Raw genomic sequence first — 253,284 nt, forward strand, 5'->3', positions numbered from 1 at the left:
TTTAAATAACTGTTTTTAATAGAAAATATAGACAAATAGTTCTCTATTTTATATTACATAAATCATTTACTTCACAATATTAACAAAAAACTATATAATATGGATAACACATTTAGAATAAACTTTCTTAGAAAAATCATACTTTGTTCATAAAAACGTACAATGTTTTCCTAATAGCCAGTAACTCTAAAAATCAGACAAAATACAAAATTCATGTAACTTTGAAACTAAACAAGAAACTAAGCAAAGTATCTACAGTTAATAATAACCACAGATAAAATAAGAAATAATCAGACTAAGGAATTCTATTCTCCCTACTTCCATTATCTAATCACTGGTCTGCAAAGAATGTAGCCATGTGTCTATTTACTAAGTTCATGAAACAAGCAAGACAGCCTGCATTGTCACAACTTCATATTACCTCTAACTCCTTCCACTCCTCCAGCTCAACCTACCTTTTGTCACCTGGTAACTGACAGAGGAAACTTTGGTCTAACTTTTCCTTACCAACAACTATTTACTTCCCTCATAAGCACATGATATGCATACTCACTATCTGTCTACTTATGTATATATATTTAAATATCCATAATAAAAAGCTAGAAAAATTAACCTCTGATAGTAATCGTTTAGTCCTTAAAAACAGCCATGTCTCTATCTACCTCCTTCCTCACCTTCAAAAGAATTCCACATAATTTTTCAAAAGTATTAAAAATAATAAAATATAAATTCTCTTCATTTACTTTCAGCATCACACTATTTATTAGTTCAAATGATAACTATTTCAGCTATATTAGTTCATATAGGTTTCTGTAGGCTATCCCAGTAAATGAGACATTATTTACAACATTGTTCTATGAAAAAAAAAATCTACTTCTATGAAACTTTTGTCTGATTCCAACTTTCCTGAAGTTACTATGCTAAACTTTCAAAAGTCTATCTTAGTCTGTAAGAGCTGTATAACAAAAATTCCATAAACAGAGTGCTTAAACAATAAACATTTATTTCTCATAGTTCAGGAAGCTGGGAAGTCCAAGACCAAGGTGCTGGCAGATTCCATGTTTGGTGCGAACTCACTAACTCATACACAGCTGTCCTTTTTGCTGCACCCTTGCATGGTGGAAGGAGCAAGGGAGTTCCTGTGGTCTCTTTTAACCTATTTCCCATTTGCCTCCAGAATACTTACTGGCGGCACTTGTGGCTGCAACATTTACCCTGAGATAACTCATGATTACAGTGCTAACCTTACCCCCAAAGTTTGACATGAAATATCTCGCTTTTATTATATTTTTTTCATTACTCCAGTATATTGATAGTCTTTGGAAACAAATGATATCTTTCTATTTATAGCATTGTGGGTTTTTGTTTTTGTTTTTCAGCAGAAAAGAAAAACTTTATTAGAAGAGAAAGTACACTTCCAGACATGGAAGCAGGCCTGAGCAAGAGAAGCATGGCTTAAAAGGCTGCATTCTGTTTTTAGTAACAGTATTTCCATTTACAAAATACAGTAATTCTCAATCGCTGAAAATGTCAAATTGTAGAAAATGTAGCATTCCTACGAGTGATGTTAAATTAACACTGGCAGCAAGCTGCACTTTTATTTTTCTAAACAGGAAATGGGTTAAAAGGGCACTAATCCCATTCATGATGGTTCTGCCCTTATGACCTTATTATCTCCCAAAGGTCCCACACCCAAATACCATCACATTGGTGATTAACTTGCAACATATGAATTTAGGAACATATAAACATTCAGTTTATAGCAAAGTTCTTTACATATAATCAGTCATGTTCATTGTTTTTTCCTCATAAAAATTTCACAATTGTTATATATATCTTTGTTATTTGCCTACCAGTTTTCTGAATGTTCTGCGTTTAATTTTCATTGGGTGTTTTTAGCCCAATAGATATGTCTCTTGCTGCTGCTCATTAGTATGCAAGTTACCTCAGATATGCTGAACTTCTCTAGGTTTCAAGGCTCTGATTTAAAAGTTGTCATTTACAATCTGGCAAAATAGTCCTGTTGGAAAAGTTTCAAAAAAATAAATTTCAGTAGTAAAGTTCAGAGCTCTTTCTTACTCACTTTAGAAGCTCAAAATCCTATAACTCAAACAGACTAACAACCCATTTTTAGTATGCATTACAGTGGAATACTCCTAAAAGCAGGAGTAAATAAATCACGTCCACTCTACACAGAGTGAAACCTTCTCGCATTCTATCATGAAAAGCCCTAAACCTGTGTTGTCCATCATGCTAGTCAATAGCAACCTGTGGCTTATTAGGCACTGGAAATATTACTAGTCTTAATTGAGATGTGCTGTAGTATAAAATACACAGCGAATTTTTAAAGACTGAATATAATGTCAAGTATTTTCATTATCTTTATGTTGATTACATATATTGAAATGATACTATTTTGAATGTTAAAATACATTAACATTAATTTTACCTTTAATTTTTTCCCAGTGTGACTACTAGAAAATTTTAAATTACATGACTCACATTTATGATTTACATTATATTTCTATAGAACAGCTTTGGTCTCACTGTGGTAGAGTTCTACTGTACCTAGAATGTTTATTCCTCTTCCTCTTACAAAAAAACTAAACTCTCCTCAAGATGATGATAATGATGATGATGATGATAATGATAACAATGGTAACAGTGATATAACACCTTAAATTTTACTACTTTCAAATACATGACTTCATTTGATTTTCTCAATCTTCTCCTTTGATTTAGTACCTCTTTCCATATCAACTCTAACCATCACCATCTAGGACTCCTACATTTTTGTAATGATTTGGTAGGGGAAAAAATATCTATTTTCCAGAAATGAACAGAAAACAGAACAAAAATATCAGGACACTAGTAGATAAAGCCTTTGAGGACATCCAGACTTCTATAGTAAATATTAGTTTTTGATGTTTGCTTTCCCCCAAAGAAAAAGTTCTTGATTAATGTATTGTGAAGAATAGCCCAAAGAAATAAGGTCCTCAAATGAAAATGTAGACTTTAAACGAGAATTAAGAAAAAAAAAAACAGAAGGACAGAAACATCATAGGAATAAATAATAAATAGTAATCTCCTTTCAGCTCAAAGCAGAAAGTGCTACATATTCAAGAACATTATAACAGCTAAAGGGTAATTATTAGAATACTACTTAGCCAAGGGAGTAAAAAAAGAAAATGAAAACAACAGTTCAATGATTTTGAAGTTTTACTTTTTCCCAACCACTGTCAGTTCTCCAGGGAAACAGAAATTAACAACAACAAAAAAAAATCCATTGTTCTTCCCTGTATCAAATGATAGGCAGTGAGAAATTTGAGAGTCCTAATCACCAGAGAGTAGTGACATTTCAAAAATAAGCATTAGGAAGCTTAATCAGTACCATATACAATTTTTCTCCTAGGAATGTTCAAATACTTCATATTAGAGATCATTTCATTCCAGTAACCACAAAGAAACCGTTAAAATTCTATGATCTGAGCCAGTGGAAGTATAAATTTGCACACGCACTTGGGAAAACTTTTAGACATTATTTTCTACTACTAAGCATATACACAACAGTAATACTCATACACCCATCAATAGGTGAATTCATACAATTGAATATTACACAAAAATAAAATGAACCAATCAGTACTACACAATGACAGTGATGATTCTCACAAATATAACATGTGTAAAAGAAGCTAGATATAAAAGAATACATACTATATGGTTCTATTTAAATAAGCCCCCCAAAAGGAGAAATTTATGTTCTTATAAGTCAAGATAGTTATTTGGGGAAAAAGAAAAGGTAGTAATTGGGAGGGAAGACTTAAGGGACACTGAAATGTTTTCTTTCTTGACCTGGGCAGTGGGTACATAGATGTGTTCATTTTGTGACAATTAAACAATACACTTATGATTCATGTAGTTTTCTGTAAGTCTATTAAAAGTCAATAAAAAGATTTATTCAAAAAATAAAATTCTATGGTCATATTAAAACTTTGTTTTATGTTATTAATTAAATTAAGACATCATTTGGAATTTAGGAATATTTTTGGAATATTCAGAGGAATTAGAGCTTTGGAATAAACAGAATAAACCAGTTTGGCTGAGAGAGTTTAGGTAACTTGGCCAAGATGAAATTAATAGCAGCAATGGGACTAAAATTCAGAACTTTAATATTATACTACAAGGCTTTTAAAGTTGTTAATTTAAGTAGAGTGACACTTCATTAGCGAAACTTGGAATTCACTCTACAATTTTGATGTTTTATAATGCTAAAAGGACAAAAACTACAAGTCACTGAATGTCAGTCATTCATTCCTCCATTTCAGTTATAATAAAATAATGAATAAATCATGAAAGAAGGGAGGAAAGTCACACCTGGCATTTTGGTGAGAAACTTTATAAGAATTAGCAATCCATGTCCTTTGAACATGACGACAGATATAAAACATATGTTCAACCAAATGCTGTATTAAAAACAGAATTGTCTCAATGCACATTGCCTCTTTCTCTTTTATTTTTGTAACATGTTCATAAACAAGTTTAGGAGTAACAAAAATCAAGAGGTATTGATTCCTAATGGAATTGCACCTACTTTTGAGCTACCAGAAATTCATAAAATTCAAGGATAAACCACTTACTCTCTTTGTTTCCTTCAGGCTTACAAATACAGCAATTTTTCTTTTTTCTTTCTTTTTTTTACGAAGCTGTTATTCTGCCCCGTATTTAAAATAGGCTATAGTAGCATCCTTTATGTCTGGGCTCTTCCTATTTAATTTCTTTTATTTTTTCTTTTTTAACTATTTTGTTTTGGGGGAAAGGAGAGTTCTAAGAAAGCTTTCATAACAGGTTCAAAAGTATAAAAGCCATTTCAAGCTCCAGACATTTGTACCCTTTATTTCTTTGGTCCTTGAAAGGGCTTTTTAAATGTTAACAAGACAGCTTTCCTATACTGATATTCCAGGCTTCATTTCCTTTGTAGTCTTGGGTTCTTCCCTACCCTCAACTCCCTGATAACCTCCATGCCAGCTTCTTTTTTGAAACAAAACGAAAATAAGAAAAAAAAAAAGATTTCATTCATTATGACGTGTGTACAGGCAGACTTCTAAGATCACATACGGAGTGCCACCTCTTATAATTTAGAGTATTAAAACTTTTTTGCTGTAATTTTTTCTATATTTGGTGATTTCATATGCCTATTTAACATGTTTTCAATTTTTATGTATTTTTTATGGTGACATTGGTTAATGAAATTCAATAAGTAACATGCTTTCATTTTTAAAATGATATCACCTGCAGTTATTAGAGCTAGTATAACTAACAAGAACCTTGTAAACTCCCTCTCCTTAGAAATGCTGAAATACAATCTTCAAAAACTGTCCAAAAAGAGTTCATTTATATACTCTTAAATTTAAAAGAGAGCTTAAATCAATATAGGATACAGTATTATTCTATTTTAAGAAAAAAACGACATACAAAAAATAAGTCTGACATACTGTAGTCCAAGGTCTTAGCAGTAATTATTATTTCTGTATGTGAGATCATAAATTTTTTTAAATTTTCTTCTTGCTTATAAATATATTTCAATTCATTTTAAGTATACATGCATTGTTCATGATAAGGGAAAATATTACTCCTAGTTTAAATAATCGGTGTTTTATTACTTATTTGTACATCGTATGGGTACTTCTTAAAAATTAAATGTACTTATATTTAACTATTTATATGTGCATTATATAAGTAGAGAAAAAGTCTAAAGTATAATTTCCAAAACAGTTAAATCATGACTCTCATGAAAATATTTTTTAAAATGAGTCAAAATATTGTATCAGAGATTTTATTTAACATTAATTAATGAGGAAATCAGTAAGAGGTAAAAATCAATTCATAATAGTATTTGACATACAGAGATTTATATTCTCCACTTGACAAAATCCATTTCCATTACCAAGAATAAGAATCACTGCATTGTTATAGGCAAAAAAACATTTTATTGTTTTTGGTTTTCTGCAATTTAACCTTTATTCAGAGTTGTAAAATAGCCAAAACAAAGATAATCAAAAGTGCACACTATTTTAGAATTAGATAAATCCTGCGGGGTCCCTAGACATTCAGCATTTCCTTAAAATGAAACTCAGCAATCACTTTTGTCCATTTCCAAGTTTTTGATAAATTTTTTTTTATAATTTTACTAATTAGTAAACTGAACTAACACTGTCTCAGTTAAAATTTAAGTTCCTCAAATACAGAAAACATAGTGTCTTTTTCTTATGTACCCCCTCAAAATGTTGTTTTGTAAAGTGTTCTGAACTTAATATATCACTGGTACATCACAAAATATTTGAGGTACTACAAACATTAGAAACCTCAGACCAGTTTAAATGATGGAACATTAGTAAATTATAAAACATTATGAAATACTGTTGTATGAAACAGGAAAAGCTGTATAAAGAAATTATGAGTAATTTATGTGTATGTAATATAAATCACAATTACAAACACAAATGTCCATAAAGAAACAAGCTATCAAACAAAGCATGATCAACTCTCAGTTTTTTTGTCAGTAACTGTTTTAAAGTTGAGAAATTTTTAAAGGAGAAAAATCTTAAAACTGAGAAAATTCCCTCTACTGAAATAAATTCTCCTCTCATCTAAGAAATGATTACCATCATTTGAATTTTACAATGAAACAACTAAATCCAAATCATAGAAGCATAGCTTGATGAAGAAACTGAGCCCAAAGAATTTCTATGACTCTCCAAGATCACAAAATTACTTAGATATTCAATAATACTTGTTAGTGTAAAAATTATAATTCATAATAGTTTTATGTTACATAAAACTGGATTATAAACATAAAAGTATTTTAAGCATTACTGGACACAGTAGTAAATGAATTAATTACTAGATACAACCACATTAAGAGGATCCTCAATGTTTATATTATTTTCTTGAAAGAGAATAATTTTTTCTTGGAACTAAGCATCCCAAACTTGCAGGAAATAGATTATTCCCAAGTTTTCACTAAATAAACATCAGGTATACCTTGTGTGAAGTAACTCTATGTTTTGCAGCATAGCATAGTGATTAAGAGCATAAATATTAAAGCCAAACAAGGCCATGAGCGCCACTATTTTTAGATATGTAATCTTGGGCTAGGTACTTAACCTTTATATGCCTAAATTTCCTTGAGTAATTTTTAAAATCTGTACATGCCTCAATTTCCTCATCTGTAAAATGAGATAATAATAGGGCATACCTGTGTAAAGATTTTACAAAATAACATATGTAAAACACTTAAAAGACTGGGCACAAAGTAAGCATATTTGTCAAATCAGTGCTTCTAAAATGCGGTCCTCAAACCAGCAGCAGCATCTGGAAAGTTCTTAGAAATGTAAAATTTCTAACCCACCACAGTCCTACTGAATCAGAAACTCTGGGGTAGGACCTAACAATATAAGCTTTCACAAAAAGTCGTCCAGGTGATTCTGACGTGCACTAAAGTTTGAGAGCTATTGGTACAAATTAGTAAGATTTTATCTCTTTCTCTCAAAACTTAAATATAGCCATTAGTATACTTGGTGTTTTACACACCTTATCTTTTGTCACAAAACTACTCAAAGATTAAGTTTCTAAACTGAGGATAACTTCATATCCACTGGGATAATTATAACCAAAAAGACAGATAATAATGAGTGTTGGCCAGAATGTGGAAAAATTGGCCCCTTCATACATTGTTGGTAAGAATGTAAAATGGTGTAGCCACTTTGGAAAACGGTCTGATATTCCTCAAAGAGTTAACTATAATCACATGACCTAGCAATTCTACTCCTAGATATATATATACCCAGGAGAACTAGAAACATGTTCACACAAAAACTTGTACACAAATGTTCACAGCAGCATTAGTATAACAGCCCAAAAGTAGTAACAGCCTAAATGCCCACGAAGTGATTAATGAATAAACAAAATGTGGTGTTTCCATACAATAGAATCTTATTCAGCCGCAAAAAGGAATAAAGTACTAATACATGCTACAACATGGATGAACCTGGAAAACATTATGCTAAGCGAAAGAATCCAGTCACAAATTGTATGATTCCATTAATATGAAATGGCTAGAATAAGCAAATCTATAGGGACAGAAAATATATCAGGGGCTGCCTAGGGCTGGGCAAGTGGGAGGAAAATAGGGAGTCACTGCTGATTGGATACTGGGTTTCTTTTTGGGGTGACAAAAATGCTATAAAATTGATTATGGTGATGGTTGTACAACTCTGTGACTATATTAAAAACAATTTAATTATGCACTTTAAATAGGTAAATTATTTGGTATGTAAATTATAGCTTAATAAAGCTGTTGTTTACAAAGCCTGAAGGTATATGTCAAAATATTGATGAAAAATATACATAATATAAAAATTGATACAATAACAATAACCCATACCTAAACTCTAAATTATATTATCCTGAAAGTGAAGGAGGGAAAAACAGAAAAAGTAAAGGTGCCAAATTCTTCACACATATAGGGTCACAAGACACTGAAGTACTGTTTTACTCTTAATTGGAATAAAAAGTAAAATGTAACCATTAATACTATTAAAACTAAATATGTACCCTCCAAATCACTAGAAAGATGAGAAGGAATTATACTTAGATGTTAACTATGGTTACCTCAAAACTATGACAGTATAAATGACTTCTATTTCTTCTTTATACTTCATTTTGTACATTTCCTACAAAGGGTTCGTTTTATCTTTGTGTGAGTCTGTTTATCTTTGTGACCAACTTTTTAAAAATCCAATTTAATTTACTTTTATTTATTCATTTAGTGTTAATTTTTTAATAGGTTAATATAGTAACATAATTTAAAATGCAAAACATACAAAAAGTTTGGTCAAAAGTCACCCTGCTACCAGTGTACCTTAGCCCCTTGACTACCATCACCCCAAGGCTGGAGTCTACAAACATTATCAGTTTCTTCGGTATCTTTGTGGAAATATTTTATGCATATTGATTCTTTTCTGTATTTTTAATATAAATACAGTATTCAATATACATCGTTCCCCACTTTGCTTTTTTTATTCAACATTGTATCTTGGAAACGGACTCAGATCAAAGCTTCCTCTATTTTTTTTTTCTTTTTTTCTTTTTTTCTTTCCTTTTTTTTTTTTCTTTTCAGGTGAGGCAACCCTTGGTTGACCTCACAGATTGCAAGGACCTTGGCAGTTTACAATCCCTTATTTTTTTTATTTTTTTATTTTTTACACCTATAGCACCTGGTCTTCCTAGGTGGTCTCCCGTCCAAGTACTAACCAGGCCCAAATCTGCTTAGCTTCCAAGATCAGACGGGATTGAGCTTGTTCAGGGTGGCATGGCTGTAGATTTCTCCTCTTTTTAATGGGTATATGGTTGTCCACTGTATACATTTACCATAATTTATTTAGCTAGCTTCATATTGACATATTACTTTTATAATTGGCAAGAAAAACAAAGTAATTTTGGAGAAAAAAACTAGAATGTTCTAATTCTAATTTTCCCTAAAAAAATGGATATCACCCATTCATTTAAACTCATAATTTCTCTTTGACAATTATTGGAATATTGCTGCTTTAACTATATATAGACCTTATGACCAGAAGATACGCATCAACAACAATTTTACTGAAGCAATTTTATAAGGAAATGCATTTTCATCTCCTCTTTCATTCTTCGAGTGTCTAGATATGTATAAAACAACCACACCAATATTTATGACACTATATTGTAAATTACAGTAGTATAGTGGCAATTCTATATGTCCAACAGAGTGGGAATTCATTTTATCATCATCAACCATCATCCACCACAAACGTTTATTTTTTTATACCTTACCTTCAGGATTCTATATTAGGCCCTACAGCTCCCTTTATATTAAGCCTTTAAAATTAGCTTCAAGGTAAATTTCATCTCTTAGTCTCCCGCATTTGAACAATGTATTCTTTTTTCCTTGGCTTCAATGACACTTATTTACTTTCCTTGTTCTACTTCCACATCTATCTTTTAATCTCAGGTTCTTCTTCCTCATTCTATGCTTAAAATGTCCCGCCCTCCCCCCCCCAAGTATGTCTCTTTTACATGCCTGACCAAGCCATAAACTCCTTGAGGTAAGGAACTATACATGATCTATTCTGGTTTTCTTCAAATTTAGCACACTGCCTAACACATACTAAGCACCCTATAAAATGTTGAACTATATTGCCACTAGAAAGTGTATGGGTTTTTGAGTTGTACAGACTTAAGGAATGAATCCCAGCTTAGCCACTCACTCATTAGCTATATGATTATGGGCAAGTATTTAACTTTTCTTAAGCTTCATTATCTATAAAATTTCTTGTAAATTACTGTGCAGTTTCGAGATCAATTATAAAAAGCACCTAGCAAAGTGTATGGTGCATAGTGAATATTAAATAATATTTATAATTATGGCTCCAGGAATTTTTTTTAGCCTCAGTAGCAGGTTTTTTGTACAGAACATACTCATCAGAGTTTTTATTTCTTCTTTAGTTTTGTTAATTATGCTCAGTTATGACTACCCTCAGTTGAGGGAATATTAATATATGCACTCAACAAACATTTATGAATGCCTACTACATATGCTAAGCACTGGGTATATAAAAAATGAGGACAGCACGTACTCTATTCTCAAGAAGGTATTCCAAAGTTCTATTAGCAACACAGTCTCCTCTCTCTTATTATCCAAGAAAGGACATTGCTGAGTTTCTGGACCTTATATGAGATATCACTGTTATATTGTATAATTTCATATTTCTTATATTAATTCAAAAAAACTCGTTAACTACTCCATGACCAGCATTGTGCTAGAAGGTACAGAAAGAAGAAATGATGATGCAACAGTCCGAATCCGGAAGAAATTTTGGAGTTACACCTGGTTGAGTAGCTTCTTGTTTTGTAAGAACGAGAATATTACCCAGTTTCTATGCCATATATGCATTTCTATTACACTTTATAATTTCGTCCTCACCTATAGACATGAAACAAAGTAAAATCTGATTAAATAATCAGTCTTTATTATCTCTTATATTACCTTAGGAGTTGTGATCTTGTAACTTGAAGATTTAGCCTTACAGGTGCCAACAATTCTGGTGAAGAAATAAAAAACAGGTTGCTAGCTCATTAAGCTTTTCTAGACTTACTAAAGTTAAAACTATTTAATAACTACTAACTTATTGATCTTTTTTTATTTCAGAATTCTTTTAGCAGTCTAAATTACCTATTCAGGCAACTCATTTGTTTACTGGTAATAAAGCTTAGAGTTCTAAACTATAAATTAATAGTCTGTCAAGCCCTTTGGTGGCAAACTATAGTTTATCCTAGAAAAATCTGTAACTTAACTGTATTTTCATTTTAATTATATAACCTTTGTAGAATCCTATTTAGTAAGCAACATATATTAATTCATAGTAAAGAGCGAGCAACCATTTCCAAAAAATACTTTTTTCTCTCATGGGTTTACCCTTCTCCTCCTTGATTTGTGGTTTATTCTTACTATAGAACTACTGAGTAAGGTGACTGTACTTGGTTATAAAATATGACCCTACCTGATTTCTTTTTTAATATTATCCTAATTGGCATTGTTATTCCTTTGCTTCCAAAATACAAGAGCAGAATTTGGATATATGACTGCATAAAAAGCTATCTTGCACTGGTCACAGTTCTATAAATGGTTTAATAATTGAAGTCTGGGAAAGTAATACTATTTCTACACAGGCAGCCAAACTAGAGTAATTGCTGAGTTCAGAAGCCAATAGTTAAGCAGTTTCACAGGCCACTTTCAGAACCAAAATGCATCTGTACTGTCATTCCACTTACTGATTTTTGCTTTTAAAAAAAATCTTATTTTTGACCAAGGTCCGAAAGCTTCCCAGTACAGACAAGGATCCTGACAAGAATGCTAGGGTTGAAGGAAGCCAGGTTTAGGCCTCGTTAAAAATTCTGACACCTCGATAATGCATAAATAAATCTTCAGTATCCAAATAGTACCTTTAGATACAATGCTCAGTAGATTAGTGGTTGCTGGGAAGATGGAGGAATAGGGAAGGACTGCTGGTGATGGTTGCTCACTGTAAATATACTAAATGCCAATTAATTATATGCTTTAAAATGGTTAAGTGAATTGCACCTTAGTTTAAAAAATGTTTTTTGTCTATGGCCACGCTACCCTAAAAAAGCCCAATCCCGTCTGATCTTAGAAGCAAAGCAGGGTCCTGCCTGGTTAGTACTTGGATTGGAGACCACCTAGGAAGACCAGGTGATGTAGACATGTAAAAAAAAAAAAAAAAAGAGGGGGGATTATAAACTGACAAGGTCCTTGCAATCTGTGAGGACAACCAAGGATGGCTTTCTGTCGGAGAGGGACTTCACTTGGTGAAGGCCCCCAAAATACAATGCCTGCACACCCACAGCAAGGTCGGGTATCACTCCCACTTCACACAAAGCCCTATGGAAAGCTTACAAGGTTTCCTCAGGTGGACCCTAGTTTCAATAACAGCCAATTAACCAGCACTTTAACAATATATTGAATTCATTTCGGTGAGAATGAGAAAGCAGGAAACTATTCATCAGAATCTTCTAGAAAGCTATACCCTGGGGGTCATTTAGAAATCCCTACGATCAATAGCGAATACCAGGGTGGAAACAGAAGAAGCCATTTTTTTTTTTCCCATGGATTTTTTTGTCTTGGGAGGTTACTCGTGAGGATTCAAACCTCAAACATTGCATTTAAACCTGGGTGCTTAACTATGACGGACACATATGCCAATGTGTAGTGTCTCACAGAGAAAAGTGAAAACCCAGTCTAAGCCTCTTTCTGTGGCGACGAAGCTTTACTACAACGCTCACCGCCATACCCACCCGCGGGAACGTTCCCTTCACCAGCCGAAGAAGGAGGGGCCTCAGAGGACACTCCCGCCACACAGTGCGAGCTGCGCCGCTCTGCTTCTTAGGAATTGTAGTTCTAGTCACTAGTCTTCTCTCTTGTTAAGGCCAGTATAGAGTGAGCCATAAAACTACAACTCCCAGAGTGCTCCGGAGTGGCGAGCGGCCGCGGCGTGACGACTGTGGCAGAGAAGACCCGAGGGGCTCTGCGTTCTGGAGTGGCGCTGCTTGGTCGGGTGGCAGATCGCAGGTTGCTGGTGCCGCGGCTGAGGAGAGAACGGCGAGTCGGTTCGGCATTTGCGGTCGGGTCCCCGCAACGATGAGTGCTGCCAGGGAGTCCCATCCGCACGGAGTGAAGCGTTCAGCCTCCCCAGACGACGATGTAAATAACAATGGCGGAGTAGATGAGGGCTGAGGCCTACTAAATGTTGGGGTAGGCCGGGAAGGGTGGATGTAGAAGGAGGAAGCGCCTGAGGTGGCCCGAAAAAGGGAGCGGGCGCGAAGGAGGGGGACCCAGAGGAATAGGAAATGTCTTCCTTTCTTAATGGGGTCAGAAGGTTTGACGAGGTCCACACGGTAAGAGCCAGAGGCTTGCGTAGGGAGGAGGATCGAAGAAGGAAATTCTGAATGGTCGAGAAGTGAAAGAGCCTAGTCGAGGGATCATCTTTGCCTCTAGGGGCTGATGAAGCCTCTTAGTCGGGCCCTTCTAAGGATAGAGACGTCAAGACCCTCCCTGTTTTAGGCTTAAAATGCTCTTGTGACAGTGGCAAGATGTTCGCGCAATTTGGGCAGATTTTTGGCCGGAATTATTTTTTGCAGTGTACAGTTAAGAATCAAACTTCACCGTTACTGTTAAGCGTAAACCCAGAACAGTATTGAACGGAAAATTTGTACCAGAGAGTAGTTTGGTACTGGCGCAAGGGCTCAGACGTTGAGACATGGAAGTCGGTTTTGATGTCAAGTGCCTCCCTCCCCTTTCCCGCTTCTCCCCTTCTCTTCTCCCTCATTCTCTTCTCCCTCCCCCACCTTGTCAGTTTAAATAGGAAAACATTCATTCCTTAAAGTAATGCATTAAATACGTATTGCTATGCCAGGTGTTGGGAATTCAAGTTGAATATATGCTTATCCTAGGCCTTTTTGTATATTTGTCCTCGCTCCTAGCGCATCGTCATGGAAACCGCAGTAATCAGTAAATGTAAAACTAGGTGGTTAAATGCATTAGGAACGTTGGTGGAGAAATTTGGGGGACAGGAGCCTGGAAAGGTCATCCATCATCTTCCAGGATGGTAAAGGGACAACACCTACTTTTATTTCTGTTGTTGTTTAAAGTATTATTAGCTTCTGAATATGTGGAGTTCTTTATTTTCTATAATGCAGGCCAGTGCCTTTCATAATATCTTACTTTGTGAACCCTTAAAAGCTCACTGAATACTACTAGTGCATCAGTTGTAGCAAATGAAATGATGGTAAGACCCACTCCTCTTTGGGTGGGTAGTGGGATTAGGTCCAGAATAGTAAAGCTCTTTAAGGAGATTGATTTTAGCTTTACAGAGAGATAGGTAATCGGTAAAGATCTGAGGAGGAATAGTTGTTGTATAATGAGATTTATTCATGCCCTCTGTACTTCCCCACAACTGGCTTTTAGATCTTGTTAGAGTAGTAATTTAGTACTTCTCAGGAATTTAGGATTTTGAGTAATTTGAGTCCCATTTTAAAAGCTATTACATAGTTTTTCTTCCTGTTATTTAACCGTGACTTGATTGCTAGAATGTTAGGCACCTGTTTTGCTAGAGTCGGAGACGTAATCTTAACTTTTAACTTGACAGAAAGCTCTTGGTGATGTTAACTTGACAGACAGAAAGGTAAATCTGTACAGTTTAAACCAGATGAAGACCTTCAAGACCTTTTCCTATAGATACTGTCTTGGAAGGAGATGGTTATAGCTGCAAATCAAATCAGAACCTAGAACCTTCATATACTATCTAAAATTATGTAACGTATTCCTTGATAGTGATTTTTTAAATATTCTTTCATATGAATTTTATTTTTGCTGGTAATTGGGAGTTTACTTGTCTTTAAAATATTTTAAAATATACATCTAAATTGTAGAAAATCTAATAACATGGAGTCAGCAGTTTCTAATGAACGTCCGCTGCATTTAAAAGACAGTTTTCTTTACCCACTGACCTCACATTTTAAATGGGGGTAACAAAACATTTTTTAAAGATATTAAAAGTAGATATTAAATCACAGAATCCAACTATAGGAAAAAGCTGTCAGTGTTTTATGTAAATTCTAAGACAACTACAATGTGTATTGGAGATAAATTGATTGCAGTTTTAAAAGGTTTAAGGATGATGACAACTTAAAAAATGGTTTCATTGGTTTGATTAGAGTGGAGAAATAAAAGTTAACTCTCAAGGAGTAGGAGGAGTGGGGAGGTTAATTTTAATGACTGGTGGAGAACCTTCTAAGAATATATCCATGTGCATTTCCGAATGCAGCACTTAGACAAGGCATTTGCTGTCGAATGCTAAGGTCTTTAAAAGGAAAAACCAGAAGGACTTCATAATTGAAAAAAACATTAGGGTTATAAATTGTAAATGATAGGGTTAGTTATGTAAAGACATGACATTTGCTCTCTTAATAAAGAGTTTGAGAAATTTTGGTTTTTAGGCAATTGTTTTAGTTTTATATATTTTTATAACTGTAGTTCATAAACTACTTTCACATATTCTATCTCATATGATCATGTACAGTATGATGTGGAAAGAGCAGAAGACTTAAGGCCAGAGGATCGAAGCAAGTCTCTTAGTCTCTTTGCCTCAGTGTCCTTATTTATTAAATGGACTTTTGAGAGCATGTCAGTGAAAAGTGGTTTGTAAGTTATAAAACGCTATGCAGTTTTTAGAAGTTGTTATTAAGACAGTCTTTTAAAGAAGCTTCTCTATGTCGATAAGTAATTAAAACTAAGAAGTTAAATGACAAGTCCAGGCTCACAGAGAGCAAGTAACTTAGTAGGAATCAGAACTTAAGCTTCACTAGTACTTTAAATTTTATTAACTGTATTGAGCCAGAAATAATTAAGAACTAATTGGTTTGTAAAAAGATAGGAGCTGTCACATGAAAATGTAGAAATTTGGAGCTTAGGTAGCCAAAATCATGAGACCATATAAGTCCCTACCAAAAGGAATTTAGAAGGGCTATAAGTGGGTGTCCAATGTGGTACAAATACTTTTAACTCTCATATGCTCAGAAGTGGTCATCATTGTTTCCGTTACATTCTAGTAGTCTTTTATAAATTTCAGAAGAATAAAGGGATTGTGAAAAACAGCTTCATTAGAAATTTGAATATGAGTTTAACCATAGCAAACAAAATTTCTATCCCACATTTTCATGATATATATACCCTAAATGATTAACATCCTTTGAATCCAGGAAACTGTTTATCAGTTGTCATGTATGAAACAAACACATAATTTCAGATTTCAAATCTATTTCTAATAGAGTTTAGCTTTATTTTGAAATTATTCTAGTTTTTGCATTTGCATCAATATATACTTATAGAATATTTTGAAACCTTTGATTGCTCCTCATTTTGTATTGAAAAGAGGGTTGACTTTGCTCCATAATTGTAAAACGTTTTCATTTTTAGATTTCATTTCATTTTTAGATTATAAACTCAATTAGAATGATCAATTCAATGAATGTTTTTGTTTCTACATTCTTTGTAGTCACATTTGTATACACACCTGCCTTCATCATTTGTGCACTTAAAAAGCGTATCAAGTAAGTTTTGGTGTACAAATATAAAAGATGAAATGTCACACATCTTTTTAGAAAAACCAAAGAGTTCAGACTCTTATTGCCAAATATTGCAAGATGAAGTCCTTCCTATTGAGTGACTCTCTAGAGTATCATATTTCTGTTTTGTCTCCCCCCATCCCCTTTCTCTCATTGATGCCTGGAGAAAAGTTATGTAGAATTTCCTGCGAAGATGCATAGTCTAAGATTTTTGCATATACAATTAATTGTACCATCATCATTAGTTTAGGATAAACTGCCTGTCATCTTGCATTCACCTACTTACTCAGAAATACCTTCGTCAATTTCAATTTTTTACCCACCTGCCAATATGGGTAGAAATGAAAACTTCTGAATTATCAACTGTGTCCAAAGAAAGCTAGGAGCAAGCAACAGGGGTGAGGTCTTTAAAAATGATGTAATACTTTAGACAACATGATGAGAAAAGTTACCATTTTTCTATTATTACTAGTCATTTTTAGCATAGTTGGAAATAATTGTAATGAAATAACGCTTACATTTTTTGGAAGATATATGGAATAATGAAGTTGTTAGTGCATTTGTTTCAAGGTGTACAGGTAAATAACACTAGGATTTCATAGTATTTCTGAGGTTTATAAAAGAGTTCAATATTTGCTATTGCTTTGACCCATTTGATAATTTTAAGATAGAATGAGTTTTATTCTGTACATTTAAAAAATAAGTAAATTTTCTTTTTGTTCTTTGGAAGACTTCTAAGAAAAAATGAAAGCCGTAACGTATCCTTACAAAAACTAGAAGAACTCAAAAAGGAAAAAAAAAGCTAAATTTAGGCCCAATAGACTGATGTTATACTGTCCTTAAGAATATCACTAAAGCCAGAGTTTTTAACTTCAGCTATCAGCTGTGGCAGCCTTCTGGGTTCACTGTACTAGGTGCTCTAGGGCTCTGGGGCAGTAGGTCTCAATGTGTGATCCCCCACATCAATAGCATCGCTTAGGAATTTGTTAGAATTGAAATCTACAAGCCCCACCTCAGACCTACTGAATCTGAAACAGCAGTCTGTTTTAACAAGGCCTCCAGGTGATTCTCATAGAAGCAAAAGAGAACTAGGACTCTGGCTGCAAAAGAACTAAAAGATTCCACCTTGAGGTAAAAAAAAAAAAAAAAAAAAAAAAGGAATGCAGATACTCTTCTACTTAAAATGTGGTTACATCCTGATAAACCCATTGTAAGTTGAAAATATAAATAAAAAATGCAAACCTAACATACCAAACATCATAGTTCAGCCTGGCCAGTTTCTACTGAATAGATGTCACTTTTTCATCATCATAAAGTCCAAAAATCTTTGCACTGAACCATCATAAGTTGGAGACTGGATGTATATTTTAATTCAAATATGATGCATATGCTTAACTTTCTAAGCAAGAATGAACCCTGTTTATAGTTAAAACTGGCAGGGGGAAAAAAAACAATTTACTGATAGACTAAGTTTTTTAATATCATTACGCAAAAAATTCAGTTGACTAATTTCTTTTCCAGCTTGGATCTAGCAACTGGGAGGCAGCAGACTTAGGTAATGAAGAAAGAAAACAAAAGTTCTTGAGACTTATGGGCGCAGGAAAGGTAAGCATCAAGATGGTATGCATTTTTATCTTTTCTGGGAAAATAATGACCCTTTTTGTGTAAATGAGAAGAATCGAATATACTTGGATCCCATTTTCCTGTTGCACATGATTATTTTAGGTTTTGGGAAAAATAGCTTACCTGAGCACTTAAAATTAATACTGTTTCTTAGGATTCTCACTGCCTCTGGGCAGTAAGATTTAGAGACTATACAGAGAAAAAACTTGGTTTGAGGAGACTCCTGTGGAAGAAAGATATTAAAGATTATGATTTGCCATTTGTTTGCCTGATGATTTGATACAAGATATTTCTGGGTAGACCAGTCGTTAGGTCTTTAATATTTTATATCTTCTTCTAGCCCTTGAAGTAGGAGTGAAGGGAATAGTCTTTATCAAAATTCTAGTTTTTAAAATGTTCAGTATATTTTGAGAAATCCCTTTCAGTTTGATCAACATAATAGAAGATACAAAATACAGGTGCCAGGAAAACATCATCTATTGGAAAAACCCTTTTTGTTCTTAGCAATTCATTTTTACATGAAAATACAGTGGTCTCTAGATGATTATTTTGTGTAAGCAAGTAAATTTATTTTCCTAACATTGTCCCAGTGGTCTTCCTACAAATTTAACGTGAAAGAAATAGGAAAACTTTTTCTCTGTTAAGATCCTTAAAATGAAATTTTACTTTTTGTTTTTTGTTATTCACATGGGAATGTATTTACATTGTAGTAGGTCTTGGGGATGGGGGGCAGTTAACATATCAATAACATGTTTGGAGTCATCATGTAATGGAAGAAACCAGATAATAACAATATGGGATTATAATTGCTTTGAAAGAGCCATTATATTCGACATAGTGCTGTGGAATCAACAGACAAGGTTAGCTAACTGGCTTAGCTGAACAAGAAATCTTCCCATAGAAAGAATTGATCTGAATCTGAAAGGATGAGTTAGCCAAACTACAGCAGTGAGGTAGGGAGAGATCATGAAAAAACTGTAAGACCTATACAAAGGAAGCATTTGTATAATATCCTGTTAATCCAGAGTTCCTATAATTTGTAATTTGTTATAGAATGTTGCCTAAGGTTTATCTTGGTTCATGCAAATAAAAGACTTGCTAAGGATATATAAATTAAGTAATAGTTTAGGGGTATGCTCAACCTAGTGGAATGAAAACGTAAGAATATTCAAATATAAAGTGTGTGAAATTTAGCCATAAATAGTCAATTATGTCTCAGTAAAACTTGGGGAGGAGAACAAATTGAACAATTAAAAAAGAAATATGGCTACTAGTAAATTGGCTGTTTAGCATACCTCAGATTCTGTTTTGCAGCCACAAAGTATATTCCTAATCCTAGGCAGCTACCATGATTATTTTATTCGTCACAGAACCAATTGGAAAGGTATGAATAGGCAAATAGTACTATCATTCTAGAATAACTTGAAGTCATTATATATTCACATCCTATTAATGAGACTGCAATGGAAAGAAGCAGCATGTTGAATCATTGATTTGTTTATGTGTTAATGGCATGTAAGGCAATAAGCATTAATCTTGAAGCTTCCAGTAGTATCATCTTTGGGTATGGACAATGTGTCTCACCCTTGCATGATAGGAAGATTTGTTATTTACTATATCTTCACAAATTATTAAGATTGCTTTGCAAAGTCACTCTGTTTTAGTGAACAATTTCTTTGCCTTATGAAACAAATATGAACCATAAAGAGTGAATTGGAACTGATAAATTGAGAGTGATTATGTATCCAGATCAGTTGGTAACTTTGAATCAGATTTATTTCTATATTTTATAGAATTAGATTGTTTCAAATTGTATTTTCGACGGTTTGAGATCCGGTGTTCATTTGTAGTCAAAGAATAATGAGCTAACTCTTTGTGATGTGTTGTAAATAGTAATGACTATTTTCATTTATATTAAAGATATTTCATTTAGTTCATTATAAATCTGTTTCATTTTTATCTTATAAAATAATCTCTTTTGCTTTGTCTCCATGAAATGAACCTGAGGCGTCAAAAAGAGAAGTTGGAAAAATTAGAACAACTCATTTCATTGGCCTTTTAGGAAAGAAAATGTTTAGATCGCTAAATTTTCTAGTTATCCTTCTCATTTAAAATTCCAACTTGAGGGGTGGCTCCATAGTGTAGTGGTTAGCACGTTTGCTTGACATGCAGAAAGTCCTGGGTTCGTGCCCCATGTGGAGCCACGGGGACCATACCCCGGGAGCCCCAGGGGCACACCATGAGCTTGTGAGAGGAGACGCCCAGCCTTCAGAGATCTAGTTCTTAAGGGGAAATGCAACATCCATAGGTCAGGGGTGGAAGGAGTGGCAGGGAAGACTTACAGAGGAGGGAAAAATAAATAAAAAATAATAAAGTAAAAAATCCCACTTGATCTCTCTACATACTCTCTTCTCTCTCTGTTCTGTTTGTGTGTGTATTAATGGCATTTACTACCTTCTAAGATACTATCATTACTGATTTCATTTCCCCTTTCTGTACCTACCCTTGCTAGAATGTAAGTTCAATAAAGGCAAGGGTCTTAATGTAATCTTTTTTCTGCACTGTATCCCAGAAGCCTGGAATAGTGTCAGGCACAGAGTAGACATCAAGTAATTATGTTAAATTAGTAGTCTCGAATTCTAATACATATTCTGCCTTATAGAAAGAACATACTGGCCGTCTTGTTATAGGAGATCACAAATCAACATCTCACTTCCGAACAGGTAAGAAACTAAAATATAACTAAAGTGGGGGTGCTAAACTTGAAATATGAAGTATTTGTACACATTTCAGGATACTCTAACTTCTGTGTATAATTATGTTGATAATTAAAATAATTGAATCAGAAATGTATGTAGTATATATAAACATCTTCCATATATCATGTGTGTGGCATGTATATGTAAGAATTAGTATATATTTTGATTTTTAAAAGATTTGAGAGTATACATCAATATGCTATTCTAACCATGAAACTAACCCATTTCTGTCTTCATTTTTACTGATTCACAACATGTATTTTAATTGTAGTGAGCTTTTATGCCTCATCTTGCCAACTATAGTATGGAATTTATAATTTTTTTATTTTATAAGTTATTTAGCATATGATATAGTTGGTATGTTATATTAATTTATAATTTATGTACTAAGTTTTGCTCTGAAATTTTTGAAGACTATAAACTCATTGCAAAACCTGAAGAAATTAATTTTTTTTTGATTTTGAGTATGAAAATTTTTTTAAAAGAACTGAAAATGAATTTGGATTTGGATTTGAATTCAGTTTGCTGAAAAGTGAAGTTTTCTCCTATGTAAAACTACCCTAATCTTGGACCTTAATAAAGTTTTGCTAAATATAAATATACCAAGGTCATGACCTTGGTATATTTATATTTAGCAAAACTTTAAATTATTTAAATCAACTTTGTACTGATCTAGAATATGTAGCACATTTTGCAAATTGATAGGTCTTTTATGCCGGTGTTAAACAATTTCAAATTGATTTGCATCTCTACAAAAGGCTAAAAGAGTCTGAACGTTGCAGAATGGAAATATATTTAACTCCTGCATTTATTCTTTTAAAACTGGGGCTTTATGAATAAAAATAATGCAGAGCACCAACATGTCTAATTAAAATGTGAAATCCCTCTTGTATTACAAATTAGAATGTTGTGCAGACAGCTCTGATTGTATTGTAATGTCTAGTTCTTGTGTGTTAGGTTTATGGGTAGTTTAGTTTTCTGCTTCATAACTAAAATACAACAGTGTGTGTAAAAAATATATATCAATGTTGCATGATAAAATAAGTTTATGTTACTTCAATAAACTGATTTGCAAAGAAGGGCATAAAGAAGAACCATTCTAAGGTTATTTAACCATTCTCTGTCAGAATTGCATGTCTTTTCATTATTTCTGTTCAAAGATAGAAGCTTTTGTTTGTAGGATTTTTGTATGTGACTAAAAGAAAATTTTCAGGAGAGTAATTAGACTAAATAATGCCCAGGGTTCTTAGTAATTTATATTTACAGTATGTGAACTTCAGGCCCTTCTTTCTGAGACTTGGGTCTGGTGTGAATTATCACATGGAAATATATAAATTCTTCATCTTTCATAAACACTTCTCTAGTTCAGAGGGTTGGTTCTCAAAGAAGTAACCATAAAATACATCTTTCAATTATTTTATGTCCATTAGGTAACTATTGATAGTACGGAAATTCATTCACAAAATTAATTATAAAATTGATCACAGTTGGAGAAATCAGCCCTTGAATATAATAGCATCTGTATTATGGGGTTTTTTTGTGTAATCAAATATTTTTATTAATTTGACTGAAATATAACCAAAGTACACTGGACATGCAGGGGAAGAAGACAAGAAAATTAATGAAGAACTGGAGTCTCAATATCAGCAAAGTATGGACAGTAAATTGTCAGGAAGATATCGACGACATTGCGGACTTGGCTTCAGTGAGGTAGTAATTAATGTATTTTCACTAAATGGGAAGATTCTCAATTTCCAATTTGATACCATTTATTTCTGTTAGATTACTGTAGCAAGAGAGCTTTCTGATACCAGTTTAATGTAAATTCTGTTTAGATAATCACTGGGGCATATCCCCACCCTCCCCCCACCCCCGCCACCCCAGTTATAATTGCCATGAAATATTAGTTTCAGGTGTACAGCTTAGTGATTAGACAGTGATATACCTTATGAAGTGATCACCACGATAACTGTGGTATCTATCTGGCACCATACATAGTAATTACAGTATTACTAACTATATCCCTTATGTCTATTGTATAGACCATTTTTTATAACTGGCAGTTTGTACTTCTTAATGAGTTTTGTACTCATCTCCCCAGCCTCCCTTCCGTCTCCCATGGTTACATCAGTTTGTTCATTTATTTTCTTTAGATTCCACATATAAGTGAAATCATATGGTATTTGTTTTTTTCTGACTTACTTTGCTTGGCATAGTATCTTCTAGATCCTTCCATGTAAGATTTTATTTTATTTTATTTTATAGCTGAGTAATACTCCATTGTATATATGTACCACATCATGTTTATCCATTCATCTGTTGGTGGACACCAAGGTTCGCTTCCATATCTTAGCTATTGTAAATAATGCTGCAGTGAACATAGTGGTGCATATATTTTTTTAAATCAGTCTTTTGGATTTCTTTAGATGAATACCCAAACGTGGAATTATTAGGTTAAATTCTATTTTTAATTTTTTGAGGAACCTCCATACTGTTTTCCATAGTGACTGCACTAATTTGCAATCCCACCAAACAGGGCATGGGTGTTCCCATTTTTCCATATCTTTAATTTTAAAATTACATTTTCTTTTTTTACTCATCCCCCCCACACACAATTTATATTTTTGTCATTATTTTTTACCACCTGCATGCGTGTGGGTTTCTGTGTATCTCCTAGGGCACATCTTAAATAGCTGTGAACATATAATTACATGAAATGTCATGCAAATAGTGGTTTGAGAGAATTCTCAGTCTTCTAAGTCATTTCTTTTCATATTATAACTACTGGTTAATTACTCCAAAGTAATATAGTATGTAAAATACGGTTTCCACATTTCCACGCATCAGTGGTTAACTTGCCTTATTTACTTAAAAAAAAAAAAAAAAATCATCGCGTTGTTTTCAAACGGGCTGAGGATGGGGAACACAAAGGTGAGTGGTCTTCAAAGTCTTAAAACAATCCTAGTCAAGGCCCAGTATATCAAACACATGGAGATGCCCAGGTCCTCAGTTCTCTTTGACAGCCTCTGGTCTTAATAGAATCTTAGAACTGTTGATTTAATGACTAGAGAATGGGCTGTCTTAAGACTGAAGACTGTTAGGGTCTTTCCCAGTGTTGGTACTTGAAAATTGTATTTAAGAGCTTGTTGATTGGTGTTTTTTAGGTAGAAGATCATGATGGAGAAGATCATGTGGCTGGAGATGATGATGATGATGATGATGATGATTCACCTGATCCTGAAAGTCCAGATGACTCTGAAAGTGATTCAGAGTCAGAGAAAGAAGAATCTGCTGAAGAACTCCAGGCTGCTGAGCACCCTGATGAAGTGGAGGATTCCAAAAACAAAAAAGATGCAAAAAGCAACTATAAAATGATGTTTGTTAAGTCCAGTGGTTCATAACTCCCAAACACTTGGTCTTTGTATTAAAAGTAAGCCTTATTGTTATAATGCACAGTGGAGGACTGCTTATAGAGCACAGACCTTTGTATTATAATTTTTAAAAAGGCCCTTTTAAGTAATTACAAAGAGTGTTTGCTTTCAGATGCCATGGGTTACACTTTTATGGGCATGACTAAAACCATTTTTGTAAAGAGTAAGAGTTGTATTAAATAAGAAATAAATACAATACGTAATTTCCTTTCATATTAGCATCATCAAACCTCTAATCTCACTGTTTTACCCCTTCAGATAGATACAGGGGAGACACTTTTTTCTTTGGTAGCTCTTTTTTGTTTCCTTCATATTCTCAAAGTTTATTTGATACTGTGATGTGTTCATGGAAAAATTATACTTTGTTATAGTAGAACTATTCATCATGGATATTTCTGCTGCCAATAACAGTGTAAATGTTGGCAAAAGATTAGGTACTTAGTTTACTCTTTCTGATTCAGCTCTACTCTTTTTTGGACCAAAGCAGCATGAGAGCAAATACTTTTCACACCTGTTAGTTTGGGATAACAACTGTCATACATTTGAATGCTGTGATCCCAAGCAGTCTTTATATAATTTGAATTATACTGTATGTTAGATTTTTGGTAATATCTGGCCAATTTTTACAGAAATTATTTCTCTGATCAATTAGTCCTATCAATTTAGGCTTATGTAAAACAATATTTTAAGGTTATATGTCACCAAAGTTAATTTTCTTCCTAAGGCCTAAATAAAGAGGAAGCAGTTTTCCGTATTTGGTTGTGATACCTTTATCCTCATTATCTAAGAATGAGGAGCAGACTTATTGAACAAAAAACTGAAACAAATTCTTCATTTTATCCCAGTGCTGTTTATCTTGGTTATCTAATTCCTATAAAGTAGTACTGCTTTCTTATTTTATTGCTACTTCTGTTAGAGTAAGATTAGAATCATCTGCTGTTATGTGGTTGAGATGTACAGCAGATTTACACAAACTGCATTTTGGGCTAGTTAATGATTTTCAAGTAATTGGGTCCAAAATATTAATGTTTCTAAGTAACATGTTCAAAGCCTTGAGTCAAACCTGTATGTTTACTGAACTATTATACCTAGATACTTAAGTGTTTGACGTGTTGGGTTTTTTAAATTATTCCTGTCATTTTGAAATTTAGAATGTGTTAGAAGAATGTAGCAACTAGAATAGATGATTTCTGATTTATGCAATCTATCCTGCAATATTTTTCATATTAGACTCCTAATGTTTCTTTTTCTTTATTGTTTTATAATAGGTACTACCCAATATCATAAAATACTGAGTAAGTGGGTAGTGGACAGGATGTATGACATTTAACAAAATTTAGTTTAAACAGGTTTGGCTTTATTCAACAAATTTCGCTTTGGTTACTGATTTCCAAATATCTAGTCTGTAGAGAGTTGCTTATTACAATTCCTTTAAGTAGAAAGTGAAGACTGATTCATGTTTAAGAGTAGAAGAGGAAGAGACTAGTATTATGTTTAAAAAGTATTTTCATCAATTCAGATATGCTGCGTTGTTTATAAATTCTGGTTCTTATATGTAAATAGAAGAGCCTTCTAAAATAACTACACTGAAAGACCTTTTCTTCATCTCCAAATAGAGAAATTCTCATTAAATTGATTTATATTATTGGACATTAACGTAATACAGGGTTGGAATAAATTTAGGTCTGTTGGTCCATGTGGCCCAGTGTCCCAGCACCACATTAAACATCATGGCTGTCTTTTAAGCATGAACATTGGGTTGTTGTTTTTTTTCCTTATCAAATTAGAGGAAGAAAACATTAAAGGAAGATAGATGCTATGCCATCTTAATATCCCTTTTTAAAAATACAAATGTTCAGTGAAGCACACTATTCAGTTTAATGGCAACTTTTTACTATCGCTGATAATTTTACCTGAAATACTTCTCAAGTGTTTACCTATACCAATGATCTAACAGTATTAAAAATATGTTTTTATCACAGTATAGTTGGCATACAGTATTAGTTTCAGATATAAAAGTGATTCAACATATAAAGATATGAACACCACGCTAAGTCTAATTACTGTCACAGCAGATTTATCACTTATTAACTATATCCCCCTCACCTTTTTTACCCATCAGCAGTTCCTTGTTTCTATGTATCTGTTTTGTTTTGATTTTAATTCAACATAAGTGAAATTATGTTGTATTGTCTGACTGACTGAACATAATACCCTCTAGGTCCATCCATGTTGCAAATGGCAGAATTTCATTCTTTTTAGTTGGTGAGTAATCTCTGTAAATATTCGTCTTTACCCATTCATCTGTTGATGGACACCTAGGTTGCTTCCATATCTTGACTATTGTAAATAGTGCTGCAGTGAACATAGAGGTGCATATGTCTTTTCAAATTAGTGTTTTGTTTTTTTTTTTTTTTTTAACTTTGGATAGATACGCAGAAGTGGAATTGCCTGGGTTGTATGGTATATCCATTTTACGTTTTTTGAGGAATTGCAATTTTTTCCATAGGGGCTATACCAGTTTGCAGTCCCACAACAGTGCACAAGGGTTCCTTTCTCCACATCTTCGCCAACACTTCTTTGTGACTTTTTAATAATAGCCATTCTAACTGGTGTGAGGTGGTATCTCATTGAGGTTTTGATTTGCATTTCCCTGATGATTAGTGACACTGAACATCTTATGTCTGTCGGCCATCTGTATGTCTGGAGAAATGTCTCCATGTCCTCTGCCCATTTTGTGATTGGATTTATTTTTGTTACTTAGTTGTATGAGTTCCTTACATATTTTGAATATTTTCCCCTTATTGGATGTATCATTAGCAAATATGTTCTCCCATTCAAAAAAAAAAAAAAAAGATACATACATAGACATATACATATATATATATATATATATATATATATGTATATATCTTCTCCCATTCAGTAGATTGGCTGTTTTGTTGATGGCTTCCTTCTCTGTGCAGAGGTGTTTTAGTTTGATGTAGTCCCATTTGTTTTTTTGTCTTTTCCTTTTACAAGGGGACATTTACACAAAGATATTATTAAGACTGATGTCAAATAGTACTCACTCATGTCCCTTTAGAAGTTTTATAGTTTCAGGTCTTACATTTAAATTTTTAATCCATTTTGAGTTTATTTTGGTGTAAGAAAGTGGTCTTGTTTCTTTTTTTTTACATGTGTCCATCCAGTTTTCCCAGTACCACTTATTGAAGACACTAATTTCTCTGTTATATTTTCTTGCCTTCTTTGTCATAATTAACCATGCGAAGATTTATTTCTCGGCTCTCCATTCTTTTCCTTTATAATCTGTTTCTGGTTTTGTGCTAATACCATACCTTTTTTATTATTATAGCTTTGTAGTATATTCTGAAATCAGGGAGCGTGATACATGCAACTGTTATTCTTGGCTGTTTCTGTTCTTTGTTGATTCCCTATAAATTTTGGATTACACTCTGGTTCTGAAAAGAATGCCATGATATTTTGACAGGGATTGCACTGAGTATATAGGTCCCTTTCGGTAGTATAGACATTTTCATAGTAACCCTTCCAATCCATTAGCTCAGTATATCTTTCTATTTATTTGTGTTCAGTTTTTTCAATGTCTTTTACTTTTCAGAGTACAGGTCTTTCACTTCCTTGGTTAAATTTATTCCTAGATATTTTATTCTTTTTGATGTAATTGTAAATGGGATTATTTTCTTAATTTCTCCTGTTCATTGGTGTAATGTGACAGATTTCTGTATATTCTTTATCTTGTTACTTTGATGAATTCTGGTTTTGATGGATTCTTTAGGGTTTTCTATATGTGTCATGTCATCTGCAAATAGTGGCACTTTCTCTTTGATTTCATTTTGTTTGCTGTAGCTAGGACTTAATACTATATTGAATAATACTGTTGAGAGTAGACACCCTCATCTTGATCTTAGGAGAAAAGCTTTCATCCTTTCACCCTCGAGTATGAAGTAAGCTGTGGGCTTGTCATAGATAGACTTTATCATTTCGAATCTTTCTGTCCCCATGTTACTGAAAATTTTTCTCATAAATAGATGTTGAATTTTGTCATTATTTCTGCATCTTATTGAGATGATCATGAAATTTTTATTCCTAAGTTTGTTAGTCATATATCACATTCTTTTGTGGATATTTAACCATCCCTGTGTCCCTGCTATAATCTGACTTGATCATAGTGTATAATCTTTTTAATGTGTTGTTGAATTCAGTTTAGTATGTTTAGAATTTTTGCATCTATGTTTATCAGAGATACTGGCCTATAATTTTTTTTTATATAGTGTCTTTGTCCAGTTTGGTATCAGGGTAATGAGTTTGGAAGCCTTCCTTTTTCTTTAATTTTTTGAAATAAAGAAAGCTGGGTAGTAATTCTTCTCTGTTTGGTAGAATTCACCTGTGAAGGCTTTTGTTGGCAGTTTTTTGATTACTGCTTCAATTTCATTGCTAGTAATTGATCTGTTCAGATTTTCTGATTCTTCATGGTTCACTCTTACAAGTTTATCCATTTCTTCTAGGTTGTCCAATTTCTTAGATATAATTCGTGGTATTGTTTCATGATTTTTTCTATTTAAATTACATTTAAAGTAATTATCAGTAGGTATGTAGTTATTGCCTTTTCATTGTTTTGATTGTTCTTTTCCCTCTTTTGCTTTCTTGTATGTTAATGATTTTCGATAGTGTTATATTGGATTCTTTTCTCTGTATTTCTTTTATGTCTTCCATAGATTTTTGTTTGTAGTTACCATGTGCTTCATATATAGCAAGCTATGTTTATAGCAGCCTAAGTAGTGGTCACTTAAGTTCAAACTATTTTAAAATCACAAGTTTTACACACCCTCATGTTTGTTTTTGTCTTTTTTTACCTCTTGTACATGTCTGTGTATCTTGTAATGTTGCAATTTCACATGATCTTCCTACTTTTGTCTCTCAACCTTTGCACTAGCTTTACAGTTGGTCAATATACTACTTTTACTGTTTTTGCCTTTATGAGAATTTTTCTATATTGTCTCATATTTTTTATCTTAAAGATGTCTAACATTTCTTGTACTACAGGTTTAATGGTGATACCCTCCTTTAGCTTTTTCTTGTCTTGGAAACTCTCCTTCAATTATAAATTATAGCCTTGCTGGGAAGAGTAATCTCAGTCATAGACCTTCCATCACTTTGAATATTTCATGCCAGTCCCTCTGGCCTGCAAAATTTCTCTTGAGAAATCAATTGATACAGTCTTATGGAAGCTCTCTTGTACATAACTACAAGGGTGATTTTCCCTTGCTCCTTTTAAGATTGTCTTTAACCTTTGACCTTTTGATTTTGATGCGTTTTGGTATGGGCCTCTTTGGATTCGTCTTGTTTGGGACTCTCCAGACTTACGTGACTATTTCCTTTGTCAGGCTAAGGAAGTTTATAGCCATTTTTTCTTCTAATAGGTTTTCAATCCATTGCTGTCTCTCTTCTGGTACCCCTATGATGCAAATGTTGATACACTTGATGATGTACCCAATGTCTCAAACTATCCTTTTTAAAAAATTATTTTTTCTGTTCCAATTGGGTATTTTCTGCTACTTTATCATCCAGATTACTAATTTGATCCTCTGCTTCTTGTAATCTGTTGATCCCTCTTATGTAGTCATTTCAATTATTGTAGCCTTCATTTCTGAGTGGTTCTTTTTTCTGTCTCCTTTTTTTGTTTTATATCTCTGCTAAAGTTCTCACTGAATTCATCTATTCCTCTGAGTTCATTGAGTAGCCTTATAACCAGTATTTTAAACTCTGGTAGATTGTCTATTATTTTAGTCCTTTCTGTGGAGTTTTTTCCTGTTTTTTCATTTGGGACCTATTTGTCCCACTTTGCTGACTTCTTATATTTTCTATGTCTTAGGTAAATCTCTCCCAGTCTTGACAGAGTGCCCTATGTAGGTGTCCTATAGGGCCCAGTGGCACAGTCTCCCTGTTTCCCTGAGCTGGGTGCCCCCTGTGTGGCTTGTGTGGGCCCTCTTGTAGTTGGGCCTTGATGACTGTTGGTACATCAGTGGGTGGGATTAACACCAGGCTTTGAAGGCAGGCTGTGACTACAGTGGGAACTGACTCCATGGAGTGGGAGTTGCTTTAGTGGGGCTCTAATACCAGCCGAGTCTGCCTTTTGGGTGAATCATTTGTGGAGCTGGTTGGGTGGTTCTCTGGTGTGGTCTGAAGCCTTTGGGTATGAAACTACTTGGGTGGGGCTCTGGTGCAGGCCAACGTCAGCTACCACTTGTGCCTGACTTGGTTCCTCTTGGTAAGAACTACAAAGTAATCTTCAGTTGATTACTACTTGCTCTGGCCTTGGGACCCTTTGATGGGTACCATGATGTGAGCTGAGGTCAGCTGCCCCTTGTGCCAGGCTTGTGGTCTCTTAGTTGAAGCTAGTTTCCAGTCCAAGACTGGCCAGCACTTACAGCCAGCTGATGAGAGTAAAAATGCAAGTTGAGACTGGTTGCCACTTGTGCTGGGCTTGGGGCCACTTAGCAAGAACTACAAGGCACACGGGCTGGCTGTGGCTTGTTTGGGGGACCTGGGCCTTTGAGAGATTTGGGGAAAATCTACAACATGAGCTGAGGCAGGCCACTTAGATGAAGGAGCTACTGGTTCTAAAATTTATAAGGAAATACAAAAGACCAAAAATAGCCAAGACACCTTGTGAAGAATAAAACAAGATAGATACCTTGCTTTTCTGGGTATCAACACTTACATGAAGCTCCAGTTGTTAAAATGATAACTGGCATAATGACAGACAAACAGAAAAGTGCCTAGAAATAGATTTAAATATTTGATTATGACAAAGATGGCACTGTACAGCTGATGGAAATGACATATTCTTCAATAAGTTGGATAACCATATGGAAAAATGAAACCTGGTGTCCACTTCATCTCACTTAAAAACCAATTCCACACAGGTTAATCTATGAAAAGCAAAATAAGCTGCTAGAAAATACCATAGGAAAATATTTTTATGGCTTAGTATAGGAAGACTTTAAATGATGCAAGACTGGCAAACTATAAAAAAGATTTACAAACTCGATTACCTTAAAATTAGCAATTTCATCAAAAGACATTGAAAAGGCAAGTCGCAGAGTGGGAGATATTTGCAGAGCATATAGTTGGTAAGAGGCTCTGACCGATACCTATGCTCCACTGCACACCATCTCAGCCCCCATTTGACTCTAGCCATTACTGCTTCAGGATTTCATTTAAGCTACACCTCTCATTTGATGCCTTTGGGCTACTTAGCTACCCCAAATGTGGGATTTATATGAGTCAGCCATGCATGTGGGATATGGAGACGTGAGGGACTTAATACACCAATGGGGGGCCCTAAGCTAGAGGATACACTCTTTCATACTTCAGGTGAATCATTTTGAAATGCATTTTATATGGGTCTCCAGAATGTCCCAGTGAGATTGAACTCAAGTTTCACACAACAGTGGTCAAACTGATTTGAGAAGGCACCTTTCTATTGTTTTCTCTTTTCCCTTCCATTTCTGTTCCACGGGTTCATTTCTCAAATAAATTATCTACCTGCAAGCCCCTGCCTCCAGCCCTGCTTTCCAGGGATAACTCAAGGCATGATAGGCTTATATCCAGAATCCCTACAAATCAGCAAGAAAAAGATATACAAACCAATAGAATGACTAGAGACTTGACAGATACTTCACAAAAAAGGAAATCCAAATGATCAATTAACATTTGAAAAGATGCTCAGTACCATTAACCCTTTTCCCATTTAGAAAAAAAAGTGCAGCTCGCTGCTGCTAGCGTTAACATCAAACAGGAATGCTACGTTTTCTAGGGTTTGACATTTTCAGCAATTGAGAAGTACTATGTTTCTTGTAAGTGGAAATACCACTACTAAAAATGCTATAAATAGAATGATGTCATTTGTTTTGGAAGACTATTGATATACTAGAGCGATGCAAAAATAAAAGCAAGATAGTTCATGGCAAATTTGGAGGTAAGGTTAGAACTTTCAACTGTGAGATATTTCGGGGTTAAAGCTACAGCAGCAAGTGCCTCTAGCAAGTATTCTTGGGACAAATAGAATAGGTTAATAAACGGAAATGCTAATAAACCTATTTCATATACATCAAAACGGCTAAAAAAAGGTTTTGTTGAGTATATTATCTATCGTCATGTAACAAATTACCCCCAAAATTAACAGCCCATAAACATTTATCTCATAGACATTTATCTCATAGTTTCTATGAGTCATGAATCTGGGCTTAGCTGGGTACCTCTGGCCACAGGTCTCTCACAAAGCTGTAATGAACTTGTCAGCCAGGGCCACAATCATCTCAAGGTTTGACTGGTGAGAAGACGCACTTCCAAACTCACCCGTGGCCATTACAGCTCTCAGTTACTCCCTGGCTGTTGGTCAGAAATGTCAGTTCCTTCCTTGTGGGCCTCTCCACTGGATAATTCACATGACTTCCCTCACAGTGAACAAGCAAGAAAGCAAAGGAGGGTACCCCAGACAAGCCATGGTCTTTTTGTCACTTCGTCTCAGAAGTGACACCCTGTTATATTGTCTTATCCTATTTATTAGAAGCAAATGGCTTCTAAGCAAGTCACTCCTGACACTTATTATACAGGAGATTGGTGGGGACCATCTCAGAAGCCGCCACCACAGCGAGGATGTGCAGGAATCTCACATACTGGTGGTAGGAGTACAAATTTGTACAAATTTGGCATCTTCTACCTAAGTTGAAGGTATCCTTATGTCCTAGCCAACTCTGCATCTAGGCATATTCCAAAAGAAATATGGTACACGTGCACCAAGGGACATGGATAAAAAATGTTTATAGCAGCATCATTTGTAATAGCTCCAAACTGGAAACACCCTGATGTCCTATAGAATGCGTTAATAATTGTTGGACAGTCCTACAGTGGATACTACATAACAGCAAAATGAATGAAATATAGTTACATGGATGAATATCCTAATCATGTTTAGTGGAAAAAAGCCAGAGACAAAGGAATACATTATTCCATTTGCACACGTTTCAGAAAACAAAGCTATATATAGTATTTGGCGATGCCTGCTTAGATAGTAAAACTATAAGGAAAAGACAAGCAGTTACCACAAAAGTCAGGAAGGTGGTTATCCTTTTTGGGAAAGGGCCTGCTGCGTGCTTCCCAACAGGTATGAGCAGGGCTTGTGGCATTCTGGCAAACTGACTTCTTGATCGAGGTGGTGGTTACACACCTATTTGTTTTCTGATCATTTACTGGGCTGTAGTTATTTTGTATACCTTATATATTTTGCCATAAAGAGAGCTTTCATAAAACCACACACAAATCCACACTCTATTATCCAGCCATGTACAAAAGCAGGCTAGCAGAGGTCCTGGACTGAGGTATGTGAGCTAGTTCTGCTTTCAGGACTTCAGGAGGGAAATCCTGTCTGCCTCAACTCTTGATGGTGCCTGGTACTGGAAAAAAAGGAAGGCAACAGGGCTGTGCCTCCAGGCTGTCTGCAGCAGTTTTTAGCCCAGAAGGAGCTGAGGCCTCTCTGCCTGTGAGAGAGCCCAGTGTTCTCCCACAGGGCAGGAGGCAAGTGCGAGGAGGTGTGGACTGGCCCTGGGGTCAAGAGTCAGGGAAAGGGAGCCTTTTTTGGAGCAGTCACTGGAGCTTGGCTCTCAGACAGCCAGCTTGCCCCATGTGACTTTTGGGAGAACATGCAAAAACTCTCTCTAACCTGCACCCCCACCTCCGCCAGAACTTCAATGAAAAGGTCAAGGGAATTTTCCTCTCCTTTAAATGGAAGGAATCTTTCTTGGGCCCAGAAAGAATTATTTATCAGGTGTTCGCGGCACTCCGCATGCCGTTACAGGGCCCAGTGTGCTCTGAGGCACAACAGACAACTTTCTTCCTGAAAGCGCAGTTTATAGGCCAACTTCAAAGCCCAGGTCCTCAGAACAGGGCACACAGCTCCAGTTTGGGAATTGACATCAAAAGGGAATGCACAGGTTGATCTGATGGCGGGGTGGACAGCCACAGGCAAGAGGGGGAGACCTCAGAGGATTCGCCTGTCCTCAGTCCCTGGAGAGTTCGGGGAGGCAGCCTGGCAGTGGCACGGCCTTTCGAACTCCAACTTCAAAAGCCCTGGGCCATTGCTTTAGTAGCTGCGGGCAACTGTCTAAAATGGCAGACAGATGTTGGAGGGCAGAAGACCGGGGCAGAGAGACAGCAGATGACCCCAAGCTGAGTCAGAGAAAGACAAGGTTTAAATGTGGAAGAACCCCATGGAGCCCTGCTATTCATAATAAGGATCACACATGCGGGCAAACCAGCACGGCGACCACTGGCTGAGTGCTCCCATGCCAAGGATAGTGCTTAAGGATGACCTCATTTAATCGTCACAGTCACCCATGGAAGGTAGGTACTATTATTTCATTTTTCAGAGGAGAAAACCGAAGCTCGGGGAGGCTCAGTGACTTGCCCAAGGTCAGAGTTAATAAGGGCAGATTTAAATTCCACAGTCTCTGTTCTTACCTACAACTCAAGGAACTTAAAAATAGAGCACTAGGGATGTTTTCTGAAGGCAGGAGTATAAAACACGGAACAGAGCAGAGACAGGTGAAATCACCTGAAGCTGAAGAAGAGCGAAAGCTCCCTGGCCAACAGGGGCTTGACTTGTTCATTCTCTCATTCATTTAACAAATTATTTTTAGCACCTGCTTTGTGGCAGACATTGTTCTGGGCACTAGAGATAATATAATGAGCAAGACAATGTTCTTGCTTTCATGAAGATTATATTTTGTAGTAGACATAGATAATAAACAAGTAAGCAAAAAATGAGAATGTGAAAGGTATTAACAAATTATAACTTAAATGTAGGTAAATGATAATGTGTTTATTTTCGCTATTGTTTCCTATGGGGCCAGGAACCGTGCTTCATGTTTTCTATGTAATAACGCATTTAATCCTCATAACAACTCTGCCAAGGCAGTTGGTATTATCAGTCTTTATCTTACAGGTGAGAAAACTGAGGCATGGAGAGGTTCAGTAAATTTCCCAAAGTCACAGGGCTGGCAACATGGCACCAGGATAAGGTTCTGGGCAGCCTGGCTCCAGAGCCTGTGCTCGTTACCGCTGCCTCCTTTCCATGATGTCAGCCTATTAAGAGCGACTGGCCAGCCATGGCCACAGAGAAAGGGGGCACCTGAGGGGCAGTGCCATCTTATTGTGTCCTGAGAAATGTGGGCCCCAGCTCTGTGGGATGGGGGCATCCTGCAGTGGTGGCAGCAGCTCAGGCTGGCACTGCTCCAGCGACAGCGGGACAGTCTAAGATTTCCTTAGTCCCAAGACCACCAGGCAACCTCCCAAGGAAGACCTGACCCCTTCTAAGGAAGGACACTCTAGCCTCATGGGCATGTGACATGGGCAGAGAACACTACTATCCTGGCAGTTGGATTCTTAACCAGTTTTCTCCAGTCAGTGCCATCGCAGCCTAGAGACAGTCCCACTCTTGGTGCTGACAGATTTGGTTTCTGAGCCCCGAAGCCTCTCCTTGGGATCCCAGGCGATGCTGTCGGATCACAACCACGACAGCTGCTCCCAGGCACCGAACACCTACTGTTCACTAGGCACCGTGTCAGGCGCTCTCTCCTGGGTCTCTCTTCAGGCTCTGTGAGTTCACGGTTCTCGGCGGGGAAAATCCTATCTCAAGTCACCAGGGATCTGGGCCCACAGGACAGTTCTGTCTACCAAGGTAACAACAGCCAACGTAGTGGTGAAAAGTCCTCTGGAGTCAGATACAAGCTCAGATACTAGCTGTGGAGCCATTGTGCCTCCGTTTTTTCACGCGTAACATGGGAATAATAATACCTACACCTGGGTAGGTTAGATTATGCAACAGTAGAAAGTCAAGCCTAAAATCTCATGAGATGAATACATCAATGTTTATTTCTTATTCATGCAAAGCGGGCTCTCCTGGGCACCCCCTTCCAAGTGGAGACCCAGTACCACTCAGCTTGCAGCTTGTAGTTCCACCATCGAGATATATGTGGCTCCCAGGTGGCACTGCAGGAGAAGAGAGAGCTACGGGGAATGCACTGGCTGGCGAGTCAATGCTTCCGTGTGGCTGTAGGGAAATGAACAAAGGGTCCTGAAGTAGACAGTCTCCAAAGATGGCCACTTACCTATTCCTTCCCTTCCTGTCTGTGCAAGCCACTCTCCCCATCAAGAGGCAGGGTCTGTTTCTCTCCAATTTAATCCAGCTGGCCTTGTGCCTTGCTTTGGTCAACAGAATGTGAAGGAAGTAACCCTGTGCCAATTCTAGACCTACCCACTCTTCAAAAAGCCTGTAAGTTTTGCTCTCCTTGGAAGCCAGCTCAGATAAAAAGTCCAACAACCCTGATGCCGTCATGCTATTAAAAAAGACCAAGCGGCCACACGGAGCGGCTGTGTGTAAAGATGGAGATGCCCAGCCAGCTCCCAGCTCATCCAGCCGTCCCAGCTGGGGTGCCAGACACATGAGTGAAGGAACCACCTTGGACATCTCAGCCCCTCATCACCACATGGAGCAGAACACCTACCTAGCTGAGCCCGGCCCAGACTGCAGAATCATGAGAAATAAGAAGTTATTATTTCGGGCCAGTTCACTATGCAGCAATAGAAAGAGGATATGTGTGCCCCTGAGGGCAGGGGAGGGGGGAACACTGAGAATGTGTCTGAGTCCCAAAGCAAGCGCCTGAGCAGAAGCTCGAAGTGGTTCTCCCCTGGGCTCTGAGTGAATGAGAGCATACGTGCCCTGCTTTGGGGCCTAAGGGACACAAAATCAGGGAGCAAAAGTTCTGCTGTGCGTGCAGACTGCAGCCTGGGGTTGGCTGAGCTCTGCGGAGCGAAACTTACTCATCTGGCACTTCAAGGGTCTGCAGCCCAGGACAAGGGTTGCAAGCTAGGCAGGGATGGTCTTCTCAGGGCAGCACACAGGGAATGGTTTTGTAGCCCAAGAGATCAAGAAGCCGCAAGTGAGAGAACTCCAGGTTGACAGGACTATCGGGAGCTCACATAAGATACGTCTGGGGACTCCTGGAAACGCCCAGAGGACACCCAGAAAGAGGAACCCCGTGTGAGCAGAAGGAAGCAGAGGTCATGAAGTTGAGTTGTTACTGTCCTTAGGACCTTGTGTGTGCCCATCTGGCTAGCGTGGCCCCAAGAAACACAGGAAAGAACAGGAAGGCCTGAAAGTGATATCCAAAAAAGCTGAATTCAGAAGCTAGGTGAAACATTCTTGGGGGGCGAAAAGGGGGTGGTTGGAATCTGAAGGGGGCTGGTGTGGGCAGAGAAGATGCCCAGAGAAGTCCTATCTATTACTGTAGTTCCAACTCTGTTGCGAACCTCCCCAGGCCAGCCTTCTAGGCTGGAGCTTTGGCAAGGACACTGAGGATTTTGCTGAGATGCCCAGGCCCTGGGTTCTCTGGGCACAGGACTCAAGTTTCCAGCTCTTCCCAGGGGCGATTCAGTCTCTGAACCCAGATTCTGGGCCCGGGAAGGAAGTGGTTTCTAGATCCGAGAGGTCTCTAGAGGCAAAGAGAGACTCAGACCAACAAAGAACCAGGAACTCAGTCAAAGGGGGCTGTGTGCCTTCGGTGGGCTGGGACAGCCGTGTGTGTGTGGGGGTGGGGGGGAGGGGACCGTGTGGATGATTCCAGGGCCCTGGGCCAGAATGGTGAGAAGGACCATTGCTATGGACCACACAACTAGCAAAACGTTTCCAAGACATCAAATCAGCTAAGGATTGGAATGGGGCTCAGCGGGAAACCATCTGCGACTAATTAGCAATGACAACTCAGAGGCTGAGGACAGTGGCAGCTTGTCACTCCGTGCTCTCCGCCAAGGGACTGTACCTCTCACTCTTTCTCACTTCTAAAGCACAACGTAAGAAAAGGCAAGTGGCTGAGCAGTAAGGAGCTCCTTACTCATGGGGACAAAACCCTTGTCCACAAGGAGCCCCTAGCAAGCGCTTCCTGGCTCTCCACGTAAAACCCTTCAAGAAGCTCAACTAGGAAGCCTCTTCCCTGTCCCCTAGGCTGTCCCCAGGGTGCTCAGAGAGACCCTTTCTTAGGGTCTGTGTGAGCTGTGCCACAGCCGGGGCTCAGCCTCTCATGCCAAAACACAGCCCCTCCTGGCTGGTCAGCACGCTCCAACCACACCCGCACCCTCTGCTGAGCAGCCATGTCCACCCTGCCTCATGACCTCTCTCCAGCCTCATCTGCATCTGACATCCCTTGTTGGGCTGTGGCAGAGGATACGCGACAGACTCATATTAAAAATGCCCTTTAAAATTCAAAAGCTTTGAACTAAAGAAATACCTAGCAAAGTTTTCATGGAAAGTTCAGATCCGCTGGTTCAATTCACTACACTTAGATGCACCTTTTCGAATAATAGAGAAAAAATTCAACAGGGTCAGACCCAATCAATATGCTTGTTCAAACGGAATTGCGGGAACTGTGATGTGCACGTATTTGTACTCTGCCTTTGTACCCCGCCACTCGCTCTGAAGAAAGGTTTCTTTGCTCCGAGAGCAATGAAAGTGGTCGCCTTTGGAGCGGAGGCAGCAAAGCAACGGCGTGTTTATGGGGCTGGGAGGGGCTGCCATTTTTCACATCCCCCAGCCCTGTCTCTTTGTTCTTTTCATAACGGCACAAAATCCACATGGGCCAAGTCCTTCACGCGCCCAGGTGTCTGATGCTGAAGAGGAAGCCGACGGCTCCCAGCATTTGCCTGCCACGTCTCAGAAATGTGATTTGAGGATTAGACAAATAATTTGCCACTTCTTTCCCACCCTTGGTGCGAACAAAAAAAAAGGACTTGCCATGGGAGTACTGTACTGCAGTTGGGGATACCGCCCAAAGCTTAAGATTGGCTCTTGTCTGGCTGAGTCAGGGTCCACATCTGCCCACTCCCCGCCCCTTCCACCCCCAAGCTGACCTTGGGCACACAGAGCCTTCCCTGGCCTTAGACTACGACCTACAACAGCCAGGAAAATTCTGGAGAACCCAGCTTAACTGAAGACGGCCAAGTGGGGAAGGGGACGAAGGGCAGTTTCCGCCCCACGGCCAGACACATAGACAGGCAGTTTGAGTGATGGGAGCAAACAAAAGGCCCTTCTTCACCATCCCCATCCGTTTGGGCACATCTCAGCGTCAATCATCTAAACGCTGCTCTGGACATGTCAGGAAGCTCAAGGGGGGATTAGGAAAAGCTTTTATTCCCAACCCCCGTATTTCAAATTAGATCTTAAAATGTTTTCATTGTTTTCAAGCTAGGCTCAGGTTAAAGTTAAAACTCAGGAGTGGATGTCGACCACAGACGCAGAAGCAGCACATCCACGTCCCCTTTGTCAACCATGACCGTATCATTTAAGACACTGCTCAGGTTCTGTGGTCTCCTATAAATAAGCGAAGCTGATATTGTGGGCCACGTGGAGTCTCCCGTCGTCCCCACCTGGAGGGTCCCTGGTCAGCGAGTACTTTCACAGATGGCCCCATCTTACCTCAAGTAACAAGAGTCCTCTCGAGGGGGGTGAGAAGGGGACTATGCCATGCTGCCCGCTTACACATGATGCAGCTGGAACGCGCCTTTTCCAAAATGCACATGCTCTTCATCGAGTCTGAGTTTGGGACCTGTCATGCTCTCTGAATATTGAAATTTGGGCCACGCTTCTTACAGAACAGGCTGCATCTCTTTCCTGCTAGAGCTGGAGAGAACAGTTAAGAGAGTCGCCATGTTCCCTCTTACACAGGATCGTGTGTGTGAAACAGAAACTGAGACCAACAGTAAGAAAACCGCTGACACGTTTTCACGGAGAAAAGGTCTACAGACAGCAACCTGTGTCAGGGGTATTGCCCCCTGCACCTTGTTTTTTCTCTTTTGTACTCAGTCGTGGAGGAAGCCTCCTCCCTCTAACCCCCTTCCATCTGTTATGGAGATATCTCCAAGCAATGTTTAAAACAAGAGGGTGCTTTTTATTTTAAAATTCAAAAAGAGATTGGTAGCTAAAAGAGCAGCAGTGTCTCTGTTCAGAATGCCTTGGAATCTATTTCCCCCAGTTTAAATAGCTGGAAAGTCACTCTAAACCTCCGGTGCTCTTCTTGGCAACAGAGAAAAACTGCTGTAACAACAAACTTGGAAATATACACAACCCTCAACTGAACTGGCCTCTTGCCTTCTGTTTTAAGCATTCGTCACAAGTCAAAATGAATTAAATACAAATCTAGCTTGCAATGGTCCGTCACTAACCCACCTCATTGGCACGAGCAGACGGCGTGTGGGTTGGAAGGGGGCCACTGGCGTCCCTCCTGCTTTCCTGGGTTGCAGTGTGCCTGCCAAACCAGCCCCACACGGAGTCCACAGCCCGGTGGCTCCTCCGTGGGGGTGGGGGAGCAGCAGCGGGGTCCAGAAGCACAGGCCTTCTTCCCCCAGGCCTCCGAAGTCAATCAAGTGTCAAGGAACTGTCATCGGGGAAAACATTTCACAGGTGAACACAAGCAGGATCAAGAGGTGACAGTGGGGATTTTCCAAAGAAATGGAGAAAAAAACTAACACAGGCCACTCATGAGAACAGAGCCAGCAAGAGGCAAGAAGTCTATCAGGTTAATATTTTAATCTGTACATCACATTTTTTTTTTGCAAACCATTACGCTTTTATTTAAATTAACTTTTCTTGCAAAATATTCATTTCATTTTTCCAACAAAATCTTATAAAGGCAAAAATAAAATCTTATTTTGGCAAATGTCATGAAGTCGATACTGGCAACATATGGAGTTAGTTAAAAATAGACGTCGATTTCTAAATATAGTCAAGATTTTTTTCTGACCATAGTCAAAGACAAATTTTCACTTAAAGTGTGGCTCCACCCAACGGAGGTTTTTTAATATTTTTTTTCCTTTGAACATTTTCTGTATGAAGAATATCATGAGCTTATGACTTAAATAAAGGGCCTGGCTTGGCAACCCCTTCCTCATTTTGGGCTGGAAGTCAAGTCAAAGTCCTGCCATCGTGCCCCTGCTGGCTGCTGGCCATGAGGGATGGTGGGGACACACTGCCAGCCCCCCTGCCACCAGGCCAAGTCCTGGGAAAGCTGACTGAGGTTCTCCAAGGGCAGGCAGCAAAGCTCCCAGGATCCCTATCACTGCCCAGTGTGCTGTCAAGCAGGTTTAGGTGGGTGCCACCCAGTCTGGGACTTTATTGCTTATGATATAATAAAAGGTGCTTCCTCTCACCTTTTCTATATTTCAAAGTGTATTTTTTTAATTAAGCAAACTACTTTTTTTTTTTCTTTCTGAGACGAGCCCTTCGCTGAGAGAACATCATTGGCGGGTTGGGAGCCAAAACTCTTGACAACACTGTTGCCCCGAAACCAAACCCCAGCGGTCAAGGCACAGACTTGGGCTCCACACGCCATCCCAGTGGAGTGTGACACCCCAGAGCGGGTCATCAGGCCAAGGGCTCCTCGCCCCCCAGGATGCACGCTGATGAGCCTAATGCTGGAATCCACCAGAGGAACAGTCTCAAACCCGACCTTCACCTGAGTTCATCGGATGTTGGAGTGGCCTCTGCTTGCTCTGCCTGCCCTTCTCCCCGACCCACACCCACACCCACACCCACATCTACCACCCAATGGCCCCTGGATCTGTATGTGCAGCTCCAAAATCATGCATGCTCATCTTTCCAGCCACTCAGCCCTTGAGGTGAAATTATAAAATATATTCTGATTTAAAATACAGTGTCAGTATTGTAGTGTGTATCAAAAGTGCATTTGTCATATTTAAAAAGGAGTGAACTAACACAAATCGGGGGGTAGGGGTGAGGACTGAGCCCTGTGATCGACACCCACAGTTGGAGGGCTGCTTCCTCCCCCCGCCAGAACCCCTGCTCGGCTGCAAGGGATTTCCTTTGGGGGGAAAAGTCAATCTTCTCAGAGGAAGCTGGTTCCACTGGACCCTGGCTCCAGATTTCTCCTCCGCACGCTGCATCACGGGTCAGTCACTGCCTGGGCTGCCAAAAAGCACAGGAGACAATGAGAAACTGGCAAGACCCTGCCCATGTCTGGGGAGCAGGCAGTGGGCAAGTCCACGCACACATGTAACAAAAAAAAAAATGGCAGGCTGACAGACACAGAGCAGTAGAGCAGAGGGCTGGGGCAATGCGGCCGCTGTGAGGGGACCCTCGGCTTCTAGAAGTCACAGGCACTTGAGCCCACCCTTCCTCCAACTCGACCATTTCTAGACAGTTTGCCAGATAGGTGCTAGCTCCTAAATTGGGTCCCTGCTCTGACAGAGCAAAAAAAAAACCCAAGAAAAGAAGGCTCTGGGGTCCATCCAGTTCTGGCCTTTCTCTTCTTTTGCTGAGCAACTTGTGGTAACTCTGTCAGGCCTCAGGAGCCTTATTTTTTTTTTTAAATCTAAAATCAGGATGGTCATACCTACTCCTTAACGAAGATTCTGGGAGCTGAGAGGAAATGCGGATGTGCTCTGAAAAGAGCATTAAACACCTATTTCACATCCACGGGACGCCAAAAGCTGGGAGAGGACGAGAGCCTCGCCCCTGCCTGACTTGGACAGTGTCACCACACGCGGATCTCCAGGAAAAACTACGCACCCGACCATGGCCCCAGCATGTCCCTGCAGCCTTCACAAAAAACCCAGCTGGAGCATTTCTGCGTGGTTCTTCAGTCATGGGATCTCTATTCCACACCTCCCGAGAACCTAGCCCAAGCAGGCCGGCCCCTTCCTTCCTTCTCAGGCCGGCAGGGCCTGCTGACTCCACCTGAGGCTGGGTGAATGCCGGGTTGGCTGGTAGACACCTGCCGAAAACCATGTCCTTCATCCCCCTATGTACACACTCTGTCCCTTACTTCATGCCCTTGTCCTTGTCCAAACACCTGGAGCTCCTGAGGGGGACCCAGATGAGTCCATGGGTAGGGATGGAGAACAAAGATTCTGAGCTTGCAGTGAAGGGGTTCAAATCCTGGCTCTGACACAGCTGTGACTTCTTGGGCAAGTCCCTCAAGGTCTCTGAGCTTCAATTCCTCATCCGTAAAATGTGGGTGAACATCTTCATCGGGTTGTTGTGTGGATCAAAGGAGATGCTTGGCACAATGCCTGGCATGCCGTAAGAACTTAACAATGTTAACCGTAAGCATATATAAAGGAAAGAGAGGGGAAACCCCCACAAAATGACAGCGAGGTGAAACATTGTAGAAAGGACTGCTGAGACGTCTGATCTGACCTCTCCCTGGCAGGATGAGGTGACTGGGCTCAGAAGCAACGGGCCTGGGCCAAAAACTCGCCACAAGACTGGACGAGACGCCTGGCCTCCCGAATCCTGGTCCTGTGTTCCCTCCCTAATCCCACACCGCCTCTCATCACTAATGCTCACATGGGGAGGACTCAGAAGGGCTCGTGCTGGAACCTTCTGAATGGCTGAGGGCCAGTTTCACATCGCCCTGGGCGGCCTCTCCCTGAAGCTTCCCTTACTCTCCACCCTGAGGTGCTCCAGTGACTAAAAGGGCAGTCCTAGTCCCTGTGACCTACAGTGAGGCCACAACCCCTCACGGGGCCCCAGTTTCCTCATCTGTAAACCGGACTTTCTCCAGTCTTCCAGTTCTTCAATTTCTTTGGTCCAAGCCCCAAGCGGCCCTGATCCCCTGCACTCTCCAGCCGGCGGGAAGGGAGAGCAGGGTGAGGAGGGGAGCGGTTTAGCTCTTGAGATTTCTGGGAGGTGGGAGGCTTGGGTCTTACGGCCTTTACTGTATTAGAGCTACTGAGGATAGAGTTCCTAAAACGCATCGCCCCTCCCCCCCCCCACACACACACCAGTCCAGGTGGTCTCCCCAGCGGCCGCTTTGCCACAGGAAGGAAGCGTCAGCGGGTGGCACTGCAATCTTCGCAGCAACAGGGGAGGGAGGGGCGGGGCATGCGCGGCGCGGGGAGGGCACGCCAGGCAGCGGCTCTTACTTGGACGGTGTTAGACAAAGGTGTAGTGGAGTCCGTTGCTTAAGGGGGGGTAAGGTGGCACGGTCCTGGCGGACAGAGGGGCTTTAGGCGGGAGGAGGGCCAGCTGCTGCGCTAGACGGGCACACAGGAATTAAGCGGTGTGTTAGGCTCCCCGTCTGTTCCTGCAGCGCGAGACGCCCCACTTGGCAGGGCTGCGTGGCGTGAGCCCCGCCGCCCACCATTAAAGGCCTGGGCTTGGTGGGCGGGGGCACATCGGTGGGGCCTGCAGATCCCAGATGTGTCTCTGGGATGGGAGAGAGAGCAAGAGGGAAGCAGGGCTGAAGCACACAGGTGGCCACTCTGCGGGGAAGTGAGGGAGGCCCCGCTAACTGTTCAGTCTGGGGCCTGCTGGTGGTAAGGAAGCCAGGGACCGTCGGCCCACGTGGGTAGAGCAAGCACAAGCTGGACAGGAGGGTGCTCATGGCAGGAGTACCCCCACTGGAACCCTCGGCATGGGGAGGAGCTCAAAACTGCTGGGGTGGGCCACAGGGAGCCCTGGAGCATGAGAAGGAGGGGTCTGGGAGAGCCATCTCCTGTCTCCCCTGCCACAGAAAGCCACATTGACTTCTCACCCCACTTAGCATGTCCTCCAAGGGAGTCAGGACAGCAGCAATCTCAGGGACTCTGTGTAGGATCAGGACATTGGGGCAGAGAACAGGCTTCTGCTGAGATCCAGGCCCCTCCCCTTGTCCTTGGTCACCCCTATGGCTTCTTGAGGCACCATCAAAGCTCTGCTTTCCAGACCAGACTCCCCAGGTCCCTTGGTCACTTCTAGATCCTTTGGCCAGGGTCAGAATACTGGTGGGGATTGACAGAGCTTCAGGCTCTATGACCACACCACTCCAGAAGGCCTAGGGCACACTCGCCAAAGGCATCACCTAGCCCACAGTGGCCTCTGCATTTGGGGAGAAACTACCGGGTGAACGGTGAGGGCACACACGGGGAGGGGAGTGGTGGGTGGAGGAAGGAGTCAGGAGTCTCTTTCCTGGCTAAGAAAGCCGTTTTACACATGCACACGTACTTGCAGATCCAGGCATGCAGCACGTACACGCACACACGTGCGTGCGCGCGCACACACACACACACTCCCTTTCCACAGTGCTGTTTTTATCCATTGGCCGACAAGGTCCCACTTCCCTAGTCCTGCTTTCTGGCACACGTCACTCACCCTAAGGCGAATGACGGCTTTGATTTGGAGACCAAAGCAGGGGTCCCAGGGAGGACTAGAGGGCCCCATTCTGCCCTGCAAGAAATCCAAGCACCAACAGCTCTGCTGGCCCCTGTTATGAGGCCAGAAATCACAGCCTTGGCCCCTGGCTCAGAGGCCTGAAAAACCTGTTCTTAACCAACAATCTCAGAGAAAGCAGGAGTAGTGGCATCACCCACCCCTAGCTTGAAGAATGAGCAAGAGACCCCCTCTCCCAGGCCTTCCTCTGACGCTCCTGAGGTGCAGGCCCCTCCACTGCCTGGCCTGCCCCACGGCACCTTCCGAGCTGTGGTGTTCATGGGACAGGAGAACACACCGCTGGCCCTTGACTACCAAGCTCGACACCTGGTTTTCCACAGATCCCCCGGCAGGCCTTGTGGGCCCTGGGCCGCAGGGGCAGAGAGTAGGACGCAGCCCTGGAGGCTGGCTTACGTGGCCTCACCTGCCACCTGCTTGCTGCGCTGGGAGGCCTCAGAAGCCAGGGCGTAGGAGATGTTGATGATGCGCTCCTGCTCCTGCAGCTGCGAGTCCAGGTCGGCCACGCTGTTCCGGTCCTGGCCTGAGGCCGGCTGCAGGTTGCACATGCTGCAGGAGGGCCAGAAAGCAGGCTGTGGGCCCCTGCCACCCCGGCATCCACCCCAGGAGAGGAGGGTCTTCCTGGCTTAAAGGATCTCATCCTTGTAAGGGTTATCAGATAAAAACGGTCTACACTCCCTCTAGACACAGATATGGGTGCTTCTCCCCAAATACCAAAACAATCACAGCTTTGTTCCCTCCTCTGGGGAAAATCACAGACCTCAAGGTAAGTGCTCCAGCTCTGAGCTCCTGTTAAATCCAAGTGTGAAACAGCTACCTTAGCTCTGAACAGAAGGCCCTCAAATACCAGGCTTACATTTGTGAAGCTATGAAAGCTGAGGGGACAGGAAAGCCACTACTTAGGGGCCCATCACGGCCTCCTGGGAAATGGCCAAGGCCTCTGGGGCCTTGGAACAAGTCTGGAGCCCCTGGCTCTGGTCTACAGGTCTCTGTGCAAGAACAAGAGCCCTAACGCTGGGAGCTACAATTGTGTCCACTTTACCGCCATACTTGGCTTCATCGCCACACTTGCCAGGGTCGCTGGACATGGGATGAGCCTTCTACGAGTGTTTTAGCACTTCCCAGATAACCCAGGCTAGCTTCCTCGCCGACCTGCTGGTGACGTGCTGAGTGCCAGCCTTCCCCTTCCAGTGAGGAGGCCTGGCTAAACACACACCTAGCCAGTTTGCCCAGGGCCTTCCCAACAGACACCCCAGGGGGCGGGGCTGGCGGGCTGCCAGAACCTGGCAGTGCGAGTGCAGACCTGGACCGGGTGAGGATGTTGCGGATCTTCTCAGCTTTGCGGTACCGCGCCTGCAGCTCCTCTAGGCTGGGCGGTTCTTCGGGATCCAGCTCCACGTAACGCTCGGGGATGGGGACCTTCTCTGGTTTGGACAGCTAAGGAGAGGACCAGGAGGTGGGCAGAGGCTCAGATGTTTGGGTTCGGGACCTGCTCCCCACCCTGTCCCCCATGAAGAAGCACACGTTGCCCAGAGAGGTGAAGTGACTTGCCAAGACCACACTGGCAGTCCACAGTCTGTGTTCTTTCCACTACACCAGACAAGCACCTACAGGCTGAGGGGAGGGGAGGGGGAGACAAACAACTGGGCGAGAAGCCCTCAGGATCACATGATCATCCTCCATGCCACCCTCAACATGATCCGGACCTTGCCAGCCTCTCCGGCCACACTGTCGCACCATGTGGCCCTCTGTCCTTGCTCACTCCTCTGCCTGGGACACTCTTCCTCTGTTCCACTGACTCTTCCTCATCATTCCGACTTCACCTCCAGATGCCTTCCCTGACTGCACTCCTCTTTTCTGTTCGTCTCTCCACTGTCTGTGCAAGGACCTGGCACCTAATAGTCTATCGCTAAATACTCTTTGGATGGGTGGACAGATGGATGCGTAGATGAGCGAGAAGGTGGATGAGGTGAGTGGGTGAAGGGATGGCTGAGTGGATGGCTAGGTAGTTGCATGTAAGGAAGTGATAGTAATTTCTGTCTCTACAAAAGCTCCTCAGATGTGGACAGGAGGCAGCCATGCTTACTTATTGTTTCTAGAGGAAAATGGGCCCTGACTCCTCCCCCTCTCTCTCACAAACCCAGTAGCAACCTCAGCTTGGTGAAATCTCTCTAAGAACACTCAAGGCAACTTTTATACACTCCAGGGAATTTTTTCCTCCTTGAGCTACAATGGCACATTAAAATGGGGTTGGTTGAAGCTTCTAAAAACAAGCTAAATCCAATCCCTGGGCAAATCTGGACTTGAATTAAACCCAGACAACCCTTTCATTCTGGTGAGAGATGGCAAGAAATAAGCTCTTCTCTGTTGTTTCCAATGAGGGCAGATCCAGAGGAGGAAGTAGATTACATTGTAGCAGGAGGGATTTAGGTTAGAGATAAGGAAGGACTTTTTCTCCTGGCTGGCAGGCCAGTTAGGACACTAAAGAAAGCAATTTAATTGCCAAGACAGCATGTAGAAGCTTCTTTTGTGAATCTGAGAAAGTACAGACCTTTGGCTATTTCAGAGGTGCCAAAGAAAAAGGGTCTCAGGACGTGGAACTAATTAACCCCTGGAGCCCCAGCTGACCCCAGAAGTCATCTTCCATAGGTGTCAATTTGCTCATATGCAGCTAAATCTATCCTTCATGTGGTGAGAGCAGTTCCTCTTATGAAGTTTCAGGCCAGGCAAGTCCTCACACAAATGTTTTTGGGATATCTGTAGGCCACTGCATGTTTCATTCAACAGTTATCATTCAGCAAATATTTATGGAGCACCTACTCTGTGCAGACCTATCTCAAGAGGGACAAAAGTAAACCAAACAGTCATTAGACTCTGCCCTACAGAGCTTACAAAAGACACAGTAGGCCACAGGAGACCACCCTATGTCTCAAAGACCCTGAGTCTGTCACTCTCTGATTCCCTTTCTCTCCACCTGTGTAGAGACGTTCCTGATTGCTAGAGATCCAGGGGTTTACTTGCTTTCCTAGGCCTGCCTGTCATGATATATTTGAGCCAGCAGAGGGCGGTAAAAGAATTCAAACCAGAACTGTTGGGTCTCCTAATCTCTGCCCCGGCTGGAAATCTCATCTGTGACTTTCAAATCCAGCCTCCCTTTTCTCTAAATCCTCTTGCCCAAGTCGACCTGACTGGGCCAGTTGCAAGACCATTCCCAGGTTTTCTGGAGAATGTTTTCTAATAATTACTTCATCACATGCCAATTATGTGCCGGCTCCAAACTCAACACCTTCTGATCATTCCTAATCCTCTGGGCAATACACTGAGTCAGTTAATCCCCCTCACAACCCACTTTACCATTGAGAAAAACAAGGTACAAAGAGGTTAAATGACTTGTCCCAAATTACAGAGAGATACAGATTTGAACCTGCATTAGGACACTGGGCTTTTATTGTCTCGAGCCGCTATCCACCCTATCTCCTGGGCCACAATGAAGCTGAGCCTTGTCCTCATTCAGGACAACACCCCTCAGTGCCGCTGGGGGCCCGAAGGCCATGCCTCCTCGAGGAGCGTGAAGGAAGCCCCTGCCCTCACCTCTCTGCTGATGTCCAAGTCATAGTCTTGTGGTTCCAGGTCCAACTCAGTGACAGGCATAGCCTGCACTTTCAACCAGCCATTCTCCTCCTTGTCCTTTCTTCCCCCTTGCATGGCCCGATCCAGCAACTGCAGGTCAAAGTCCTGCTCGCGTTTCCACTGGCAACAGAATAAGAGGGTGAAATGTAGTCACTTCCTGACTGCTACTGGAGCCATGCCGGTCCCCTTCTGGATGGGTCTCGCAGGTCCTGGGGTCCCTGAGAAGACAGGCCTGGCCTGTGACTCACTGGGGAAAAGCTGTGTAACCACAGATCTCAACCTCCTCACATCTAAAACAAGGTAAACAGTTTTATGACACATGTAGTCCTTGCTATATGCTGTAACTGTCTGTGTAAAGGAGGATGAGGCCTCTGTCCCTTTTCTAGGGCCTGATTCCAGACTGAGTTCTCTCTGATCTGGGTTTCCTGAGGGTTCAAACAAGCACCCTAGGGCACAGGTCAAAAACCCACGACCTTAGATTCAATGGTCCCCGGGGATACAGGAGGCTCCCAGGTCCAAGAGGGTGACCCCAAAACAGAACCTGGGACAGAGCTCCAGAGGAGGGATTTGCCCCTTCTGCTGCCCCACAGTCATGAAGGCTTTCTGATTCAGGGGCCATACGTCTCAGCTCAGAAATAATGGAAAACGACAAGCCCTTTGAGGCTCTGGAATACCAAGGGCATCTCTAATGGGTATTCCCAACAGGATACATTGAGGAGTGGGGGTACTGATTTCACAGTGGGGCTGGGGAGGTCCAAGCAAGAACAGCTTGTGGTCAGTGAGGCAAATAAACCTTTGCGTATCATGGCATCTATTTGGGGCAGATTTTAAGTTAGAAAAAAGAAGAAAAAACATATAAAATTGAAATGCTAAATCAAATGCAAAATTTCCAAGTCTGTTCCTCACTATTAACCTTTTAACAAATGTCTCCTCACATAAGGAAACTCTAACTGGCCATTTCAAGATCCAGGCACAACTGTGCAGCTCCGTGGCAGCCTTTCTAATCACCTGTGGCCCGCATCCTCACAGGCCTTTGACACTGAGCAGGTTTTGAGAGAAGGGAACAGGCTCTGAGCCTCTCTTCTCTTGAGCAGAAGCCAAGCAGATGCTTCACGATCCCAGGTCACCTCCTCCCTCCCACCACATCCACCTAACAGAGTCCCAAGCAGTCACAAGTCTCTTCGATGAGCCCACATGTCCCCTAAGGCTCCAAACTCATAGCCATATCCTCACATATCACCCATTCATGCACAAGCTCTCAATGCTGATTCCAAATCAATACAATTGCTCTTAAGTGATGGTTTCCAATCACAGTATGAAAGGATTAAGTGGTTGACATTTCAGAAGTGAAAAATTAATTTAATGATTCACAAAGGAAAAGCACATGTTCTTACACGCTCACAGGTGCCCCAGATAGAGACAAGCCCTCATTTAAACCCAGCCTGATTGTTTCCACAAACAGAAAAAGATCACTAGGCTCTACAGTGTATCCTGGGGAAGAACCACGCCAATCCATTATCATTAAACAACACGTTTATTGGCGTTGATACAGAGACTGACACAAGTCTTTTTTTTTTTTAAGAGAAAAATTACAAGGTATTCAAGTTACGATTTTTAGATAATCTTTCTACATTTGAGACATCAGGTTGTAAAAGGTCAGTGTTACCCCACGTGACATTTGCTTATAAAGTTTAGAAGTTACTGGCTTTGCAGCTTTTCAGGATATGAGCGTCCTGGCTCTTACCCCTTTGGTGTCTGAGCTAACAGCTGCAGAGAGGCCTTGTGGATACAGAACATATTCTCCTATCTATTCAAGTTATTAAATACTAGAAACACAAAAAAGTTTTCCATAAGAAACTGTGTGATGAGACTGGAAGAATTAAAACCGAACCACCTTAGACTTGGTAGAATTTATTCAAATGTACAATCGCCGAAGTCCGTGCCTACTGTCCAGGGGTAAGGCATGGACTTTGATAAATTCGTAAGGTGCCGACCTCTGCCAATGACCACGACCTTCGGGTGGCAGGTTGGCTCAGTCTTGTGCGGTAGCTTTTGGGATGAGTGAATTATGAGTCAGTAGGCCTGCATGAAGGGCACAGCAGACAGGTGAGTCACGCGTGGGAGTGCTCGCTAGGCTATGGAGACAAGAGCTGCTATTACAAGCCCAGTAACGAAGAGCACAGGCCAGTTAGAGAATGTTCAATGCAAATTAGAAGCTTCTGTAAACACAATCAGGCAGGATTAGAGAGGCAATGAGCGGTAACACTAAAAGCAAAAGAGCTTGTGCAATGAATTAGGGAGAAAAGAGTCAGGCTAGATGTCTACGGAAACACTTAATTTCAAACAACAGGGAAAGTCACATGGGATGTTTCCAAAACGGACCTAAGGCGACTGTGGGCAGGGTGCAGTGCCTGGAAGCACCACCAGGGGGCAGCACAAATTCCCTGGCTCTCCTGGGGCACCACGAGGCCTGTCAGCACCACAAGCGGTGGGAGACCACAGCCCTGAGTTGTGGGACATGACCCTGTGCTCAGTTGCCCCACAGGGCATCTGCTTGGACGTTGGAGAGGCTGGTTGGCTGTGCTGCTCATCAAATTATATCACCACCGTCCTCCTCCTCCACTTCTCAAATCCTTGAACCCTGTACATATTACCAAGTCCTTGATTAAGCTGAGAGACTCTGAATGCCCACAAAGGCCCCTTTCAAACTCAGCTCAGAGAACTGACTTCGGACATTTTCTCTGGCTCCTCTGCTCCTGCCATGACATTCTCACTCCTACTCTGGTTCCGGGTCACACTCTGATCAGGTCACACCTGTGTCTTGCTTGGTGGACAAAACAGCCCTGTGAGATGTTCTCTGAACCATTTAGTCAATGGTCTGCTCTCTCAGGGGTATAACGAGCTTGTGTTTGGAGGACTTGGGGAAGCTCAGCTCCCTGCCCCAGCCCCGCCTGCCTGGACCCTCCTAACATACTGAGCCGAGATCTCCAGGGAGTGGCTGGCTGAGGTAGCGGGACGCGGGCAGACCCGGCCTCTCCCCTTGGCTCAGCGTCCTCTTTCGCTCGCGGACCAGGGCCTTCTGGTGCCGCTTCATGCGCTCGAGCTGCTCCTCCGCAGTCATCCTGCCCCGCTGGTGGTCCCCTGAGTACAGGCGCTCCAAGGCACTCCTGGGTCTCTGAGGAGGAAGGGGTGAGAAACGGAGCAGCTGGGTGGGGAATGCAGGGGGCAGCCACCTGCTGGCTTCACTCCCGTCCTGTGTCTCTTTCACACACACACACACACACACACACACACACACACACACACACACTCATTCACTCGATCTAGTTGGGCTCCTCTCAGCCACAGAGAATCGCATACTCTAAGCACATTCCTGGACATGATACCCCAGCCCTCACAGGCTGTCTGGGCAGCACCACATTCTGCAGATACAGACACTGAGGCCCAGGCCCATCCACTCAGATATATATGCAGCATGTGATGAGGTCAGAACTCAGGGTGCAGACATCCTGGGCCCCCTCCTGTGAGCCTGACAAGCTGAGAAGAAAGATGTGTGTGTGGGGGGGCAGGGGTGTGCTCAGGAAATGGAAAGGGTAGCATGATGCCTTTTTTGGTAGGCAGTGGGAAACACATCACTGAGCACATGGTGACAGGAACCCTGAGCTCAGGAGGGACTGAGGTCACCTCAGAGGCCATCTCCAGCGCTCAGAGGATCACCAGCCATTATCCACCTTGGAGCCCTTCCCTCTGTGCATAAGGGAGCAGTGAGCTCCTCCAACTTCTCAAGGCCACTCACAGGGAAGGTCATCTTGCTGCTTTCGGTATTCAGACCCCTCCGGAGGGTGACATATGGAGCAATGGTGGACGACTGCTGGAGCCTTGATGTGGACCCTGAGAGCCCTTATGGAGGAAAGAGAAATGCAAGTGTATTTGTGGTGAGGTGGAAAGGCCAAGAGCCCCCTGTAATCACTTCCGCTCCTGTGAGGGGACCACAGGACCCAGCCAACAACCCACTCTTCTTCCTCGCCAGAACCTGGAAGTGCGAGGCTCCAGGTAGAGGATGAGGGGTCAGCCCAGGGGTATCCTCTGTCCCCAATAGGGGACAGTGTCTCGACAGATCTGTGGGCTACCTTAGTCTTCCCTCAAAAGCAGAAGACCGGGGCTGCTTGGTAGGTAGAAAGGATGAAGAGGTAGGAATGCCCTCATCCCTTCTTTCCAATGAACTCTCATGCATCTTGCATGACCAGCTCAGATGTCCCACCTGTGTGAAGGCCCCCAGCAGAAGGATATCTCCCACATTCACTGACCACATACTTGTCTAACTAGATTGCAAATTCAATAATGCCTGGTTGACTGAATGAATGACTGAATGAAGGGAAAGAAAGTGCCACCAAACATTTACTGAGCGCTTACTATGTAACAGGGCAGTCACCGCTTATAGATTTTGTCCCGCTGGCCCTACAAAGCAAGCATTACTTAACTATTGTAGAGGTGCACGGTCTGAGGCTCAGAGAGATTAAGAGAAGCAGCTGACCATGTGCTTCCCATGTCTGGCTCTATGGCTCTGAGGAATCGCCTCGCCCTGGCTGGCTGGTGCCACGGGTTGTGCCTTCTCCACTAGCAGCGATTCTTATCAGGGGTGGTCTCCAGCCACTGGGAACAGGCATCCCGCTGACAGCAGACACCACTAGCATTTAGCACGTGGGAAAGAGAATGATAAATTCTCTGCAATGCCCAGAGAATTCCAAGCAACAAAGAATTGCCCTGCCCCAAATGCCACCAATACCACCATTCATAAACACCCCTTGGCCATACCAAGTGAAAGGTTGTACCATAATGAATGAAAGCACAGTGTCAATGGTTGCTGTGGCCCCAACTCAGCAAAATCAAGAGCCCACGCCCTGCAGAGACACAGCTCAGGACACAGCAAGCCTTGACACTGTGGTGGGCTGGGAGTCATACAACCCCACGGGTGCCGGAACCATGGCTGTGTGTCCTTCTGCGTCCACACCCAGCCAGTGGGGGAAAGCACCTGACCTTCCCCCACGGGGAGCAGGCAGGAGGAACAGATGAGGCAGCATGGTCCACCTGCTCAGGGGTTCCAGGAGGCCCCCCTTTAAGAAAACTAGAGAAAGAGAATATGGCTCTGGGAAAAATGGGATATGGTGAGCCTAAGGGCTGGAGTCTGTTCCCACGTCCATCTTGCAGGGATAGGGGAAGAGAGTGAGAACGAGGCCCAATTGAGGAAACTGTGTTTGTTTAAAGGATTTATTGAGTCTTAGAGTGACACAGAAGAGGAAATAATACTCTGGACGCCTGAGACGACCAAGCTGATGCAGTCACCAAACATCCCCTGCAGGGTACAGCGGCTTTGGAGCCAGAATACTGGGATTGGATTCTGGCTCCATCACTTATCGGCTAATTGGCAAATTACTTAATTTCTCTAAGCCCTAGTTTTCTTATCTCTAAAATGGGGATAATAATAGTACTTCCCTCATAGGATTATTATGAGTATTAACTAAGTGAATATAAAATGCTAAACACAACACGGTGCCAAGCTTTATAGTAATGGCTATTATCATTATTTCCAAAATCAGATGTGCTAAAGAGAAAGAAAATCAGGATGTGGGCCAGAGGAAGGAAGGATAGAGCCCAGCGCTCCCTGATGGCTGCTGCCCATGCTATGGTCCAATGCTGCACAGATGAGTACAAAGTGCTGGGCGAGGGTTGGGGAGCAGTGGTTGGTAGTGGTGGGGGTTCCCAGAAAGCCTCCATGGAGAGTGTTGCCTTACCTCTGCCTGGCAACGTCTGGTATCTGCTTTCAGAGCCCACAAGTCCCAGGGAAGTTGGGGCCGTGTCCCCACTGAAGGTCGCCAGCTCAGGCTCACTAACGTAAGATCGGAGCTCCACCTGTAGGCAAAGTCTGAGGCGGTCAAACCTGCCCAGCATCATGCCACCTCCCTCTCCCAGCCCACAGTGGGGCAAACTCCAGGGTCCTCCCTGCTCACCCTGGAGTCCCCGTTCACACACTGCCCCTGCTCCCGGTCTCGCTTCCTCTCATCCGACTGCCGCTTGAGGCCCCTCACTGAAGTGTGCCGGATGACGGTGGCCTCCCTTGGCAGAGGCGGCACGGCCGGCGGCTGGTCCTCAGGGCTGTAGAGCTCAGGGAGTGGGGGCCTGGGAGGTGCCTCGTCTTCCTGCTCAGAAAAAGGACCAGAATCAGTGCCCAGTGAGAGGGAGCTGGGGGAAGGACGCAGAGTGGCTTCACCACAGTGGTGACCCAAAGGGCCAGAACAGAGCATGACCACTTCAGCCCAAGCATGCCAACATTTCCCTTGGCTGAGCTGTAAAGAAAGGGGATGGCTCTGATCCAATCCCATTCTTCCCTTTGATGCACACATTTTTCAAAGTGTTATTTATATATATTGTGTCTCCAGATGCTGAACTCAGGTCTCCTGGGTCCATGCCCTCATTCCACTTGCGGAGAGTGCACCATGGTGGGAAGCAGGCTGGAGACTCTGCACTTATTGGCAGGTCTATGACAGCGCACCCGCCCCCTGCCCAAGAACAAACGCCTGCCCCCTCCACAGCTCTCAGACTGAGTCACTCACCGTCCCTGCACAGTCTTGGGATCCCTCTGGGCTCTCTGAGCACCAGCAGTTCCCAACCCTGACAAGATCTCAGAATCGCCAGTTTCTAAAAAGTGCCCCTGACCAGAAAGATAAACACGAACACTACCATAGACTGAAGGGAATAGAAATCTGGAGACGGAGTGTGGGAGGAAGACATTTTATTATTATTATTTTTATATCTTTTGATTTTGCACCTTTTGAGAGCATTATCTAATAAAAAAGTAAACAACATTAAATTCAAGAAAATAAGCCAATAAAAACGAAAGAACTATAGCTATGTGCAATAATGTGACTTGATTGCATACATATAATATTGAAGAAAAGATACAAGATACAAAAGAATAAACACGGTATTATATACAGGCAAAATTAAAGTATTTAGAGATTCAAACAGACGTAGGAAAACTAAAAAAAAAAAGGCAAGGAAATTATCCGAAAAGTCAAGACAGTGGTTCTTCAGCAGAAAGGGCCTGCACTGGGAAGGGACACACGGGCCCAAGGGCTTCAGGTTGCTACGAAGTTCTATTTCTTGGTCTGAGTGTTGGTAGAACAGTGGTCTCTTTATTATTATTTGTTAAATTATATATTCATGCTTTATCAATTTCTGGATGAATATAATTTCACAAATACAAAACAAACAGTAATTAAAAAAATGGTGAACCTGGTGAACATATATGTACATTATGGGAGGGAAGACCCCCAGTGACCCTGATGGTAACCCAGGTTGAAAAGCTCTGCTCTAGAGGACCAAGCTGTGGAAAGGAGTCTCTGTGATTTTCTATTCCAGGGGTCCCCCGCCCCCAGGCCGTGGACTCTTAGGCACCAGGCCGCATGGGAGGAGGTGAGTGGCGGGCAAGTGAGCAAACCTTCATCTGTATTTGCAGCCGCTCCCCAGCACTAGCATCACTGCCTCAGCTCCACCTCAGATCATCAGGCATTAGATCCTCATAGGAGCACCAGTCCCTGGTGCCAAAAAGGTTGGGAACTACTGCTCAATTCAGAGCTGCTTGCTGTGCCTAAGGGGAAACTCAGAGAGGGGATGGGCCTTGTCGGAGACCCCACTGAGAAAACAAGGGCCAGAATCCAGGCGGTCCGGTCCCCAGGCTAGCACCATTTCCCTCTGCTCCCCGTCCTGGCTGGCAGGCATCCAGCCTTAAGTCAGCAGCCATCTGCCCCAGCCATTCCTGCTGTTTGTTGTGCTACTTCTACCTCCTGTTTTGTGGCTGGTGCTCCATGCCTCTTAGATCTGGGACCGGGAAGTAGATCTCAAGATGAAGAAATTCACAATGACTCGGTCCCGGCACCTGTCTTCCAGTTCGAGGCCCTGGGCTGTGGCTGGAAGCAGGTAGATGGTGAGCACTGGGGTATGGGGACTTGCGTGTTTAAGCTAGCACTGCACACCGACCTCATCAGAGGTCCTAGGCACACATGCTGCCCAGGCAGAGCTCCTCCAAGCCTTTGTTGCAAAAATCTTGGAGGACCTCCTTCCAAGCTGCCCTCTACTGCGGCTTCTCTGGCACTTGGACCAGATACCTTGTGTGCTCCAGTCAAGGCTGGCCTAGCCCTGGAGATGTGAGCTATCATGGTACCTGACCTGGTCTTCTGTTTCCTTAGTCTCTTGTGCTCCCAGACTCTGAAGGGCTTGGACTCTCTCTCTGCCAGGTAACTGTGGTGTATGCCCAGGTAACCACATGGGTCACAGACCTACGTGACCTGGATTGAATGTCCAATTTAGATGGCAGATGGCACAGAGAATGTTCAGGAAATGTAGACTGAATTCACTAATATGGAGACCTTAAGCACATTTTAACACCTTTGGGTGTCAGTTCTCTTATCTGCCAGATGAAGATATTGACCTTCCTGTCCAGACTCTGTAAGGTTATTGCGAAGAAAAATACACCCTAAAATCCATCAGAGTGCTCAACTGTAGGTGAAGATAAAGAGACCCTTCTGCTGAGATGAGCTCCTTGTCCAAGGGCGAGTATAACCGCAGATTTGCAACGAGCTGCCACACAGCTCTCTGCAGGGCGCAGATCACAAATTCCACCTACTTAGCATAGTCACTTCTCGCGGGGTCTCAGTTTTCCCAACTGTAAAATGGGAGCAATGAGCTAGATTGTCTCTAAGGGCCTTTCTAACTCTAGGAGTCTGAGGTCCAATAGCAAGATACTCCTCCTCCTTAACTTCTCATGGCTCAGGACTCTGGCTGGTCCTCTCCCCAAGTTTTCCCCCAAAGCTTCTCTCCCAAGAGAAGCTGACCTGAGGACAGAGAGGGACAATCATCTGGCAGAGAGGAAACAGTGGCACTCAGCTCCAGGTCATCAATACTTACAACTTTGGGCTTCATCTTGGTTGGTGACTGAAGGGGGGACGTCACTTTCCTCAGCTGGGGAGGGTGAGGTCGGTACGGCACATAGGTCTGCAGCTGGGGGAAGAGCCGAACCTCCAGAGGGGTCCGCACAGGGCTGGTGGGGGGGCTGGGCTGCGGGGGCGGCTTGCTCTCAGAAGTCGAGAGTGAAGGCACAGACGGGTGAGGAAACAAAGGCACCGTTTTTCTCTCTAAGGGGCGTGGAGAGAAATGAAGGGTGGGATGGAACAAGGACCTCGGAGGACAAGAAGAGTGACTTACAGCATGACGACCCGACCTCCTCAGGGCCATCCCACCCACCCGGGTGCCGGCCTCTGGGAAGACGGCCCACTCACCCGGATTTTTGACTGATTCCACCAGAATTCTGAAGTTCTCCTTATTTGCACTCAGGCCTGCAATGACATCTTCAATCCTCCAGAGATCCTTCTGTATCTGTGATTTCTCCTGAGGAAACGAGGTGGTGGTTCATTTCCTTCTGAGGTCCTTACCCGAAGCTGCTTCTTAGGACTCATGCTGTCATTTCAGACAGGGCCCTCACCCTCGAGCATCCCCTTGAGGAACCCCACCAGGGAGACAGCCAAGCCTGCCTCACAGCTTTGTAGGGAAGTACAGACATGGAAGATGCCCAAGACCCAGGACAGGAACTTCCAAGCTCTTACCCATCCAACTTGCCTATTTTCGCCTAATCTGAAAATAGACTGACTTTAAATACTGTTTGAGTCCACTTCTGTGAGGTACCGGGAGTAGTCAGGGTACCTAGAAAGAGCACTCTGTGGGGAGAAGAGGAATGGGGATTGTTGTCTCACGGGTACCGAGTTCAGGTCTGCGAGACAAAAAGGGCTGTGGAGATGGGAGCACATGACGTGAATACACTTAACACTACCGAACTGTACCCCTAAAAATGCTCAAGGTGGTAAATTTTGTTATGCATATTTTACCACAACTTAAAAAATAGACCATCTTGGGCAACCATGGCTAAAGGAAAGTGAAGGCAAGGACTAGAGGTTACACCATCCATGGAATATAAAGAGCATCTTTTAATGGACAGTTAAATCCTGGGATCCAAAGTTTGGTTAAGAGTACAATGGGCAGTGGAAACTATACGGCCACAAAAAGGAATGGAGAACTGATACAAGCTACCACAGGGATGAATCTGAAAACATTATGCTGGGGGAAAGAAGCCAGACACATGACGTATGATTTCATTTATATGAAATGTCCAGAATAGGAAAATCCATAGACAGAAAGTAGATTAGTGGTTGGCTAGAGCAGGGGTGGGGGGATGGGGAGTGACTGCTCATGGGTACGTGGTTTCTTTTGGGGGATGCAAATGTCATAAAATTGAATGTGGGGATGGTTTCACAACTCTGAATACTCTAAAAACCACTGAATTGTATATTTTTAAAAGGTGAATTTTATAGTATGTGAATTATATGATAAAACTTTTTTTTTTTTTTTTTTTTGGAGTAATAAAGAAGGAGCCAGGCTACACGGCCATATGCACACAAGTCACAACTGAAATCGGCTGGGAAGAGGCCCCAGAAAGAGGTGAGCAGGGTCTGTCATGATTAACAGATTGTGGGCACCTTTTAACAGAGTTGTTTAAACATCAAATACAATATTCTTTCAGTTTTTAAATTATTATGGGGGAAGACAGCCTTTGTTCATCCCTGTGGACTGAGGAAGGCCTCACATTCCCACCTCCCCAAGGCACCCGGCCACCCTCGACTGGAAGAGTTCTCTCATGTGAGAATTGGACCTGTCCAATGCTGCAGTTAGACTATGTGCTCCCTGACACATCCCACAGGACGAAGTACTCAGCAGATTCGCAGTACATGTATACACTGAATGAATAAAGGACCAATCACATAGAATTCCATGATCAAACACTGTCCAACAGTTGTGACAACAGATGTCCGAGGCCTCCTTCCTAAGGGATTCACACTCTCATACGCTCCCCACCTATCCAATACCGACACACATCCTCAGGACTGACGAGCAAATAATGACCTTGATGTTCAGCTCCTCACCGAAGTACCGGTGTCCTAAAACAGACGTGTTATTCAGCCCAGAGTCTGTGTATAAGCTAATGCGACTGTCTCAAGAACAGAGGTCCCCAGGTAGAGTGCTGGGAAGAGGTGCAGGAGGAACATGGGATGAAAAATCAACTGTCCCTCTCCCCTCCTCTGGCAGTCTACCTGGCATACTTCTACCTGTCAGTTCACAACCCTGCCCCACTTTGCCTCTGTCAACCCCACATGTAAGAGAAGAGCAGGAAGGAGCAAAGGCCAGAGAACCTATTTCTCCAAGGGTGATGGAATTTCAGAACTTAATGACAAGTTGAGGGAAGGTTTTGCAGAGCAAGGAGGTGGGGTTTCATTCCTGTTTCCTCGCACCACACTGGGCAGGAAGGCTCCTGTGTGCTATACTCAGCAGAAGCTTGAGATCATTGCCACGAACTAGGAACACCTACAGGTAGCCTCACCTGCCACTGCCTCTTGCCCAGTAACCTGGATGTTCTTTTATCCTCTGGCTTCCCTGCCCAGGTGGCCATGAAAATATTCATAAATAAACCCACTCATATGAAAAGGCTATGAATTATCTCACAGCCAAACCTGGCTTTAGGGAGGCAAGTTTCCAGGCCTCACTACCGTGAATGTGTTCGGGGCCATAAGAATATCTCCAGCATCAGTGATTTTATTCAGGACTCTTGACAGCTTGCCTGGCCTAGAATTACACCAAAGAAGTTAGCACAGAGCCTGCTCAAAGAAGAGCTCTGTGAGCTCCCCAGGTCATTGAGCAAAGCCACCAAGCTGGATGGAAATCAAGCTGCAGAGAACAGGATTCAAACTGACCTATGTCCTAGTAACACACAGGGCTAAGTTCTCCAGCGAGTCTGTGACAAAATCTGTATGTCGTACCCATTTGTTTTTTGGAGGGGAAAAGTAGTTTCTGAGCCTGTTGTATACTAAATTACCATAAAATAAGGTGCAGTAGAAATATAAATGGCTAATAACCATATGAAAAGATGTTTAACCTACCAGTAATTAAATAAATGCAAATTAAAACAAGATGTCCTTTTCAGCAGATAGATGGGCAAAAATTAAAAAGACTGATAAAATCAAGTGCTGGACAGATGTGGGTAGATAGGTTCAGTACTCTCACTCACTGTGGGTCAGAGAGCAAATGAGTATGGCCTTTCAGAGGGTGTTCTGGCACTATCTGTCAACAATGAAGATATATACTCATCTCGACTCATCAAGTCCACTCCTAGAAACCTATCTTAGATAAATGCTAATAAGTAAGTTGAAACGGCAGTTACATAAATGCCTACTGTGGCATCATTTACAAACGCAAAACACTACAAATAATTAAAAATGCCCATCAGAAAATGAATGGCTAATTAAAACACAGAATCTCTAGACTATGAAATTCTACACAGTAGTTAAGAAATAATTTAATTTCATTTACTTAGGCCAACAATGCCCGGCACAACTTTCTGAGGTTATGGAAATCTTCTGTCATCTGTGCTGTCCAATACGGTAGCCACCCACTAGCCACACACGGCTACTGAGCAACTGAAATGATTCTAGTGCGACTGAGAAAGAGATTTCTATTACTAGTTAATTCTGATTAATTTATGTTTAAATTTAAATAGCTACCATATTGGACAGCTGAAATTTGGGAGTATCTTTCCAGGAAAGATTCCCCCCAACATAAGGTGATGACAAAAATCCAGTTATGGAACAATGTGTAAGTATGATTCTTCTTAAAGTAAACCCAACTCCCACCCCCAAATAAAGTACATAATTCTATGTATGTGCATGTTTGGAAATGCACAGGTCAGAAAAGCAATGCTGCAAACTGATGGCACTCATGACATACATGTACGGGGAAGGTGGTGGTCTGAGGCAGAAAGGGGAAAAAGACTTTTGTTTTTCTTTTTGCTTCTCACTGATGGGCCTTTTCAAAGAGATACAGTCATCTGCTATTTGTATAATTATAGAAACATATGGAATGAAATGCTAAAAAAATTACTGCTAAAATTAATGTGGTTCCTTGAAGTCCAAGTAGATAGATGTGACAGGACAGTTTAAGGAACTAGTAACCAGAAATAATCATTTCAAGGACTTTGTCAGCAATATTCACTTAGTATTTTCAAGCCACTATGCTAAGTTCTGGAAATACACACACACACACACACACACACACACACACAACACACACACACACACACACACACACACACACACACACACACACACACGGGTGGGAATTATTAGGAAAAAAAGGGGAGATTTAAGTTCTGGGGAACCCAGCAGGCCAGCTCGGAGCCACAGGCAAGAGTCTCCTCCACATGGCCCTGGATAAGTTGCCTGGAACCTGCTCAGAATAGTGAGTGGAGGGATAGCAAGGCCTGGGGAAAGCTTCCCGGTCCTGAATTTCCATCACTTTTTGGGGTGAGGCTGATATCAGTAGGGTCAACACACTCATTAATGACTTAAATGAAGAGCCTAGAACTAGTTCATCAATTACCAAGTCTCACACCAAAACTGGCCCAGCATGGTGCCTCCTACATAAGAAGCCTCGATCAATGCTTGCTGAATTCAAATAAACTGAATTTATATTAGCGCCCTGAAAGAAGAGACACGGATCTGAAGTTAGGCTGGAAAGCAGGTTATTTTGTTATAATGTTGAGAGTGGAGTGGGAGCCTGGCTGGGCACCATAGCGAGGGAACAGTGGGCAACGGGAAGATGTAACCACACAGGGCCTTTCTTCTCTCACCGTTGAAGACAGAGGCAGCTGTCGACAGGGTGGCCTGCTTTTTAAGGATAGAGAAGGCAGGGCTCTAAGGCTGCCCTTCCTAAGTGGGGCAGGGGCCACAATGATGGGTATCTCCAGGCCTGGCCTTCAGAAATGCTAGTGACTGCCTAGAGCCGAGAGGCGCCTCCATGGACCTGGATTCACACTACCTCCTCAGGTGAAGGCTTGATAACATCTGTCTTCAGGAACCGGAGGAAGGAAGGGGCAGGGCTTTCTGCTGCTCTCTGAGTAAATAGGAACCCAAGATGGGCCAAGAACCAAGAAACACAGATCACTCTCAAGTCTCTATAATGCTCTCAAGGCTGGTATTTGTCTCCTCTTGGAGCTGTTTCCCCAAATGATCAGTAGTAAAACCCTTATGAAAATGTCCAAGAACTTGTCTCTGAGAGGCAGGGGAACTGGAGGGAGGCTGAATATCACAGCCTGGTTAGGGGAAGGGATCCCCAAGGGAGAGCCTGGGTTGAGGGGCAAGCCGTGTCCCAGTAGAGAAAGAGAAGACCCTGGGTGGGGATCTCAGAAGAAAGCAGAGCTCAGAGGAGAGGAAGAGCCCTTGGGTCACCTGGAAAAAAAAGGCTCTTCTGTGCTGCTCCTGCAGGGTCTGCTTCAGCTGTCCCACATCACTCTCCAACTTCAGATACTCATTCCAGGCATTTTCCATCTCCTGTTGGCCAAGGAAACACTTCTGATTCTTAGCTGTCCCCTGGCACCCCGAAGCCTCATGAGCACCTATGCTCCTGACCACTGCTGACCCAGCCAGGGGAAGAGGGAAGGAGTGTTCCATGGGTCTTGGTCTGGCCTGGTGAGAGACAAGGGTTGTCCTCTCATCGCTCTGACTCTGGCCACCTGTACTGTCCCCTCTTCTCCCCTTGGGGTTGCTTTGGTTCCCAGCCCTGGCGAAAAGGGCCTGTATCACATCAGATGAACAAATAAAATGTAAATTCTGATGTCTTCGAATTAACTGCGCACAGAGCAGAGAATAGCCTTGCAGGCCAGTGTGAGAAATCTGGTCCCTTGGGTGTCACTATAGCCATCCAGGAGTCACTGATGCAAAGGACCCGAAGGCACTGGTGGAGATAGATATGTCACCTCTAGACAAGGTAAGCTACTGTCAGGAGGCACCTGCAGAAGTTTTGGTACTCAAGACTCTCGCCCCTGCCCAGCCCGACCTGAGGGGGAAGTGTCTGCCACCCTCCACACCCTCTACGCACAGTGGACTCTCTGGAGAGCTCTGCCCGGATGTGGACGAGGTCCTCCTGCAGCAACCTCTGCTGGTAGGCAATCTTCTCAAGGTGCTGGGGCTGGTCTCGGTACTGATCCATCTGTCTGTGCAACACCTCCAGCACAGACTCTAGCTGGTCCTGCACCGGGCAAGGGTCAAAGAGCAAGACAATAGCAGGACAGTCCCTGGAGGCCTCGCCACACCACGCCAACAACTAAACAAACCTGCTGGATTCTAACTGTGGCTGAAGGCGTCGGTGTCCAGCTGGGGCCTGAGAGCCAGGGCCTCTTGTTCCAGCTCTGACCCTGCCCACTGAGTGGCCTGGGGCAAGTCACCTAACAGCTCTGTGCCTTAGTTTCCTTATCTACAAAATGGGCACAAGGCTACCAACTCCTTATAGGATTAACAATGAGGATAAATCAGGGTTGGTGGAAAACTAAGCTCCTGGGACAAAGGGCATGTTATAAACCTTCAGCATCACAAACATAATGCCTTATTAAAATGTAATAAAGAAAAAAAATAACACTAAGTGTCTAAGAGACTAAACATCAGCGGCCCCCTCCATTCTGCCCCAGCCCATTCCTGCCCTCCCATCCAGACTTCCTTCCTCCATAGCCCAGATTCTAGAAGAAAAAGAGCTTTAGCAAGCGAGGGTCTCTCCCCTGTCATGACTGTGGCAACTTTCTCCAAGGCAGCTTCCTTTTCCTGGGGTTCAGGGGCCCAAGACATCATGTATGAGCCAGTGGAGCTCTCCTCTCCCAGGCTCACCCACCTCACCAGGCCTCCAGGGAGAGGTGGGCCAGGGCAGAATTGAGGGGGTGGAGGAAGAAAGGCAGTGGTACTTGGAATAGGCTGAGGTCTCCCTATAAGGTATCGTCCAGGTTCAGAAACTTCCCCAGGAGGCACCCGTTAAACCCAAAGACACTGTTGTGGATAAACCAACACCTGTCGTTTGATACACTTCAGTCTATAACTAAGAAAAGACAAACCTCCACTCCACCAGCCTCAGATCACACAAAACTGATACATACTTTGTTCTCCTTGAGGGCTCGTATCTTGTCTTCCAAGTCCTGGAGGATCCTATCTTGTTCACAGAAGATGCTCAGTTTGACCTGCAAGCAAGAACAGGTTGGAGAGAGCCTGAGATGGTGAGGGAAAGGGCTGGCCCTGCCGTGTCATCAGAAAGCCTTTGGCTATGGAACCATCCAAACTCTGCCTGAAGCTGCCCACCCCGGGTCTGAGGGCAGCAGGCAGCCGAGGGGTCAGCCTGTCACTCTGGTCACTCACGTCAATGTCACTCTCAGCAATCTTCACTGGCTTCAGGCTTCGATCCTTGAGAAGGTCCCGGCCTGTCATCTGGGAGGTGAACAAGTTAAAGGAGATTTAACCATGGAGCTCGAAATTACAACTTGGGAAGGAAAGTTAGCCCACGATGGATGGGCGTGGAGGTATTGGCAGTGGCAAGTACGGTCACAGCACAGAAAGGGCAAAAACCAAAATCTTTTTGTGATCCTAGTAGCCCTTGTAAACTTTTCAAAGAAAATGTAAATGTTCAAGTTACAGTATTAACTGTAGAAGGTTGTACTTGCTCAAATGAGTTCAATATGAATCTTGGAAGATTTGCCACCAGTAAGAGAGTTTTGCTACCAAACCTGGGGTCAAACACGAGTGACGGAAGTCTATGACCCCTGTCCAGGGCAGTGTGGTGGGTGGACGAGGAGGAATAAGCAAATCCTCTACGTATTGTCAAGCCTTAGTTTAAGAAAGTTTCTGAACAGCTCACCTCCCATGAGTAAGGTCAGCCTTCCTCGTTCTACATTATTTGCAAAGAGGACCTGGCCAAGGAAAGAAGAAACCTGGACAATTCCTGGCTGGGGTTTTCAAGTGATTCTTGAAAAACTGGCACTAGGTTGTACTTGTATAAGTGACAGGCTACCCTGTCCTCTGAAGAAAGGAAACCACAAAGCAGCAGACAAAAATCACCCAAACTTATGTGCCAGTAGAATTTCATTTCCCATCCTTCTTTTGACCCAATGTGGGCAACATGTTGTCCATCTTTCACTGACCCCCATAAAGCTAAATCCGAGTCTTTAGCCCATGTTTTCATTTCCCCCAAATCTTCTTCTTGCCAAAAGCTATGTAGGGGAGAGGAGACTTTTTCACAGATGTCCCCTCCACAGCCAAGCCATGGTCAGGAGTAGCCAGGATGAATGTGCCCTGTGTAGGAAAGGCTGTTCCACTGAACTCCATTTTGCACATCTGACCAGGGACATGCAGGATGTGGCTAACCATGGCTGAGATAGCTGGCATGTATACTATGCAGAGGGTTCCAGTGCGGATGGACAGACAGCTCCTGGAGAGGTGGCCCTCACTTTCTCCCCACTCCATCTGGGTGGTCCAGTAAGTTTGTAAATGTGAATCCGAAGCAGAAATATGTTGGCAAACATTTTCCTCAGTACTTATGCCACCCATGTGCCCATACTTCCTCTCTCCCTGACAATCATCATCAATAAACCCAAAGTTCAATGGAAAATACCCTCTCCATGCCTTGGCCTGAGGACTGAGTCTGGCTGCAGACCCTCACCCACCCATTCCCATGTCCCCTTTGGTCACACAGTAGAGGGCAGGGACCACTGTCTTTTTTCTTTTTATCTTGGTAAAGTTAGCCTGGAGCATAAGGCCTGGCACACTGGAAGGCACTTGGCAAATGCTTATTGTATTGCGGGTAGGCCAAAAGAAAATACTTATAGGTCAGTGCTGCAGAGTTCCTGGAAGAAGCAGAACTCCAGCCAAATTCTGCTCTTCAAACTGGGAGATTTTGTGTACATACACATATACACACAGTCACGGAACACAGTGACTACAGCAATTGCACACAAACAAACAGACTGTGCTGACTCCTGCAAGGGCAGAGGGAGAGGGGAAGACGGCATTAATGCTGGTGAACCACAAACAGGCAGGACTTGGGCCTTTAAACTCCGGAGAACCCAGCAGGTAAAGGTAGGGGAGTCTTCACTGTGCCACGAGTCCATCAAAGCAGAGGGTGAAGTTTGTTTACCCTCCAAGGGACTGACTCTTGGCTCGCTTCCTGGGAAAGAATCATTTTCGAAATGAGATATGCTTTGGGGATTCTTTCTCCTAGCAAAACTCTTCACCTTATTTCACTGAAGCTTTTTACAGATCATATCTTTTTGATACTGAAATAGCAAGGCAGAAAATCTAATTGAGCGATGCCTCATTTATCCAGCATCATCAAAAATGATGTATTCCACACAAAAAGGGCATTTTGAGAAAGCCAAATCTTTTAAACTTTTTGATGGAAAGCTTACTAAAAGTATGCCCTTCTCTGCCTTCACAGAATACTGAATATAAATTCAACTTTTTGGATGAACCATAGTCGTTATAAAAATCAATAATAGAGAATTTCTCAGAAGCCAGTGTTTTAGGACTGTTTGCTTCCTGATAAATACTCCCAAATTTCTGGACCTTAATTTCTATTTTAGATCGACATATGTTTCTTTTATGTCTCAGGATATTCGCAGTCCCTCTCTCCTAAGAAGCAGCTTTCTCGCGCCCCCTTTTAATGCGCTGCTGTTAAAGCGCCGAGGGTTGGGAACTGGAACTCGGATCGAGTCTGTTAGAATTAGGAAATCGACACAGATGACACACTCGGTGCTTCTCCCCGTCTCCCTCCCTCTAGCTGGGTTTGGTGCCCTGCGGGAGAGAGCCTCCCACACCTTGTGTCTCCCACAACTACGAGCCTTAGTACATCAGGCGATACATTCTGTCTCCCGCCACCGGATACTAACCAAACTAGGGGTGGTGGTGGGGACTCTGACCTACTTTCTGCGTATCCTCAAAGCTCAGCCAGGGCCCACTGTATTGGTGATACTTGGGAAATATCTGCTTAGTGAGTCTGTGAATGTAGCAAAGCAAGATGAATTGGCTGTGCTCAGGGCTGACACCCACTCCTGTGGAGTCAAGGCCACGGGCCTTAGAGTATGGGCTTCGTGATAGTGGTTATACAGCTCAGGAGCCCTTTAAGCTTCTGAATTTTATCTTTTTCCAAACAGCTGAGGCTACTAAGACATATCCACAAGTAGTGTGTTACACCTAATTTTCTTTTAATATTGTGCTCTGTTAGCAATGTTTAAATCCATTTAAAACATCAACTATGGGTCCCCAACATCACCATCACCAAAAAATGTGAGTCAGTGGGCACTCATCCATTTGAGAGAGTGTCTGCATCAGAAAGGCATCGAAGGCCACCCAGGTACCTCAGTCCCCTCCACATCCCCAGACACCTTTTCTCAGGGCCCGGGATGACTGGACTCAGCACCTGCTTCCCAGCCTGCAGCCTCCCTTGGAATGCAACAGCTGGCCATATTTCACTCAGTACTTCTGCATCAGTCGAAGGGGGGATGGGAGACACCCATTTTGTTCTAGTCCAGCTCTAGACATCGACACCCTGCTCCGAAGAGCCACCGCAATCCCAGGGCCACAGTGGAATCTGAGGACACCCCCAGGTCCTCCAATGTGACCAGGAACTGCTGCTCCCTCCCAAGGAACTCATGCTTGACTACCCAGACCATGCTGGTCTCTGTCTAGGTCAGCCCGCATCATGGAGGCAGACAAGCAAGAATGGGAACACAGCACAAGCTAGTAGCAAGCTAAGCAAGCCCCCCCCCCAACCCCTGTGGCAACACAAAGGATGGAGTCACAGAACGCCACAGATGAGAGGCTCAGCCTGATGCACCAGCCACAACTCTGAAGGGAGCTTCAATATAAAGAAAATAAACCGAAATGACTTGCAGGAAGCCTGGGGGTGGTCAGGAGAGCCCCTGGTTAAGCAAGTGATGGAGTCGGCACTGAGCCAGAAGCAATGGAATGGCCCCGCTTGGAGACACAGATCAGATCATCTTACGCTTCTCCTGGGCCGACAGCCCAGTGCTGACTTCTTCAGCACTTTGTAAAGCACGTTGATCAAAGGTTCATTATTTTTTATCTGTTCCAAACAAAAAAGGCAAATACAACAAAACGTAACAGGTGAGACATCAAATGACACTTGGAAGAGCCAGAATTTGGGGAACTGGCAAGGGGAATCTCGAGAATGTGGAGCTCTGCAATTCAGTGACTGGGTCTCAGTCCGCCTGGGTTGCTTCCCAGCTGTTGGACCTTTCTGGAGTTCAGTACCCAAGTCTATGAAATGAGGAATAATAAGTTCTGCCTGAAGGATCTTTGTGCAGGCTACCTTACGTGAGAATGCCAAGTTCAGTGCTCATCATCTCCTTCCAGGTACTGCTGCAGAAGGTAAGAGGGAACTTTGCTCCTGCCTGGTCCTCCCTCTTCATATACTGTAAGGCAGTGGTCCCCAAACTTTTTGGCACCAGGGACCGGTGCTCCTATGAGAATCTAGTGCCTGATGTTGTGAGGTGGAGCTGAGGCAGTGACGCTAGCGCTGGGGAGCGGCTGCAAATACAGATGAACCTTTGTTCACTTGCCCACCACTCACCTGCTGTGCGGCCTGGTTCCTAACAGGCATGGCCCAGGGGGTGGGGACCCCTGCTGTAAGGTACCAAATATTTACTTTAGAGCAGCACCATCATTAGTCCCTGAGACCCTCACCTCCACCACATCTGTGCTGCATCTAAATAATTATGTCTTACCAATGGTTCCAAATGCTTACAGCTCCTTTGGGGGAGGACTGTCCAACTCGCTACAACAGTGCATCTCGGCCCTGGCTTGAACACTGGAATCACACAGGAGCTTTTATAAATACTGATACCTGAGTCCCAACTCCACGAGACTTGGATATAATTGGCCTGGGATGGGGCCTGGGCATCTGGATTCTTAAAAGTGGCTTTCAAATTTTAGCATGTTTCAGAATCACCTGGCAAGTTTGTAATATACAAATTTTCTGGGCCTTATCCCCAGAGGTTGTCACTGAGCAGGTCTGGGATGGGACTTAAGACTATTTCTAGCAAATTTGCAGGTATTGCGGATGCATCACACTTTGAGAACCACTGCCTGCTTTGAAACAATGTTTCTCAACCATGGCTACACATTAGAAACACCTAGGGAGGTTTTTGTTTGTTTGTTTGTTTGTTTGTTTGTTTTTTAAGAGTAATATCTGAGTGTTATCAATTAAATCAGAGTCTCTAAGGGAGAGGACTCAATCACCGATATTCAACTAAAAGGCTCCCCTGGTTGTCCTAGCTCATGGTCCAGGTTAATAATCTCTGCTCCAGAACAACAGACCTCAAATTTTAGTGTGCACAAGAGTTACCTGGAAGCTTAATTTTTTAAAATGCAGAATTCTGAGTACCGTCTATCTCCAGAGGCTCTTATTCAACAGAACCCTCCGGATGCACAATTTTTTTTTTTTTTTTTATTGAGCTCCCAGGTGATCCTGATCACAATTTAAGAAACTTTGCTCTTAACTTTGTTCAGAGAAACAGACCCTGAACAGAGAAGCCCTGATCTCAGGCTCAAATAGTCAGAAAGAGCCTGGAGGTCAGGTATCTGGAGCCACTGATGATATTTTCCTCATCAGGGACAAGGGTCTCTCTGAGGTTGAGTGCAACCTGCTCCACCTACAAAGGCACCACCTGAGCAGCTTGCTGATACCCTCCCCTCCACCTCCCCATCCTAGCATCATAGCTGCATAAAAACAATTCATGGTGCCAACAGAGAACCCCAACACACTCTCTTCAGACCCAGCTGGGGTACGGGTCTTGAAGAGCAGCATGTAGATACCAGAAATACAATTCAGTGAATACACCTTTAGGGTGGGCGAAGTACATGGTACATGGAAGAAAGAAGGCAGGTGTGGAATCAGTCACAGGTTGAATCCCAGCCCCATAACTTTGCAGAAGTTACCTCTCCAATACTTGGGTTCCTGGTTGGTAAGGTGCAGATAATAATTCCTATTGCTCAAAGATGCTGAGATGCCTGAGTGAGATAGTGAACGTCAAGTGCCCAGACACTGCTAGGCAGGAACAGATTCTTAATCAATATGGAGTCCCTTCTACTCTGGCACCACCAAGTAAAATGCCAGAGAAGTTAACATTTCCAAAAAGAACATTAATACAGTTGTCTTCTAAGACGGTGCAGTGTGCCTTTGTGTGATCACTTGGCACTATGACAGGAACGCTCCCTTCAGGAAGAAAAACCTCCACATGTGGGGAGCAAATGCTGCCGATTCTGGAAAATGAGCATCTGCTGATGGTGGGGATAATGGGCTCTGGATTCTTAAGTCCATGGCCTTTGGGGCAGGGACATGCGGTACCCTGGGCCAACCTGAGGGAGGCAGGGAGACTGTCCTACAGAGAGGCTCACCTCCTTACTGGTGACCGTGGAGGCTGTGCTCGTCACGATCTCCACACCCAGGCCCTTTCAGCTATGTCCACAGAAGCCCTCGTCCCAGAGACCCCAGCTGGACCAACAAGCGGCTCATTTTGTCCAGCATGTCATAGACTCTCGGGAGCCAATGGGTCTCAGGATTTTCCTGACCCAGTCACTCATCCCATCCAGTGCTTCTCTAGCCTCAGCTACACCCCAGTAAGGGGATGTTCAGCACAACCTGTGGTGGCCCTTTTAGAAGTCTTTCTTCTACTAAATGAAACCTATCGACTTATAGCTACTATCCACTGGTCTTACATTCTCCTTAGGGCCACAGAAGGTACCTGGCAACATCTCAGAGCTTTATAGACTGTCTCTATGTCTTCCCTGAATCGCCCTCACCTCTGACCATTCTGCACTGGAGCTGTGCTGGCTGCTGCTGCTTGTTGCTGCCCAGCATGCCCTCCCACTAGAGACCCCTCTCCCTTACTCCAGGAGAGGCTAGGCTGAAAGGAAGTGACCCTAGGTTTGTGGGTGGTCACCTTCCCTGGCTGTATGGAGACAAAGTAGAACAGTGACAACATGGCCTGAGCACCTGGTACACGGCCCCTGGAACGTATATTCCCTTTTGGGCTTAGCAGGTTGATTGGGATTTCAGACACCTGCAAACAAAAGCATCCTGTTTAACACTGGAATCGATTCTTGCAGGCCCTCAACACCTCTCCTTTGGTTCCAGCGCTTCCCTCATCTGGATCCTGAGGGGAGATGCTCATCCGGGAACCCCACACCCCAGCTGGGTCAGAGCAGACCCACTGCCTCCCTGATCTGGGCACCCTGTCCCTTGGAGGGAGGCCAAGGCGGTGCCAGCCCTTCTGCCAGCCATGCCAGACTGATGACTCACACGCAGCACCAAGCCCACATCTCCTCCCACACGTGCTGCTGATGCAGTTCATCTGGGGGACTAGTTCTTGGAGAGGAGCCAGCAACTGGAGCAACAGCTACAAGGCCAAGGAAACTTTGGTATCAACACAGCTGTTTCCCATGACAAATAGTGACAATTTACAACTACTGATGTTCTGGGCACACATAGCTCCTAGCTAGTGGAACACCCCAGGGGTGCACCTTGCCTCTATCACATCAAACACATTTCCTGGCTCAGTTCCATCAGAAACTCAATTCCTCCAGGTCCAAAGTAGTGGAAGCAGCATTTTAAGAGGGGCTGGGAGGCAAGGTGATTAGGTACATGAGCTTCACAGTCAGAGCGACACCCAAATACAGACTTCCCAGTAACTACTTATGTGGTCCTGCGAAAGCCATTTATCTCTATGAGTCCCAGTAACCAAAAGATGCCATCGCCTTTCTTCCAGGGCCGCTGCAGGGTTACAAACAGGAGTCAAACACAGCGACTGGCACACATTATGCCCTCTATTGTTATTAGCTTCTGTTGGGGGCCAGGACACACAGGAACTCTTGGCTCTGCTCTTCTGTCCTGTGCCTCAGTTTCTCTCCCTCTAAATCCCCTTTAACTCAATTCTACAATATTGAAATAAAACAAACCTGAGCTGGATCTTCCTTCCAGGAGTGCCAACTGTGAGTTTCAGCTATCCAATACAAACGGCAACCAGAAGACAGGCATTCCCACTAATTCTGGCTTGGGCACTTTAGTCTTTCCTACACTGTGCATCAAGTACCGTGAAGAGTGTTTCATGGTACACCTGTGCAGCTGCTGAGCCAAGCCTCTGCCAGGGGCCACGGTGCGTGGATGCTCTAATACTTTTGTGACGAATGCATGGCCCCAGGCCGGGCGTGAGAAGAACTGAGCAGGCGATGTGATGACTGGTGGTCAGGAAGGCTGGGGACTGTGGATGTGGCAGCATGCAGGGCAGCTGTAGGCTGGGGGATGGTGGACCTCTCCCCAGGCCCGGTGCGGATGGTGGGTGTGGTGGAAGGACCCTGCCCCGTCCCATTAGGGCCAGGAGGATGGGCTGGACTGCCCATTAGCCCGCCTCACCATGCTGAGCACTGTGTACCCTGAGGCATCACTACTACACTCACGCCACATAAGCTAAATGTGCCCTGGTTGTGAGAGAACCCTGTTTTGCTCATGTCCAAAAGCCAAGTCAGACTTTTGCTCACCGCACCTTCCTTCCAAAAGCCTTCGATAGAATTGGGAACCTGGATGACCTGCCCCTACCTCCCTCGCTGCCCTAACCGCACCATCCTCACCCTAGTTCTCTTCAGCTCTGGCCATCCCCTTCCCTTTTCCCCTAACCCGAACCCTTTGGCTCTTCAAGGCTCCACATACATGCCACCTCCTCCAGAAGCCTTCCCAGCACTGCAACCCACAGTCACCTTCATTAGCTCAGCTCTGAGCACTGGGCCGCATGGATCTTTGCACACTCACTATAAATAAGACTTTTATTTGGGGATATTTTCTATCCCTAATGCAGAGAGCTTCCATTTTTCTTTTGCATCTCCCCTAGGTTCCTCCATGGCTGGGTACACAGCAAGCATTCAGCAAACCAAGGAGTTAAATAGTTGATTTCTAAACAAAGGCTTCAGCACGAGGAGGCCCCCCATCTGCTGCCATAAGGCCTAATGCTCATAGTCCTGCTTCTACAAGGCTGGATGATGGTTCCCATGTTAAACATATCTCAAGCCAGGTCCATAAGGGATTGGAGGAGGCATGCCTCTGTGGCAGTCACCTGGGTGTCCTCCCATGGGCCCCTCACACACCCTCTCACACCACAGTTTAAATTAAAGGCCACATTCCTGCAGTCTGTTGCATGGCTCAGGCATAAGAAGAGCTCTTCACAGTGGGGACTTTCAGAGAGCTCTGTGGATGAAACAATAGCAGCCCTTTCAGGCAGGATGCTTCTCACTCGCTCTCTTTGCTACAGAGGCTGATTTATAGCCTGAAGTTTTATCACCTACAGGGAAGAGTCCAGTGATCATCTCCTAAATGGGGATGAGATACTACAGAGCCTTTCAGAGCCACATAATTCCATGTGGAACCTTCTCCCCCAGCAGCAAAAAATCTACCAAACTATTTGAGGCTGAAAACACACATCAGTGGTGCCCTATGAACCAAACTCACCCCCGCCCCACTGGAAGTTCTGAAGAAGCAATTGGTTATCATCTGGAAGAACCTTTTGGCTTTGATCATGGACAGAAAGAAATTAGAATCCTGTGTCCTCATTCTGTAAGTCAGATGCCTTACAGCAGAATCCACAAGAAACTGGGTCCAGAGTTTAAGGCTGTAAGAAATAAAACTCTTATGATTCAGACAACAGACATCTTCATTTAGGATACAGTTAGGATAAACACCTATACTGCCTTTGGCTTGGGCTCGGCAAGGTGAGTACCCAAAGGAAGCAAGAATCCAGATGTTACTCACCTTTAGGTCCAGATACTCCAGGTCTTTTTTTAGCTGGAGGTAGGTATCATCAGCCTTCAAGTGGAGCATAGAGAGAAAAAAGCCAATTATGAACACCAAGGGTTTCCATAACTCAGGGCTTCATGTATGAATTATTTACATTGCACAGCTTCAGGGACAAGGGACCACAGCAGACCAAAACATCCAGGACTACGGAGGAAGCGCATATGTCTCAGTGCAGCTCAGAGCCCTCTTTCAGCACAGTGGATCTTGCAGGTCACTGTGGGGAAAGCCAACTAGTACCCTCATTAGTTGAAGGGACACACATCCCAACAGAGGGCTAGGACAGCAATGCCACTGAGGTGGAGGTGATCTCTTAAGAAGTCTACTTGGAAGAGGGCATGCCACACCTGAGCTAGGGGCCCACTGATTACCCCGGCTCCAATTCTTGCCATCAAACTTTTGCAATGGGTCATTCACATGCATGACATAAAACGACCCCAATTCGTATGGATAAATGCCTGGAAGAGGCAGGAGGATGACCTAGGATGCCCGGGGAGGTCCCTTATGACCTTGGGTTTCAGAACAATGAACACTAGCAGCCACTGGAAGCTTCCTGAAGTTTTGGCTTCCTTTGCTCAGGGTGGAGCCAACGTAGCCATGTCAGGAGCTAGTCGAGGAAGGTCTAATGTCAGACCTATCTGCTTGTGTCAACTCTGACAGCCTGTCGAGTTCTTCAGAATAATTACCAGGAAAAGTAAGAATAAGGAAAAGTGATTTCCTAGAACTCATGCTTCCCAAGTAACAGATCACAGAAGCTAACTGTGAGGCAGAGGGGCTGTGAAAACTTAAGAAAAGCAGTCCAGGCACCACTTTCTTAGCAGACTATGAGGCCTCCCAGCAAGCCAAGGTAAGCCAGGTCTGAGAAGGTGGTGCCCATTTACAGCTCTGATGTAAAACAGGTATACAGGTAAACAATGTGAAATGTTCAGGCAGTGCTTTTAAGCATGAAAAGGCCTGAAGAACCATTGCCAGGGACACTGGTGGCTTGCAAGGTCTTATTTCTGCCCCTAAACTGTCCCCTTATTCATCTCTTCTTCTTTAATCAGCCAGTCCCTATATACTTCCCAGAGCAATAAGGACAGAGTAGAGGAATGTTATTAAAAATCTCCCAAATTCATAACTTACAGTTTTTGTAAGTGTTCCCTTACATTCACTTTTCCAAATACATTTCCTGAGTGCCTAGGGCCCCACTAAAACAAGACAGGCAAGGAAGGAGACAATCACATCACATCACATGACCTCCTGATCTACTTTCTGCCTACTTCTATGCAGCTCAGAGGGACCAACAACTCCTTCAAGCTGCCCAAGATGCCTGGGAGAGAGCGAATGCCTGGCCACTCCCCGAGGAGCATGCCTGCAAAGCCCCACATCCTGGAAAGTTAAAAACACTGTGCAAACAGTACGTGAGTTTTGGCTCTAGCTGAGGTATCCCGGGCAAGTCACACCCCCTTCTTGATCCACTGCCTGGTGTGTGGCAGTACCTCCCATCCTACCTGACCTCCCCCAGGTTACTATGAGGTTCACCAGGGAAAAGGGTGTGAGGATGCTGTCAATCAGCAGGGCACTCTGCCTTCTCCCTCCTGGTTTACACACACCTTTCAGCATCCCAAAGGAGTGCCTAAGGTGGCAACAAGGACGACAGCCAGCACAGCCTTTTAGACATGACCACACACACCAGCCTGGCAGTCACTACTCACAGCCAGAGAAGCCACAGTTCAGATCCCTCGCACCGCATGCAGCCTCCTCCCTGGCGCCCAGGTGTGGGCACCGCCACTGCTGCACAGTGTCTGGCGGGAGCATCAGAAGCAAACAGGCAGGGAACGAGGGAGGAGCCAGACAACAAGTGCAGACTAGAGCGCGGGCACAAGGGAACACAGGCCAGCACGTCACTCCCTTGCCCCCAAAGTGGCCCCCGGCCCTCAGAGAGCCCACCGGCGAGCGCTGACCTGGCAGGTGGGAAAGGTCAGCTGGTGCTGCAGTAACTGGCCGACGGCGAAATTTCGCACACTGGCCAACTTGGCCTGGTGCCGCCGTAACCGGGTGAGAAGCTGAGAGAGCTCCTCCAGCTGCAGGTGCATAGACACATCGAGGAAATTAGCCACCACGGGAGCACGACACTATAATTACTCTTCACCCCAGTGCCAGGACAGCACTGACGAGACACCATTAAGCAATTATTATATTATTTCTGTCATTAGGACAAATAAGCTCACTGGCAGCAAATGGGCTGCAGGAAGTAGTTCCTTCCAGAAACAGCAACCCAGACCCACACTTTTAAGACTGTTAACTAATCAACGCAAGGACCAGGCAGAAAGGAGAGGAGCTAATGTGAAAAAGGCAGGTGGCTAGAAAATGCTGCCTGAAAGAGAAGGAGAGCCCACATTCTCCACCACTTCCACAAGCATTTCACTGGGTCTGGGAAAAGCCCAGTGCTGACTGGGTGACCCTGAGCAAGTCATTGGACTTATCTGAGACTGAATTCCCTCAGCTCTAAAGTGAGGGTTGAAAACTGCCCTGCAAACTGCATGTGACCAGCTCAGGGGAAAACACTGGAGATTAGCCCTTTGCAGGCTGTCTCATGTCGTTCACCTAGAAGGGGAGACGAAGGCTTGCTTACCGATTTTCCATGTAAACTGGGAGCACTGACAGTGTGGGTCATGTAACCCATGGAGGGCATGGAGCGTCGGTCCACGTGAGAGGAGTTCTGCAGGCAGAGAGACGAGAAGTCATACTGAAGGCTGGGCAAGGAGGCCGGGGCGGAGGCCAGAGCCTCTGCCACTCGCTCCCAGGGCGGCCTACCACACAGCACTTCACCTCTCTGAGCCTCAGGCTCTTCATCTGTAAAATGGGGATACACACTCTCTCATCAGGTTATAGCAGTGATAGACTGTGAAAGCCCCGTGGACAGTTCAGATTAAGTTGGGTTATAATAAATAATTGAACTGATTGAAAGCAGACATCTTTTCTCACCTTCTAAGCTACAGGCAAGCAGACGTCTAGTTGTGCGACCCTAAGCGAGTTGCCTACCTCTTAATGCCTTGAGAATTCTCATCTGTGAAATGGGCCTAATGACAGCACCTACTTCTCGGAGCTGCTGTAAGGATTAAATCCGTTAGCACTGCATCTGGCACCTACAACGACTGCATAAATGTCACCTATCGTTATCCAAAATTGCTCAAACTTGTGTTGAAACCACGTGAGGCTCCCGACACCCTAATACTGAACCCCAGGACCCCCACAGGGCTCCAGAGCCTCACCTTGGTGGCATGGCCCCAAGCTTTCCTGGGAGAGTCCCCCAATGAGATGTCCACGCTCCTCCTCTGGTCTGGTGGCTTCACGGTGACCCTCTCTGCTGGTGTGTGTGGCCGCCGGGGCGGGAAGACCCTCGGGGGCCCCGGGGGAGGGAGGTCCGAGGGAGAGGGAGGCACAGAGATGGAGCGGGGCACCTCCAGCATGCTCCTGCTCCGGGCCTGGTCAGTGAGCTCCGGGGAGCCCGCAGAGATCGGCGCGGTGGGGCTGCCGTGCCGGAACTGCTGGCGCTGCTGCCACTCGTACAGCTGCCACACGGTGCCGTCGCGGTGCGCCCGGCGCTCCTCGCTCGACATCTTCAGGTGGCTAGCTCGGTCCTGCGCATACTTGTAGTCACTTGGCAGGTTGCGGGGAGGGGGTGAGGAGCCCCCTGAGGGGTGCCGGGTGCTCTTGGGAAGAGTCTGGTAGTTTTCTGGGAAGGACAGAGACTGGCTAGGACCCTGGCGCGGAAGGGTCTGGTCCGGCGGCAGGCTGAGGAGAGAGGAGGAGGACAGGTGAGACGACCAGCAAGGGTCTGCCAGGCTTCTGGAAACACAGCTAGGTAAATGTACGAAGCCAGGCAGCTGGAGGAGCCCTGTAAGAACCCCAAAGAAGAATCGAAGCAGACACCCAGGACTTTCATCTCTTCTTCCCCTGGCAGAGGACTCTAAAACAATTTTTCTCCGTCAGCCCTTTACCAGGCCAACCTGACTGCCCGCACCTGTCACTTCAAATACCGCGTGATCGGTCCTGCCTCTCCTCCCTCTCACTTGACCCATCGACTTTCCTAGTGGGTGTGCATATTTCTAGGAAGCATCTCACAACTTTCCAGGTCACCAAGACTTTCCTTCTGCACTGAGTTCTGGAGGTACTTTAAAAAGTGGCTGCCATCAGTTCCTTTCTTTCTCTACTGCTCTAACCCACGTATGGGTTAGTGACCTCCCCCAGTCAACTTTGAGCTCTTCCTCAGTCGTTTACACACTGTACTGCTTGGCTTCAATCACTCCTGTTCTCCAAAAACTTCAGTGGCTCCCCACTGCTTATGAAATAAAATCGAAACCCCTTCACCTGGTACTCACAGCTCTCTAGCACCTGACCTCAACCCACCTTGCAGCCCTGCTGTTTTTCCACTGCTCCTGCTACTGGGGCCAGGACTGAGCATGGAGAAGCCAGGTGTCTAGGGCCCAATATGTAAGGAGGCCCCCGCCACAGGCGCAGCCCTGTACTAACTGAAGCCTGAGAGCCTCACCCGCATCCCACATCCTGCCCGGCCTCCTACACCCCTGGGCAACTTCTCATGGTGGAAGGAGCAGAGGCATTCGAACCTGGGGTTGAATCCTAGCTCTACCTAATCCACTGGCTATGTGACCCCAGGCAACCTGCCTGACTGCTCTGAGCCTCAGCTTCCTTGCCTGTGACAAGAGAACGGCATTCTCTGCTGCTGTTCTGAAGAGTAAATGAGACAAGAGAATGCAGGCTCCATGCTTGACATGCAGAAGTCACTTCACCAGTGGGTGCTCCCTTCCCATCTCTCATTCTCATAATATTGTCTTTCCCTCCCCTACCTGTTGCCCTATTCACCCTCATCTCACTCATTCTCCAGGACCCAGTCCCATGCCTCTTCCACAGAGACCTTCCGCAATGCCACAGCCCTCAAGGGTTCCTGTTCTGCTCTGACCTACTTATTGTATGGTCTGTAACTTTTCCAAGGTCCTGTACCGACATAACTTTTTCATACCTGCAAGACATCTCTCCCCCAGCCAAGGCTGTAAATCCTTGGAGGGCGGAAAATGTGTCTCACATTCTGTCATATCGTCTGTGGTCTGAGAAAGTCTGGACGCATAACCAGCCCTTTAATAAATACTCCAGCTCACCAAAGCTGGATATGATCGTGAAAACTACTACCAACCAGCTGCTTTATTTTCTGAAAGAAAAATTCAGCAAAGGGCAAAGTATAGAGTTTTAATCAGGATTAAAAGTCTAAGCTGGAGGCAGCATGATGTAAACGGAAGAGGTTTTGGAGTCAGACAGGCCTGGGCTGTAATCCTGAATGCTTCTATCAATTTTATCTAACAAACTTACACAGTGCTTACCACAAGCAAGACACTATTCTATGCCAGCGCTACTCCAAGTGTGCTCTGCGGACTGGCAGATCAGCAGCACAGGGAACTTGTTAGACGTATAGCTTAATAGGTCCCACTCCGGATCCGCCCAATCAAATTCTGGGGGTGGGGCCCAGCCACCTGTGTTTTAACAAGCCCTCAGGTGGCTAATGTTCTAAATGTTCTAAAATTGTTCTAATTGTTTTAAAACTCATCTCATTTAATTACTGCCTACCTCTATGCCCTCAGGCAAATATCATTTATGACCTCACTTTCCTTATTACAAAATGAGGATACTTAGAACCACTTAATAGATTGTTGTAAGGATTTGAAATAGTTGTCCCTTTTCATCCTTATCTTTGTAATTACAAGAGGTAATTCTAAGATCTCTTTAACCCAGACTAGTCTAGTGTGTCGATCTAGCCTGTCCTCTTGCCACTAGGTGGCAGGGTTTGCTATTCGTTTCCCAAACTCAGAGGGGATCCTGTCTCTGAAGAAGGGGCAGCGCCCAAACCCTCTAACAGTGGTGGTGGCAATGTCACAAACCAGGCTGGGGTCTTCCGCTGGGACGTTTATCACTTTCCTAACCATTATTTACTCTGCCTGAAACAAAATGCAAACTACGCAAAGCACCTCCTACCTGTACTCCCACCTGGACACCCCTTCCATCTGACTCGGCAGCTCACTCTCGGTGCCGGCCTACAGCGTCCCGAAGATCAGAGTCCCCGCACGGGGCAGGGCTCCAAAGCCTTCAGCTCATCCTCTGCTAGCCTGTGCCCTCTGCCTTTGTGCTGCCTACTATCACCCCAGTGCTGGCTATCTGGGGGCAAACCCAAAGGCGAGCCCCAGCTCTAGAGGCCAAACCACAGTAACTAACCGATGACAGAAGAAAGGACACAGGAGGTAGAGTTGTAAGATGAGATAAATCTCTCAAAGCAGGCAGCACTCCCAGAGCAGCTTTGTCCCTGCCAGGAGATCCATTTTCTGGCCCCCGGCTCCAACCTTACCCCAGAAGAGTGCTCATGGACTCTTTGCCTTGTACCCTGCTCTGCAGCTGGGGAGCCTCCCTGCTCCAAAAGGCACCAAACCAGATATTCTGATTCAGCCACTACAAAACGGTCATATGAAAATGTAACACCAATTTTTATAACTAATTACTTATTCAGCAGACATTCCTCACCCCAACTTCCATATCAATTGTGCAGGACTTTTAACTTTCTACTCTGTTCTTCACTGTAACGTTTGAGTCCCTAGTTCTACCCCCACCACCACCTTTTTATTTTACACCAGAAAAAATAAAAATAGAAGGCTGGAATTTCAAAGCAATCTCTCAGAATGTGGTAAGATTCTAAGGATATGTCAGTCTGTACCCTGCAAACCATTATTCTAGAGAAATTTAATGATGTGAAGTATATATCTACAAGTTCTGAAAGAAGAGTTAGAAATATTTTCTCGTGTGGTCTAGAATCACGAGTTTGCCCCAAATAACTCTCCTTCCAATGATCAATCTAATGAGCTTATTATAAACACAGTCTTAATCATACACAAAGCAGAGATATCCATCTTCTATATTTTCAAGTAAAGGAGGTTCCTTTATTAAGCAACCAGGTCTATTTATTACTCGACTGTAAGAGATTTCACATGTCTTTAAGGAGGAAGAAAACCTGTGGGAATGCAAGGTGCAGTCCTTTCAAGACACAAGTGAATGATCTGAGCACTTTGTTTGCTCAGAGACTGACAGCTTTCTTCTCAAAAGGGTATTCTAAACTCTACCTTCAATTCCTCACTTTTACTTTTCAGCCCACTGAGAATGCTTCCACCACTAGAATGAAATTCCTCTGTGTGCTCAATGACCTCCAAGGTCAATGAACTGTTTTTATCTACCAACCCAATGTCACATTGCCCCTTAGATAAGAATGGCTCAAACTCCCATCTCACATCCTGGGGACAGTCCAAAGGCTTCCCCAGCCACCCTTATCTCCTTGCAGTTGACTTCTCATTCTTTACCTCGCCGCGGTGCACCACCACTCCACCCCCAAATACAGGCCACTGCGTGCAGCAGAATAATGCAGGTTTGCAGGCTGGTTACACAGAGACATTCCACAACCAACAACTTATAATTGCATATCAGCTGCACAGCTTTTGGAAGTCCTTTCTGTGCCCCTGCCACGAGGGCCAGTGAGAAACCTGACTGGCCATGTCATCTTTCTTCTAGCTTTCCCCTCCTATTATTCTGCCTCGTAACCTAACTAAAATTCTAGTTCTATTAATAAGGGCCATTCAAGTCTGCCCATCTAAGCCCATCAAGACACTCAGCAGAACCAAAGGCCTCTGCTACTGAGCAAAAGAGCAGCAGAGACCTCAGGTTCCAGACGCTCCTCCAGTGGTGCCAGACCCCTCAGAAAGCACCACTCCCAATAAGAAGTCCTTTTCTGCAGCAAGGACTCCTTCCAAACACAACTCCCGTCCCCACATGGTTTTCCTCCTCCGTCTCCTGGTAGGCTCCTTTATGGCGGCTCTGCTTTTGCCCACCCCTTGGGCTGGAGATCCTCAGGGGTCTGTCTTTGCCCTCTGTTATTGTTTACTCTAAGCTACAGCTTCTCAACCCTGGCTGCACATTAAAATCACTTGATGCAAGGAATGTTTTTAAAACTCCTGATGTCCGGGTCATTGGAATTAGATTTCTGGGCATGGGATGCAGGCCTCAGTAAATGTCAAACTTCTCTCATATACTGGTATCACATGGGGAGCTTTTAAGACATACTGATGCATTTATCTTACCCCAGACCTATTAAGTCAAATCTCTGAGCAGGGCCTCAAAGGATCAAATTATGTGGCCAAGATTAAGAACCACTGCTCTAAGCAGTCCAACCTGAGTGATCTCAACTACTGCCAGGGAATCAGTCACTACATCTAGGGCAATGACTTCCAAATCTCTCTCTAACCTGAATTCGCATTCCCTATAACCTACCAGCCATCTCCGCCTGGCCACTCCACAGGTACCACATTCAAGTTCATTTTTCTCTCTGTCGCTCACACCACATCTACCTATTAACCGAGCCAAACGTGAATGCTCACCTCAACTCCACCTGTGGTCTTCCCCACTTCCAGCCTGAGATAAATGTTTAGCAAAGCCTACACCTGGCCAACGTCATCCGCTACGTACCCTAACCACCCCTGCCCCACAATCCTCACCATCCTCACTGCTTTTGTTTAGGTCTCCCTCTCCTCTGACCCAAACTATTACCACCTTATGCTTGATCATTTTCTCTTCTCGGCTCTTCTGCATCTAAAACCATCTTCCATATTGTCATCAGAGCAAGCAGTTAACCTAAAACAGTAGTTCTCAGTGCCAAAATGGGAGTGGGGAACATCTTTGGAGGGCAATTCTGTAGTACCTATCATAATTAAAATCACATATATCCTTTACCTAGTAATTCCACTTCAAGTAATTTATTCTTCGAGTGCGCTTGCATTTGTATGCAAAGACGACTGGGCAAGGATAGTCACTGTAGCAGTTTGTAACAGTAAAGGTCTGTGACCAACCTAACTGTCCATCAAAAGGGAACGGTCTGAAGATCACTGTAGATTCATATAATGGAGTACTCTGCACCATTTCAAACTAATGATGTATGCTACATGTGCTGACATGGAATGATAGCTAAGAGATAGTCAAATGTATCGCTATAGACATACATATATATTGATATATTAAGTGAAAAGGGCAAAGTGAAGAGCAGGGTTTTTCTTTTATTAAAACACAGTGGTTCATCTTTGGGGAGTAGAACTTGGTTTCTGAAATAAAATAGGACACTTATCTTTCACCTTGTGAATGGAATACTGATTATTTGGGAGATTTACACACCTAGCTGTGAATTTGGTGATGAATTAGTAATTGGTACAGAGAAAACTAACTAAAAGCATGGAAATTATCTACACCAGTGTAGTATACTATAGTACATATACTATTATAGTATACTATATGCCCTGGCTTTGAATATTGGGATTGTCATAATAATGTAAAAACTGACTAGAGGTCTAAAAAAAAGTTGTGCTATAACTATACTGTGAAGCTGGGGTTAAGGTAAGTATGTCTGTTAGAAAGGAAAGGTAGTGGGGAGAGACTTAAATTCTTATCTTCTACAGTAGAATGTCAATAGATAACAATAGCTAAAAAGCAAATCAAGAGCAGTATAACTATCTTACCTGGAAATATTAGGTAAATTGAAAAATCTCCTAGAAGAACTGAGAGCAGTCACCTCAAAGGGGCAGGAATCAGAAGCAGTGATGGATCGGGGTCATACTACTTAAATCCTTAAATTACATATATGTATTAGTATTTATTTATTTATTTTTTTAATAAGGATAACTAAAATTGCCATTTTCATTTTGGGTGGAGTATATTAGAATCACCTGAGAAATTCCTTCAAGATATCCATGGACCTGCTGTATTACAATTGGAATGTAGAACTGGCTATCTGGTCAAAAAAACCTCCCCAAGTGGATTAAGATGCCTCTTTCCTACTAATACCCTTCAAACCACCATCCTAAATATTAGTATCATGCCAGGCTCCTGTTTACAGTCTATCGATGGCTTTCATGGGCCTTCAAGATTAAACCCTGTTTAGTAGGATACACAGCCTCACCAGGGCCAAAACCTTGGCTTTCCTATCTGCCCCTATTTCTGGTTTCTTCTGCTTTTATCTCCTCCCTTGGCGGTCTCATATTGACTTTGGTTCCTAAGAGTTGTTTCGCACAAGAGGGAACACCTAATTTAGCATGAGTAGCTTCTCTCTGATCACACTGCCCCCCTCCGTTGGATCCCCCCCTTCTGCTGCTAACTTCTAACTAAGTGTTGGGGTGTCACTTACTTGCTGATTGCTCCCAATTAGCATGTCCAACCAGACCTCAAACCTCAACACCACAATCCATATTCAAGGGGACCTGATATCTCCCCTTGAATAGCTAACAGCTTTCTCAAATTTTATGTTCAAAACGGAAGCCCTGATTTCCCCCGAACTTGTTCCTAAGCCTTCCCCATCGCAATAACCATCAGTTGTTCAAATCGAAATCCTAGGGATCCTCGTTGTTCCTCTCTTTCTCTCACCCTGCACATCCAATGTGGTGACAAGCTTTGCTGTTTAAGCCTCCAAAATGTACCTCGAAATTTATTTCTCTTTCCACTGACTGTTGCAACAGTCGCCTCCTATCTTCTTTGTGGGTTATTAATCAGATCACATCACTTACCTGTTTAAAAACTTCCAGTGGTTCCCCCTAGTGCTTTTTCAAATAAAACCCAAATTCCTTCCATTGGAGTATAAGGACCTACAGGATACAGCCTCTGCCAGCTTTCCAACCTCGTTCAGCAGAAAGGTCACTTAGGACCACCTAACCCAGCCCCACAAATAGCCGTTTCCTGCCCCTGTGTCCTTGGGCAGTAGCTTGTTTTCAATAAAACACAAAATGTAAACAGAATTGACACCTGGTCAGTCCCAGGTGGGAATGAGAAGGTATCTTAGCTACAGCACAAAAGGCCTTCTTTCTCTTGGTCTTAGGGGGGGTTCTACTATTTTTCGTTTTTTTTTTTTTTTTTTTTTTTTCCATGATCCGCCCTCACAACTGCCCAGTTGGACCAGATTAAAGAGGTTACACAACCCACACAGGCTTCTTCCCTAGGGGCATTACGGCCACAGGAGGCCACAGGTGGAAAGCCTTGGGCTCATCAACACGGAGAATGAAGTCTGGTGTTTTAGCACATACACATCAGGCCTGTGGCAGACTTGGTCTGGGCTCTGGCACATCCACTGTGGCCCCTCAAGCCGCTGGGGAGCTGTCTGCCCGCACCATGGCTGTGATATCTCCTCTCCAGTCAGTGATTTGTTTCACAAGCCTGAGGATGATGTCTTCACAATGAAGACAAAACACAGTGGCTTCTGGGGACAATGAAGAAGCTGGGTGACCCTGAAATCTGAACATTCATAAGTATTTCCTAATTAAAGTTATAAAAAAATACAGTGCTTTGCAAATAGCAAGAATATGTGCCCTCTAAATAATTAAAAACTGCTTCTTCAAGGAATGGGTATGATAAAACCAAATGTCAACAGTGCCTAAGCATTGCTCTATGTGCCTGAAGTTAAAAATCTGTCTGTATTTACTTTAGTTTCTACAAATATTTCCAGATGCATATAAGAGGAGTTACTATCCACATGCTGACCGTCTCAAGGCACACTCTCTGGGGAACAGAGAAGTCTCCTGATGTAATCTCAGTGGGCTTGGGAGGCTCACAGACCCAGGTTTGAACTTGGGCTTTGTCAATTATTTTTGTGCCCTGGGTTGGTTCCTTTACTTCTCCATGCCCCAGTTTCTTCATTTATAAATTGGAGCTATTGCCCCCTCCTTACAGGGCTGTTATGGGGATTTATGGAGATAATGAAGGCAAGAGGATTTACGGCCGGTGTTACTCAACACGTGCTGAGTAAATGACAGTTATGTTATTATGTTCATTAGTAACAGTGATATTGAGTCTATTACTAACCTCCTGCCATCCGCCTTCTGGGACTTTGCCCAGTGCTCCACCTGGGCCAGGCTGCTCTTTCTCTGGCTGTGCTTTTCATGGTTGGTCCTGGAAGGAAAGGCGCGCTGGTACCCACCAGTCCCATTCTGCTCTCCTGGGCCATATGCGATGCCGTTCTTCTCTGCACGCTGGGGCTGCGCCTGCTGGCCTCTCAGGCCACTGGGTAAATCCACGAACAAGGCATCTTCCTCAGCTGGTGAGTATGGGGACCTGGCCTTGCTTCTGTCCCGCTTGCCCTCCACTGGGTCCCGCTGGGAACGGTATCGTTCTTCCTCTTGCTCTCGCCTCTCGAATCCAAAGGAGTCCTCATGGCGGCGATGAGAACAATCCCTCGCATGTCCAGGCCCCACACGGCCACATTCATGAGAGGAGTCTGTGTGGTTAGCCTGGGGGACTGCCTGCCGCTCCAGCTTCTCCATGTCCCTGCAATGACAGCAGCACATTAAGCCTGTTCCAGACAGCACAGCTGGCAGCCAAGACACCCCAAAGAACACACTTTACATTCGAATTACCTCCAGGCCTTTGCATGGGCTGTTCCCTCTGCCGTGACCACTTTTCATGCCCAGTCTCTCACTCTGCTTACCCAAACTTCTACTCCTTTGGGATCTGGCACCTCCAATGTCCGCTCTACCGGAGAGCCACCCCAGCCACACACGCACAGTCTAGATCGGGACTTTAGCTGACTCCATTGTCACACAAATCACACTATACCATAACTTCATTTACTCATCTAGCACCCAAGTAGGCTATGAGTTTCATCGGGCCAAAGGCCTCTGGCCAATCATCATCTGCCCAGAACTTCCGTGCAATGACTGGTACAGAATAGGTGCTCTATAAATACTAATAAATGAGTAAATGATACATGAGACATTCTCATGATTTTCCCTTTTGCTATCTGTCTAGCTATCTGTCTGGGGCAGTCCAGCTTGGATAGAAGGCTTCTGAGTCCAAGGTCTCTCCCACTAGCAGCAAGCACGGCCCGAGGTACAACTCTCAGCATAATTAAAATTCCTCCAGGATGGTAAGAAAAGAATCGGCACAGCAACCTCTTTATATGACCACTTATTGATCTCATCAGCAAACTGCTCAAACAGGAACCCACAAGAACGCTGACCTAACAACAATTCTCTGAAGTATTAACAGTTAAAATTTAAAGGTAAGGAAACTGACGCACAGGAAAGATCATACAGCTGGAAGAGAGTGGAGCCAGGGCTTAGTCTCAGGGAGACTGCAGAGCCCACATGCTTTAGCCACCACCTTCTACTGCCTCTCCACATGTGTGTCAATGACCTAGATACATGCAAAGCTGGAAACTGTAATGGAGAATAGGGTGAAGCGAAAGGTTAGGGCGTGAACTGAGGCTAGAGGAAGGCCTTCTGGGGCATAGAGAAAAGAGTCCTCCTTCATGGCCTGTCTGCCATTGTAAGCTGCCTTTCTCCCCACCTCCTAGGGGCAGGGTCCTAGGTATGTCTGCATCTCACTACCTGGTGACAGAGACACAGTAGTGGATCCATAAGCGTTGCAGAATTTAGTTTGGGGAGGGCAGGGAAGGGAACACACTCCAGCCCCAAAGAACCAGAAAAATTACCAGGGACTCTTGGATAGAGCAGCCAATCTACTTGTACTTCTTGGTAAGAAGGTCTTGGCCTTGAAATCCATCACTCGTCAAATGGCCAAAACAGAGGGTTTTCCATTTCAACATAAAAGTATACAATGGAAATGCTGCTGCATTTACATTGAGGTGGTCAGACTTCAGGTGTCCTTGCAACAACCTCAGAACCTCAGCAACCAATAACCAGTTCAGACCCAGGACAGAATCGATCCAGCCTGGGAGCTGGTTAAAATGTCAATATAAAGTAAAAATACAACCTCTAATGTAGGGTCTGCTGCTTTGTGTGTGTAAGCCTAACTCTTGGCCTTAACTTGGACATGGAAAACTGAGAAAAGCGATTGCCCATCTCACTGTTCATGTGCTCGTGATTTTTCCATAAAAACCCAAAGCTTCGGGGAGTGGGACTTCTCTGGACCCTTATTAATCCCCTACTAGGGGACATTTTCCCTGGCGCCCCCTTCGCCCCATCTCCAATCCCTTCTTCTGGTAAGGGCATTTCAGTTCTCATTTGAGGATCACTCTCCCCCACTTTCCATCCATGTGGTTTGGGTGCCACCGACTCTACTAGTCCCCGTGCAGCTAAGGCTCCAAAGTCTCAGTGATTGGTTCAGGGGTCAACACATGTCCCTATCTGGGCCCATCAGAGTTAGCCCTGGGACTTTGGTTCGAGCTAGTCTTGAGTTGCTACAACTATATGGAAGGCAAGTATTTGAGAATAAAACCAACACCAAGGAAAGCAGGTAAAGAAAAAGAGAATCCTAAACACTTGGCCTGAGCTCCTAGATTTAGCCATGTGTAAACCACACATATCCTTGGACTTTTTGGTTGTGAAACAATAAATTCTCTTTTACTTAAGCTAGCTGAAGTTTAGTCTCTGTCACTCATAGTGGAAGGACTCCTATTACACCATTTTTGACATACTCAGATGTTGATCTCTGAGGGCCCTTTCACTCCTAATGTTCAAGTGGTCTATAAGCTCTAGAAGTGAGAACATGTGGGAAATATTCAGGGGCTTATCCTTTCAGAAAAAGCCATTCTTACTGTAAGCTTATCAAGGGACAAGTCTGTTCCACAATGTACACATCAGAGGTTTTAACTCTGTCTTTCCTTTCTTCCTTGAATCCCCATGTCAGTTGTAACCCCAACCAATAGCCTTCAAGTCGCCCAAGTTGGCCTTTATCTTCTTTGTTTCTCATATTTGGAAGACCACCCACAGGGGATATGCTAAGGCTATTGCCTAGAAGATGAAAGCTCTGACTGTCCTTTGGGTCACACCATAGCCAAGTCACCAAAGCTTTATACCCTAGTTACTCGAATTGTGAGCTCTAAGGAATTGTACCTCCTTGTTATTCATCCCTACATAAAATAAACAGCATTTTGTCATAAAAACCAGGTAGTGAAACAAATATGCCACCTACATGTATGACATTAGAACGCAAGGAAAATGGTTTCCTCAACTCCAGGACCCAAAGACTGTGGTATAATATCTCAGCCCAATCAACTGTAATGTGGATTTTTCATTCTTTGCTAATCAACCACTATGTATTTACTGAGTATCTATATTTCCCCACTGGGATGGGAACTTGGGAGCATAAGAAAGTAGTACAGAAAATAGCCTCTGCTGTCTCAGCAAGATGACCTTAATGCCCAACTGAATAATGATAACCACATTTAATATTGTCACATAAACTGACCCCAATTCATGGAGCTTGCCAGGTTTTTCTAGCCTTAGTTCTTGCTGTATATGCACATATGAGAAAACATGCCCTCATATATGTCAGTAATTCCTGAAAATAAATTTGATAGGGAACAATAAATCCTTTTCTTCAGATTACCACCACCATTTACTACAAAACAAACCTACAGAGGGTGGTTAAAAAATGGTAGTCAGCTTGCCACCTGGAAGCGTTCTAGGACCTACGATCTGGGGTTATGAATAGCTCTTAGTTCCATGGCTGCTGGGACATACGGAATATGCCTAGTGCCCACGGTCAGGCTACAGCTGCGAGTAAGAAAAGGGTAGGCAATGTTCCCTACTCCCCCACCTCACCTGACTTCAACACTTACTAAGTTATAGGGTTTTAAGGCAAACATGTTTTTTTCATTTTCTCCCTGTCTCCATGCATTCCCAACAATTTAACACATGACTTCTCATATCAGGAAACCTGTCACAAAATAGATTTGCAATGCTCGATTTAGCACAGCGATGAGAAAGGATGAAGAATCCCTCTGCTGTCAATGACTATCATTCAGAGATGCTGGCTATGCAGGGCATACAGGTTTAGCTAAGATAACACAAGCCTTTCTTGTGTAGGTGTTTACTATCATTGTAAGCACCCAGTATCAGTGACTGTTCAAAACGTAGAAAATTCCTGACACTTGTGACCATTCTGGCCATCTATGTTGCTTCTCGAGCAAGACAAGCCCAGAGCGCATAAAATTTAGAGGGAGTCAGTCCTGGTTCCAAGAGCTGGCTCCACCCCAATATATGCTGGGTGCCCTTGGGCAAGTCCTTGACCTCTCTGGCGTCAGGTCTCTCATTGGAAAAATGGAGACAACTGCCCCTGGCTCCTGGGAATGTTGTGAGGCTTAAAGAAGACAATGCACAGAAAATGCACAGCACTGTGTCTGGCACACTCATATCTATTCTCTCCTCCTTCCTTGCCCCAATTTTTTCAAAGCAGCAATGTTCACGGCAAAAAACTTATGTTTCCCAATCTCCCTTGGAATTGACCTAGCTCATGGTTCATCCTGTGGCATAGATCTGACCAATAAGATGTACAGGGCCTTCCAGGAAAGTCTTTAAAAGAAGGCACATTTAGCTGGCTTAGCTAACCCTTCCCTTCTTCCTGCCTGGAATACGGACTCCATACTGGATAGCAATGTGACAAAAAAGCGGATGAAAGCCACCTGCCAGGAAGTAAAAAAGAGCCTGGGCCCCTGATGGCATCATAAGCTTTTTATTAGCACATCACAGCAATGCTATATGTCTGCTTAGGGCAAAGTCTTGTTTTCCCCTGAAAGTGGGAAAAGATTAGATCTCAGACCAGGGATACTTCTCTCTCATCCCTTTTCTTCATAAGAACTTGGAAGTTAACATAATATCCAGCAATTGTGCACTGATTTTTATTTTATTCTGACCCCTTTATCTTAATGCTAAATACACACACACCTCACACACATAAAATCTCATTCCAAGACCCAGATAAGCAGAAGAATAACAACTTGTAGCAGGGCTTGGCTGGACCTTGGTCCTGTTGGCAGATAATGGCCTGGATGATCCTTCACCACTCGCCTTACCTAAATAGCCAAATTAGCAGCCTAAGAACCAGGGCCAGGCTACTGATATCCATGGAGAGTTTCGTCTGAGCCTGGTCAGGTGGCAGAAGTCCTGTCCTGGGAAACCAGCTGAGCCTGTGTTGACAGATGCCGAGTCCTGAGCAGTGACTCTGTGTCTCAGGAGGATGGTGGGCTCGAAAGCCAGGACCCACCCTGGGCACAGTCCTTAGACTTACACAAATGACTGAAGAGAAAGGGACATAAAGCCTCTAGGGAGCCCTAATCCAACTTGAATTAGTTCCTAGCATCTGAGGAAAGAAATGGCTGGTGAGGAATGGAGACTGGAGTTGGTTTCTTCTTTTCCCCAGAGTTAAATAGGTTGGTCCCCCTGGGAGGAGGAGAAGGTATCTGGCTACTTTTCATGCTCTGCTGTAAATTAACAATGTGGGCTGACACTCTGGCGACACACTCCCCAATTCTCTAGGCTGTCCTCCCCTAGAGAAGAGCAAGGCCAAAGAATAACTGAAACACCAGACTGCCAAGCTGAGGTGCCTCTTGCCTCAGTGGAGTGGCTATTGCCGGTGTCCATTGTCAAGTTTTAAGGGCTGACGAACCAGACAAAAAAAAAAAAAAGGAAAGATACTGAATCTCGGCCAGGTCTCCTCACTTTATTTATTCCTACCTGGAGAATCCCTCCCTTTTCCTTCTACCGGAGCACGTCATGCTCCACAATCCCAGCTCAACCCCAGCTAGTCCAGAATTCCGGCACACGCCAAGCTCATTCACTTTCCATCTCCCTATACTCCAGTTATGGTTCTGAGTCATTCATTTTTCTTACAACCAGGGCTTGGTTATTATTGCCCTATGCTGGATCCTTCTGTGTGCCAGGATCTTGACATTGCCCATCTCTAATCTCTATGAAAATCCTGCAAAGACAGTACTATCGAGCCCAGAGAGGCTCAGGGTACTCGTATGAGTACCAGATTATTTATAATAAATTATCTCTACTAAAGGGACCACAGCAACAACAGCCATAACTGACTGTGCATTCACTAACTACAAACCCCTGAGCTAAGCACATTAAATATATTCTCATTATACGAACCTGCAAACCTAGAGGTATTATTCTTTCATTACAGGTAATGAACGTGAAGCTCAGCTTGCCTTGGATCATGCAACCAGTGACATAAGCAAGATTCAAAGCCCATTCTGACCCAATCCCAAAGCCCTGTACTTGACTAGAAAACATGTCTATAAATTGCTTCTGCCATGGTCCAAGAGGCTTGTCCCACCTCATGTGTTCCTGCTACACTCTACCCAAAGCGATCAGAATTTGGAAGACCACATTAGTTCTCTGAAGAGGGTGCACATAGCCAGAAATGTAGGGGCCATTTCTGAACAGGCTGATTCCCCACATCCAATTCCAGAATAGTGCTCAGACTGCTTTCAGACATCTCAAGTCATTATCTGAACATCCTATGAGTAAATATTTTATAATTGTTTTGTTCATCCATCCACCCACCAACCTGCCCAGCCAGCCAAACATCCAGACTCCCATCCGTTTGTTAACTAAACATTTACTACGTGCCAGGCACTGTTGTCATTTTCAACAAATTTGCAGTCTACTGGGGGTGACAATGAAAAAGCAGGCTTGCATAACCTCAGCATGAAAGTTCTATGCATAGGGAATGACGGCGTGCTAAAAGCAGGGGCATCTAATACACTGAAGGGGCAAAAAAGGAAGAAAAAATCTAGGTTAAGACCTGAAGGATGTTAGGCAGTTGTCCCAATAAGGGTGAGGGCCGGGGGAAGAGGTGAGCGAGGTCCAGAGGGACCCTATTATCTCATGGGATGGACCTCCATCTACTTCTCAGATGTCACCACAGTCTGTGCTCTCCCTCATTCTCTTTGAGTTAGCCATGCTCCCTAGCTTCTGTTTCTTGAACAAACCGAGTTCATTCTTGCCTCACAGTGTTTGTAAGTGCCATTCCTTCTGCCTAGAACACTTGTTCTCAAAGTTTTGCATACGCGACTTTCTTGTATCAATCAGGCCTTACTGCCACATCTTCCCTATGTAGAGTAGCTGCTCCTGACCACCCTACTCCCTGCCTGCTAGTTCCTCCCCACCCCATCACCCTATTTTACTGCCTTCATGCATAGATCTTGATTTAAAAAAAAAATCATCTTGTTGATTTGTGTGCTTATTTATGGTCTGTCTTCCCTACCCCCACACAAGAATGCATGGGATTTTGCCTCTCTTGAACAGTGCTGTATTTCTCAGCACCTTCAACAGAGTCTGACATAAAATATGCCCTCCATAAGTATTTGTAGAATAAAAGACTAAATGGATGAATGCATAAACAAATTCACCCAATTAAAAAATTCTGTATAGCTGGGGCATAGAGAATGAGGAATAGCAAGACATGAGCCAAAGGTATCTGCAGGGACCAGACCCATGCAGCCCTGCTAAGGAAATTGTATTTTATTCCAAAAGTAACTAGACCTTCAGTGCCAAGACAGGACTATAGTTAGAGCAGAGACTACGGAAGTTTGGAAACTGAGAAAAGAGATAAGTTGTCTTCTGCTAGGTCCTCCTATCTGAGTCACTTGTCAACTTTGTGAGCTGTGAAGACAAGCTGACCTCCTTGCTTAGTGCTTTAGTTTGTCATAGAGGACAGGCATCCTAAGATAAGAGAGAAAAAGTAGTCCAACAGGGGACATTGGGAAGACAGATTTTAAGGAGGCTATAGGGAATCAAAAACCAGAGTCCAAAGTCTGGCAAGTGAAAGAACATACAGATGGGGAAGGAAATTAGGAACAGAAGGTGGTAGTTGGCAGCAGTGCCTGGTGCCCCTTACAGCATGTGGTGTAGGCTCTCGGGAATACTTGAATGAACGTCTATCAAGGGACTCTGAAGTCTGTGTAGGAAACAAAAGGGCAAAGGGAGAAGATACAGTGAGGGCATTCGGCTCTGTTCTTTGGTCAGAGAAATGATGTAGGAAGAGGCTGGAGATGGAGAGAGGCGAAGAGCAGGCTGAGGGGTGGTGTTGCAGGGAGCTTGGGTTGTTGAACCACAACTCATACTGCTAGGGGATGGGCCCATCCTGGCAAGGGAGAGAGTGTAATCTGTTCACAGAAGATTCATCATCAATGTGATCCAGGGAATTAATGATGAAACTGGAAGGATGTAAAGAAGAAAGAACCAATGATATTGTTAAACCAAACCTATGGAAGCTAACATATTAGATAAGAAGTATCTACTATATCGCAGGCATCACACTAAGCAAGTACTTTACACATTCGCTTACGTAATATTTGCAAGAACCCTAAGAAGTAAGACAAACTGAGGTTTAAAAAGCATACTTAATTTGTACAAGTGACACAGTTAGAAAGTAGCAGAGCTGGGATTTGAACACAGGTCTACCTGACTGCAGAGACTAAGCTCTGGGGAGAGATACTTAAGGTATAAGAAATCTATATAGCAAGAAGTAAGGCACCAGTCAGCTGGCCTGGACACTGGCTGTCTGCACCTCCTTTGTCTTGTCACATAAGTCATTCCTCCTCACTCTGCTCACAGCCCTAATGTTACCTGGGCACGAGTCCCTAGCTGCTGACTCTCTGTCTCATGGCTTGGTTTTCCAGAGTGAAGTATGTATCCCAGGCCTGTGACAATAAGCATGTGTATCCCCCTGACCACGGTATGTGGTTTAGATTATAAATATGATCTTAGCCTGTTTAATAATCACGGATCTCAGAGCTTCCGGACAAGACTCTGACTTTCCTGCTGGACTTCGACCTGGATTAACATGAATCAGGGGCTACTGCAGCTATCTTGCCATCAGAGGCCAGACCTGCCACGGAATTCAAGAATGAATCCAATCCAGAGGTGGGCAGAGCCCAGAAAACGACTGAGAGACCTACTGGTATTGATATTGTCTAAACTCTGAACCGAGCTGTTTCTTAAGCTAGATCTATCCTGAACTTTTCAGTGACGTGAGCCAATAAATTCCTCGCTTTTAAGGTAAATTTGTCGGCATTTCCTGTTACCGTCAATCAGGAGTACTAATATACCACATTTGTACAGAAAAGCATCTGCCTATGTGACTAAGGATGGAAGCATCTATCAAGGAGGGGAGAGAACAAAACGCTACTACTGGGGCCACCCACTTAACAGAGATGGAAGTTTTCCGATGCGAATCACCAAATTGGAGGAGAGGCAACACTCAGCCCTGCCTGGTGAATAATTCTAACTAACCAAATGTCTGAACATCTTATTCTGGAAAAATAGAACATTTAATAAGTCTGGATTTGCTTAGCTGATGATTTTGTCTCTCAGAAAGTTAAGAGAAAATGCTATTCTGTCTTTATTCTGACTCAGAAGGTAGAACAAATTGTTTTGTTTTGTTTTTAAAGGAAGGAACCTTGGGCAAACATGATTATGAGATTTTGAGAGTTTATTAAGAGTATAAGAACATATTTTAAAAGTTCAAAGAAAATCTAGGGACAATATGATGGCTTAAGACCCTAAAAGGGAAGGTAGCTCAATAGCTAAAGAATGGAACCCTTCGAAAACCAAAATCTGATAATTATAAAATCTTCAAATAGGAAAAAGTAACAGTATCCAAATCTTGGCTAGCAAATTAATCCTGAATGGTTCAAGGCTGATATTATTTCTCAATCACAGAACTCTCATTCTCAAGTTATCCTTGACCCAGTGCTCATGATGAATTGAACAAAGCCGGGGCATAAGAATGAACACCAAAAAAACCCAATGTAACAACACAAGGCACTCTCAACGTTTACATTATAAAAGGTCATGCACAAGAAATGGAATGTGGGGCACAATATTAAGCCCAAATCTGCAGTGGGATGGGCCCACACGGATATAGCCGAAATGGTCAAGTCTAGTAAGAGCTGATGTTTGTTTGTTTGAAGCAAAGCAAAACAAAAACAAACTTTTTTTTTTTTCAAAGAATTAAAATAAAGGAGAGAGGGTCTTTTTAAAAATATGAGACATTGGTATCTCTGCTTCGGGAAGATGACACAGCATAAATAAAGCCAATTTAGTTCTATTATCTTCATTAAGAAAAATGATCTTCACCAAGAAAAGGACAACCACCTTAGGAGAGACTGAAAGTATAAGAAGGGGAGAAAGATGGGAAAAGCCCAGTCATCAGCATCCCAGGGCCTTCAGGGAACTTGGACAGGGGCTCAAAACAACTCTTAGCTGATCTTTGAAGAATCAAAGATAACAGCGAAAATGCCAGAATACTGGAGACTGGCCAACAGGATCTTTATTTTCAAAAGAGGGAAAACAGACTCCATTAACCACAAGACTAGAGGGCCTACCACCAACCTCTGCTAAGCTGCCTTCTCACCCAGGCAGATTTCAGAGCATGCAAGAAAGGAAGAGCTGAGAAAAAGGCAAACAACTCAGTAGGAAAATGGGCAGAGGACAGATACAGGCAATTCACTGAAGAGGAAATACAAGTGGCCAATAAATATAAAAGATCCCCCAATCATGGAAATACATATTAAAACAACCAGATACTATTTATCTATGCAGCAGCTCAGCAAAAATTTAAGTCCGATAATATCAACAACTGGCAAAAATGCAGGTAAATAAGTACTCTCACTAGTGGAACATACAGTTTTCTTTCAGTGGTAATTTGGTGGTATTGATTAAAATTAAAAATGCATGGTATTTTAACCTGGCAACCTGAAAGACTTACACATGAAGAGACCTGTAGAAGGTTTTTCATTACAGGACTATTTATAACAGTAAAAGATGAGATAAACTATCCAAAGTTTGGCCCATGCTTAGATACATTACAGTATTATGAAATTCCATACAAAATAAAGTCGATCCACACACACTGATATATAATGATCATTAAGATGTTATCAGTCATGCTTTTAAAAAAGCACAAAAGAAACCTATATGTTTCCATAAGTGCGTATATGCATATAAATGAATAAAAAATAGTTTGAGAGGATACCCATTAACCTAGTAACAGAGATGACCTAGGAAGGTGATTAAGAATATCTCTGTCTGTACTTTTTTATGTCTTGTATAATTAAAAAGGTCTTCACTAATTGTATAATTAAATATATACAGTTAACAACTACGTATATAACAAAAAGTCAAACCCAGTGAGCATTAGGGACCAGCACGTGTACCAGGAGTAAGACCTATCAGGCCTACTCAGTTCCTTTTTCCTGGGATGATGAAGGAAATGCCAATGGCACTATGAACAGAGTGCCCACAGGCTAATGGCAGGGCCTTCACATCATCACAGACACAACAGAAATTTCAAGCTGGACGACAATGCTAGAAGGCATGGCCAAACTTAACTGAGTACCTACAGTCAAGAGTTACTGATCCAGGGTCCGCATGGAACTGTAACATATTCGTTTATTCTTTCAATTTCTCAACAGACATTTGAGATCTTAATATGTGTCAAGCACAAGGAAGCTACCAAGACGATCCCCGCCTGAAGCTTAGGATACTGAAAAGTAGACAGAAGGGAAATCTTAAAAAAAAACAAAAACAAAAACAAACAAACAAACAAAAACTGACACTCACCTGAGGTGTTACAGAAGCTGCAAGGGCAGGGCCTGACCCCAACCTGGCCTCTTGAAGGAAATCACCATCTATACCAAAAGCCTAGTTCACCTCAAGAAAGGGAACATGAATCTTGAAGAACCTCTAATACCGAAAATTACACGTGAGTTGGAAAAGGTTGATAAGCTAAAACACAACATGTGCAATCCATTTCTGTCACTAAAAAACCCTGCCTTTAGGCTGCTGGAGCTCCCTTTTGTTTTGAGGCCTCACTAAAAGATCATTGTCAAAGAGGCCTCTAAGTTGAATGAGGTGTCTGGATAGTGAAGAATGGGGCCCATGTCTGATGAGGGGTGGCTAAAGGCACACCCTGACTTTTCCAGGCCCATCCGACCCTCTCCAAGCCCCTGACTCCAGTCATTACTCCCCTGCTTTCTGTCAGGGAATCAATGAGACAACAGACTCAGGAATTTCAAAATCCCTGACGGTACCCTTGGTTTGCTCACCGGAGGGAAGGAAGGAGCAGATAGAAGATAGCTACTTGGTCAGACCCCACCAGCCGGGTGAGCAGTCTATGGCCAACTTAGTGTGCAAGGTCTTTTTTGTCCTTCCTCTCCTCCCCAATCTAGTACCCCAAGGTTGTCCCTTCCACCACAAAGAAGAAAAGAAAAACTGAGAAACACACACCAAGTTCCAAGGCTTTGTATCACAGGCAGTCATTTCACCCTCCCAGGCCTTCATGTTTCTTTGTCTAATGAAGAGAGTGGACTAGAACCTAGCAGGTCCTTAGGGGTCCCCAACCCCTAGGCTGCAGACCAGTACCAGTCTGTGGCCCATTAGGAACTGGGCCACACAGCAGGAGCTGAGCAGCAGGCGAGCAAGCCAAGCTTCATCTGTATTTGTAGCCGCTCACCAGCACTAGCATCGCCACCTCAGCTCCACCTCAGATCACCAGGCCTTAGATTCTCATAGGAGCACTGGTCCCTGGTGCCAAAAAGGCTGGGAACCGCTGGACTAGATAACTTCTAGAAGACCTTCCAGCTCTGACAGGCAATGTGTGCTCGCCATGTATGCATTCTCCTCCCGAAAGAAATCATTGTTTAAAAAGACTTCAAAGAGAGGGCAGTGTTTAATACAAGTGGATGAATGGTGGAAATTTGGCACCCAAGAGTTCTTATTTGGGTCCTGATCCCAGAGTAGGAAGCACTGACAGGAACCCTCCAACGGGACTGACCTCTTCAGTGATGACCGAGACAGCACCTGTGCAGCCTGGTTCATGGCCCTGACCCAAGCGTTCATGTCCTCCTGGGTGTCGGCACTGAAATAGTAGGTCCTCATGCCCGAATGCTCAGCCTGAGAGCCCCCGGTGGAGCTATTATAGATGAGCGCTCGCATCCCCGCGTGCACGGCCTGCAAGATTGGGACGGAAACCCAGGTTAGTGCACATTTCACTTCTAGGAGCAAAAACAAGGATTCACTCGGGCCATGTTCTCCCCTCTTCCAGCCTAAAAGTCCAAGCACCACCCTGCTTGTTTCCACACCTGGAAATGCCACCTCTGGATTCCCCTTAGTGCGGTCAGGCCCAGGGACACCTGTGCCGACTCCCCCACAGGAACGCTCTGCAGCTGTACCTGTTTCTGACTTATCTTACACCTGTGCAGGGAGGGGCACACAGTCAAGGCTTATGTGAGAAAGACTTTAAATAAACCCTCATTTCATAGAAGCAGACTCTCGGGAATCCCCATTTCAGTTCTTCTGAAGCACACAATTACTGGAACTGAGTCAAAACCCAGCTGCAACAGCAGGTGGCTCAGTGCAGATATTCACTGTGCTTCACGGTTTAGGCATGAAATGTGCTGTGTACCCATTAAAGAAGCTGCTGTTCTGTCTCTCCCAAGAGGCACTAAAGTTTGAGGAGCTAACCTTTGACTGAAAATCCTTGCACACCTACTATGTGCTAGGAAGCCTCAAGATGCTTTCACACATATCCTGAAGAAGTACTGAGAATGACCACTGAAAAGGAACTGGGATGGTTTGCAAACAAGAGGCAACTCCAGTGTTCGCCTTGTGCTCTGATAAGCAGGGGCCTATCTTAATCTTGTCAGGAAGATCCTTACCAAACCTACATAGGAAGATGGTGTTAAAAAAAAAAAAAAAAGAGGAAGATTTACTGAATAACTACTATGTGTCTCCTGGGAACTTCCACGACTTTAAACTCATTTTAATCCTTTGACAGGTAGGGACAGAATCTATGTTTTACATATATGGCAAATTAAGGTCAGAGATATTAAGTAACTTCCCCAGATTTCCACATCCAGCAACGGATTATTCATAGCACTTAACATTATCTGGTGTTATTTATCTTACATACTGTTTATTATCTGTCTCTTCCCTCTAGAATATAAGATCCATGAGAGCAGGGGCTTTGTCTATGGTTGTTCACCACTGTACCCCCAGGAATAGTGCCTGGCACATTGTAAGTGACCAATATTGCTGAATGAATGTAGAGCTGGAGCCAGGATTTACACCCAGGTCTGTCTGACTCTGAGTCCAAGCTCTCTGTACAATGCTCCCAGGTCCTGTGCAGAAATTAGTATGATTATACAGATCACTGCTCTGATAATCTGGATCCAGAATGAAAGGCAAACTCCATGCAAAGACCAGTCAGGGCAATAAAATGAGAGAACCAATTAGAAGCTGGAAAATGACATGCTAGAATCACTAACGGTCACAAATGAAACCTCTCAGATGAACTGTCAGCATTTACTTCTCCACACACTAACATTCAGGTCCAAAATGCATGCTAAATATGGGCCTGCTTCTGACATTCACATATCTGAATCCATCCAGCTCAGTGCCAAGGGATTGCAGGCAAACCTGGGCTGCAGCAGAGAGTCCCTACATTAACCAAATCAAACCTGATTTCCTTCCTTACATGTATAATGGGTCATCGACTGTCCCCGGAAGGACTCCTCCTATTTAAACAAGATGGAGATATGACAATAAGAACAGATTGAGAAAGGACCTATGCATGTCTTATTGTGAATCAGCAGAAATTCTTGGAAAGTTCCCCTGGACAATGACCCCATAAGATCTCTGATACCCACTTCCAGAATTTCTGCCCAGCCACAGATGGTTCTGAGACAGGTGCTCACCCCATCAGACACAAGGCCACCCACAAGCACAGGAAACCCATAAGTGTATGAGAGAGTAGGTCTCTGTTGTACAGGGTTCAGGGAGCCAGCCTCATCCAGGAAATCAACATGGGACACACTTCAAACGAGGAGAGTTTGCATGTCTTTCATGGGCCTTGGGAGTTAGATCCATCATCACAAAAGAGTTAAACAAGATCACAAACACAACCTCAGTCACTAGTTAAACTGCCAGCATGTGCTGTGCCCAGCTACACTTTGCTCTGAAGAGCAGGTTCCCAACTACATTCTGCCTGGTTTCGGGCATATTAAATGTGTTAACTGTGAAGCCAAGAAGTACAAGGAGTTCCCTTTCCATCTGCCCAAGTGACCCAAGTCCAAAGTGCCCTAAGCCTGAGGAAGATGCCAGAGCCAAGATGATTTGAAGTCACATGTTGAAGGTACTCCCTTCCCCTCTGTTCTGCCCTTTCCAATGAACACAATCCTACTACGTAACTTTGCATGACTGACTAGAAACCAGGCTATACCTAAAAAAATGAGACTTGCCAGTAGAGCGGACCTTCAACTCATCCCACCCTCACCATTTCTAGGGGACCCAGGAAATGTCAGCGGTGAAAGGATTATGGAGGCAACTGAAGGAGATGGCTTCAAGATTCCCCAAGTTTGGGCCTGACCATCACCTTCTTAGAGCCTTAACGCCTGGCTATGAAGATGCCAGAGGATGTCAAAGGACAGCCATCGATTATCATGGCCTCACTCCAAATGCCATGGAGACAAAGGAAGTAGAAAAGTGGTTTTACTGTTAAAGGGATTTCCCTAGGAACCTTCGAGGATCCAGAAAACGAACCAAATTTGATTCTAACTGCTTTTCAACAAGATTAACAAAATGGACAAACCTGAAAATTTCTTCAACAGGCAAGCCCCTAATCCTCAACGTAAGTTTTCACAGCAAAACTGATAAAAATCCATTATGAGGGACTGTCCTTTGCACTAAGTGACGGAATGCTAGTTAGACTGGCTCATTACAGTGATAAGAAAGCATGAGAAGGCTGTGTCCAATCTGTAATCACAGGACTAGAAGTGACAGGGAAAGAAGGGTTTAAATACTTCGGCAAGACTGGAGGATGTGAAAGCTCAGATCCAAATGAAAGAAATTGTGATGCGATATTACTCTTGGGTAAAGAATTTATAACTTTGTTAACATGAGTTTGAAATGCTCTAGCTTAACTTCTTCCCCCTCCCCACAAAAACACTGCTTTTATGAAGCCATTTTTGGGAACACCATTTTTTAGGATGGAATGGCAGCCCTGGAGGAGAGGAAGCAGTACCTTAAAGGAATACTTGCGACTTATGCGGTCCTCAGGAGCCACAGGCGAGACCACGTAGCTGGGCAGAGGGACACTCCCAAGGACTGCTTCTTCTCGGCTGTCTTTGAATTGAAAGACACATCAGAATAAACTTGTGTAGCACCTTCCCAGGGCTGGTCCATACCCCTGCTCTAGTTCAGGGCTCCTTATCTCTCCCCAGGACAACTGCATTCACTGATGGTCCATTTGGCTTTTCCCTGGGGACCCTTGTGCTCATGCTGGAACTACAGAGGTGAATAAGACAGACAGCCCTCTCCCCAAGGGTGGAGACATGTAAACACGCTCAACTCAACCTGCTAACTCCTGAAACACAACAGAATACCAAGTTGTGCAGGAATACACAGGCAGGAGTGGCACTGTCTGGGGAAGTCAAGAAGGCTGCAGAAGGTGATATTTAAAGTATCTTAAAGGATGGGGAAGGGCATTCTGGGTGGAGCAAACCTCATAGGCAAAGTTAGAGCATGTGTGAAATATTCTAACTTCTATATCCAACTCATCCTTTTCTAAACCATCTTCACTACCAGAGGTAACTTCCTGATCACAGTTAGTCCTGTCCTTTTCCTACTCAGAGGCACTTACTGACTGCCAGTTGGGTACAGAATGAAGCCCAGCTTCCTCTGCCCAGTGTCGACAGCCCCTTTGCCCTTTGGCCCTTACTCACCTCCTTATCTTCTAGTACATCCTCCATGCGAGACCTACTTTGGCCTTGTGGGTCTGTCATTCCACTTCCTTCTGCTTCTAAAACTTTACTTAAGTTGTTTCCGCTGCTTGGAATGTCCACCTCTCCCCTACACACAAAGTTCTACCCATCCCTGAAAGCCCAACTTGAATCCCATCTCTCTAAGAAGACTCCCCAAATTCTCCAACATGGAATTAACTTCTTGCCCTCTCTGACCTGCCCGAGCACTCTGGATGTCTTCTAAACTGCAGCAGTCCCCAACCTTTTTGGCGCCAGGGACCAGTGCTCCTATGAGAATCTAATGCCTGATGATTTGAGGTGGAGCTAAAGTGGTGATGTTAGTAGGGCTAGAGGAGAAGCTGCAAATACAGATGAAGCTTTGCTCGCTTGCCCGCTGCTCACCTCCTGCTGTCCAACCCGGTTCCTAACAGACCGCGGACTGGTACTAGTCTGTGGCCCAGGGGTGGGGGACCCCTGTTCTAAAGCATCAACCACAGCCTTTTCTGAAAAGTAAGCTATTTCTTCTTCCATATTTTGAGGCTTATTTCCTTCTCACCATTACACAACCCCTAACTCTACGCACTGGGGCTCCATAAATGTTCATTTGGCCAACTCAATTCACCAGTTGCCCATCCAATATCAAAGTGGACAAACCTAGGTATCAAGTTACTAAACATGATTTATCTATACTTTCCACCTCTCCACGCTGTGTCAAAGGTGTGCTTATGTCCCAAGTACGGCAGAAGCTGACAACTCCAGATCTTGAAACCCTAAGTAGCAGGCAAATCAGATTCTATTTATTTTAACTGAACAAATGATACTTCCAGTGCTGAGACTGGTAAAAATGAAGTCATCAACCATCCATGTAAGTGAAAGTAAACACTTTGTCAAGTCAGTAGGTTATTAACTAAGCTCAGGCCACTGGTCCATTCTCTAGATTTGAGAAGACCACATTTGCATCACATCACCACCACCCCCAGCACAAAGAGCCCTTAGTGGCCTGAGCCTTGGCTTACCTTTGTAGTAAAACAAGCAATAATCGGCAAGCACAAACCACCTCCTTTTCCACAGCCTCATCCCAGAACTGTCCTGTAAAGCAAAGAAAACCAATCAGGGCAATGTCTGAGCTTACTGTTTCCCCTCCCCAATCTTGATTTGCCCATATTCACTCTTTCTATCAATAAATTAATGATTTTTACTGCAAAGCCATTCTTTGACTACGGCATTAAAATTTAGATTCAATGATGGTTTATCCCCAGGAAATTTTTGTTTGTTTCCTGGAAACAGGTTAATACATTCTAAGCATCCTTCTTTTAGAAAAACAAGATATGAATTAAAAAATGCAGTTCTTCCATTAAGATACCAGCTTTTAACAAAAAGGAAGCTGTTTATTTATTTGTTTATTATTCAAATTTATTTCAATTCTATGCTATAAAATACCTTCTCTTATGTCGATTAGAAAAATGATTTATAGAGTATGAACAAAGACTTTAGGTTAGCTAATTAATCAAGGAGGCAAAATTCTCATTAGACCAAGTTCAGTTCTCTGCCATAAAGAACTAACTTTATGGTGTGTTTTCCTTCCATACAATGTAAAGAGATTTGGATTTTCTTGCTATCACATTATCTCATAACAAAAATCTGTCTTTATTCATTTAAAGTGTCAATCATCACATTTATTAACAACAACAACGACAAAAAACATGACCAGGGTGGAAAAATAGTAGTGTTTTAGGGTCAGTTTTCTCTTAAATCTAGGAAATTCCAGAGTCACTTTTAGCTGTTAAAGTGGTCTTTCTTCTGCAAAAGTTTCTGACAGACTTAAAAAAAAAAAAAACTAACAGTTTCTAAACCTAACAACATGAAGTCTGTTCATTCTCCACTTACTAAAGTAGTAAAAACAATTTTAATTTGCTGAATTCATGCATTTCTTGGTTTTATCTTCTGCAAGGACCAAATAATCTCTCAGGTCTTGGCATATATTTGCTTTGTTTGGAAAACTCCTCTCCATCCTTCCATACCTGATTCAAATGTCACTCCCTCTGGGAAGCCTTCCAAGACTCCCCAAGCATGTCTACATTCCTCTGCTGTGTGTCCATGACCCTTCACACCGACCTCTGTTATAGTTACAGCACAGCCAAGGGGCCTCGGCTAGGGCGTTGGGGTTGGGGAGAAAATATTATTTAAAATCCCTTCCCTCTCCCTCCACATTTCAAAGGAGCATCCTTTTGTTTAATGAGGATAGGGACACAAATGGAAAAAGTCAGAGGGTTAAGTTACTCAGGTAAGAAAAGAGATGAGCAGAGAGGTGAGGGGGTGAGAAAAGAGCTGTGAGGGAAGGAACGGCATTAAGAGAGGGGTGGTGCCAGAGGAGTGTTTGACAGAAGAGGCTGGGGAGCTAGAGGAGTTGCTGTGGGAGCAGAAATAGGGGAGAGAGATTGCATGAGTATTTTCGAGAGTTTTTTGTTGTTGTTCGGTGTGCAATGTAATGCCCTCCTCTGTCTTCCCATAACTCCTTTAGTAAAAATTTACATCATTGCTCTTGGAGTTTGTGTTATTTTAGACGGCATGATATGTGAGAGATTATGCCGGGTGATGATATGGTATGTGGGAGATGTGTCTGTTTCCCTTGGCAGACTGAGTTCCTCACGGTCAGGAACCACATGTTAGTCATCTCATCATATCTGCTGTGGGAGCACGTAGAACATCAGCACTTGGTGAATAAATGGATGGATGGATGGCAAGGAGAGAAAAAAGAAGACAAAAGGGACTTGGTCTCTGGCCCTGGGAGCTCAGGGCCTATCCATGGCCAGAGAACCAGAAGCAGAATTAGCGGTGAGGAGAGAGATGAAGAATGGCCTGAAGGCAGATGGAACTGACAGGATTTCAAGGCCCAAAGAAAGTGGGAGGAGGAGCTGGTGATGGTGCAGAGGTTTCTAACCCCAGTGCCTGGAAGAATGGTTGTGTGGTCACCGAGATCCAGAAAAAGCAGGTTAGCAGGGAAAGAGGTAATGGGTGGGGAGATAATGAGCTGAGTTTGGCTTATTTGGAATCTGAGGGTCTAGGGAGCTAGATATCTGTGCTGGACTAGGGGAAAGGAAAAAAATGGAATTTTTCAGCCAAATGGTAACATAGGCTCTTTAACACCAGGAAAACAAGTTCAGGCAATAACGCTGAACTTGTGCTGACCCACCCACACAAGTGTCTGGGTCCCAGGAAAATCAACAGCATCAGGAGCCAAGGTGGTCAAGTAGATCTGGGGAGGGAAGCTGTAGTCATTGAGTGGATGGTCCACTCATAAAAATGAACAGCAAACTGCTCAGCACAGTAAACCGGATCTGCCTGCTCCAGACAAACTCAGGAATAGCATGCTTATTATGAGCCTGTTCCCAGTTCCCAGGGGGCCAGGACAAGGAAGCAAAGCAGCAAGAACAATCTCCTCCTCCCTGCCTTCCCTCCTCAGTGTCCTCACCTGCTTGTGCAGCCAGCCCCTCACCACCACCGGAACATTGGGGTTCCTCTGAATAGCCTGGTCCCTCTTCCCAAAGCTGTGGACTTTATTGCTGGACTTTATGATCTAGGAGAAAAAAGACTTGAACTCTAGCAGCCACAGGGGGATTTAGGGAGGCACAAAAAAGCACTTTAAGGTAGGAGGGCTATGCGTCCCCTCTGCCTTAATCTAAGTGACAGCGCCCGTTGATCAAAAGAACAGCAAGGAGATAGGAACTGGCACACATATGGCCACAGCATTCTAATTAAAAGGCGAGTCTAAGACCTGGCAAGCTTCCCGTCTGGGCCACAGAGATAAAAACATTTAAAGGGATTTTTCAAACAACTTTCACCAGCAGCTGTTGGCCCTAAAATGTTCTACAGCTTTCTGAAACGAAACTACTTTTTGGTCACAGACTCTGGCAATTTCCAGATAATTTCCCCCTCCTATCCGGATTCAGTCCTCAGCAGTCTCCCCTTTTCTACAATGGTTGTTCTTTTACCTGCTCCTCAGTCAGTGCTCTCATATCTTGGGGACAGAAACCTCTGGGCCCTTTTCAAGCACACCCTTCCTAGGGCCTATCTATCACAAATCTCACCAGGCTGCCTCTAACACACATGTGGCCTTCCCAGGACACGTCTGGGAAATGAAGAATGCATCCAAGGACTTAGATGTCAGTCTTGGTTCTGTCAGCAATCACCTGTTTTCTTAGACAAGTGACATAACCCCAATCGGCCTCAATTTCCCAAGCTATCGTTTGAGAAGAAGACATATGTCTCTCTCACAAAACTATGGTGCAGGTCAAATGGGCCTCTGGTTACGAAGGGGCTTGCTAAATATAAAAGAGGAGAAGGAAGGAACGAGTGGCCAGAAGCTCACCTTCGGGCCGGGCTTGGCCTCCACGGTGGATGTGGTCCCAGTTGTGGATGTTTCACTGACCATGCTGGATGGTCTTTGGTTTCTCTCTTGTTTCGACATATGTGGATTTGGCCTGTGTGGAGACAGGAGAGAATCCAGTCAGTAAGTGCCAGGCTGCAGCAGGAAGTGGAATCTGAGATTTATTTCAGGTTAGAACTGGTTGATGGGCCATAGACAACCTAGGACCCACCTTTTGGAAAACACCTGACTCCAGACAACAGCCAGGGGGCCATGAAGTCCAGCCTATCTATGTGCTTCAGGAAATCAAGAGGATGATAGAGGGGCACATCTCCAAAGCCTGACAACCCACAAAGGGGCCAAGGCAGTCATGCCTGACTTCTGTCCTAAGGTCTCTACATTTACTCTCTTACTCACATATCTGTGGCATTTGCCCCATCAGATGGGCACACACAGTCACACACCACTCTTCACAGCAACAGCAATCCATAGCCTTTACACACACCTCCATTTCCCTGGCTCCCAAAAGAAGCTGTTATAATTAGTATAGAAATCACTTGTATGCATATCCACACCCCCAGATACACACAGAGAATCGCTTACATAAACGCCAGTAGGGCTTGCCTCCCAAAATAGATTACTCAACAAAGAGTCCTATTCTGGGAACATTCCATTTGCCCCAAAATAGAGCCATCGGAGATATTAACCCCTTGCGCCATGCCCGGAGAGTAGGAAAAACTGAAGTGTGATTGGATCCCCCTCGGTTCATCCATTCGCTTCCCACTGAGAACCTCCACCTGCCCTAGGAAGTACAGCACTTTGGGAACATCTTGGTTCGATACTCACGAGACACCACAGAGAACCCTTCTCACCTGCCTCCACAGAGCCCCAACATTTGCCAGTCTTTCAAAGCAGCAGTGGTGGCAAATGCCTCCACGCAGATTCAATACTATCCTTGAATGGCTTGATGCTGACTCCCAGACTCTGCTAACTCCAGATCAGTGAGCTTTCCTCAAAGCAGAAGTCCCAGGATATGTCTGAGTTTTGTCCACTGCTCTGACAGACAATAGGATCCAGGCACCTGCAGTAAACTGGGGCTCTCTGCCGGAGGAGTGGAGAAAATCTGATCTGGAGGCCTAGGCCCAGATCCCGAGGAGATGGAGATTAGAAGACCCAGGCCGGACACAGCTGAGGAAGAAGCACTCTGATGTCCTTTCGCCACTCTCGCTTTTACAGAGGTGCTACGAGGAAAAATCCTAGTTTCCACCTTGGAGATAAGATGCGCTGCTTCCTTCAAAACCACTGCTGCACAAAGGATAAGTGATCCTTCCCATGCCCAAGACAGAGCCCTGACACCTGCGCTATTAGGGAAGTTCTGCACAGGAGGACCACTGCAGCAAGCACCAGCTCTCCAAGGGGCTGGCCCTGCCAGATGCTTGGCAGCTGGAGGTGCAAGTCCCTCCAGGCAGAAAGATCACTGGCTCCTTATCAGCTCAGGCACTCACTCTGGATTCCCCGCCCCAGCCTCCGTCCCAGCCAGGCTTTTGTTATGCTCCCCCCTCAGAGAATGTCAGCACACTCAGCCAGCTCAGTGTTGGCAGAGGCTCTGTGTAGCACAGGGATAATCACCATCTGGGGGTGGAAAGGAGCTCTGAGAGGCTGCCTTGTCCAGGCCAGGCCCTGCCTCCAGGCAGAACTATGCCCCGACCGTCTTCCTGGAACCTAGTCTTGCCTGACTTTTCAGATTTCCAAGGTCTGAGACAAGGAAAAAGTATATTCAGGTCATATTAGTATGGCAGCTGTATCTCTAAGCAAAAACTCAGGACGAGAAGTCTGGTAATAAAAAAAAAAAGTTTGGGATTTTTACCAACTTTAATTCACTCTAATTTAAGATAACCAAGAGAGATGATAGAGCTCTGGTTCACCCCTCTGGTGACCAAATCAAAGTTGTGATGGAAACGAGGAACAGCAGCAAGGAAAAATCACCTGGGCTGAACAAGCCATATACCTGGAGAGAAATCCACCTTGCAACGGCAGAAGATAGGACTGGGCAAGGATGCGGGGCTGCCAGGTCTTGAGTGGCAGACACCTCTCAAAGGGGCCACATCCATAAGCAGATTTTCACAGTGACGAACCTGCTCACTCTGAGCAGCAGTGCCCATTTGGCTGAGCACAGAGGGCACCAGGGACTTACAGGGAGATATTGTCAGAGTGAGACCCTAGCCAAGACTCGCTCTGAACAGAAGTCCCAGAGGTATCTGTTGTTCCCTCCCCACTACCAGTATGCCAGACACGGCGCCACCATAGCCGTGAGGTCATCAAACTGGATAACAGAGGTGGCTCCGCCCAGAGGATTCCCTGAAACCCCGCCTCCCCCAACTCACGGCCCCACCCAAGCCACATCCAGGTGTATTCTCAGCGAGTCAAGTGCTCCTTGCTAAGGTTCACAATGGAGGAGGCAGCTGGCCTCGGTTTCTGGTGTGGTCTTTTGAGGCAACTATAAGCATGGCATCTGTAGATTGCTTGATGAATCTTAACAGGTGGCCCTGGAGGGGTAGAGGCTAGCGCTAAGTTTGACCTGCAGCTGATCCCTTTCCGGACTGTTCCACTGGACACACACTTCGCAAAACCACACTAGTAAGAACGGAGACATAAGAGTTTTGCTTAGTACGTAGAAACAGACACAGAAAGGCAGCTAAAATGGGAAGACAAAGAAGCAGAAACCATATATAACAGAACATAACAGAGATCCAGATATAATGGAGTCAAGTAATCTAACAGATGAAGAGTTCAAAACACTAGTTATAAAGATGCTCAATGAACTTTTGGGAAGTGTAGAGAACTCCAACAAAGAGGTAGAACTCCAACAAAGAGGGAATGAAAATTATAAAAGGGAACCAGTCTGAAATGGAGAACACATCTGAGATGAGAAATATATTAAATGGAATAAACAAAGAAATAAACAAAGTGAATAAAGAAAAGGATCAAATGCCTTATCTAAAAAAAGGGAAAACCGAGGACCCGCAATCAGAATGGCAAGAGATAAGATGCCAAGACTATAAAAATAATTTAAGGAGGATATGGACACTATTAAGGCTCCTAATATCCATCTGATTGGCGTAACTGAAAAAAAAAAATCAAGATGTTGAACAGCTGTCTAAAGAAATAATGATGGAAAACTCCCTAACCTGGTGAAGGAAATGGACATAAAACCCCAGGAAGCTCAGAGAATTCCAAAAATCAGGGATCCAAAGAGGCCCACACCAGGACGCATCATAATTAAAATGCCAAAGGTTAAATACAAAGAAAGAATATTAAAAAGCAGTAAGAGAAAAACAGATAGTTTTTTATAAGAGAACACCCATAAAACTAGCAGCTGATTTCTCAAAAGAAACTATACAGGACAGAAGGGCCTGGCAAAAAATATTCAACAGGATGAAGACCCAGGATCTACAACCAAGAATAATTTATCCAGCAAAGCTACCATTTAGAATTGAAGGACAGATAAAGAGCTTCCCAAATAAAAATAAGCTAAAGGAATTTATCACCGCCAAGCCAGTATTATAGGAAATGTTGGAGGGACCTCTTTAAGAAGAAAAAACGTGTATCAAAAACAGGAAAAAAGAATGGAAACAACTACATTCCTATCAATAGGTACCTTAAATGGAAAAGATTTAAGTGCTCCAACCAAGGGATGGGGTGGCTGAAAGGATAAGAAAACAAGGCCTCCGCATATGAAAAGGAAGGGGATGGAAAAAGATTTTGCTTTGATGGACCTAGAAGGTATTTAAATCAGACAGAGAAAGATAAACACTGTATGATTTCACTTATATCTGGAATCTAAGGAATAAAAAGTATACACTAATCAAAAACAGACTCACAAATACAGTAGAGAATTTGGTGATGGACAGAGGGGAGGGTAGTTTGGGGGGCTGGTATAATGGGCTGAAAGGTTAAAGAAGTACAAATTAGTAGCTGATGGATGGTCATGGGGATGGGGTTCACAGTATAGGGAATGCAGTTAGCATTAATACGTTGGCTAGGTGGAGAGTCAGGGGAGGGAGGGAACAATTGGGGAGATCATTTTATGAACTATATATAGATATCTAACCAATGTACTGTATACTTGAAACTAATTAAAATAAAAAAAAATTAAAAGAAAAGATAACCAATAGAGGCTCATTACAGAATATTTGATAAATCTGGGGAGAAAAAACTGAAAGAAAAAAAAATCACCATAGTCTCACTTTCAAAGGGAAAATCATTTTATTGACCTTTTTTTTTGGGGGGGGGGTGCTTTGTTGTTTTATAATTGCGATCACACCATGTTTATAATTTTGCATCTTGATTTTTAAAAACTTACTATAAAGATTTTCTCTATTCTTTTCAACTCATCCACATCATTTTTAAATGATCTCATCACATTCCATCAACTAGAAGTGCCATTCCTCTTCTGTGTGACAAAGATTCTCTGGATTTGTGATTGATTCAGGAAATCCAGGACAGATGGCCACTTCTGCCTTTTCTGTACCTTACAATCTTCAGCTCTAATTTTAATCTTTGCCCGCATTCTAACCCATGTCTCCTTCCCATACTAAAGAAGCTCCTCTGGCCAACAGTACAGGAAGGAAGATGCAGGCTTGAGTGAGTGAGGAAAGAGTACAACCACCACCTCGGGTGCCAGCTGCAAACATATTTCAGCTGGAAAAGAAATGATTGTGAACCCAACTTTGAACATTAGTGAGGGGTAGTGGGTGCTGGGCCGGAGGAAGAAAAAACACATAAAGACAACCCCATTCTTCATGAATACCAAGACCTGCGCTAAGCCATCCCTAGAGAAAGCTGGCTTATTAGGGGATATGACTGAAGTTCAAACCAAATCTGCTCCCAGCAAGGGGACCATGTTTTCTCTCCAAACAGGGTGTGTATCTTCACCAGGGCACCCCATAGGCAGGGACAGCTTCCAATGAAGCAACAGATTCAACCATTACCTGGTAGTCCCTGATCTGGCTCTTTGAAAGAACACACACCGCTACCCACTCAGTTGAGTAACAAGCTCTGTCTTCAGAGGATTTTCCTCTGAAGCTCCTCAATGTGGGTAATGATCTTGGAGGTCGTCCAAGAGTAAATATGACTTTTGGAAATAACTAGAAATTATCCAGAATTACAACTAATAAAAAATAAAAAAGGTGGCCACGCTTTGAACTCCAAATGAACATATACAAAGTCTCAAAAACTATTTTTTCACTTGGCTGAAAAGCTAGCAGATGGAAACTTCTAGAAGTTGTTTACCACATTGTCTTATGCAATGAGAACACCTGTGGTGCATGTGTGTAGTCTCCTGAAGAGACAACACTGAAGGGGTCCTCACTCACTCCCTTGGATGTGGGCGTTCTGGTACATTTGCTTTAGTCAGTCACATCTTACTGTGTGTCCCCACTTTAGAGCCTGCTGGGGAAGACATTGATTTGTCCTCAACTCCTCCAACAGAGGTCTGCTCCTAACAGGTTTCACCCAGGTTTCACCCTTACCCCTACTTCAGCATGTGGCCCTGAACTGAGTATCTGTAAAGATGGTTCTGTTCCCGAAAGTCTGCCTTAGGGCACATGTGTCACACAAATCTCCAGAGAGGAGACCAAAACCTTGGATATGCTATGGGAAGGCAGAGTCTCAATGTCATTAAATAAAATCTATTAATGTAAAAGCCTGTTTGCCAGGTTTCTGTGCTATCTGGATTCCCAAAGCACAGTGGGATAATTTGAACAAAGACTTCTCTTTCCTTGACTTGGGCTACATGAATGCTGATCATTTTGCTGGAAGGGTGTGGGCTGAAACTCAAAACAGTGAGCTAGAGTTTTAACTCAACTGCCTCCCATCTGAAAGGAACAAAAGAAGTTAAGACCAGACAAAAATTAGTCTGGAGAAGCTCAACAAGAAAATGACTTCATTCTACTTTCAACTTCCTCAAGGATGTGTCAGGTGAGACTGGGCAGGAAGTCACTTTCTCTGTCCCTCAATTTCCCCATCTATAAAAGAAGCTGCTTCTGTTTCCTACATATTCAGGAGCATATGCATATAACTCTAACGGACATAGTAATAAAGGAGGTTATAATTCAGAAGCCATTCTTTCTGTCGGGTGTGAATTTAGGTGAGTTTGGGTAATGGGGTCCTCAGCTGCCTCTCTGTCAACATGTTGAACAGGAGCACACTGAAGTGGGATCACAGCAAGACCCCTCCCTACACTACTGCCATCACAAAAGGTAGGTCACCAGCCTAAGCACCGCCAACCCTTAGGGACAGGTACAGAAGGTCAAGCAAGCAGAGGGACTGGACCGGACTTATCCAACATTGCCTGTGTACCCGGCACTTTGCCTGGATTATCTCACTTAACTCTGTATAGTCAGTTTACCATCTCCATTTTATACATGAGGAAACCGAGGCTCAGAGAAATTAATGACTTGCGCAAGACAGAAGCTGGACTCCAAAAACCTGGGCTTTGCCACAGAGACACCATCCCATGGCAAGTCCTAAAGTCTGACAGAAGCAAGCTTCTGTTCTTCTCAGCCTCAAGACTAACCCGCAAACCAAGAGGATCCTGGGGTGCTGGAAAGACCATGAGCCCAGAATGACTGGGTCCCGACAAAGCTCTGCAGCTATTGACCCCTCTACTCGTCACATCACTCCTCTGGGCCTCAGCTTCCATTCTTGCAAAATGGGATGAAAACTCTTCTCTCAAGGTGGTTGTGTGGATTGATACAATGCTTTGAAAACCATGGAGCACTACACTAAATGAAAAGCACCGTTTGTGACTGTTCCCAGTGGAGACCCCAGAATTTAAATCTCAGGTACATTTTACTTTTATTTCTAAGGCACTTCTCTCCAGAAAGCTCAAGATGCCAAACGATTAACTTCTAAACAATATCCATTTCTATAAACACCTTATCTGGGGCTTCTTTAAAGCAGAGTGACCCTGTGGCTGGGGGACGGGACCCCCATTCTTTCCCCAGGAGAGACAATGTAGAGAATCTTCGAGGCTATGATAGAAGGTTAGAAAGCTCGGAGGATCAGAAATCTGAGAAGATATCATTAGATGTCACCTGTATCCCATTAATTCCTAGGAACACTAGCCCCCAATTTCATGCTGTGCCCTCAAGGATCCTACACAGAGAATTCAGCTTAAATTATTGCTACGAAAGGAGGGCTGCATGAGAAGAGGCAGTCACAAACAACCAGCAAAAATATTAAGGCGCTTACACCCACTACCTAAGGGGTTTGGGAAAAGCAATGCACAACAAAAAGAATAAAAAAGTTCTTGTCCCAAACAGGCAGACACCTCCACACCCCTCTCTTCCCAGAGAAAGAGACACACATAGACCGCCAACGCTCACTGTACCCTCCCAACACCCTGGGGGAGGCTGTCTGACACGGGTTTTCATTCAGCAACTATGGCCTCATTACTCAACTATGGTTTTCTGCATTCGTTTCCCCTTCCCCCACAACTCCTCTCTCGAACACGAGCTCCATTTCCTCACCCCACCCACCCCACCTTGGGAGCTGGAAACCAGCCCAAAGAACATCCTTCTCCTGGCATGAAAATAACCCAGTGAGCCTCGTGGGCTTCCCTCCCACACCCCCAAAACCAAGCACTGCCCTGAATTTGGCCTGAGTCCTGCTCTGCCAAATGCGCCTGGGCCCGTCTCTTCTGCCATCCGGGCTTCTATCTGCTGGGGGAGAACCCGACCTGACCTCGACTGTTCCTCCCACCTCTGCTTTGCTGTTTCAGAGATGCTACAATTCTAACCTGAGTCTTCGGCGAGCCCTCTCCTAGCCTATCTGCTCCTCCTGGCTCACTACGGCAGTTACTTCTCTCCTTAGGAAAATAGGCTTTTCTAATAGAGATCTGGGCACTTCTCAGACCACGGAGAGGTAAAGGACAAGGGTAGTCACAGGAAAAAAACAAAACGACAATTTGCAAGCAGCAGCTTCCCTTCCACACAGAGCAAAGCCACCACTGCAGCATTTTCACCCAGCGCAGAGAGAGCTGGAGACGCGGTGGCTGTGTGGCAATGACTGCATCCCCGGTGCCAATGCCCTTCGCAGCATCGACAGCCAAGCCAGCACCCAGGTGTCTGAATGAACAAGACGCTATCACCACCTCTTCCCCTACCTGTGACTGTCACAAACGCCGTCTCCTAGACCAAGAAGGAAAACTGAACAATCCAAGTTTCGGTATCTGCTTGCCAGGTGTTTCCATTTTTTCTCATTTTTTATGTTGCCATGGCAACCAAATGCAACAGGCAAAGCTAGCCTAAGACTGTCAGTCTGGAGAGACAAGGTACTGGCTATACAGTTGCAGAGAGCAACACATCAGCCTCACGGCCCAGGGCTCAGCAGATGAGCAACAGGACAAACTCCTCTGAGCTCTGAGTTGTGCACTCCCATCCTCATTCTGTGCTTTTAATGTCTCACTATCAGCTTTTACCAATTTGCAACTGCAGGAGGAAAGGGAGACAGCCATCTCCTAGCAGGAGATACCCCACCGCAAGACCCATAATCAGCACACACCTTGGAGAGGCCTATTCTGAAGCCTACAAAATGAAGCCCCAGAGTTCAAAGGAAGGGAAGGTCATTCTTACCTTCGGCAAGGTAATATCTTATGTGTTATCCTCCAAACACCACTCATAACATTCCAGGCAATTCCAATGAGTGGTTCTTTTCTAAACAATCCAATGAAAAAAAAAAACAGAAAGCTGCTCAAACCCCAAGGGAAGGAATAAGCTAAACTAGCTAGGATGCCGGGACAGACAGGCCAGGGTCCTTTCCCTGTTAGGAAACTCCACGGCAATCCTCGGTGCCTTGTAGCTGGCTTCTGAGCATCAAGCTTCTGAACTTCCAGAGCACATACTCTCTCTCAACTAGGCCCCACCTCAACATCAAATGCTTGACAGAGCCAAGGGATCAGTGTACACAGCCTGCTGTCAGTCAGCTGCCAGCATCAAGACTCTGGAATGCTTCTCTCCTCTCTCTGAGAGCTGCAGAGGCGTTTGTCAGAGGCTCCCTGGGCAGACCAGCACTGAAGAGAAAATGCTCCTGTGCAGAGCACCAACCATGAAAACCACAGCCTGGCAGTTCGCTGTGCCCAGGCTTCTCCCTTCAGAGGGGCTTCTGTGTGTGGCCCTTTAAGCCACAAAGGGCAACTACAAGTTTCCAACTTAAGAAAATCACTGAGAATTAGGAAAGAAGCTTAAGAAAAGGAACCCAAATAATTCAATTACTAGAAATAAGGCCATATGAAAAGGCTTGAGAACATTTTCTGGAGAAAAGACTACCAAGGAGGATTGGCGTCTTTCAAGCAGGGGTACAGTTATTAGATCAAATTTCATTACTGCAAATACAATTACAATTAAAATCTCTAAGCAACAGCAGCCTACTTAGTTAGCACATTAACACCAGAGTATAGCCAAGGAAGGGGACCATCTCTTAAAGACCATGAAAATGAGGCAGTATGTGTAGTCATTAGAAGCATAGCACCTGAGGCCACAATACCTGGATTCAGGTCACATTTACTGTGTGACTTTTGGCAAAACTCTTAACTTCTCTGTGCCTCAGTATCCATGATAATAATGGAACCGTCCTCATAGGTCTGTTATGAAAATGAATTTCCTATACATAAAGCACTTACAAAAGTACCTAACAATAAATAGTAAGGGCTCTAAGTGTTAGCTATAATAATAAGATTATTATTAATGGAAAAGCCAACTCTAGGAGGTATGATGAAATTCTAGATCCTGAAACAAGGGATGCTGGAAAATCTCTTTCCTAGAAAGTTGTGGACTGAGCTAAAATTTGCCTACCTACAACTTTTACTCATTGATCTGATGCCTGCATTTGGCAGCCATGCACTACATGCACCTCTACTGCCAGCCGTTCTTGAAGGCTTATAGCCCACCCTCCATCTTCTCTCCTGCAGACTAAACGTGCTAGGTCACAGGATAGGGTTTCCAGCCCCTTCACACCATAACGGTCCCCTGTCTCAGGAAAATCTTAATTGCTCATCATCCCTGGGTATTAAATTGCTCAAATTTAGTATCTGGATCATAGTGTTTGAGGCTTGGGATGTCATTTGTGTTCCATAAACTTGAAATGAAGTAGTCCACAAAAACCATGGTATACCTGAACTATTCTCCCCCTTTCTATATACACTGCACTTTTACTGATGTAGCCTGAGCTCATATTAGCTCCTCCATCAAGGCTTTCCACATGCCTCTTAGCTTGGTTGTGCATGGGTGTCCCCTGGGAGGACAAGGCTGTAGGACCCATGGACTGATACCCACCCACCTTGGGGGTTCTGACAAAGGACTAGGTAGTGTAGCAGAAAAGGTGAAATGAGAAAGCGAACACCCTATGCAGCAGCAAAAGAAGCTGGTCAGTGACAGACATGAAACGTCCTGCTTCCCTTAATAAATCTGGACTGTGGGTTATTAGGTATAGTCACTAATGCTGACCAATAAATATTTCGAATTCTCTTCTGAGGCACATGGTAGAAAGGCCCTTCCCTGCTCCCTTGACATTAGGAGTGCTCACACGGCTTGCTTTAGCCAACGCGATGTGAGTGAGAGCCAGTGGCACAGTTCAAAGTTCCCATTCTCTTGCCTTTGGCAATCATGCAAGCACAGAGATGGAGCCTCCCTCAGTACAGATGACAGAGCAGAACCCCGTAGGTGACCTGTGATGGACATGGAAAGTGAGAAAGAAACCTTGTTTTAAGTCACTGAGATTTTGTTTCATGTTACCACAACAACAGACCCTAGCCAATCCTGACTGATTCCATATTACTGACATAGAAGCTAGAATACTCAGAGCTTATATCCTCTGGATCCACCAGATTATAGCTTTCACATTATTTCTCTTCGCCATGCTTCTAATCTGTAAGATGGGAAACTATCTTTTGGTGAGTATGCACCTATTACACCAAGCTGCTTAGGTTAGCCCCACCTGCCATCAGTAAGGGAGATGTGTTATCTCTTCGCATTAGCAATGTTCTAAGGAAGTCACCATGGAGACCATTTTTTTCTTCCTACAGGAGAAGAAACTCAAGATTATTTGACTAAAATCTATCTAAGATCATCACTGCAGCCCGGAGAATGATGAATATCCGGAGGAAACTTAAGAATGAATGGAAGAATCTGGGAATAATTTAGGAGAAATGGAAACAGTAAGTTGTCTAAATCTGTGGTTCTCTAACTTTTACCTGAATCAGAATCACCTAAAGGCTTGTTAAAACACAAGTTACAGAGAGTCCTACCTCCAGTCTCTGACGTAGGTCTGGGGTAGGCTCAAGAATTTGCACATCTAGCAGGTTCCTGGGTCATGCTAGCACAGAGACCATACTTTGAGAGCCACTGCACTAAAAGGATTCACTCCAAGAAACTAGGGCAAAGGCTCTGGCAAGGGGAGTCAACATGGCCTTAACAGACCCTCTTTGGAGTCCATTCTCCTTTTCCCTCCCAACACAATGTGAGAGCTGATATGTGAAATTATCATCCCATCCTTTTCTCTTTACCTCATAACATACTAAACAAAAATCAGCTCCTCTTTACAATATTATAATGGTATTCTTTATTCGCTGGCACATTTTTTTTAAAAAAAAATGGTTTTTGTGAGGGGTCATCATGCCTCACTTACCTCCCAGATGTCCAGTTAGAGGTAAATCCAAGTGTGTTCCCGAGGAAGCCATTCAGATAACTAGCTGCAGCCTTCCCAAGCCTCCACTACACATCTTCTTGCCCTCTGACCCAAGGCTGGTCACACTTCCCACAGCTGTGAGCGACCTTCACACACATGCACACTTATCCTCACTTATCTAAATCCTCCCCCTTCCTCCAGTTTAGGGCCAGACACTTCAAGAAAGTCTTCTCTTTCATCCTCATCACAGCCAATCAGTCACTAAGTCCTGTCAATTTTACCTCCCAAGTATCTCCAGAATCCATCTGGTGCTCTTCATTTTTCACTCTAACTCAACTGGTATAGATCCCCCATGCTCTACCCTCCCTGGCCTCAAGGTCTTTGCCCAGGTGGTTCACCTTGACTAGATAGGTCTCAATTTAAACAACATACCTTCCTAAGATGAGAAGGCCTTCCATGATCCCTAAGCCAGGTTAGAATCCTCTTTTATCAACCCCCATTGAACCTTTTGTTTCCTCTGTCATAAACACTAATTGCACTTGTGATCTATTTAATTATCTACCCTCCCTATTCAACTGTAAACTCTTCACAGACAGGACCACATTTTTCTTACTTGCTGCTCTAACTACAGAGTCTGGCACTGCCTCTGACATGATGTAGACATTTACTAAGTATTTAATGAATAAGTGCAGTAATCAGTTCATAGGAATCCTCCCTTGCTCTCAATGCCTAAAGCAGATTCTGCCTCCAAGGAATTTCTGGCCATATAGTTGCACCCACCTCCTGAGACAAGCAAGATTTCCTTATGACACCCAGGAAATGGAATCTAGAGGGAAACAGTGACCCTTAAAAAGAAGGAATATTTTTTTCCTTAGTGACTGGATGGAATTACAATTTACTACAGAGATTATTTTAGTAGGATAAAAAAGGTTACGTTCTCAGAAGTGGTCAGGGGATGAAGTCTTCTGTTAACAATGAGGAAAAGGAAGTGTGTGTGATAGCTGTTCAGTGATAAAGTCTGCATTTTTCTAGAAGCTCCTATTAAAGTTGGTAATTTCCCAAGTTAAGCATTTTGATGGATTTCGCCCCATCCAGACCTTTAGTAATGATCAGGGCCCATGTCTCCAGGATGCCTAAGAAAGGGGACTGAACTCAGTGACCTCCCAAGAGCTTCTGACCTTTAGGATCCTATAAACAAACTCATTCTAAGCTGGAATTTGGAGAATCCACATTCTGGCTCTGTTTTCACACAGCAGTTCTTTCTTGATGTAAGAGACAAGATAGCCTACTCTCTCTATAATAGTATTAATGCTTTCAAAGTCAGATCCCCAACTCCACAGTCTGGCCATCATGTCCCATAGGCCACCAGCATCAAAATAATTTAACAGGCAGCCTCTGACTAGGGCAAAGGTTAGACCTGACTAAAGGGATCACGCTAGGATGACATCCTGGCTTTTAGCCATGTAACTTTGGGCAAGTGACTACTTTGAGTCTCTGAAAATGGCGATGATGACCTGCCTCTCAGGATCATGGCAATAAGTGAACTATGCTTGTAAAATCCCCGGCACAGAGTGAACATGCAAGGAATGTCAGTATTACTGTGATTATAGATTCCTAGTTTTAAAAGTTCTGTAAAATAATGTTTCTAAGCTGAAAATACTATAGAAATGAAATGAAATGTTTGGAATTTGCTTAAAAAGAATCTAGAGGGTAATGGGGAGGGTACAGATGAAATAAAATCAGCCATCTTTTGGACATTATTGAAGATGGATGATGAATACATTGGATTCGTTACAATATCTTTCTACTTTTGTATATGTTTGAAATGGTACATAATAGAAAATTTAAAGGTGTAAGTACTGAGGGAAGGAAATGCTATAAGAATATAAATGCTGAAAAATTATTTAAGATCATATTTGGTCTAAGTGATTAAACAGAAGAAAAATGATTTGAAGAAAAAAAACTTAAAGCCAGCATCTCTATTAGTTGTTTCTCAAACAGAACTGTTTTTTGCAAACAGAACTGTCTCAGATGAGCAGAAGGGAACAGCCACTAGCACGTGTCTCTCTAACTTCAGTTCGGGAGAAGAACACATCCTGCTTGGGCTGTACATGCTTTTTTAAGTAGATAGACCCAGGTGGCAGAACCTGCCTCTGAGCACCCCAGAGGCCCTGCTGAAATGGCATCGAGGAGCAGGAAAGTTCCTGTGTTAAGAAAAGCAAGCAGAACGAACTCAAAATTTTTAGGGACAATAGGTGTCAAGAGTCTGCTCTTCTAAGCCCTGGCTTTGGACTCTTATGTGGGGCTTCCTTGGGAGGCTGGTTCAGCTCAGTCTGAGGCTACATTTAAGACATTTTCATACCAGATGAGTGTTAGATGTCACCTGAGGGGAAAGGGTTCATTCAGGGGACAGTGAGCTTTTAAGGGGCTCTGACAACACCAATCACAGCACATCCCCACATCATCTCCCCACTTCCATCTCTTCACAGAGAGAAATCTAAGGATTGAAAAACAAAGTTCTCGCATTTTATCATGAATTAACCAACCCACTCCAAGTCCCTCTACCTAAGAGGAAAAAAAGAGTTCAATGAGCTTTGTTTTGAGTAAATGCCTTTAAGCCCCCAAACTCTGCCTGGAAAAGGAGAATATATAAAGTACTTACGCTTCTTGAAGAATAAATTCGCTGTTTTCTGGAGAAAACTGCCCACTCACGGGATGCCTGAACGCTGTGGTCTGCTGGTTATGGCTAAAGAGAAAGAAAGAGAGATAATGATGGAAAAGTCATATAAATGGAAAGGGTTACAGACACAATCACAAGTTAATAATTTCTGAGGACCCCTGATCATCAGAGATTCCTCCCAAAATGAGAAAGTGGGCCTTTCTGCTGAGAGGCACTTAATCTGTCAGAACCCAGCTACATTTAAAAGTCAAGAACCTCCAGTTCAAGTGCCAAAGGCCATTTAAAACACAGGGATTTTAACTCTAGGGAAGTCTTGGCTCCAAGAGAACACTTCATCTTAGAGAGAGGCACTGACTCCAACACACTGAGTGGCTTAGCAAAAAGTTACTTTCAGATGGCACGAGCTAAAACAAGAATGAAGGAAAGCAGACGGCACTTTCAACAGCTTCCAAAAACCATGAACCACGGAAAGAATTCTAAGAATTAACCACCCACCCAGAAAAATCTATCTTAAAATTCTTCTCCCTACTACAAAATATCTTCAGTTCAGGGATGGGATATGAATATATGGGCATGTCTCTGCAATAAGACCTGCACAATTTCAAAAGGGTGCGTTTCAGTCATCCTTTTGAAGTTAGGAGGGATCAGCTTCCATGCCAAGCTGACAGACACAACTGAAGAGTGTAGGTGTTTTGTGTATTCACAAAGGCTGCCTGGTTCTTTGAAAGGAAGAGGAACTGACTTTAAGGGCTGCTGGTTTCCTCCCTGAATAAGCTAACCTAACCTTCTTTTAAAAGAATATGGTTTATTTTAAAATGTTTTTCCCAATCACAAATCATATTCATCTGAGCAATTTTAGAAAATAAGGTCATCCATGATCTCACCATCTAGAGATATACCTGGGTATCTTCTCCTTCCTAGCTTTTATTTCCTTCTATTTAAAAGAAATGTTGCGATTTTACTATATTTAGAAATCTGTATCCTGCCTTTTTACATAATATTAACATAGAAAATCTCCTATGTCATTAAGTTTTGAAATAGCTTAATAACAGTCTCATTAAATGGATATAATTTTTTTTCATATACCTAACTGTTCAAAAAATATTTACTGGCCATCTGTGCGCCAGGCAGTGCTTTAGGTGCTGGACATACAGAGTAAACAAACAAGTCCTTGCCCCACAGTGCTTACATTCTGGAAAGATTAACATCCTTCTAATGCTGGACATTTTAGGTGTCCCCCCTCCACTATTATAATAAACACATCTTTGAGTACACGCTTTTTCTGCTATTCAAATTATTTCTTTGGGTTAAAGTCCCAGAGGTAAAATTACCTAATCAAAGGGCATGATCATTATTTAAGGCTCCTAATACAGATGGTTAAAATGCTTTCACTGTCAGAGTCAATATATCATCTCAGTTTGGTAGTGTTAGGATATTAGTCTCATCTCCAAATTGAGCACTGAGCCATCCCAGAGATTAATAGGTTTAAATGAGCACAGTGGGAAGGTTAAAAAAGAAAAAAAGCTCTAAACCTACAAAGTTTTTCATATTCTGCCTTGAGGCCTGGTTAGAGCATACTGTGTTCTGATATCTGGGGTTAGCTGTCACTGAGGTTAGAGCCTCCTGAATCCTAATAAGCCAAATGTGAAGCAGGCGGAGCCAGGCTGCTCCCTAGCTCTGCAACTCTCCACCACCCCAGCACCCTCTCACTCCTCCCAACCACTTCCAGCCTCCAGACTACCAGCCCCTGGTTCCAGACAAGCCACTGGAATCCAATGACCTCATCTGGTAGGCAGCAGCCTGATCTTCCCCCAAATGGAATTAAGACATAACATCTAGATAAGGATGAGAAGCAGGCTCCCTTAACACCTGTTTCAGAAAGCCCTGCACCAGGTTCTTTCAGAGTGTCAGCTCCATTCACCAGTGAATTTGAAAACAAACTCTACTCTAATCTAAGCCTGCCTCATTTCCACCTGGAGAAAAAACATGCTCTGCTCACAATGGGAATTACAACAAAGCAACACCACTATGTACTACTACCTCTCAAGGGTTCTCCAGTCCACAAAGTCTTTTCTCACACATCTTAGCTTTTAACACCATCAACTCCCATTTTATGAATGGGTAAATGGCTCAGAGAAGTTAAGTGACTTGCCCAGGATAACTTTGTCAATAAGTGAAAAGACTGGGACATGAATCTGGGTCTTCTATTTCAATAAATTTGATGCCCTCTGCATGATACCGTGCCGTCCCCTTCCCTTAGGAGCCTGTGTGGCCGGTAGTTTCCTGGCCATGATCAGGAATCCCTAAAGATAAGCCATCAGGTAAACAGCACCATCCACTGCTACTCCCTCTTCCTTCCTACTTCCCTCCTTCCCCTTGTGCCCAGGGCCAAAGTTCTGAATGACAGCATCGGTGTGGCACTCGGTAGCCTCCAAACAGCCTTGGTCCCATCACAAGGTCAGCTGGGTGAATCTCTGGTAAATACGGGCAAAGAGCAAATCAGGTATATGCTTGGAGCAGCACCGGCAACCATTTCATACACACCGCACAACCCTGACAGCAGCTCCTGGGCTCCCCACATCCGACCGGAACCGACTTAAATAAGCCCAGAGTCTTGGGGATGTAAATCCCAAGCTGGATAGTATATGCACTAGAATGTGTTTTAGATGCTAATATTAGAAGAAAGATTGTTTTTAAAGGTGGACAAAAAAATAGCTGTCATTTCATCAGACCTAGAAGCAGCTCCCCAACCTTTCTTTCGTAACATGGATGCTGTCCATTTTGCCAAAAAAGTCACCACAGCATTATCGCCACCATTTCCTGCATTTACGCGAAGCCTTAGGTGCGGTCACATTCATCATCGGATCTGACGCTCCCAGGTAACCACTGAGTTAGGCAGGCAGATATTTTTATCCCTATGTCACAAATAAGGAAACTGAGACTCCGAGTTACGGTATGTTATTGGAATATTAAATTTAAAAAACATAACGGAGCGACTCATATATTGAGAAAAGAGATGAACCAGACGAATGACTCTGTAATACAGGGCTCTTAAAATTTAATCATTTCTGATCAAACTCGCCCAGCTCACTAATGGCAAAGCTTTCGGTTCAGCTCTTTTTGAACAAAAGAAGAAGAGTTAGGTCCTTGGGCTATTTTATTTCATTCAACCTTCCCAAATACCCAGTACAGCAGGCTGTGTTTCATCACACCAGGACACAGGTGAGGAAAGGGAGGCCCAGAAAGAGTAGATGACTTGCTCACGATGACAGTCAACTCGTGTGTTCCTGTACACCATTCTTCCAGTCTCTTTCTCCTACTCCAGGCTCACCTTGCCAAATGAAAGCTGCCCATTAAATGCTGGATCCCCACACCTATTTGGAGATTCCAAATCCTCTGACTTTACCTGCTGTCCCTTGAACCTTTAGCCCCAAAAGCCTCCAACCTGCTTCACTTCCTGATTTCCTAAAACCCATGAATCTCATATACTATAACCCTGTCTCAAGACACATTTAGCAGGCACAGACAAATCCCCCGAAATACCTGTTCTTAAACCTGAATTGCCACCTTGCTCCTTGGTAGTGATGGAGATGGCCCGGCTGGGAGCCAGGTGGCTGGTTTCAGGGGAGCATAGAAACTCTCCTCCATACAAGGGCTTCTGTTTCTCTTCAGGCTACTGAGAAAGTGACTTGGCAAATGAGGTAAAACACAACCCAGTCTTTATTCTCTGATTCTGTTCTTCTCTAAGAGCAGCCCCTCCACATTGAACGGCAGCCAATTTCGCCTGGGAGAGGACAAGGAAGCACAGAAAGTGACAGGGAAGGATGATCCCCACGAAGGCGGGTCACGGGTAACCATCCACGTAAATAAGCAGGTCTTCACAGGCCCTGAGTTGGGAAGGACTTGGGTTAGGCCCTAAGGAAGTCCAAGAGTAAACACAAGAGATTTGATAAGAGAACAGAGAGAGGGCAGGGGAGCAGTGCAGATCAACCTGAGCTCAGTGTAAGGAAGAGCCCACCTACAACCACAGACGGGCTAGTCAAAATGTAAATGAGTCCTGTAGTTTATTGCAACATTTTTGCAAGATTAATTTTCTATGCATATAGACCTTGACTGTAATGTCAGCAGTGGCTCTGGCTGGTTAAACATAAAGGTACCAGTTACTTAGCACACCGATTTTTTGGCATGGCAGAAGTCCTAGAGTGATGTGAGTGGTGCTAAAAAGTAGAGGTCAGAGCACCCTGATAAATCTAGTTTTCTGACAGTGGTGGTATTGGTATGTTGAGAGCGTGCCAAAGCTGCTCCGTCAGCATTAGCTCTTATCTGGCCCATGCTATAAAGAGAAGAAATGGCTTAAAATGTAAGAAAAGTATCCAGCCTCAAAGCCTAAGGAGAAACTCTACTGAGGCTCTTCTCATTGGTATGCTTGGCAGCATTTGCTACTCTGGACCTTCCATCTAATCAATGCTGCTCCCAGAATATTGTAAGAGTCGCCCTGCAGGCCTGAAGCCACTTTCAGCACTGCCTCCAGGCTTATTAAGGCACTTACTATCTTTGTTCCAAATCCCCCTGTCTCAAGAAAACCAAGGATTCTGGGTAACCTAACAGGTTCTTGTTAGGTTCCAAAACTGGTAACTGAAACTCCAAGAACACAAGAAGTTGCCTACCTGTCTTCAGTTCGCATTTGGGCTGCAGAGCAAGAGACAGCAACCAAGAGTTGAAAGAGCCTTCCACATCTCCTCAACATTTCGTAAGCCCCTTTTGTTTTACTTAACACTTTTACAAAATTGCTCGCTTAGTGCTAAGTGTCAACACTGGTTCATGTGGAGTTTCCTAGGGGGCTGGGAATCTTACCAAAGTGGTCTTTGGAGCTTGCACTATTTTGAAAATGTCACAAATTTTCAACTGCTCACTGCACAAAGGCATTACTCTGACAGGCCCTTTTTCCAGGGGCATGGGAATCAGGCCTCGATGAGCCAACACATGGTCCCCATACTCTCTCCAAGTGGAAACGCATTAACTAGCCTCCTTTGATATAGACCTGAACAACAAGTCAGCCTAGAGCCCTAGGGTCAGAAGATGTGGGTTCAAACCAGGGCAAGCCACCTCACTTCGCAGCCTCAGTTCTTCCATTTGCAAATAGTTAATAATTATAATATCCTTCCAAAAAGTTATGAGAATAAAATGAGGGAACATACATTGAAGAGCATCGTAAAATGCCTGGCCTAAAGAAGGTACTCAATTAATGCCTGCTGAACTTGACTGTGCTTTGACTATGGCAATGACTACCGGCATCTAAATTTTAAGAGGGCAAAGACAGAATATGCCTCACTCCCAAACTTGATATTCATTCTCCAGGCTTCCATCTCCATGAACAGCATTGCTTAGAGTAAAATCCAAGCTCCTTACTTTGGCTTAGAAGATCCTAGATGACTTGACTCCTGCCTAGATTTTCCTCTCCTTGTAGCACTCTCCTCTCTACACACCTACCTCAATCATACTGGCCTACTTTCTGCTCCTTGAGCATCAAGCTCTTTCCTACTTAACAGCCTTTGGACTAGCTGTCCTTTCAGCCTGGATGCTCTTTACCCCATACTCTCATAACTGGTTTGTCATTCAGACCTCAGCGAAATCATCATCATCTTGGAGCCCTTCCCAACCACCCACTGAAGTAGGCTCTTCATATGTAGTCACTTCATATCATGTCACCCTATTTTAATTATTACTATTATTTTCCTTACTTATGTGTTTGATTATTATCAGTCTCCCTAACCTGTATTCCAGGAAACCAAAGACCGTGCCTGTCTTTTCACTGCTATTATCAGCCTATAATGGTGTGGCACTGTTATATCTACTGAATTAATGAAAAATGACTAATGGGAGTCTTAAAGTGAGGCCATGCCTCCAAATGGGCTTGCTAACCCTACAGAAGTCTAGACTCAGGTAACAAAGAGACAGGAACCTAAAGGGTCATAAACCATCAAAAGGCAGGGGCATTCTGCTTTTACTGCCAGAGGAAGGAAAAATGAGACATCAACATGCCAAGGATGCTTCACCCTTGACTCTCTAACAACTATGGTACAATATAATTTGGAGAAATTGGCCCTTTCCTGCAACATCTCCCCACCCCTGCAAGGGACAGTTAATATACTCAACAAAGAGAATCAACGACTGGAAAGCAAACACTGGAGAGGAAATCACTGAGTGATTAAAAATACATAGGTGGATAATACAAAAATCACCTGCATCTCCCTTTTGTGAACTGGGAGAGTATTTGGTATGAAACCTACAATTTGGTGACAGATTATATGCTCTCTCGTATTGCCCTCTACTTATTTCATGTGTTTGTTCTCCTCCCCCTGCCCTTACCCCCAATAAGATCCTAAGAGCCTGGGGGAATGGGAGCAAACATTCACTTATTTCACGTATCTCCTGTAGCAGAGAACAGTAATATCCACGGAGTAGGCACTTTAACTCCTCTATCTTAACAGCCTGAGCACAAACATCACCTTCAGAGAGAGGCTGTACAAAGCCCATCTCATTTTTTGATGTCAGCAGCCCAATGTATCACCGGTCCCAGAGAGAATGAGTGAGGCAGAGGCCCACAGGCTCTGATGAAGGATCCTACATCCAGGCTGGAAGACTCCACCAGCCCTGGGGAGCATGATGCAGACCAAGGAAGAGCCTTCCCCACTCCCACCATATCTGACTCAATCACATACCCAACTAGACAGACACTGAAATCCAGTCAGATCCCAAACTCACTACCTAGAGTGGCAGTCAGCAACTTCTCTTCTTGCCCAAAGGTGCCGAGCCTGGCACAGACAGAGCTGGGCAGAAGTCACAAAATCAACTGCGTGAACTTAAAGCTCTCACAACTTGCAAAGAGGGAAGTCTGTCCTTTCCAAACTCTGAGTTTACCAGACTGAAGTCTTCCAGTATGATTTGAAAAGCTCTATATTTCATTAGATACTCCAGATGTTTCGGGTCTACTCAGTGGCCAACACATTTCATATATTACCTCTTTTGAGCCAGTAACCCACGCTGCAAACCCATCTGCTTCTCACATTCCCACATGGGGCCCCAATACATAGGATTGCTGCTTGGTTAATAAGATGTTTTAATTTTGGCTTCATAAGACCTCAATAATTACGAAAATATTAAAGCCAAACTCGTGATAGAATGAGGAAAGCCAACCCAGATAGCCTCCCCTTCCCTAATTCTTTTTAAAGGAAGTTGGCGGGAAAGCAATGTAGTCAAAACCCGGTACCAGCGTTGTTACTACCAAACCAATTCCAGCCCCTGAGCAATTAGCCTCTCTGGGTCTTGGTTTCTTCATCTAAGGAGGGAGTTATACTCTCCATCTGGAGAGGCCACACATGAGGCCTGCAGAGCATGAAGCCCAGACTTGTACAGACTTGATTTCAAATCCCAGCTTTGCCACCAACTGGAGGTGCATGACCTTGAATAAATCAATGACCTCTCTGAAAGTTAGTTTCTTTATCTACAAAAAGAGAAGACCATTCCGACCCGACAAGATTGTTATGAAGAGTGCTGATAAAGTGTCTGGCCTATAGCAGGCACTCAACCTTCAGTGCCTGTTAGATTTTTCTTTTGCTAGCTCTAAAACTCCACTCTAATCAGGTTGTTTTGCCTTTTTCCATGTTGCAAACTCCAGTATTATTAGCCTGCCATAGAACAGTGGCTCAAGAACACATTTTCTTCCTTCTGAGTTAAGGCACAACACCAGCCTCTTATTTAAACTTCTATTTAAAGAACTCGCCTGCCAGGCTAAGTGGTTTAAGATCAACAGGCGCCTTCCTTCAGCCACACTTCTGTCCCTCACTGGCTTGAGCCCCAGAAAAAAAAGCCTCCCCAGCAGGCTGCACTGAGCTAGGGGTACACACTCTAGAGGACTTTTAAAACTGCCTAGGAAATATTTTTGACCTCAGAGAACACCTAGTTCTATACTTCTGTTTAATACTCTTCAAAAGTCAGTATCCTTATGTATAAAATGAGAAGGCTGGAGCTGGGGATGTTTTATGGACCTTCCAGCTATAACATCTTAAGACACTGAGGTTCATCTCAGACTACTGCCAGAGCCACAGACTGAAATGTAACAGCACTACATGTAATTGAAAACACAAAGGAAAGAGGCAGAACAGTTGTCCTCCCCAACCTCACTCCCAACAGAATATCCTTTGTAATGAGCTCAGGGAGGTGCAGTTAATGATACTTTCGTCCTGTTTATTCCCAATTAAATCAGATTGTTTTGTTTTTGTTTTAACTGTAGGCGCTCCCAATCAAGCCATCAAAAACTCCCTCTCTCTCAATCATTACCTGACTTTGATAAATCAGAATACATGGCAGAAAACGTGACTTTCTACGAAACCTGTACAAGACAAACCTGCTCTCCTGTTCTCGCTGGAAAAGGCGGCAGATGCACTCACTCTCTCCTTGAGCTCCATGTTGGCCTTATGAAAACCCCAGTTCAGGAAGGTAAGGCTTTGGAGAGTCTCCCAGTCACCTGCTTGCTCTCAATTTCGTTTCTCTGAGCAGCTGCCTTCCAAGGGGTTACAAATCCAGCAGCCACTTGCTCCTACTCATTCATTCTCTTTCCTCCCCACCCCCTGACGCAAAATCTGGCAAAGATACAGGAACATAGTGCCAGCTCTGAGTCACCGCCCCACTGTGGCCGAGCAGAGCACCGGCAGGGGGAAAACAGTGAAGAAGGTGCTTGGTGTTTCCACGTCCCAAATCTTCCCTGCTTGAGACTGTGGGGTTGGCTGTCCCTCCGGAAACAGGACATAAGAAATATCCCCATCTATGAGCTCTGGAGTCAGAATGATTTGCTCAGTTTTTCTCTACCACGCTGTGGCTGAAATCAGCCCCGAAACAGAGCCTTTAATGGCAAAATGATGGCTCATTTATCACTATAGATACTCTCCACTTTTCAAAAGTTCCAGTTATGCCACTCGCCCTTAAGAAAGACCTACATTAGCACCTGTTTTCAATAACTGAAAGAAATCTGAAGAGGATTTTTGCTTTTAAGAAAAGATGTAAAGCAAAAATAGTGTTCAGCATTTGTTTTGCAGCAAGCCTTTGTAGAGGAAGGGTGCACCCCGAGCGGCGAGTGTCACTGCCAAGCTCCTCCCCAGGGACCTACACTTGGCATCAGGCCACCATAACTCTGAACGTGTCTGTGAGCATCTATGCCGATCTCGACTTATTTTGTGGATTCCTGCTTTTACTATATGTTAATGTTATCTTATTGCTGTTATTTGGTATGATTTGGTAGATTATTTTTGGGGATCTGGGAATGCTCAGAAATTTTTCCACATGAATTAATGGTAACTGCTTCTTCACTTCATGCCTGAAATTTCATCTCATAAAAGGTCTTATAGGAACGGTTCTACTTTTGGATAGCAAGGGAAACCTGTATTTCATATGTTCAGGGCTGGTTCAGGGGTTGCGCAGTTACAAGCCACTATATCCACTCGCCCTGGTAACAATCTATGATTCTTTCATCACTGCTTGTGACAAGTAAGGTCTCCTGAGCATTGATTTAACCATGTGGTTCTCACTCCCAGAACAAGCCTGGAAAGGAGAAAAGGAAAGGGGTCAAAAAGGGAAAGTAAGGCATCAAAGTGCCTTTCCTGCCTGTGGCTTTACTGCTGCAGCCTCAGATCAATATTGTGGCTCATCATTACAACCTAAGCCTAGATGCAGTTACAATGCAGGCGACCACTTGAAATATAAGCTCCATAGGAAAAGTACTTCTGTTTTTACAGCTATGTTCCAGTGCCTACATAGTGCCTGGCACATAGCAAGTGCTCAATAAATATATTTTTTTTATGTTAAAAAAAAATACAGGGGATTTTATTTTGATTGAGTCAACTTAAGATGTCAGTTTTACAAAAACCTGTATCTATTACTACCATTTTTTCCCTTTAAGAAATCTCCACATCCTTCATAACTCTTACTACTGCCTGTGAGTGACCTACAAATCTTTAAATGCAGAGATGATTTACTATGAAACTAATAAAGCTCAAGCTCCAGGGTCCCTCACTTTCACAGGCCCCTTACAAGGCCCCAGGAAGGACACTAGCAATGTGTTTACATGCTTTCCACAATTTTATGTATTTTCAAAGGCCCCAAAAATGTATAAACATCGAGGCCCACAAAATATAGAACTACCACAGTAGAATGAAAGAATAAATGCCTCACAAACCATCCTGACGTGTCATCCTAACAAGGGCATTTTGTTTGACAAAATGTATTTTAACCACAAATGAGATACACCCTACCTACAGACACATCCCACTCAGTCACAAGTCAATTTCTGTAAAGATTGGAATAGGTTTGAGAGCACAAATTCTATTCATTCAACGTTTCTTCAGCCCTGCTATGGGTTTAACACTGAGTGCTTTAGGGTAAAACAATGATTAGAACATAATTATCTCCAATGAATAGGAGCCTATAATCTAATCAAACAGACTGACATAGTCATATACAGATACAAATAAATATATATTTTATATATTAAGCATAAATACAAATATATATAACTATAGATCAGAGCGGGTGCCATAATAGAAAAGTAAAGCATGACACACCTATTGGCTAAGTATTAATCTGTTAGGTACAACAACCCTGGAAGGTAGATTCTATAATCCCAATTTTGCTAAAGAGGATATTGAGGCCCAAAGGGGTCAAGTGCCATCCCAAGGCCACATAACCAGTAAATGGAAAGGTCAGATTTTACACCCAGGTCTGCCTGACTCCAAAGTGTGGGTTTGCTCTTAATGGCTATTCTAATGGCCAGTCTAGGGAGATATGCTGGCTTGAGAGGTACAGGAACCACGCCAAGCACCAGAAAGCTTCCAAAGCCCACACTCCCAGGAGTTGAGGAACAGGAAGCGCCATGAGCTTATTCATCAGATGTATAGGTATAACCCTTGTTCACCAAGCAACACCCTAGCAAGAATCGGTGACAGCTACCTGGGAGTCAGAAGAGGCCACGTGGGAGGCTCCCACCCTGTAGCTCTGCCTCCAAACTTCCTTGTCCCTGTTGCCAATTGATCATGCTGGAGCACAGCTCTCATTCCACTGTCTCCTGTTACACACCCTATGTGGCTCCTAAAGCCTCCTTATCTCTCATGACTTCCTGCCACATTTAACCACTCACCAGTCCCCGAGTCACCTTGTCTTTCCTATCTCTGGCCTTGGGCCCCTGCTGTCCTTTTCCCTAATGAAGTCTGCCCAACCTTCAAGGCCCCTTCTCTTCCCAGTGGTCCTTCCTGATCACTGCAGGCCACTCTGGTTTTTACTTCCTCATACTCTCAGCACTCTTCATACGGCAATATTTCCCAACAATTCTCTTTTCATTTTACCTTCCAAAAATGAAGTATTATGTATTACAGAGGGACATAAACTTAAAAAAGCAGAAGTTCCTTTCCTTGCCTCCAATTCGGTGTCAATCTTAGAGACAACACCCTTACTGGTTTCTTGTGTATCCGTTTTATAACTTTATAAAATTTTTATGCATTTAAAATTTTATATAAATATATTTTTAGAAAAAAATTCACAAATAGAATAAAACTATACATATTATCCTATAACTTTTTACTTTGCATATCTTGAATCTTCGATTCTTCCACATCTGTATGCAAGGGTGAATCTAAGCAGTCCCTTCCACACATGGCTCCCCTAGGGCTCCCACGCCGGGCCAGCCCATTGAGAGAGAGAACCTGGGAGCCCATCCCATGTGTGCTAATCTGCTCCAACATGTATCAGAGGTTTCAAACTGATGACATGCAAAAAACCAATTTGTCCCCAAAATTAGTTTTATTTGAGCCACATAGATTTTTTAAATTGAGCCAAAGTTTAAAACTAAGAAAATTTCATATAAAAATGAAAAAATAAAAAATTGGAAAAACAAAAACTATGGCAACTCTGGGCCCCCAGGCCCCTCCAGTTCACTGCCTACTGATTCCTGATGGCGAGAGTATAGTATTTATCACCACATTTATATTTCTAATTTTCTTACAGGAGAGAAATTTCTTTGTACCCATGTCACAACCAGAATTGGGAAAACAAAAGATAAACAGAGTGGGCCGAGTATTCCAAAAACAAATTGGAGTGCATAAACAGTCTGATATTTCTGTTGTTGTTATCTGCTAAGCCTCTACAGACATCTGAGTTTACAATCCCTAGCTTGTACAAACACCACTGATTCCAGAGATCTTCCATTTAGAAAGGAAACCTATTTTAAAGAATAAAGATTTCTTGCATAAGGGTAAGAACTAAAAGAAGATGGCAAAAATAAGCCAGAAATTTTTCTTCTCACAAAAAAATCTTAGAACAATCTTCTCAGCAGTGACAACAAATGGACTTGTCCTCATCCTCCCGTGACTGGTCACCTGAAGACATAAGCTCCCGGACAGACAGCAGACTTTCTTCCACAAAGTAAAAAAACCAGAAAGTCACCACCAGTAGTGCTGTCCCTAAGGAATCCAAAGGTAGAGAGGTACCAGTGGCTGCAGCCCCTGATGGATACCCCAGGGCCACTGCAATTAAAAAGCATCTGACCAGGTACTGCCTGGGGCAAGATCACAGATTCCCCTCCACCAACCCCCAAAATACACAGTCCATTGTGGTGTTTGGAGCATGAGCCTTGGAGTCCAACTCTACACAGCTGCACACATCACGGATAAGGAAATTGCTCCAGAAAGCAACTTTGAAACATTGCCACCATTCTTTAAAAAAAAAAAATGGTTTCACTGCTAAAAAAAGTAATTAGAAAAAAAAAATGGCTTCTACTAGGTCTTCAGGGGGAAACTTAAAAAGTCCACAATTAGAATGATGCTGCATTGCTTGCTCCCAATAATGACGTGACATAAGTATATTCGCTCATTCATGTAATAAATTCTTGAGAGCCAACTAGATGTCAATCCTTTAATCCTGTGATGTGTAGTAATTAAGAGGAGGAAGGGGATGTGTAATGACTCTGTCTCTATTCTGTCAAAGTTGAACAAAAAGGATAGTTTTTCAGATTTTCAGATTCGGGAATGATAACCTGTCTTCTTAGTCAAGAGCTGTAAATTCTCAGTTTATTAAGCCACCTTGAGATCTTTTATCAACTGGAGACCTTTTATCGCAGAGGGTAATCCTTGCTTTCCAGAAATCAGTGTTAAGGGTTTTAGAGCTGAAAAAGACACAGAGCCACCTCATCCAATCTTTTTTGTTTGAGGAAACTGAGGTCTAGAAAGGTCAGAGAATTGATCAAAGTTATTATTAACTATAAACTAACATTAGATTCCTGAAAACAAGAATTATGAAAAATATCATATTGTTTTTAAAGTTAATTTCATGCCTTAAACAAAATTCATTTCCAGTGACTAATTTCCACTAACGAACATAAAAAATATATTTTAGAGCTGGGAATCCTTGTGTCCAGTGAAAAGGTCTTGCACAAAAATCCAGTTCACTTGGTCTGGATTTAAGTGACATATAAAACACACACAGGAGAGAAGTCCATCTGAAGACAGAGGCAAAGACTGGAGCAATACATCTATGAGATAAAGAATGCCAAGAGTTGCCAGAAACTATCAGAAGCAAAGAGAAAGGCATGGAATGGATTCTCCCCCAGAACCTTCAAAAGGAACCAATCCTGACATCGCTTTGATTTAGGACCTCTGGCTTCCAGAACTATAAACGGATAAATTTCTGCTGTTTTAAGCCACCAGGTTTGTGGTAACGTGTTATGGCAGCCCTAGGAAATAACACAGAATCTGTACTGGTTTAGTGGCTTTGATTTGCTGCAAACTCAATTACTGTCAATGGTCTGGAAAAGCTGTCACAAAGCCACTAGGAACTTGGGACTCACTTAATAGTAGTATAGAGTCCAAAGCAAGAGAGGTAAAAAAAAACGAAACATAAAAAAAAAAAAACATTCTATTTTGTACTGACCAGACCCCACCCAAATAGTGTGCTCACTTCTGGTAACCACAGTTACAGGCCAGAGTGGAAAAGCTGGAGCACATCCAGGAGAGACAAATCAGAACTGCAAAGGGAACCAATGGGTCAAAGCCACTTCACTGAAGGAACTGGAGTTTTATGACCTCGGAAGACTCAGGATATATAACTGCTGTCACCATTTCTGAAGGGCTATCATGAGGAAGAGTAATTTGATGTGTTCCCTGAGTTGAGGACCGAGATGGTAGAACTAGCTGAGATCAGTGGGTCGTCACTGGGAGACATATTTTTCAAAGAATTGAGTGTTAACAATGTCACGGAGTGGCCTCTGAACATCACACTGGCTGGCTACCTTCTGTTGGTGGAAGTTTTCACACTCAGGCCAAAAAAACCATTTCGCAAAATGTTGCTAAAGAATACAAATCCCAGGCCCGAAATCTGCTAAGATGACCTTATGTTCCTCTCCAGCTCTGTGAATCTATTAATCCATGAAGCACAGCATTTAGCAGTTATGAGTAGAGAGATTTCTGAAATACATGGGTAGGATGAAGAGATCCTGAACATTAGGTGATATTGGTGGGAAAACAAAGAAACAGGGGCCTGTACAGAGCTATGACTGAGAACCCACGTCCAGCTCCCAGGAACCTAGCAGCAAGAGCAGGTGGTCACAGCCCTGTCGTGGAGGTTGGGTTAGGTTCCTTAATAAGCCCCCTTCGCACAGGAAGCTTACACTGAGATTGACAATACCTATGTCTAGCCTTTCTTTTAGATATACAGCTTTAACAGTCCAGTACAGCCAATACCCATTAACAAACCAATGGCACTATATTAAAAGTAACACTCACCATTTTCTAAATACCTGCGAGTGTAACTGCTTGAGATACTTGCATGTATTACCTCTAATGGTCACTTCAGCAATGCAAAAGTATTACCAATTTTAGGGCATTGTGGGTGAGAGGGATTAAGTCATTTGCCCAAGGCCATACATTTCAAAAGGATTTAGGATTCCTCTTGGAATCCAAGTCCAGGGGCTAAAACCTTTTCCTGTATCACGTCTCCTTGGAACCCTTCTTGGAGCATTTAATTTGTTCAAGGTGAGTAACACCACCATGCAAGTGGGCAGTATACACAGATGGCTTTCTGTCTCCGAGCCTCAGTCCTCTCTCTGCAAAGGGGGAAATAGTTGGAGATAACGTGCACAGGGAGCCCTTCCAGCTCTGACACTGGGTGCTGCTGTACTAGATTCATTTTCTCCATGTTGCCTCCACACTGATAGGGCTGAGAAAGAGGTGACAGGGCTAGCGGTAACTCTCTAGTACTCTCGGCACAAGGGGGACGCAGTAACTTTTCCCATGCTGCCTAGAGGTCAGAGCAGTAATGAAAGAAGGAAACCAAGAACAGGCACAAAGTCTGCTGCTGAATGAGCTCGCTCACAGGTGTGCGGTGTAGAATGACCCACATAAATCTTGACATTTAGCACTTCACTCCATAAACCGAGGCTGCGCTCTAAAAGTATCAGCACACAGATCTGAGGGCTAGCTGTGCCGGAGCCCAGGGGACATCCATGAGGAATTAAAGCACAGGGTCTTTGTTTGGAAAAGATAAAGCTGTCAGTGGGGTGTGAGAGGTAAAGTAGTCCAGCCACATTCCAGTGAGTGGGAGGAGCCTCCTGCAGCTGCTCCCCACTGCCTGAATGCTGTCCTCCTTTGGTTAGGTTTGGGGCGCCCTTCCATCCTGCATGGCTGCTTTCTCACACACTGGCTCCGCTGCGTATTTCCCGGCTGCCCTTCTAAGGGGCTTATTAACAGAGCCAAACAAACAGGGACTGACCCAGCGTCCCTCCACCATCTGGGGAAGGGGAACCATCCTACCCTCTGTGCTGGGGTGAGAGAGGACACTGGGTCAGGGCGGGGCTCTCTCTGCCTATCTCATTTCTACAAAAGGACAAAATGGGATGATTTTGGAAAACCACCCCCAACTCCATTTCCTTCTCAATTTCCTACTGAGGCCTATTCAGGAAGGGAGCCCCTGGCTGAGGAGCAAGACAGGAAGAAGGCGCCTGACCCACAGGACTCAGAGTGCCCGGACTTTCCAGTGAGCAAACCACTGAGCCCAGATGGAATATCCTGATGGACTTTTCTGATTTTATTCCAGTATATCTTTTTTTCTTTTTGGTTTGGTGAGGGGCAAAGCAGGACAGGAGAAGGGACAGGGTAGGGGAGAGGCATCAAAGTCAGTGGAAGCGTGTGGGTTTGGAGCCAGGACCGGGTTGTTCCAGTTACATCTCCACACTGTCCATGTGGGATTCGTGAAAGACGTCTAAATGGTGCTTGGCATCAAGGTGAACAATAAGGGTAGCTATTTTATCGCAATCTCCTCTCCCTAGAGAATGCTTACTAGCTCTCCGCATCCCTAGAGGGCCCACCATGCCAGTGTGCCAGACTTCTGTAGGTAGCAAAAAATGTGTGCGGGTAGAAGGGTCAGTGGATACAGAGCAACTTCAGTGAGCATATCATATTTCAGGCACCCTTCAGGCATTATCCCATGCCTTATTGTAATCATAGGGGTTAGGTACTATTATCTCGGTTTTATAGGTAGGTGAGGAAGCTAAGAATAAGAAAAATTAAGGGGTTTGTGCAGAGCCAAGATTCACACCAAGGTCCTTTGACTCCATAGGTGGAGTCAAAGGTTGAACTATTCTCCATGAAGATAACATGGCAAAACTAGCTTTTCCAAGGCAAGAAGAAAATGTTGGTACAGGGTAAGGGCTTCATGGAAGAAACCATTCTTACTAGAGTTTCCATGTTCTGAAAATATATCACCAGCCTTCCATTCCTGTCTGGAAACCCCAGCTCCCTGGTGTGGATACTGGCTGGAAGCCTGAAGGTTAGGGTCTAGAATTTGCTGGTGATCTTTAACCTGAAATGACTCCCACAGCTGAAGCTGATGTAAAGGAAAAGAGAGGGCAAAACCTCCTTGACTGCTTACCATCTACCTCTCCAGGCACCCCCTGCTTTGGAGACAGCCACACGTCACTGACTCTGAATCACACATTTAAAATGTGCTTTTGCAGATCCAGACTCAATTCCCCAAAGTCAAACTGTGCCGGTGGGGAGGGGTGCAGACAGCAGAGAGAGCTCAGTGAATGACTTTCTCTGTTAGTGATGGTATCTGATGCATGTTAAACGCCTCCCTGCAATTCCTCAAGTGTCTATTAATCAGTGAACCAAGAACACAGAGGGCACCAAGGAAAAATCTGTCATTGCAGGGAAAAAAGCAGATTGTGAACCGCCTCTTTACTAAGACGCAAAGACTTCTGATCCCAAGGTGAGGCAGGGATGGTAACAGCCTGGTCACTGAGACACTTCATCCTATTGACCACAAAGCATGACACTAATGAGCCCTCAACTAAAAAAGGTAAAACCCACTTCTCCCCAGCCTCTTCTGGTCACTGGCTGGGCCAAGGACAGAACTTGCCAAAACTGGTTAAAAGAGAAACTTTGAAAAGTCACTCACTCTTGCAGAGCTTCTGTTTCCTACTCCCTTTAAATGGCCCTAGAATTCTGTCAGTCCTCCCTGGCTCGCAAGATCAAACAAGACACATGGTGGTCCCCCAAGGTTCTGCTGTCCTCTTGCCCCTTCTCATGCTAAACATCCTCAGGGAAGGCTCACTCACTGCTATGGTCACTACTCCTGGAGTTGTATCTCCAGTGCTGTCCACTCTCTTGGGCCCTGGGTCCCCACATCCAACTGCTTACAAGGTGCTTCTACCAGGCACTGTTAAATCAACATATTCCGAAAAGGAACCCTTTTTCCATCCTATCTTTCATCTTTTATTTCCTATCTTAGTGAAATCACAGTTTAGTGATTTTCAAACAGGGGCATTTGGAAAAATGGCAGTGATATATTTGTTGTCACACAGACTAGGGGGACATTTAGTGGGCAGAAGTCCCTGGGTGCTAAACAGTACTGTCCTGCACAATGAAAATCTGTCCCTCCCCAAATGCTAACAGTAACATCATGTAGAAATGCTGACAGTCATGACACCTCTTCCCCTCATTCCCCATCAGTCACTGAAACTAGTGTACTTCCTGCATCACCAATCCATCCCGTCCTCTCTGCCCCCACAGCATCCTCACTCTCACTGGGATGACTGCAGTGGCCTCTAAGGTCATCCTTTCTCTGCACTCACTGGCCCACCTAATCCCAATTAACTTTCAACAATCTTCCACACAAGTACATGCAATATCTCTAAACCTATAAATTGTCACTCCTTGCCTTAAAAATCACCCAATAGCTGCCCTCGCCTTTGGGATAAAGGCAAACACCACTCTTTATCTGTTGCCTGCCTCGTGGTTCACGACTCCCTCTTGGATACCCAGGCTCCAGTCGTGCCTCAGTGTCTTTGCGCACACTGTTCTCCTTCTGCAAAGCTGTCTCCCTATCTCTCTGGTGAACTCTTATCTATCCTTAAGACTCAGTGCAAGGGTCATCTCCTCCTAGAATCCTTCTCTGACATCAGGTGGAGTCAAGTACCTGCTGGTGCACACTGGGATCACATTTACCATTTATTATTACCACAACACTTGCTTGCCCTGCTTGCCCTGCCTCTCTGTAGGCTGATGCTCCAGCACAGAGCCTTATATTCAATATGAGCTTGATAAATAGCCAATGAATTTTAGAATTTAAAGCTGACAAAGCATCATTTCCTGCGATATAATGACCTGGAGAGGTAGTTACTGTCATTATTATCGTTTTATGGAAGAGGAAACCAAGGATCTGACAGGTTACATTCTTGTCCAGATTCTCATAGTTAAGGGCTTGAAGCCACATTGGAACCAGGTTCTCTCATAGCTAATTCTGTGCTTATTGTCACACCACAACTCTACCGGAAAGGTTATAGAACAGATTGCCATTTGGGGGGTGGGGAGGTGTCATAAACCTGCCTTCTTTAGACCTGCAGAGTGAGTTCTGGAAAAATCCACACACATTATGCAGCTGTATAGAACCATTGGGTAGGAAGGGTGTTGTCCTCTTCAGGCCTGGGGTGGGAGGTGACTTCATGTGTAGACAGAGCTCTGAAAAACCCATCCATACTACTCAGTTGCATAAGTATCATCTTTCCTCATACACGCTTCCTACATCCCAATCATACTGTGCAGAAACCCCAACACCAGCCGAAGAGCCTAGTTTTACTATCAGAAACAGTCGTATTCTGCCCGCATACAGCATGATGGCTCCAGTGTGCCGGCTGGGCGCAGGAAGAAATAGCGGAGGACTGGTGGTAAGTGGCAGCATTTAAAGTTGCCATGCATGAAGTGCAAGCCGCTTTAAATGGGCTGCCCACAGAGAAGGTGTGTCAGGCAAGACTTGCGAGTGCCTGGGAGGCGAGCAGGAGAGTCGGGAGAGGGCAGAGGCCTCACAAGCAAGCTGCCCTGTGATGCCACGTGAAAGGCTGCTGGTTCCTAATTACTTTCCAAGAGTTTTCATGAACATCTCACATAATGCCATTTTGCTTCAGGAACACAAAGCAATTAGAAATGGGGTTTCAGACTTTGCGACCCTAACCGTGCCACACTGGAGCGTGTTTCCTTCGCACACACGAATTTGGCTCCAACGCAAATTTCAAAGACGATTAAGGAAATGGGCAGTATGGTTCTGCGAGCTTCTAATGGGGCAAAGAAAATGATAAATGCTCATTTCAGGGCTCTGGATGGCAATCACTACCCACTTCAACAATGTCATCCAGATATCACCATGACAACCACCAAAAGACTTCCTTCCTCTGTGGCAAAAACAATAGAAATTTTAATTAAGGCCATTTTTTTTTCTGACTGATGCAAGAAAAACATCAACAAAATGTTACCCAGAAATACATGACAAGGAACAGTGCCAGAATTCCAAAATACTTCTGCTGCTTTCCAGAGCCCCCTCATCCATTCCCACCTCCCAAAGCCCAGCCTCCTGCTCTCTCAACAACTCAAATTTTATAGACCTAATAAATTTAGACTTGTCTAGATCTTTTATCAAACATAAAACTAAGTAAACATTCCAATTTCATTTTCTGACTATGACTGAGAACAGGATTTTAGTCATTATTTCAGTCATAAAATTCAAAAGGTCTGGCGCATTCTTTATAAAGTACTTCCAATAAACTCTGAGACACCTTAAGATTAAATGAGTTCCTGGCCTTTGAGCAGGAATAGATCTAGATTTGAACATTTGCTTTGTTTCCCTGGGTGACTTTGGGTTACCTAACTTCTCTAAAATTTTGCTTCCTCATCTGGAAGAAATAATGCCTACTTTGAAGCACTGCATGGAGAGGCAGTGATAACTGCAACTTGTCAGCACTTGGCCAATAAATGGCAGCTAGTATTACTACTACTCTCCTTTATTTCCCCTGAAAGAATTAAGACCTTGTCCACTCTTCTAGGAAATGTCTCTGGCATGGGTTGGCTCCCATCCCCTCTCCCAGTCCAAGCTTTCATCTTCTGACTTCAATGTGAAACCAACCAAGATCTCACAGGGTTTTTGTGGATCTTCGCAAACCAATCTTAAAACCTAAGTTTAAGGGCAAAGGGACTAGAATAGCCAAGGGCATTTCATCATTGTAGAAAGTTCTACTGGGCAGTGTAATTCTAGAGTAAATAATTTTTTTTTGTTTCAGCAGGTTTTATTTTGGAGAAATGTGTTCAACAGAGACTAAAATTTAGCACAAAAATGGGTATGCGGAGAGAAAACATTTCAATAAAATTACTGACAGGTGGCCTCTGATTGGAGGTGGAGAAAACTGAGTGACTTTCTCTGCCAACCCGGTGTAGGAATCAGGCCAAGGAAAGGAGAGGTGAAGAAGAAAAGCAGCTGGAAAAGAGGTAATGATCTTAATCAAAGGCCTAATGTGTCCCAGGCACCATGCTATGTGCTTTCCATATGATTTTCATTTAATATTCACCCCAAGCATGTAAGGTAGGTAGTACTATTTCTATTAAAGATTAGGAAAACTCTGAAAAGAATAAGTGACTTGCCCAAAGGCAAAGGGCTTGTAAGTGGTAAAGAACCTTGCTCCCCAAGATTTCTCTCCTTACCATTCTTGTCAGCTGTTTCAGGTCTGCTCTTAGCAGTCCCAGATGTCAGCAGGGGGACGAAGAGCCCAGGTGCCAGGGGTGTGTGGAAAAGTGCTGGCGGGTTCACCGGGGTGAGTTGGAGGTGAAGGCAGGAACCTGGTAGACCTGCTCCTTCACCCTCACTCCCCACTCCCTCTTTTACCTGGGAGGTACCTGGACCTCACTTGCAGAGAAATACATATGCACACAGTAAATGAGAGGGCCCCAGAGGCCAGAGCTTGCCACTTCCAGCACGAGAAATTCAGGTCATGCTCCAAGTTGCCAACTTAATATGTAATGGGAAAAGAACTCTCCACATTTAAGCCTCTCACAGACTATAAATCCTCAGCTTTACTGATTGCTTGACAGCAAATTCTACCCTCAAACATACTGTTGGATCTCAATAAATTTAACTTCGCTGATCCTTAAATCCTGTTTAAAAAAACATACATATGGTCCACACTGCCCTTAGCTTAGGTGGAAAGGAGGGGGCTACTGTGAATTGCCATTCTGTGAAGGTCTTATACCTTTCATGAGGTATTTTACTAGGTTACAAGTAGACCATGAAATGCTGGCATTAGCAATTATACTTGGATAAATAAAACGGAACAAATTACCTAAGGGCACAGACACCCACTACATTTCTTCTTTTACTCGCATTCCATTTGACGTAACTATTCATCACCACCACCCCCCATCATCTTTTCCTTGTAGTGCACAAAACTGTACACGACATTGTGATCATTAACAATTTGGTGGTCCCTGGACAGACTCAAAGGGCAAGTAAGAAATGATAGAGTGAAAGGCAGGAGGCTTCAAGGAGTGGCCAGAATTTGACGACAACTCAATTCAGAGACCTCTCTGAATTGTGATACTTCTCTTTTTTCCCCAAAAATCTTTTTCTTAGTCCTAAGAAAGTTCTCAAACTAGTTCAAGTGACATAACATGTAGAATTCATGATGTTCTTTTTGCATAACCCAATGGAACATACACTTTATTATACAGTTTATTTTTGGTTCCTTACTTATAAAAAGTAATACACGCTCCTTATAGCAAAATCAAAAAACCTAGAAAACTAGAGGCAGGCGGGGGTGGGGGGGAATCACCTCTAAGTCCACCAACCATACAATCGACTGGGAACTAAATACATAATTTTGTACTAAATCTATTTTTTTTTCCAGTTGATGCTAGTGAGGACAAACTATAAGTCACAAATTTAAGAGGACTGTATGGGATTTATTTACTATTCCCTAAATTCCACCTTCAGCAATTCATTTATTTAGGTAAGCATTGCTCATCTAAGCCTTTCTCTCTCTTTTTTTTTTATTTTTTTTTGGTTTGGTAACTTTGAGACAATGCACATGTCAAACAATTCACCCATTTAAAGTTTACAATGCAATGGCTTTTAGTAGTAATAGTTAAGAATTGTGTGACCATAACCACAATCAACTTTAGAACATTTTCATCACCCTAAAAAGAAACTACTAGTCTATCTCTAATGATGTCCCTATCCTGGACCTTTGATATAAATGAACTCAAACTGTCATCTTCCGTGACTGGCTTCTTTCATTTAGCATGTTTTCAAGGTTCATCCTTGAAGCATGTATCAGTACTCTATCCATTCTTTTCTATTGCCAAATAATATTCCATTGTACAGATACATCATATTTTATTTATCCACTCATCATTTGACAGACATTTGGGTTATTTCCATTTTGGGGATAGTGTTATGAATAATGCTGCTATGAACATTCATGTACGAGTTGTTATGTGGACACGTTTTCATTTCTCTTGGGTTTATACCTTGGAATGAAATTCGTGAGTCATGTTAACTATGTTTAACCTTCTGAGGACCTGGAAACTGGTTTCCTAAGTAGCCGCACATTCTCACCAGCAATGTGTTAATGTTCCAGTTTCTCCACCCACATCCCTATCAGTACTTTTTAATTATCTTTCTGAATAAAGATATCCTAGTGTGTGTGAATGGTATCTCATTATGGTTTTGAGTTGGATTCCCTTGATGGCTATTAAATGGCTAATGATGTTGAGCATCTTTTCATGTGTTTATTGGCCATTTGTGTATCTTCTTTTGCCCAGCTTTGGTTTTAAACTGCAACTACTTCTGGACAGAGATACTGCCTGGATTCAAATATGACTTATTAGATGAAGTATCTTGGGTAAGTCAGTTAACTTCTATTAGCTTCAGGTTCCTTATCTGTAATCAGAAATACTAACTACCTAATAGAAGATTTAAGAATTGAGATGAGGCATATAAGGATTTAGTACACAGCAGGGCACTCAGTAACAGGTCAGCAAGTCACAACTATTATGAATGACTTCATCATTAACACCTGACAATCTGTCAATTCTTTAAAACAGTTCTTCCTGTAAGGAGAGAGTCTAAGATCTGGGACAGAGGAGCAAGGGAGTTCAAAAAATGGAGGGAAAAAATGGAGGGAAAAAAAGGGAGAAAACAGAAATGGTTACTAGTGGATCATTTTCAGTCTTGTTTTAGGAGTCACCGCCAAAGGCCAGCTCAGATCCTGCTCTTCCACCTTCCAATAATGATTAAGCACCTTGTTCACTGTATTAAATCCATGTTTTGTTTAGAATAGCTAGTTTCTCATTACTGCCATTGAAGCCAGACTGAAACAGGAAGTCTTAGTCACAGCTGTTATCATTACAGCTTTGCACACTGTATAATATATAACATTAGGTGATCGATAACTGAAGTAAATCAAGTCGAATGAGTAAACAAATGGATGGAATGAATAAAGAGACAAATGGAATGTGCTTGGGATATATGAGCTTAGCAAGGTGAATGAGGACCCCCTTCCAAGAGGATCCTGAAAAAGGCTGATAAACAGCACCTAGAACGCAGCAGCCAAGCTTCACACTGTCTACCCACAATCCACCACAATTGCGCAGATGTCTACATTCGAACATTTTTCATTTCTTTGTTGTCAATGCTCAGGGATTATAGCTTCTGGAGAATGTTGCTTTCCTTTATTTATTTCTTGAATTTGTGAGTGAGAAGGTGAAAGGCCTCTACTTATGCTTTTTGGCATTTAAACAGCTCACAGCAGAAAGAAAGCGGGGAGTCAATGGTTCCAAATTCAAAATAAAGACAGGCTATTCTGACAAAGTCCAAATTACAGAATGCTCCAGGCACGGAGACTTTTTTTTTTTTTTTTTCAGAGAAATTCTATTTTCCTATTCGATTCTGAAAGAGAGAGTCAAGCTGAGAAAACCATTACACAAACAGATTTGCTTTCAGCAGCCACTCCGGGCAGCACACAGTCAGACAACAAATCGCGCTTTTAGGCTTTTGTCCTTGCCATGTTCCTTTCCTTCAGAGACTGGAAGAGTGTCACTGCTACTTGATTCAATATGGTGCAAAGACAGAGCAAGGCTCTACATTCCTGCTGAACAAATTTATAAATTCCTATCTTTCTCCAACGTCTTTCCTGGCTGAAATTGCAGAACCCTCTTAAAAACTTTGAAGCTACTGGAATATGACAAGTTTGAATTTTGCAGTCCATTTTGGGGTCCCTCTTGACAGGCCTTCTTTGCCTTAAAACATTGTTTATTCTTTCATGTTTTCATTGAAATCGTTTACTGAACACTCCTTCACTCATGTCCCCTCATTCACTAAGGAACTACTGAGTGCCTGCTGTGTACCCATCCATTGGGTATATAGCTAGCTCCTCTAAGCTCCACTCTGATTTTTTTCAGGGTTGACACTTCAATTGTGTTTCCTAAGTTGTTCATTATGGCATTATTTTAACATTAAAAAACTGAGGGAAACCCTAATTGTAATGTAACTAACCATAAGAGAAAGGTTAAACAAAATATAATGTCTCTTCTTGACAGAATATTGTACCACCATTAAAAACAAAAGTCAAAGAATCTAAACTTAATAAATGCTTGTTAAAACCAGCAGGACCCACACTGATATAAAATATCATCTCAACTATGTTTATAAAATGCAAAGAATGAACACAGGATAAACAGAAGCCAAATGTTAATTCTAAGATTATGGACATTATCTCCTCTGTACACTTCTCTGTATATTCTCTGAATATTCCTGCTCATTGTAGAAAATTTAAAAAAAAAATAGCATAATAAAAATAAAAACCCTGTAACATGCCACCACTGTTATCGATTTAGCATTTTGCTGTCCATTATTTGTTAGGATAAAATTTCATAAATATATTTTGGCTATACTACTTGCAAAAATTTCTTAAATCTTTAAAATGGGGAAGAATAAATATTGTTTAGACTTATGAAGTTAGTGTAATATTAACCAAAAGAGTAAAAATCATAGGTACAACATGACTAAAAGCATATTCTGTAAAAAGACTTATTTTTCACTGCTTTATATCTTGTCAAATTTGTGCCATGTTTGTCTGTCTATTTAAAATAAATAAAAGCTATTATTCTCCCATCTCCCCCCAAAAATCCAGAAGAAATACATTAAGATGAAATAAATGAGTATTTTCCCCTTCTCTATTATCCAATTTTTTATGTAATGTAGTTTACTACCTTCATGATGAAAAAAATAACAATATATAGTTTCCTCAAGATCACCATAACCTAAAGTACCTACTGCATGAGCAATTTCCTTTAAACAAAATTTCCTGAGTGCCCCAAGCAGCCTTCCTGCTGCAGAGCCTCAGGGAACAGCAGGCTGGGGCTCTCTGGTGACTAACTGCAGAGGGGGCGGGGGAGGCTGCAGGAACCACTAAGCCCCCATTAACGCCTGTGATCACCTCCTCAGAGAGGGTAGGGAAGTAGAAATGCCTCCCCACACCCACGCACAGTGTCATGAAGGTGCTGCATGGTGAAAGGCTGTGTGAGAAGGCCTTTGAAATGACTGGCAAGGGAAATGACTGCTTTTTTACCTCCTGGGTCCCATTCTCCAGGCTCCCACTCTATCTCCTCTGATTATCAGGATGGTGATGGCCTAGGCACTAGTGATCATTATTCTCATGATCCCCTAACCTCAGAGTTTACAAACACTTTCAGTATAAAGTGTTTCACTTAACACTCTCAGAAGAAAAAAAGTTGAGGCAGAAATTGCCAGTTTATTATATAGCCAAGGAAGATGAGACTCTAGGAGGTTAAGGAACATATCCAACCAAAATCCAGGCTTTATTCTCTAAAGACCATGTGTCCCCTTGGCAGGGGATCTCTAGGTTCCTGAGTCAGAGACAGCTCTTTTCATTCAGGCTCTTGGCACAGCCTAAGATAAAATGTCCAGTGGCAGGTGGTGGCCTAGCAAGCTGGGCCACCCAGTCAGGACAGCCCTAGAGGTTCAAACTGGCCATCTGACAAACACCAGGTCCTTAGATCTTGGCTGGGGAGAAGGAACAGGCTGGTGGGGTTTACAGTGAACGTGCTTAGTTAGGCTTTGTAAATTGGAGAGGTTTGAACCTCAGTTCCCCCTCCTCCTTTTTCTGTGATCTGGAGTAATTTAACCTGTTTCCCCATTTACAAAACAGAGATAATGTACTCTCTGTGTAAAGCGTTTGGGTTTATCAAATGAGATGTGTATTGAGGTAAACACTTCACATGCACTAGCATACAGTAAGCACTCAATAAAGACTAATAAGTATTAATAATGCTAGCAATTAATATTAGTAGGAATGATGATATAATAGAGGAGCACATCATAGTGGGAGAAAATATGCAGCCAAGGCATAGTATTAGAGGTTATATAAGAAACAAAAGCAGCTTCCGTTTCTCAGTCTTTTTCTTCTTTAATTTGTTCACACGGAAACTGGAGCACTTTTATGTTCAGTGCCTTTTCACCTCAAGATGTCCTGCTATAAGACTCAGTGAAAATCATGCCATGTACTTGCATGAATTTCAGTGAACCTATGTCCATAAATTACTGAACAGAAAGATGATTTCACAAGACCTACAACATCCGAAGTAAAACAGAAGGCGGCCATGGAGTGGGGCGTGTCCTCCCCACCCCCACCCCCCTCACCCCCGTTCCCCCTGCAGCATCCGAGGCGCCAGCCTGGACACGTGTGAATGCTGCATCAAGAGCCTAAGCACTTGGAAAGCTTGAACCGTAATCTTACTTCACCACTATGATACCTCGGACATGTTCCCTCTCTGGGCTCAGTTTCCTTGTCTGCAAAATAAAGTGCTGAACTAGCTGAGCTCTGCTGTGCCAAAGAGCTCAGAGACCTTTAATCTCCAAGTTCATCAGCATACATCTTGCAGACTTCAGCGTCTGCATTCAGACCTCACGCACCAACTACCATGCACCTCTCTGTGTGCTGGCAATGAGGGAAAGGAAGGTGGTATTGGTTTTGATTTTCATAAAATATCTGACAGCCCTTTGAAAACCTCACCATAAAAAGAAACTGGCTGTCACCAGTCACAGGTAATAAACTAATGACCAATCTTGCAGAGTCAATGACCCAAAACAGGTATCGCAATGGCTCCAAAGAAAGAGGAGATTAAATTTACGGCAAGGGGAAGATTAACTTTATGGGTAGAAAGACAACAAGGGTAGTATACCTGGCCAAATACAAGTCTAGAATTGCTGTGTTGAGTTCTGCACTTTTGAATTTGAGAAAACCTCAAAAGTGGTAATTAAACCTGAATCTTATCATCGCCACTTAATAGATAAGTAATGTTTTTTAAAAACTTCCACATTCGAGGTGTCACTTATTTTTCATTCACAACAAACACCTCTTTCTATCATAATCAGATGAGGAAAAGGGTTCAAGATGGTTAAGAGACTTGCCCAAGATCCCGCAGCTAATAACTGCAGGGCTGGCAGGCAAACCGGGGACAGGAGTCCAAACTCAGGGTCTTTCCAAGCTTTTATGCCTTTCCTCTGCAGGCCAAAACAGAAGAGAGGAGAGAGCTTATCTTCAGTGTGACTTCATTTTGTATGTAATCCAGCACAGTATCCATGGCAGGAAGAAACCAGCTATGCAAATTTTAAAAGCGAACTCCCCAAACAAAAATATATGTCGTAGGATGCCATTAGGAAAACATCCCTGACACGTGGCTCCTATTGCTGAAGTAGTGGTTCTCAACCAGGGTGATTTTGCCCCCAGAGGACATCTGGCAACACCCGAAGACATTTTTGGTTGTCACAAGTGGGGATGCTACTGGCATCCAGGGACAAGAGATACTGCTCAATAACTTATAACGCACAGGACAGCCCCTCCCTCCAAACAAAGAATGTGAAAAAGAGAAGATGAATTACACTCCATCTTAGCAAACTAGAGGAGCAGAAAGATAGAATATGCTTTCAAAGAACAAAGCTCTCTAAAAATATGAGGTTCGTTAACATTCTGGATTTGGCTTTGGGTTCTTCCAGGCTTGGTTCCAGCTCTAATTCACTGTATGATCCTGGGCAAGTCATTTAACTACTCTGTCTCATAGTTCACTTGTAAAACCAGAGGGTGACATTTTTTAACAGTGATTCTCAAATATCCCTGTACCTGATTATGGCCTGGGATTCTGGCTAAAATGCAAATTGCTAGGTTCCATTCCCAGAGAGTGCATTTTTAACAAGCACACAAGGGGAATCTATTATACATAGTTAGCAAACTGTAGTTTGAATGGCATGAGAAAACTTAACCCTCCCCCATCAAAAAAAAAAAGTGTGTAGCTTTCTCTAAGCAAGATTTGAGTTTGAGGAACAGTGCCAACAGCACCCCAGGAGTTAATCTAGAGGCCTCCTCACCTGTGGGAAAACTACAGGAGGTTCTCTCAAGGGCGCTCCAACTTCTTTCTCTAAGGCAGAGAGCGCAGAGCACGGCAGAGCATGGGGCGGGGGGTGGGGGGGGGGTACTATGAGACAGCCTAAGGAGCAGCTGAAACCACAAAAGCAGCCTCTCCACTGAGAGGGAGCTCATGGAGCAGAGCCCAACCACAAACGCCTCCAAAGAAGATAAGACACATGGTAGGATTTAGGACATTGAGTCAAATGCATTAGCCAACAAAGAGCATAACCATTCTTGAATCACTTAAGGGAACCCACTGGCAAACCCAACTATTGAAGGAGCTCATTCACTCAGGGCAATAATTCAGTCTCTTATTAACTCCTCTGGGAAGAGATGTCTACAACCTTCAAGAAGAAACTAGCAGAAGTGAGGCCTTAGGAATCCCAGCCTGCAAGGGGTAACCAAAAGCCATGAAGGCCCCTGCTACTTTAACCTATCTGTCTTCTAGACCCAAACTGAAAGTCATCCTCTGCCACTTACTCATCATACTGTCCCCTACTCCATGTACCCCATGCTCCAAAAGACTGAGAAAAAAGTGAATCTAGGCTCTGGCTAATGAACCACTTTTAAACACACTCATACCCTGTTTGTTCCTGTTATCTTTCGCCTTCACTAAAGTATACTCATCCTGTCCAGGTCGCCTGCTTAATCACCAGGCAGAATGACACAGCAAAGCACACCCCAATAAGAGAAAGAGGCGCTAGGTACATCTACAGGGGCTTCCCATCAAGCCAACGTCACACATGAAAGGCATGACACAATCTTCTCATTTGTCATTTTGCCCCTTCTGCTTCCATTAAGGTGTGGAGTAACCTTCTGCTGCAGTTATCACTGGCTTCTTACGCATCGTCCCAGAAAGGGAAATTACTGATAGGACACGGCACACACATCTTTCTCTTTATTTGGGGAAAATCACGGAACATTAGAATCACCTGTGGAATGCTTTTAAACCAGTGATGCCAGAGCTCAACCCAGACCAAATAAATCAGCATCACTGGCATCAGTATTTTTTTAAAGCTCCCCAAAGGATTTTTAAGTGTAGCTACGATGGCATCCACTCAGCTAAGGTCTTGCAGTAGGGATGTGGGGCTCCAACTTGCTAAGCCAAAGGTACTACTGATATCCATCCAGTCCCAAAGAGAATTTGAGGTAACAATAAAAAGAACCAGGAAAAAAACCTTCACCTCTTCAAAAGGAGTAAAAATAATCTGACATAGAAATTTTAAATGGGGGCTGAGGAGCAGAAAACTAGCTTTTTATTTTTATTTTATTTTATTTTTACCAAGTGCATAAAACCACTGGATTTTGCCTCATAAATGCTTTGTTTCATTTCAATCAAGTGTCAGCACCAGGCACTGAGGAAGGGAACAGCAATTACAAAACAAAGCATCTCATTTAAGAGTGTAGACCTTCTGACGAGGTAAAATTGAGAGCATCTAATAGTTTCTATTAAAGCAAGATCTGCTGGTGCTGGCACGGAAGGGATGGCAGAGTTGGAGGTCAGCCAGGATGAGTCCCAGGGATGCTTTGGGGGCTAGCCACATTTAGATACTCCCACAGGTGCTGTTTCCTCTGTGACTCGCTCCATTCTGCTGGCCTGTTGCCAGTCAGCTCTAAAATGCCCAAATGAGGATTACAAGGGGCCTCTTGCTGTCCATAAAGTTGTGGCTATATTCATTTCCCTTCCAAACTAATATTCTTACTGCCCCATAATAAAGCTGTCAGCTCCCCACTAAGGACTGGCTAAAAGATATGGCCAAGGCTGTTGGAGCAGAGGGCACAGTGGCTGCTTGATGCTAAAGGTAGGAGGCCCAGGGTGGGACCTGGGATCCTCCATTCCCACACTGACAGCCCACTTTCCTATCACCAGAATGCACTCAAATGCCCCTTCGTGCCTAGCCATCCTCCTTTACTGCACAGTACCACTTGGCCAATGTGCTTGGGACTGAAGCCCAATTAATCCTTGCTCCAGCCACATTCCTTTTTTCCTAGAGAATGAATCTGATAGACATGCAGTGTCAATAGGAGAGCACCACTCTGAATGCTAATTGCCCTCAAGAGTTCTGCAGCAGGCATGGGAGAGGCCGAGATGCTGGCTTCCATGGCGCGGGCGCTCTCGGGTTCAGAAACCCTACCTGGCGTTATCGGCAGCAACTTGATGCAGGGACCGGCGTCCCAGTCGAGACAGCAGCAGCCAGAGACCCTCAAGTTTCCTCCAGGGTAACATAAGGCTGGTGGCCGAAGCTATGATGGTCAGGCAGTGGGAAGAGAGGCGAGTGGGCTGCCTGCAGACAGTGCACAGCTCCACTCTGCTCCACTCCACTAAAAGGAATCAGCAGCAGGTGTGGATTTAAAATGCAGAAGATGAGATTTAGGTTAGATTCAAAGACGAACTTCCTGACAGAGAGAGAGAAGCACTGGAAAGGCTGACCTATTACTTAAATTTCACTGAGGAGCCACAAGAGGCCAATTGTACTGTCCATCAGAAAGCGAGTGAGCAGCCGGGAGGCAGCCTCTGGACACAACAGTCAAAAGCAGAGACCCTGCTCGGCTGGCCCACAAGCCCCCTAACAAGCCATAACTTTTTTGCTTTTTAATGTACATAATGTAAATAGAACAGTCTGATAATCCCACAACTATGCACTTTTAAATGTCCGTAGTCTTAAACCAAAAAAATATAGTTTCAGGAATCTAAGAATGGTTTAAAAAAGAAAGTCAAATATCTGTATGTATTTTAGGAGAAAATGTGTATTTATGTATTTTAATGGCAGCAATCTAAACGCCCAACTACTGAATGGGGAATTATTAAGTATGGCACATGTAGCAAATAAAAATGTTTTTAAAGGATACATAATGATCTGAGAAATGCACGTGACATGTTAAGTGAATAAAGCATATTAAACTATGCATTTTGAAAAAAGCATACGTGTATTCCAAAAAAGAATGAAGTATAACAAAATGTTAGCAGTAATTATCTCTGGGTATGGAAGTAAACTTTTTGGGGGGTGGGGAGGATTTTCCAAATATTCTAAAATAAGCACATTTACTGAATAATCAGAAAACGTAGACATTAAAAAGAGCAGTCTGTTCTCTGACGTACCTCAGCGCCACAAACTTATTTTATCTCCACAGCCATTATTCCCAGAAAGCAAAACTGTGACACTCAGTCTTGTACTTGGCAAGACAAGCATATTCTTGCTTCCAAAATGGCTCGGTGTACCCAGTACAGCCACCTGAAAACCAACTCGTCACTACTTCCCACTGGGAAGCACAGGGCCTTCTCCCTCAGAGATTCATGGTCTCCCATTCTGTGGCCAGACCCTACCTGTACATCCATCTACAATGTTCCTAAAGTGAGTTTGAAAGGCAAGTGAGAAAGGTGGAACCTCACAAAGAACTGGAATTCACTGGATTAACCCTGAGAAGTCTGAAACTACCAGATTCAGAGATAGTCACTATTTACTAAATATCCACCACATGCAAGGAACTGGGCAGGCTGCTTTCACATACTCTGCAAAGTCGGTATCATTAGCCCGATTTTATAGGTGAAGAGGCTGAAGCTCCAGAACTCACCTCGACTTGCACAGACAGTTAAGTGGCAGGGCTGGAACTAATGCTGCTTATCTGATTCCAAGTCAGGAAAGGCTTCCTCCTCAGTGCCCCCTATCATTAGCATCTTGGGAACACAGTGCAGATAACACTTCTTCCTTCCAGACTTACACCCCCACTCTCGGTACCCTGAGAGAGCTAACTCTTTCTTGCCCACTTTCTGTTTCCACATTATGCATGGATGCAAACACACTAGCCCCATGTGGTCACCTCAATGATTCCTTGTGGCCCAATTCCCAACCTATTCTCTGACCTTTAAGGATGACCTAGAATTAAGAGATGGGGCTCAGTAACAGAGCTCTCTCTGGAGGTTATCTGAAACTCTGGTGAGAAAGAGTCCTATAGTTCACAGCAAAAACACATTCCTTTAGGATTTCCTTTATGCTCACATCATCTCTGAAGCAGCAGGCCTCTTATCCCCTTTTACAGATGGGAAATTAGGTTAGAGAGTGGGTTGACCTGTTCTAACAAGCAGCAGAGCTAGCGTTAAACTCAGGTCACTGATTACTGGCCCAGTGATCTTTTTACCACAGAAGAGAATACTGAGAACTCTGGGCTCTGAAGCCTAAAGGTCTGGATTCAAATCTCAGCCCCACTACTTACAAGCTGTGTGGCTTTGGGTCCATTACTTCACCTAAGTCTCATTTTCCTCAATAACTACCTGACACAGTTGTTGTGAGGATTAAATGGGACAATGTATGCAAAAGAGCTAGCAGCTACTTGGGATGTTATGACTATTGCCACACAACCCTGAAGGAGTAGCAGCAACAAGACTCTTGCATCTTATTTCCTCACTATGCAAGGTCTAAAAGGCTTTAGTCTGAAAACAGGGCCAAGCTAGGTGGAATCAGCTTTCTGCTTTGCAAGGCCTGGCTAGTAGCCTCTACCTAGTTTTCGGGTCTTATCAACATGACTTTGAACATGCTCTTCTCTCTGCCATAAAGGCTCTTCTCAGCCCCCTTTTCTGTCTCCTAACTCCAAGTCTCCTTCAGGGGCACCTATGAGGTCGGCTCATCCAGGAAGCCTTCCCTCATCTCCCCAGGCTGGATTGGGTCCCACAGATTCCTGTCCTTATAGCCCTGTCGGGAGGCTCACCACTGTTATCAAAGTTGACTCTGTACTTTCCTTTCCCCCACCAGACGGAGAGCTACTGAAGGCAGGGACTATGCTGCATTTGCTGTTTGATTTTCAGTACCCATCTGTACTGGTTTCCTACTGCTATTGTAACAAATTACCACAAATTTAGTAGCTTAAAACACACACACACACACACACACACACACACACACACACACGCACGCACACACGCACAAATTTATCATCTTATAGTTCCAGAGATCAGAAGTCCAAAATCAGTTTCACTGGGCTAAAATCAAAGTGTCAATAGTGCTGCTTTCCTTCTGGAGGCTCCAGGAGAGAATTCATTCCCTGCCTTTTTCAGCCTCTAGAGGCTGCCCACATCCCTTGACTCATGGCCTTGCATCACTCCAACCTCTGCCACTGTTATGATTCCTTCTCTTCACTCTGACACTCTTTTAAAGACTCCTCTGATTATACTGAGTTTACCCAGATAATCCAGGATCATTTCCCCATCCCAGGATCCTTCACTTAATCACACCTACAAAGTCCCTTTTACCACAAATGGTAATATATTCACTGGTTCTGGGGATTGGAATATGGACATCTTCTGTGAAAGGGGCCATCATTCAGCCTACTCCACTACCATAGCACTGCATGCATAGCAGATGGGCAGTCTGCCTCATGAAAGAGACCATGCTCCATGTGGTCCTAAACCAGAGAAACAATCTTGGGAACACAGTGCAGATAACACTTACTGTCTGTGCAAGTCGAGGTGAGTTCTGGAGCAACTCTGGGTTTCTTCCATAAACCTCCATACCCCAACTCGAGGTAAATACTTACTAGTTGATTCTCTGAACTCTCCAAGTATGGATAGATGAATCAATCTCAAAAATAATGTGGTAATTGACCTTTAGAAAGACTGACAGGAACAGTCCATATCTTCCTGGAGCTCACAATTCACATGGCGTCATCACAATGTGAACAGAAGCCAAAAGGAAGCCAAGATAAGGGTTCTATCGCTTACCAGCATGAGTCAGTTTTGATAAATACCACATATTATAAATACAGTGCATTCTTTGAAATTCTATCAAAATTAAGCTTTAAATTAGCAGACTGCAGTGGCAATCTAGCAACCCAACCACATTCATTTCCACATTCACTTGAGCCTGGCACCCTGAATAAGGTGTTGGAACCCAAGAGGACAGGGGCGGGCTGGGTCCAGGGCTCACTCAACTTGTGGAATGTGGCAGGTGGCTAGGAGGAGCAATGGAAGGTGTCCAAGCTGGGATTTGAACCCTGACTCTCTAATCTCTTGTATGTGACCATGGGCTTGTTAATCAACTCCTCCAAGCTTTCTTAATGTACACATGATGAGCTCATTAATACTGAAGCACAGGTAAAATGCCTAGGAGGTATGTTTCCACTAGGGGCTGGCCCCATTCTTCATGCCCTTAAAAGAATAAAGCTGGCAGGGCAAGTAAGTCCTGTCAGAGAGTGAAAATTAGTATATAGGAACCAGTTCCCTACTGTTACCCACACGCTACCCACGCACTGCCTGCACAGTTTCTACCAAATCTCTGTTCAACCCGTACTTCCATTTTTCCTTTAAATAGACCACAGACTTTAGCTACATCCTAAGCAATAACTGAATAAAAAAATAATGAATTTGATATTCTTGCTGTATTTCTCTTCAAAACACATGAAAAAAATTATATACTCTGCATAAAACTATTCAAATACAAAATATTCACCCCTGTGTTAGCCTATATCCTTTGGGAAACTCTAGTGGAAAAAAAAAAAAACTGAGTTCTGGTCATAGTTTAACTAAGATGATGGCTGCCCAGGTCACTTCCCTTCTCTGAAACTCAGTTTTCCCAAAATAAGAAAATAAAGAGGATGGTCAGGATGAACTTTCCATTTCCTCCCAGTTCTGACATCTCAGATTATCAAGTGGTCCAAATAAGCAAAAGAATCCAAGCAGGGAACTTTGTAAAAAGGTAGGATACCACTCAAATAATTAGAATTACTCATCCTAAAACCAGATAGAGGAAAAAGAAAAGAGAGAGAATGGCAAAGAGGTGGATGCTGTACCTTATCTCATCTTGAAAGGCTGACTTTGTGCTTCTCTTTTATGGAATTATATCAGCAGTTTTCAATTGAGAGACCACTTGGCTTTGTCATGGGACAACCTGAATTTCAATTGAGTGGCTGTTAATTTTATCACCCAAGGCAGCCATTTAGCCTCTTAGATTCTACAATTGTAAAATGGGTAATACCTCCTTCACAAGGTTTGGGGTTAATCGTAACTTGTCTAAAGCACCTGGAAAAGAGCTAGACACGACAACCCTTCGCTATTACTATTATGCTGGACTAATTGGATGAGCACACATCTGCCTCTCCCACTTCATTATAAACTCTCTAAAGGCAGGAATGACTTGCTCATCTTTCTCTCCCTCACTGTGCCTATCACAGTGTTTCACATAAAATAAAGAACGTGACTAGAATTTGTACGGAATCAAAGCTTACAGAAAGAATGCCGGCTCCAAGACAAGAAACTATATATGCTCAGAAATGTATGAAGAACAAGCAGATCTTCCTGACAACAATAAATGTTCCCTCTTCCTAAAAAAATAAGTCCTTAGAAGTCCACCAAAATATAAACAGTGGTTTATCCATGGCTCTTGAACCATGATTCACCCCTTCTATCTTCCTAGGTGATATTCTAAATTTTCCACAATGTGTACATAATAGGAAAAATTCTTAAAATTATTACAAAGATAAATGAGACTGTTTGCCTCTGAGTGAGAAAGTCAGAGACCTGGAATCCAGTCTCCACCATTATATACCTGGCTACCTGACCTTTAGCAAGTCACTCCAGTTTCCAATAAAATGACAGAAACAATACTCACTCCGACAACATCACCAGGCTGCTGTGGGAGCCAGGGAGCCCAGGTCCAGGTCACGAAAACTCTCTCTCTGCCAAAAAGAGCTCTAGAACTCCTGATGCCTGGAGCCCCACCAGGGGCTTTTCATTTCTTATTCCAAACTCTACTTTTATTCCTTTGTGTCACACCCCCATAAATATTATTCTTGTCATAAAAATAACCTACAAAGCTGCAGCCTTTTTCTTATCCTATAAAAACATGCCTCAAAAGCCATGAGAATGGACTTAAGGCTGTGATCATAACTGTCTGTTAATGAGCCCCACCACCCGTGTTTAAAACACGACCAGCCAGAAGCCCTTATATTCACAGGGTGTTTGTTTCTTCTTTTTCTTTTTTCTTCTAACACAGACCTGAGCACTTCTAACTTCAGACCTGAGCACTCACTGGCAGATTAGAGCAGAGGGAAAGAGGCAAAACAGGTAACCAGAACCATCAGAAAGAAAGATGGGACCTTGAAAATGCCAGGCCTCATGGTTGGCTCTAAACCAACCATGAAGATTTCCTTTGCCTGAAGTCAAATCGAACTAATAACCTCTTTCTTCAAAGGCATCTGTAGGTGAGTGGGCACAAGATGGGTGAAGTCCCACACAAATGACACTTAAAAGTCAGCCAAGAAGGTGCTATGTCTCTAAGCCCCAAAAGAACTGACCAGTAAGGACCTCTTTTACTCATTTTTCAAACTTATATCCAAAATTAGCCTGAGATGTTCAATGGAAGAAAGGCAATGTGCAAACATATTTGCTAAAAATTTGGTTTATGACTAAATGCATGATTTCCACAGGAGGTTGGCTACCCAACAATAAGAATTACAATTCCTAACAGCTCAACTTCCACATCAATAAAATGTGGAAAATAATTAACTTCATCATGTGAGAATTAAATGAATTAATACATGAAAGCACTCAGAAGAGTGTCTGGTACATAGTAAGCTATCGATATGTGCATGCTGCCTGACAATTTTGCATATATTATCTCATTTGATCATGAGAACTATGTGAGGCAGGGTTTTTTTTATTCTCACAAGACACTGGCTTAAAAAGATAAAAGGACTTGTCCAGAATCACTTAGCTTAAAAATGCTAGGCATCTGGTTGCTCTTAGCACTAACATCCCGTAATCCTGGCTAGACCAGAGACGGCTGCTTTAGCAGTAGTTTAAGCCTGCCTGCCACCTTTCCAGTTCAACCATGCAGCGTGCCTACAGTCAGGGATTCATAGATCCCCAAGGCCTCTTTGAATATAATGACCTGAGGCTGGAAAACAGGTTTGACAGGAGGTCCAAAGAAACTCCTCCAGGGCAGTTCTCAAGTCTGACCCTACAAGTCCAGATATGGTCTCTGTGGTGGTACCATATGGCATTTCTGACATTCTCATTTTTCACATAATAAAACAACTCTCAACTGCTGCTCCAAAGATCCCATAGTTACCTTTAGGTAACTAAAAAATAATAGCTGCCAATTAATGATCACTGTGTTAAATCCTTTACACACATCTCATATAACCCTTAGTTATGGGGGGTGGTGAAGAACAGCATCCTTATCCCTAACAGGTAGGGAAACTGAGACTTGGAGAGGCTTGGGAACACAAAGCTAGTAAACAACAGAGACTGAGATTGAAACCAAACCTGCAGAGAAAGTGCCACACACCATTGACCTCAACCCCTCATTCTCATTCCCCTTGTTCATGGATACACATGCAACATAGACCGGGAATACTAGCCTCTTTTCTCCTCACCAGAGACAGTATAAACCCTAGGGAAGAATTTCATGCTTTTGCAAACCAAGACTGCAAATGCTGTCAGGGTCTTTACTTTATGCTGTTGCCCCTCTTGATCTGGTGTGATTCAGGACAAACCTTTGAGAGCACCTCTCTCTTAGCCTGAGTACTTTCTCCTGCTGTCCATCGAGGAACAGGCTCTCTGCCACAGATGCGCCGAGGAACATAGTAACAGCCACCATCAATTCTAACGCCTCCTTTAAGAGGGCAGGGAGAAGACAAGCCCAGGAGCTGGTGTACAGAAACAGGCTGCCCTTTTCCCAGGTGTCAGGGGCGGTCAGGCCCCAGAACAGAGGCCTCTACTGAGGACTCATCACAGCCTGCTCTGCATGGCAGAGACATTAGGAACAGATCACATGAGGGAATCTCCAAACTAGGCCGGCTCCGTCTTCTGACCCTGAAACCTATAATGACCCCAACCCTCCCCTTACCCCACAATCCCACAGCCTTTTTGAAAACTGCTTCACTTTCCCCAATACCCTTGATAACCTCCTGTTCACTTAACAGTGCCCAAGGGACTCTACTACCACCTACCTTTTACAGAACCACCTGAGTAATCTCCCCAAGAAGTGGTCAGGCTCTTATCAATGTATAGTCGGTCATGACCGGCAGGCTACACGGTAAGCAGACTTTAGAAAGCAACCTTGGGTAGGCGTCCCATAATAAAAACAACAACAACAAAACACATTCCTAATCAGGGCCATCTCCAAATCCTCCACTCACAGAATGCCAGTACATCACCGACAGAATAAGGCACTGTTGTAGAAGATGGTACTCTAAAAGTATTTGTTTGGAGGAGGGGTGACATACAACAAGCCCAGGTGGGAGGACAGGTGTGGCATGGACTCCCCAGTAACTCAGGTGTCTGGGTCAGCAGCCTCTCTGAAGCCAAGATCTCCTTCACTCGTTTCCTCCCTGAAAGGCTAGGTAGGGTAAATGGGAACGGCATGAAGACCAGAGCCAGAAGAAAGGTGAACCTTGCAAGCTAAATTCCTAAAGGGAGAGATATGGGCAACTACAGCAGGCTGTCTCTGGATAAGAATCTCTCTGATCCAATGTCCACAGCAATGCTCCCTCCGTCCACTTCTTGTCCACCTAAGACCACCCCTCTCTACAGGGTCCTCATCCCATAATCTCATCCCCTTTTCCAAACTCCTCCCGGAGTGTAAACTTCCAAGATGTGCTGATCTCATCACACTTACTCTACAAACCCATCAATCCTTTGGCTTACGAGGCTGAGTACTCCATCCTAAAGTGACAAAGAAAAAAGTTTCCCAGGTTTCTAAGGCACAATGCTGCCTAGAGGGTTGAGTATGACAACTCTCTCCTCTCGCAGAGGCCTGCCTCCAACCAGCCCCATCCAACTCCCCTCCCCAAAGCCAAGCCCAATCCACAGACCTCTATTTAAGCCTTTTTCCATTTCCATTCAGTAGCCCCCCCCCACACACACACACACCCTGAAATACACCAGCACACAAGGAGCACACCTTGGGACACTACTAGTCTTAGAATTCACCTTCTTCCAGACAGCGGGGAGGAAAACAGAAACCTTCTGAGCAGGAGCTGCACTGCGCCCTCAGCAATTCCCCATCTTCCTCTTGCTCTGAGGGCACGTAAGACAGGTCAGGTGACCATCTGGCAGGCCCTTTTGCCTCCTCCACAGTCTTAAAGACCAAAGCCTTGAACATACACCCGAGGCCACTTGTTGCGCAGGAGCAGAGAGAGGCACTGGGGCTGGGAGGAGGCAGCACTTTTCAGAACTCTCCGAACTGCCGGCTGAGGACCCAGGTCTCACACACCCGGCCTGCAAGCCTCATCAGGAAACTGCCCGCAGGCAGGGGATGGGAGTGAGGGTGGTTTGGAAAAGTAAGAGATAAGATAGGTGCTGGTTAAAAAGTATACTTGAAACCGAGATCCACTCTCTTTCTACCCTCTCTGGGGAGATAGGGAGGGCTGTCTCACAGATTCAGAAAGGGGATCCCTTCCCCGCTGACCAGCATGCCGGTCACGAGTTGGGGGGGTGGTGAAGGGGGGTAACGCCAGCATCCTACTCATCCTACTCAGAAAATGGGCTGCAATATCTTAATATCTTTAAACCTTGGTTGCCAACGCCAAAAAAAAATAAAGGGAAAGAAAAACCTGCAACCCACCAATGTCATTTCCAGATTCCCTCTCTCCAGCCTAGACACATTAATAATTAACTTGCCGACCGGAGGGCTCACGGCGTGGCCATAAAAGATGAGTAATGGCACGGAGCTCCGGCCCCACGCCCGCAGGCTTCTGGGCTCGGGGCTGGGACGGGCGCCTGGAACAAAGCCTCCGCATTCCTCTGGGAAGGTGTGTCTGAAACCAGACCTGTCACCGGCGAGAAGCTGACCCCTTACCTCTCACATAGCTGCCTCCCGCAAGAAGGGGGGAGGGACGGGCGCCCCGGCGCGCGGGGCGGAACGGGTAGCGAGGTCGCCGCTGCCCACTCCCCCCACCACCCCCGACCGACCGGTGCCCCCAACCACAGCGATTTCGGGAATCCGCGCTGTCTGCTTATAAACCTGTTACCATGAACGCAGGCTGTACTTAAGAGACCAAATTCTCAAAACAACAAGGCAGCTCCCTCGGCGCCCTTCCCGGTGAGTAACCAAAGCCGGGTGCCGGCTCAATGAATTCTCTCGCTGAAACTCCAGCAGCGCGCTGCGGCTCCCACGCAGATGGCCAGCCAGGGGCAAACAGGCTCCCGAACGCCAGCGCCCAGGAACAAAAGCAGCCCCAAATGCAGCCCGTGCACCCTGCGCCCTGCCGACCTGACCAGCCCACGGCCCCCCAAAAGTTACGTTGCGCGGACACACCTGCAGGGCCCCCGCGGTGGCCCCAGCCAGCTCCCAAGGGCGGCGGGGCACACGTCCCGGGGCGGGCATCGCCGCGGCTCCATGCGTCCGCTCCGCTCCGCGAACCCGGGCCGGCCTCCGGTCAGCAGCTCTGGGAGACGGAGCGCAATGGAGCCTCAGCGCGCCCGCGGCGCATCGCGCGCCCTCGTCGTCCTCGCCTGGACCCTCCCTAAGAGCCCACACCCACTTGACATCAGCGCGAATCAAAGCACGTGGCGCAGCGCCAGACAGCAGCCCCCGGCTGTCCAGAGCGCGCTTCAGGTGCCGCCGCTCCGCCAGGACAGCGCTTCTGAGAGCCGCACATTCCTCTCTCTCCTTGCAGAGGATGCTGCAAGCTGGAGTGGGTAGAAGGAGGAGGGGAGGGAAACCGGCGGAGCCGGCAGGACCCGCAGCCTACAGCGCCGCTGCTCTGGCGCCCAGCCAGCCACTAGCAGACCTTACAGCCGTTACTGCAAGTGCTTATTGACTGTGAAGACCAGGCTGCAGGTGACCCGAGTTGCTGTCCTCTCCTTGCCAAGGAAAACCCTGACCTTGAATTCTCTTCCCCAAAATGACTCAAAGAGGCTCTTCGCTATGAACCCCTACTAGATTGCCAGGGTTCATTCTGCCAAGGCGACAATGAATGCTTGATTGGATGTGGTTGCTAACCCCGTCACCCGGGAAACCGCTGTGGGGCACCCAGGGTAGCGGACCATACCCTCTGACTTGTCTCTATACTAGCAGCTTCAGCTGGGCCTCCTTTCTTTCTCTTATCTCAATGCCCTTGGCAATAAGGGACAGCTCTTCTAGTTCTGCAGGCAATCAGAGACAGCACCACCCAGCAGCCCACACACACTTCTAATTCACTCATTAGCATCCGTCCAAATAGTCAAACATTCAAGCATTTATTAAGGCTTCATATGTGCCAAAAGCAACAGAGGATAAACAACATTCCTACACTGGTAGAGTATTTAGTCAGGGAGAGAGATATTAAGTACAAAGCAAGGGAATGATAATTATGACAGGGGTATTAAAAATAAGAGGTGCTATAAGAATGCATGCAGGGACCCTAAACTATCTGGGCAGTCAGGAAAGGCTTCTCTGAGGAAGCAACATTTGAGCTGCTGAGGCATGAAGAGAAGTTACCCAGGGGGAGGGAAAGTTCACACAAAGAAAGACCCTGATTATTAAAGTGTAAGCTCACTCCATTCACAGATGGAGATGATCAAGCAGAAGAGAACTGTCATGGCAATGACACCGGGCCTTTGTCCTGGAGGGGCGAGGGGTGGCTTACAGGCCCTAAAAGAGAGCCTGGCCATCTGTCCAAACAGGCTTTAATATCTTTTATCTCATTGTCCCTGAACCATGCTATCCTACCTCGCTGAAAGAGCTCTGAACAGGGAGTGGGGAGACTTTACTTCTGGCTCCAGGTCCATCATCAATTTGCTGTGTGGTTCTACAGAAACCCCACTCTCTGGTTTCAGTTTCTCTATCTAAAATACAGGGTTGGCTTAGAACAGTGTTTCTCTGCTTAATTTTTAAAAATGCATACTCATATTTTGATATACAAACGTCATTCCTATCCTGTAGCATCTATGACAAGCCATCAAATAATTTTCCAAATAAAATAATATTGAATAAGCTTTTAAAACTCCATATGCCCTTGAAGTGTTAAGCAATATTCTGTCTTAAGATGTCTGGAAACAGGAATAAAGAAATGGTCTCTAAGCTCACCCTTTTCCTGTTATCTGTCTCTGTCCCTCTCACATGAACCCCTAGCCACCAGCACTTATCATCTTTAGCCTCGTTTCTTTTATTCTTTCCAGGATAAATTTGCTAGGCAATGAACAGAAGCCCTGGGTCATCCAAAAAAAGAAAAAAAAAAGGCTTGCTGTGGAAGAGTCTTTTGAATGACAATTTCCAGTGACACTGGGAAACAGACACTTTGAAGGAAGCATACAATGTTCCTGGGGACAATTTAACAATATGAATTTAAAAAGCCTTAAAAATGTTCATCTCCTTTAAACCTTTGATTCCACTTGTAGGAATTTACCCTCAATTATGGATAAACACAAAGAATGTTAATTTCACCATTTTTTTTTTTTGACAGCAAATAATTAGAAATAACCTAAATGCACAACAGGAGATTAGTTGCAATGGAATATGTGCAACTTTAAAAAATGGGATATAGAATATTTACTGTTGCATAAAATAAAGGTTATAGAACAAATAATCCCAATTGTGTATGTGTGTGTGTGCGCGTGTGTGCATATGTGTTTGGGGGTGGGGTGGTAGTAGGCAACTATCACGGAGTTGCACTGTGTTTGTTTTTCTTACTGGTTAACTCAGCCTATCCCCTAGAGCAAAATGTGATGTCGCTATGACATGTCATCCTCACAAATAAATTAACCCATATTAAAGTTATAGAAACTTAATATTAAAACAGAATGACGTAAACATTACGATCAGGCAAGAACAGAGTTCAATTCTCCACCACTATCCACTCCCCATTAGGTATTTGATAGTAATCTCACAAGTAAAATGGTTTTCCCCCTAGATTTTTCATATACATGTTTCAGTTTTTCTTTCCTTGAGTCTAATTCAATGTTTCCAAACTTTAGAGTGCATAAAAATTACTGTCCATGGTGATTTTGGCTTTGAGACTTTTTTTTCCCTTATACTTTGAGCTTAGACCCTAATCGATGTATGAAAATTAAAACACACACACACACACACACACACACACACACACACACACCAGAAGAATATTTGCCAAAATGTTACCAGTGTTGGATTTTTATTTACTTCCTTGGGATTATCTGTTTTCAAGTGTCTAACAATAAACATATATTACCTTAGTAATCAAAAAATAAAATGCTGTCTACGGCCATGTCACCCTGAACGAGCCCGATCTCGTCTGATCTTGGAAGCTAAGCAGGGTTGGGCCTGGTTAGTACTTAGATGGGAGACCACCTAGGAAGACCAGGTGCTGTAGGCGTAAAAATAAAAATTAAAAAAGGGGTGACTCTGACCTGCCCTTCATATCCCTCCACTCTGCAGGCTCTGATACTGCTCCAGCTGGTGCCCCGACACTCAAAGACAGACTTGTATACCATGCAGGAAGAACTGGTGAGAAAATTACCTTTACATTCGCCTCCTGGGCTGTACTTATCATAATGCTTAGAAGCTTAGATTGAAAAGTCCGAAATGAAGCGGTCTTGACCATCAGCTAATGGATGTGTCCTCTAACCTTGAAACTCTCTATCGAATATTCCTAATAAGCTGAAAACATATAGGGCATCTGCCCTTTGTCCTAAGGACCAAAAACTGTTCAACCTGGTGGTGCCTCCAAGGCACACTAGGAAGAACGAGTAGAAAATGAACAGGCCACAAATCAGATGGGCTCAACGAATAACTGGTTGGGCCACCTGTGCCTCAGTTTCCCCCTGTTCTATAGCCTAATAAATGTGCTCCTTTTCTTTTAGAGGGCAGATATAAAAACATTAGGACAAAGTGAGTAGTATCACCTCAGTGTAACATATTATTTAATGAAGGTATATGCTGGGACTTTGCAGGGGAAAAGGGACCTGACTAGTTGTGGGTCCTCTGGCACAAAGCTAGTAAACTGCAATTTGCCTCACATTTCTAGCTTTCCAAGAACCTAGAATGCTCATGAGCCAGGTGAAGTGGGGGCTGAAGTGGGAAAGATAACTGTGCTTTCTCTTGTGGCATAACAGGAGAGATTAAAACTCCAAGCTGGAGTCTAGTTTTTTCAAAACACAATTAGCAAAAACCACCAGGGCAGGATCTAAGAATGAAGGATACTTGTGTTATTTGGCTACTTTAATTCAATAATCATTTAATCCCCTACCAGGCACTGAGACTACCTGCATTCTCTGCTCAAAATAAAACACATGACTTCCAAGCCAGCCAGAGCTGCTAGTAGGTTCCATTTTAAATCCACCTGGAGTCTAATAAAGCTAATTTTACTGTTATGGTGTCTATTAAAACATGATGCCTTTGTTTAGAGAGTGAACAGAGGGGAGGGGAAGCACAGACATCAAGGGCTAGGACTTTCAATTATTCCAGAATTATTTCTGGGAAGGAAATAATAAGAACAAACTTGATCTTTAAAAATAACTTTAACAGGGCCAAATGTATCAGAAGGTCCACTCTTGTACAACTATTCAACTATCACGAGAAGACCAGACCCCCACAGACAGGTAACAGCTCAGGGATAGAAATGAGGCACCCCGCTTCACCTAAGTGGGAAATATTGAACACACCGACCAAGGAAGCCAATCTGGACCTAGGTTGAGTAGCTTAAGGATCATTAAGATGGGGAAAAAGCCTTTTTGCTCTATTGTCAAAGACCAAGAGCCACACAAATGAGGGTTTTGATCAAATGAATAGTAAGTAAATATATAGCTTTATAGATTTTTTTAAAAGCAAAAACAAAACACCTAATTAGCTGAACATATGTCAATGACCAGTGATCCTCATATCTCCATTTTAATCAGAAAAACCTCAGGTGATTATTTTTAAAAGCCGATTCCAGGAATCCCCCGTCAGAGAATCTCATGGCAAAAGTCTAGGGTGAGCCCAGGAATCTGCACTTTAGCAAGCACCCCAGGTGATTTGACTGCTTATGATCTGGAGTCTACACTTTGAGATATTCAAAGACAAAAGGCCAGGAAGGCCTAACACACTTGTGTTCCTTTACCTACTAGCAGACGTCATCCAAGTAGGCTGAAAAGGGTTCATAACTGAAACAGAACAAATTCAATGGATATCTCTTGTGAAACCTCAACAAAATTACAAATAAAACTAGGGTGCAACGAAGAATGCCAGTAAAAGGAAAATAAATACAAGTAAAGGAAGCCTTTAGCACGTAGGAAGGCCTCTAAAATTGGTTATCTTTTTAAAGGATGAAGATGGTGTACTTTTGATACCTGTTTAATCTTATCTTTTACTCATAAGCCAAATATGAACTCTGAATTCACTAGTGTTATCACCTAACAACTCTATGGACACAGCCAGACCTGAGTTAAAATCTGGGCTCACCCACTTACTTAGATAAGTTTTTCTTCCCTGGGCCACTATTTTCTCAACTGTAAAATGAGATTTAAAACATCTCAAAGTATTGTTATGAGGATGAAATAACAGAACATGAGATATAATAGGTACTAAACAAATGGTGGCTCTCATTTATTCGATGAATAAATATTTACTAGGGCCTCCTACAAGTCAGGCATCGTAGGCACAGGAGATACAACAGTAGTAAAAGAGACAGAGGGACAAAAATACAGATAATAAACAAGTAACAAATAATTTCAGAGATTGATGTGTGCTCTGAATAAAATAAAATAGTCATGTGATAGAGTGATATTGGGGTTCAAGGTATGTATAAATAAGTCCTTAGCTGCTGTATATAAACTAAGACCTAGGGGAAGAGTTTTTCAGGTACAAGAACATGTGGGAACAAAGTACATTCCTTGGAAGGAAGGACAGTGAGGCTAGAATTCAGTGACCAATGGGGAGGACAGTAAAAGATGAAGCTGGGGAGTCATATGCTAAAGTTACGCAGGGCTGTGTAATACCTGGTGAGAATTTAGATTCTCTTCCAAATACAATAGGAAGCCATGGAAAGTTTTAAAAGAAAAGACTGTGTCATGGAAGAGACACGATCTGATTTGCTTTTTAAAAAGACTGTAACTGCTGTATGGAGAAGAGCCTGGGGATTGGGACAATAAATAAATGAAAACTGTCAGGAACCATCTTAAGACTAAAGGACCGCCATTATAAATTACCAGGAAGGTCACGTAGCCAGAAAGACCTTGTTCTCCTTTTTATATTGTTTCCCTTTTCACATTTTTGCACAAGTCACTCAGCAACGGGAAGCCGCAATAACCGCAGACGTGCTCGACCAATCAGCACATGACCAGTACACCCTTCCCCACAATACCAGCTGAAGACCAATTATATTGTGACAAGTCCCTTTTGCCTGCCCCCCTTTGTTTTTGCTGTATAAATATAGCTGCTTTGCAAAATAAAATTTGAGGCTTGATCAGAATACTGTCTTGCCTCCACTCTTTTCTCTCGTCCGTGTTACCCCTCTTTTCTTTAGGTTGGGTTCTCCTCGGTTCTCCCACCAAATAACCGGTCCCGCGGGCGGGACAGGTGGCGCCCAACGTGGGGCCCGAGTGCAGAACCCTTACCCAGGCGGACTACGAAATAACAGAGGCCGCGGCTCGTTAAGGAGAAGTTTTCAGAGAAGAAGTTTTTCAGAGAAGACTGCCTTTCACCGCTCATGGAAGGTCCTCGTCTTCGGCTCACCGGAGATCGCCGTCTTCGGTGAGTGTTCATCCGCCTTAGTTTAGTTTCAGCACGGACTGCTAGGATCATAAGTAACAAATTTTAAACGGAGAAAAGAGTTGAGCATAAACTCCCTCTGTCTTCTCTAGGTCCTCTTGTCTTTTCCTTTTTTTTCAAAGGATTTGGGACTTTTCTCTCTAGCCCGCTTCTTGGCACAAGCCGTCCACCCCTGAGGTTAGAGGCTGCTTTTTCTGAGTTGGGAAAATACAGTGTGTCAGTCGACTTTAAGGCAGAAGTCGTCCACTCAGAGGGCATCCCGGTCGTAGACCTCTCCCTCCGCCCTGGAGAGAGCGGTAGGTCTGCGATTCGCCTCTTGAGAGCCGTGTTGGCGGATTATACCAACCGACTGCCCACGTCGAGACCTCTGATATAATCCCTCCTCTGCCGCCTCTGTAAAAGAGCCTTGTCTATGCCCAAAGGCACAGCCGGCGGGACGTCCGTAGGCATCGCACCCCCGGGGGGTCCGTGTTAGCAGATTGTACTAACCGGCTGCCCACGCGAGAGAGAAGTTAAGTTCCCTTCTCCTCCTTTTTGTCTTGATACCTATGTTCACTTCCTCAGTTCCTATCCCTCTTTCTTTTTAGATAAATAAAACAAAAAGATGAGACAAACCTTGTCCAGAGAAGCACTATTCATAAAAGACTTAAAATGCTCATTCAAGGAGCGAGGAATCCGAGTAAAAAAGAAGGATTTAGTCAAATTTTTTCTCTTCATTGATGAAGTCTGTCCCTGGTTCATAGTAAATGGCCCTGAAATCCATCCAAAAAAATGGCAAAAGGTAGGCAGAGATTTAAACGATAAGTTACAAAAGGAAGGTCCTGATGCCGTCCCCGTCTCTGCTTTCTCTTATTGGGGACTAATTCGAGACATTGTAGAAACCGCCTCCGATGACCCCGAAAAACGACAACTCTTGTCAGTAGCGGAGTACTGCCTTAAACCGCTGTCTCGCTCAGCATCCGTTGCTTCTCTTCCCACTGAAAAGCCCCCCTCTAGATGTCCCTCAGTCGTTATAGACATGAGCGATCCCTCTCCAACTAAAGGCATATACCCTTCTTTGCCCACAGGACATTCCCCTTCTCCTAAAGGTCCTCTTACCAATCCCTTATTGACTAAAAGACCACTCAATGACCCCTTAGATCCTGGTGATGCCGCCACCTTAGAAGATGAGGCCGTACGATATCGTAACCCAGATTGGCCTTCTACTTGGCCCCCACCCTACAATCCACAGTTCCGTGCGCCTGTTCTGCCATTCCCCGCCTCCAACGGCAATAACGTTTCACAAACCAAAGATAAGCTTGCTGCACAGATGGCCGAGATAGAGAGCAAACTGGCCTCCCTTCAGGCTGCCTTACAAGAGACTGTTCTTACCGCCCAACGCTTGCCTATAAAACCTTCCAAAAACCCCAAACCAAAAACCCTCACTTTCCCTGTCATCACCCGATCCCAGCGACCTGAATCTCCCACCTCTAACACCGCTGATCCCCCTGATGCCCCTGAAGGTGGAGAGGATACTGCTAACAATAATGATGAGGAAGAAAGCAGTGACGACGAACTCCCTCCCCCCGCCCCGGAGCGTAAAGAGTTCCATAAATTACAGTTCAAAAACTTAAAAGAACTAAATACAGCTGTCAGGACTTATGGACCTAATGCTCCTTACACCTTATCTGTCCTCGAAACACTGTCTCGAGGGGGACACCTTCTCCCTTGTGAATGGCTCCGCATAGTCCAGGCTGTCCTCACCCGTGGCCAATATCTAACTTGGCGGGCTGATTTCTGTGACCGCTGCCAGACTATAGCCGCTAATAATCTTAAAAATCCCCGCTCTCATTCTTGGACCTTTGAAAAACTTACTGGTCAGGGGACATATGCCACTGAGGAGCGGCAACAAAATCTCCCTATTGGACTCCTCTCTCAGACACATAATGCCGCTCTCGGGGCCTGGAGGACTCTTCCTAGTTCTGGCACACCCACCACGCCACTCACCAAGGTTATCCAAGGTCCCCAGGAAGATTACAGTGAATTTGTCAGTCGCCTCCTAGAGGCTGCTGAGCGCGCTCTAGGAAGCGACGCCGCTAATGATAGATTGGTCAAACAATTGGCTTTTAAAAATGCTAACGCCCCTTGCCGAGCCGTCCTCAGGGGTAAGACCCGGGACAAGACGCTCGATGAAATGCTTCGCTTGTGCCGAGATGTTGACCCATTTACTTCCAAGGTATCTCAGGCCATTCATCTAGCGGTTGGTGCTGCAATCCAGGCCAACCCTGGCCAACAGAAAAATTGTTTCAAATGCGGTCAGCCAGGACACTTTGCCCGTCAATGCCACGGTTCCCATGACAAACCCAGGGTTCAGGGCCCTTATAATAAAAGACCTTCTCCTCCCTCGACACCTTGCCCTGTTTGCAAAAAGGGCCGACACTGGGCTAGAGACTGCCGCTCCACCACCGACATACTCGGTAACCCCATCACTCGCCAGCAGGGAAACGGACAGAGGGGCCAGCCCCGGGCCCCTCAGCCAATCCCTTTTCTCAGGGCCTCGGGGAACAGCCAGATAGAACAAACTCAGCCCCTACCCACCTTTCCCCAAAATCAGTCCATTCCCTTTACAGGGCCACCCCAGGCAGGACTGGACCTCTGTGCCTCCTCCGACATCATATTAGAGCCCGATAGCGGGACTCAGGTGATCCCCACAGGCGTTTTTGGGCCCCCTCCTCCTAAAACATTTTTTCTTATCCTTGGAAGGGCCTCCTCTACCTTGCAGGGCATCACCATTTTTCCCTCTATTGTTGACAGTGATTATTCCGGGGAGATAAAGATATTAGCCAGTAGCTCCAGAGGCCCACTTTATATACACCAAGGTCAACGCCTTGCTCAGGCTCTGCCCCTACCCCTCGACACATCTAATCCTTCCCTAGGGCCTTCCCGAGGGGCGTCTACGCCTGGTTCCTCTGATATTTTCTGGATCCAGCAACTTTCTCGGGAACGCCCATACCACACACTCAAAATCAATGGCAAAGAATTCAAGGGCATCCTTGACACGGGCGCTGATTCTACAGTGCTTGCGAAGGCCTCCTGGCCTTCTTCCTGGCCTTGCCAGCCCTCTCTTACTCATCTTCAAGGCATAGGACACTCTCAAAACACCTTTCAAAGCTCTCAACTCCTCACCTGAGAAGACCCTGATGGAAACACTGGTCAGGTCCGCCCCTTTATTGTCCCCGGGCTTCCCGTAAATCTGTGGGGTCGCGACATATTGACCCAGATGGGAGTTTTAATGTTCAGTCCCTCAGCTACCGTTACTCATCAAATGCTAAACCAAGGGTTCATCCCGGGCAAGGGCCTTGGAAAAAATAATCAGGGTATTACCGTTCCCATAGAGGCCAAACACAGGGCCCCACGGACAGGCTTAGGATACGACATCAAAAATTTTTCGTGAGGGCCGTTGCTCCCCCTGCACTCCAGGCAGATAAAATCACGTGGAAGAGCAACCACCCTGTCTGGATCGATCAATGGCCCTTGCCCCGTCATAAACTTTCAGCGGCCACACAGTTAGTGCAGGAACAGTTAGATGCTGGCCACATTGAACCATCTACCTCCCCTTGGAACACTCCCATCTTTGTTATACAAAAGAAAGGGGGTAAATGGAGACTTCTTCAAGATCTCAGAGAAATCAATAAGACCATGGTTCCCATGGGGGCGCTCCAACCAGGGCTGCCGTCCCCCGTTGCAATACCTACAGGATATCACAAGATAGTCATAGATCTAAAAGACTGTTTTTTCTGTATCCCTTTACATCCGGAGGACAGAAAGCGTTTCGCCTTTAGCCTCCCGGTTGTTAACTGCATAGGACCCTCCCCAAGATTTCAATGGAAGGTTTTGCCTCAGGGCATGGCAAACAGTCCTACCCTTTGTCAAAAATTTGTTGCCCAGGCCATTGATCCGTTTCGCCTTACACATCCCGACCTATACATTGTTCATTATATGGATGATATTCTCCTGGCAGGCTCTGATATTGCCATCTTGCGTGATACCAGCCATAAATTAGTTGATGCCCTTCAAGATCTAGGACTACAGATCTCCCCAGAAAAGATTCAATTACAGCCCCCTTTCCTCTTCCTAGGCTTCGAGTTACACCCCACTAAGGTCCTTTCACAAAAGGTTAAATTAAGGAAAGACTCTTTACAGACCCTCAATGATTTCCAACGCCTGTTAGGTGATATCAACTGGCTTCGCCCATATCTAAAGTTGACCACCGGAGATTTAAAGCCCCTCTTTGACATTCTCCGAGGAGATCCTGATCCCTCTTCTCCACGCACCCTGACGCCTGAGACAGCCTCGGCCTTAAACTTAGTTGAAAAAGCCATTTTAAATCAAAACATCTCATACTATTCCCCTGCCTGTGCCCTGTGGCTACTAATTCTTCCCACAACATTCACGCCTACGGGTGTCCTGTGGCAAAACAAACCCCTATATTGGCTTCATTTGCCAGCTACTCCTTCTAAGATACTCCCTGTCTACCCTTCTCTTATCGCACAAATACTTAAAATGGGGCGCGAAAGCTCCCTAAAGCTTTTTAACAAAGACCCTGACATCATTGTTGTGCCCTATGAAGCAGCTCAGGTCAAATGGCTACTACAAACATCAGATAAATGGGCTGTCAATTGTATTTCATTTCAAGGAAAGATAGATAATCATTACCCTGCTGACAAACTCATACAATTCCTTAAAAACCAAGCTGTAGTTTTCCCTTCCCTGACCAAGAGCCGTCCTATTCCACAAGCCCCTTCTGTTTTCACAGATGGCTCCTCTTCAAAAATTGCTGCCTTTAGTATTAATGGACAGCTTACTAAGATCAGGACTGACTACTTGTCCGCACAGCTTGTAGAACTTTTTGCAGTTGTTCAAGTCTTTAAGACTCTCCCTAATAGTCCTTTTAATTTGTTCACCGATAGTGCTTATATAAGTCAATCAGTTCCCCTTCTGGAGACCGTCCCTTTTATTCGACCCTCCACTAATGCCTCCCCCTTATTCTCAGAACTCCAAAACCTCATCCTCGCCAGATCTCATCCCTTTTTTATAGGGCACATCCGTGCTCACTCAGGTCTCCCCGGCCCCCTAAGTACTGGCAATGATCTTGTTGATAGAGCCTCTCGAGAAGTTTCCAACCTTGTTATGGCTATATCTTCTACTGACCCCATTCAACAAGCTCAACAGGCTCATCAGATACACCACCTAAATGCCCGGACTCTTCGCCTTTTATTCTCCATTACTAGGGAACAGGCACGCCAAATAGTGCGCCAATGTCAGGGGTGTCTTACTCTACTACCTGAACCCCATCTTGGCGTCAATCCTCGCGGCCTTACTCCTGGAGAACTGTGGCAAATGGATGTTACTCATTTCAGCCCTTTTGGTAAACTGAAATATATACATGTTTCTATAGATACCTTCAGTGGCTTTCTCTGTGCAACCCTACAGTCTGGAGAAGCCACCAAACATGTTATCAGTCACATGATTTCATGCCTTGCCTTTCTACCATTACCTAAAACTCTCAAGACTGATAACGGCCCAGGCTACACCAGTACTTCCTTTAAACAATTTTGTGCTCAACTAAATATCAAACATATTACAGGTATTCCGTACAACCCCCAGGGCCAGGGCATTGTTAAAAGAGCACACCAGACTCTGAAGAATATGCTTACAAAACTTCAACACTCCAAAGGTATCCTATACCCCCCACACAACAATAATAAGACCTTGCTAAATCATGCCCTTTTTGTCCTTAATTTTCTGACACTCGACAATGATGGAAAGTCTGCAGCCGACCGATTTTGGCACCCTACTACTGCAGACTCTTATGCACAAGCCCTGTGGAAAGATCCTCTGACATCAAAATGGAATGGTCCTGACCCCGTCCTTATCTGGGGAAAGGGACACGCTTGCATCTATGACAATCAGGCTCAAAACGCCCGGTGGTTACCTGACCGACTACTAAAACTCTATAACCCGCCCAGGGATCCTCAACCCTGAGACCGCCCTTCTTCTTTGCTCTCTTCTAGGTAGCTGCATAAACTCCAGAAATGCATTGTCGAGGATGGTCGCCGGCCACCATCCTCCTCGCGGCGGTCCTACTCCTCCTTTTGGTCCTCGCCACCCTCTGCACCAGCTCTGACATCCCCCTCACTCATAGGCTAGGCTTATTGTTCTTCTTACTTTTCTTCCTTGGGGCATGTATACTTTGTACCTGTTATTGACCTAGTTTTATCTGTCCATTTGACAACATGATTTTGCTCCTCCCTTTCATCCTCCTGCCCTTGGGCATGTCCCATCAGATCTTCAATTATACCTGACAGATTATTAATGAGGCGGGGGATGTTGCCTTTTCAGCCTCCTCACTAGCAGCCACTACCCCCTGGCCCAACCTCACGGTTGACCTTTGTAGGCTGGCTGCCGGAGCATCCTCAGACTGGGGGCTCCCAGACACATACCTTCCTCTCTCTGAAGCGCCTCAAGACCCTAAAGCTGACAATCGAGCCTACTCAGGGATGGGATGTGACTCGGGCCAAGCACGAACCGCCCTTAGAGACATCGACTTCTATGTTTGTCCAGGTGGACACCGAGACAGGAGCGTTAATTATAAATGTGGTTACAGGGAATCCTTTTTCTGTGCCTCTTGGGGCTGTGAGACCACGGGTGATGCATATTGGCACCCTAGCTCCTCTTGGGACTTTCTTGTTGTAAAGAAGGGCGAGAAAGACAAAGGCCCCAAATGGTGGGGAACCTCAGTCCACCCAGCGTGCAACAAAGGAAATCAGACGACCAAAGGTTGGTGCACCCCTCTTCTTATAACATTTACTAACAAAGGTAAACAAGCTCCCCTCGAAGGGTGGCTCAGGGGCCATGAATGGGGTCTCCAACTCAACTTAAGATCATGGTATCCAGGCCTTACGTTCAAAATTAGGCTTACCAAAAAAGTGCCCAATACAGAGAAAAAAATTATTTTGGGACAAAATTTGGCCCTATATCCCGCGCCTCCCCAGCCTAGTCATAAAAACAGGAAGACCTTAACACCCACACCTTCCGCCCCCTCCTATACAGCTCTCAGTCCTACTGTGTCCTTCCAAGCCACCTTGCCCCCTGCTGGGCCCTCTATGGGTAGCACCCTTGTGTCCCTCGCCAATGCTACCGCCCAGTCCCTTGCCAACTCCTCCTACGAGACATGTTGGATTTGCTTTTCCCCCGTCCCGCCTTTTTATAAAGGAATTGCTGTAAACACAACAGACATTATTTCTACCAACCAGTCTGGACTTACACGCTGGATAAACTTCCCTCAGTCTTCAGCCTCCCCCGGTCAAACACTGTCCCAATTATCAGGAATTGGAACCTACATTCATGGAGCCAACTTGCTCCTCCCCCCTGAACTTACGCCCATTTGTAACTCGTCCCTAATTCCTGATACCTCCCACCAGTTTATGGTTGCTCCTAATGGTACTTATTTTGCTTGCTCGTTTGGGATAACGCCCACTGTCGTCCCTCTGCTATTAACAAAAAATCATAAATATTGCGTTGTAGTTATGCTAGTACCTCGAATTTCTATTCGTCCCCCCACAGATTTACTTCCTTTTTCTGGCTCCCCGCGCACAAAGAGAGAACCTGTGACGGCGATCACCCTTGCTGTCCTTCTTGGCCTAGGGGTCACTGGCGCAGAAACCGGCATTGCCTCTATAGTCAACACTAGGCAACAGTTGTTCACCCTTAGCCTCGCTATAGATAAAGATATTCAAGCATTACAAGAGGGCCTCAACAATCTTAAAAAATCCCTTGTATCTCTCTCTGAAGTAGTATTACAAAACCGACGTGGCCTCGATCTCCTCTTTCTCAAAGACGGGGGATTATGTGCTGCATTAAAAGAAAAATGTTGCTTTTATAAAGATAGAACGGGCCTTGTTCAGGATAGCATAGATAAAGTCAGAAAAAGCCTAGAGGCCAGGCAGAAACAGAGAGAAAAAGATGAAGCCTGGTATAAAAATTGGTTTTCCACCTCCCCACTCTTTTCAACACTGCTCCCTAGTCTATTAGGACCTTTCATAGGCTTGCTCTTATTACTCACTTTTGGCCCCTGGGCATTCAGGAGAATAACAGATCTAATTAAAAGACAGGTTGACTCGGCGCTATCCAAAGGACCTACGGTCTACTACCAACAACTCAAAATGACAGAGCCTTCAGGGGAAGGCAGCACGGCTCTAAATTTCACCACTTTAGTCCAGGAAGGACCTCGACCTTGGTACAGCAGGTTTGGTTGGTGGTAAATACCCCTCTCCCTATGAGGACGACAAAGGACAGAAAAATGTCTACCTCCACCTTTGATAGACCAAGGGAAAGTATGGGCATCGAGATGGGTGCAGACGCAAAGCTACTGCAAGGGAAGACCCACTAGAGGGTCCCCTCTGTCCTTCCCTGAGAACATACCTGGTTTGCATAGAGGTTGGTATCCAAATCACAATCTAAAATCGGCTCTGCCTCTCCTCCCCCAAAAGATACCAAGAGCCAACAATAGATGGGCGTATATAGCCCACGGGAGGAACCAGGTCAATGTTCCCCCACTCGGTTAAAGCTCACCCCCAAGACGCAGAGGCTGGTAGTCAAAGACGGTAAAAATCCCTCAGGGCTGGGACCAACCTAAGACAGGGCATGATTGCATGACTTTCATGTGCCGATGACGGGTAAGGCCCAGACCGGTGAGGGGTCACCTAAGACAGGCACAGTCTATCTGCGCTTAAATAAATAAGGAAGGGGGAGATGTCAGGAACCATCTTAAGACTAAAGGACCGCCATTATAAATTACCAGGAAGGTCACGTAGCCAGAAAGACCTTGTTCTCCTTTTTACATTGTTTCCCTTTTCACATTTTTGCACAAGTCACTCAGCAACGGGAAGCCGCAATAACCGCAGACGTGCTCGACCAATCAGCACATGACCAGTACACCCTTCCCCACAATACCAGCTGAAGACCAATTATATTGTGACAAGTCCCTTTTGCCTGCCCCCCTTTGTTTTTGCTGTATAAATATAGCTGCTTTGCAAAATAAAATTTGAGGCTTGATCAGAATACTGTCTTGCCTCCACTCTTTTCTCTCGTCCGTGTTACCCCTCTTTTCTTTAGGTTGGGTTCTCCTCGGTTCTCCCACCAAATAACCGGTCCCGCGGGCGGGACAGAAAACACAATATTTCTTTAGTGCTTAACTATGTGCTCTGAACTAGCCTAAGAACTTTATATGTATGATCTGCTTTAATCCTCAGGAAAACTTTTGACATGAGTACTACTACTATCCCGATTTTACAGAATCCAAAACCCAGGCATAGAGAGATCAGGTGACTTCCCATCACAGTAAGTGGAGGAGCCACTGTGCAAACCCAGATGGTCTGACTGCAGTGCCTCTCATATGCCTTTGAAAAAAAAGCGGGGAAAAGTAAGGCGCCTAGGTAAAAAGAGCACTGCAGGAGTAGAAGGGAGAGGTCAGGGCTGGAGCTGTAATCAGTGGTATCTCATCATCATGTGACTCCTTGCTTAGTGTACCTGTGTCGGTGAGTGTGGGAGAAAAGGGTTCCCACTGGTGCATTATAACAAGCAAGAGTGTAGCCACATCTCAGCACAAGATTACAATTTGCTCTGAGGCTAAGCACCCTGTGCAGCCCACTCTCTATGGTCCAGTGAAGTCCGTGTCCTAGCCCCATCCTCCGGGCCAGCTTCCTGGAGTCCATGTAAGCAGCATTCTTTCAAGATGACCTCTAGCATACCAGGTCTCCAGAAGGCAACACAAGAGCCTGGAGGTGCTGGAGCTGAGGTTGGAAATAGCCACAGAAGGAAGGTTATCAGACATCCTTATGAAAAGGGGACTTCTGCCCACTTCTTCCACTTCAACACTCCTTTTTCCCGTCACCTGTCTTCGAAGCCCATCCGGGTGTGAGTCCCTGGAACTGCTCACAAGGGCCTGAGTGTGATGATAATTAAAGGGTTTCCAAAACAAGCCTCTTACATTCAGGCTTCCCAAATGCCCGGCCAGCATCCAGGCTACATTTCCAGAAAAATAGCAACCTCATTTGATAAAACACTTTCAGTATTGACACCTCCCTGGCTCAGAGAAAGTGGGTGGATGTGTGCTGGAGGTCAGGTGGAGGTTGGAAAGGAAAAAAGGCAATTTTTAAAGTTTAGCTGAAATGTCAGGAACATGAAGCAGCCCATGTTTACACAGAGCTTTCCAAACCCAAGAGCCGCTTCCAAATAGCTTTAAAAAAATGGCTACATCAACTTGTCCAATGAAATTGCTTTTTAGCTTAACAGGAATAGTACCAGGCTGTTCTCATTCTCCTTGTCTCCTTAGGCTTAATCTCCTAATATAATTTATACTCTTGCTGGTGCTGATTGTTTTATTTTTTTATTTATATTTTATTCCTATATTATAAGCTGCCTCGAATCCACTGTGGACTAGGAGAAAGCAATAGATAAGAGACAAATAGTGTACAGTCTTGACATTCCTAGGTATTAAACTTTCAGATCCATGTAACCAATAAAGGTTATTTACTGTGGATATTAATTGCGAGTTAGGAGTATAAAACACTTTAAAATTTTTATCTCCTTATGTAAAAAGTAAAAAAGAGAAAGTCTTATAATAACTAGTATACACAATTTTCCAATTTTTATATCCCTAATTGCCTAAATAATAATTTATAGGGAAAGCGGGTGAAATCTTATGTCCTACCTGTATGTGGATGATTTTGCGGCTCTTACCATACAAACTGTGAATAACAGAATGCCAGTTCAATAACTGTGCTACTTCATCTTTCGAATAAGACTTGTCAAAACCACAGAAGGAAATTGGAATAAGACTCAACCTAAATCTATCCACAAACAAAGCTGGAATCTGTCAGTCATCTTCTGGCATGGGGAGGTACAGGCATGTCAGTGCCCACTGCTATTCTCAGATGTCCTTCTAAGTGCAGACAAGCTATAGAATATGAAATCGCCAGCAGTATGGGATTGCAACTTTGGAGAAATAAAAATGATTAGGTTTTCTAAATCACTGACATGAGCCAAAATCCCCACTGAGACTAGCAAACCAAAGATAGAACCAAAGCCTTATCACATTTACAAACAGTCCCTTAAGTGCCTTCTTCCGGAACACTCTCTCACTAACATAAACCTGAATGCAGCAATTATTCAGATCCCCATGTGTAGGCAGCAAATGTTTTTGAGAAGGCTCGTTCTCAAGGAAGCAAAGGAAAAGTGGTATTTTTGACTAGCATTTTCTATCACCAGAAGTCACTGGAACCAACATCTTGGCACTCTAGAGCAAGCAGTGATGACAGATGCTTATAATGCTCACCCTGAGAACTTGCAACCTTGTGGAAGAACAGATCGATCAAATTATGCATTGTTGCAGTATAAAATGTCTTTCATTGCCTTCTAATTTTTTGAAGATTGACACTCCATGTAGTACACGGTAGGTGGCAACACTGAGCCACGAGACTGTCCCATTTGCTAGTCTTGCTGAATAATGAACCTCACTCTAAATATTAGGTTTCTATTAAAATAATGACAGCAGGCACGAAGTAATTAAAAATACATGCCTGAAAATTTTTGAAATTAAATGCACAACCAAATATACTTCCTGGCATATTATCATTTCCCACCTACTCGCTCCCAATCATTGGGCCAATCCAATTTATTCCTGGAGATGACCAAATTGTGCCTCTCTTCTCTCATTCTCCCTTGTGACATTTATAAAAATAATGTTCAACTTTAATGCATCTGCAATTCAGGAGACAGTGTGACAAGAACAATAAACACATTCTGTGTGCAGAAAAACAGAGAAAATGAGTTCTGAGATTGCCTTTGCCAACCCCAGGTGTGGGCTTTCTTCCTTAAGACTCAAGAGAGGCCAGAATGTAACAGCTGTCAGAAAACAGCCATGGCCTGCGCCAGAAATACCCTTGCTGTGAAGCTCTAATTGCCAAGAGATAAGAACTCATAACTCAAACAGACACTTGTGGCTCAGGCTCAGACACAGCAGGCAGGAAGAACAGAACATGTGCTCCGAAGTCAGACAGACCTGTGTTCTGACTCTTACCAGCTACATGACCTTGAGCAAGGTGATTTCCTCCCCCGATCCTCAGTTCCCTCATCTGGAAGGACTAACAGCAAGTTAATGGGCACTGTACCAAGTGCCCACTGCAGGACTGGACTTGGTTCAGGGGCACAAGACACCTGAGTCATTATTATTAACAATCTCTAAAAGATACAGTAAAATGAACTTGGTGTCCCATGGTGGTCAAGCTCTCTGGACGAAAGACAGTTTGTGCCCTTGAAAGGACCTGTTTTCTATGACAACACTACAAGAATCAGGCACATAAATATTTTGGCTGTTTTTGCCTTATTCATTTGTTCAAATAAGTATTTGCTGAGGGTTTAGAGTGTGCCAGGACTATGCCAAGCACTAAGGACAATATGGCCTTGGCCTCATGAGACTTCTAATGGAGAAGACAAGTTTTCAAAGTAATCTCATGAGTAGACGTAAATGTACATCTGTAATAAGTACTACAAAGGAGAGGTACATGGCCATCTGCAACATTGTCACCCAAAATGAGTTAATTGGCCCAGTCTGAGGGGCCACAGGAGCTTAATAAGACAAAGAAGAAAGCCGAAGAAGACCTTTTCTCCACACCATCAGTGGGCCTTACATAAGAAATTTAACTTAAAGGAACAAATTAGGAAGCACTTAGATTCCTCTTAACAACTAGGCTGTTTTTCTTATCTGGCAGTAAAATATGAAAAACCTACTCTGTTCCTTTTTTGTTTTGGCTGCCAGGAAGCTCCAAGTCAAATGTGAAGCTTGGCAATAATACAGACCCTTAAAGCATGCATATTTATATTCTCCCCGTTCCTCCTTGGTTTGTCTTCTTCCTCTCATATTTTCCCCAGTCCCGATTTCAAATTCCTATTTCTATTTTATCATTGCATCTACTATTCACAGATCTTCAATGGAAGGAAGCAGGATACAAATAGAGACTTATTAATACTCTTTCTAAGGCTAAAGGGCTGAGCTGGAAAGAATTAACAGACTGTCCTTTGTGTCCCTGCCTGGAGTGTTTCCCCAGAAGCAGAGAAAGACACGTGGCTTGGTCCAATTTTATACAAGCAGTGCATTCCGTGTGATTTGTGTGATCTAGCACGGTTGTGCTTTTCCCCAGAGCCACTTTATCACGTTATATTTCTACCCTAACAAGCAGCTTTCCTTTTGCTCATTTTTCTCTGAAATATTCACTGACCTATATTAATAGTGAACCTACATTCTGGATATTCCAGGATAGGTGCTCCCTCTCTATCCTTTCTTTCCCCCCAATTTTCTCTGTTTAATAAAAGCAACTTATTAAATATATAACTGACATTTTCCTTTTTTTACCTCTGAAAGGCATTACACACACACACACACACACACACACACACACACACACACCTTTCATCAGACTATACATCACAATTTTTACATCAAAAAACAGTCGCTCTCCTCTTATAATGAATTAATGTTCACATGTTGAAGGTTGGAAACAGAATAGAGGAGAAGAAAATGTGGGAGACACTGTTACCTTTTCTTCAATCTGTAGTTTATTTCCACCTAATTTTTTAAAAATAGGATGTTTTAAGAGTAAAAGGTCCATTTCTTGTATAAAATTCTGTTCCTCTTGCTGGGAAGATGAAATCTTTGTAAATAATAATTAGACATAATTCCAAGAAGTGCAACTGTGGCTCTTCTCCTTATTTTGTTCTGGTCCCCTTTATATGATGAAAACAGAATGGTCTCCCCCAGGGGGGGAAAAAAAAACATAAACCCAATTTTGGACAGTTTTAGGCAGAATCTCCCTAAGAATGGAGCAAATACCTGAGGGTGCCTGAGACAGCAATGTGGCAAGAACATTTGAAAAAAGATAAATACTATAAGTAATAATTATACATAATGTAGATAAGAGCTACAAAGGTTAATAAAAAAATGAATATAAAATTATTTTTTAAAATTCACTTATTGAGGTTTTTTTTAAAGTGGATCAATTTTTAGAAAATGCTACATGGCTATTGCAAAAATGCAGAGTTGGAAGGAAGGCCTCGAGTTTGGAATGTCTAAAGTTTAGGGAACACTACACAGGGGAGTCACAAAATCTAGATGTAAAACCTTGCAATACAGTCTAAAAGTCGTTACATCATGTGTCCATACCCATAGACTGTACAACACCAACAGTGAACCCTAACGTAAACTATGGGCTTTGGGCGTTTATGATGTGTCAGTGTAGGTTCATCGATTGTAACAAATATACTGCTCTGGTGGGAGACGTTGATAATGGAGGAGGCTGTGCATCTACGGGGGCAGAGTCACTTGGGAAATCTCCATACCATCTGCTCGGTTTTGATGTGAACCTAAAACTGCTCTAAAAATATGTATTAAAAACAAAGACATTCTCATAAAACAGCTCGTTCAAGGCCACTATTTTTTCCTTTTTTCTCCCTTCATGTTTCCCCCGCCAGATAGCTTGGCAACACATAGGCCTATGTCACTCTTAACCCTCTGGGCCTTACGTTTACCATAAGCCAGAGGATTCCTGGTTTGCTGCAAAGATTATGTAACAGGAAAGGCTACCCTGGCAGATAAGATGTGTGTGGAGTGAAAGGGCTAGCAATTTCCCTGAGCTGCAGGGCAGAGGTACCTGACCAGGGTGAAATGACAAAGACCCAGACTGACATCCAGAATCTGATGAGACCCAATATCACAACAGGGAGTGAGTCAGAAACCCAGGATATCCGACGGTAGTGCCAGATTTGCCAAACCAAAGCCAGGGCCACTGGGGGCTAAGATAAGGAGGGTAGAAAAAGACAACCATTCAGTCTGTGGGGGTCTGTCTTCTCCTTCATAATCAGTCAAGACCTTAAAATTACTCAACACTCGTCTCCTCTGTTGGGATAAAACTTCCAAGAGGAGAAGGATCACTTGTGTCTTCTTCTCAGCCCTATATCTCTAGGTTCTAGCACAGTGCCTAGTACCTACCTAGTAGGCACTTTGAAAAAACAGAACTGGGCTACTTTTGAGAAAGGGAAAAGAAGCAACTTATCCTTTCTTTTGTGCCCTCTGGTGGCTAGCAGGTGCTTCATGCCAGTAGATCCTTAGGAAATGGTTCTTTAAAAAGCAATTAAACTGCCTGACGTTAACAGTGAGCTCTTTTTCAAATATAATTATCATTAAAAAAAAAAAAAAAGCAAATGAATCCAGCAAACATAGTGCCTTTGCTTTTTCGCTTCCCATAGGCAAGTCCAGGGTGGCAAAAGAAGCTGGAGGAGTGCTTGAAACCAAAAATAAAAGCTGGCTGTGGCTTCCCAGGTCTCTAAAGTCATTTCATCCATCCCCAAGAAGAGAGTTTAAGTATGAGTTTAGCACCAATACCCAGGTGCCCTCACTCTCTAGAAAAATAATGGGATGAGGAAGTGACAAGCCTTTCTCCAACTCAACCATAGCACCTGCCTCCAAGAAATAACTACATTCAGGAGAAGAAAAGTATTAGAGGCAAATCCAAGTGAGTGCCCTGCCTGGCTGGGTGGGACCACAAGCCTCTGGGGTCATCAGCTGCCCTTTAGAAATGAGTGCCCCAAGGTATTGAGATGATAGGGTGCCATTCCCGAGGGTCTCCTTACCCAGGTGGATCAAATGTTGATGACCAAACAGAGGCTCCATAATCTCAGAGCTGGAAGCAATCTTCAAAACCACAAACTGAGGGCCTATCCCTTTGAAACATCTCTGCAGAATGGTTTCCCAGCTTGGACATCCTTAATGATGAGCGACTCACTACTTCTCAAGGAAACCAACTCCATCTTTCGGCAACTGTTTAAAGTCTGGATCTCTATTGTTTTGCTCAGAAAAAGAAAATGGTTTCCCAGGCACTTGTGAACAACCTAGCCCATGGTGAGGGGTACTACAGTAGACTATGATTCAGTTTCCCCTTCCACCAATCTGGGAAACTTTTAAATTAGAACCACTGACTTACAGAATCTCTAACACTAGAAGCAATGGCAATAATAGCTATCGTTTACAAAACACTACAACCCTAACATATGCTAAGATATTATCTCATTTAATACATTTAATGCTCATACTTTCCTTGGAGCAAGATATTATTTATGAACATATTTACCTGAGGAAATGAAGCCTCAGAGAGTTAATCTCATTGGCCTAAGGTCACACAGTGAAGAGGCAGGTGGGCCAGGAATTAAACCCAAGGTTTTGTATTTGCTTTGTTTTGTTAAGCATTAGAACCTTTTAAAAGCATAGAATCTTATTGTCAAAACCCAATACATAAAATAAGCAGTACTGTGTGAAGACCCCTAAGGCAGTGTAGATATTCTAATCATAATGAATAAACACATCTTGAATTCCTCTACTAAAAGTATCTCTCTCAAAGGGAGTTTTGCTGCTTTGTTCACTGCTATGCCCAGTGCTTAGAATAGCACCTGGGACACAGAAGACACTCCACAAATATTGCTGACTGAATTAATCCAACATTCACAAAGTGTTTACTATGTTCCAGGCACTGTTCTAAGGACTTTACAGGTATTAGCATGATTAGCCTCACAACAGATTCTATTAGCCCCATTTTACAGACAGGAAAATGAGGCACAGAGAGATCAAGTAGGTTTCCCAAAGTCACTCATAGCAAGTAAGCAGCAGAAATGGAATTCTAACTGGGGTCAGACTTGTGTCTTATTAACCATATCAAATCACTCTATTCTCTTAGCTTATTTATAACAGGAGAAAGTCCTGAGGCCTGTAGAAGAGAGACTATTTGCCACAGAAATACTTAATGGCGGGGACTTCGATCTTCCGGGGTGGGCTTTCGCTATCCTGTACCCCTGATGTGTTCCCTTTGTAGTTCTCCTAATCCCACCATGACAAAGACATGAGAGTTGCCATTTCAGATGAAGAAACTGCTCCGAATTCTCAGGAATGCTGCTATTCAGAGAGAAACTCAGTAACCAGCATCCACTCCAACTTAGCTAGTGGTTGGGAGCTAAACCTGCTTTTCTCAACCTCACTGAGTATGCACCTGGCTGGGCCTCACGCAGTTATCACAAAACATCAGGGGAAGAGGAAGAGAAGGCACAGGGCAAAGGAAAGCCAAAAGTGGCAAGAACGAAGAGTAAGCCGAGCTCTCATGGCTATTTCACAGCACTTTCATCCCCGGCCCACAGGTGAAAAATGACTTGCAGTGTCCACTATAAACTGGTGTCTTCTGGGCTTTGCCGCTCTGCAATCGAAATCCGATCTGAGCAAAACGATTTCTCCACTTAGGCTTTCTTCTTGCCTCTTCTAGAGATGTTAGAAAACTCTCTTTTAAAACAGTAGATAAGCCACAAATGCCATTCAGAACTTCATGAGATTCTCACTTCAAAAAAAGTACCATAATAATAAACAGCACTGCGAACACCCTGGGTCAAGTTCAATGATTCAGAATAATTGTTTTAGATGTCCATTTCAAATGTAAAACCCACCTTTTGAATTTGCTGTAAACTTTCTGAACTGGCTTCCAAGACTGACTTAAAACCTAAAGCAGCGCTGTCTGATGAAGCATAATGTGAGTTACATTTAAACTTTTCCGTAGCCACACTAAAAAGGGTAAAAAGAAACCAATGAAATTAACTTTAATAAGGTACTTTAACTCGATATTATCATTTTCAACATGTTATCAGTATGTTATTCTTGATACATTTTACATTCTTTTTTTTAAACTATTAATTCTTCTAAATCTATTATGTATTTTAAATTCACAGCACATCTCAAACCACACTAACCGAATTTCCAGTGCTCAAAAGACACATGTGGCTAGTGGCTTTTAGGACAGCACAAACCTCAAGCTTTCAAGTCCCAATCATACATGCCTGGCACAATTTCTCCCTTCACTTAATACAGGAAAGCATGCAGAGAGAGAGACCAGAGCTTGGAATCAGAGGCTTTTTAACAGCAAAGAAATTGCTGTCAGACAAAGCACAGGTTCTTGCTCCTTATTTTACAACATTAAATCCTATCAGACTCAACCACGGACTTAACAGATAAATGTTGAGAGGTGGTAACTCTGATTAAATCATTAGGGAAAGGAGTGGGACAGGGAAGAAACAATTGTTATAATGAAAAAAACAATTGTTATAATGAAAAAATAGGAATGATAATCCCTTACATCTACGGAGCTCACACAGAAGCGCTCATAGTCACCATCTCCTCAGATGGCTGTGCCTGATAACCCTGGCACTCAGAGAGCCAAGTGAGCAGGAGGTCACCCAGGTTGACAGAGGTAGTACCATGGCTTGGCTGCAGTGCCCTGGGTTCTACCCTAAGTTCTCTAACCGAACCTCAAAGCAGAACTGCCTGGAGACACTTATTTAAACACAGACTACCAGACCCAGACGAGGTATACTGGAGCAGTTTGGGGGAGGGAAGAAAGGCAAGACCCCAGGATCTGCACTTTTAAGACTTTTCCCAAGTGATGTTGCTTCTGATGTTGCCTCACTTTGGGAATGACTGCACCAAACCACCTTGCAAGTATTTAAATGACTCTCCTTAAAAAAAAAAAAAAAAAATCAAATGTGCAAAAAACCACAAAACAAGGTGTTACTCTCCATCCAGCAGATTTCTTTCACAGAATTGAACTGTTAGAGTGATTCTCCTTACTTATGCTGAGGCATGGTTAAAACAGAAGGAAGGAAGGAAGGAAGGAAGGAAGGAAGGAAGGAAGGAAGGAAGGAAGGAAGGAAGGAAGGAAGGAAGGACATAAGCCTGATAGAAGGGGAGTGACTTTATCAGCTAGATAAACGGAAGCTCCATAAGGTTTCTAAGCAGGGACAGGAGAATCTTATATTCTCTGGAAGTAAGGGGTTGCAAAGTGACATGGGGTGGGAGTGGAAATTAGGAGGCCCTTCAGACAGTAGATCTGAAGGGAAGAAGCCACAGTACCTGAATGCAGCAAAGACCACGTTAAAAGGTAGTTTCAGAAGAAACGGGGATCTGGGCCTAGGAACAGGCTAGACCATGGCCTCAGTAGGGACTTGATCAAGAACAAAAGTCCTACAAAGTCTCCTAGTTTCACTTTGGCCTTGAGGACATCATAGCTTTGCTTTCTTATTTAGGTCACTGGTGCTTTGGGTTTCATTTTTCTTTTATTGTTGTTTTTGTTTTGTTTTGTTTTTTTTATTTTAATTTTTCAGGTGAGACAACCCTTGGTTGACCTCACAGATTGCAAGGACCTTGTCAGCTTACAATCCCTTATTTTTTAACTTTTTACACCTACAGCACCTGGTCTTCCTAGGTGGTCTCCCTTCCAAGTACTAACCAGGCCCGACCTCGCTTAGCATCCGAGACCAGACAGGATCAAGTTTGTTCAGGATAGCATGGCCATAGACAGATTTTGTTTTTAAGGGAAAAATTATTATCGGCCTCACAATCCCAGTCTGCTCATGACCAAGCAACAGACAGGAACCAGCCAGATGCCCACCACTGTGGTTTTCTCAGTCTCCTCCTTCAGGGTAAGCCAGAGGCTCCACCAACCACAGAGCTCCTGACTTTCCTGAGTCCTCCTCAAGGGGGCAGCAGGAACTGCCTGTGGCACCACCCACGCTCTTCCCTGTCAGGGCACCTCTAGGCTCCATCTCATAGTCCTCGTCCTGCTAGAAACCCAAAGGCAGGCAAAGTCAGCCAGGGGAGCTGGCACCCTGTGTCCTGTCAGCCCAAAGCTGAGGCCTCTGAGTTTTCTCTTCGTGCCTTCTCCCAAACCGCCTAGTCCCTTGATAACCAGCCCTAAAGAGGCCTGGGTACCCCCAGCTGCCAGAGCCCCAACCCTGAGATCCCCCACTTAAAGGATGAAACTCTCCTTCCTCACCTCATATCACAATGCAGGATTACATCAACCTTAAAGTGAGGGAGAATAGGAACTTTGAAATTAGATACTGAATATTTTTAGGGTTTGGGAATCACTGGAATTTTTGTTTGCTTGTGTTGATATTTTTGATGGGTTCAAAGAATTTCACTTCGAGTGTCTCATAAGAGGTTCACAGAACCAGGATACACAGAGGGTGCCACAAATCTGCCCACAAAGCCCGACTTCTGTGCCTAATTAGACTGGCAAATCAGGGTATTTGAAGGCAAATCAGGTGTTGAAGTGAAATTTCTGTAGAAACAGCAAAGCGCACTCATTACTGACAGGTCCCAACTTGCTGTGAGTCTTAATGAGCATTCTGCTAGACTTGGGCTCTGGCCACACCCACCCACCACAGAGAGAAGACCTGGGGGGCGGGGGGAAACATTCCCTCACCACCTGTCTGCTGAAAGTATTTTCCTCTCTACTGATCAAAGCGGAGGAAGAAGGAGTCATTCTCAAGTTAAAAAAACCCCCATCCCCGCTGAGGAATTCGGAGGCCCCTAATCCCTGGGTGAAAGGGTAGAGTGATTGGGTTATCTGGGCTGATGGTTCCAAGATGCAGTTACCGCAGCATCAGCAAGCTCCTCCCTGGAGCTAGAAAAGAATACGGACACCTGGGTCCCATGGGACCTGGGGAGCTGCAGCATTTGTAAGGCTCTGTGGTGACTACTGAATAGGCTACTATTTTCTCAACTAGCGGGTTGTGAAAACACATCCAAATGTATCGGAATGTCCTGTACTGCCTCACCTTCGATTTCCCTCACACCAGGAAGGTGACAAGTCATAATAATGAGGAATAAAAGAGGGCAGACAAGACAGTATCTGCACAAATGCGTGTGTTCACACATTCATACGTGTATCACACATAGGTACAGATGGCTGGGTGAGCTGTGACGGAAGATTAAGGAGGGATACACATACATACCAATCTCTCCGGCAAGTTCATAGGAGCTGGAGAATATTGCGGGGGGTGGGGGGAACCACAGGAACTTAAAATGAGAAGATACTTTCTCATATCAGACATGGGTGGAAATGTTTTAGGACTTGATCATAAGCTCCAGGATTCCCTCTCAACAAAGCCCTTCCCCAACTCCCATTCCCCAGGGACATCCTCAACACAGAGCATAGCAAGCCCAGTGGGTGACACATCCACACAGATGCCTACCCTCCAGCTCATTAGTATCATCTGTAGGGCAAGAAGCAGGATGTTCAAGCCCTTGTGACCTGAGTCTTTCTTCCTCTGCTTCCCCTTCATGTATTTCCTCCCAGCCAATCCAAACCCCTTGTCATTCCCACACTCTGGGTTGCTCACCTTCATGCCTTGCTTATATTGGCTCCTCTTCCCAGAAAGTCCCCTGACTACTCCTTTCTTTACTCTCTCCCCATCTCTACTTAGCAAGCCTTGTTTGTCCATCCACTTTAGGATGGACGAACCCCTCAGCTCCTGTGTGCTACCCTCCCACTGGCCACAGCACAAAAGCCATGCCTTCCTCCCAGGCCTCATCTCCCTTGCAGGTGGGAAGGGGTGGGTGGGGATCCTGCTCACCTCCCAGGCCTCGAGTAGAATCCACGTGATGCTCAGCAGCTGAAATGCATTTATAAGGTTGGCTCATTGTCCCTTAAACCAGGAGTTCTCAGATTTCAATGTGAATAAGATCAACTAGGTGGGGAGTGGGGGCTGTGTGCTTGTCAGAAATGCCCGACTTCAGAGGTTCTGGTTCAGTAAATATGGCAAGGGGTCTGAAACCTACATTTTTAGCAAGCACCCCATCAAACACATATCAATTTCTTGCAGATGGTCTGTGGAAAATATTTTTAGAAATATCGCTAAGCAGATAACTTACGATAAATCCAAAGCATTCATTTATTCCAATGTCTGAATGCCTACTATAAGCCTATGCTAGGCATTTAGAGGAATAAAGAGGGGAATTAAGGATCAGATTGTTCCCCGAGAGCATAGCATGGGAGTTAAAAGACATGAATATAAATCACCCAAGTCAACCAAAGTATAAAAAAGAAAACAGCAAGGTCTGTTAGAGTACAGAAATCATGAGCCACAGAAATTCAGAGGAGGAAAAGAAACTAAACTGGAGATAGGAGGATAGAGGGGAAGTAAGACACATAACAGCCAAGACAAGGTTTTAAGAAAGAGACTCGTTAAGAAAGTAAAACTCTACAGAGTGAGGACAATTAAGCCTGACAGGAGCCTTTGCACTTGGTGGGTTGAAATCCAAGCAGATCTCAAACAGCAAATGGAAAGAGAGAGGGAAGAAAAGAGGGCCACAGTAAAGGGAGGGAGAGCAGAGAACTGAGAACGATTTTCCAGGAGCTGAGAAGGGTTTTCCCTTTTGCTATAAACCATGGCCTAGAATCTGTGAGATGAGAAAATAGAGAACTAATGGGCATGGACATGACTACCATTACAGGTGATATCTCAGGTGAAAACGGAGTAGCACTCAAAAGAATGGAAGAACTCCCATCCCAAAATGATGGGAAGAGATGCCCACTCTGGAGAAGGTTCCAGGGATCTATTTCCTCCTGGTGCAAAGCTGTCCCCTGATGTCCCAGGGAGCTGGACAGAAAGAAATGTGAGGAACAACTCCGGGCTGCCAGGGGATCAAGGAGTCTATAAATATCCACAGGAGAGATTTCTCTACTTTCCTCTCCTTTGGGAAAATCAGATACATTTATTCTGCTAGATACAGAATAAAGTCCCAACTCTTAAGTATGGTCCATGAGGCCCAATCTAGTGCTCAAGTACCTATTCGGCCTCGCCTGCTGTGCTGGCCCCACAGGTAATCGAGCCTCACACACCTTAGCCTCATACACCTATCCTCAACCATACGCCATCACCATTCCCTCAACCCAAGACTTTTGCACCTCCAGCCCAATGCACACAGGGCTACTCCATGTGGAACACCTTCTTCCAAACATCTTTCCCTGACTCACCACCCTTGCTTAGCTCCCAGGCTTTCAAGCCCCAGATCAAATGTCTCCTGCCCACCCCACCCCTCATCCCACCTCTCTGTTCACATTTCCCCAACTACTGCACTACCTCTGTGTTTCCACAGCATGCAGAAAGGATCCTTCTACCTTGGCCTCATCATACAGGACAGAAATCATCTGCTATGTGCCTGCCTCCCCCTCAAAGCAGAGGGCAGAGAACTAGTCTTATTTAGATCCCCAGTATCCTTTTTATTATTATTTTAAATATCATTTATTCAGTGCTTGCTTTATGCCAGGTGCTATGCTAAGAATTTATCTGTATTATCTCATTGAATCGTCATAACTTTATAAAGTTTGTTATCATCGGCCCTATTGCAAAGATAAAAGCAGTCAAAGCTCAGAAGTATTAAGTCACTAGGTCAAGGTCACTTGACTGGAAAGTGGGGTACTGGGACAGGATCCCAGGTTTCGCTTTGCAGTTTTACTTCAGCCTATCCCATGGAATTGATTGCCCCCTGAATCTGTGTTCCTACTGCATTCCATACAAACCCTCATGAGGATACTTGTCACATTACAGTTGTTTATGTATCTGTCCCCACTGGACTGGGGCAACTTGAGGGACCATGATTTACTCAAAGATAGCAGAGATAATATATATACTTAAGCTCAGAATCAATGAAGCTTAAAGAAAATAACTGATCTAGATAGACTTCTAAGTTTTTTCCTCCTGGCCATGTCAAACACGAGCCACCAGTCTATAATGTCCATTAAGGAGAATAAAGACTACCTTCAGAAAGCTCTAAAATGGGGGAGGGGGAAGAATGAGATTTTAAGAACTGCTCTCGGCTTTCAAAAAGGAAGGTAGGCTTAGTGAGCTCATACAGGGGATCTAAAATGACTAGAGCACGGTTAGGAATCCGGTCTTCTAGAAAAGGAGACCATACACAGCCACTTAGAAAGTGGAGTAGAGGGAAGATCACACGCAGAGATCCAGTTATAGAATCATGTTCTTTTCTCTCTTCTCTCCTCTCTTCTCCTCTCCTCTCCTCCCCTCCCCTTCCCTCTCCTTTCTTCTCTTTTTCTCCCCTCTCTTTTCTCCTCTCCCCACCCTCCACAGAAGCAGATGATGACCCTTCAATTATCCCATGTTCACATTAAGACCTTACAATAATCCCATGCTCACAATGCTCACTGTAAGAGTCAAAAGTAGCTCATATTTTAATAACACCTAATTCAGGTCTGTGACAGTGATAAAGGAATACCCTGCCAGTCTTGGATTTTGCAGGAGGTCTGACGCCTCTTCAGGAAGCCTACTCCTGGCTGTGCTCTAATCCACAATCTGTCTACACAGAGCGTCTCACAGCCAGTTTTACTCGGGCACTACCTGCACCTGGATGAGAGATGAGCAACAGTAAGTCACTTTACCTGAGGTCTATGGCAGTTACAAGTTCCACAAGCATCAGCTAGCCCTTTCAACTCATAATCAAAAGCAGTTTAACCAGTCTCTATAAAAGTTACCTACCACTGAAAAACAGAAAGATTCAGCAAAAAATAGCTCAGATGATCCCAAAGGAAGTGGCAGGTTTAAGTGCTACCTTCTTAAATGCTAACTTAGGGTAATGTGAGGTATTATCACCTTGCAGGGTTTAATGATGCATTAGTCATCCTAGCTAAGGAATTGCTTTGATGGGAAGACATAAGGCTGTTAAACAACAAGGAGACCAAAGGTTGGAGACAAGAGTATGTCATTCAAGGAAACCACCGCCCCCCCCCAAAAAAAAAGTGTTCGCTTTACAACTACTTGCAAACTAAATTACATACCGATACATGTCCTTGCTAATTCAAAGAACAAAAAGAAATTTAGGCACAAAGATGTTCTACATATTATTGCTTATGCAGCATTAAAAAAACTAGAAACCACTTGTGTCCAAAAACGAGGGATTAGATAAATAGGGTGCCTCCATATGACAGAACTCCAGCTCCTAAATGGTGGGACCTCATGCTGAAGACCACCCAGGGCCTGTTTAAAGAGATCAATAAAAGCATCCCATGCAGCCTTTAAAAATGTCTCCTGCATGATTTCATATACATGAAATATTCAGAATAGGTAAATCTATAGGAACAGAATGCAGATTGGTTTGTCTCCAGAGGCTGAGGAAATTGGGAGAAACTGCTTAAATGGGTAAGGAATTTGACTTTTGAGTAAGGGAACTGTTTTGGAACTAGATAGAGGTGCTGACTGCACAACATTGTTAATGTGTTAAATGCCACTGAATTGTTCACTTTAAAATGGTTAATTTTATGTTACATAAGCTTCACATAAATTATTATTTAACCCTGTCTCAAAGGAAAACTTCATGTCGTGACACACGTTCACGGGATTTTTTTTAAAGTAAAAAAAGGAAAGAAAGGGTGCCTGTATATATATGATCCCACTTTGTGGTGAGAGATAATGTGCTATATGCTTGAGAAAAGAAAGACTGGCAGTGTATACATGCAAACAGTCACAAAGAGTGGTTGCCTCTAAATGGAGGAATAATTGGTATAATTTTTACTTTATCTCTCTGTGCTTTTCCTCTGTATTTTCCAATTTTCCTGCAATCAAATATGCATTGTTTCCATAATAAGAAAAAAATAACTATTCTGCAAACATCAATTATAATAAATAGAGTTATATATGGAGAGCGTAAGACCTCAATAATATTTATTTTTTATTATTTTTTATTTTTTAGGCGAGGTAACCCTTACTTGACCTCACAGATTGCAAGGACCTTGTCAGTTTACAATCCCTTATTTATTTTTCATGCCTACAAGCATCTGGTCTTCCTAGGTGGTCTCCCATCCAAGGACTAACCAGGCCTGACCCTGCTTAGCTTCCAAGATCAGACATGACTAGGCTTGTTCAGGGTGGTATGGCCCTAGAATCAATAATATTTTTTAAATACCTCCAAAATCTAGAAGGGACTATGCTAAGATCTTAAGTATCCTTATCTTGGGGTGCCAAGATCATGGGTGACATTTTCTTCTTTGCTAATTCCTTAATTACATAGCAGATGTAACCGGAGGAAAAATACTAAAGAGACAAAGAAGCAAAAAGGCTCTCATCCAGAAGTGCAAGCGGTGCCCACTGCAAGAATGGAAGTGTCAAGGTTTGAGGGTGGGGCAAGCCCCTGCCCAAGCCGGAAAGGTCGCATCTTTACACTTGGTGACTGGCCACCAGCCACAGAGCCCTTTCCTGTTTCAGCCTGGCTTCCCTATCACCGCTGTCTGGTTTATTTCCGTTCTCTCTCCACACAGTAGGAACTGATGGAATTATTAAGAAACATGACATCTGGAAAGACCACCTCGTTTGTCCCAGGCTATCTCAAGAAACTGAAGAAAACACATTTGTAAATGTTTAATAAAATTCACAGAGCCAAAGAGATGTGCCTGCATGCTTGGGTTATTTTTCCATGCTCAGCACCCCACAAGGGTGACGTCTGAGCAAGATGCCAAGCCAGTGGTTAAATCGAGTTTGAAAAACTGGACCCAGTGGGGCCATAAATAACAACATCAGGTCTGAATACCCAGGGTGGTAACAGAACAAAGTAATGAACCTGAATTGGCTCAGTGAAACCACAGTGGTACTAAAGCTACCTTGATTAGAAAGGTTCCTGCAACAAAAGGCCCACTCGGTTGAAATCTAATCTGTGTTAATTAATCCCCCCAAGAATGAAAACACTTCTTTATCAGTGTACAGTTCCTGGCTCCAGCTGTCCCATAAAACATGGCTCCTGGGTGGAGGGGGCTGAGGGATCCCCACAGAGACCATGGAGGCCTGCACCTCCATACCTGGCTCACCCCAAGCCAAACCCAGGGGAAGGAGCCCAGGTGACACCAGTGGATTTTCAGAGCTGAAACCTACTTGCCCCCAGGGGACCCACTGGCAACCCAAGGATGAGTAATGGCCCTGGCTTCTATGCACTCCATACCCCAGCCCTCTGTCCTCTCACGAAGGCTGAGCATGGACATGGACGGACACACACAGTCCTCACACTGTCCCATAGCTCCATCAACCAACCATACTCCTTACTGTGAACTGAATTCTCTACCCATCTTGGGGCTAGCATCCTTTCAGTCCCCATGGCCCCTTCACTTCTGGACCCTTTTGTCCCGAATACAGACACTGGCAGCGCTCCTGCCCCCACAGCCATCACAGACTCAAGTCCCATCAGCTGTGGAGAAGGCAGCACCGACCCCAGGTATCTGGCACCCAGAGCGGAAGGCATGGGCATGCAGGGCCTGAGCCGGGCCAGGAAGCAGGGATAGAATGAGAAGCCACTGAAGGTTTAGATTCCAAACTCCCCCCTGGATTTACTCAAATGTTTACTGAGGTCTGGGTGCCATGCGCCATGAGAGTGAGGATCAGGCCAGCCCCTGGGGAGGGAGAAGGGCAAGGGAGGGTGAGGAGAGGGGGACACCCACATCCACAGGCAGATATAATGCTTCAGGAGCCTACAAGAGGGGGGATGAGCCTCCGTGGGAACTCCAAGATGGCTCCTCGGCCTCCGTGACCAGCCAGGGGAAGCATCTGATGCAGGAGGTGCTAACTCAAAACTAGCGCTCACAGGGTCCAGCGGAGAAAGGGGACTCGCAGGCTAAGGTGATACTACCTCCCCCCATCCCCAGCTCAGCCACAGGAGAGGTGCTTAAATAATAAATAACGACAAGACGATGACTGTGTAACAGCTACACCCCATGCCCAGCCTCCCAATGCCTCAGGCAGGAACACCACCAAGAGAGACTTTCAGCCCCAACACACAGGTGGGAGCTCTGAGGCACACGGGGCTGGCCCAGGGCAGGGAAGCAATCAGTCCAGTTACTGCTAAGTCCTCAAACTCCTGGCTTCCTTTCTTCACCTGATTCCACACCCCATCCCCACTTCTTCAGCCTGTCCTCCTCATGGAAAGACTCCCCCAGCAGCTTCCCCATGTACCCCTCTCCCCAGGAAGCACACTGCCAGTTGTGTCCTTGGAGGTCTCTGGCTAAAGAGCCTGATTCTCTGAAACATATCCTCCTCACTTTCCGGCTACAGCTTTTTCCAAGCCCAAAACACAAAGCCTTCAAGTTTTAGAAAAACCAGGTCATTCAGCAAACTTTCCTCAGTAAGTTCCCTCAGTGAGTTTCCCAAGCACCCCCTACCCCTAGCTGACTTCTCTGCCACTCACCAGGATGAACGAGGCTCCCAAAGAAATGACGAACTCTCAGCAACTCAGCCAGGAAGGGCTGTGGAAAGGCCCCCGGCTCCTTGCAGTGATCCTGATGCGGCACCAGACAGCTGACCAGAGGACAAGCCTCAGAGGGAGAAGAGCACCTGCTTCTCACACCCGCCCTGGCCCCTCAAGGCACTGACCTTCCCTTGGCTTCCCTCGGCCAAGAGCTCTGCAGAGTTTACGGTTACGGGGAACCGGAGAAGTGGCCCAGAAAAGAGGCCCTCAGCCCAGCACCCGTCGTCCTTGGCCACGCACAAAGAGGACATCCTAGCTGTTACTCTCTCCAGGGCAGGACTGCAGGACAGCTAGGGGAGGCAGTGAGAACTCCCTTCACCCACCTCTGACCCCAGCATCTTTCCTGAAAAGGCATGTGTTGTTTCAACCTTGGCCCCCACACCTACCATAGCATCATCAAAGCCTGAGACAGGGTTTTGGCAGAGCCAGGAAGGAGAAAGATCATGGCAGCCCCACCACACCCTCCTGGAAGAGGGTGGAAAGGCCACAGATCCTTGAGTCAGATGACCCTGAGATCAAATTGAGGTTCGACCAATAACTAGCTATTTAATGTAATCAAGTTTTTCACCTCTCTGGCCCTCAGTTTTCTCACCTGTGAATTGGGAGCAGTGAAGCCTAACTCCTTGGATGTTGTGAGATCACAGGAGTGAAGCACCTATCGAGGGGTCTGCACAGAGTAGGTGCCTGACAAATACGTCCGCGGTGGGCCTGATCAAAATGCACCAGAGAGAAAGCAGGGGCCTGCATGCCGAAGCTGGGCCGACACTACCCCCGCTCCAGAAGGGGAGTCGGAGAGGAGAAAACGGGGCAACTTTGGGTTTGTCCTTTTAGCCAGATCACAAGGCAGTGGGAGAAGCAGCAGGGCCCTGAGTCCCAACACTGCGCCCCGGGTAAGGAGACAGCCCTGTGGCTTTCGCAGAAATGATTGATTTACATGGTAACTAGGTGCATAGGCCCTGGAGACAGAATTCTTGGGTTCAAATCCCATCTTGCTGGCTACATGGCCCTGGCAAGATACTAACTTAAGTTTTCTCACTCTAAATGGGCATGATCACAATACCTACCTCACAAGGCTGCTGTGAGGTTTTCTGCATAAACACCCTTGGAGACAGGCCCAATATGCGGTAAGTGCCCAATATCTTTCACTGCAGTTATTATTGTCTCCTTGCAACACTCACTCCCTAAAACAACCATAAGTCCCATCTCCTGCAAGCTCAAGTTCTGCCTGTGGGAACAGGCACCTTGATGTGGCCCTTGGGCAGTTCCCTTGAACCTGTGTTTATGAGAATCTCATGCACCCCAGTTGGCCCAGCACCTAGGAGCAACAAGAAAAATCATAGTGCCCAAGATGTGGGGCTTGGCCACCGGAGCCTTGAGACCTAAGTGGCACTAAGGGTGGTATGGGGTGGGGGGAGCAAGGGGGATTTAAAGGCACTCCTCCCCAGGAAAACCAAGGGCTGAACAAGAATTCAGGAGCAGAGGTAACCACTGTGACCCCCAGGGACAGTCGCCAAAGGCCCTCTTAGCCTCAGCAGCCCCATGTGTAGAGCAGGTGGCCTCTACTCCCTACCTCAGGGAGCATGCCTCATGAAAGACAGGGCCTTGCACACAGTCCAGTCCTTGGGGAGGAGGGTGACGCCATCCCTGTGCAGCTCCAGTACTGGGACAGGTGGTAGTGAAATAGAAAAGCAGAGAAGCAAGCACCTGACCAAGCAGCCACATTTGGCATTTTTCAGGTTTCAGCATCTTTTATTTTTAGAGGTATATGTTCCAATTTTGTTAAGGTATCTTCAGGTTCCATGTACCTAGCTTAATTTAGGGCTTTTTTTTTTTTTTTTTGGTAGTGGGGTGGGAGTTAAATACAGCTTCTCTCAGCCACCGCTGGATTCTAAGCCCTAAATTTACCTACAAAGAAACCTGTTTGCCCTACTTCATGACTGTAACCCTCCGAGAAAAACCATTACCAGCTTCTGAAAATCAGAGAGCTCTGACAGTGGAGCACCCAGAGAAGTGTGTCTTCAACCACAGGGTGCTGGGCTGCAGTACCAGAGCTATCATCAGCTGACTGGGGAGAGGGGATAAGAAGGGAACAAATGGCCCTATTTCAAGGCCTAAATCTCGATGAACATTCCCCTGGGAGGCCTGGAGAGCTATTTGTACAGCCAGGGTGGCCAGGGTGTGGCCACAGAATAGCCAGGGTGTGGCCACAGGTGTCCCATTCTAGCAGCCCTAATGCCTGGCACAGGTGTCCACAGGAATAGGGACAGGCTGGCATCTGATCGGCAGCTGAGCCACATTCAGACAAAAGAATTAACCTCCTTCCACCCCAACCCCTAGTATTCTCTCCTGGCTTCCTTCTTCTTCTTTTTATGTTTTTTTTCTTCTTCTTTCTTATTTTAGTGTGTTCACAATGTTGTGCGACCATTACCAATATTTATTTCTAAAACTTTTCATTACTCCAAACAGAAGCACTATAACCATTAGTCAACAATAACTCCCCATTCCCCCTTCCTCCCAGACCCTGGTAACTTCTAATCTTTGTTTCTAGGTATATGACTATTCTAGGTACCTCATATAAGTGGAATCATACAAAATTTGTCCTTTTCTGTCCTGTTTATTTCACTTAGCATAATGTCTTGAGGTTCATCCGTGTTGTAGCACATCTCAGAATTTCGTTCCTTTTCGTGGCTGAATAATATTCCGCTGTATGGATAGACCACATCTTATTTATCCTTTCATCTGCTGATGGACACATAAGTTAGTTCTACCTTTTGGCTATTATGAATAATGCTACAATGAACATTGGTACATAAGCATCTGTTTAAGTCTCTGCTTTCAATTCCTTTGGGTATATATCTAAAAGTTGGGTCATATGGTAATTCCATTTAGATTTTTAAAGAACCACCAAACTGTTTTCCACAGTGGCTGTGCCATTTTATTATATTCCCACCAACAATACACAAGAGTTCCAGTTTCTCTACATCCTCACCAATCCTTGGGCTATACCCACGTCCCAGGAAATGGCCTTGCCCTTATGCCCTGAGGATGTCTGCAAGTTGTTGGGGCTGACTGGGGGCTCAGGAAGAACAGCAAAGGACTGCAGCCAGAGCAGCCAGTAGGAGAGTTTCCTCCTTGGTTCCACTCAATTTAGTAAAACTCTAAGCAAAAACCATGAGGGCTGGAAGGTCAGGGCCTGTCTGCTTCAGAAAACCAGAGCACCTAAAAGTGGAGAGTGCAGCCAGATGTGCCCTCTGTCATAGGATGCAGGGCGGCAGTAGCAAAGCATTCATCAGATAACAGGGTCTCCAAAATTGGGCACACTCACCTGTGAGGTGCTCAAGATGACCCACTGCAGTTCAGGAAGAAAATACGGGAACATCTATTCATGTTTATTTTCTATCATCCTTTTAAATGTGTGTATGTGTGCGGGTGTCTCTTATAAGTACATTAGCACAGTGGCTTATGTTTATAGTTTATAAATGAGAACACATATATCGGGGTACATACTAATTTATTAATGGGATATTTATTAATGATCAAAAAAGACCCCTACCTTAGAGCAATCTCTTCTTTACTGCTGTCTTTCCCTCTTGATTTTTATGTATTATACAAATGGCAATGATAATGACGACATGGAAAAATAAACTCACAAAACCCACCACCTCTCAGAGCCTGACACTTCTCTATTGCCAGCTCACCTTTAGGGTGCTCCTAGTCCTGGAGGAAGTGAGAGCAGGGGAGGGAGGAATGGGCAGAGTATTTTGCTCCCTGAGGCACCAACTCCACTTTAGCTCAAAGCCCAGAGAAGGGAGATTTACAGCCTAGAAGAACTCAGCTTTTGAACCAGAGACACCTGTGGGTGAGCAATGGCGTCACCATTAACTACTGTAGCAAGTTAGTTCATCTGTTCACCTTGACTTTCTCATCTGTACAATGGCAACGTTATAATACCAGCACCTACTTCATAGGGTGATTGTGGGGAGTAAATGTGACAAGTCAATAAAATGAGGAGTGAAGATGCACAAGAGGCAAGAGAAGAACTCCAATGGAGCTGGGCAGGACCAGAAGCACGTGTGTGTGTGTGTGTGTGTGTGTGTGTGTTACACGCACATGCCACTCACAGCTAGCTGTAAGGAACTAACACATATGTTCCACAAACATCTACTGAGCAACCCCGAGTGTCAGGCACCTTGAGGGACATAGGTACCAGCCAGGCAGAAGCCACCCTTTGAGTTCATTTCCAGGTGCCGCAGTGAACCACAAGCCCACCAGGCATCCTGCGCCTGGAGTCACCAGCTGGGGTGTGAAAGTGAAACTGGGAGCTGGAGCTAGAGAGGGCCTGACAGATCCAGGGCACCGATCTCCTGCAGTAACACACACCGCTCGGAATCCAAGAGGACCCTTTGTTCCAGTTTCCCTAAATTTTCCATTCAGAGATTTTTTTTTTTTTTTTTTTTTAAACTCTCCTCTCTTCCAAAGCAAACTCTGCAGAAGGACTTTGTCACCTCAGACACGGGACCAGAAACTCCACACCTGGCTTCAATCCTTGGTCAGCCACACCCGATCGGCCACGAGGATTGTATTGCTGCCACTGTGGTGCCTGGAGCATCTGCCCGCATCACAGCTTTGGGTTCTCTTGTCTGCCTCAGCCACCCCACTGCGCTATCCCATGGTGGGAAGAACAGCCCCAGCCACGTGGCTTCACAAACTGCTTCATCTACACATGCGCTGCACAGTAAATTACTTTTCAGGGACAGGGAGCCCAGCATCAGGTCCTCCTGGAACGGCCAGATAACAGGGCCACTGAAACCCTCCCAGTCAGCAAAAAATCGCTTATTCCATCAGAAATATTGAAATCATTTCAAAACACGCATGCTCTCAATGTCCTATTTTTTAAATTCCCTTTTTTTTTTTTAATGGCTGTTAAATTTCAGCTCAACAACTCACCAGGTACATTATTAACTGGTGTACGCTTTTGTGACTTTGCTAGTTAAAGTTTAGAAAAGAACATTCTCATTACAATATAATTTCTCCAGCAACCCCAGAACAGCCCTGAGAGCATTTCATTCGGGTAAACCTCAACTAGTGCCCCCTTCATTCCCCCTGCACAAAGGATTTTCCCCAACTGGCTTCTGTTCTCCCGTAACAGAGATAAGTGAAAATCTGGATAACTCAAATTGACCCTTGGCCTGTATCTGAAGTCTGGGCAGAGCTGATCAAGGACAAGTGCTAAAGAGGCACTCAATGTATGACTCTACCAGGCTGGGAACGGGGATGGGAGAACACAGCTCTGCTTAATGTCGAAGGCCCTCCATTCCTGAGGCCTACCCACTTAACAAGCGATAGCGCGGACACAAGTCACCTCCTGCCAGGGAGTCCAGGAACCCCCGGGAGAACAACCCACCAGCTATCACTCCTGCCTCCCCTCCTTCTACTAGTTCCCCTTCTCCAGTGCGGAAATGCTCTGCAAACTAGGTTCCTCTTGTGTGACAGGCCAGGAGCCCAGAACAAGACCCCTAAAAGCATGCGTCTTGTGCCCTCCAGTTCTAGAGTGACTGAGGAACCCCGATTAGACACACAGACTTGCCAGCTTGCTGCCTCAACCTCAGCACCCAGCTGTGGCCTTGGACTCTAGACCCTAATTTGGACCACTGCCCAGCGATAGAGGCTCATCTAAATATGAAAAGTCATTCTCTGTCTAAGCAAACACCTCCTTTAGGATGGAATGGAAGTTCAGGGTACTTAGGGAAGGAGAAAGAAGTGATGCAGACAGGGAAGGAAAGAGGGAAGGAGAGAGGAGGGAAAGAGAGAGACAGAGAGAACAAGCAGACAAAACCCCTTCGAACCCAAGCCAAAACCAAAAGTCTCACCAGTATCTTGTACAGACAAAGGGAAAAGACAGCTACTGGGCTCTACCCACAGGAAGTCATTTGGATGTCAAAGGGACAGGCTGCCAAAGTATTGAGTGGTTTGACAAACCCACCCCAAGGTGAGGAGGCCTCAGGAACCCTTAATGCTCTCCAGCAGAGACCCACCTCACTTTCCTCTCAGGAAACCACAGAGAAAAACTGCTCCCAGACTCACATCTGTACCCAAAGACACAAACAGCACACATGAGGCTCCATCAAACCTATTGGGCCACATGGAAAAGGCTACTAAGCAGCCTGGTTTCTGCCCAACTCATAGGTGAGCCAGTGCCTAGATCAGGCCTCCTCCCACCATCATCCGTGGACTTGGGCTCTTCCAGGGCAAGGTTTCCGCCACTGCCCTTCTGTTCTCCAGGAGTCCTCCAGATGCTGCTATCCAACTCTGCTTCTGCCAGGCCATCTGGGGTGGTTCGCCCTGTGCTGCATCAGATCAGTGCGACATACTGCCAGAACAGCTACACACCCACCCAGCCCCTCTGAAGGGCTGCTTTGTGTTTCTTGCTTGCAAAGGAAGAAAACTGTTTTTCTGTAGCTGAACAACACAGTTTGGAGCCTTCAATAGAGCAATGGAGACCAAAAGCCACCGACACAGCAATGCCACCCCCCAGCACACACACTACCCAGGATACCTGCATGCCGAGGCTAGCACGAATGACCTACAGCTTCAACAGGGCTCACAGGGATTTCCATCCTCTGGTTGCCACCCCACACCACCGCAGACTTCTCTGGAACCTCTGGGAATGGATCTACCACTTTCTCTAGTTATGCCTCCCATACCCACACATGCCGAGAAGTTCTTAATGCCTAACCTGGATCCTTCCTACTTAAGTCCATTGGGGGCCTCAGGAGAAAAGCGGACTGCCTGAAGCTACGCAGTAACTTCTGACATACCATGAGCCCAGAAAACTGACCTCGTGGGCCACAAAAAGGAACCTGTAGAGGTTGGGAAAGACAAGGGGCGGTGGGAGAAGATTCTGACTCTTCCGACACAGATGACTCATCTGCCTCATCTGTCTCCCAGGCCTCTCACTAAATGTCAAACACATCTAACACCTGACTGCAGAGTTCACTGAGCTGGGAGGGAGATCAGAATAAGGCTAAGGGATCTCAACTGGCTGAATCTCTAGACTCATTGTAGCCACATGAAATCTAACAGGGATAAGCTTAAAGACCTAAATTTGAATCTAAAATCTGCCAGCAGAGGTTACACAAGAGAGGACAGGGAGGCTAAGCAGCAGCGCTTGGTGTTAATAATGATTACATATTAATAAAGAACATATTTTGATTGTAGGTTACATTAATAAAAGTATAATGTTGAGACAAAGAGGGATGATGAGCTGGCCAGACATCATCTGGTACACAGGGTTCAATTCTACATATCACGATATAATGGTCACACATTGCTTACATGAATCCCTTCACTGAGAAAGCCATATTGTCATGTTGTAACTATCAGCTACCACGCCCACCCTCAGGGGTAGGCCAAGCGGGGCCAGTCAGAGTCATCTCTAAGAAGTGATACACATATCCTGAAAGAGTGAGCATCTCTCTTCCTGACAAGGGGGTTAGCCTAATTGAAAGGAGGTGTTACAGCAAACACTCAAAATGCCCTGTGAGTCCTGGGGTTCAATAGTACCGAGGCCAGGTCAGATCTACCCTTGGAGTGCCCAGTTACTGGAGCCAATATATTGCCTTTTCTGTTTAAGCTGGTTTGAGGTAGGTTTCTGGTTACTTCCAATCTGAAGAGTTTGGGCTAATACACTTTAAGAGTATTACTGAAAAAACAGAATATGCCCAGAGTAGTACCAAAGACAAAAAGAAAATGAAAAACTGATTGATGAGAGAACAAAATGATTTAAGTTGGAAAAGGAAATGCTTGGAGCCACACAGGAGCCTCTTCAAATACTGAAAGGAAGAAGACTTGTTCTGTGATGGGCCAGAGAGCGGACCCCAGACATCTGTGGAAATTACAGAAAGTGGTATTTCTGGGAAGTCTTAATAATACAACAAAATTGATGAATCTGAACTCATCTCCTACTTTATTCTCTCAGACTCACTGGATTAAAGCAATTCCCTTTATCTTCCCAAGTAGTTTCTTATCTTGAGCAAGATGCAATTTCTATAAACCACAGCTTCCAACCTGTGCAGTTAGGGTAATAATCCCTCCCATTCCAGCTTTAAGGCTATATTTTAGGGATCAAAAAAAAAAAAAATTTAAGTGGAGAGAGCACCAGCAGAGGCTGATATCCCAGGACCCATCAATGACTCTCCTAACAATTTATCCTCAGGAAAGAAAAAGAGATGTTCAGAAAGTAAGGGGAAAAAAAATCAGATATAACCTAATGTCCAACAATTGAACCAAAAACTAAATACTGTACAGCCATTGGAAATCATGTTGTAGAAGAACAATTATTGATAGGGAGAAATGTTTATAATGGATTAGTGAAAGAAGCAAGAATAGAAACCATATGTACAACAAGATCCCAAATTTCTAAAGTTTACAATATATTTGTGATGAGAAAAAAACATTGTTTATCCCTGAAGAAAAAATGTTGACAGATTATCTCTGAGGAATTATAAATATTTTTTCCTTCTTTGGCTTTTCACCCTTTTCTTAATTATACAATAGATATGTATTCTTTTTAAAATCAGGAAAAATTTATGCATAAAGTGCTTTATTGACTATAAAGAGCTAGAGAAACAAAGTAATGTGGTTCTCAGTCTCCCTGCCTTGCTTGTTTTTTTACTTTAAACATAGCAATAAGCCCTCTCAGAGCCTGCTTCCCAACTCTAAAACAGGAATAAGATTGTTTGCCCTGTCTGTTCTTCGAGCTGGTTGTGAGGATTGGAAAGCCCATGTCTGAAAGCATCTGGGGGCCTAGAAAGCACCCTGGTTATGTAGAGAATATCATGGTCTCCCTCTCATTCCTGACGGCACATCCCAAATCAGCGCTCTTACGGTCCTCATCAGCCACACACACACACCCCGCCCCGGCGTGGGCAAAGGCCACATAAGTTCAAAATTAGCAATCACATCTGCACAAGGTAAAGAGATGTGGGGGGCCAGAATCCCAGTTAAAGGGTCACCAGCATGCAAACGTCGGACTTGGCAGGAAAGAGGGGAGCCCCCAAATCAGCCACCATGGAGATGAGCTGAAATGTTTCTCTCTGTGCCTTTCCTAAATGCCACGCACTGTGCCGAGTCCTGGCGTACAAAAGCCACTTAGGTGTTTATGGTCTCGCCATATGGTATCAGCCCCGGCTGTACATTAAAACCACTGGGAGCTTACAGAAACACTGCCAGGGGCCCAACCTCAGAGATTCTAATTCATGTGTTTATTTCATTTATGACCAGCTACCACAAGAAAACGACCCCCCAAAAACTTATCTATTACTAGTTAGGTACATCATGATATAACTGTATAAAGAAATATTATGTGGCCATTAAAACTGAGGAGGTGAATCTTAATTGATGACACAGAAATTTTTCCAATATACAATTATGTGGAAAAAAAAATACAAAACAGTATAATTATCCTATTTTTAACCTATTCCCAAACAGTAGTATCTTATTTTTGTTAAAACACACACACACATATACATAGACACAAATAGATTACAACGAAATGTTAATAGTGATTATCTTTGGGTGAGAGGATTATAAGGGATTTTTATTTTCTTCTTGCAGCTTGTCTGCACTGCCTAAATTTGCAATGAATATAAATACCTTTATAATAAAAAAAAAAAGTAAATTTTTAAGTGCTTGGAGAGTAAATTTTGCTACTATTAAAGCTTCCAGCTAAAATTGTGTTCTTCCTGCTAGAAAAGTATTCTGGATAGGTCTCCATTCCAAGACCCATTCCATTCAGAGGCTCACCAGGAGTGTTTAGCCAGAGCCCCAAAACTCAAAGGAAAGCCTCTGGAATTTCTCTGGGTATTTGGCATCTTGGTCCTACCACATGGAGCCTTCAGAAACACATCCTGGAAATGAGCTACAGAACCTTGGGCAAGGATCTATGTGGAGCCTTACTGGCCCACAGAGGAAGGGAGGGTGCTCCTCTCTGGCTTGTCCTGTTCTGAAAAGTTTTCCTTGTTCCATTTCTAAGATCTGTTCTGTCTCCTTGTTCTCCTCCAGCCCCTTCTCTCACCCAAGACCAGAAACCAGGCTGGAAAGACTGGCTCAGCCAGGGAGAAGAGGCAGGTGTGACATAGGAGTGCTGGGAAGCATAGAGGCTTACAGGAATGTACTGTCCTGTAGTTGGAAGGAATTCCCCTAACCCCTGGGAGGCCTCATTATTTAATTCATCTGTAAGTGAAGGGGGTTGTTTCTAAAACCCCACACCTCACGGCCAAGCTCTATCCAGGAGCTTCCTCTATAAGATCTCATCTCTGCAGTGAGAAGAATTGTTTTCGATCTGGTGGAACAACCAGGCTATGGAGCGAACTGTTTTCTTACAGCAGCTCAAATGTTTTTCCTATCACGTTTTTCTTCTCACGTGACATTTACTTTCAAAGCCAGACCCAAGGAAGGGATCTTGTCTGTTTTGCTCACTACCATATGCCTAACTTAAGTGCCATGGTAGACACTGAATAAATAATTGTTAAATAAATGCACACGTGCACACCAACCATTCTGTAAGCTGAGCACTTGACAGTGTGTGGTCACACACCCCCAGATTAGAGCACACACAGCCATTTCTTTTTACTGTCAGGACCATCACATATCCACGTCAAAGGACACTCGACATCCCTGGTCCACCTCGACATCCCTGGTCCACCTCGGCTGGGGCATCCATACCTCTCCCACCACTATTTTTGCAGATGGGTAAACATTCTAGAGAGGTGAGGTAACTCCTCCTCCCTCCCACCCGCCCTCAATCCACCTTTTCCACCACTGCCAGATCAATCATGTTCAAACTGTTTCCCCCATGTCAGTTCTCTGTTCAAAAGCCTTCAGTAGCTTCCCATCACCCAGGGAGGATCAGGCGAAACTCCTCAGTCTCCTTCCCTTTCCAACCAAGCTCCCACTCACCCCTTCCTCCAAGAAACCCCCACTTCAGCCTAGACCTTCCATCTTTACACCAGTGCCCACACCCCTCTCTCTTCTTCTCCCTGCCCTGTCAGCCCCGCTGGCTACTCCCCTTCCGACCCCCTCCACCTCTTGCTTTCTGTGCCCCTTTTTATCCTCCATCACCACTGCTGTATCTCGCCAGATCAGAACAAGTCAACCAGATGGCAGACTTGACAAGGACAGTGTCGTCCTGGCCTCTTCTTTGTGTCCCTCAGTGTCCCGCATCATGCTGTATACACGGCACATATGAAATAAACACCTGACTACTTAACTCTCTCTCTGCCCCAATTCGAGAGTCTCCCATTCCTCGCTCACCGCTCAAAGCCAAATCCACAAGGCTACAGTACCTACCTGCCCACTGCCCCCCCCCCCATCCTTGCTCTAGGAGCACTGGTGACTAAGGCAAAGTACATGGGCTCAATGGCAGACAGAACTGTGGCTGAATCCTGACTCTACCAATTCCTAGCTGGGCAGCCTAAGCCGTTATTCACCCTCTCTCTGAGCCTCGGTAGTCTTGTCTGCAAAATGAGGTAGAATTTCCTTCATCTTTGGGCTGCGATGAGGAGGTAACAAGATAACACATGGTGCCAGCACCCAGTAGCTGTAAGGCAAAACTTTCCCCTCCCCCTCTGCCACTCTAATAAACACACACCAACTCAGACGCTGCGCATAAAAACCGGTTGGACGGCAGGCACACCTCATCTCCCCTCACCTCCAGCTGGTTCCCTAAGACAGAGGAAACAAAGCCTGAATTTACTCTGGCTCCCCCCCAAGGAGGGAGGTCTCTGGAAGAGGTCTTGGTTAACATAACTTTAGTATAACAGCTTCTTTATGGGCCAGACATACTGTTTCTGTTTTTAAGAGGGAGGGAGAATCAGCCTACGGCTTAATATCACTGAATGCTGATAACAAGGCCTTTTGTTCATATCCCTCAATTAAACTCTGCAGTAATTAGCAGCCACCTACTCCTGTTGGTTAAGGGGAACAAGGGAGCAAGAACAAGCCATGGTCCTTTTTCACAGACAAAGATACAAAACGGTTATCAAGTAATATAAGACAGAAAGTCACACACAAGGAAAAAGAGTAAACCCAACCTTGACGGGCTTTCAAATCACGGAGAACGAGGGCAAAGGGATAACAGCTAAATGGTGCGCGTAGGTTCTTCCGTTCCTTCACCCGATATATGTACACAGCTCTGTTCAGAAAAATACACCCACAGCATCATTTAATGGTTGCATGGCTCCATCATTTAGTTAACCAATTCCTAATTGATGGACATTTAGGTTGTTTTCAATTTCTTAGTATTATAAACAAGGCTGCAATGAACATCCTTGTACATGGACCTTCGCAATCTGCCTGCTTACTACCGTGGAAGGATGGAGCGCAGCAACAGAACTGCTGGGTATCTGTACTTGCAATTATCTCAATAAACAACGAAACTGTCCAATGTGCATACAGAGTTTTACCCTTTCCCAAAACATATACATATCCACATGCATGCACACGTCACACACAAATGTGCCCCGTGACTTCCTCCTCACTCCTGCCCATACTCCTGCCTCAGTTCAGGCCTGCACCATCTCTCATTTAGTTCTCACAGGAGTCCTCTAGCACAGCGGTCCCCAACATTTTCGGCACCAGGGACTGGTGCTCCTGTGAGAGTCGAACGCCTGATGATCTGAGGTGGAGCTGAGGTGGCGATGCTACTGCTGGGGAGTGGCTGCAAACACAGATGAAGCTTCAGTCACTTACCCGCCACTCACCTCCTGCTGTGCGGCCCAGTTCCTAACAGGCCACAGACCAATACAGGTCTGTGGCCCAGGAGTTGGGGACCCTTGCTCTAGAAGGTTTCCCTGCTATTGCCCAGGTCTCCCTGCACAGGGGCACCAGATGAGATTTGTAAAATACCAATGTGATTCTGCACTCCAGTGCCTCAAGTCATTCTGCCTCCACCCCTTATACACACACCTTGAAGGCAAAGGCCCAACCCTCTGCCCACCTCCAGCCTGATCTGCAGAGTGGCCACTTCCCCACATGCCCACAACCCCACCTTCACCCTTCGACACATTTCTAACTTGAGCTCCTTCCCTTTCTTATCTCTGCCCCATTCAAGTGTTACCTCTTCTGGGAAGCCTCCCCTGACCTCCCAGAGTTAAATGCCAATGTACATTCTATGTGCTCCTCGCAAAGCACTTGCCAGGCTATCACATTCATGATGTCCATCCATTAACACACTCGCCTGATCTTCACCTCTATCTCTAGGCTCCATAGTTATTGCCATTTTACGGATGTGAAATCTAAGGCCCAACTTGCTCCAGGTCACATAGTCAGTTGGTGACAAAACCAAGATAAAGCCCCAGCTCTCTTGACTGGTGAGTCCACTAATTAGAGACCCACGGTGACATGAACCATACACCACCAGAGCTCCCTAAAATTAAATCTTCCACTCTTTTTTCTCACTTATGCTTTCTAAGGGGAAAATGTCCTTTCACCATTTTCAGTGTTTTCAGTGAGAAGTATCTGCAAGATACTCAGTCTTTAAGAACTTTCATCAAAATGAAAGGGAAAAAAACAAAACATATTCCACCCTTCTTGAGCAGAAATTGGTTACCTGACTAATCTCAAGTCAGAGCAATTCTTTCTGGTTTATAAATATGTCTTCGTTTAGATACCAAGTGTCCCATTCACTGACAGTCAAGTCCATCCATAAGCAAGGTTTGCGCACACAGGTTCCTCACAGTCCTCACATCTTGTGGGACTGCCCTGTGTCTGTTACCCGGTGCTCACCGCAAGATGAGGACACCTCAACAAGTGCAGCCAGTTGCTGAGAAGCAAGGGGTCCTGCCATGAACAGACTGGAGTGAGGCAGAAATGGCCCTGACTCATGGCAACAACCAAGAGCCACGGAAAGTGCTGGGTGGGACAAGTAACCACCATTTAGATCTCCCCGATCCACTGTACCTCTTCGATTCTTATTCTCCCCAGAGAAAATCAGTCCAGTGTTGAGCCTAGAAAGAGAAATCCTCCAAGCAGAAAAATGCTGCATCAGACCTTTACAAAGAATTGCAATAGTAAGAACAACTAATGTCCTTTGAACACTCAAAATATGTCAGGCATTGTTCTAATGCTGTATGTGGATTAACTCCTCATAAAAACCTATGAGACAGGTGCTATTATTAGGGAATGTCTAGGGCCTCACAATGGTGGAGCCAGGCCTCCATAGACAGCCTAGCCAATGGACCCTCATGCAGGCTGGGTTCACAGGAGATGAGAGTAAGAGAATCCCCTAACTCTCCCCGGGGCCAGTCTACTTCCCTGGAGCCACAGCCACCATCCACAGGGCAGTCCTGGCTTAAGGCAGATGATGCACAAAGTGTGCAATATGAAAGCCAATAAGACATCAGAGAAGAACAAGCTGTTATTTGAGGGAGAGGTACATTTTTGTTTGGTTGGTTTTGAGGGGTAGGGGACAAGAGATGGGCAGGATAGGGCCAGCTGACGAAGGGTCTTATATATCAGGCTTGATTAGACTTTGGATTTAATCCGAATAAGCAGCGGTACATCAAGTGCTCAGTACTTAGCACACAGTAGAGCATCAATAAACAAAAGTTTCTTACTCTTTATGCAGAGAGATCAATGAGTACTCGCTGAGGCTTTCTAAGCCAAGGAGTGACAAGATGGAATTTGCATTGTAGAAAAACTATTGCTCTGTTCCTCTTACAGTCTCAGATGAAGCCCTTAAGGGGTAAATGTAAAACTGATGATGATGATCAGGATTTAATATTAAAATGATATAATTTAATGATAAATGATCCTATTGGGTGTTTACTATGTATCTGGTATTATCTTTAGCACATTACATATGTTAAATTCATTTAATTCTCACAGCAATCCTACGAATTAAGACACTAGTTTATCCCCATTTTGCAGATATGGAAACTGAAGCCCAGAGGTTAAGCTGGGAAGCATTACCACTGAGGTTTCAACCCAGTCAGTCAGAGCCAGTGCTCTTGAACCCCAGGCGAGCTCCCTGGAGCACCTGCTGCTCCCTGCCGTGCAGTGACAGTCCAGACCAGGTTACAGGTATGTCTCCCAGCCACCTCTAGTCCCTCATGACAAGTCAGCCAAATGCAAACTACCCCCAGGCTGGAAAAACCATCCCCCCGCTCCCCCCCCCCCCCAAGAGGCTGTTAACACTGGAGGGGAAAAAGGAGCTACAAAAACTTGGCTCTTGAGCTGCAAAGAGAAAATGAAGGAATGAGGAGGAGTGGGCCACCAGATCCCTACAGGTTTCAGGGTGGAAAGTGCTCAATTAAAATGCATTCTGCTGGAGCTCAACAGCAGCATCTCAACAGAGCCACCATTGTCTCCATCTAAACTGCTGCTGCCCACAGCCCAGCAAGCGGCAACCAAACAGGCTGTCGTCATGGAACCGGAATGTGGGGTCCTGGCCCTCCTGACGGCACCAGAAACGCAGCTCTGTTTACCCACGCTGGCCCTATTTAAAAACAAAACAAAAAGCCCCACTCCACCCTCAGCCCTTCAGCATCCAAGACACCGGGAAGGACAGACGGTGGTGGGAGGACACTCCGTATGCCAGCAGTGTGAGGCGGGTCTGCCAGAAGATTCCCAATGAGCTGGCCAGGCTGGGAGAGACGGGCCTCCCCCCCAGGATGCTGGGAAAGTATTTTGGGGAATATATAAAAATTCAGCACAAATAGCTATATGCATGGGGCATAAACAGCCCTGGAAGGGCCCCAGGCTCCTTTAGAAAATCTTGATGCCCAAAGAATCTGGCATGTTTGGCCAAGGGCTCAGAGTCCAGGTGCTGTTCATGCAGACTCCCTACATAAACGAGAAACCCTGCAGGGGAGAAAGAGGCCTGTGAGTCCAGCCAGCTCTGGGACAGAAGCAAGCTGAGGCTGGCTAGTCAGCCAGGGCCACAGCATCCCAGCCTCCACCCCAACTCAGGGGAGGGGTGCTCCAGAGGCAGGGGCCAGGAACCAGGCTTACTCACTCCCCTGAGCTCAGAAACAGGATGTCCAGGATGAATGGCATAGTCAACGTGCTGACTTGTCCCCACTCCATTCTGCAGCAGTCCTAAGGCCAAGTTTAATCAGTAACCCCAGATCAGAGCAGGAAGGAGAGTTAGAGGTTCTCAGAAACTCATTTATTAGTTCTAGGAGAATGTGAAACCTGTGCTACCTGGGTCCTCAAACAAACTCATTGTTAAAACCTATCCTCCTAGGCAGCCCTCTGACCTTAGGTCCATGACCCCTTCATGCTCTGATTCTGTCTCTACCTCTCCTACCTCACTGGCTTCACCACACACATACATTCTCCCTCCTTCCTTCCCTCCCTCCCTCGCCTGTTCTCTCTCCCTCTCCCTCTCTCTCTAATTAAACTGAAATACCTAGACTTCCTGGGCTCTACATATTGTTTGAAAACATCACCTTACCTTCTGCTTTAAAGGCTTTTCCTCTCTTCCTGAATTGGCCAACTCTTCACCCTTTAGAACCTCACTCTAGCATCATGTACTCTACAAAGCTTTCCTTGACCTCACCAACCCATCGATCACTCCGAGTAAACAGTGCATAAACTACACAGAACTTCTTGGGACACCAGTAAGCTTTTCCCTAACTGGGGAGAGGAGAGTTAGGGATAGAAGGGGGTGGGAGGGCAAGAGGAACCATAACTGATTTCCTGTATTTCAGAACTCAAGGCAAAAGGGTAAAGTCAGAGCAGAAGAGATTTCAACTCAACCTCAAATGCAACTTTCTAACAATGAGGATATAACAATTACAAGAGGGGCTTCTTTGTCAGGTAGTGAGCTCCTCCTGTTATCCAAAGGAATCAAGCAGAGGCAGTCTGATCAGCAAGCACTGCTGCCACTGATATCTCTCTGTATGACGTGAGCGGGTAAACTGCATCAGGGTCAACATCAGGGACACGAGACCTTTCCATAAAGGCCTGAGACTCAGGGTAGAGGCAGGGACACGAGGGCCCATGGTAGAGACCTGGGAGGAGGGGAGCAGCTCTGGGGGTACAAATCCAGCCCCTCTTGGGAATCCAGACAACCAGGGAGGGGCAGAGATAGCGGTGAGATACATCTCAGGCGGCACTGAGTTTGATGTTCCCTGGAGGGGGCTATGTGACTGACAGACTGACTGCTCCTGATCATCAGGTGGACCTCTCCAGTTAGGTTTGTGAAGGCTAAGACTTTTCTCCTGCCTCCATGCCTCACCATGACTACTGAACAGAATATCTGGAAAGAAACAGCCAAGGATTCAGACACCTTCTCCCTCTTCACTCCCAAGCCCAGGACCCAACATTTTCCTCCTGAGGGAGAAAAAGCATCCTGGCTACTGCGGCTTCTAAGAGAGCAAAGGGTAGATGGAATGAGAGCCCAGGCTAAGATCAGCAGGTATCCAGGTCAATCTTTAATATCATCAAGATCGAAACTGCTTTTTAATGAAGGCTTGCTCTATGTCAAGCCCTGTGCTAAGCATGCTATATATACAATGTCTCTGATATGTCCCTTTTCTGCACAACAACCAGAATTATTCTTTTTCTAAAGACGGATCATGTCACTCCTTTGTTCAAAGCCCTCCGAGTGAGAATTGCCACCTCACTCAGGGTGAAAGCCAAAGTCCCTTCAAAGGCCTCCAAACCACCCTCCACACACACACACACACACACACACACACACACACACACACACACACCTCTCTCACTTCAGCTCCTACTCCCTTAGCTCCAGCCATGCTGGCCTCCTTGCTATTCTTTCAACAAGCCAGGTACACTCCAGCCTCGCAGCTTCTGCACTTGCTGTTTCCTCTTTCTGGAATGTTCTTCCTCCAGATGTCTACACACTTGATCAGATCTCTACTCAAATGTCATCTCCACAGAGAGGCCTCCTCTAACCATTCTATTTTCCGACCCAGCCCACTCCTCCAGCACCCCAGGCCTCTTTCCTGGCTTATTTTCCTCCATAGCACTTATAATCCTCTATACTATATATTTTAATTGCTGTCTTTCCTTCCCACTAAAATGCCAGCTCCATGACAGCAGAGACCTTTGCCCATTTTGTTCACTATCTCATTCCTAGAATCTAGAACAAAGTCTGAGACAGAGTTGGAACTCAATAAATAATCATTCAGTGAAGGTAGGTGTTCTAATGAGCCCCTTATCACAGATGTGGAAACCGAAGCTCAGAAAAGTTGACTTAGTTGTCCAAGGTCACATAGCTAGCAAGAGACAGAGATGGGATTAATATCCAGGCCTGTCTGACACCCTCCTTAACTCTCTGGGGCTATGTTCTTTGACCAAAACAGAGGTTCAGGGCATGTATACAAGTATCTTGGGTACCGGCAGGCTGGGCACCTCTCTCTGTCTGCGTGTTCCTTCATCTGGGCTCCTCAAGGCAGATGCCTCTGCCTCATTCATGTAAGAATGCCCAGCACCTGGCCCAGAGCTGACACACGGCAGGTGCCTCTCAGATATTTGTGAATAAATCACCCCACCTCTAGGTACTCAGTCTGTCCTTATATTTTTATTTCTTTATGCACACTTCACATATTGTTCTTCATTTTATGGACTATGAGGAAGGACAAAAATTTGGAGTGCACAAAACTGAACCAGAAAACTGAACCCTGCCTTGATGAAATTTACAACCAGCTGAGGGAAAGAGAAAAGAAGCAGGCACAAAAAGGTGTAACATGAAGCAGAACTGTCACGTGAGCAGCGCATACAGTGCCAGGAGTGCAACGGGGAAAAGAGCGGGGCAGGGGGCCAAGGGGGGCGGGGGAGGGGCCGTACACCCGCAGCTAGGCATCCTAAAGGCGGATTAGAGGGAAGAGGAAAGTGGGAAGCCTGCTCATTCATTCATTCATTCATTCGACATGAACTTTCAAGGTTTTCTTTGCCAGACACCGTGCTGAGTGCTGGGGATAGAGAGATGAATGAATAAAACATGAGGAGAACTCACAGGCTAACATGGGAGAGACAGAGAAACCTTAGGACAAACTCAGGTGAAACGTGGCAAGAGAGGATGCTAGGATGTAGGTTCCATGGACACAGGCATCTTCATTTCGTTCACTGCTGCATTCCCCAGCACTCACAACACGGTCAGGCTGACAAAAGCTTCTTATTACATATTTGTTGAATACATGAAGGAAAGCACCCGTGGGGGAGCGTCACAAAGCCTCGGTGAAGGGCAGTCAGCAAAGCCTTCCTGAGGTAACGTCAGAGTCTGCAGGATGGACGCGCGGGAGTTATAGGGATGGAAAGGGGGCACTGGGAACTGCCAAAACACAGGCACAGGAGCGAGAGAGTGCTACGAGCAACACAATGTTGCTGGGGTGAGTTCAGGACAAGGTGAGCAGTGTGCCCTGGCAGGACACAGACCACGCGAAGGGAAGCCCCCAGTCAGGAACACCTGACGGGGAGGCCCTGATCAGGAAGCACATTAGGATGGGGTCTTTGGGTCCCTGGAGGAGGACGGGACTGAGGCAGGACAACCAGTCAGGACCTGCTGCACTGGTCCAGCTATGAGCAGGTGAGGGCAGGGGCTTCGGTGGGCACCAGAGAAAGGCATTATGCAGGAATCTGTTACCAGTCACAGGGACCAGATCCCACTGAGAAGGGAGGTAGCCGAGATGAGCCCCATCACGTTTGTGAACAGGAGGGAAAGTGCAGCCCCACCAGAGCCCTTGGAGGAATGCTGCACCACTGCCTCGGGGAGACTGGAGCAGGACCATGTCACACCTTAAACACAATCACCAAAGCAGGGAGTCCCGTAACTGGCTGGAGCAAGAAAGAAGCCAGGGGAGAGAAACCAGAAAAAGTGCTCGCTATTTATTTCGCTTTCACTTTCAGCATTCTAGAACTAAGGAGAAGACACCCTGGCCCAGCGGTGCAGAAATCTGGCTGGAGTCCCAGCTATTACCCATGAGTGACCTTGGGCAGGTTACCTCACCCCCACCCCCAGGGCTTGGCTTCCCCATCTATAAACTGGAGCTGCCACCACAAGCCCCACCCTGTCCCACTGCTTACAGCATCTGGGAAAGGTTCCAATCAGATTAGTACCAGTTCTGCAGGGCTCTCTAAAGTACCTACTGTGTGCTCTTCCTTGTACCAGAGAGGAGACAGGAAAAAAACATGCCTAACCCCTGCCCCCAGAGAAGCCCGAGCAGGCAGTACAGACCCTAGGAAGGGCACTCTTGGGTATATTCTCTCCCAGTCAGACTGCCCAGCCCAGGGAGGGGGAGAGGAAGTGGTGAGCTGTTGTACAATCCATCAAATTAATTGCCCCAAATGGGAAATTTACAGGCCTCCTACAGCCTCCTGTGTATCCCATAATCTCCCATGCCCCTAATCTCCTGAGAAAGAATGTGGGGGCTGTAATCTTTCCAGCCCACTGTTCTCAGGGGCAATGCCTTAGAAAACCTCAGTTCCTACCAGGGGTCACCCCAACCAAAAGCCCCCCAGCTGGTGGCTGGCTAGGGCCTGACTCTGCCTACTTCCACCCACTGGGAGCCAGCCCAGCTGACCTTGGCCTAGACTCTGGCCTCAGAGAAGAGACCTGCCTAACCAGCCCCTTTGGTAAATACAACTTTTGCTCTCTCCTCTCTTTCTTCCTTAAGAGGAACAGCCTGCCAGGAGGCAGAACAAGGAAAAATGGCTTCTGGGCAAAGAGTTATCCCTGGGACACTGTGAAAATAGGCCCGAATGAGGTGCCAGGCATTGATTCTAATCTTGGCTCACCCTTTATCTGCAGGGGAACCCTCTTCCTCTCTGCACCTCACCTTCCTGAAGGGAAATGAAGGGAATGTAAACAACGCCCCGAGTAACCTCACACCCAGGTTTCACCAGCAAGCTGCAGTAAACCCAAATCTCTTTCAACCATAGGGAGCTGCAAGCTCTACTAAGGGAAGTCTTCCAGCTGGGGAGCAAGACCCCACCCAGTATGGAAATTCCCAGCCCACCTCACCATCTGATTCTCTCTCCATGTCATTTGTATCCCCAACACACCCTTGCCTCCTGCAGGCCTTCTTCCTTGCATAATGGAGTCTTTGTCAAAACTCTACTCGAAAGTCACTTCTTCCATGAAGGCTTTCTGGATTCCCTCCATTCTCAATACCTGTCCCAGTCTCTCCTGCCTCCTCCACTCAACAGGCCTTGAAGGCAGAGGACTCTTACTCATCTCTAGTGAGGGGAACTCACTTAATCACAAAAATTAGCACAGGGCTCTGCACAATCCTGAAGCCAGTTCTCTAAAGCACCTGCACCTAACAAGTCCTCGATCGCCACAGGATGAAGTTTCCCAGACACTGTTTAGCATACAAGGCCAGGCTCCTTAAAGTTGACTACGCTCCCAGTGCCTGTTTAACAACCAGTGTTCGAACCCTCGACTAAGAGCTTTCTCACTTACTACCTTATAGAAGTCCAGCAGGGGAAGGATTACTATGATCCCTTTGTACAGAGAAAGCAAATGTGTCGTCCAAGGTCACACAGCTATAAGTGGCTATGCCAGGATTCAAACCCAGGTGTTCAAATCTAATTCTGATTCTAACCCTGTGATCTCCCCACTATACCTGGAGCCTGTTGAAGAGATCTGGGCTTGGGGAGGGACACAATCTGAATCCTTCCCTTGGGACCCTCCCTCCGCAGAAGCCACACCAAGGGCAGCAGAGACACAGCCACAGTCAGGTACCCTGGGCAGAAGAATGGCAGAGGGCATTTACTTTACGCTCTCCACTGCTTCCATCCATCACTGACTATCTCTGGTGACAGTGAACTCACTATACCCAAGATATTTCAGAAGGTTCTGTTGTAAACCTGGAGCCAAAACTGCTTTAAAAAAAAAAAATCATAAGAGTTTATATGAGCCAAACTGACAACATATGCCGGGGACCAAGCTCTCAAACACTCCCCAACCTGGAGCCAAAACTTCCTAGAAAATACAATTCTTCTACGTGACAACCCTTAAGCTATCTGCAGCCAGCCCTCATTTCCCTGTGGATCTCCTCTTCCCCGTTTGAAACGTGCCCAGTTCCTTCAGCTGTTCCTCAAAAGACAAAGTCTCCAGTGTCCATAACACTCACCCTTCAGAAAGGCTTCAACTGGCTACATCCCTTTTAAAAGGGTAATCCCAGAATAAGCCCCCGTACTCCGTGATCTCCGCAAAGCAGAGCAGTACCGTCACCTCCCATGTTATGAGCCCTATACTTCCATTAATGCATCCTAGCCTAAAACAAAATTAGCATTCTGGGCAGTCACATGATCTTGTTGACTCCAATGATGTCCATGGTCAATAAAACCCTTTTTCCAAGAGCTTCATTCCAGAGGGCACCAGCCATGCAGGTGGAAAGACAGACTCATTCTCCTCGGCTGGATAGAGAAAGTGCAGGAACTTTGGAGTCAGACCTGGCTTGGAATCCTAGTCTTGTGACTTCTTTACTGAATGACTCAAATTATTCATCCTCTCTAAGTTTCAATTTCCTCAGCCACAAAATGGGGGGAAATTTTTCCTCCCTAGGCTAATTTGAGGAATAAATGAGATAAAGTATGTAAGCACCTAGCCCAGACCAAGAAATCACCTAACATCAAAGGTGTTAAGTGGTTGGGGTTGGGATAAAAGTCAAACCCAAGTTTGTCAACCCAAAGCTTTGTGGTCTTAGGCACCACACTATAACCCCACCCTGTTTTCTTGTCCCACAGCCCTTACCTCCTGAATAGCACCTTTGGTTTCTCTTTTTTCCCTGCACTGGACTGTTAATTCCTTGAAGACTTCCTGTCTTTGTATCCTCAGAACCTGGCATGGTGCCACCTGCTACAGAGTAGGATCTAGTAAATGCTAATGAATACATGATTATATGAACGAGTTAACTGAACTAATATCAAGAAGGCAGGCACCCTTTTGGCCCTATCTCGGCAACGTCAATCCCACCAGCATGAGCTGGGTAGCAAGAAGCATTCATTTCCTAGCTTATGGTACTGAATCCACCAGGACTATTCCCCCCAGACAGGGAGGCCCCATTTCACATAGCAATGTACTGCCTTCCCCCACCACAAAGCCTCCAAGATGAGTAAGGTTTGCTCTAAGCTGCTCTCGGAGCCAGGCTGAGCTGAGTGTAATCAGATGACCATTATCTGGGATGGTCCCTGGTGACCCTGAGGTGGCACAGGTCCTATGTGGGGCAGTGTTGATGCTAGGCTTTCTTCAGCCCTAGCTCTCTGGGGCTTCATTAAAAACATCTTTTCCCTGTTCTCAGGTAATTAATAAGAAGAAAAAGAAAGACACATCTATTCATATTCAACAGGCTGTCTCGAAACTATCCAAGCCATACCTGATAGAGCACAACTGTCTCCCCATCTGTGCTACTGCTTGATGCCACACTATTCCCGTGACTCATCTACTGACTGTCCTGGTCTTGAGTTCCTGTCTAGAGCCTTTATCAGTTAGTCCTAAGGCTCTGGACTCAGTGAGAGCCTTGGTTCCATCACTTCTGAACTTTAATTTCCCATCAAATGGGCCCACAACTAGCAACCGTAAGGAAACAGTCAGTGCAAAGGCCCTGAGCCTGCTTGTGCCTCGTGTGTTTAAGGAACAGCAAGGAGGCCAACATGGCTGGGGCAGAGCAGCAGGGAGAACACGAAGAAAAGAGGCTGGAGAGGTCATGGGTGGGGGGACAGATGACACAGGGTCTCTTAAGCCACTGGAAGGACTTTGGATCCTGCTGTGTGTGAGATGGGAAACCTTAGGTGGTTTGAGCTGACGAGTGACACAATCCAACTTCCACTGGAGAACCATTTCTGGCTGCTGTACCGGGGGTGGAGGAGAGAAGCACAGGGACTAGTTAACAGGATACTGCAGTAGTCCAGGCAGCAGATGGCAGTGGCCTAAGGGCAGACTCGGGCACAACGGCGGAGGTTGTAAGAATGGTCTTTTTCTGGATACATTTCAAAGCACAGCCAGCAGGATTTTACAAGTTCCCTGGAAATGTGCCTAATGCCTCGTAGTCCTGGATGTTATCAGCAGCTAGCGTTGGGTAGTCCAAAAGACTCACTGAACTCGGTTCACTGAGCCCCAGCCTGGGCATAGCTGCATCACCACAGAGCTGCATCGAGGAACCCATGTGACTGTTTCTGTGAGAAGGGAGATGGGGAAGCTCTCATCTGTCCAGGAGGAGCCTCTCCCAGTAGGACTCACCACCCTTCACTCCCTCCCCATACTTCTGAAGGGCTGGGTGGCTCATGGGCAAACTGCTCCTGGCTTTTCAAGGTGAAAGGAGAACTCCTTGGCCAGCAGCTCAGTGAGGCAACTTGGTGATCTGGGTCCAAGCCTTGGCCCTACCTTCTGCTGTGTGGCTCTGGATAAGTCATTTGAGTCTGAGTCTCAGTTCCACATGTATAAATGAGAGCCATAATATACCACCTGTGGGGTTCTTGCCAGGTTTAAATGAATTAACACATGTACCACCCGATGCAAAAGCTAGCCCTCAGGCTTAGAATTAGAATACACCAACCATTCCTAGTTGTGTGACTTTGGACTTATAGCCTCCCTGGGCCTCTGCGTCTTTATCTATGAAGTGGGAAGATAAACCTTTTAGGGCTACTGTGAGGATTAAAGCAAATAATGTGTGAAAATGTTGGTCACAGAAAAGTACCTCAGTGACTGTGAAGGTCCTCCAGGCCTCTAAGTGATATTTGATCTGATCCTGACTCCTCTCCCTTGCCATCACCTGGGCTCTGCCAACCCTGTCGACCTTTCCCACCTGCCCATGACAGGAGGAAAGTGAGGGTTCAGGAAGACCCTCAGTTCACATTCCTTCCTCCTGTCAGGCTCAGTATCAGCGGCCCACTTCTGCAGACTCAGCAAAAGTTCTGGCGATTTTAAAGGTAGCCTCAGGTGTTAGTCAACCAGAAACAACCAGTGCCTGGGGGTCATCTGTGGCGGGTCTTCCTGCTGGCGACCTCAACCTCACAGAGCCAGTGTGAAGAGACAGTGAGCACACAGCAGGCACTGAATAAGTAAGTGGTGGTGACATGGTTAGAGAAAAAAGCCTGGGGCATCTTCCTGACACTTGGTCGCAGACAAGGAAAAACACCACCAGCCGCAATGGTTTTAGGTGGTTCCACTTCACATGCCTACGAACATCATTTTCACAGTTTCTTTCAGACCTACGACCTCAGTTAAAGTTTAAAAGTCCTGGGCAAGGACCTTTGGCAGCTTCTGCATATAAATGGTGAGCCATAGAAATAAGTCCCAAAAACCTCAGAAAAATCAGGGCAGACCAAAGGAAAATACGGCAGTGGGCCTAAGAGAAAAGTCAAAGTCTTCGCCATTTTTCCTCTTCCCCCCTTTCTCTGGGTGGTATTTGAGGAAGCTGGAAGGCAGGAGAAACAAGGGCGTGCAAGAATATTACTGCATGTCAGATAATTAAGTTCACGAGGAATTACGATACACTACGGTGGAACAAAATCTGAACATGGATTTTTCCCTCAGTCGTCTTCGGTTAGAGTTGCTAAACACATAGGTTCCATTAACTCGAATCCAGCATATCCCCCTTACCTTCCCTCACTCTCGGTCCCCCTGCCCTTCCCCTGGAGGCACTGAGAACAGACTTCCTTTGTCAGTGGGGTGGGGGCGTCAAGGACTTCTGTCCACCGCCCAGAGCTGAAGTAAGGAGAGCAAAGCTGCCCTCGGCAGTGGTCGTGTGTGTGTGTGTGTGTGTGTGTGTGTGTAACTTTTTAGGCGAGGCAACCCTTGGTTGAACTCACAGATTGCAAGGACCTTGTCAGTTTATAATCCCCCCTATTTTTTTTATGCCTGCAGCACCTAGTCTTCCTAGGTGGTCTCCCATCCAAGTACTAACCAGGCCCGACCCTGCTTAGCTTCTGAGATCAGACAGGGTCGGGCTTGTTCAGGGTGGCATGGCTGTAGACTGGCAGTAGTCCCTTAGAACGCCCTGGTTTTCAAGCGAGGGTGAGGGTGGCTCCTGCACTTCCGGGGGGTCAGGTTTTAAGTAGGTCATCCTTTGGATACTCACACCACCCACTCTTTATCTCCGTCTCTTCTATTTTAAGGCAGGAGTACTGCCAGGCAGTGGCGTGGGTTACCCTGCTTCTGCTCCTCTGGAGACCAAACCCCTCACCTGCTGGGTGGGATTCCTCGCAGGCTCCAACCTGCTTCCTCCAGCCACACTCCTGAAGACAGATAGCCTCGGCTAGAGTCTGGGAGAATGACCACCCCCCACCCCCCCCCGTATATCCCACTTTACTCCCCACAACCACAGTGGGGGCCCAGTCACACCCTTGCTTAAGCCCTGGATCCACATCGCCCTCAGGACCAAGCCCCAACTTCCGCCCTTTCTGCAGTCCCTTTCCGCTCTCACTGTCCTTGCATGTCATGCCTGTTTTTCAAGGTCCAGTGCAGGCTCCCCCACCTTATACCCAAAAAGCCTTCCCTGGGCACTCCTCCTCTGTACCTCTCCAGTCCCCATGCTTCCCTATCAAATCGTCTGCATGGTGTCCTCTAGTTGCTGACATGTCTGTGTCGCCACCAGAGCACAGGCTCCTTGAGGACACCAATGGCACTTCGAGTCATTAACTGAATGCCTATTATTTATCAGATACCTTCTGGGAGCCAGCGCTATAGCAGTGAATATAACAGCCAAAATAGAGCTAATATTCTAGCGGTAATGACAGCCAACACACAAGAGTACTTTCTATATTCAGGACTGTTCTGAGTACTTTATGTGAACTCATTTAGTCTCCACCACAAGTATTATTATTCCTGCTTTACCGATGAGGAAACTGAGGCTCCAAATCACACAACTTGCTAAGAATCTACAAGCCAGTAAGTGGCAGGGCTGGGACCCACTGGGCCATTCTGCCGCTCGATGCTGTTTTCTCTCCTCTGCTTTACTCGTTTTAATATCCACAGTGCCCAGGCCAGGTACTTGACACACATCAAGTACCAAGTAAATGTCTGCTAAATAAAGGGACCCCTGAATAATAAGTGCTGGTCCCCTGCCTGAGGCGCCCACTCTTCCTCTTGTCCCCACCCAATCCCAGCTACCTCCAAGTCTTCCCTGACTCTTCCAGCCTCTGAATTGTCCCCTTCTGGACAGTCCTCTCCATGCTGCACCTATCCTGACACCTAATCACACACCACCTGACCATCCCGTCACCTGAAGCTGTGTGGACATCTTGCTTCGCCAGCTGCCTGGGCTCCCTGCTATCCCCCAGAGGATAACCAATACGGTGCCAGGTACACGGCAAAAATGGATACAGAAACACTAAACTGAACCCAGCCTCCCCTCTCCATTTTACCATTCTCACCAGAGCTACTTTTCCCCTTGCCCCGGGAAGCGAGCCAGGGCTTGGGTCAGACGCACACTTTGCTGTGACTATATCCGCATTGCCTAACCCTGCAAGCTGTAACAGTTTTGGTTACAGTGAGTGTACAGCAAGTAGAGCTGGATGTTGTTAACGCTTTAGTGAAACCCAGCAAGATATTCATTTGCTATGTCCATAACAGAATCTGAGACGGACAGTATGCACAGGGGCCTTCTGGGTATGCCAGAAGACAAGAGTCCCTGCAGGATTTAAGACAAGGAATTTCCCAAATATATTTGGACCAGCAAAACCATTACAGAGAACACAAAGCACCTGGTGTTAATAGAAATACTAAAATTTACTGAACTATACTTACTATGTTCTAGGAACCGAGTGCCACTTCACATGCCATTATTCTCATTTAATCACTGCAAAAGACCCATGGGGCAGATACCAGCGTTTGTCCCCATTTTATTTAGATGTTAAATAACTCGCCCACAGAGTCAGCCTGGCAAACGCGCACTCACTCAAGATCCTATAGCGGCCCTATCTAAAGCCTGGCGTGGGAACAGCTTAACTGCGTGTGAGGCTGAGTCTAGCTAGAAGTGCTCAACACAGACAAGAGCCATAGGAGGACCTCAGGATACAACCCTCCACCTATTCTGCCTGATAATACAAAAAGGCAGGCAGGGCTTTCCAAAAAGGTTTCAAATGGGCGGGGATGGAAGAGCTAAGGGAATTTTATCAACCTACTGGAAGAGGTTAAGACCTTAAGGTCCTTCCGACCAAAAGGCTGGTTATCGATGCTTCCCTTGGACTGATTCATAACTGTGGACTGAAAAAGAGGTTCAATGTATAATGACTTCACGAGGTGATCTGATCATTAATTCCCAACTGGGCAGGTCATGCTGAGCAGTCACAGACTTATCTTTGCCTTGAGCAAGCCCTGTCCATTGTTTCTGTGCATCCTGGTTAACATATCTTTGAAATACCCTTTCAGACTCCTCCTTCTAAAGTGTGAGAGCACATCATCTTAACTAGCTTGTAATACAGTCCTGGCCTTGCTTTCTCCCACATTCATGTAATCTTCCTTGTAATTCCCTCTTTGATTTCAAATGCATAAAAGAAACTGTTAAACTGTTATTCTCTTGAGCATTTGAGACCCTGGCATATGTCATTAGTTTTGGCTCAAATAAACATAAAGATAAAAAATAAAAAATAAAAAATAACTTAAGGTCCTCAGTAAGGACAAAGTCCCCTTGGCCATGAAATGCTTAACATAACTTAAAAGCTCAGCCTCTTGGCTCTCTGCCTGTGGGTTCCAGCCCCAGCTACCAAGGCTCTTTCTCACATCACAGGAGCATGACTGGGTTGTGGATTTATTAGGACCTACTGCCCTAAGGCTCTGCACTCTGCATTGAGCAAAGGACATTTCAGCTCTCTCCCCGGGTGGCCACTGCTCCCATCACCACACCCCTCACAATACCTCTGAGGCACATATGGGGACAGAAAGGACCAGCCATCTTCTCTTGCTTCACCCCACTCCTCCACCAAGAACGCCTAGGCACAAGGACACAATAACCCGGAGGCTGTGGGAAAGCATGAGGATCAGTTTTTCCTGCCGTCTCTCCTCAAAAGGCCTAACCTTTTCACTATGAAGAGGAGTTTATTTTCAAAACAGTCTTTCCACTTTGGGTGGGACTGTTTCTGCCAGTCTCTGAGTGCAGGGTGTGGCCATCTCCAGGCTCAGCCCATATCACACTTCCTTTAGGGGTCCAGTGTGAAGTCCAGGGGGCTTCTCCACAATTGGACGTGTGCATGCCGGGTGCAGGATAGTGACATAGTCCTACCAGGACTCTGTCCAGGAGCTGACTCAACAGAAGCCCTCACAGGGTTTGCTCCCAGGGAGTCCTAGACCAACAGGTCCAGGCCGTGCCCGCATCATCCTCTCCATTGCCACTGCCCCCTACGTGACTTGTATAAAACTTGAATGTTTCCCTGAAACAAATCAAAGCCAGCCTCCGCAACACAGGCCACCACAGCTCAGGGTGGACACAGGTCAAGCAGGACACAAAGGGGCTATGAGGACCTCCCTGGGGTTGATCCCTGCCACCAATCCTGGTGCAGCAAGTTTCATAACCTCCTCTTCCTCATCTGTAGAATAAGGATCATAATAGGACCTACCTCACAGGGCTGACACAGGATTAAATGAGCCTGTGCCTACCAAACCCTTAGAAGGGTGTGCATGCTGAGCACTACACAAACATTTGTAAAATAAATAAGGCCTCTACAAAAGCAACTGGCTTCTCGGTATGGCAGTCCCTTCGCCCCAGTGCCCAGCTTGCTGCACCCCAAAATCAAGCAAATTCAACACAGACCTTAAAGAAAAAAAAAATGAATTTTTAAACTTTTCCACTGCTTCAAAAAGGCAATCGGCACCAACCAGGTTCCCTCTGTTGAAAGGCCCAGCAAGATCACTGCACAAAGTGATTATTACACTTAAAATCACTGGGATCCTTGGACAAATGGAGTGTTGGAAATAAAAAGGGTGTGCTTTGTATTCTAATTTCAATATCTATCTATACACAAAATAAGAAGCCAATTACTTTCCTATCCTCCAAAGGGTTAATATCCCTTCTGAGTTTTAGAAACCATCTGGTTCCGAACACACAAACACATCCACGCATTTTCAGGTGAGAAAGGCTGAGCAAAAGTAGAAGCAGAGGCCAACTGAGCTCTCTCCAGCTCCCGCCCATACATCAGGGCTAAAGGAATATAATTATTCAAAGCCTCAGTAAATGGATGTAATTTCAGGTACCATTTAGAAATGCATTAATGGGTACAGTGATTATAGATATTTAGCTTCACAGCATTCATCAGTCTGTTTCTTTTAATCTCCAGGTCAAAATATGTTGAGGAAAAAAAAAAAAAAATCTTTCCAAACATTTTCAAGGGCAGGGAAAGGAACCATTTCTCCGCCCTTGGACCCTGACCACCGACTTCGTGTCTCTCTTTACCCCTTCAGCTTATAAACCCCAATTTACTCCCAACTCCAGTCGACCCTCTCTTTTATGTCTGCAAGTGTCAAGAGGGTCATGCCAAATGTCAAATCAACTAACCTACACCAATTTGGCTGAGCACCAAACATGCACCTGACACGATCCCCAGGGAGCTGGCAAGCTGTTAATGGCACTGAGTCACCATTGTGCCCCTGCCCCATCTCCCCCAGGACCAGCTCAGGGAGGACTGCAACACCAAACACCTCTATGACTTATCTCATCATCATCACTGCTGTCTGCCAGGACACATTTATTCTCCCACACAGAGGAAGCATTCTCGTTTCTCAATTCATTGCAGCCTCCTTTCCAGTCCTGGCTATCAATGTCAATCACTCAGAACAACCTGCCCACTCCCCAGCCTATCCTCTGGCTGCAGAAGGACCTCTGAGTGGTCATGGGGTGCTGAGATGTGGAACTGCCAGCCTCCCGCCAGGCAGGCAGAGCCCCATCCAGAGGTCACCAACCAGTGAGACTGACAGCATCATCTGTGTAGAGGAGAGAGCAGAACATTGCCAACCTCTGTGGAGGAAACCAGAGGCCCAGCAGGGAGCCTGGCTCTCCAGGATCTACCCTGGATAATGGTGTGGGCATTAGAGAGTCATACCCTACAGACACTCAATCAATTCTGACAAATGTCCTCCTGTAACTGAAAGGGCTCACAATGCTTAAGCACATACTATGTGCCAAACAGCATGCTAGGAGCTTTAGATATGCGGTCACATTTAATTCTCAAGTAACATGAAGCAGGAAAGTAGCATTGTCATAACTGTACAGTTAGGGAAGCTAAAGCTCCAAGACATTTTCACTTCGTGTCTGTAGACTCGCCCCCTATATTCTATGACTGAGCACTCTAAAACACTGCTTCTACTTCAGGTCTACTCTCACTGCCCCCTCACCAACTGCTCTAATACAGATATCAAGGTTACTGACTCCAATAAAAGAGTCAGATGCCCTGCCAGGCAGTGCAAACTAACATCTGGGTACCTTCTCACTAGGGGCGGCGAGATGGTGAATAAAAACCCAAACAGCCCATTTGGAAAGCGTATCCATCATAAGAAACCTATGCATTTTCTCTCTTGTTGGACACAGCCACACAGGGCTTTGAAGGTGAGGACTCGTTTCTTTGAAATTTAGCATCAACCATTTAGGGCCCAGCTTCCTTTAGGGACAAGTGCCAACAGGAAAGCACAGTTCTCCCTTTGGCTAGCTTGATCTCTGGAGGTTTCCCCAAAGAGAACGAACCACGGCTCCTCTGCTGACTGTGCCACATTTCACCACAGAAAAGGGGCTTCCTTCCTAGGGGGAGCAATGAAAGCAATTCTTATACGGCATGCACAATTTGGAAGGCACTGCTCCCCATTTAACAGATGAAGAAACAGCCAAAGATATAGACAGGTTTAAGTGACCTGCCTGAGCTAGCGGCAGAGCCAAGATTTCAAGCAGACACTTGGACTCCAGAATTCATATTATATCATCCCCATGTGGCACCACCCCACGGACACAGGAGTTGGGGGTACCCCTAGGACAATAATCCGATAACACCTCTCTCCTGAAAGCCCAGCTACTACTTGTGAAGGATGCTATCAAGGACCATTCCCTATTCCTCAACTCAGTGCCGCTCTCTTCCAGACTCAGACAGGTACAAACACACCCCTGCCCTGACCCCGCCCCCAGCTCCTCTGCATTTCCTCCTCCTGCCTCTCCTCCTCTGCTCCATGGATGCCTGGCTTTCCTCACATTCACCCTCTGAAGCTCCTTAGGACCCCCTCATCAGGCCCCAGCCCCAGTCTCCCATACTGAAACTGTCTAGTGTCCCTCTCTCCTGGACTGGGCACTGCTGGAAGGCAGAGATGGTGACTTCTATTTCTCTCCACAGCACACAGTGTTGAGACTGGCACGTACTAGATGCTTCAGCCAAGTCTGGTGACTAAATGGATGAATCCTAGAACAATAACCTCTGATTAAATTGTTCCCCCAATAAGGGGTTCTCCACTCCTTAAGGTGGTCAACTGATGCCATCTATGGACATGCACAAACAACTGAGTTGCAAATAGAGAGGATATGATGATTTCAGGGGTTAGTGCATTAACCTAAAACACTGCTCTGGCTTCATTCCTCCTAGGAAGGAGTCGGTTTCGTCTCCCATTTTACCCAGGGGGAGAGAACACAGGAAGCGGTACAGCCAGGAGCCTGGGTACGAAGATGGAATGGGCCCACTGCCCCCGATCTCTCCCAAGCCCACTGCCCAACCTCCCTGTACTGCAGAGAGTTCCAGGCAAACAGAGGAGGGAGCCAGCATCCCTGGAAGGGACTGCAGGCTAACTCCAAGCTGTCAGACCTCGAGAGGGTGGGGGCTCTGCCTTGGCAGGAAAAGCCCCTGAGAAAGCTTGAGAACACTGGCCATGACGTTGGAAGTGCTCTTCTGGCAGAACCTGAAAGAGACAGCCTGGCTCTAAGCAGGCTTAGGAGGCTCATCAGCCCCTAAGCTGTCAGCTGATATCTAGGGGGTAACTTGAGGTGTCCACTCCCCCAGAGTATCAGGAACCACCCACTACCCAGCATAGAGGCCATTTACCCCACCTGTCACTCTCTTCTGAGGGAGGTCCAAACGGGCTCTGTCTCAGGGTCACCAGGAAAGTTTCAGACGACCAGGTTCAGGGAATAGACCCCAAAGGAGAATTCAAAACAGAGTGGGTAGCAATGTGAGCCAAAAGATACTTCATTCATACCACATCGCACAAACAGCATCCAAATTTGGAGCCTAGAAGACTCAGGTTCAAGTCCCAGCTCCTCCACTGATGCTCTCTCTGTCCTTGGGAAGATCTTTTAACTCCTTTCCTACTCCAGGCCTCAACTGCTCGATCTCTAAAATGAGGACAATAGAATTACCTGCCTCTAAAAGAAGTATATGTGTTTTCGACTAGTACAGAGCACCGCGAAGATTATCACTGTTGACATTTGTGGCCCAGGCAACGCCAGACAATAAGTCTGTCCTTCAGCAGTCAGAGCCGATAACCAGGTGGCCACCCAGATTAAGAAGCGGACATCTGTGCAGCCCTTTAAATGCCCAGGAAAGAAGCGAACCATGAGCCATTTACACACCTCATTACCCAGGGCTCTTGGTCCCCAGGTCCCAGCAGCTCGGACAAGGTACCCATGGCCTTGGGACAGCATGCCCTTGATGCACAAGGTTAAATTGTGTTGTTTTTAAGTTAACTTTTTATTTGGAAATCATTTCGAACTTACAGGATAGTAGCAATAGTACAGAGAACCTCTATATATCCCTCACACAGACTCATCCATTGTTAATATTTTGCTCCATATGCTTTATCATCCATCCCCCTGCAAACACATGTACACACGCACACATGCACATGCACGCACGCACACACACACACACTCGTGCAGATGTTTTTCCTCAGCCACTTAGGAGTAAATACTTCAAGGACATCCTTTTAATAATTATAATGGTTATGTCGTTTTTATCAATCCAAACCAATTTCTGAGTAGTCCTACAATTTACATGCTCCCAACCCAGATGACCCCAGTTCAAGAGCACCAGACTTCTGTGACAGCAACTGAATGAGATTAAGATTCAGAATTCTCACCTCCACCCCATCTCATAGTTGTGTGGATGTGCAAGAGAAGCTCACATATTTTGGGCATTTACTATGTGCCAGGCACGTGCTAAACTCCTTCTATCAACTAATTGATGTTAATTCTCACATTTTTCTCCATTTTACTGGTGAGACAGTGAGGCCTCAAGGGAGTAAGTAACCTACCAAGGTCAGGGAGCTGTAAGTGGCAGAGCTGGAATTAGAATCTAGGAATCCGGGAGCCCATGCACCTACCCACTGCTTCTTGCACGTTACTACCACATAGACAATCCCCGTACATTTTTCTACATGATAAAGTCACCTGGCTGTGCTTTGGGCTTGCGGAAAAAACAGTCCTGTTGCCAGGCCAGCATTCAGGTGAATGTGAGTAGGCTGGATGCAAGAAAAAGGTGGTGCGGCATAACTTATCCCAGGCAAAAGACAACCTGAGAATCTGATGTTGTCTCCTTGAGGCCTGTACATTCCCGCTTTGGAGACACAGGGCCCGGAGAAACTAGGAGGCCGACGAGTGGTCTCCCCACACTTCCCTGTCACTGAAGACTGAACGGGGGAATGTCGCCTCCAGGGGCACATGTTTCTGTTTAAAAAAACACAAAGCCATACAACAAACATGATGCATCCTGCCAAAGTACTGATCTTAACAGAAGATATGGGAGGGGAATTTATAATAACTTCAACTGAGGGTAAAGTCTACATGAATTCTTAGACCAACATTTTGGGGCCATCTTCTACCGTCTAGTCTCCTAGACGACTTGGTCTTCACCTTCTTCTGTCATCAGGGCTGTGGTCGAAAGGTCTGAGAAGTTCTGGTCTGAGACAACATGTGCACTCTCTTCTCTGAACCCTGAAAAAGCTGAGCTAATACGGCACGTGGCTTTAGGAAGTCACTTTATCACTCCGAGCCCATATTTCTGCACTAAAAAATGCAGTCATTATGAGCCTCCAACCAGATAATGTTTACTAGGCACTCCATAAACAATAAAACATTAACCCAAACACTTCTTATTTCAGAAAATCGAAACATAAATGTTTTGACAGCCATTTAAAAACAGCAGACAAATAAAACCATATTCCTCCGTGTTTTCCCCTCTGCCAACGTTTACTTAAGACACCATGCCAGTTTACTGAGATGCTGCTGTCTTATGCTGAACAAAAAGATTCATATCCAGGCTGAAGAGGCAGAAAACTGGAACAGGAACTTCATTAAATCACCAAACGGGCCCCGCTGTGAAGTGCTTTCTTAAATAAGCTCCTCCTTCCAGAGTCTTCCATTTAAGAAGCCCAGAATTTACTCCCACAAATAAAAAGAGAATGGAAAGAGTGCCATCAGTGCACAAGAAACCTACACCCGGCCTCCTCACATACACAGCACTGCCAATCAGGGGAAACACCTCTCCCCAACCCCCACCTCCTGTCCCTTCTCTTGAGAAAAATCTTGAAATCAGTTTCTTAAAGAGGTTTTCCCAGATCTTTCCCTGGGATGGTTTTGAGACCATGGAACAAAACATGGCTCTTAATCCCTCCTTCAGCTCTCTACACAACACCACTGTTGTTCCTTTTGCACAGAACCTAACATTTCAGTCCATGAGCCAGTTTTCACCCTTCATAAAACAACCAGGAAATGAAACGTAAAGTGTGGGTTTATGCCAAAACTTGCCAAGCTGGGAGAACCTTTTCTTAACTTGCAACAAGAGGTTTCAGAATCTCCCTTTTAAATCGATATAAGCTTCTTGTTTCCCAGAAATTCTTTGCAAAACTGTTGCTTTCTGGCTCGAAATAAAGTCTCTGAGACCGCCGTTCCCAGAAACACTTCAATGAGGAAGATGACAAATAAATGAATCAACAGGCTGGCACTCTATAAGACAAATTTCACTAACATAAAGTTCACCATTTGTCTGGGAGGAAAATGCGGCAGACAGGGCAGACTTCTTCCTAGAGTGGCCTGGAATACTGTCCGTTGGCTGAAGGCATAATTAAACCTCAAGAAGGTGGCTTCCTGCGCCATCCAGTATTCATAGGCTTTCCCAAAGGGCCTTTTACACTTGATATCTACAGGCAACTGGGGTCCCCATGTGGACATTCTGTCACCTCTGGTTCAGCCTTCATTCCCTAACTCCTTCTCTTTCCCTTTAACGTCAGACTGAAAAATAGATTTGCTAAATACAAAACACACTCTAGATATATAGCATTATCTCTAGAAGGGTAACCCTTCTGAAGGAAGCTGGAAGCTCTGGCTCACGCTGAGCCCCACCCGCTGTCTACTTGGACTACCCACTCCCAGCCTCCTGGAGCTCCCTGTCCCACCCAACCTCCCTGTTCCTCACTCCTGCCCACGGGGGCCCGAGCACCAGCACTCTATCTCTGTGGTGTCTCAGAGTGGAGCAAGTTGGTGGTGATTCAGCCTATGAGGTCAATGCCCTGATATTTGCATTTGAAATTTATGTTCCACAACATAGAAATGAACCATAAGATTTATGCTAATCATTTAAATTTTCAATTTTTCTTTTACTCAGAATGACATTAAATAGCAAATAAAAACGCCATAGCAAGTAGAGAAAAAGACTATAGAAAAAAAGAAAAAGTTTTACATTTTAATACCTTTTTTTTTTCTGGCTTTTTGAACAAGTGGCCCTATACTTTCATTTCACACTGGGCCCTGCAAATGATGTAGCTAGTCCTGCCCCTAGGACCTGCTGTGGTCCAAAGCACTGGGGAAGAGAAAGCCAGCCTTACTCCAGCACTCAGTAATGCCTTTCCCAAGAGCTCACTGCCTTCATTTGCAAGTGAGGACCCACAAGAGAAATGGCACCTACCCAGGATGGCCCTGCAAGGTTCCAAAGGTAAAACTGAGGAACATGAAGCTAGAATGGCTATTTCCACCAGGGCCCTGGAGCCAAATCACATTGCCAACCATGGGGGGAGGGCAGCCTCATCCCTTCCAGAAGATGCAGAGCATAGGGCTATAAGGTGAAGAAGCCAGAGGGCAGGTTCCTGCTTTGTGTGCTGTGACAGCAAGTGCCTACATCCAAGAGGCCTGGGGTCTAGTCACCAGCCTTGACAGGCACAGTTCCTGGCTGCTTCACTTTTTTCACTTAGCCTGGTCTCTCCCACACCCTGATCTCCTTGCCAACAAAATGTTTTCCAAGACCTGAAATACCTACTTGACTCCAGGAGTCCTTTAAACACTGCTGCATCAATATACAGCTGGGTGCTAATCTCATAGGTAGAGAACAGGGTCCCTGCCTTCTAAGAGCAACTTTGGCACAGACAGCACAGCCAAGGCCCTTCCTCTCTGCCATTCATCCTCATTATTGACTCAGGACCTATTCAAAACCTGCTCTAGGGAGAAGTCAACCCATGTGGTTCCATGAAATCTCTGAAGACCAGCCCAGTATAACATTCTAGCTCCCAAGGCCTCTTCTAGAACTTCTCCCTCATGTGTCTCATGTTTGAAAAGGCTGTGTCTGTCAAACTGTTTTTACCAAGTAATATTTAATGTCTTCCATTTCTTATGAATCAGAGACATGCACCACCGCCAATCAGCATGGGAGACCAAGGTGATTGCTGCCCTTCCACGGCGCCTCCATCCCCAGCAAAAGCAAAGAAGGGGTCTGGTCGTATGAGCCCTGGGCAGCCTGATCAACGGCACATGGTATGGGGCTTTTTCAAGTATTGATGCTGGCTCTCCCCTGTGACCTGGGGTAGGAGCTACCACTGCTACCACGGTTACCACCTTAGAGACTGAAAACCCATGGTTCTAGCCCTAGCTCTGACATTTCAAATCACTGAACCCTCAAGAACCAGAGTTTCATCATCTGAAGAACAGGATAACCCCTGCTCTGCAGCTTCTAGGGGCTGTTATAAGGATCAAGTAAGTAAAGGTACCAGAAAAAGCAACTGCCTTTGATGTCAGAATGCACAGTATTGTTACAAATTTCCACATTGGTAAAATGAGACTAGTAACAGTTCCTACTTCATCCAGTTATTGTGAGAATTGAATCAGATAACAATTATAAAAGTTCCTGGCTTTATCAATCTTACTCTTATAAATTTAATTACATAAAAAAGATGATAGAAATATTATACAAGAGAAAAAAAAGAAAAACAACAGTTCCTGGCATATTTCAAGAACTCAAAAAGATAAGGCTATTACCTAATTGCTACTACTGTTACCGTTGCCACTCACTGTTAATGACACTATTATCACAATTACTATTGTATCTTGCTACCTGGCTAAAAGACCAGTGAGACTTATGCCCTGGGTCTCTTCCCTCTCACCTTTCGGAAACACTGCCCAACAACTGTCCCATCACTTTAATGCATCATCTATTTCTCTCCCTCTACTGGATCATTCCTATCAGAACAAACCATGCTCTATAATCTCTTATAATCTCTCCCTCAAACCTAAATCCTTTCTAGTTCTCAACTAATTTCTCAACTCCACTTAATAATAAACTGCCTGAAAGATTCAAACTTACTGACTCCATTTCTTCACTCTGTATTTTCTTTTCCACCTACTCCAGCCAGGTTTTGTCCTTTTGGCTTCTGGGACCCATCATTCTCCTAGGTTTTCTCCTACTTTCTCAGTCCTTTTTAGTCTCCTTTGCTGGATCCACCTGTTCTCCCAACCTCTAAATGCTGCTATGTCCTAAGGCTTATTAGTGCATCTTCTATTTCCTGTCTACACTCTCCTCCTAGGTGATTTCGCCTAATCCTGTGGCCTTGAATAACACCTATAATATCCAAATGCATCTCGCCAGGCTTCTCTCACAGCTTTAGATACATATATCTGACTAGTTGATATATTCACATCTCAATTGTAACATGGCAAAACAAGATTTCATTCCCCCCCCCCCCCGCCCCCGCTGCCAAACATGCTCCTCCCCAGCCTTCCCATTACAATGATTCGAGCACCATCCACTCAGCAGGATCCACTCAGGTGCTCAAGTCTCTGGGAGTCATCTTTGTCTCTTCCTCTCACAGACTGTATCCAAATCATCAAGCCTGTCTGACCACTCCTCTCTATCTCCAGGGCTACCACCCTCAGTCATGCCATCACTAACCCCTGCCTGGGCTACCGCGACCGCCTCCTACTGCTATCCTATCCACTGTAGTTTCCCTCCTACAGCCCATTCTACAAGAGGCAGAATGCTCTTTCTAAAAATGTAAATTGAATTGTCACTTTCCTGCTTAAAACTCTCCAATGACATCTCACTGGACTTGGAATAAAATTTAAAAACTCCTAACCCTGGCTCACAAAGCCTTACTCCATTTAGTAACTGCTTCCCATGCCGCTTCCTCCCCTGTTCACCACATTCCAGCCACACTGCCCTTTCAGCTCCTTGAACCTGAAGCTCCTTCTTGCCTTAAAGCCTTTTGCACGGGCTGTTTGCTCTTCCGGAAATGCTTTGCCACCTCAACACAAAGATGGGTCTTTTTTGTCATTCATATTTTACCTTAAATGTCACCTATTCAGAAACACCACTGACCTGCATACTGGTTACCATTTAATATCTGATATTAGTCCTATTAGTTTATTTACTTATTTTCTGCCCCTCCCCTCCCCCAGTAGACTGCAAGTTTCATGATCACCAGGACCTTGTCTGCTTCATTCACTTCTGCAGTCCCAATGTCTGGAACAATGTGTGGTACACAGGAGAAATCTAATAAATATCAACGGATGCAGTTATGAGCCAGAGGCCCAATAATTGAGAGGTCTTGATGGTCCCAGCCACCAGTTCCCCAAGCCCTCCCTCCCTCTCTCTCTCTCTCTTTTTTAAATTCTCTTTTACACACAGACACAACCCTCTGACAAAGACCGCTCGACCACAGGACAGTCCTATGGCAAAGACCACTCGACCACAGGACAGTCCTAGTGCTCATTTCTATAAACCTCATCCATCAGAATTTCCAACATCCTTCAAGCGCCCAAACCTGGGGTCGGGGGAGGCTCGGAAATCTTATAAGACCATCTGAGCTTCGAATATGCTGCTCCTCTGGAGACTAGCAGTGTTTTCAAGTTGGTGAAGAAAGTATTTCTGACTCACATCCCCATAACTATACTTAGTACTAGTCAGACCACTGTCCAGGCCCTTAGCTACGTCACCCATCCAGTGAACATTTGCAGAGTGCCTACTCTGTGCTAGGCACTGGGGCAAAGGATGGAGAGCAGTTTCTAATCTCATGGAGCTCACTGGCAAGGAGGCAGAGACAGAGACGTGCAACACAGGACTACGCCTGGAGTGGGAAAGTAAAAACTATAGTAGTGTTAGAGTCTGAACGGTGCCTCGATTTCATTCCTAAAGACCCAGCTCTGGGGATAACGGATTGTGAGACAAGGCTCCCGGACTTTTGCAGAAAAGCTACCGCTTAACTAAGCGAAGAAGGCAGGAGTGATTGTCCCTGTTGAGCAGAAGCTAAAGGGACGCTGAGCGTTCCAGAATATTATTGGCTGATCGGTTGCCCTCCGTCCCCACCCCTCCCGCGCAGGCCTGCGCTGTGGAGAGGCGGGGTGCGGTGCGTTTTCAACTCTCCGCGACCATCCCAGAGAACGTGGCCGAAAAGAAAGGCCTTCCCAAACGAGATTGCCTCCGTCTCTTTCCTCGCTCTCACCTTCCCCACCTCCAGTTCCCGGACTTCGGACGGAACTCGTAATCTATTCTCTCCACCCCTGCGCATCGCGGTCAACACCAGCCCGGCTCAGCGCGGCCGGAGACCCCAGAGGGGAGGCGTGTCCCGCCCCTTACTCCAACACCCGAAGGCGCCCCAACTGCCGGGTCAGGGGCGCAGCTTGCAGCCCCTGCCTCCAGAGCAGGCCAGATCCTGGGCCCCTGTCCAGGTCCCTCAATGGAGATGCGGACCCCGCCCCACCTCCCGCCTGCAGCCCGCCACACGACTCGGACACACAAAACCCCAGACACACAGCTGCGGCCGCGGCGCTGTGCGCGCCAACTCGCCCCGGACCCGCGCGGGGAGAGGGAGGCGCGGGCGCGTTGGGGGAACCGGGTGGGACCCCGCGGCACAGGTGCGAGCGCGGCGCCACCCCGGTCGCTCACTCACTCGATGAAGTAGCTGGCGCCCTCCTCCGTGAAGCCCTCCTCCCAGCCGCGGGGCAGGTCTGTGGAAACCCGAGAAAAGTCGTCAAAGTTGGGCCGCCCAGGCGCGCGCCCCTCGGGGGCCCCGCCCGGCCGCGTCCCGCCCGGCCGACGGGCGCCCACCTGAGCGGATCATGTGGCCCGAGTTGACGGGCTCCCCGGTGCGCGGGTGCAGCCAGGTCGTGCAGCGGAGCTGGTCACTGAGGAGCGAGAGGTGCACCTGTTAGCAACGCCGCCGCCCGGGACGGCGCCCGCCCGGCCCCGCACCCCCCGCCCGCGTCCCCGCGCGCCCGCGTCCCCGCGCCGCACTTGATGAAGAAGACGCGGCCGTCCCGGCACACGCCGTAGGACCAGTGCTCAGGTAAGGTGTCCTGCCGCACCGCCGCCGCCGCCATGTTCGCCGCGCTCGCAGCCGCCGCGGGGCGGGGGGCAGGGGGCGGGGGCGCGGGCGGCGGCGGGGGCGGGGGCGCGGGCGGCGGGCCTGCGGGCTCGGCCTGCGCGGGCGCGCGCCGCACCCCGGCGCGCTCCATCGCCGCGCGCGCTCCGCGCGGCCAGCTCCCGGCGTTGGCCGCCGCGCCCGCCGGCCCCAGCGCTGTGGCCACGGCCTTTGTCCCCGCGCCTTCCCCGCCCCCAGCCCGCCGCGCGCCCCTTTGCCCCTGAAGCGGGAGACCCGGGCGGGGCTGCGGGCGCTGTCCGGGCGCCGGGGGCAAACTCCGGATTCCTCCAGTAAACCCCACTCGAGCCGTATGACAAAACTTACCACTCCCGGAACTTTACTTCTTTCTGAACCATGTGAGCCTAAACAGGTTAGTGCCATAGTCCCAGCCTCGGTTTCTTCCTCTGTAAAATAACCTTAATAAATACGAACGGGATCGGTGTGTTGATTACATGAAGTGACAATGGTGTGAAGTGCGTAACTGGAACTGGCACGTAATAGGTGCGCTCTTAATAACAAGTCAAACGGAATTGCATTTTCTCAAGTTTGCAGCTGGCATATGAAGCAGGAGGGTGCAAGTCCTACACACACACACGCACCACGGAGCCCTGAAGCTGCAGAGATCACAGGGTTCTGCCTTCTATTCCTGTCAAATGACAGAAAGAGGTACTGAGAGCCCTACTGTATATCTCGTCCATCTTTAGAAGAGCGGACCCGCCAGTTGGGGGCTCTAGTAATGTGTCTGGAAGGTTCTTTACATGGCTGGAGCCTCATGTTCAGGTCTCTACTCTCAGCGCCTGGGGGGGTCCCTCTCTCTGACCGAAGGAGACCTTTCCCCTCTTCACTATCTATTCTTCTCTCGTACCCTTTATTGACATTTTTATTTGTGTGTTTATTACCTTGTTTGTTGTATAGTAGCCCCCCTACCCCCCACTAAAATGTCAGCTGGATGAGAAGAGTGATCTTTATCTGTCTCATACATTGTCATATCCCTAGCACCTGGAACAGTGCCCGACTCATGTAAGCAGTCAATAAATGCTATATAAGTACATTAAATACATTCCACACTGACACCCTTGCACACTGCGCACAGACTGAGAGGAAGCTGGCCTCTGGAAGATGTCAGGCCCAGCCTTTGAGGGACATAGGCTATAGTCGGTGGGATGAGGCTCACATGAAAGTGAGATGGTAGGCAATGCGGGCACTAGTTATTCGGAAAGGCACCCCAGACAGGTGGAGTTCTGCTGAACCCTGAAGGATTGCTCAAGTTCGAGTGGGAAGAGAGCACTCCAGATGGGAGGGATAGGGTGGGATGTCGAGGATGCCATACACATGCCTTTCTTTGGGAACAAAACAAGGTATTGGGGAGGGACGCTGATACGAGTTAGAGGGAATTGGTGTGATTGCGGAAGAGAATCCCGAAAACCTATCTGAGAGGGACTCCTGCCTTTGAGGAGGTTCTTGAGCAAATGACGATGGGAAAATAGTATTTTTATTATTAAACATTAAAATAATACATTAAGTGGGCGAAGGTCATGAACACACAGTTCACAGAAAAGTAATACAAGTGGCTTTTAAACAAGTGAAAAGGCACTCAACCACCTCATAATAGGAGAAAGACAGATTAAAATTAAATGAGATACTATTTTTTAGATGTCAAATTGGCAAAAATACTCATTGTAGAGAAAGATATTCTTGTTCATTGTTGGTGGGACTATAAAATGGCTGTCTCTTTGAAGGCAATTTAGTAGTAGCTATTAGAATTTAAATGTGTATACCTTTTGACCTAGCAGTCCACTACTAGAAATTTATCCTATATTATAGTGCTCAAACAGGAACATAAAGGCCTGTGTACTAGAATGTTCACTAAAGCATTGTCACTAGTTACAAAAGACTGAAAATAACCTAAATGTCTATCAAAAAAGAACGAGTTTGTATGGCAATGGATGTTAACTAGACTTATCGTAGTGATATTTTACAATATATACACATTTTAAATCATTGTGTTATATACCTTAAACTAATATAATCTTATATGTCAATTGTATCTCAATTTATATAAACAGATATTATATGAAATGCAAGATGCAGAACTGTGCGTACAGTATGGTACTATTAATGTATAAGGAACATCATGGCTGAATAAGAAGATATCCCTTGTTTGTGCCCCCACTCAATAACAATGATTTAGCATCCATCCATGGACAAAAGTGTTTTAGTAGGAGCTAGGGGATCCATCAACATATGCCAAGAAACCCAAGAAAGTTTAACCCACACATGCATCGAGCAATAGACATACAGACTTTGGCCCTCGCTATGGACACTGTGGTAGCCCATGAACCGACTCTAACCCTTCTTGGCTGCAGTTGAGGAGCCCCTGGAAAACACTGTCTTAGACGATCACCCACAGATAAGGGAGTTTGTGTGGAAGTACAGGTGTCCAACAGAGAAGTTCAAAGATACCACTGGAGCAAAAAATACAAGTTTGGACACAGTGAAGATGGCAGTTAGTAAAGACTGTAGGAAATGACTGCTCTTTCAAATGTGAAGACAGCAACACAAAATTCAAGGAATATGAAAAATCGAGGAAACATGATACCATCAAAGGATTACAGTAATCTTCTAGTAACCAAGCCCAAAGGCATAGATCTGCAATTTACCTGATAAAAAATTCAAAATAGCTATTTTAAGGAAACTCATGAGCTGCAAGGAAATACTGAAAGACAATTCAATGAAATCAGGAAACAGTACATGAACGAAATGAGAAGTTAAACAAAGAGACAGAAATAAAAAATAACCAAACAAATTCTGGAGCTGAAGAATACTGTGAAAAAAATGAAAAAGCCAATAGAGAACATCAACAGCAGAATAGATCAAATAGAAGAAAGAAACTGCGAGTTAGAAGATAGGAAATTAGAAATTACCTAGTCAGAAGAGAACAAAGAAAAACTTAAAAAAGAGTGAAGAAAGCCTACGTGATCTATGGGATACCATCAAAAGAAATAATTTGTGAATTATTGGAGTTCCTGAGAGAGAAGGGGACAGAAAACTTATTTAAAGAAATAATGGCTGAGAACTTCTCAAATCTAGGGAGAGATTTGGACATCCAAGTTCATGAAGCTCATATGTCACCAAACAAACTCAACTTAAAGAGATCCTCTCTAAGACACAGTATAATAAAACTAATAGACTAAGAAAAAAGAGAGAGAACTCCAATAAATCAGCAATGAAAAAAGAGACATTAAAATTGACATTACAGAAATACAAAGAATCATAAGAAACTGTATTTTGGCACGAACAATTATATTCCAAAAATTGTATAACATAGAGGAAATTGATAAATTCCTAGAAACAAATGACCTACTAAGACTTAATCGTGAATAGATAACCTGAACAAACCAATAATGAGTAAAGAGACTTAATCAATAATCAAAAAATCTCCCAACAGTGAAAACTCCAGGACCAGATGGTTTCCCAGTGAATTCTACCAAACATTTAAAGAAGAATTAATGCCAATCCTTCTCAACTCTGCCAAAAAATTTAACAGAATGAACAGTCCCAAACTCATTTTATAAGACCAGCATTACCCTGACACCAAAGCCAGATAAGGACACTGTAAGAAAAGCAACCTACAGGTCAATCAATATTCTGCATACAGAAGGGAGCAGGTGGCCCTCAAAGGATATGCATATAAACTTTCTAAAAGGGTATACAAAAACATTAGCCTCTGAGAAGGAAGCTTGAGGACCTATTATGAGAGTGAGACTTATTTTTAGATTTTTGTCTTGTTTCATATTTTTTAACCTTAAGTATATTCTATTTTTCAATTTAACAATTAACATGAAAACAGAGATCATGAACTTAAAGAGCTGATTATTAGCAGATAGCCCAACAAATAGTACGCTCAATAAGTAAAAATTTCTTTCTGCCTTCCACTCAGATATTCACCATCCCTTTCCTTCCCTCCTTCCTCAACCCAACAGTGTCTCCATTTGTGCATTTGATCAATAAATATTAGTTTATTGCATATTCGTATGCTGGACACTGCTCTAACAGTATAGCTGCTTATATGAAATAGACACAGTCCCTCCCTGCCTGCATGGAGCTTTGAGTCCCCATCCTCACCTCTGCCAATTTTGATTTTTTAATTCCTGCCTCCCTAGTTTTACACAGGCCACCTCCACACATAAACCTAAAGTAGCTTCCCATTCCTGTCCTTCAGAACCTGTCCTAAATTCTCCTTAGAGCCTCTGGACCCCCAGAAGTAGTCTCAGAAGAGGGACTTGGCTGAGCCTTCGGCCAGCTTCCTGCTGCCCTCTGCTGGGGCTCACTGGAGCTTGTGGTCCCTCTTCACTAGGGCCTGCCTCTCCCTCTTAGCATCTAATTCCCCTTGGGTAAGCAGGAGCCCTCAGGGATCTGTGCTTCCAGAACGTACTGTCTTTCCTTGAGCCCTGTGGCTCAAAGCTGGGATCTGTGTGACCTAAGTCTGAGCCAGAATGTCTCTAAAGGCCACTGTCTGGAGAGGCAGTGCTGAATGGGAGGGCAATAGTACTGCCTAGTGGAGGAGAGGAGGGAGTCCAGGTGAGATACTTTTAGTGGAACTCTTATTCTTTATTTTACTCTTCGTTTTTTCATCTTGTGCTAAAGCAATTCATGCTCTTACAGAAACATCAGAAAATGGAGACATGCAAAAGAAAATTTTAAACAACTCCAGTGAATCCCACCGAGAGGCCATTTCTGCTCACAACGGGAATGGGGACAGTGGAGAAAGAGCACTAGGCCATGAGCCAAGAGATCAAACTCTAGTCTTCACTGTCCCTTCACTGTATGACCCTTCCCCCAGAGCCTCAGCTTATCCACACACAAAGTGAGCACCCCAATAAAATGGCCCCTTTGGCTTTCCTCCTCTATGATTCTAAGTCAGGGGTCCTAAGCAGTCCACTCATCAATTTAGACCCTTGGGCAGTTCCAACATTCAACTATTACAAATATTGAATGGCAGTAAAAGTGCTAAAAAGAATTACAAATACTTAGGGAAAAAGCTCTAAAAAGTTACAAAAAGGGACAAAAATGCTTAAAAATTCCTAAAGGGTTGAAAATTGCCTTCTAAAGCATGAAAATAACCAACACTATAGAAGAAAATAAAACAGCAACTGGGCAATATTCATTTTCAAAATGTAAGGCTAATCATGTCACTCCCCATTACTCTGTTACTCTGAAGAAAAGACAGTTCCATTTAAAGGCCTGCAAAGTCCTGGGGGTCTGGCCCCTGCCTCCTTCCCTCCTCCTCAGCCCCAACCTCTCTCCCTACACTCACGGCTATCTCCTGCCATAAGGCCTCTCTACAGGCTATTTGCTGTGCTGGGATTGCCCATGTCCCTCCCACTTCTCTTCCCCTTCCTCCGCATAACAGCTGAAGAGTCACTTCTTCAGGAAAGTCTTCTCTGCCTCCCTTGGGGAGATTCCCAGACCCAGCCATCTATGGTTCTTGTAGCACCAGGCACATCTCCTTTTAGCACTTGTTACAGTTGGTATCTACGTTTCTACGGCGATTATTTGATTAATATCTCTCTCCTCCAAAACCCGTAGGCTCCATGAGAACAGAGACCATGTCTGGTTTTGCTCACTATTGTATCCCAAAACCTAAAATAGCACCTGACACATGTTAAATAAATATTGATTGATTGGATGGATGGATGGATGGATGGATGGATGGATGGATGGATGAGCAGATGGTTGATTGAGGAGAGGAGCAACGCCAGGGCCATTCTTTGTAAGCATTTAGAGAACGTTGCTGAATGAAGAAGTGGGCAGGTTGGGAGAGCCCAAAAGATGACTCACATATACACCTGATTTCCAATCTTCAGGCAGTCACAAGGCCAGATGAGGATCAGCCAGGCATTGAGACTTGCCAAAGTTTACAGAGCACCCCTGAGGGGCGGTGCCGAAGGAGGAAATGAGGCTTAGCCACTGACAGACCTAGATTCCATCCTGACTTTGCTATTTGCAGACTCTCTGCTCAAGGCACTTCCCGTAGGTTAGAGGGTCCTAATTTCTCATCACCTGAATGGCTAACTGAACATACCCAAAAATCCCAGTTCACCTCCCTCATCGACCCTCCTGCTATACACCCCTGGCCCCATCACACACCCGCCCAGGTTGACTAGTCTTTCCTTTCCAGCACCCACCCCTTCTTCATCTTGCTTTCAAACTTCAGAGAACCTTCGAGATCAGAGAATAATCCTTCAACAGGGTTGGGAGTATCACACCTCAGGCTGCTTTGAGAAAATGGGAAGAAATAAGCCTTTCTCTTTCTAAAATCTAGCGTCTAGCCTCTGTGGCCTTGTACTGACCATGTGACCTTAGGCAAGGGACTTGACATCCATTTTGTAAGAGGAAACAGACAAAGAGTTTAATAATTTCTGCAATCCAGGATTACAGCAATGATCCAATGAGGTTATGGTGGCAAAAAGTTAGTAATCCATCACTCCTCGATTCTGAGTTAGAGGCAGAGCTTAGGGGTGATTTGCATAAGTAATGACGCTTTAGTTATTTTGGGGCTTTACAGGTTACAAAAACCAATCATGACCTTTGAACTTTTGTGAATTTGTTAATAAATAAGTGTATTAGTGTAGGCTCTCAAATAATGTGCCAGACCCCCCAGGAAATGTACGTGCCTCTCTAATATTGGAATCTCAGGCACTGCAACCCATTAGCTGGAGAAATATAGAAGGGGCTTCGTTTAATGACCCTCAGCAAATACCTCATCAGTTTTCATTGAAGACCAGTCTTTGAGTCAAAAGCACTGTTGGTGGGGTGTGAGAGCCAATGCCGGTGGCCCATGCTCAGATCCCAGATCAGCCGAAGTGCCCTTTCCCTGGTCTAGAAGAGTAGATGCTGGTAGAGCAGGACTCCCAGAGTGATGTAGGACCATCCCACATCTCCAGCACAAGATGGTCTGTCCCAAGTTTCCCACTGTGGATATGGCGTTCCAGGCCCAGCTCCATGGCGTCCCCACAGGGACCACGAAGGCAAAATAGGAGCTCCAACCTCGCCTTTGGTCAAGGCCTGAGTGGAGAAGGGCACAGCCCCAAAGCCGCCTCTCCTCACTTAGACCTCCAAGCCAGGCTCACCCTCAGGCACAACCAGTAGACAGTCCCCTCAGAGAGAGAGCACGCTTTCTACTTTTCCAAGTTGTTCCTCCTCTTCTGTATCCTTCCCCGTCACCACAGCCCGGTGAAGTAGAGCTCCATGTTAGACCCAGTAGACAGATGAGGAGTTACTTACCCATCATAAAAACAGAACTGCTTTTGAGTGGTGACCTTCGCATTCCTGGAAGACTTTAAGCAGGAAGAGCTACCTGTAAGCAGTGATTCCAACCCAGAGTTTAACAGCCACCAGGGCCTATGGACTCTACTGTGATCCGTTTCCCACCTGCTCCTATCTCTGCACAGGCCCAGGTCCTGTTTGTGCCCACCTAGTCTTTAGAAAGCAATCTGCCATTCCCCAGCCCTACTGGCCCTCACAAACAGCAAGTAGCTCTGATCATGTGGCTTGACTCTGTAGGTCTCCTACAGAAGAGTCCAGCAGCTTGGCCTGCACCTGGCCCCTGTGGGAGTTGACCTAACTCCTTTTCTAGACTTCCCTTACTACTACCAAGTTCACCAGCCAAACTAAAATACTCACTGGTCCTTCACACTGCACACTCCCCCATCACCGTACTTTGCTCATGCTGTTCTTTCTGCAAGAAGGCTCTATTCCTGGGGTGCCCCCATCTACCCCCTTGCACTTCAGGATCCAGCTTAACTGCCCTTCCTCTGCAAAGCCTTCTCAAATTTTCTATAATTTTTCCTTAACACTTTATCTGCACCTCTATTCTGAAGCTAATTTCTATCTTGTGAGGTTTGTATACTTCATGGATAATGTGCCCCAGCCACACTAATCTATGCATCTTTTAAGGTATAGGATCAGATATGAGTCATCTTATTAGCATCTGTCCCAGAACCTTGCCCACCAGAGGCACTCAGTGAATGTGTGTTGAACGAATTCATGATGAATCTAGACCCTAAATTACTGTTCACCACTGTGCAAAAAAATGCATGTCACAAAAGTGCTCAATTATATTTTCTGAATGAATGAACTGCTTTTAAAATTCTAGACCTCAGAGACTTTTTAAAGACACAATATAGCATAAACACTACCACCACCACCACGGGGGAAAAAAAAAAAAAACCTTATACATATTACCTAAATTATGGAGTAAAACATTACAAACACAGTTGAAACTCTCCGTGCGACCTTGCCCAATTCTGCTCACCTCCTTCTTTCTGGAGAGGTACATACCACTATCCTGATTTGGGGTTTGGCATTCTCAAGCATCTGCTATATATGTCACTGTGTTTGTAGCCACAGCAAGGGGTAACAGTATAAGAAGAAATGTGGCTGCAGGTGAGTCTAGGATGCCATGAACAGCTTAGAGCTAAAAGGAAACTCTTACCCTTAGCTTAAGAGAAGTCTAATTTTTTACTTATAGGTAACAAAATTAGAAACAATGTAAAAGAGAACAATGCCTAAAGTCACTTAGATTTCTGGAGATTTTTTGATTTCTTTAATGGATAGTTTCATACATTAGGAATTAGCTAAAATGTTAATTTTTAAGTTGATTTGTTTAGAAAAACTTGGGCCTCTATCATTTGTACTTATATATTTTTTAAAAATCTGAGAAAAAGGCTCATAAGAGGCATCGTGGTATAGCGATAGGAACACTAGACATCCTAGTGACTTTAGTTTCAGTCTCAAAGTAAGTTATCTTTTTCTGAGCCTCAATTTCCCCATCGTAATTTTACTTTAAAAAATTAATTTATACTAACCCTCCTTCTAAAACAATCTGTAGTCAGTCTCTTGGAAAGTTGTAAAAATAAAAATTAAAAAAAAATGTGAGAATACTTTTTTCCTGATTAATTTTTTTAATTGAAGAAATTTTTTTTTTCCTCCGTCTACCTCCCCCATCCCTCCCACCCTTTAGTAACCACTAGTCTGTTATCCATGTCCATGAGTTTGTTTGTTTGTCCTGTTCATTTGTTGCTTTTAGGTTTATATCCCACATATAAGTGACATCATGTGATTTTCAACTTTTTCTGTCTGGCTTATTTTGCTTAGTATGATTATTTCAAGGTCCATCCATGTTGTTGCAAATGGCAGTATTTGATATGTGGAAGTGTTAGCATCACCAGCCAACAACAGTAATATATGCCACCTAGTAGTGAAAAAGAGTAACTGCATCCAGATTTCATTCAAATGCTGTACATACTTTATTTGGTGAGCATCACAATTCAGAGCCTTACAAGATTACTGAACATTTGAGGAAGGCCTCTAACATAAAAGACAAACAAAAAAGTCTCCTAGAGAAAATAGAGTAGAGGTAGAAAAAATTAAAGATTGTCTTTAAGTATTCAGAAATGAGAAGATATATCTATGACAGATTTCTATATAAAAGAAAATTCAGGGAACAAAGTTGAGCTCTGAGCAGTGGTGAGCTAGATCTGGCTCATAAGGGCTCACAGGAGCCAACTGTTAAATTTTCAGGAATTCTGCGAGCCAGTTAAGCATAGGCATTATTACAAATTAAATTGTTTAAACTCAAAGGTAAGTAAATTATATTCAAGATAAATGTAATATACTCAAAACTATCATTTCCTAATTATTTCACACCATTTTACCATTTTCCATGGTCTGGAAGTCATTTACGTTCATTGTTTCTATACAGAGGAAATACTGCAGAATGGTCTGCTACCAAAGTATCTCTTCCCAGCTCCACACTGTGATGCCCCATTGATAGTGTGAAATAGGCCATAGTGGGAATTTTTATACCACAGAAATAGGTGAAGACTTCAAATTAGAGTTGTCTCCTGCACCCCCCCCAGAGAGTTAAACATTTACCAACATACATTTAACAACAACATACATGTTGTACATATATACAACATGTATACATATATACACACATATAGACATATATACGTTTACCAACATGCCACTGTTTCTGGGAAATTAAAACTATGAAGGTAGGATTGAAAAATTTAGTAAGATTGGAAGATAAAGTTGGACTCGCACAGAAAGTAGGAGAAGAAATGGACAAGTTGGTAAAAGTTGAAAAAAATTAGAGGATCTGTCCAGAAAGTCTAATGTGCAAATAATGAGTTCTAGAAAGAGAACACAGAAAATAGTGTGGAAGAAATATTAAAGGAGTAAAATTTCCCAGAACTGCAAAACAATTTTGAGACTGAAATAGCTCAAGTACCTTGCAGAACAGATGAAAACAGATAAAACCAAGGCATTACTGCAACTGTCAAAACACCAAACAATAGACAATCCTAAAAGCATCAAATAAAAAAAAGAAAAAACAGATTACAAAGGAGTAGGAATCAGAATGACATCTGACTTCTCAATAGCAGTTTGTTATGTTTTTATGCCAGAAACGGTAAGCAGTGATAACAATTTTTAGGAAAATTTTTTTCTAATCTAGAATCTATTCCCAGTCGAATTTTCTATCAATCAATAGAGTTGAACAAAGAATTTTTTAAGATCTCAAAATTCTTTTTCATCCTTTATGTGCATTCATTTAACTGGTATTTGAGAACCTTCTATGTGCCAGACATTATTCTAAATACCGGGGATATAACAAATTGGGTATAACCAGTTTGTTAACAAGGTCCCTGCTCTGAGGCTTAACTTATAACCTGAAAATATCAACATAACATGTCAGGTAGTACTCAGTACTCTGAACAGCAGCAAGGTTGAGGGGATGAAGTTCTGGTGGGAAGGTGCTTTTTTAGATAGGGCCTCTGGCGAGGTTACAACTGAAAAGACCTTAATGAAAGAGCAAGCCATGCAGATTATCTGGGGGAAGAGCCTCCCAGGCAGAGGAATTAACAAGGGTAATGGCCCTGGAAAAAGTGTTTGTGAAGCCAGGCTCATGTGACTGGCAAGGGTTGGTAAGAGATGATTGCAGAGATGGCTGGAGGGAGCCAGATTACAAGGGCCCTTTGTGTTGGTATTTTCCGTTTGTTCCTTCAGACCTACTCTCCACCCTGCACTGCTGCCAGGGAAGCGGATGTTACCTATCGCATTGCACCTTTTTAAGAGTTCCTTTTGAAGACACTCCCTAAATTCTTCCATTTACATGTGACATCCATCTGTTTCCTGCCAAGATCCTGACTGATACTCCCTAGCAGGGCAAGATAAGGATTTTAGATTTCATTCTGATGGGAAACCACTGGAATTTTGGGAGCATGTGGGACACCATGAGACTTACATTTTAAAAGATGCTGGATGTAGAAAAGACCTTGGTGGGTGTCACAGGTGGAAAAAAAAGAGGTTTTTACAGTAGAAGTGAAAAAAAGGTGACTCGGAACAGTGTGGCAGTAGAAGAGGTGATAAGTGGTTAAATTTGGGATATATTAAGGTAGAGCCAAAATATGGTGATCAAGTGGACAGATATATAGTGTAAGAGAACAAAAGGCAAGGACTCAGGTTTTTGGTCTGAGTAGGAATCAAGTTGCTTTATTGAGATGGAGATGTGTGGGGAGAAAGCAGGTCTGGGCTGCAAAAATCAAGAATTCAGTTTGGGATCAACTCAAGGTGTTTATTACAGATCCAAGTGGAGTAGAATAGGTAGATGCATATCTAATGCTGGAGTTTAGGGAAAGTTTGTGCTGGAGGTATGAATTTTAGTGTAGTAGCCTTTTAAGGTAGCATATGAAACCACAGACTAGATGAAATTACCTAGGAGTTGGTATAAACAGAGAAGAAATGAGGTTCAAGGATTGAGCCCCCTTTTGGAGAACTACCAATGTTTCACCAAAAAGGAGTAAACCAGGAAAGAAGAAGAAGATATAGATGCAGATATAAGGAATGTGAAGCTGGAGGCAGAAAGAATCCCCACACTGATGGCGAGGAGATCCCGGGTCTAAAGGTCTCAAAGTAAAGTCTACACTGAAGACAGAGGATGAAGGTCCTGGAAGGGATATCACTAAGAAAAAAAAAAAATAAACTTGATTGAAGATATTGAGATTTAAACTATGGTTCAAAGTTTGGGGCTGAATTAGAGATAGAAACACAGAACACTAAGCAGATGGAAGAACAGGGTAATTACTAAAATATTCTATGTAAGTACATATTTATAGAAATTAGGTATAGAATCACATTAACAATATATAATCACAGAAATGTAAACATAAAAAGTTTTTTTAACCATAAACTATCATATAACTATGAGGATTCCAAGTGAAGAGGTATAAATTAGAAGCCAAGAAATCATAGTATATTTAGAGCAATTCCACTTCTAAGTATATGTCCAAAGGAAGCAGAAACAGGGAATCATAAGTACATTTACGTGAATGTTCATAGCAACACTATTCAAAATAGCCAAAAAGTAGAACCACCCAAATATTCATCAACTGAGGCATACATAAACAAATTATGGCATATACATACGTGAAATACTATTATCATAAAAATGAAATACTAATACATGCTACAATGTGAATGAACCCCAAAAAACATCATGCTAAGTGAAAGCCAGACATAAAAGGTCATATATGACTCCACTTATATGAAATATCCAGAATAGGTAAATCCATGGGAACAGAAAGCAGATGAGTAGTTTGCCACAGGCTGTGAGGGTGGGAGAATGAGGAGGAAATATGAATATAGGGTTTCATTTGGGGGTGATAAAAATGTTTTGGAACTAAACAGGGGTGCTGTTTTGCACAGTATTAGGAATTTACTTAAGCCATTGAATTTTTCACTTTGAAGTAATTTTATGTGAATTTTACCTTAGTTTTTTAAAAAAGGAATGTTATTTAGAAATGAGGTATATTATATGTCAGAGAAACAGCTGAGGTGATATTGGTCACCCTAGATGACAGGCTGCAACAGGCAAAGGACAGTTCTTAGTTAAGTCTTGTAAAATGATACATTTGAATCCATATTTATGCATAATTTCAATTAAAAGATAGTAAGATAAACACCTGTCACTTGAAGGTGATTTTTAAAGGAAGAGAATAATTGAAGGAAAACCTTCAAATCTGAGGTGCTCACATATGGATAGATTTGGACAAATAAGATCCATATGCTGATTCCAGCTGTGTCAAATATACAAAGAAAAAGCATATGGAAACTTTTGTTTAAAAAGGAAGAATATCTCAGTCTGGAAGACAGATGAAGACCACACTATATTAAACGGAAAGGAGAAACAAAAAATATATTTAAATACATTAGACTGATTCATTAAAAAAATAAAAAGATCATTAACAAAAATCATTAGAGACAGTATCAATAAACTTCTTAAACTTCAACAGCAAAAATACCATAAACAAGATCAAAATTTGGGG

General features: G+C 44.5%; 2 protein-coding genes, 2 non-coding genes and 3 pseudogenes across 14 annotated transcripts; 3 read left to right on the forward strand and 4 right to left on the reverse strand.

Moving 5' to 3' along the window:
• Window positions 1-9,266: 9,266 nt before the first annotated feature.
• On the reverse strand, window positions 9,267-9,385 carry LOC118603430 (annotated as a pseudogene).
• Window positions 9,386-13,108: 3,723 nt separating this feature from the next.
• Window positions 13,109-26,305, forward strand: CUNH11orf58 (chromosome unknown C11orf58 homolog). The gene is made up of 5 exons (XM_016139540.2): window positions 13,109-13,318; window positions 18,262-18,345; window positions 21,026-21,086; window positions 22,723-22,832; window positions 24,287-26,305. The coding sequence occupies exons 1-5, from the start codon at window positions 13,256-13,258 to the stop codon at window positions 24,521-24,523; spliced, it is 555 nt and encodes a 184-aa protein (XP_015995026.1). The 5' UTR covers window positions 13,109-13,255; the 3' UTR covers window positions 24,524-26,305.
• On the forward strand, window positions 20,494-20,567 carry TRNAV-GAC. The gene has a single exon. It is a non-coding gene; the product is annotated as a tRNA-Val (tRNA).
• An 8,101-nt stretch (window positions 26,306-34,406) lies between the features above and the next one.
• On the reverse strand, window positions 34,407-239,873 carry PLEKHA7 (pleckstrin homology domain containing A7). 11 transcript variants are annotated; one of them, XM_036221756.1, is made up of 29 exons: window positions 239,764-239,873; window positions 239,578-239,654; window positions 239,420-239,477; window positions 122,637-122,720; window positions 108,293-108,404; window positions 107,396-107,500; window positions 104,940-105,012; window positions 103,206-103,306; window positions 99,960-100,135; window positions 87,231-87,692; window positions 78,563-79,085; window positions 77,923-78,009; window positions 75,264-75,317; window positions 65,813-65,881; window positions 65,557-65,637; window positions 64,515-64,664; window positions 63,866-63,967; window positions 58,817-58,925; window positions 58,446-58,672; window positions 55,490-55,678; window positions 55,274-55,391; window positions 53,278-53,381; window positions 52,456-52,656; window positions 49,443-49,601; window positions 47,155-47,288; window positions 46,258-46,400; window positions 44,570-44,680; window positions 40,104-42,608; window positions 34,407-36,686 (listed from the first exon to the last, which is right to left on the reverse strand). In XM_036221756.1, exons 1-27 carry the CDS (start codon window positions 239,847-239,849, stop codon window positions 44,580-44,582), a joined length of 3,885 nt encoding a protein of 1,294 aa, XP_036077649.1. In that variant the 5' UTR covers window positions 239,850-239,873; the 3' UTR covers window positions 34,407-36,686; window positions 40,104-42,608; window positions 44,570-44,579. The 11 variants fall into 11 exon arrangements, with proteins under 11 accessions (XP_036077649.1, XP_036077650.1, XP_015995024.2 ...); XM_036221757.1 differs by lacking the exon at window positions 34,407-36,686 and having other exon boundaries at window positions 41,890-42,608; window positions 44,570-44,675; XM_016139538.2 differs by lacking the exons at window positions 34,407-36,686; window positions 44,570-44,680 and having other exon boundaries at window positions 41,890-42,608.
• Window positions 166,643-166,761, forward strand: LOC118603366. Its single transcript, XR_004951205.1, has one exon. It is a non-coding gene; the product is annotated as a 5S ribosomal RNA (ribosomal RNA).
• Window positions 189,496-189,614, reverse strand: LOC118603072 (annotated as a pseudogene).
• On the reverse strand, window positions 224,171-224,289 carry LOC118603404 (annotated as a pseudogene).
• Window positions 239,874-253,284: the final 13,411 nt, after the last annotated feature.

This window comes from Rousettus aegyptiacus, unplaced genomic scaffold (genome assembly GCF_014176215.1).
Source record: "Rousettus aegyptiacus isolate mRouAeg1 unplaced genomic scaffold, mRouAeg1.p scaffold_m13_p_5, whole genome shotgun sequence".
Lineage (NCBI taxonomy): Eukaryota > Metazoa > Chordata > Mammalia > Chiroptera > Pteropodidae > Rousettus > Rousettus aegyptiacus.

Coding starts and splice junctions, on each gene's coding strand:
- CUNH11orf58 (XM_016139540.2), top strand. CDS start 13,256: ATGAGTGCTGCCAGGGAGTCCCATCCGCACGGAGTGAAGCGTTCAGCC. Junction 18,346..21,025: donor GACTTATGGGCGCAGGAAAG/GTAAGCATCAAG, acceptor TCTGCCTTATAG/AAAGAACATACTGGCCGTCT. Junction 21,087..22,722: donor AACATCTCACTTCCGAACAG/GTAAGAAACTAA, acceptor CTGGACATGCAG/GGGAAGAAGACAAGAAAATT.
- PLEKHA7 (XM_036221756.1), bottom strand. CDS start 239,849: ATGGCGGCGGCGGCGGTGCGGCAGGACACCTTACCTGAGCACTGGTCC. Junction 87,693..99,959: donor TCTCGGTCATCACTGAAGAG/GTCAGTCCCGTT, acceptor CTGTCATTGCAG/GGACATGGAGAAGCTGGAGC. Junction 55,392..55,489: donor GTGTGAACGGGGACTCCAGG/GTGAGCAGGGAG, acceptor CTTTGCCTACAG/GTGGAGCTCCGATCTTACGT.